Source organism: Capricornis sumatraensis, chromosome 2 (assembly GCF_032405125.1).
Source record: "Capricornis sumatraensis isolate serow.1 chromosome 2, serow.2, whole genome shotgun sequence".
Lineage (NCBI taxonomy): Eukaryota > Metazoa > Chordata > Mammalia > Artiodactyla > Bovidae > Capricornis > Capricornis sumatraensis.
Genome location: NC_091070.1, coordinates 41,303,128 through 41,565,757, shown reverse-complemented (window position 1 = coordinate 41,565,757; position 262,630 = coordinate 41,303,128). Strand labels below are relative to the sequence as shown.

The 262,630-nt window shown below is 40.1% G+C and overlaps 3 protein-coding genes across 3 annotated transcripts; 2 read left to right on the top strand and 1 right to left on the bottom strand.

The window, feature by feature from the left end:
* The first annotated feature begins 21,788 nt into the window (after positions 1-21,788).
* On the top strand, positions 21,789-149,295 carry SHC4 (SHC adaptor protein 4). The gene is made up of 12 exons (XM_068965866.1): positions 21,789-22,373; positions 69,336-69,406; positions 95,768-95,831; positions 100,148-100,267; positions 110,150-110,203; positions 113,973-114,024; positions 123,283-123,406; positions 124,914-125,085; positions 127,103-127,163; positions 133,682-133,861; positions 147,715-147,968; positions 149,140-149,295. Exons 1-12 carry the CDS (start codon positions 21,789-21,791, stop codon positions 149,293-149,295), a joined length of 1,893 nt encoding a protein of 630 aa, XP_068821967.1.
* On the bottom strand, positions 104,736-106,391 carry EID1 (EP300 interacting inhibitor of differentiation 1). Its single transcript, XM_068965353.1, has one exon. The coding sequence runs from the start codon at positions 106,353-106,355 to the stop codon at positions 105,780-105,782; it is 576 nt and encodes a 191-aa protein (XP_068821454.1). The 5' UTR covers positions 106,356-106,391; the 3' UTR covers positions 104,736-105,779.
* An 18,157-nt stretch (positions 149,296-167,452) lies between the features above and the next one.
* CEP152 (centrosomal protein 152) lies at positions 167,453-261,790 on the top strand. The gene is made up of 27 exons (XM_068966184.1): positions 167,453-167,539; positions 178,619-178,722; positions 178,948-179,020; positions 179,099-179,377; position 179,502; positions 180,469-180,615; positions 183,528-183,668; positions 184,763-184,902; positions 188,100-188,300; positions 194,915-195,062; positions 196,176-196,267; positions 196,999-197,162; positions 213,585-213,789; positions 219,810-219,932; positions 221,151-221,260; positions 222,003-222,131; positions 222,253-222,388; positions 230,670-230,951; positions 233,305-233,436; positions 237,545-238,195; positions 241,755-241,884; positions 245,483-245,650; positions 248,820-248,919; positions 249,707-249,810; positions 257,480-257,636; positions 257,865-257,968; positions 260,751-261,790. The coding sequence occupies exons 1-27, from the start codon at positions 167,453-167,455 to the stop codon at positions 261,788-261,790; spliced, it is 5,148 nt and encodes a 1,715-aa protein (XP_068822285.1).
* Positions 261,791-262,630: the final 840 nt, after the last annotated feature.

The following is a 262,630-nucleotide window of genomic DNA, read 5'->3' as shown; positions in this document are numbered from 1 at the left end:
ATGATCATATAGCAGAATGAATAGAAGCACTCAATCAACATAGAGGATAAGAGCATAGACTCCTCTAGATTCAGAATTCTGGGGTTCAAATCTCATTTTAAACAAGTTATCTTTCGCTGAGCTTTTTTGTCTACAAAACAGAAGCAATAGAGATGGAAAGATTAAGTAAAATAATGCATTTAAAACTGCCTGGCACATGATAGAGATTCAATAGTGATTTTAATAATTATAGCGTCTAATTCTACATATGAATAAATGCCACAATGGAAATATCTACCACAATAGGTGCCCAAGGTAGCAAGGGGAGAAGGTCCCATTACGATGAAATGAGAGCCACGACTTCGGCCCCTCCACTGGGACTCCCACTGGCCGGGCCCTGTTGCTGCCATTTCACCTGCGTCCTCGCACTTGATGCTCACAGCCTCCCTGTGAGCATGGCATTACTCCCTGTTCATAGAAGGAAACCGAGGCAGAGGCAGAAATGGCAACTTCACTCTCATCCTCCTCCTCATACCACCTGGATCCCCAAAGAAGAGAGTCACTAAGACTAGGACGCCAGGGACCGAGGGCATTTCCTGGATGGTGTCTCTCCTTGCTCTCCAGCCTTGCATTGAGTCCTGCTGTGGCTTGGGACTGAAGCAGGAATGAGGTGACTGCTCCTGCATGAGGGACCAAGCGCCAAACCTTGAGGTGTACCCATGGCCACTCACAGCTGTGATACACAAAAATGTGCCAGACCTGGGACCCGCCCAGCTCAGGAGAATTGGGATTCCATCTACCCTTGCTCTTGCCTCCCCAACATCTAAGTTTCAAGTGGAGATTGGAGGGAAGAGAGGGAGAGACGAGGAGCAGAGATGGGAGTAATTGGGCATCTTATTAAAGGAGGGGGCATCTTATTAAAGGAGGGCCCAAGGGAGTCCTTTCAAGGGGCTCCCTGTGCCACTGCTGCGATGAGTGCCAGCTGCGAGCAGCACCCAGCGTGGCTCACACGGAGGTGGCCCAGGGGTTGCTGAGTTGGCAAAATATCAGAGTCTAGTTTCTGTTGCTATCATCACTGCTAATGCTATCATTTAATCATTTATATGCCACCGTTTAGTTTATGTAGTACTTTGAAATCTAGTTTTGGCTGCACTGGGTCTTTGTTGCTGTGCGCGGGCTTTCTCTCGTTGCTGAGAGTGGGGCTACTCTGATTGCAGTGCATGGGCTTCTCATTGTGGCGGCTTCTCTTGTCGTTGAGCATGGGCTCTAGCGAGGGCTTCAGTAGTCACAGTGCTTAGTTGCCTCACGGCATGTTGAATATTCCCAGATCAGGGATGGAACCCATGCCCTTGCATCAGCAGACAAACTCCCAACTACTGGACCACCATGGGTATAAAAGTCCTACTCAGCACTTTTATACCCAGCATTGAAGTTTATTTCAAACATGCTTGCGATGTTTATGTGCAGTTGGGGTATGTGGGTGTGGGGAGGCTGGGAATGGCTCTTTACCACTGCTCCCTCCTCACTCTACTTCTGTTTTCTACCTTCTACAGTAGACTGGGAAGGTATTATTAGCCTAGTTTCGGCAATAAGGACACTCAGGCTGTGAACATTTAAGCGTCTTGCCCAAAGTCACAGAGCTTATATGTGGCAAGTCAGGGGTTTGATCTATAGAGTTCTTGTGGTAACATGTTGTGATGCTCTATGTTAATACCCTATGAGAGACAGATTCTGCCCTGTACCAAATAGCCTCTTGGTACTACATTCTTTACCAGCTTAGACTAGCTTGTGTCCCACAGCCTACTAGGCCTGAGGGAATAAGATTCTCACTGGCATATCTGAAATCTTCTGCTGTGTTCTAGGGACACTTCCCTTACCTAGGTTTTGGCGCCTCTTTGGGGCTCAACTGTGTTTCCCCCGTACTCATATAGTAAACCCCTAACCCCCAGTGTGGCTATATTTGGAGGCAGGCCTTTAAAGGGATAATAAAGTTTAATGTGAACCTAAGGGTAGAGCCCTAATCTGATAGGATACATGCTAAGTCACTTCAGTCATGTCCCACTTTTTTCGACCCTATGGACTGTAGCCTGCCAAGATCCTCTGTCCATGGGATTCTCCAGGCAAGAATACTGGACTGGGTTGCTGTGTCCTCTTCTAGGGGATCTTCCTGATCCAGGGATCGAACTCGAGTCTCTTCTGTCTCCTGTATTGGCAGGAGGGTTTTTTACCACTAGCTCCACCTGGGAAGCCCCAGTTTGATTGGATAGGTGTCCTTATAAGAAGATAAGATACCAGCATGCTTTCTCTCCACACATGCACAAAAGAAAGACCACATCAGGACACAGTGAGAAAACAGCTATCTGAAAGTCAGGAAGAGATCTCTCACCAGGAATCAACCCTGCCAGCACCTTGATTTTGCACTTATAGGATCCAGAACTATGAGTCTGGTGTTAAAGCCACCAGTCTGTGTATCAATATTAGGAATACTCAGATTTTAAAAAACAAATGAAGGAAAAAAAAACTTTATTCGAAAGTTGACTACCACGCTAGGTACATTTGCATAGGCTTTCTCTTTTAATACTAGTAAGTGAGCAGCAAGGCTAGGAATGAAACTTAGGTCTGAGAGTCACAGTTTGTGCGTCAGCTCATTTATTCATTATTTTGCAGTTGTTTTTAACTATCTCACCTCTCCAGAGCAAAAGATAAAATTACAAAATTGAAGTACAACTAGAGAGAGAACGTGTGTGAGTGTGTGTGTGTGTTGGGGGCTGGAAGAGTTCGTGAATTGCTCTGTGTTACACTTACTCCTCACTCTGCTTCAAACCCCTGAAATCATTCAGGAATTCATCCAAAAGCCTTTTTTTCTGCCTTAAGTGCCAACAGAGACCTGGACCAAGACAACTGAACTTGTGCTAGTTTCAGGCGAAGTACAGCAAAGGTCAGGTGGAAGCACGGTCGCCTTTAACCTCCAGCCATTGACCTTCCGCTGTTGATCAACAGGCAGCAGCTATCAGGCCAGATCACAGGGGTGTCCGCTCTCTTTTGGGAAGAAGCAAGAGCAGTGTCTGTACTGCTGACAGCTGGTTAGGGTCTGCTGGAAAATAATCTGCTCGTCACCTGTTCCTGTTCTCCCCACCCCAACACAGGCAAATTCTTACTGCTCTGTAACATGTTTGTGGGCCCCTTCAGAGTCACTGGTTCCAGTAATTCATACTGGCCTTCCTCTTCTTCCTTGGCCCTGGTCAGAGGATGCAGCTATTGACACAAATACTGACTGATCTCCCAGCTAGCAGGCAAGCGCATTGCTCTTTTCATCCGAATTTCCAGCATCTTGGAGAAAGAGCTTGGCCATTCCTATCACCAGATCCCTGAGGAGGGAGGAGAGCCTGCAGGCTCCTTCTGTAACCTTCCTTTGACTTGGACTCAGAAGACAAAGGTGAACTTGAGTGCTGTGGGGACACAGCTTCCCTTTATGCTGCCACCAGGCCCTGGGGCCGCCTCCTCTCCGGCACTGAGGCCCTTTTGTCCCGACGGGGCACCCACGGCCTGACTGCCCACACTGTTAAAGCGCAGTTTCAGCTCCCTCTCCCCCTCCTCCGTGAGTCGCTGTGCCTGGAGAGGGGCTTTTGAGTTTTGGGAATGCACACTGGCCCTTTTCTTCTCTGGGCGCCTGCAGCTTTGATGCTGCGCGCCTGGCAGCCTGGCGCTCCACTGCTCTTTTTCAGGGAGGCCGTGCGAAAGCTCGCACAGGGCGCTCCTCGCCCCGGGTTTCCCGGGAGAGGCGCACAGCCCCCCTGCACCACCCGCGGCACCGGCCTGGGAGGAGCCCCGACCCGTGCCAGAGTTCATCTGGGAAGCTGAGCATTCAGTTCTCTTTCCAGAACTTGTAAACAGGCATCCTCATTGACCCAACTCATTCTCTCTATGATCTTAAATTTCTTTCACTCTAATCCTATTAAAAATTTCCAAATGTGCAGAGAAGCTGAATAATACAGTGGATACACAATATCCATTAGCAAGTAGCGTTCTGTATGGAAGGGTTTAGCTGTAAGGGCTATCACTGCCCTATGGTGGTGTGTGTGTGTGTATAGAAACAAATACTACCACCTCTGTTTGTTAAATTATGGCACATTTGCATAATGGTGTGCATGTGTGTTCAGGCAAATGGAACTCTTTGCCACCCCCTGGATGGTAGCCCGCCAGGCTTCCCTGTCCATGGGATTATTCCCGGAAAGGGTACTGGAGTGGGTTGCCATTTCCTTTTCCAGGAGATCTTCCCCACCCAAGGATCAAACTCCTGTCTCCTTAGACCCTTCATTAGCAGGCATATTCTTTTACCACTGAGCCACCTGGGAAGCCTGTTGCATAATGGTACCACACAGCAATTAAAATAACATTGTACATGTAGTGACATGGAAAAATGTAGGGTTCTTGTTAAATGGGGAAAAAAAGCGACAGGAAATTGCATGCACAATATTATGTTATTTTTGAAAATATGTTTGTGAGTAGGGAAAGAAACTACCCTGAGGTTATATATTACAATATTAGCAAGATTGCATCTGAATTATTATATGAATGAATTTGATTTTCATCTCTGGCTTGTTTTTATTTTTTTCAATGAAGTACTTCTATGGAAGGTGAGAAAATGGATTAAAACATGTATGGTCAGCTCAAGAGGCTGACATGGCTCCCTTTCCAGCACCATTTATTGTAGCAGGAGTCCTGGGCTGCTCCATCTCCTATGCAAACCCAGCTTCATCTCTTGTCCCGGCCATTTAGAGCTCTACCAGTCCTACCCAGGTTCCCAAATACGAGCACCAGGCCCTCTTTCCCTTCACTGTCCCCACTTTTCTGCAGCAATCTAGATTACTCCCTTTCATCACAGACTCTTTAGACAGGGAGTTTCTTAGCCACTGAAGAATAGAGTCCTAACATGCCATTCACTCCTTGCCCCCTCCCCGCTCCCTCTCACACCCCAGCCCTGGAAGATGAAATTCCTCTTCTTCAAGAGAAGACCAGGCCTAATCCAGGGGCTCCATGCTGCCCATGGGCCCTGAGTTCTTTCTTTGTGAGAGAGCTGGCCCCAGTTAGACACCCAGGAGAGCCACTGCTTTAGTGTGGGTTCTTCAGGAAACTTTAGCACCAGCTGGATAATATTTTCATCACCATACAAAAAATGGTGCTTTCAGAGACAACAACAATAAGAGCTCTCTTTGTACACATATTTTTAGTTATTTTTAGTTCACAAAGTAAATTCATATAATTTTATAGTGGTTCCCAGAGCCGCATCAAAAATCATTTGGAGATGGACAGAGTTGCCAACTTTTATTTTGCCATGTAAAACCATTTAAAATCTACCATTTTTTATCATCATTACTTCGGAATAGAAAAGGCATTTTACCACATATACAAAATAGAACAAGCTCAAATAAATAAATAAATAAACCCAGCATTTAAATTTAACTTCATAAAATCCTTACTATATAAGATACACCTCTCCATCTATATACATTTAATATTATTACTATTTCTCTATAAACTGCAAAAGCTTTTTCACAAACACAGGCTTAGGAACCAACATTTGGGAACCATTTCTCCATTGTGTTTGATGCATATGATCAATTACTTGCAAGTGAGAAGACTGAGTTTCAGAGATTATCCACTCATAAGCGGTTGAATGAAGACTCAAATTCAAGTCTTTTTGATCCAGAAAGAGTGATTATCTCCCGTTCCAGATTGTGTCTGTGTAACCAGGCTGCCTTTGTGGTTATTCCAGGAAATAGCTGACAGAAAATAGGCCTGATTGGCTTCTTCAAAGTCTTGGCTAGACTTGGGTTACTGGAGTAAACTCAGTCAATCAAATTTTATCTTCAATCCAAAAATCACTGAGCTTATTGGATGGTATTAGCCTTTCAGAGAAGTTCCTCCCTAATTTCATTATTTGCTTTACCAGCAAAATTATCCTTACAGTTGGTTTCAAGGCTAGGAACACATATTAGACTTCTAAACCTCATGTATGCATCTGCTGACTGATGCCTGAAGTCCTTCAAGTTTGCTTACCTACATTGATGTGTTTGAAAAACAGATCATTAAAAACTTGGGAATAGAGTAAAAAAAAAAAAGTGAACAGTATATCCTTTTAATATTATAGAGAAGCCTTGTTTAACAGACTTAACCAAGATTATTTAATAATCAAGGGAATGTAGCTGTATGACTTTGCTTTTTACTATTAATTAAGATTGCATGGAGAAATATCAATAACCTCAGATATGCAGATGACACCACCCTTATGGCAGAAAGTGAAGAGGAACTAAAAAGCCTCTTGATGAAAGTGAAAGAGGAGAGTGAAAAAGTTGGCTTAAAGCTCAACATTCAGAAAATGAAGATCATGGCATCTGGTCCCATCACTTCATGGGAAATAGATGGGGAAACAGTGGAAACAGTGTCAGATTTTATTTTTTTGGGCTCCAAAATCACTGCAGATGGTGATTGCAGCCGTGAAATTAAAAGATGCTTATTCCTTGGAAGGAAAGTTATGAGCAACCTAGATAGCATATTCAAAAGCAGAGACATTATTTGGCCAACAAAGGTCCATCTAGTCAAGGCTATGGTTTTTCCTGTGGTCATGTATGGATGTGGGAGTTGGACTGTGAAGAAAGCTGAGTGCCAAAGAATTGATGCTTTTGAATTGTGGTGTTGGAGAAGACTCTTGAGAGTCCCTTGGACTGCAAGTAGATCAAACCAGTCCATTCTGAAGGAGATCAGCCCTGGGATTTCTTTGGAGGGAATGATGCTGAAGCTGAAACTCCAGTACTTTAGCCACCTGATGCGAAGAGTTGACTCATTGGAAAAGACTCTGATGCTGGGAGGGATTGGGGGCAGGAGGAGAAGGGGACGACAGAGGATGAGATGGCTGGATGGCATCACTGACTCGATGGACATGAGTCTGAGTGAACTCCGGGAGTTGGTGATGGACAGGGAGGCCTGGTGTGCTGCGATTCATGGGGTCGCAAAGAGTCGGACACGACTGAGCGACTGAACTGAACTGAACTGACTGAAGGGCTCAGGCTCAAGTTGCATGTTAACTTGTAGGCCTTGTCTAGAATAGAGGCAAATAATTTTTGTCCAGTAGAAAAGATAACCCCAAAGGTTATGGTTTTATGGTCCTTTAGAACATTAACAAGTTTTGTCTCTAACTTGGCAGACTTAGTTCATTACACCTTTCCTGGTAGACTATACAAACTCCTGTTCTTCCAATCCCCATTTAAAACAACCTTACCATATTGCTGGTTCCATCCCTCAGTTTTATTCAGTTTAACAAACTGCATAAAATTTATTTAAAGGCAGTTACCACCAATACCACTTAAAAATATTGTCAATTATTTGCCTCAGTGTGAATGAGAACAAATTTTGAGGGTCTGAGGAGGATGAGGGAGAGGTTACGTGATGGAAAGGGGAGATTAGCTAAACTTGTTAGGACAGTTTCACCAGAGTACCTTCATTTTTTCACATAGTTCCTTTCTCCTTAAGCACCGGCCAGGAGAATGGCATCCTAGAAACAGAATTTACAAGGAATAATGACTGGAGAAGAGGTTGAAAAGTTAGTTGGGGCTAGTCATGCTGGGGAACTAGCATGGCTATATATTTTATCGTATATAGCATGAGTCGTTAAAGGTTTAAATCCAGGAACTGATTTATTTTTGAACTAGAAAGATCATTTTGATAAGAGTATATTGGATGTGTGGACTGAGAGTCTCAATGAGAGATGACCATGGTTTGACCTGTATGTGAATACAGGTGAATAGAAAGTTGAGGATAAAATCAAATGGTAATTCAAAGGAAAAACAGACAGATTTGGTGAGTGATGAGATATAGTGCATGAAAAGAGCAAGGAGTCTGAGATGATAACTGGATAGATGGAAGGATGATGATGGTGATCAAAGTCTGTATTTTTGACTTGCTGAACTTGAAGATTGTCAGAAATTTGAACTTATGAGTTTGGACTGGAAATAAAATTTGAGGGCTAACAGTGCATTGGTTATGAACAGAAGCCATGTACATGAATATGAGTGTTGAAGAAAAACATATCATTGGGAAACCTCTCCACCACTGGCTAGGAAACAATTGCATAGTTCATCAGAAGGCATCAGGTTTAATGATGATGAACTACTGCCCAATGAACCGTGAACACTCCATGGCTTTTCAGAGCCATGAAAAGTTCACTGCCCAACACTAGCAAAAAATATTCATTCCCCACAGCCATTTTACTTTGTGGAGTTGGAGACTTAGGAAGACAAAGCACATAAATATATGTTTTGGGAATGGAAGATTAGGCTGGAAACACCTCTTAGAGGTCATGTTGCAGTCCGGAGAAGCACAGGTGACCTGACCTAAACCTTACAACCCCTCATGTCTTCCCGTCTATTGACAAGCCTGATAAGAGCAGAGTATGGCAAAACTTGTCTATCCTGTTTTGTGCCCCTCCCCAGACCCGCTTTCTGCAATGCTTTTTATTTAACCTCCATACTCCACCTATAGGATCAATATGATGTCAGCCTGCAAAAGTAGAGAGAAAAATGTAATTAATTGCCACGTAACATCACCTAGCTTCAACAGCTATCCACATACAGCCATCTTGCTTCATTTGTGCCCCATTCCCCTACTTTTTCTCCCCTGTTAGATTATTTTTAAGTAAATTTCAGTGATCACATCACTGTGTCACTAAATACTTCCATATTGTTGTTGTTCAGTCGCCAAGTCATGTCCGACTCTTCCAGACCCATGGGCTGCAGCACACCAGGCTTCTCTGTCCTTCACCACCTCCCGGAGTTTGCCCAAGTTCATGTCCATTGAATCAATGATGCCATCCAACCATCTCATCCTCTGTTGCCCTCTTCTCCTTCTGCCTTCAATCTTTCCCAGCATGAGGGTCTTTTCTAATAAGTCAGCTGTTCAGCTCAGGTGGCCAAAGTATTGGAGCTTCAGCTTAACATCAGTCCTTTCAAAGAGTATTCAGGGTTGATTTCATTTAAGATTGACTGGTTTGATCTCCTTGCTGTCCAAGGGACTCTCAAGAGTCTTTTCCAGGACCTCAGTTTGAAAGCATCAATTCTTTGGCGCTTTGCCTTCTTTATTGTCTAGCTCTCTAGAAAGACCATAGCCTTGACTATACAGATCTTTGTCGGTAAAGTGTTATCTTTGCTTTTTACACACTGTCTAGTTTATCATAGCTTTCCTGACAAGAAGCAGTCATCTTCTAATTTCAAGGCTGCAGTAACATCCACAGTGATCTTAGAGCCCAAGAAGAGAAAATCTTTCACTGCTTCCACCTTTTTCCCTTCTATTCGTCATAAAGTGATGGGACCAGGTGTTATGATCATAGTTTATTAAATGTTGAGTTTTAAGCCTGCGTTTTCATTCTCCTCCTTCACCCTCAAAGGTTCTTTAGTTCATTTTCATTTTATGCCATGAGCGTGGTATCATCTGCATGTCTGAAGTTGTTGATATTTCTCTTCATAATCTTGATTCCAGCTTGTAACTCATCAAGCCCAGCATTTTGCATGATGTGCTCTGCATATAAGTTAAATAAACAGAGTAGCAATAAACAGCCTTGTCCTACTGCTTTCTCAGTCCTGAATCAGTCAGTTGTTCCATACAGGGTTCTAACTGTTGCTTCTTGACCAGGATACAGGTTTCTCAGGGGACAGGTAAAATGGTCTGATATTCCCATCTCTTGGAGAAGGAAATGGCAACTGACTCCAGTCTTCTTGCCTGGAGAATCCTGTGAACGGAGGAGCCTGGTGGGCTGCTGTCCATAAGGGTCACACAGTGTCGGACACGACTGAAGCGACTTACCATGCATGGGTGCACTGGAGAAGGAAATGGCAACCCGCTCCAGTGTTCTTGCCTGGAGAATCCCAGGGACAGAAGAGCCTGGTGGGCTGCCGTCTATGGAGTCGCACAGAGTCAGACATGACTGAAGCAACTTAGCAGCAGCAGCAGTATTCCCATCTCTAAGAGTTTTCCACAGTTTGTTATGATCCACACAGTTAAAGGCTTTAGAGTAGTCTATCAAACAAAGGTAGATATTTTTCTGGAATTCCCTTGCTCTCTCTATGATCCAGCAAATTTTGGGAATTTGATCTCTGGTTTCTCTGCCTTTTCTAACCCAGTTTGAACTTCTGGAATTTCTTGGTTCACATAATACAGAAGCCTAGCTTGGAGGATTTTGAGGATAACTTTACCAGCATGGGAGATGAGAGCAATTGTCCAGTAGTTTGAACATTCTTTAGTACTGCCTTTCTTGGGAACTGGGATTGAGGATTGAGTTTTTCCAGTCCTGTGGCCATTGCTGAGTTTTCCAAATTTGCCGGCATATTGAGTGCAGCACTTTAATAGCATCATCTTTTAGGATTTGAAATAGCTCAACTGGAATTCCATCACCTTCACTAGCTTTATTGGCAGCAATGCTTCCTAAGGCCCACTTGACTTCACACTCAAGGATGTCTGGCTCTGGGTGAGTGACCGTACCATTGTGGTTATCTGGGTCATTAAGGTCTCTTTTGTACAGTTGTTCTGTGTATTCTTTTCCTCTCTTCTTGATCTCTTCTGCTTTTATTAGGTCTTTACTGTTTTTGTCCTTTATTGTGACCATCTTTGGATGAAGTGTTCCTTTGGTATTTCCAATTTTTTTGAAGAGATCTCTAGTCTTACCCTAGGATTATGTTTTGTAAGAGCTCTCCACTATGACCTGTCCTTCTTGGGTGGCCCTACCTGGCATGGCTCATAGTTTCATTGAGTTACACAAGCCCCTTTGCCACGATAAGGCAGTGATCCACAAAGGGGAAATACTTCCATATGTATCTTTAAAAGATAAGGAGGGGGGGCATAATTTAGGGAAAATTTTAAGATGTTCTAGATCAGAATGTATGGGCTCAATATCTACTCAGCCTTGCTACTGTTTAGTACAGCTTCTACCTTGGACCTCTGTTCTAATAATAATAATATGTGTGTGTGTCCAACCCTTTACAACCCTATGGACTGTAGCCTGCCAGGCTTCTCTGTCTGTGGGATTCTCCAGGCAAGAATACTAGAGTGGGTTGCCATTTCCTCCTCCAGGGAATCTTCCTGACCCAGGGGATTGAACCCATATCTCTTGCATTGGCATGCTGGGTCTTTACCATTGTACCACCTGGGAAGCCCTATCTCACAATGATAGCCTGCTATTTGTCACACACCCACTGAGACCTTACAGTAATGCAGTGTATGTGATAGACATTATCTTCCTTATACAGATAAAGAGAAACTGGGGCTCAGAGAGGTGAAGTAACTTGCCCATATTTCTAATAGTAGTCCACTCAAAGAAAGCTAGACTTTTAAAACCATTCTTCCAGCCATTGCCTGCTGCCCAGTCTGAAAGCTACTCCATATTTTGTATTTGCTACAGTAGCAGTCCACTCCTGGTATCAAAATCTGTATTCATTTTCTACTGCTGCTATAACAAATGACCACCAACTTAGCTTAAATAACAGAAATTCACTATCTTACTAGTCTACACATTAGAGTAGAGATCTACCATAGGTCTCACCAGGCTGAAATCAAACTGTTGGCAGGGCTATGTTCCTCTCTGGAGGCTTTAGGAAAACATTCAGAGTTTTGGTTTTTTGTTTTTGCTCATTTGGGTTGTTAGAATTCAGTTCTTTGCAGCTCTTAATTCTAATATTCCTATTTCATTGTTGATTGTCAATTGAGGGCCCTCCCTAGCTTCCTTGACTCATGGCCAGCCTTCTTCTTAAAAGCCAGTAATGTCAGGTTGAGTCCTTCTCATGCTTCAGGTTTCTCCTTTTTCTGTCTTAAATTTCCCAGCTCTTACCATAGCTGGCAAGGGTTCATCGCTTTGAAAGCCTCATGTGATTAGATTGGGCCCACCCAGATAATTCCCCCATCTCATGATCTGTAATCTTAATCATATTCTGTGATGTTGTGATTTACAGTAGGAAATAAATATTTGGTCTAAAACTTATAGAATTTCTTGGGTTTTCCCTGGCTATCCAGTGGTTAGGATGCCATACCTCCAATGCAGAGGATGTGAGTTCAATCCCTGGTAAGGCAACCAAGATCCCACATGCTGTGCTGTGTAGTGAAAAATAAATAAATCCTATAGAATTTCCTAAGTGATAAGAGCAGCAAAGTTGTCTTTTGTCACATTGATGCGGTGACTTTTGGAAAGCACCTCGTTAGAGCGGTAGAGGGTTGGAATTTTCAGTTCTAGTCCTCAACCTCTGGGGCAGAGGGAAGGTCTGGAAGCTGAACAGATTGCCAGTGACCAATGATGTAATCAAGAATGTCTATGTAAAGAAGCCCCCATAAGAACCCAAAAGAATGGGGTTCTGAGAGCTTCCAGACTGGTAAACACCTGGAGATTTTGAAAGAGCGGTGCACTCAAAGACAGTATGGAAGCACCATGCCCTTTCCCCACACCTTGCCCTATATATCTCTTCAATCTGGTTGTTCCTAAGTTTTGTCTTTTCATAATTAACCAGTTATCTAGTAAGTAAAATGTTTCTATGAGTTCTCTGAGCTGCTCTAAGAAATTAATCAAACCCAAGAAGGAAGTTGTTGGGACCTCCAGTCTTTAGCTGGTCAGTCAGAAGCGCAGGTAGCAACTTAGGCTTGGGATTGCCATCTGAAGTGAACGGCAGTCTTGTGGGGACTGAGCCCATAACCTATGGAATCTAATGCTATATCTGGATAGATAGTATTAGAGTTGAGTTGAATTGTAGGATACTTAGCTGGTCTTGCCAAGAGTTGCTTGGTGGTGTAGGGGAAACCCAGCTCCTGCACATACTGGAATCTGGTCATTAGACCACCTCTTACATTTGCCAAGTTTCTTTTATCATGTTTCCTATATTAGGAAGTAGATATCTTTGGGGGTCTTTAGTCTGCCTACCATATTGTCAGCATCCCTATTTGAACCCAGTTTGGACTGACTATATTCGGACTTTCTTCACCAGACACCATAGTCATTTCATAATGACCCAGAGGCTCTGCTTATTGTGTATCCCTGTTCTTACCACTGTATTTGTATCAGTGCTTTGGGCTGTAAGTAACAGGTACCAGCTAACCAAGAGCTGCTTGAGTTGCTTAAACCAGTAAAGGTTTATTTTTCTCACATAATGATATATTTAGAGATGATTACTATTCTTGTTACAGTGATTCAATAATGCAGTGATGTCAAGTCCATGGGCTTGATAACTTGGCTGATCTTTCCTTCATGATTGCAAAATGGCTGCCATAGCTCCAGCCAGTGCATCCACATTCAAGACAGGATGTGGGAAAACAGAGGGGAGGCTCCAGTTCTCTCGGCCCCTTGTATTAGGAAATCAGATGTTTCCCCAGAAGCCACCATGAAACTTTCTTTACATCTCACAGACCAGAATTGTGTCACATGCCCTCACCCCTTGCAGTTGCAAGGAAGCCTGAGAAAGTGAATATTTAGTTTTTCCCGGTGGAGATGGGCAAAAGAAAAGAGGATTGGAATGAAGTTCAGATTAGCCAGCTTATAATGCCAAAATTTCAGTTGGTCCAGGACCCTGTCTTTGGCTCTCTTTTTCCAATCCACAATTAGAATTGGTATCCTGCTCCTGGGTCAGACACCTCCTGATGACTGACCACCTGGCCAATACTCACTCACTCCTTGTAGGATATCCCTGACCCCAATTAACCAGTTATGCTGCCATCTGGGTACATCTCCTGTTACCGCCTGCTACTGGCCCTGGAAGTACCTGGCCGCCTTTCAGAGGCCTAGAGACTCCACCAGTCCCTTTGGCTATGTGCAGACAAGTTTCTATTCTGAAAGCACCTGTTTTCAAATGAGTCATTTTATAGCTTTGTGTGAGTGCACATATGTGCAACATGGTACACATTCATGCAGAAAAAAGGGGAAAATAGGCCACATTGACCAAAGACATTTTAATTCTATGGTAGCTTTAAATTCCATCTAGGTAGAAATTCAAATGGGTGTATCTTTCTTTTTCTCCTTTGCCTTTAGCTTCTCTTCTTTTCTCAGCTATTTGTAAGGCCTCCTCAGATAGCCATTTTGCCTTTCTGCATTTCTTTTCTTGGGGATGGCCTTGATCACTGCCTCTTGTACAATGTCACGAACCACCGGTCAGGGTTCTTCAGGCTCTCTATCAGATCGAATCCCTTGAATCTACACCCATTTGAAAGCAGAGTTCCAAAGAATAGCAAGGACAGATAAAGCCTTCCTCAGTGATCAATGCAAAGAAATAGAGGAAAACAACAGAATGGGAAAGACTAGAGATCTCTTCAAGAAAATTAGAGACAACAAGGGAACATTTCATGCAACGATAGGCATAATGAAGGACAGAAATGGTATGGACCTAACAGAAGCAGAAGATATTAAGAAGAGGTGGCAAGAATACACAGAAGAACTATACGAAAATGATCTTCATGGCCCAGATAATCATGATGGTGTGATTGCTCACCTAGAGCCAGACATCCTGGAATGAGAAGTCAAGTGGGCCTTAGGAAGCATCACTGTGAACAAAGCTAGTGGAGGTGATGGAATTCCAGTTGAGCTATTTCAAATCCTGGAAGATGATGCTGTGAAAGTGTTGCACTCAATATGCCAGCAAATTGGGAAAACTCAGCAGTGGCCACAGGACTGGAAAAGGTCAGTTTTCATTCCAATCCCAAAGAAAGGCAATGCCAAAGAATGCTCAAACTACCACACAATTGCTCTCATCTCACATGCTAGTAAAGTAATGCTCAAAATTCTCCAAGCCAGGCTTCAACAGTACATGAACCGTGAACTTCCAGATGTTCAAGCTGGTTTTAGAAAAGGCAGAGGAACCAGAGATTAAATTGCCAACCTCTGCTGGATCATGGAAAAAGCAAGAGAGTTCCAGAAAAACATCTATTTCTGCTTTATTGACTATGCCAAAGCCTTTGACTGTGTGGATAACAACAAACCATGGAAAATTCTTCAAGAGATGGGACTATCAGACCATCTGACCTACCTCCTGAGAAATGTGTATGCAGGTCAAGAAGCACCAGTTAGAACTGCTCATGGAACAACAGACTGATTCCAAATCGGGAAAGGAATATGTCAAAGCTCTATATTGTCACCTTGCTTATTTAATTTACATTCAGAGTACATCATACAAAATGCCGGGCTGGATGAAGCACAAGCTGGAATCAAGACTGCTTGGAGAAATATCGATAACCTCAGATATGCAGATAACACTGCCCTTAGGGCTTCCCTGGTGGCTCAGACGGCAAAGCGTCCGCCTGCAATGTGGGAGACCCGGGTTCAATCCCTGGGTCGGGAAGATCCCCTGGAGAAGGAAATGGCAACCCACTCCAGTACTCTTGCCTGGAGAATTCCATGGACAGAAGAGCCTTGTAGGCCACAGTCCATGGGGTCGCAAGGAGTCAGACACGACTGAGCGACTTCACGTCACTTCCAGCCTTATGGCAGAAAGTGAAGAACTAAAAAGCCTCTTGATGAAAGTGAAAGAGGAGAGTGAAAAAGTTGGCTTAAAACTCAACATTCAGAAAACTAAGATCATGGCATCTGGTCCCATCACTTCATGGCAAATAGATGGGAAAACAGTGGAAACAGTGACAGACTTTATTTTGGGGGGCTCCAAAATCACTGCAGGTGGTGACTGCAGCCATGAAATTAAAAGATGCTTGCTCCTTGGAAGAAGTTATGACCAACCTAGGCAGCATATTAAAAAGCAGAGACCTTACTTTGCCAACAAAGGTCCGTCTAGTCAAAGCTATGGTTTTTCCAGTAGTCATGTATGGATATGAGAGTTGGACTGTAAAGAAAGCTGAGCGCTGAAGAATTGATGCTTTTGAACTGTGGTGTTGGAGAAGTCTCTTGAGAGTCACTTGGACTGCAAGAAGATCCAACCTATCAATCCTAAAGGAAGTCAGTCCTGAATATTCGTTGGAAGGACTGATGTTGAAGCTGAAACTCCAATATTTGGGCCACCTGATGCAAAGAACGTACTCATTGGAAAAGACCCTGATGCTGGGAAAAATTGAAGGCGGGAGGAGAAAGGGATGACAGAGGATGAGATGGTTGGATGGCATCACTGACTCGATGGACATGAGTTTGTGTAAGCTCTGGGAGTTGATGATGGACATGGAAGCCTAGTGTGCTGCATTCCATGGGGTTGCAAAGAGTCGGACACAACTGAGCGACTGAACTGAGGTAGAAATTCTTTTGAAAATATGACTATAGCAGAGAAACTATTTTCTATCAGAGTATCTATTATCTTCTCCTTCCCCAGTAACAGACTTTGAGTTTATGTGCAGCAGCCATGTACGGAGACAAAAGACTTCTTCATTCTCAGATAAAGAAGACTTCATTTTCTCTTACAGCTAGTTACAACCATGTGACTAAGTTCTGGCTAATGTGATGTAAGTGGAAACATTGTATTGGGCTTCCAGGACGTTTCTCTAAAGAGAATGGGCCTTCTTTGTCCTTTCATCCATTTCACTGCCTGGAGTAGAGGTGAAATAGCTGGAGCTCTATCTGCCAGTTTAATCTATGAGGAAAAGAGATATACTTTAAGGATGGCCAAGAGCTGACACTGTCCTTGAACTTCCTACCTCCAGGGAAATAAATTTTTTTGTTCAAGCCTCTCTTATTTAGGATTTTTGTGTTATTTACAATTGAACCTGACCGCAAGTAACTCATCTACTTTTTATCTACATGATGTCTAACTCTACATGGCACTTTCATATATATTATCCCATTTTCTACAGATAGGAGAATATCCATTCTCCTGTTTCTAGCTGGTCCTGGTTCCAGGAGAGTCAGTGATGGCCAACAGCAACCATTAGAGAGCCGTTTACCTACCCAGGTTGAACACCATGGGAAAACTGGAAATATTGGGTTCAGCAGGCAAAAAGAAGATGTTGTTTTCAGAGTTAATGACACCTCTAGGGGAAACTCTGCCTCCATTTTTTGAAGCTAGGCTCTGACTGTTGGAAACCCAAGCCTTCTTCACTACCTCACTTCCTCATCTTTAAAATGGCATTGGTCTCTGCCAAGAACCTTATATAAATATTGTCTTGTGGAGATTTTTTTTTCTAAAGTAGAGCTTCACCAGTCTTTTCATTCCTCACTGATTGGCCTTTGGACTCATCCTTAGTGAAAATTCTTCAGGAGTAGGTATTGCCCGAAGACAGCTCTTCAGGAGTACATCTGCCTTGGGATAGACATGTATCCATGGCTGGAGTAAGAGCCCTAGTGCTCTGATGCCACCTGCTGCGTTTTGTTCCAAGGTAGCAATTGGTCCAGGATCTCCCAAAGTTATTTCTGTCTTGTTCTATTTCCACCTTCCTCTTCTCTCTAGCACATCCTTCCTCTACCCCAACTCCCTCATTGGGTTCCCTTCCAAAGTTGGGGAGGCATTTTTTGCCCAGGGCCCCTTCTCCCTCACTCCTCTAAGAAATCCAAGCAGGACCTGGCTGATTTTATCACGGCCCACCCTGACCCAGCACTTCCTTGAAACTGCCTGTTATACCCAAGAACCCCAGCCTGGGCAGGCTGTCCCTTAAGGTGACATTTTGATTCACAGCAAGGCACCCTTCGAAGGGGTGAGTTGTGTGTGTCTCAAAGCAGAGGCAGCATACACAGCGGTCTAAGAAGAACCTTGCTTTCCAAGGGTAGTGATGAGAGGGCTTAATGTACTCTGATGGTTTAATGACAATCATCGTTTTCTCATCTATTATTCATATTTTTACTCCTGGCAATCCTATGAGGTATTTTGTGTGAATTTTATAGATATGATCTGCAAAGAGGAGAGGAGAGCAAAAACTGACAATTAGTGAGCACTAAGTATGAGTTAGGGTCTTGCACACACTGGCTGCCATCACAGCAGGGAAAGGCATGCGGCTGTAATGAGTCAGCACTTGGTTCTAGACAAGACCCGCTGCGGGGCCTGTTTAAGCCAATAAATCAGAGCAGCTTACTATAAACTCAGAACCTTGACTGTGTCTTCTGCAGCACAGAGATGACAGGCCTAGGATCTAGACTTGAGCTCTCTGGTGCCCTGGGAGGCAGCGGAGTACAATGGCTACAGCACAGGCTCTGCAGCCAGGCAGAGCTACTGGAGAGATCTTGGCATCATTGCTCAACAGTCAGGGGACCTTGGCCAAGTCACTGAACTTGCTCTGATCCTATATTCCACATCTGTAAGGCGGTGATAAAAATAGTGCCGGTCTTCAAAAGTTGTAATGATTGAATGTGAATGAAGGTGAATTGTCTTTTGTTCCATAATTCTTAGGTCTCATTAGTATTATTTTCATTGTGACTAATTGAAGAGGATGTTCTGACATCCTGGGGAAAAGGAAGTTATCTGCCTTGCCCACCCACCCGCCTGGAATGGAGATCTACTCAGTTAATGAACCTGCTCTGAGGTTGTTGGGGCAGTTTTTCAGCTTCTGCCTTTGGGCTGAAAGCTGCCTGGCTGGGCTGGCTGAGCCTCTAAGTCCATTCCCCACTCCCCAGCTGCAGATCTGGTTTCTTTCACCCTCATAAAAGGCCCAGGCAGAGATGACTATGAAAGCCAAGATTTCCAGGGTCCTCAGGGTCAGAGAATCAGTCCACAGAGGCCATGGCTGCTTTGTTACCTTACCTGGTCCCACCCAGTTCCCCTCCCTCCTCACCCTTTCTGGGACTCATTCCTGAAGAATAGGGACTGGTCTGAGCCCCTGGCCAGAACAGTGCCTGCCTCGGTGAGCAGGCCCTCCTGGGGTACCCCGTCCTCTAGGCATGAAGTGAAAGTCATTCAGTCATGTCCGACTCTATGAGACCCCATGGACTATATAGTCCATGGATTTCTCCAGGCCAGAATACTAGAGTGGTAGCCTTTCCCTTCTCCAGGGGGTCTTCCCAACCCAGGGATCAAACCCAGATATCGACCCCAGGGATCGAACCTAGGCATGAAGACCTCAGCAAAGATTCACATCAGCCTGGTGGGCTCCTATTGTTCCTTCCTTGTCTAGGCCCATGTGAATGTTAGGAAATAGTTTCTTTGAACCGTGCTGGCGTCCTCAGCTTCTGTGCTGTGCTGTGCTTAGCTGCTCAGTCATGTCCGACTCTTTGTGACCCCATGGGCTGTAGCCCGTCAGGCTCCTCTGTCCATGGGGATTCTCAGGCAAGAATACTGGAGTGGGTTGCCATGCCCTCCTCCAGGGGATCTTCCCAACCCAGGGATAGAACCCAGGTCTCCCACATTGCAGGTGGATTCTTTACTGTCTGAGTCACCAGGGAAGGACAAGAATACTGGAGTGGGTAGCCTATCCCTCCTCCAGGGGATCTTCCCAAGCCAGGAATCAAACCCGGGTCTCCTGGGTTTGAGGAGATTGCAGGCAGATTCTTAACCAGCTGAGCCACCAGGGAAGCCCCAACTTCTCCTGCTTTGTGCTAATTTTTCTTTTTAGTTGCCTAGGATGGTGTAGACTCTACTCTGTATGGGGTAAGAATACCAGCTTCAGGGGCAGGCAACCCAGGTTCAAATGGCCTTTCTTCACACTGCCAGTCATATACTTGGTGAGGCAGGCACTGTGTGGCACATGGTGCCAAGTGCCCTACAGGGATTATCTCCTGAGCCCTTATAGCATCTCCATTAGGCAGCTGTTCCTAACAGATGAGGGCATTCAGGCACGGAGAGGCAAAGTACCTTTCTCAAGGCAGCATAGCATGGGATCTGTAACAACAAGGAGGGAACCGTGAGAGAGAAGAGGAGAGGCAAGGTGGAAAGAAAAAGGAAGTTTGCTTTTACGATTTTGCCCAGAGCCTGTCTCCTCAGCCCCAAGGATGTGGAGTCCAACTGGCTTAGTCAGTCCCCTCAGTTTTGTCAGGAGGAGGTCTGATGGCAGAGAGAGGAGGTCAGTGAACACTGATAGGAAAATTTATGAAGATGCAAAAAAGCCTTCCCAAGGAAAAACCATTCTAACAGGTTTGGCAGACAGGATGTGAAAAGGTGCAGAATTTCTGGGGCGAGCCGGGGGAGGGGAGCAGGAAGTCAGGGAGGATGCATTTTTAGCTGGTCAGGAGTTACCATTTAATTCTGTGTCTGGATCTCAAAGGAGTTCAGGCCATCAGAGTCATAAATATACTCGAGCCTAATGCAGCCTTGTGGGCAGGAAAACAGTGAAGGTGGTGTCCCTGACTCCAGGGGTAGCCGATTGGTTTTTTGAATTAATGAGCAATTTCAGATGCAAGAGCCTTGGCCCACCAAGAAATATAACTTTCAGCTGAGATTTTCTTCTCCCTTCTGATATGTGCTTTCCACATCCTCTCAGTGTATCAGCACTTTCCTCTTCTCCATTCTAGAAAGAACCTGCATTTCCCTTTCTCAGCTCCTTTCCTGGCTGGTGTGTGCTAAGTCTCTTGCAGTTGTCATCATGTCTTCAGAATGCATTTGATAGGTATAGGAAGTTGCACCAGAGGGAGATGGAACCAGCAATCAATAAAAAAAGAACTATGTTTCTAAGAAGAATGCATCACGGGGCTTCCCACAGGAGTTGTGTACCATATGTTCTAATATCTGTGGAACAATGGATCTAATTTTTAGTTCTTCTGCTTGGCTTTCCCAGCCATCTCAGCAAAAAAGAAAATGGACATTTTAACCTGCTGCCCAGCTTCCTGATGACTTATACTAAAGATTGCTTTACCCTTTAACCCCTTCATTGTTATCACAGAATAAAATCTCTTCCTTTTCTTCCTCCAGCTTTATTTCTCCTGGCTACTAGTTTAGTATATTTATGGTGCATGAGTCATCAAGCTGCCCTTTGATTGGATAAAAACCAAACACCCCTGAGACCATCAGTCAATTACAGCTATTCTCAGCTTCATTCACAGATTTATTAGCTTGCACACACAGAGAGAAATTCATTCAGCAAAGTTCATTCATAAAAATTTCAACACGCTGCGTATCATCCTGCACATTTCAGCCTTCTGTTGCAGAGAGGCTTCTGAAAGCTCTGAGAGGAGTCGGGGAGGGAGGGAAGCTCCGAGCCAGGGTGGGCAGGCTGGGAGGGGATCTGAGGAACACGGAAGGACCACAAGTCAGAGAAATAATGCGGAGGAGAGCCTGTCACTAGTACTGCTGGCTTGTGGCCCAGATGGGATGCAAGACAAGATCTTCCAAGAGAGGGCAGCCATCAGGAGAAACGAACTCAGGCAGAAGGGCCTTTGGCTCATATAGACATTTCCTACCCACCCAGCCCCCCCTCCCTTTTTTTTTAACGAATAATCACTGGAACAAATAAAGGGTTAATAGGCCAGACATTGCCCCGCCCTGTGGGAACCGGAGGGAGCAGGTTTGAAAGTTCCTGTGTGCAGAAGGGAGGATGGGGGTGGGGGGCGCTAAATATTTCTGCAAGGCTCCCGCCCCGCCAGCGACGCGGCGGGACCGGCTGGCTGGTTCTCCGCCCGGTTCCGTGCCCAAGAGTAGGAGGTGAGCGATCCTCGCCGCCGCGAGGCTGGGTCCAAGCTTTCCCAGCAAGGAATCCCCGACGAGAACACCGGGTGCTGCCGCTGGGCCACAGACTGGACCGAAATCAGCTGGGTAGGCGTTTTCCCCTGGGCTGTTACCCTCGAGGACCCGGAGCCGAGGCGGGCGAGCGCGAGAGCGGAGTTGGAGAGGTGGCTGCCGCAAGTTGCACGGGGCATTGAGGCATTTGTTTCCCGTTCCGTTTATCTGGCAGTCGGCAAGGCGATTTATGCAACAGTATCCTGTTTCAGCACTGCCAAGGCTATGCGAGAACGCGGTCAGGACAGCCTGGCCGGACTCGTGCTGTATGTAGGACTCTTCGGGCACCCCGGGATGCTGCACAGGGCCAAGTACAGCCGCTTTCGGAATGAGTCCATCACGTCCTTGGACGAAGGCAGCCCGGGAGGCTCGACCGGGAGCAAGGGCTCTCCGCAGCCTCCTTACCCCACCCTGGCACCACACCTGCCCGCTGAAGACGCTGCCTTGGCCTCCCAGGAGAGCCCCACCCCATTGTGCACCTTGATCCCTCGCATGGCCAGCGTAAAGCTGGCCAACCCAGCCACCTTGCTGAGTCTGAAAAACTTCTGTTTGGGTACCAAAGAGGTACCACGACTCAAGCTCCAGGAAAGCCAGGACCCGGCTCCCAGCAGCCCGGCTTCCCCTGAAACCAGTTTCAATAGGGCCGTGCCAGCACCTCCGCCTCAGCGGGACCCCCTGGGGCACAGGGCGACCTCTTTAACTCCTGACGCCTGCCCACTTCCCGGCCCTGGGGAACCAGCCCCCCGGAACAGACAGGACAGACACTCTGTGCAGCACCTGCTGGGGCTGGGCATGAACTACTATGTGAGGGTAAGTCTATTTCCCTCTCTGCACTCCTTCTGTAAGGGTCATATTCTCTGCTTTCTGAAAGGGGCTGCGCATCATCCGGCCGAGTTTTAGATTTGGAGAAGTCACCATGGGGCTTTCCAGGTGGCGCTAGAGGTAAAGAACCCACCTACCAGTGCAGGAGACCTAAACGACTCGGGTTCAGATCCCTGGGTAGGGAAGATCCCATGAAGGAGAGCTTGACAACCCACTCTAGTGTTCTTGCCTAGAAAATCCTATGGACAGAGGAGCCTGGCAGGCTACAGTCCATGCATAGGGTCCCAAAGAGTCAGAGACATGACTGAAGCAGACTTAGCATGCAAGCACATAAGACATTGTGTAGCTGGAGGGGGCGGAGAAGGGAAGGTGGTCTTATAGGTTTCCCTACAAATATCTGGCCTGTACTGAAATCACATGACTTTTGGTTCAAGGGCACGAACTGGTGCTACATGTTAGTGTAGGTAGTTGCCAAGGGTAGGGGCAACCTCTCATAGAGAAAGCTGATATGTCCCTGCTGGACTGAGGATTCTGTACAAGAAGAGTCAAGAATTTCAAATCTAATTAGTGATTAAGACTCAGTAAATTATACTGGCCATTGTATTTCAGTAGAGATTTTTGTGCTGGAGGAATACATAGTATAAGGGACCTGAATTGTTTTTAAAAATCTAATTCAGCATTTAACAAACACTTCTCCAAACATGGCTGAATCTCTAATCTTGTGTTAGGAGGTAGCATTAGGTCTTTGGTGCACGTTTTTTGTCTTTATTGCCTACGCTGTGGCCATGGGGCCTTGTCCATGAGCCATGTGCAAAATCAAGGTCCTTATTGGCCTTGCATCTGCCCTTTTCTATTCCATATCCGAGTAAAAGAAGATTTGACTTCTGTTCTTCTAGAGCTCACAATTTCAATCAGGGAAACCAACAAATACAGGTGAAATAATAGAACAATATTTAGCAACATATATCTGTTGTGAGATGCTGAGGGAATTCAGGAAAAGGGGAAGGTTGTTGTGGTCTGGGATTCATTCATAGGGGAACCCTCAGGGGAAGGTGTATCTTGGAAGAGCTATCAGATCTTTATTGGCAGAAAGCGGGAGATTCCTGGCAGCGCATGAATTGGAGCAAAATCCAAAGGCAGATACCACTGTGGTTACTGCAGGGGAGCATCATGCTGGGCTTAACTGAGAAGAGAGAGAATGCTGGAGGGTAGCTGGTGGTAGAGAGCATGGCTGGCACATAGCTGATGCTCAAACAAATATGAGTAAAATAAGGCAAATTACAGACAGATCTCAGGTAGCTTGGCGGGGAGGGAGCAGCTGACCAAAGCTCTTAATGCCCAAATAGGGAGTTTGTAACACTCTGACTGGTAAACAGGACCCTTCATAGGTTTATAAATCAACTACAACCTGATGAAGCTGGTTTCAAAAAGACCACTCTGTGAATTTATTTGTGAAGCAGGGAAGAATGAGCAATTGGGAGGTTGATAAGAAAGATACTCTAGTTTAGGCACCAGGGATGGTAACATGGATTAATGTGAAGATGAGAGAAAACAGATGAATATGAGTCTCTGTGAAAAGAACCTCAACAGTCTTGGATGACAGAGCAGATCATTTCGGATCATCATACAAATAATAGATGGGTGAACATTTATTGAGCAGTGAGTAGACTGCTGAGTGTGTTTATTGCTATTTATAGTGGCTGTGGATGATTATTGATAGAGTTGTGAGGCATGAAAGATAACTTCAGATGTAAGCGTCCCAGTGGGATTAGCGATGTTAGTGATAGAATGAGTTGGGAGCAGGGTCACATTATGTTTAAAGTAATGATATCTAACTGGTTCTAATTTGTAGGTAGCAGTTGTGTAAGACTAGCACTCTCGTGAGAAGTCTGATCTGAAAGTAGACATTTGAGAGATAGCCCAATAACTGTATCACACACAATTAAGATCTCAAAGAATGTTAAATAATGAATGCTGAAAGGGTTACAGGGAAAGCAGGCTAGGGGCAGCCTTGGTGAATTGATAACAGAAACCTCCAAGGAAGATACATTTATAGGACACTCAGCTCTTATCCTCCCTCACGGTGACACAGCTCATCATGGAAATAGTTTCACGTATCAACTAAAAGTTTGTGGGTACTTGATGGATGTGAGTCTGAGTGAACTCCGGGAGTTGGTGATGGACAGGGAGGCCTGGCGTGCTGCGATTCATGGGGTCGCAAAGAGTCGGACATGACTGAGCGACTGAACTGAACTGAACTGAACTGAACTGAAGTATCCTCCAGGCTCTAATGGGAGAATGTGATTCTCCTACCCCATGCTCGGCACCTGCCTTCCCATCACCTGGACATCCTCTGTCTTCTGCTTTGCCTTTCCTTCCTGCTTGTACTTCCTTCCCCCTCCCCACACCCATACACATGTACAATTTCTAATGTGAAAGAAATTGCTGTGTGATCTCCATTTCCCTAGGGAGTGTCTCCAGTGGCATTTTAGATTTTTAATGAGGATGCCATCTGTCTTTTTCCTGGTGATAATGACGGATCCTAGAAAAAGTGCTGACCTCATGATCTATGTGAGTCACACTATGTTGCCAATAGACAGTGACATGAAACACCAGTGAACACCTCTTTTAGGAAGTCAGAAATACATGGAAAACCCTAATTTATTAATTTTTATAAAACCCTAGCTTTGAAAGATGGAAGGAACTCAAAATTTATCAAGCTCAATGCCTCTATGAAGAAACTGAAGACTAGAGAAGTGATTTCTTTTTTACGGCCACACAGGTGAGTCAAAAGAAGAGTTAGCGGCAGAATCCAGTTGCCCTGTGTGTGCCAGTCTTTGCTCCTTTCCCCACAGGTGTCCATCCTGGTTGAGATTCTGCTCAGAATTCTTTTAGATGTGATGTGCACTCATCTTAAAAGATGAACTGCCAACCTGTTAATTTATAGTGAAAATTATTGTGCCGAGGAAACCAAAATTGTGATCTCATCTGCAGAAAAATGTGCATAGGAAGAGTTAAATCAAAGGTCTCTTGATGATGATGGAATCAGAGTAGAGAAGTGAGAGAGATACTCTTTTTGAAGAATCTATTTTAGGACGATAACACCTGTTTATAAGTTTTACATGTACAACATTACATTTCTACTTCTGTATACACTACAGTGGGCTCACCACCAAAAGTTTAGTTTCCATCTTTCACCATAGAGTTGACCCCTTTACAAAGCTGTTTCACCCCTGCCCCTTCCCCTCTGATAACCTCTACTATATCCTCTGTATCTACATGTTGTTTTGGTTTATTTATTTTGGTTTGTATATTCCACATATGAATGAAGTTATATAGTATTCAGCTTCTCTGTCTGACTTATTTCACTTAGCATAATACTCTTAAGGTCCATCCATATTGTTGCAATTCTTTTTTATGGCTAATATTCCACTGTGTGTGTATATATATATATGTGTATATATATATATATATATGCATGCATGCTAAGTTGCTTCAGTCATATCTGACTCTTTGTGACCCTATGGACTGTAACCCACCAGGCTCCCCAGTCCATGGGGATTCTCTGGGCAAGAATACTAGAGTGGGTTGCTGTGCCCTCCTCCAGGGGATCTTCCTGACTCAGGGAATGAACTTACATCTGTCTCCTGCATTGGCAGGAGGGTTCTTTACCACTAGCACTACCTGGGAAGCCATATATATATATTTCACATCTTCTTTATCTGCTTATCCATTGATGGGCACTTAGTTTGTTTCTATACCTTGGCTAATGTAAATAGTGCTGTGATGAGCTTAGCAGTGCATACATCTTTTTGAGTTAGTGTTTTGAATTCTTTGGAGAAATACCTGGAAGTGGCATCATTGGATTGTATAGTAGTTCTGTCTTTAAATTTTTGAGGAACCTCCTTACTGGTTTCCATTGTGACTGTACCAGTTTACATTCCCACCAACACTGGGTGAAAGTTCCCTTTTCTCTACATCCTCACCAACACTGTTTGTTTCCTTTTGGATAACAGCCGTTCTAAGAGCTGTGCAGTGATAAGAGCGGTTCTTGATGGCTAGTGGACACAGGGGGGACTCTTTCAGGCAGAAGACAGCCACAAACTCTACTTTCTTATCCGCATCATGTGAGTGCCCCTCTCCTTCCCCAAATCTGTTTCATTCATCCTCCTCTCTGTTGAGAAAATATGTACTGTGGACCAGATGTGTGACAAGAACTATTCCAGGCCTTAGGGACAGATCAGTGGATTAAGAGACCAGATCTGAACCCTCATGAAACTTACATTCCAGTGAGGGAAGCTGAGTCATGATTGAATAAACCAGTAAATATGTATGTGTAAGTAAATATAATATGTCATGTGTATTAAGTGCCAGAGAACATTAAAGCAGGGGAAGTAAGAAAGGCAGTTAGTTGGCTGGAGATGGAGGATATTGTATTCTTTTTTTGCATAAAAATGGCATAGTTGGAGCTCCTTTTAATTTTGTTTTCTTGTGTCTTTTATCTTCACAGTAAGTACTTAGTTTGTCATCTACTCTAGGTTAGAGTTGTCTTTGGGTTAGATATTCTTTTAAAAATGACTCTTTTTTTTGGTCTTATGATATAAAATCAGTTATACAGCTGAGAATACTTTATAAATCCCAAGAAACTATTTTTGAATAACTTTCATTCAAGCTCAGACCTTAAACTGCCTGAAGGTTTCTCAAGAAAAGCGGTCTGAACTATTCTTTGAGAGATACCAAATTAGAAATGGACAGCCAGACTGGGTCTGAGCAAAGTAGTGAGGTGGGTGAGGTCTGTTAAATGTGGCCACATGGTGACATTTGTTCCCACCATAACATTACATTTCAGTTTTTTATGAAGTCTTTCCAATTCACTTTGTCTAGCAACAAACATTCATGTGGAGGTCTCCCAGGTGCTCAAAATGGTCTGTGTATGGTGAGCCTGGAAGATATGTAACACAACCAGTGCTCTCATGTGTAGAATAAGAGAATTGATCTCAATGACCTAGAAGGCCCCCATCACCAGCATTTTTCTCCTTCTTCCAGTCTTACTGAGATATAATTGGCATACAGTACTATATAAGGTTAAAGTGTACAGCATACTGGATTTGATTTATATACATCATGAAATGATTACCACAGTAAGTTTACTGAACATTCACCATCTCATATATCAATGGATACAAAAGAAAAGAAAAAGAAAAACTATTTCTTTGTGATGAGAAGTCTTAGGATTTACTCTCTCAGCAACTTTCATATATAAAATGTATAGCAGTCCCAACACCAGCATGTACAGGCACTAAAGCTCCTTTCTCCATGTGGGAGGTATTTAAATATTAGTTTCCTTTCCCATACCCAGTTCCCAGATTGCCTACAACTTAGTTCAGAGACTAAATAAATCAGAGGCAAAGAAACTAACCCAGACAGAACTGCCACAGGTTAGCACAGTACTTCTCACAATAAAACACGGAGAAAGGCTGTTTTCTCTGGGTGAGGACATCGAGACTCAAAGAGTGTATTGTCTACCCTACACTTTACAATGTAAGTAAATAGCAGACTGAAGATTCAAATCCAGGTTTATCTCACTTCAGTGCTCTTCTTCCCACCCTCTCCCCTTACCTCCAAGCAAGTCAGGCAGTCCCACAGCTTCCTAAGTGGAGTAGCACAGACGAAGCACCATACTGGGCAGGAGAACTTTTTATGGGACCAACCCACAGAACTTGCCTGCTTGCATTCATTTGCGTGATTTCAGTCTCCTCACCTCAGCTGCACCCAGTGCAGCCGTTTCCACAGACTGTGTTAGTGTCCGAGTGCTGCCGTAACAAGTGTCACAGATCAAATGGCTTACAGCCACAGACATTTATTCTCTCTCGGTTCTGGAGGCTAGAAGTCTGAAATCAAGCTCTCTGCGGGGCCATGATCCCTCGAAGCCTCTAGGAGAGAATCCTTCGATGCCTCTTCTAGTTTCTGGTGGCTGCTAGCAATCCTTGGCATTACTTGGCTTGTAGAGGGATCACTCTTGTCTCTCCTTCCATCTTCACATGTCTTTCTCTCCTGTGTGTCCAAGGACACCAGTCATTGGATTAAGGCTCTCACTAATCCATTATGACTTCATCTTAACTTGATTGTTTCTGTGAAGACTCAACTTTCAAGTAAGGCCACATTCATGGTTTTGGGGGTTAAGACTTCAACGTACCTTTTTGAGCTATGCAATTCAATCCATAACAGTTCCCCCAAAACATTTATTGCAATGTGTTTGCCCACAGAAACTTTCTTGCCTATTGGGCTCATCAGTTTTGGGTGCAAATACGATCTTTTTACTTCCTTTGTAAATCTCATGGTATGTTCTCACCATCCATCTTCCCTTTTCTAATGTTGTATCTTAATACTGAGGCTGTAGACTAGTATTGCCTATTGTCTACACTAGATGTGGTCCATGGTACTATGATGTTCCGTCTGCCCCAACTGTCTCTTCTGTAGGAGAGCACTGGTCTAGGAATCATGAGGTCTAGGTTAAAGTAATGGCTCTGACACTAGCCAGCTGTGTGACCTGGGATGAGTCATTTCTCTTCTTTATTTTCTTATATTTGAAGCAAAAGTGAACAGAATGCTATCTATGATCCTAAGACCCCATGTCCCCTTTCCCATTGTCTGAAATCTCCTCTTAGGATCTCTTTTCTGAAGGAAGTAACTTTTCACACCTTTGTCTCAATAGCGAGGAGACAGAATGCCCTTCGCATCCTCTTGCTAACGCTGAGCTGGCTTCACCAGTAAAGCAGAAACCTTGCACTAGCATGGATACAGGTGGTCAACATTTTAGAGAGATGGTGAGAGAGGAGTCAGGTGGAACAGTATCCGAGTATGGGATTCCAGGGAGGAGTAGAGGGTGGGCAGGTCCAGGAGGCAGGCCAGTGTGAATGATGGTGGCCAGTACTCTGGGACCATGGCTTTGCTTACTTGGTCTAGCCAGCGGGGCCATGCTGGGGCTTGGCATCCAATCCACGGTCTGTAGAAGTACCAGGAATTAACCCTTCTCTGTTTTCTCTGGGCAAATGTGATAAAAGAAAAAGGGCCTGCCACACCTTGAAAGTGGAAGATTCCTAACCCTGGGGAACCCTTGAAGAGACTGTCCTACAGTTTATGCAAAATCGTGGGACCTTGGTTGTGTGGATTAGTGGTGTGTGCACAGTGAATGGAAGTGGCTTTCTGCCTCTGCTGTTTCCCCCCCCCCCTTTTTTTTTTTTGGAGTTATTGGTGGATAAAAGAGACATCATACAGGGGGGAGGAAATAATTCCAGCTAAAACTGACTCTCTGGCAGTGAGGGTATTATGTTTTCTTACTGTTTCTTTCTTGAAGTAGATGTAGAAGTGGATTCTGCTAGAAGTTAGGAAAATCCTGGCATAGTTGACCCATTGTTCCTGTTCTCTTTAAAACTGCACATATCCCTTGATCTGACCAGTCCTTGCTCACCCCTGACCACTAGAGCATTAGTTGGAAGATAGTGTTTCAGAGGTCACTGTATCCCAAACCTTCATTTTGCAGTTGAGGAAAGAGGCTCAGAGATGTGAGATGACTTGCCCCAAGTCAGACAGCTACTTCGTGGTAGAACCCAGACAAGAACTGCCAGTTCTGTCTGTGCTGTGCTTAGTCACTCAGGTGTGTTCGACTCTTTCGACCCCATGGACTGCAGCTCACCAGACTCCTCTGTCCATGGGGATTTTCCTTGCAAAGATACTGGAGTGGGTTTCCATGCCCTCCTCCAGGAGATCTTCCCAACCCAGGGATCGAACCCAGGTCTCCTGCATTGCAGGTGGATTCTTTACCATCTGAGCCACTAGGGAAGCACAGTTCTGTCTACAACACTTTTTTTTTTTTTTAAATTGAAGTACAGTTGATTTACAATGTCATCTTAACTTGTGTACAACACAGTGATCTATCTATCTATATATTATTTTTCAAATTATTTTCTCTTATCAGTTCAGCTCAGTCGTGTCTGACTCTTTGCAACCCCATGAATCACAGCACGCCAGGCCTCCCTTGTACATCACCAACTCGCGGAATTTACTCAAACTCATGTCCATCGAGTCAGTGATGCCATCCAGCCATCTCATCCTCCATTGTTCCCTTCTCCTCCTGCCCCCAATCACTCCCAGCATCAGGGTCTTTTGCAATGAGTCAACTCTTTGCATGAGGTGGCCAAAGTATTGGAGTTTCAGCCTCAGCATCAGTCCTTCCAATGAACACCCAGGACTGATCTCCTTTAGAATGGACTGACTGTATCTCCCTGCAGTCCAAGGGACTCTCAAGAGTCTTCTCCAACACCACAGTTCAAAAGCATCAATTCTTCGGCACTCAGCTTTCTTCACAGCCCAACTCTCACATCCATATGTGACCACTGGAAAAACCATAGCCTTGACTAGATGGACCTTTGTTGGCAAAGTAATGTCTCTGCTTTTTATAGTTTATTATAAAATAATGAATGTAGTCTCTGCGTATACAGTAGGTCCTTGTTGGTTATCTATTTTATATATAGTAGTGTATATGTCCAGCATTCTATTTTCTGCCCCTATCTTGCCTCACTTTCCCTCACTCCCCAAACTAAATGTGCTATGCCAAACATATCTACATGATTGAAATATTGAATACATGTCTTTTTTAAAGACCAGAATAAAAATGTTTTTCTGATAGGAAAACAGCCTTTAAAAAGCAATGAGAAGGAAAAGGAGATCAAGGAAGAGTGGAAAGGAGCCCAAAACGCATTGGCTTTGCCAGTTTTACCCTTTTGTCTATGGAGGTCCCGGTGGGTGGCAATGTGTCCGTGTTGGACTAGGACTTGTACAACGTGCATGGACTGACCTTATTTCATTCATCTTCTGAAACCCCTTGGGGTCATTTTACACATGTGGCTTTTCCTCTCACTTCCATTTTCATGTTACTTTAAAGCTAGTACCATGCTGTGTCATCACATGGGTAAGATGGAAGCATCCCTGTTTCCCAGTGTGACAGTCCCACCATAAGGAGAGTGATCCAGAAGATACACAGGGCTCAGGGGGCAAGGCCATGTCACAGTGTCTTCTTCAGAGCAGGATTGTGAGGTGGCTGGGGTCTCTTCCCCTCTCCTAACAGTTATATGCTTTGGATCTCAGGGTGGTCCAGTCAGATTTGCAATGAAGTATCAAAATCATGGTGACCAAAAGATGTAGGCCTCAGTGTTGTGCGCAAGTAGCTACTACATGAAAAGGTTGCATCTGAAACAGAGTTTTCTGAAAGGATATTTGGGAAAGTCAAGAGGTCTCAAAGAGCTAGACTTTTGAAAACATTTGTTGGGGGGCATCATATGAGAATTTATTGATAGCATAGCAATGATGATAAGGAAGTATAAATTTGCAACCATAAACTTAGATGTACAAGTTCAGTTCAGTCACTCAGTCGTGTCTGACTCTTTGTAACCCCATGGACTGCAGCACACCAGGCTTCCCTGTCCATCACCAACTCTCAGAGCTTACTCAGACCCATGTCCGTCGAGTCAGTGATGCCATCCAACCATCTCATCCTCTGTCGTCCTCTTCTCCTCCCGCCTTCCATTTTTCCCCAGCATCAGGGTCTTTTCCAATGAGTCAGTTCTTTGAATCAGGTGGCCAAAGTACTGGAGTGTCAGCTTCAGCAACAGTCCTTCCAGTGAATATTCAGGACTGATTTCCTTTAGGATGGACTGGTTGAATCTCCTTGCAGTCCAGGGGACTCTCAAGAGTCTTCTCCAACACCACAGTTCAAAAGCATCAGTTCTTTGGCGCTCAGGTTTCTTTATAGTCCAGCTCTCGACTACTGGAAAAACCATAGCTTTGACTAGATGGACCCTTGTTGGCAAAGTAATGTCTCTGCTTTTTAATATGCTGTCTGCTGCTGCTGCTGCTAAGTTGCTTCAGTCATGTCCGACTCTGTGCAGCCCCATAGATGGCAGCCCGCTAGGCTTCTCTGTCCCTGGGATTCTCCAGGCAAGAACACTGGAGTGGGTTGCCATTTCCTTCTCCAATGCATGAAAGTGAAAAGTGAAAGTGAAGTTGCTCAGTGGTGCCCGACTCTTAGCGACCCCATGGACTGCAGCCCACCAGGCTCCTCTGTCCATGGGATTTTCCAGGCAAGAGTACTGGAGTGGAGTGCCATTGCCTTCTCCGTTGCTATGCTGTCTAGGTTGGTCAACTTTCCTTCCAAGGAGCAAGCGTCTTTTAATTTCATGGCTACAGATGTACAAGAGATGTCATTAAAATATGTGTGTGTATATATATATTTAAACTGTAAATATTTAAAATCATATGAAATCCAGCACTAAGCCCTCTCTTGTTTGTTTGACAGTATTTTCCATTTTGGTCATTATTTGTCCCTCAATCTCAGGATCACATAATGAATCAAGGGGCTCTAATTTGTGCTCCTAAATAGGGGAGAGGCCTCTTACCTCCAGTTCATTGTTTGTGGATGGTTCCCTAAAGGCAGGAACACCCCAGCATTTGACCTTCTTTTGCCCATTAGGATGTTTACCTTCTCTGGAAGCCCCTTCTGTGAATCCAGCCTCTCTAGCTGCAATCATGTGACCTGTGGGAGGTTCATGGGATTGAGACAGGGAGGCAGGGAGGGAAAAGAATGCAGAGTACAGGCAGTGCCTACCCAGAAAAGAATCTGGAACACAGCGGTCATAAATCAACAGTTAACTGACATATTTTGTCTGGTCAAACTAGAAAAAAAATTTTTCTTTCGACCAGTACAACATTTTAAAAACCAAGAACGTTCATATAAAACTCTGGATTTTTCTGGCTTCTTAGAAGAGCTGACAGCACTAGGCTAGCCATCCCACATGTTAACAAATGACCAGAGGTGGGCACTAAGCCACAGTCCCAATCAGTTGCACTCACTTCCATCACCTGTCTGTCCAGATCCCCACCCCGCCCCCCCCTCCCGCAAGGTGGCTGAGTTTGCGTAACTACCTGTGACATTGTCTTTTATTTTCCACTTTGGAGTACCTGGGAGAGAAGCTGAGAATGTCCTCTTCCTGGGCACCATAGTGGGGCTTCTTTCTTTTATGCAGTGGGACGGAGTATTGGGAATGGGTGAGACCCAGGAAACCGGGATGCGGCCTTCTCCACTCAGAGGTTCTCTTCCCATCCTCACAGAGTTGCAGCGTTTTCAAGAGTAGTGGGGCTCCAGGACTAGTGCAGGCCATTCCTATTTTGTGAAAATGTATCAGGCAAAGTTGGTTTGTGTTATCATTTCTTTGGGATGGTGAATTTTCCCAGAGAAATAATGTCGAAGGTTGATAAAGCTTTCTCATTTGGCTGGGGAGAGGATTAAGTGAAAAAAAATTTATGTATAAAGATTAGCACAGAGCTTGTCACATGGTAAGTCTCAGGTCGGGGGAGAAGAATGAACTTTCAAAGTTCTAGGAGTGCCTTTGGGCAAAAAAAAAAAAAAAAAAAGACTAGCTTCGATTTTGGTGTTTTTACCATTCCCTTTAAAAGCAAGAGAGTTCCAGAAAAACATCTATTTCTGCTTTATTGACTATGCCAAAGCCTTTGACTGTGTGGATCACAATAAACTGTGGAAAATTCTGAAAGAGATGGGGATACCAGACCGCCTGACCTGCCTCTTGAGAAATCTGTATGCAGGTCAGGAAGCAACAGTTAGAACTGGACATGGAACAACAGACTGGTTCCAAATAGGAAAAGGAGTACGTCAAGGCTGTATATTGTCACCCTGCTTATTTAACTTCTATGCAGAGTACATCATGAGAAACGCTGGACTGGAAGAAACACAAGCTGCAATCAAGATTGCCGGGAGAAATATCAATAACCTCAGATATGCAGATAACACCACCCTTATGGCAGAAAGTGAAGAGGAGCTAAAAAGCCTCTTGATGAAAGTGAAAGAGGAGAGCGAAAAAGTTGGCTTAAAGCTCAACATTCAGAAAATGAAGATCATGGCATCTGGTCCCATCACTTCATGGGAAATAGATGGGGAAACAGTGGAAACAGTGTCAGACTTTATTTTTTGGGGCTCCAAAATCACTGCAGATGGTGATTGCAGCCATGAAATTAAAAGACGCTTACTCCTTGGAAGAAAAGTTACGACCAACCTAGAGAGTATATTCAAAAGTAGAGACATTACTTTGCCGACTAAGGTCCGTCTAGTCAAGGCTGTGGTTTTTCCTGTGGTCATGTATGGATGTGAGAGTTGGACTGTGAAGAAGGCTGAGCGCCGAAGAATTGATGGTTTTGAACTGTGGTGTTGGAGAAGACTCTTGAGAGTCCCTTGGACTGCAAGGAGATCCAACCAGTCCATTCTGAAGGAGATCAACCCTGGGATTTCTTTGGAAGGAATGATGCTAAAGCTGAAACTCCAGTACTTTGGCCACCTCATGTGAAGAGTTGACTCATTGGAAAAGACTCTGATGCTGGGAGGGATTGGGGGCAGGAGGAGAAGGGGACGACCAAGGATGAGATGGCTGGATGGCATCACGGACTCGATGGACGTGGGTTTGAGTGAACTCCGGGAGTTGGTGATGGACAGGGAGGCCTGGCGTGCTGCGATTCATGGAGTCGCAAAGAGTCAGACACGACTGAGCGACTGAACTGAGCTTGGGATCCTTTCCCCTGGCCAGCAGTGCCACCCTGGTAGAACTTTCTTCCCTAAGCCTTTCCCTGTGATGCTCACCAGGGCAGGCTTGCCCTCTTCTCTAAAGTTGCCTACTATTTCTTTACTAGTCAGCATTCCTCTTCCTTCAGTACAGCAGAAGGAAAAGCATTTGCCTTTGGAAAAATATTTATTACTTCATCAAATCTTCACTGTAGTATTTCTCAAAGTTTGCCAAGCATCAACTATATCAGTTAAAAATACTAGTGAAAAGTGAAAATTTTGACCTCACCCCAACCCCCGCCCCCCCATCCCTCTGCCCTCCAGCCATCCTGAATTTGCTGGTTCAGAATCTCTGAGGCTGGGCCCCAGAAATCTGCATTTTAAACAACCCCCCCTATGATTGGAGAAGGAAATTGCAACCCACTCTGGTATTCCTGCCTGGGAAATCTGATGGACAGAGGAGCCTGGTGGGCTATGGTTCATGAGGTCAAAAAGAGTCAGACATGACTGAGGGACAGAACGCCAACACACACACACCCACTATGATCTTCTGCTGCACAGAAAATTTGGGAACCTCTGCTGAGTCCAGCTGGTGCAGTGGTTCTCAGTCAGGGATGATTTTGCTACTAAGGGGACATTTGGCAATGCCTGGAGACATGTTTGGTTGTCATAACAGGGGAAGGGGAGGGGAAGTTCTGGCCTTCAGAGACTAGAGGCCAGGGATGTGGCTCAACACCCTACAATGCTCAGGACAGCCCCCACAATACAGAATATTCAGGCCCAATGTGTCAATAATACTGAGGCTGAGAAATCCTGAGTCACAGGGACGAAGTGCATAAACCTGGGCTGTGCATTTGGAGGTAATAGTGAATGGAAAGAATCAACATCTGATTCAGCATTTGACTCCTAAAAATCTAACCCAAGTAACTTCTAACTTTCTCAGGCCTTCTCCTTTATCCTCTCTCTTTTTTAAAATATTATTTAGTTATTTATTTATGTGGCTGTGCCGGGCCTTAATTGCAGTATGCATGGTCTTTGATCTTCATTGCCACATGTGGGAATCTAGTTCCCTTCTCAGGGATAGAATCCAGGCCCCTCTTCATTGGGAGCACATGGTCTTAACCAGTGGACCACCATGAAAGTTCCTCTTTTAGTCTCTCTCAAATCCATAGATTCTCCAAAATTGTAGTTTACTTTCACCTCCGCCCAAACAATACTGCTGTGGCTTCCATATCAGGATCTCAGAGGATGGAAATGAGAGTAAGGGCCCTATGTTGTTATGACTCAGTTGTACATCAGATATGTCCACACTGGCAAAAGAGTTGACCTTTACTCAGGTGCTTTCTGGGCTCAGTGGCATTTGTAGACTGACTTGGTATCCTAACCAGGGTTTTCTACCATTACTGATACCTTCACTTCTATAGGGAAATACCTTCAGAATTTAAAGATAACTTACACGTAGATTTTAAGAACAGAGCCTGTCTTGGGTTGGAAACTTCCTTTTGTTAGAGGGAAAGAACTGCTGGAAAGCAAGCAGCTTGAGCAGAAAGCATATGCCCTATAAGTATAACCCCAGAAATTAGATTTTTCCCCTCAATGTCATCAGAGAATAATTGATGTGAATCATTCTTTGGGAAATGGTGAAATGTATAATTCAAACCTTTTTTTTTTTTAACATAGTGCCAACTCTGGGACCTTGAAAGGCATTGTCTCTCCATGTCCTGTCTTCTCAGCATGACTCCTTTAACCCTGGACACAGGGCTCAGACTGATAAATTGGCTACAAAGTACTATTTCATAGTGAGTTAAGTGATCCAAGGTCACAGAACTCATTAGCTGCTGAGCAGGGACTGTAATTCAGGTTTCCCTACTCCCAGGCCAGGGCTCTTTTCACTACCTTCTGTGAATAAGATGTCATCTTGTATGAGGCGGTTACAGAAAGGAAAGGAGAACAAAGGTGTCCACACAAATTCCTGTAATATATGGCAGTGCTTAATAGATGACACCAAAGTGACGCAAGCAAACCGTGTGGGAATTCAGGGAGGAAAGGGGACTCCTTCCATTCGAGATGATTGTAGAAAACAGGGTTTCTGAGTCTTGAGAATGGATGGGGTTTCCATAGGCAGAGATGGAGGAAGAGCATTCTAGGCCATTCTAGGCAAAGAGGGTGAGGCATGGAGGTGGGAAAATGCAGGATATATTTTGAGGAACAGAGAGTACAGTTGGACTTGGTTGGATGATGTGTTAGGTATGTGCTGGAGATCAGAGCATGGGCTGGTGCTATAGCAAAGTTGTATAGTATCCGAGAAGTTGGATTTTCCAACAGAAAACTGTTGAATAATTTTTGAATAGGGGAATTGCAAACTTGGAGGTATGTTTTGGAAAGATTACATGGGCTGCAGTGCTCAAAGAGGACCCAGAAGAAGGGAGGCTAGCGAACAGGAGCCCAGGTGAGAAGTGGGTTGGGAAGAAAGGCAGTGGCAATAGAAATAAGGAAGGATGTGAGACCCACTCAGTGAGGACAGGGTTAGGAAGGAAAGGTCTAGGCATCAGGGGTGAATTCCACTTAGCATGTGCTGCCTTCAAGATGACCTCAAAGCATCCAGCTGGAAATCTCCAGAAGAAAATGGGATAGTTAGGTCTGAGGAGAGGGTCTGTTGTTGTTGGCATCAAAGCCCAGGGAATGGACGAGGCTACCAAAAGCAAAGTGTAGAACAGAGAGATGCATGCCACATTGAAGTCTTCTGTGGAGGGAGAGGAAGAACAGGCCTTGATGAGCAGGATAGAGAGATGACAGGGTCCTCTAGGGAGAGAGGGGAGAAAGTTTGAAGGAGAGAGAGGTTGGATAAAGGAATATCAAACCCATAGAAGATTCAAGGAAGATGAGAACTGAGAAAGAGCCATGGTTTGGCCTTTTATCTTCTTATTCCCCATCTCCACTAAGATATTCACATTCAACTGCTGCAAACCAAGCATAGAGTTGGATGCTCCAAACCTCCACTCTCTCCCCTTGCCTTCTCAGGAAGCAGCATCTCCCACTTTCCAAGTCAGGACCACATACTCTGCCATAGTCCACCCAGCCTTCAGTTATCAAGTCCGATCAATTCCACCTTTAGGATGTTTCCCGTGCACCTCCATTTTTCTCCACCTCCACTGCAATTTCTAAGGAGGATGCTCTACTAGACAGCATTTTCGAACTTAATGATCAGCTTCTTATGGAACTATTTCATGAAACACACTTTGTGAAACTCTACAATGGTAGCTTTCAATTGAAATTAGGAGATGAATCATCATAATATAACATATATACCTATAGAAAATAGATACTTCAGGGTACTGCACTCTTAAAAGTGGACAGCTTCTATTTGGGTAGTCAGAGAAGGCTCCCAGGGGAGATGACATTTAAGATGGTCCCTAAGGTTGGATAGAAATCTAACCATGGGGATTATTTTTTAAAAAGGATATTCTGGATGGAGGGGACATACATGAGGAAATATAGGTTATGTACAAGGGAGAGCACTGATTTCAGTTTGGCTAGAGTAGAGACTGCTTTGGAAAAATAAAAAATCAGTGGATAGTAAAATTTGAGCCAGATTAAATATCAGGCTAAGGAGATTAGATGTTTAAGGAGGCATGAGGATTCTTTTGTGCTAGAGAAGGGAGTGGCTAGAGGTGGGGAAGCCCTTTCAAAGGTTATTGCAATGGCACCCCACTCCAGTACTCTTGCCTGAAAAATCTCATGGATGGAGGAGCCTAGTAGGCTGCAGTCCATGGGGTCTCTAAGAGTCAGACACGACTGAGCGACTTCACTTTCATTTTTCACTTTCATGCACTGGAGAAGGAAATGGCAACCCACTCCAGTGTTCTTGCCTGGAGAATCCCAGGGACAGGGGAGCCTGGTGGGCTGCCATCTGTGGGGTCGCACAGAGTCGGACACGACTGAAGTGACTTAGCAGCAGCACCAGCAGCAATCAAGGTGAGAAGTGTCTATATGAGGGTCTTGGTAGAGGGAATGAAGTGAAGAAACGCTGGTAGAGACGTTGTGGAAGAAACATCTGATAAAGAGGCAGAGAGGGAGGGCAGATTCCAAGCCAGCCTTTTACCTCTAAAACGTTAAGGTAAAGGCTTAGGGTGAGATGGGAGGACATGCCAGTAAAAGACATGGGGAATCACAGAAGGAGAAGCAGAGTTGGAAGTTGAGAGGTTTCATTGCTGATTTATGGAACTTGAAGTCATGGAGAGTCATCTAGACAAGAGGGAGGTGTCCTGCTGCCAGGCAGAGTTGTGGAGAGAATCTGGCCGCTTAGTCAAGCTAAACAATTGAGTATTCTTATATGACAATTGTCTGAGTAAAACAGAGAGATTTTAGGTAATTTTAGAGGGTGGTAAAGTGTTTTTTTTAATGTGTAGTAGAAGGCCTCTTTTGTGATGAAATATTTCATATACTGTATACTTTTGACCCTTAAGTTAAAATTATATAAATATGCTTTTGTGTTGTTTAATCAAGGCTTGTTCTCTGTTTTATACATACAATGCTTAATGTCCCCTTTCACCATTCTTGCATAAATTCGACTCGTAGTTTATCATCTACATTCCTTCTTTCAATTTCTTTAGAGTGTGATGAGTTCTCAAACACGTCTTCAAAGCAGTCTGAGTACAGAATCAGTTTCATTTTTTAAAATATCCTTTTAGAGTTGACTTACTGCTACTACTACTAAGTTGCATCAGTCGTGTCTGACCCTGTGCGACCCCACCAGGCTGCCCCGTCCTTGGGATTCTCCAGGCAAGGTTGCCATTTCTTTCTCCAATGCCTGAAAGTGAAAAGTGAAAGTGAAGTCGCTCAGTCGTGTCCGACTTCACGACCCCATGGACTGCAGCCTACCAGCCTCCTCCATCCATGGGATTTTCCAGGCAAGAGTACTGGAGTGGGTTGCCATGACTTATCCACATTTAATTTAATGTGATTAAAAAAAAGCAACTTACTTTCGTAAAGTCTTTCCAAAGTTTTGATGTAACTCTTAGAGAGATTATAACCCTTTAAAAAGAATCCACACTCATATTTTATTTTGTTCAATATCTACTTGTTGCTATTGTTTTTTAGTTGCTAAGTCATGTCCTAGTCTTTGTGACCTCATGGACTGTAGTGTGCCAGGCGCCTCTGTCCTCCCCTATCTCCCAGAGTTTGCTCAGATTCATGTCCATCTAGTCTGTGATTCTATCTAATATACTTAGATGATGTGATTTCAATAGCAATGGCAGCTGCCATATGCAAGTATGGTACAAATACAGTGGGATTCTTGGTGAGTCCGCAATTCAAATGTAGACATTCCAGTAACCTGCTGGCTGCAGCAAGTTGGTGAAGTGGTAGCCAGTTAGCAGAGTTGTATTGTAGTATTGTGTGTTAACAGTGCAGCAACTTGGCTTGTTGATATGTCTCAAGGTCCCTAATTTTTTGTTGTCACATGGAAATGCTTTGTTGCATAGTTGTAATCAATGAGCATGTTTTCCATTCTACTTTTTTTCCTACTAAACTTGACAACATTATCTTGCCCTTGAAAAGCAGACAGCATTTAATGAATATTATTGTACTGGCTCTCCAAACGTAAGGTTTCTGTTCAGGGAAAGTGATACACCGAGAGAGAGTGTCTGAAGACAAACTAGGAAATAAAAACCGCAACTAGGAATACAGCAGATATCCTGACTGTCCATGAAGAATCCTATGCAAGACCCTGTTTTCAGGAGATGAAACTAAATCAGCATCCATTCTGGGGATGGAAATTTAAATTTAGAAATTCATCTATGGCCCTAAGCCTTTCTCTTTATGAAGAAAACCAAAACACATGCAGGATTTGAGTTTCCTCCACTATTGTATATATTTACCAGCTTGAAACTAAGAAGGCCAACCCTTTTTTCTCTTGATAACAATCTGCATTTTATAGGGTGCCCTTTACATCTCCATGACATTTTATAAAATTAAGCAAATAGAATAACTTTGTTACAAGAACAGATATAATTTTTTTCAAGTGTATTTATTTTTGGCTGTTCTGTGTCTTTATTGCTGAGCACAGGCTTTCTGTAGTTGTGGTGAGAAGGGGCTGCTTTTTGTTACAGTGTGTGGGGTTCTCATTGTGGTGGCTTCTCTTGCTGCCAAGCATAGGCTGTAGGATGCCCTGGCTTCAGTAGCTGCAGCAGGCGGGCTCAGCAGTTGTAGCTCACAGGCTCTAAAGTGTAAGCTCAGTAGTTGGGGCATAGTTGCCCCATGGTATGTGGGATCTTCCTAGACCAGGGATTGAACCTGTGTCCTCTGAATTAGCAGGCAGTTTCTTAATCACAGGACCACCAGGGAACCCCAGGCAGTTGTAATTTTTTCTTGGTAGCTTTTGTTTGTCACTTGGAAAAATGACATCTCTCAGGTGCAATAACATTAAATATTAGAAATATGCTCTACTTTACCAAAAACCAATTTGACTTTATATCTCTCTTTACCATACTCAACAAAATGGATATATTTTAGCTCTTATCTGCTTGGTGCTCCTAGGAATACAAAGCCCTCCTGGACCCTGATAAATGAGGCTGTTCTCTCATTTGTATTTTTTAAAAATGGAAAAATCAGGACTAGAATAAGGGAAGAAGAGCTATGAAGACTAATCTGAGTTCTTTGTTTAACTTTTCTTTATTGTGTTTTCTGAAACGTCAAAGGTAATACATGCTCATTTTGGAAAAAATTCCAACAATGCAGAAGGTAAAAGGTAAACAATTTGCCTTTAAGTTTGCTTTGTGTTCTTTCTTTTTTCCTGAGCATTGCATATATGTGTGTGTGTGTGTGTATGTGTGTCTGTGTGTGCACACATGCACGCTAAGTTGCTTCAGTTGTGTCTGACTCTTTGTGACCCTATGGACTGTAGCCCACCAGGCTCCTCTGTCCATGGGGATTCTCCAGACAAGAATACTGGAGTGGGTTGCCATGCCCTCCTCCAGGGGATCTTCCGAACCCAGGGACTGAACCCAGGTCTCCCGCATTGCAGGTGGATTCTTTACCTTCTGAGCCGCCAGGGAAGCCCATATAAAAAATATACACACACATACAGACATAGTTGTTAACACAGATGAAGATTATATCAGGCACCCTGTCTGCATCATGCTTTTTGTGGGGGGGTCTAACTGGTAGATTAGATTGGGGCACCCTACTGTGTCAGTGCGTGCTGATCCTCAGTGGTAGCGTAGTGTCCCAGAGGAGGGTCGCGCTTCTGGTTTTTCCTCTGTGGAGAGACAGGTCCCTGACTTTCTTGGGCCTGAAGGGAGACCTCACTGCCCTGTACCGCTTCAGCTTGCTGTCCTCTGTCCCTCAGCTTCTCTCCTCACCTGCTCAGTTGCTTCCCCAGGTCGAGTTCTCTCAGCCCCAGGGGAACCTGGTCTTCCGTCTAGGGACATGAAACTCCACATAGTCTGTAACTGGGGATACTGAGATCATCAAGACAGACCATTTCCCCAAGGGAAGTGAGAGAAGCGTAACTAACACTAGTCACTTTGCGACAACTCACGGTGTGTGGGGGCATGTCTGTCGATGTGAGCATGTATGTTGTTTTGGAAGGCAAAACTCTGGGGTTTTCTTTGAATATTTCTATTAGAGAAAAACACTGGGATTACATAAATTCTGGTGTGCATTTTTGGCTGGCAGTTGGTTCATTCTTAGTATATAGACTAGCTTATTTGGAGAAGACTTTTGAGAGTCCCTTGGACTGCAAGGAGATCCAACCAGTCCATTCTAAAGGAGATCAGCCCTGGGATTTCTTTGGAAGGAATGATGCTGAAGCTGAAACTCCAGTACTTTGGCCACCTCATGCGAAGAGTTGACTCATTGGAAAAGACTCTGATGCTGGGAGGGATTGGGGGCAGGAGGAGAAGGGGATGACCGAGGATGAGATGGCTGGATGGCATCATGGACTCGATGGACGTGAGTCTGAGTGAACTCCGGGAGATGGTGATGAACAGGGAGGCCTGGTGTGCTGTGATTCATGGGGTTGCAAAGAGTCGGACACGACTGAGCGACTGAACTGAACTGATTTAGGGCTAGAATAGATGACATCAATTTAGGCTCTTGGTTTCTGTTTCATCATTCAGCTTTGCCTTAGCTTCTAGAAGTCAAAACTGATCATATGTGATTACCTTTGAATGGATGAGAGAAGGTGCGGACTTGGGGGTGATATCCTGGGCAGGCAGGTTCCTCTCCCTCCTACCCACTGACCAAAATGACTTTGCTGGGGACCACTGTGAGGCCTGGTATCTCAGCCAGGAATGGAACCTGTAGGGTGGGATGGAGGAGAACCCTGGACCAAAGGCTTGAGTATTTTTATTTGGTTTTCTTTTGGTTTTCTGAAAGGGTGTTAGAGATGCTATTCAGGTGCTCTCTCTGGCAGCACATATACTAAAATTGGAAAGATGATATTCAAGCTAAATGAAGAGATAACTTGGAAAATTTTTTTGATTTCAACATAAAATATCTTGGAAGTACTAAAAGTTTGAAATAAATGCCTAAAACTTTTCAAGGTAGTACATCCACCCCCACCGCTGACTGCCCATCACCACACATTGTGGATGGACAGCTCACGGGAGCTCACACATGCCTGGCTGCATAATGCTGGACTCTTAGAACCTGTCTGAGTTATTTCAAGTATCTCTTCTTAATCCCTTCAGATACAGAGATGAGTTAAAAAAAATATGTTAACCCATCTGGAGTAGCTCTAAGCTGTTCGCTCCAAAACAAAGAAATCCTTCTTCAGCACTAGACCTTAACATTCTTTTTTCCCCCCAAATTGCGATTTGATTTTAAGCAAGGAAGAGTGAGATCTTAGTTCTTATTTATTTATTTATGTGTTTATTTGGATATGCTGGGTCTTAGTTGTGGCATGCAGGATCTTTGATCTTTAGTTGCTGCATGCAAACTCAGTTGAGAATCTTTAGTTGTAGCTTGTGAACTCTTAGTCTCAGGATATCTGATCTAGTTCCCTGACCAGGGATCAAACCTGGGCTCCCTGCACTGGCAGCTTGGAGTCTTAGCCATTGGACCACCAGGGGAGTTCCAGATCTTACATTCTTTCTATTTTACAACAAACAGTCATAGGTTGCAAAATTCTGAGAAAATAAAGACTAAGACTTCAAACACTGTATCACTGTGCCTGGCCCAGTGATAGGAATGCTCTGTGGAGGGAATATATTCAGATTGTATTGCACAGAGGGGAAAAAAAGAGGAGTGGATGGAGCCCTGCAGCAAACCCCAGTGTGATGCAAGTACAAGAGATTCTGGATTGAGGGGTGTGGTGAATTTCCAAATCTGTCTACAGAAAATAAAAGAATTGGTTTTTCTAACTAGGCTCTCAGCTATGAAGGGAAGGAGCAAGAGGAGAAGGAAAGGAAATGGGGAGGAGAAGGAAGCAGAAGGATGAGGTGGGGTGTGGGCAGTGACTGTGGGAGGCCCCTGGGTCCTGGCAGGGAGTGAGTATTGATCTTGGAGGCCTCCAAGAAGTGTAATATGCATACTCACGGTTAATATATTTATTTATGATTTATATCCTGCTGACTTCCAGAAAGGTTTTAAGGTGGCTCACCTGCTAGTGAGCTAATGCTTCCTACACACACTGAGCAACGCTGAAAAATGAAAGGGCAGAAACTCTGTGAGTCATCACCCGACTGTTTAAGTGAGCTGTGAGCAAAGAGGGAGGCTGTTTCTTCTGAATGAGGTGCCCACGATGTTGTCAACACTGCTGGTAGGAATCCTGATAAGTCAGGCTCATTTAGTTGATATCACCAGGAAATCACTGAACTTCTCAGATTACTGAAGCTTCTCCCTTTAGAAGTTGGTCTTTTAGAACTTGAAATATTTTATATGGAAGCTTCTGTCTAATGAAGATTATATGCTTCTTTCTCTTCAGAGATGCTTGATGGCTGATTGAAAAAAATTCTTTGAGGAGGAAGTGCCAGACTTTCCCCCTCTAGATCTAGGTTTGATTTTTTAATAACAATTTTATTGAGATATAATTCACATGTCATGAAATTCACTTTTTAAGTATATAATTCCATGGTTTTTCATATTAATATATTATCAGAACTATGCAATCATAACCGTTGTCTGGTTTTAGAACATTTTTATCACTCCAGAAAGAAGCCACACACCCATTAGCACCCATTTCCATCACACTCTCCAGCCCCTAGCAGCTGCTAGTCTACTTTCTGTCTTCTGTATTTGCCTGTTCTGGAAATTTCATATAAATGGCACCATGCAATACATGGCCTTTGTGTCTGGCTGCTTTCACCTAGCATAATATCTTCAAGATTCAGCCATGCTGTAGCTTGTATCAGTATTTCATTCCTATTTTTGGCTAAGTAACATTCCATTGTGTAGATAAACTACATTTTGTTGACCTGTTCATTAGTTGATAGATAATTGGGCTATTTCTACTTTTTGGTTTTTATCACTGATGCTGCAGCAAGCATTCATGTATAACGTTTTATGTGGATGTGTGTCTTCAGCTTTCTTGGGTCTGTATCTATGAGTGGATACAGATTAGAATGTAACCTAACTTTTCTTCTGGTGGAAACAGAGCTCTCATTCTAATAATCATGGTGCTATGTTGGGACCCTTGGACATGGGTTAGCTCCTCATGGCTGCCGCCCCTGACCTCGGACATAGGGCTGAGAGGAGCTACCCCATGTCCAAGGTAAGGAGCAGCGGCTGCCCTTCGCTGGAGCAGCTGTGAAGACATACCCCACGTCCAAGGTAAGAGAAACGCAAGTAAGACGGTAGGCACGGAGAGAGGGCATCAGAGAGCAGGGAGACTGAAACCACAATCACAGACAACAGGCCAATCTGATCACACGGACCACAGCCTCGTCTAACTCAGTGAAACTAAGCTATGATGTGTGGGGCCACCCAAGATGGACGGTCATGGTGGAGAGGTCTGGCAGAATGTGGTCCACTGGAGAAGGGAATGGCAAACCACTTCAGTTTTCTTGTCTTGAGAACTCGATGAACAGTATGAAAAGGCAAAAAGATAGGACACTGAAAGATGAACTCCCCAGGTCGGTAGGTGCCTAATATGCTACTGGAGATCAGTGGAGAAGTAACTCCAGAAAGAATGAAGGGATGGTGGCAAAGCAAAAACAATACCCAGTTGTGGATGGGACTGGTGATAGAGGCAAGGTTCGATGCTGTAAAGAGCAGTATTGCATAGGAACCTGGAATGTTGGGTCCATGAATCAAGGCAAATTGGAAGTGGTCAGACAGGAGATGGCAAGAGTGAACATCAACATTCTAGGAATCAGTGAACTAAAATGGACGGGAATGGATGAATTTAACTCAGATGACCATTATATCTACTACTGTGGGCAGTACTACTACTACCTTAGAAGAAATGGAGTAAAAAAAAAAAGAAAAAAGAAATGGAGTAGCAATAATAGTCAACAAAAGAGGTCGAAATGCAGTACCTGGATGCAATCTCAAAAATGACAGAATGATCTTTGTTCGTTTTCAAGGCAAACCATTCAATATCACTGTCATCCAAGTCTATGCCCCAACCAGTAATGCTGAGAAGCTGAAGTTGAATGGTTCTATGAAGACCTACAAGACCTACTAGAACTAACACCCAAAAATGATGTTCTTTTCATTATAGGGGACTGGAATGCAAAAGTAGGAAGTCAAGAAACACCTGGAGTAACAGGCAAATTTGGCCTTGGAGTACAGAATGAAGCAGGGCAAAGGCTTAATAGAGTTCTGCCAAAAGAATGCACTGGTCATAGCAAACACCCTCTTCATGTCTGAATATTCTACACATGGACATCACCAGATGGTCAACACCAAAATCAAATTGATTATATTCTTTGCAGCCAAAGATGGAGAAGCTCTATACAGTCAGCAAAAACAGGACTGGGAGCTGACTGTGGCTCGAATCATGAACTCGTTATTGTCAAATTCAGACTGAAATTGAAGAAAGTGGAGAAAACCACTAGACCATTCAGGTATGACCTATATCAAATCCCTTATGACTATATAGTGAAAGTGAGAAATAAATTTAAGGGACTAGATCTGATAGATGGAGTGCCTGATGAACTATGGATGGAAGTTCGTGACATTGTATAGGAGACAGGAATCAAGACCATCCCCATGGAAAAGAAATGCAAAAAGGCAAAATGGCTGTCTGGGGAGGCCTTACAAATAGCTGTGAAAAGAAGGGAAGTGAAAAACAAAGGAGAAAAGGAAAGATATACCCATTTGAATGCAGAGTTCCAAAGAATAGCAAGGAGAAATAAGAAAGCCTTCCTCAGCAATCAATGCAAAGAAATAGAGGAAAACAACAGAATGGGAAAGACTAGAGATCTCTTCAAGAAAATTAGAGACACCAAGGGAACATTTCATGCAAAGATGGGTTCAATAAAGGACAGAAATGGCAGGGACCTAACAGAAGCAGAAAATATAAAGAAGAGGTGGCAAGAATACACAAAAGAACTGTACAAAAAAGATCTTTACGACGCAGATAATCACGATGGTGTGATCATTCACCTAGAGCCAGACATCCTGGAATGTGAAGTCAAGTGGGCCTTAGGAAGCATCACTACCAACAAAGCTAATGGAGGTGATGGAATTCCAGGTGAGCTATTTCAAATCCTGAAAGATGATGCTGTGAAAGTGTTGCACTCAATATGCCAGCAAATTTGGAAAACTCAGCAGTGGCCATGGGACTGGAAAAGGTCAGTTTTCCTTCCAGTCCTAAAGTAGGGCAATGCTGAAGAATGCTCAAACTACTGCACAGTTGCACTCATCTCACATGCTAGTAAAGTAATGCTCAAAATTCTCCAAGCCAGGCTTCAGCAACATGTGAACTGTGAACTTCCATATGTTCAAGCTGGTTTTAGAAAAGGCAAAGGAACCTGAGATCAAATAGCCAACATCTGCTGGATCATCAAAAAAGCAAGAGAATTCCAGAAAAACATCTATTTCTGTTATTGACTATGCCAAAGCCTGTGTAGATCACAATAAACTGTGGAAAATTCTGAAAGAGATGGGAATACCAGACCACCTGACCTGCCTCTTGAGAAACCTGTATGCAGGTCAGGAAGCAACAGTTAGAAGTGGACATGGAACAACAGACTGGTTCCAAATAGGAAAAGGAGTACGTCAAGGCTGTATATTGTCACCCTGCTTATTTAACTTATATGCAGAGTACATCATGAGAAACGCTGGGCTTGAGGAAGCACAAGCTGGAATCAAGATTGCTGGGAGAAATATCAATAATCTCAGATATACAGATGACACCACTCTTATGGCAGAAAGTGAAGAACTAAAGAGCCTCTTGATGAAAGTGAAAGAGGAGAGTGAAAAAGCTGGCTTAAAACTCAACATTCAGAAAACTAAGATCATGGCATCCGGTCCCACCACTTCATGGCAAATAGATGGGGAAACAGTGGAAACAGTGGCTGACTTTATTTTTCTGGGCTCAAAAATCACTGAAGATTGTGATTGCAGCCATGAAATTAAAATATGCTTTCTCCTTGGAAAGACAGTTATGACCAACCTAGACAGCATATTCAAAAGCAGAGACATTACTTTGCCAACAAAGGTCCGTCTAGTCAAGGCTATGGTTTTTCCAGTGGTCATGTATGGATGTGAGAGTTGGACTATAAAGAAAGCTGAGCTCAGAAGAATTGATGCTTTTGAACTGTGGTGTTGGAGAAGACTCTCGAGAGTCACTTGGACTGAAACGGGATCCAACCAGTCCAATCCTAAAGGAGATCAGTCCTGGGTGTTCATTGGAAGGAGTGATGTTGAAGCTGAAACTCCAATACTTTGGCCACCTGATGCGAAGAGCTGACTCATTTGAAAAGATGCTGATGCTGGGAAAGGTTGAGGGCAGGAGGAGAAGGGGATGACAGAGGATGAGATGGTTGGATGGCATCACCGACTCAATGGACATGGGTTTGGGTGGACTCCGGGAGTTGGTAATGGACAGGGAGGCCTGGCGTGCTGCGATTCATGGGGTCCCAAAGAGTCAGACATGACTGAGCAACTGAAATGAACTATGCTAGGACCCAGGCCCTCAGAAGTTAATGAATGTGATGGGTTGTTTGTCTTGAACTCCAAGTTCCCATATGGCTGAGCTTTTAAAATTTGTATGTCTGTTTTTCTTTTTCTTTTTATAGTTTATCAGATTCTTTCACTTAGTCAGCTGTTACTCTTTGCTTTTGATGGTGAGCCTGTTTCCAGGAGAACCCAAAACTTCAGTGTGGGTTTTTGAGCTCCTGAGAGGTCCACCTTCTGGAACTGTATCTAAATCAAGAGTCAAGGGACTCTAAGAATATGAGGGCCATGGAGCAGATTCAAATCTAATTTCAAAACCTGCAGCTATATCCAGTCATTTCATAGCTTGGAGGATAGTCACCCCAACCTATCCACAGATCTGTAGTTATAAGATTTAAATGTCATTTCTATACGCCACAATGTTTTAGAGTGGCTTGTTAACAACATTATTGAGGCAGTGTGTTTTTTGTGTGTGTTCAGTCATGTCTGACTCTTTGCGACCCCATGGATTGCAGCTGGCTAGGCTCCTCTGTCAGAGAAGGCAATGATACTGCACTCCAGTACTCTTACCTGGCAAATCCCATGGACGGAGGAGCCTGGTAGGCTGCGGTCCATGGGGTCGCTAAGAGTCGGACACGACTGAGCGACTTCACTTTCACTTTTCACTTTCATGCATTGGAGAAGGAAATGGCAACCCGCTCCAGTGTTCTTGCCTGGAGAATCCCAGGGACGGGGGAGCCTGGTGGGCTGCTGTCTCTGGGGTCATACAGAGTCAGACACGACTGAAGCGACTTAGCTTAGGCTCCTCTGTCCATGTAATTTTCAGACAAGAATACTGGAGTGAGTTGCCATTTCCTCATCAGGGGATCTTCCTGACCCAGGGATTGAGCTTCTGTCTCCTTCATCTACACTGACAGGTGAATTCTTTTACCACCAAGCCACTTGGGAAGCCCCACTGAAGTCATTAAAAATCATATTTTGGAATTTTTAAAAATAATTTGAGACAAAGGTTATAATATAATGCTAAATTGAAATTATAAAATTATAATTATAAAGTTATAATATAATTGAATTTATGAGATGTTAACTAAAAATCCCAGGATAGAAAGTTACTTTTAAAATGGCATTAAAAATATTTTTATACAGTATATACATTGTCAAAGGAATAAAATAACCGACATGTTAATAATGACCATTTCTGATTGATATAGTTATGCTCAATTTTAGCTTTTTATTGTCTGTCTTGAAATAGGAGCTCAATTAATATTGGCTAAATAAAATTTGAATAAATAAATTTCCATATTAAAAAAAGGAGAGTAAATAGGCTCTGAGTATAAGATTGAGGTGCTTTCCTAAGAAACATAACACAAACATAAACTTTAGTGTTAACTTAATTTTAAAACATCTCTCTGGGCATTTACTTCTGTATTCTCAGCCATGTTTAGGACATTTACAGTAGTCAAGGATGAGACTTCCATTTAAAGTATTATTATAAAGGCTCTGCCTTTTGGTAATAGGAATTAAAATGTTACTTTTGCTAGTATATAGGAAAATTTGGACTACTGGACTAATTCTAGTCTTAAACCTTTTCACAGAGCTGTCATTTGGAAGGAAGGGACCCTCAAAGGAGCCCTGACTCCTTGGCTACCATTTGCAAAGCACAGGTTAAGAGGCCTCTGTATCACTTTGGATTAGGATATCACAAAGGCTCAAATAACTAGAGTTTAAACAGAACAGAAATTTACTTTTTTGCTCATGTGAAAAAAGTCCAGTAGTAGGTAGACAAGAGCTACATAGTGGTCCCACAGTCATCAGTAACCTAGACTCCTTCCGTTTGTGTGTTTGCCCATCTTTTAACACGTGGCTCTCATCCTCAGGCTCTCTCATTGCAGTATGGCCACTTGAGTAGCCTCTATCATGTCCATTTTCTAGGCAGCAGGAAGAAGGAAGGGCAAGGACAAAAATCGTGCACCCGCTGTCTGCGTTAGCCCGTTTTAAGTAGCTTTCCTGAAGTTTTGCCCAATGACATTCTCTTATATCTCATTGGCCTCCTAGCTTCAAGGGAAGCTGGGAAATGCTAGTTTTAAAGCTGGATATAGTCAGGGTTCTGCTAGCATGGAAGAAAGAAGGAAAAGAAAAGGAGGGGAAAGACTTAAGCAGGCCATCCAGAGTCTCTGCCCTGGCCTCCTAGGAGCTCCTGGTTTAGGACAGGCAAGACAAAGGCAGGTCATCACACAGTGTTCCTCACAGAGCTGTGCAGAACTTTACAGTTGTCTGTCCCTGGATCACTTCAAAGTGTGTAGGTGTAGATTGTTGAAAAGGACGATTTTTGGTAATGGTTAAACTGTCTGTCTCGTTTCTTCAGTGGGAGGATTAGAGGACTTTCTGGAGGACGCAGGATTTCAGAAGGATGTTAAAGAAAACAGTGCTATGAGCAAAGATCCTCTTTGGGTGTTTTGGGGAATGGTTGATCTAGAGCCATCTGTGTAGTGTCACCCTCTCTCCTTGGTTTCTGTTTGTGTCCTCACGAGTGCTGTTGGTCAGGGTGTTCAGGGCCATGGTTAGAGGTTCAGAGTATAGTTAGCTGCAGGGGAAGGAAAGAAGCTTCTTGATTTCCATGAGAATGTCAAACCTGAACTAGACTCCCGTTGTTAGCTATTATTGATTGACTTCTCTCTGCCCCTAGAATCTTGCTTCCTGTTCCCTCTTTTTGAGTACTTACAATGGACTATATATTCTTGTAGAAAGTCATTATTCAATTTAACAACTGATAGTACTAATGATCTATCTCATGCTAATGGACTTTAAAGGAAATGCAGATCTTCCTGTTTCCTTTCTCCTCAACTAAAAATGCTGAGTTTTTTTTTTTTTTTAAGATACAAGCTGTAAAATAAGCAAATTGAATCTGAAAGTCTATTTGAGTTCTTTCTGAAAGTGTCACTTTAAGTAATCTAAAGGCATTATTTGAGTCTGATTCACAAATCTGTCTTGGAATTCATTGGGAACTTAATGTCTGATAGAGTGAACAGGTTAGCAAATGTATATACTTGTTTTGAGCTTTGTGACATTCCAGGACCTCATTCAAGTCACTTATTAGGGGTTGGGGACAAATAGTCTTTTCAGATGCAGAGGTTTTATGAGTCTAGGGTATTTATTTATTTGGCTATGCTGGGTCTTAGTTTCAGCATGCAGGGTCTTTTGAGTTGCAGCATGTGAACTCTTGGCTGTGGCATGTGGGATCTAGTTTTCCAGCCCTGGATTGAACCAGAGTCCCTTGCTTTGCAAGCTCGGGGTCTTAGCCACTGGACCACCAGGGAAGTCCTTCAGGGTTTTGTTTTTTTTTCAAATATCGACTTGATCCGATCACAATGTTTATTCTGAAACAACTCTGTGGTTGCTGAAGTGGTAAGATAATGCTACAGCCCACTGTTAACAGCGTTTCTGCTTATACAAACTTAGGCTTGGTCATGATTATTTAAAAGAATATTTAAGAATCTTCAAATACCATCCAAACATATTAAAAGGGAAAATGTTTCTTCCAACTTTGAAAGCTGTTTAATTTGGGTACTTGGGAGAATTTGATTCATTATTTAAAGGATTTCTTTGAATCTGGCCTTACGTATTTCCTGAGTGGTTTCCACTTCTGTCTCCTGGGGGCTGTGAGCTCACTATTCTCTCCCCTCCTGTTGCCGTCAACTTTTCTGTCATATGAACATAAGCATGCTCAAGTCTGTTCCATCCTTAAAGTAACCTCTTCCTTTAGCTTAGCTTTCCCCTTGTTAAAATATGAAGTTCTCAAAACAAAAATAAACGACAAAAGCACTCTGCTCACTGGTTTACTTCCTCACCTCTGGATCACACGCTAAATGTTCTGCTCTCTGACTACTTTTCTGCTTTACTGGTATTGGTCCAAACGTCAGCTAAAGCCAACAGTTAAAACTAATAGTTGCCAAATCCCAGTGGATGTGTCCCAGCCTCTGGCCTGTTGGTCCTCTCATCGCCCTGAATTCAGTTAGCGATCTCTTCCTCTGTGAGACTCTCCGTGCCCTCACTGACCACCGTGTCATACTCCTCTGGCTCTCCTTGTACATTTCTGACTTTCATTTTGTGTCTTTAGTGACTTTCCTCTGCCTGTGATTTAAATTCTGAGGGACATCAGATAAACCACTTTATTCTTTTTAATCCATGAGAAGTAGAGGGGTTGAAATGCATAATCTCTAAATTCCTTTCTAGCCAGTATCCTTTTAGTCATATTATCAGGAGTTAGAATTCACTGAAACACTCTTGTGTTTCACGTACAAAGATGTGTAATGAGAGATGATTAACAGTTGGGGCTGCAGTTTTGCAAAGGCATATTGTTGGCTGCTTCTTTTTTGGAGAAATCATGAATGCTAAAAACTAGTACGGCGTCATTCAGCAGTTCATCACCGAGTGGGAGACTGACTAATGTGATTTGTGGTTTCAGCATAACTGCACAACTGACCATTCATGTAGGACTTCAGTGCTGTGGCTATAAGGAAGGGTGGCGTGAATGAGGCTCTTTGGCCACCATGGCCTTCGGACATGTGCATGGGTTCAGTCTTAGAGAGCTGGAAACCACTGTCATACAGATGTTCCTACTGTGGCCATCGCGTTTGACTAAACATGACAACTGTTGGCCTTTTCCAGTAACATTTAATTAAATGGTGCTTAGTTTTTAATAGTAATTTAGTTATGTATACTACTACCCAAGATTTCAGATTATGTGTCGAGGGCAGGATTCAATATGATAGATGGGTAAAAGTTTAAGGGTATTTGATGGGTGCGTCAAATAGGGGGAAGGGTGCAGATACTGTGGAGTAGAGAAAAGTGAATAAGAGAGAATTTGATAGGGTTGCTAAGGTTTGTCTACCTTGTGGTAGTACTTGCAGATGCTCTTATTTGTGAGTGTACAGTGTTCCTTCAATAAGTGTTTAATTTTACAATAAAACTCTGTGTCCTGAGTCCTCAAGGCTGAGTCATATTTGTGTGATTTGGGAGTAAGGGTTCTACTTTAATTTTCTGAGGGGCTCAGAACTGAGAAATAAGGACATTAAAACCCAAAGATGTAGCATTTTAAGTGGATTATGGGTTGGCAGGAGAGACCATCTAATAATATCATCATTAGATTAGATTAAGTTCTTAATTGGACAAGGATACAAATATATTGATAGGTCATCCACTAAGCCATTCTGCAAAGATGTTGCCTTGGCTATAACAGTAACCACATTAAGGCCATAGCCAACAAGATTGTGGACATGTTGCACCATTGTTACAGTGGACAGGGACCTACATCATTTACTGAGTATAAACTGGAGTACCCTGTTAGCTTCTGTGCCAGGGCCCATCCCTGTGCTGCCCTGTATGGGAGCCACAGGGCTGCTGCCCCTTGGCACCCCTGAATGGGAGCCTTAGAATACCAGATGGGCACCCAGTGGCAGGTCTGGTAATTATATTAGCTGTATCTGTATAGTGATGGTGCTGGCGTTTTGCCTCCCCTTTCAGAGCAAAGGACATCCAGCAACACTCTCCTGGGAAGCAGATTAACTTCTGTGAGTCACTGCTTTTCCATCTCATTTATGATTCATGACCTGGGCTATATTTTTAGCTTGTATTTATTTGGGTCTGTGAAGTGGGCTGGTCGGAAGTGTTGTTTGGAAACTTATGGAAGCATGAGGAGAAACTGACATCATACTTAATTTTTGTTGTTGTTCAGTTGCTTAGTTGTGTCCGACTTGTTGCGACCCCATGGACCTCAGCATGCCAGGCTTCCCTGTCCATCACCATAGCCTGGAGCTTGCTCAAACTCATACCCATCAAGTTGGTGATGCCATCCAACCCATCCTCTGTCGTCCCCTTCTCCTCCTGCCTTCCATCTTTCCCAGCATCAGGGTCTTTTCCAGTGAGTCGGTTCTTTGCATCAGGTGGCCAAAGTATTGGAGTTTTAGCTTCAGCATTAGTCCTTCCAATGAATGTTCTGGATTGATTTCCTTTAGGATTGACTGGTTTGATCTCCTTGCAGTTCAAGGCACTCTCAAGAGTCTTCTCCAACACCACAGTTCAAAAACATCAATTCTTTGGTATTCAGCTTTCTTTATAGTTCAACTCTCACATCCATACTTCCCTGGTGGCTCAGATGGTAAAGCATCTGCCTACAATGCGGGGGACCTGGGTTTGATCCCTGGGTTGGGAAGATCCTCTGGAGAAGGAAATGGCAACCCAGTCCAGTACTCTTGCCTGGAAAATCCCATGGATGGAGGAACCTGGTAGGCTACAGTCCATGGGATTGCAAAGAGTTGGACACAGCTGAGCAACTTCACGTCACTTCACTCACATCCATATGTGACTACTGGAAAAACCATATCTTTGACTAGATGGGCTGTTGTTGGCAAACTAATGTCTCTGCTTTTTAATACACTGTCTGGGATTGTCATAGCTTTTCTTCCAAGGAGCAAGCATCTTTTAATTTCATGGCAACAGTCACCATCTGCAGTGATTTTGGAGCCCAAGAAAATAAAGTCTGTCACACGCATCAGGTGGCTTGAAACTTGGTTATAATCATCAGACATTGTGTGACCATTTATCGAGAGCCTACTACATCCCATGAATTGTATGGGGCTCTAAGAATGCCAGGTAAATGGACCCAGTTGCTAGCCACCAGGAGCGTATTGAGTGAACTAGATAACTAATATACTGTAGTTACACCTTTCTACACCTCCAGCCGTATCTCTGGACTTTAGTCATATTGAATGCTTTTGGAGCACCTCTTATTCTTGCCCTTTCCCTCTTGCACATGCTCTAGCTGATGCCTGAAAATCCCTTCCCCATCCTTTCCTTAGTTGCCCATCATGACTCACACCAACATCTCTTCTTCTAAAAAATCTTCCCTGATTCCCTGAGGCTGGGTTGGAGCCCCTCCTACACACTCCCATAGCACCTTACATCCTAGTGTTTATCACACTCTATGAAGAGCGCTCTTAATTGAGGTCCCTTCATAGTAGTTGAGGCTTATTCATCACCTTCCCCAACTAGGAGGCAAATGGAACTGAAGAGGAGGGTGAGGAACACTGTCATCCTGGGATAGCCACTGCCTGTTACTGAGCCCTTCTCATGCTCCGTCACTAGCTCGCCACCACGGCTGCATCACCTTATTTGAGCCTCATAATAACCTTATGTGACAGGTAAGTTATTGGCCCTATTTTATAGATGAGGAAACTGAGGCCTTAGATGCAAGTTATTTGCTCACAGTGTCACAGCTAGTGCGTGCAAAGCTGAGTTTCAGACCTGGCCTGCCTGATTCCCAGAGCCCATGCTCCTAGACTCTGCTCCATTTTCCCTTTCATGGTTACCACAAAGGTCAGGGTAGACTAAGTCATTCTATGGTAATAAGCAATCCAAGCATCTCAGCAGCTGAGTCAAAAAAAAAAAGGTTTCTTTGTCACTAATATCATGTGTCCGCAGCGAAGTGGCTTGGGTCTCTTACTCTGTGTTCTCCCTCAGAACCTGGGCTAAGGGAGGCTCTGTCTCAGTGCCTCCCTAATTGAAAGAGAGAAAATTTGAGAAAAATCACTCCCAAAGCAATAGTCTGGTTGCATAGATTCACTAAATCAGGAGCTGCGCCAGCTTCCAAGGGCAAGAGAAGTGCCATCTCCTCGGGTGGCCAGGTGAACATTGGAAATATTCGTGGAAATGCACTAACAGCTCCCACATAAACATAGGAAAGAGTGGAAGGAAGGAAGGAAGTATAAAACGAACAAAAGGGAATGATAGTGTCTGGAAAAATGAGGACCCTCCAGGGAACAGGATGAAGCTTGCCTTTGTAAACGCAGATCTCTAGTTAAATGGCTGTTGGGATCAGTTACTCCGTTTGTTCTTCCTGAAAGCAGCGCTGCTAAGGCTGCTTCTCTTCTAAACATAGTAATGCCTGGACACAACTTGGGATTTCACTGGATCCATCAGCAGAGTAGTCAGTTGCTGTTTCAAAGGCAATATAATCTGAGTGAGGCCAGTATTTCAATTCTTATTTTCATTAATGGGGACCAGTCCCCCAAAATAGAGACCGTCTTTAAGAACAACAGAAAATAGCATTCTTGAATTCCTAGGATTATACTTACCCAATGATAAAACTTTCTTAAAAGTTTCTTAGAAGTCTGGGTTATGGGGCATTTGCTCTTCCCCACAAAGGACTCAGCATGAAGCTATTGGTTGCAGCTTTTGAATCTCGACAGTATTAAAATTGAATATAAGATAAGAGGTCCCCAAGGAGTTTCTTCCAAGAGCACATTAAGAATATTTTGTATGGAGATTTCACCTTTGTATGATGCAATTTTTGTTCCTCCAAAACACAAAGGGTGATCAACTGTGTGGAATTGACTGTTTTAGGTGGTGGTTGCAGCAATCACTCTTGAGTTCCTATTAAGTTATTATAGAATATAAAAACACCTGTCACCTACAGAAGATGCCTGTCTTTCCCGCTCTTTCTCTTCATGCAGCAGCAAGAATAATAATACCTATATATTAAACAGAGAAAAGTATTTCAAAAGTTTATACATATATTGTTCTTGTTGTTCGGTCACTAAGTTGTGTCCGACTCTTTGCGGCCCCTTGGACTGCAGCACGTCAAGCCCCTCTGACCTCTACTATCTCCTGGAGTTTGCTTAAACTTATATCCACTGTGCTGGTAAAGATATCTACTCATCTCATCCTCTGCCACCCTCTTCTTCTTTTGCCTTCAATCCTTCCAGGCATCAGGGTCTTTTCTAATGAGTCGGTTCTTTGCATCAGGTGGCCAAAGTATTGGACCTTCAGCATCAGTCCTTCCATTGAACATTCAGGGTTGATTTCCTTTAGGATTGACTGGTTTAATCTCCTTGCAGTCCCAGGGATTCTCAAGAGTCTTCCCCAACACCATAGTTCAAAAGTGTCAATTCTTCGGTGCTCAGCCTTTTTCTCTCTCTCTTTCTATATATATAATGGTTGTTTGGGCAGATGAATAGAGGAGAGATACAATGCAGTATCTTCAGTCCAAATGTTTTCAGATCCTTGAATTCATTTTCATTTTACAAATGTCCCTGGACTCTACCCAGGTGAAGCCTGGGTCACTGCAGGGAAGTAAGCGTCACAGGCAGTTTTCTCTTACCTGATGCAAGTACTGTGGGGGAACTGCTATCAGCAGATGCCTCATCAATAGGATGAAGCACATCCTACTTGTTATATTAGTGATCAAAATCACTGTGCAGTAGCTTGTATCTTTTATAGATGTAGAGTTTTGAGACTCAGGTTCTCCAGGTCAGGGAGATGATGTGGAACAGCATAGCTTTAAGCAGCAAAAGATCTGTGTTCTCTGTGAACCAGCCCTGTGACCCTTGAGCAGAACACTAAACCCCTAAGAATCAATTTCTTATTTGTAAAGGGGTACTATATACCTCTTTAGGTTCTGTGACAGTTTCACTGTGAGGATCAAATGAGATAACACTTGTGAAAACAGACAGTGTAAATCGCTGTTCATACAAAAGCACATGATCACATAGGATGTGATTTACCTGGCTGGGCCCAGCAGCAGAGAGAGCCAATCATGTCTCCCAAGAAATGAGTATACAGTTATTCCTAGGGGGAGGTCAGAACCCTCCAAATGCTCTCAGTGCGGTTTTTGCCTCAGGGATGAGCTCAAGCAGAGTGACTGTGTCTGTGCTCAGGTCTGTAGGCAGATATGAAACCACTTCAGTTCAAAAAAATGCCCATGTGTAAGGGATTTTCAATGTGAGTAGGACTGTTGGTATGAGATACTGCACAGTCGCCTGGTGTGGTATACAGATGGTTGTCATACTTTTCTTGCCCACAGACAAACAGTACTGTTTTTCAGATGAATTGAAAGTTTTCTTTTGATGCTTGTAGGCAGTTTATATCCTAAAATATTGGAGTGTCAACAAAGTGCCAACCAGACCAAGATCTTTATTGTTTACCTGGGCTTCTGGCCCTCAAGACTTTCTGTCTGAAGGATCCAGGTTGCCCATTGTCAAAGAGAAATGCTTCCTCTGAATAAACTTAAAAATGCCCTTATTAATTCTAAAAACCCCCCAGGAGATTATTTTTAAGATGTTGTCAGTTCTGCTTGCCTTAGCGGGACTAGGAATGGAATTTTAAAATATAGGTGCTTCTTCATTTGCTGCTGGTGAAGGCATCTACTTAGCAGGGGAAGAGCATCTCTGAGATCTGGGCCAGAGTGCTAGGGTTAGCTCCCTTCACAGCCCTGCTTTGCCTTGGACAGGAACCCTGGAGATAGAGAGAACCCTGGAGAACCCTTCCTTCTTTTGGAAGGACCAGCAGAACGCACAGCTTACTTTAGAAGATTCCATCTTTGTAAAGACAAAGGACTCAGAGTGTTGACATTCCCTAGTTGCCAAGACCCCAGTGGGAATGAGTGATCAAATTCAGATTTTCAGGCTTTTGAACCTGGAGCAGAAGGAGTTTTCATCAGGGTAGATGTTTGGATTTTAAAGACCTGTTCAGGTTTTAATCAACTGAAGTTTTCTTTGAGGGACTACTGTATACCAGACAGTATTCTAGTTGTTGGGAAGAGAGCAGTCCTGTTGTCTGCTACTAATCTTCTAGTGGGGGAGACAGACTATCAACAAACATTGTTGTAGGCAGTAAATACTCTGAAGAAAAGCAAATACAAGAGGACAGAGAGTGGTGGAGAGCAAGAAGGTGTCAGCAGCCTGTGCTCTTGGTGGGAAGTTTCAAAGGTGCTGTAAGATCGTCTAAGAAAAAAAAAAGGAAAAAAAAAAAAGAAAAAAAAAAAAGATCGTCTAAGAAATCAGTCATGTCTGATTCTTTGAGACCTCATGGTCTGTACAGTCCATGGAATTCTCCAGGTCAGAATAATGGAGTGGGTAGCCTTTCCCTTCTCCAGGGGGTCTTCCTAACCCAGGGATTGAACCCAAGTCTCCCACATTGCAGGCAGATTCCTTACCAGCTGAGCCACAAGGGAAGCCCAAGAATACTGGAGTGGGTAGCCTATCCCTTCTCCAGAAGTTCTTCCTGACCCAGGCATCAAACCAGGGTCTCCTGAATTGCAGGCGGATTCTTTACCAACTGAGTTATCAGGGAAGCCCATCTAAGAAAAGGTGGTGTTAATAGATTCTTAGACAAAAAACAAACTTTCCCAAGGGGGGGGATCAATTGGGAGTATGGAAATAATTGATACATATCACTCTATATAAAGTAGATAAACAAGGATTTACTGTGTGGCATAGGGAAGTAACTATATTCAAAATAATGATATCATGTAATAACCAATAATGGAAAAGAATCTGAAGCTATATACTTGAAACCAACAAAATATTGTAAATCAACCATAGTTCAATTTTTTAAAAAAAGAATAAGAAAGGCAGTGTTTGCCAGGATCACTTGTGCCTCTTCCGTTGAGGCTTGTCTCACTGAATTCCCTCTAAACTTGCTCCCCGTTCTAGAGGCAGAGTCCCCCTCCCCAGCATCCACCCGCCCCAGGTTTGCATGGATTGGTGCTGCACTGAATGGGGGAGGACTTTCCACTCCCTTCTCACATGACACACACCCAACTCAAACGTGGCGTAAGGAGGGCTTTGACCAGCTTTACTTCAGGATTATTTTAACTGGAAATATGCCCCTTTAAGAAAGAACACATTACAGATGGTCCAGTTAGGATGCAGGTTATTTTGAGACTTCCTGAACATTATTTCTTGGCTCCTTCATTCAAATAAATCATTTATTACCCCGTAAGAGGTGCTGGGGATAATGATGACTAAGACTCACTCCCTGCCCTTGAGAAGCACACAGTTTAGCAGTGGGCAGACAGAGACATTTAAATAGATAGATAGCAGCATCACTGGGTGAGTACAACCTTCGGGTGTGACCAAGATATTCTCGGAGCCCAAAGGAAGAGCAATGAACTCTGCCTCAAGGGTGCTGAAGATTTCAAACAACTATAATGATCTGAAGCCTTATTCATAGATGGATTATTCATCCATCTACATATATTTCCTGAATAGTTTATATCAGGATCACACACTGCCTGCAGATATTATTTGTTTGGCCTATTGTTGTTATTGCTTGATAATAATTCTATTGAGATATAATTACATTTCATATAATCCACCCATATAAAGTATACAATTCAATGGATTTTAGTATATTCACAGAGTTGTGCAGTCACCACCAATATTAGAACGTTCTTATCAACTCCCAAATCAACTCTGTAACCTGTAGCACTCACACCCCACCCCCTCACACCTTCCAGCCTTCCTTTCTAGCTCTATGGATTTATCTATTCTAGTTATTTCATATAAATGGAATCACACAGTATGTGGTCTTTTGTGGCTGCGTTCTTTCCCTTAGAATAATATTTTCAAAGTTCATCCATGTTGTACTGTTTATCAGTGTTTCCTTTCCTTTTTATTGCCAAACACAAGTCCATGACATGGTGCGCCACTTTTTACTGATCCATTCATCAGTTGATGGATATTCAGGTTGTTCCTACTTTTTGTTTTTATGACTAATGCTACTGTGAACATTTGAGTGAAAGTTTGTGTGTGGACCTATGTTTTCACTTTTCATGAGTGAATACCTAGGAGTGGAATTTTTGGACCTTATGATAGTTCTAAGTTTAACTTTCTGAGAAACTGCTGTTGTTTTCCCTTGTGTCTTCACCACTTTATATTCCCATTACCAATGTATGAGGGTTCCAGTTTCTCTATATCTTTGCCAACACTTGCTATTTTCAGTTTGTTTGTTTGTTTAAATTATAGCCATTCCAAAGAGTGTGAAGTGGTACATCATTGTGGTTTTGATGTGCATTTCCTTAGTGATGAATGACATTGAGCAGTTTTTCCTGTGCTTACTGGCCGTTTGTATATCTTATTTTGAGAAATGTCTATTCAGATCATTTGTCCATTTAAAAATTGTGTTGCTGTCTTTTTACTATTGTGTTGTAAGTGTTCTTTATGTATTATAGATGCAAGTCCCTTATCAGATAAATCATTTGCAAACAGTTTCTCCCATTCTGTGGGTGATCTTTTCATTTTCTTGATAGTGTCCCTTGAAGTACGAAAGTATTTGATTTTATAAGATTCAATTTATATATTTTTTTCTTTGGTTGCTTGTACTTTTGGTGTCACAGCCAAGGTTATGATAATTTTTGCATATTTTCTTTTAAGACTATTGTCATTTTAATTCCCATGTGTAGATCTTAGATACATTTTTTAGTTTATTTTTGCATATGATGTGGAATAGAGATCTGATTTCATTCTTTCGTATGTTATTTCATTCTGTAATATCCAATTGCTCCAGCACTATTTGTTGAAAACACTGTTCTTTCCCCACTTAAATTGTTTTGGTGCCCTCATGAAAATTCAGTTGGTGGACACGACTGAAGCTACTGAGCACATGAGGGTTTATTTTTGGACTGTCAATTCTATTTCACTGATCTAGATGTCTTTCCTTATGTAATTACCACACCTGTTTTGATTGTACAGCTGTGTCAGGAGTTTTGAAATTGGGACATGTGAGTTCTCCAACTTTTATCTTGTTCAACATTGTGTTGGCGCTTCTGGGTCTCTTGAATTTCCATGTGAATTTTAAGATCAGTCATCAATTTCTGCAAAGAAGCCATCTGGTATTTTGCCAGGAATTGAGTCAATAGATCAGTTCAAGGAATATTGCTATCTTAACATGAAGTCTTCTGATCCATGACTTGGAATGTCTTTCCACTTATTTTGGTCTTCTTAAATTTCTTTCAACAATACTTTAGAGTTTTCAAAGTCTGAATTTTGCATTTATTGTGTTAAATTTATTTGTAAATATTTTATTGTTTTTAATTCTATTCATAATGTAATTTTTAAAATTTAATTTTTGGATTGTTCATTGTGACCTGTTGGTTTTAAAATTTAGGAAAATTCATAAAGTCTTATTTCTGACTTCTCTTGAAAAATCAGATCTGGTTTCCTAAATGGCAACAAGGGGCTAGAGTAAGTAGCTTGGGTTTTGTCTTTCTTGTATTCTCTATAGTTCCAGATTTGCCTGTATCTCATTACTTTCTTCTGTCTGGATCCATTTACTCATTAATATCTTAATTATTAAGCACTGAGCTTTTGACCTTTATGATTATTCTTTTTGAAAATTGTTAGATGAGATTCAGTTTACAAAAAGGATTAATATGATCTAAACCTTTAATATAATTATTTTTATATACACATCCTATCTTTTCTTATAAGTTGTTCAAGCTGCCTTTTGCTCATTCATCTCAGGAGCATTGGTGAGCTAGGCTCAATACTGAGGATACAAAGAAGAAACAGACACCATTCCTATTCCAAAAGAAGTACAGACACACTGGCCAAAAAAGCCATATGGACAATTAATATTTTATAAAAGGTCTTCTGGATGTCCATACAGTGTGTGGAGGAGGGTCCAGAGAAGGGAGTGGTCAGAAAGGTAAGAAAGGAGAAAAGGGTCTTCCCTGATGACTCATGGTAAAGAATCTGCTTGCCAATGCAGGAAACTGTTTGATCCCTGGTCTAGGAGGATCCGTGTGCCATGGAACAGCTAAGCCCTGTACCACAACCACTGAGCCTGTGCTCTAGAGCCTGCAAACTACAGCTATTAACCCCATGCACCACAACTACTGAAGCCTGCGTACCTTTGCACCTGTGTTCAGCAATAAGACACGCCACTACAATGAAAAGTGGCCCCTGTTCGCTGCAACTAGAGAAAAGCCCGAGCAACAACAAAGGCTCAGCACAGCCATAAGCAAATAAATAAATAAAATTTAAAAAAGAAAGAAGGAAAAGAGGAGAGGCTTCATGGAAGTGACTTTTGAACGATGATAGTTAGGGACCTTGTCCATTAAGCTAAGAAAGTAAGACCTCTTCCTGAAGACTGATGTTTTCTCCAGAGTGTAATTCTTGGACCTGCTGTAGCAGAATCCATGAGTCCTTAATAAAATGCATTCTTGTGGACCAACTGAAGCAGAATTTTTCAGAACCCCAGAAATCTGTTTTTAAAAATCTTCCATTTAAGTTTCCTTGGTAATGCCGAAGTTCTCTAAAGTTTGAGAAGCTCTGCTTTAAGAAGGTGGGGGATCTGTGAGAGTTTTAAGTGGGAATGAGGTGTGATAGGGTGGAGTGCTATCATGGTACACCTGCATTTCGGTAAGGTGTTGGCTACACTGGGAAAGGCAGATTCAGAGGGTGGGACACCAGAGACTCCTTCTTAGTGGGGGTTACATTCTAAATTGATCACTAGGGTGAAAATCAGGTGGAATAAAGAATACACTGGGAAATCTCTGAAATCTCTGTAACACCTGTGCACCTGGGACCATCAAGGTTCAGTTCAGAGTCAATGGCTTCTATCTCTGTTTGAATTTGCAGAGAGGTCCCTTTTCCCTGGGGCAGAAGTCAAGTCTAGTTTGAATAGTAGAGTTGGGGGCTGAGGGGCTGAATAAAGGGACTGATCTTTTACTTTCTGCAGGTCAGGCTGATACAGTAGTTGAACTGAGTAAATCAAACATTCATATGATGGGAGTCCAGTCTATTGCAGTTGAGAGAGAGAGTGTGCCTAAACGAGAGCAGATACGAGAGATGACTAAATTGATGGAATTTGGCCCCTGGTTGGATGAGGGGTTTGAAAGAAAGGGAAGAGTATGTGAACCAGAGGCTAGAACAGGTCACTAGAGTGGACAAGATCATTGGTTTGCTCAGGGAGTTTCAATAGAGTCTTGAGACCGGAAGCTACTGTAGTAGTTGAAGCGTGAGTTGAAAGTAAGGAAGTGGAGACAGTGTCTCAAGGTTGTCCTCTTCCCACTTCCCCTGTTTTTAATGGGAAAGATTAGATGCTATTTAGAGGTGGCAGAAAAATCCTGCAATGTCTTCAGGCCACGTTGGTGGCTTCTACCATCTAGCACAAGGACAGGCTCGTTCTAAGGAAGGGAAAATGCCATTGAAAACCAAGAGATTTAACCTTACTTGGTAATTAATAAATTGTGATTCCAAGAGATTAACTGGTAGACTTTATTTAATTTTTAAACTCTAAAATTATACCACCTACTTATTTTTTCAAACACAAACAATACAAAAATGTAAAGTAAAAAGTAAAAGTTTGCCCCTCTTCCATTCCCAGAGGTAATATGTATCCTTCAGACATTTTTTCTGAGGATATAAGAATATATATCCTTTTTCTTTAGATCTTTGAAGGTCATCATTCTGTAAGAGTCAGGATGAAAAGTTTCCACAAACCAGCTCTCATTCCTGTTCTCTGAAAACCCCAGTAATAATTTCTTCTCTGGAATGCAAAGCCCAAGATACACAGGCCATGAATAGACTGTTCACCTCTCCTTAGAAACAAGTGGTTTAAGCTCAGACAGTACAAAAATATTATGACTGCCCTGAGGCAAGAAGGGAGTGCGTGAGCTGGGATCTAGGTGAGCCATCTGTCAGGTGCTGAATGGAAAGGTTGTCTGAGCGCTGTCACGTTCTTACCACCCCTGATAGCTTGAATAAAGGTCTTCAGTGTCCTCTCCCCATCACAGGGTCAGGTATTAGGGTGTGTCTTCTGTTTCGGGTGCCACATCCTGCTGGCCCCGGAAGAGCTTGGATTCATGCCTACTCTTACCACGGGGCCCCCAGGTGGGTCACCTTCTTTCCCACCTGGGAAGACCAAAGGAAGAGGCAGAGGGGGCAGCTGGATGACCTCCTCTCTTTTCAATTTTCCTGTCCCACAAGGCTCACACACAGGTTCCCAGAAATGGACTGCGGCCTCCAGAATAAGCCCTGATTCAGTCTCACTGAATAAGTGAAACTGAGCCAGCCATTTCCCATTAATAAGGCTTAATTTCTTCATCTATTAAATGGAATTAACCATGACTAACCTCATAGAAAGAAAAGATAAATCATCTCTTTCATGATTGTCCTATTCTCATGGGGCTAGGTTTCTTGAGAACAGAGACCGTGTCTTTGCAGACCTACACTTAATACATGATTGAGAGGTAGGGTTAGTTTATACTGACATCAACAAACCAAACTCTTGATCCCTCAGGCCTGGACATTCAGCCACTTTCTGCTTGTTCAGTCAGGTACCTAAACACAGATACTGACAGTCTTTTTATGCACTGTGCCCTCCCTGCTTCTTCACAGCGATGGTTTCTGAGAAATGGGCTGAGTGAGTCAATGGGAAGACCAGGTGCATCTGGGCTTCAGAGTCATTGTGGAAAAAAAAGCAGGCATTGATTTTCTCCCTTCACATTGCCCCGAGTGCCTTCCACCTCACATGCCTGGGGTGGTTGGGGAATGTGCTCATTGTCACGATCATCTCAGACTGTGACTCACGTTTCCCGCAGCATGGCCGGCAGAAGGTGTGCCGTTGCTGACAGACAAGTATGTGAAGCAAAACAGAGGTTTCAGTGAAGGGGGGTGGTTTGGAAACAACTCCTTGGGCTGCCCTAGAAGGATGGGACTGAGGTGGTTTTCGCCATGAAGTGTGATTAAAAACAAAACCTTACATATATACACAACTATGGATAAAATAGCTAGCTAGTGAGAACCTACTGTATAGCACAGGGAACTTTATCCAGTGCTCTGTGGTGACCTAAATGGGAAGGAAATCCAGAAAAGAGGGGGTAGATGTCTATGTATAGCTGGCTCATTTTACTGCACAGCAGAAGCTAATACAACATTGCAAAGCAACTTCAGTTCAGTTCAGATGCTCAGTCCTGTCCGACTCTTTGCGACCCCATGAACTGCAGCACACCAGGATAAACTCCAATTAAAAGTGAAGAACAAAGCTTGGAAGATTCCGTCTCTCTCTGTCCTCCTCTCCTACTCTCCACTAAAAACCGCTTCCCTTGTTAACCGGAATCCCACGGTCGGTGACTCACATCACTGTGAGAACTGCCCCATTTGACACCTTCCCTCACTGAGCTGTTGAGGCTCAGAGCATCTCTGCCCCAGCTTTCACGCTTTGCCTCGTTTCCCCCTCCTATCAGCTTTATCACTCAGGGTTTTCCCCACGCCTGGAACACCTGGGGAGTCAGGCCCTTTCTCCCCACCTTCCCCTCAAGTCTCTTTCTGAGACCTCAGTTCAGCTATACTCCTTCCTCATCCTCCAGGATGGAGAGAACAAACAGTGAGAAATTCACCTCCCTCTGGTCATTTTAAACTACTGTTGGAGCTGAACAGTAGAAGCCTCTTGCATTCTTTGATCCAGTATTTATTGGGTACCTTCTGTGGCCCAGGCACTGTCCTGGGTGTTGGGAATTCCATGGTGATCATGGTCCTTGCTCTTGTGATGCTTACAGTCAAGGGAATGAAGACAGGTAATAAGCAAGTTAACAAGTAAACTTGATTATTAGTGGCATGATGGCAAATGGGGGGCTGTGATGAAGGGTGCTAGGAAAGGTCTCTGAGGCAGTGACATCTGAATTAAAACCTGAAGGATAAAAAGGAGTCAGTCTTACAGAGCAGTGGGGAGGATCTAGGCAGAGCTGGCAGTGGAACAGCTAGTGCAAAGGCCCTGTGTTTGGAAAGAGTTGGCTGTATTTGAAGAATAGAAGCACAGGAGCAGGGTGACAGAGCCAGAAAACACAGGGTTTAGGTGTCAATACTGGAGCTCCCATGAAGAATGTGAGGCACAGGAACCTGGCTGGCAACTGTCTTGACCAGCAAACTCCCCTACACAAGGCTCTAGACAACACTTGGTGCACTGACCTGCTCTTAGGATGTGAAATGTACAGAATTCACTGAGGAATGCTTGGAGAAATACTCCAGGAGTGTCTGGAGAGGCACCCCCAGCTCCCGCCATCTTTCCGCAAGCAGAAGGAGGCTAGAAGGCTTCCAAGGGAAAGCTAAACAGGAAGCAGATCATTTCCAAGGAGCCGACAGATCACTTTCAATCAGACCGCTTGGCTCTCATCGCATTTCCGAGCTCATTCCCAGAGAAAAACACTCTCCCTCATCAACTGAGGCTGGGCTAAGAGGATTACTCCCACTGCCTCACCGGGCAGAGCTACACGGGCGACCTCTAAGCCTGCCTCCCTGGGCTTAATGCCTCTCCATGATTCCAGAATCCCGTTTTTAACTCTCAACTTTCTGTTTCCTGGATACCCCACCAGCGTCGTTCAGGGAACAGGTCCCAAATCACCTCATCTTCCCTTCTCCTGGCTTTCTTCTTGCTGTTAATGGAATCACTGTTCCCCCTGCTACCCTGGCTGGAAACGTCTGAGTCATCCTTGACTCATCCTTCTCTCTTATTCTCTAGATCAAATCAACTGCCGGATCGTGTAGTATGTATTTCCGAGATGTCACTTGAATCTGTCCCCTCCTTCCCACCATCCCTCCTCAGGGTGAGCTTTTGTTACTTCTCAAGAGGAGCATCCTCACTTACTCCCTTGCTATTGACCCACCTTCCTACTGCTGCTGACATGAGGCTTCTCAAACACAGAGTAATCCGCTTTTGCCACATTAAATATAAATATACTAACTGTCTTTTAGCTTTATGAGCCTCAGTGCCTTTTCCAATACTCTATGTTCAAGCTAGATTTACTCCCTCCTTGTGTAGGACATGACTTTTTCTTTCCTTGAATCCTCTGAATACATGAGGTTGCAAAAAGTAGAATTTTCTTACGTTACTAAGCTTTGGTTTATCTGCATTTATATGCTTATTTTATCTCCCTAGAATACTGGATATTTCTGTATTATTTGTCTCACATTTAGTTTTGCTTCCTCTAATATTTGAGCATCCATATGTACCATGCGCTGCTCTTAGAACACCTTAGGAAATGATTAAATAATTAAACTCTCACAACAATTGTATCCCTATGTTGCTAGTGGCAAAACTGAGATGCAGAGAAATTGAGTAACTTGCTGAAGCTCCATAACTAATAACTGGCAAAGTCAGGATTCCAGTTCACACAGGCTGGCCCCAGAGCCCAAGCTCTCATATCCCTGAGCTCACATTTGTCAGGGATGACAGCCATTTTCCTGATACCATATTAATAGTTTGGATTTAGCTGATGTTTTATAACTGAACTGAAGCTTAAGGTATGTGTCCATTAATGGTCAGAAATATCAATGGTAGGCTGAATGTGCAAATGTGATTTGCTGTCAGGAACTGATTTAGGTGTTTCCCAGGAAAACACCTCTGATGCTGAGAACTATTTTTGTGCCATTTTTCCTACTTGTTCTTCTTTTTTTTTTTTTTTTTCTCTCTTATTCCAGTACATGGGCTGTATTGAAGTGCTGCAATCAATGAGATCACTGGATTTTGGAATGAGAACCCAAGTTACAAGGTAAGAGAACAAAAATCTGACAAGCTTGGAGGGCTATAGTCTAAAGTCATAAGAGTTTCTCCCTGCAGGAGTTCCATGCAAGGCTTCAAAGGCACTGTGGGTTTTTATTCGTAACCCTGGAAGGTAGAACAAAGCCCAGTGACATTGTGAGTGGTTCTGACTCATCACGTGAAGGATTTCTCCATTGTGCAGCAGAGCATCTGCATTTCATATGAGAACTGATAAGATGACGCAGTCAGAGAAATAACTGCTTTCCCAGATACTTCAGTTCAGTTCAGTTCAGTTCAGTCACTCAGTTGTGTCCAACTCTTTGCAACCCCATGAATCACAGCACACCAGGCCTCCCTGTCCATCACCAACTCCCAGAGTTCACTCAGACTCACGTCCATCGAGTCCGTGATGCCATCCAGCCATCTCCTCCTCTGTCGTCCCCTTCTCCTCCTGCCCCCAATCCCTCCCAGCATCAGAGTCTTTTCCAATGAGTCAACTCTTCACATGAGGTGGCCAAAGTATTGGAGTTTCAGCTTTAGTGTCATTCCTTCCAAAGAACACCCAGGGCTGATCTCCTTTAGAATGGACTGGTTGGATTTCCTCGCAGTCCAAGGGACTCTCAAGAGTCTTCTCCAACACCACAGTTCAAAAGCATTAATTCTTCGGCGCTCGGCTTTCTTCACAGTCCAACTCTCACATCCATACATGACCACTGGAAAAATCATAGCCTTGACTAGATGGACCTTTGTTGGCCACTTAACTTAATGTCTCTGCTTTTGAATATGCTATGTAGGTTGGTCATAACTTTTCCTCCAAGGAGTAAGTGTCTTTTAATTTCATGGCTGCAGTCACCATCTGCAGTGATTTTGGAGCCCCCCAAAATAAAGTCTGACACTGTTTCCACTGTTTCCCTATCTATTTCCCATGAAGTGATAGGACCAGATGCCATGATCTTAGTTTTCTGAATGTTGAGCTTTAAGCCAACTTTTTCACTCTCCACTTTCACTTTCATCAAGAGGCTTTTTAGTTCCTCTTCACTTTCTGCCATAAGGGTGGTGTCATCTGAATATATAAGGTTATTGATATTTCTCCCAGCAGTGTTGATTCCAGCTTGTGCTTCTTCCAGCCCAGTGTTTCTCATGATGTACTCTCATAGAAGTTAAATAAGCAGGGTGACAATATACAGCCTTGACGTACTCCTTTTCCTATTCGGAACCAGTCTGTTGTTCCATGTCCAGTTCTAACTGTTGCGTCCTGACCTGCATCTAGGTTTCTCAAGAGGTAGGTCAGGTGATCTGGTATTCCCATCTCTTTCAGAATTTTCCACAGTTTATTGTGATCCACACAGTTAAAGGCTTTGGCATAGTCAATAAAGTTTTTACATAGTCAATAGATGTTTTTCTGGAATTCTCTTGCTTTTTCCATGATCCAGCAGATGTTGGCAATTTGATCTCTGGTTCCTCTGCCTTTTCTAAAACCAGCTTGAACATCAGGAAGTTCACAGTTCATGTATTGCTGAAGCCTGGCTTGGAGAATTTTGAGCATTACTTTACTAGCGTGTGAGATGAGTGCAATTGTGTGGTAGTTTGAGCATTCTTTGACATTGCCTTTCTTTGGGATTGGAATGAAAACTGAGCTTTTCCAGTCCTGTGGCCGCTGCTGAGTTTTCCAAATTTGCTGGCATATTGAGTGCAGCACTTTCACAGCATTATCTTTCAGGATTTGAAATAGCTCAGCTGGAATGCCATCACCTCTACTAGCTTTGTTTGTAGTGATGCTTTCTAAGGCCCACTTGACTTCACGTTCCAGGATGTCTGGCTCTAGGTGAGTGATCACACCATTGTGATTATCTGGGTCATGAAGATCATTTTTGTACAGTTCTTCTGTGTATTCTTGCCACCTCTTCTTAATATCTTCTGCTTCTGTTAGGTCCATACCATTTCTGTCTTTTATTGAGCCCATCTTTGCATGAAATGTTCCCTTGGTGTCTCTAATTTTCTTGAAGAGATCTCTAGTCTTTCCCATTCTGTTGTTTTCTTCTATTTCTTTGCATGAATCGCTGAGTATCCCAGATACTAGAAATATTTAAAATAATATCTAGAAATAGGACATTACAGGATCTCAGACCTGTTGAAGAAGTCTCTGAAAGTAACAGGAAAAAACTTTTCAAATCAGAAAGCCCAAGCGCATCCCATTTATGGCATCCCTGACACAAGAAGCCGTCTACTCCTTGGCTGCATCTCTCTCCTCCACGTATAGTGAGCTGGATGGAAGAGTTGAGCAAGTAGAGCCTTACCCAGAGTGGCCCCTGGAAGCTTAGGGAAAGAACCAGAGTTATTATTACCCAGAGTGCAAGCCTGAAGCAGAAGCACAAGGTATGGTTCTTTAAGGCCAAATTCAAAGCAGGCATGGAAAGGGGAGTGCTGAGTGCTGAGACTGGTAACTGGGAAAATCATGAGGTGAGGGGCCTGAAGTGAGAAGACTGGATTGATATGAATCAGTATGGTTCAGAATGAAGACTTGGGCATCTGTGGTGTGTGGTGCCAGTGTGCACTCCTCAGTGCCTGTCTGCTTCCATGGTTGCTGGTCACCATTTCCATTATAAGGAGAGGATAACTTTTCCTGATGCTCATCCCATGGAATTTGAGGCCTGGAAAAATAGTCCTCTTAACCAAAAGATTTGGGGAAAGGAATCATATGCTCTTTAGGAGAGTCACAGTATTAAAGACCCTGAGAAGTCCTGTGCTATAGTTTAAAAAGTGTTAACTTCATCAAGATTCTCTAAATTTATTTGACCCCATAATTCTTTTTTTATGTAACATAAATAAACACTCCATGTATCTTTGGGGTTCCATGAAATGAACTTTAAGAAAGGCTGTTGTAGACTTGTTTACAATGCATTCAAATCTATCTTTCCAAACTTCTCACTGATCTTTGGGACTCCCTCAGGAATTAAGCAGATGAAGTCTGATTCTTCCCCATTCATCCACCCTGTATTCTTGGTGCCTATTTCAGTTCTCGGCACCTGGAAGAGGCTCAGTGGATATTTGTGGAGTAAATGCATGGCTCTACCTGACTGCTTTCCAGGATTTGGAAATGGCTGTATTTTCCCTTTTCTTTTATAGCATCAGACCCTTCAACTATCCTTTAAGTAAGAGGTTTCTAGATCACTTCCTACCCTTTTAACCCTAATTTGGGCACATTTCAGGTTTTATTTCATTCTGATGATGCTTAACCTGGAGAAAACCCTTCCTCCAATTCTGAGGAAGTTACAGGTGGGAGGGAGAGTGTCACTACCACAGAAGCTTGGTCTAGGGGCACAGTATGAAGGAATGCCGCTGTCCATGCCTGCGGATGACTGTTTTTCTGTTGTTTCCCTCATCCATTCATTCATTGACTTATTCTCCTTCACTCATGTATTTATGGAGTGTTCATTAAGTGCCAAAAACTTTTCAAGAATTAAGGACACAGGCACCTCTGATCTTTTAGAACTTACATCATAGCTGGAGAAACAAACTATGGCAAGGAAGCAAATGAATATACAATATACTTTCAGGCAGTAATTAGTGCCATTACTATAATAATGAAGCAGGGTAAGAGGATACGGATGTGTGGGGTAGGCTTTTAATTTCTTTTTCTAGTTATAAATATACTGTATATTTATTTATAACACTTAGAAAATACATACAAATATGAAAAAGAAAATCACTCATAATCTCACCTGGAAATAATGTCTACTAGCATTTACTGCTTTGGAATACCCTTCTGATCTTTTCTTTCTTACATGAGCTTACAATGATTTTTGCAGACAATCTGAAGAATATTTGATTCTATTTATCCCATGTTGACCATTTTTCCTGTTGCTAAATATTCACAAGCATTTTTAAATTGTGGTAAAATATGTATAACGTAAAATTTACGACTTTAACCATTTCTAACTATACAGTTGAGTGGTATTAAGTAAGTTCATGTTGTGCAGCCGTCACCATCCTTCTCTAGAAGTTTTTCATCTTCTCAAATTGCAACTTTGTGGATTAGATAATAACCCTTCCTTCTCTCCTCCCCCAGCCCTGGCAGCCACAGTTCTACTTTCTGTCTCTGTGAATATGGCTGCTATGGGTACCTCAGATAGATATATAGAGTTATATAGTATTTGTCCTTTTGTGACTGGTTTATTTCACATAGCTTAATGGCTTTAAGGTTTAGAACTAGGTCAAACAATATAAATATTCTGAAGGCTTTAGACACAGATTGCTAGGTTGTTCTGCAGAAGAACTGTAATAGTTGGTATCCTTCCTCCCTGTCATGTATCTGTTTTTTTGTTGCTATCTTTTATTTTTATTGTTTTTAAAATTTTTAAAAATTTTATATTGGAGTATAGTTGACTAACAATGTTGTGTTGGTTTCAGGTGTATAGCCAAGTGATTTAGTTATACATATATCTATTCTTTTTCAGATCTTTTCCCTATATCATTTATTATAGAGTACTGAGGAGAGTTCTCTGTTGATTATTTTTTATATACCAGTGTGTGTATGTTAATCCCAACCTCCTAATTTCTATCTTTAAAAAAATTTATGAATTTGTAAGTCTATATTTTCCTATTGTTTAATAAATGGCAAATGACTATTTTTTTCTCTGCCATGAAGATTCAGTTTATGAATAATATATAGATCCAAGGGAAGGTGGCTGGCATAGTATCTGGATATTGTTTCTTGTAGATGTGTCGATAATTCCGTGTAGATTCTGGCATTGTAGATTGTGTTTTGGGCAGATTTGTGGAAGCTTGAGAGTGAATCACTTTCCATAAAGCCTTTAGTTTCCAACCTACTTCACAAATATTTACTCTTTCCTTCTCTCAATTTTTCTTTGTCTCCTCTCCTTTCTTCTTTCAACTTACATATATTTTCATATTCAGCCACTATTAAAGTTGCTTTATTATCAATTGTTTTGGATGTTATTAATATATAACTGTTGAATCAGGTTCAAATTGTTTAAAATTTCAATGTCACATAGTCACTGAGTTTCATTTAGCTCAGAATCCTACTTAATCTAAGAAAAAAAAGTTCAATGGACCAGGTAGAATTCTAAAAGAAAGAACTTCATTTTGTGTGACCTCAGCTGTGTGTGTGTGCTTAGTTGCTCAGTCATGTCCAACTCTTTGCGACCCCATGGACTGCAGCCCACCAGGCTCCTCTGTCCATGGACTTTTCCAGGCAAGAATACTGGTGTGGGTTGCCATTCTCTTCCAGGGTGTCTTCCCCACCCAAGGATAGAACCCTGGTTTCCTCCATTGCAGGCAGATTCTTTCCTGCCTGAACCATGCCCACAGTTATCTCCCGACATTTACCATCAAGCAGAAGATTAATGAGGTGTGGATGCTGATAAACTGGTGTAGCTAATTGCTGCTCTGGATACAAACAGATGTATTCAGTCTGATACCCTGTCCATGTTAATTCATCTTCCCATCTCTATACTAGCTGGTACACTGTTCCAGTTAATAGAGAGACAGCAGTATGAAGTTCTGGACAATAAAGGAGGATCCATGGTTAACAAACAACATTTGGGTCAGCAGTTGAAATGGAAGAGAAAAATGAAGTCAATTCTTATCATTATGAGGGATCTTTCTACCAATTGTTTGGGGGTTGAATTCACAGGACCTCTGGAACGTAGAAAATACTCACAGAAGAGAAAAAGAGAAAGAAAGACAAGGAGGCCATATATTGTGTTGGCAGTTCCAGAATATACTCTTTTCAAGGCGCTTAGCAGGCTTCTCTGACTGCCGATTTAGTCACTGGGGAGCCCTTCCAATGGCTTTTACTATTGTTCCTCCACAAATTTTCACCCAGACATTTAACCACTTGACTGATTTAGGACCAGATCTTAATTTTTAATAATCTAGTGTTTATGCAAAAGGGCAAAGGAGGAGGTTGTTCCTAAGAGAAAAGAGAAACAAGATAATTAGGAAGACAAAGACTCACAGTGATAGTTTGCCTTCAAGATGTCTGGAAAACAATGTCAAAAGGAAATAAGAGAAGGGGAAAATGAAAACCTTACTAAGGATGACATAGTCATTCCTCTCTTTAATAAAAACATTCTCATCATAATTTTTATTTTAGGGGGAGGGATTCAAAAATTTTGGTAGGATTATCTCATTTAATCTCCAGTAAAAACTCTCATTCTAGGAACTTCCCAGTGGTCCAGTGGCTAGGACTCTACGCTTTGACTGAAGAGGACTTGGGTTCAATCCCTGGTCTGGGAACTAAGATCCCATCTGCCACATGGTATAGCTTGCTGCCCCCTCCACCAAAAAAAAAAAAAAGAAACACCCAACCAAAAAAACCTTTCATTCTGCTAATGAGGAAATGAAACTTAGATTAAGTAAATTGCCCAAAGTCATACAGTGAATAGGCACAAAGGTGGAACTTTAGCCTAGCACTAGAAACTTTGTTCTTTCCTGCTATTTTAAAATGTCATGATAGTTACATGGTATTTTCCCCTTTAATGTACTTATTGTAGAGAAGTTCATTAATAGATTTTATAATATGGAACAATCATTGAATTCCTGCTATAAACTCTTCTTAATTTTCATACCATCATAGGTAGTAGTTACATACACATTGTTAATATTTTATTTCAAATTTTTGCATCCTTGTAATAAGTGAGTTTTCTTTTTGAACTATACTCACGAAGTTTTGGTTTCAGGAATAGGTTAGAGTAATAAGAATGATTTCAGAACGTGTCCATATTTTCTGTGTATACAGCACCTTAAACAATATTGGAATTATCCACTACTTAAAAAGTCTTTGGTACTAGCCCAGACAACTCTCTGGACCTGTTAGAGTTTTACCTCCATTGTCAAATCTTCTCTTTTTTATTAGTCTTTTCAAATTTTTATCCTTTGGTAAAATAATTGGATAATTTTACCTTAAAAGTTGGGTATTTTACTTAGATTTTTCAAATTTATCACAAAATGTTGGCCACAGTATTTGTATCTAATTTTTAAATAGCCTCTATATATGTGATTATGCTTTCTTCTATATTTCTAATCTGTGTGTAATCTTTTTAAATCAGATTTGCCAAAGGTTTGTTTATACTATTGCTCTTTTGAAAGAACCAGGTTTGGTTTTATCACTCAAATCTACTTGATTTTTTGTTTTCTAATTCATTTATTTCACCTCTAGCTTTGGTGTATCTTTCCTCCTTTTTAAGTCTATTTTATGCTGTTCTTTCTTTAATTCTTAAGATTATTCTTTCATAATTTCTTATTTTTATTTTTTATCCAGTTTTACTAAGATATAATTGACATATTACACTGTGTAAATTTAAGATGTACAACAAAATGATTTGACTTATATATATATCATGAAATAATTGCTCAATAAATTTAGTGAATACCCTCATCTCATATAAATACAAGGTTGATTAAAGAAACAGAAACAACTTCCATCTATAATGTATGACAGTGTTATTTATCATATTGTACATTACTTCCCAGGTACTTATTTATTAACTGAAAGTTTATACCTTTGGACTGCCTTCATCCAATCTTCCTTTCCTCCACTGCTGCTGCTGCTGCTAAGTTGCTTCAGTTGTGCCTGACTCTATGCGACCCAATAGACGGCCGCCCACCAGGCTCCCCCGTCCAGGCAAGAGTACTGGAGTGGGGTGCCATTGCCTTCTCCATTCCTCCACTTCTGGCCTTTGGTAATCACAAATCTGATTTTTTTTTAATGAGTTTTTGTTTGTTTTGGCCGTATAATTGACCTACAACATTATGTTAATTGCTGGTGTATACCAGGATAACATAGTGTTGTATAAGATAGTGGTTTGGTATTTCTATACATTTCAAAATGATCACCGTGATAAGTCTAATGACCGTTTATCGTGATTTTTAAAACAAAGATAAAACGGAACAAAAAAGCCTAATTTGATCTGAAGCACATAGACACACAAAAAATTATCTCACAAAAACCTAAAGCTCACTCCCTCCCTTGTGTAAGCATTCACATCATGCAAAGAAGAAAAAAAATCTTCCCTCTTCCACTAAGGATGCCTTCTTCTTTGTGTCTAGGTGAGAACCTGCCTCTGATATGGAGGAAGGAATAAATTATACGTCAGGGTAAACCCAATAAGTGAATCTGGTGGAACAGGGCTTGGTTTTCAACCCTGAAGATCAGAACTTCATAGGAAACATGGAGGGACTATTTAGTTCATCCCCACGGGACATAATTTACCCCAAGGGCAGGGCACACTGTTGATGGGAGGGCCCTCTAGATCATTGTCTTACTACACTGTCCTCCTGTATTTATTGCTTTACATATGTAACTCATACTTGGCAACAAATTCAGCCAGGCTAAGTACAAAGCACCCAGCACAGGATCTGTCCATGCCAGGCTCCAGGAGAGCTGGGAAACAGTGGTTCGTGGTGGGCTTTTGCCTCATTCCTGTGATGGCCACCCCTGGGGGAAAGAAAAGGAGGTGTTAGAGGATGGGGTGGTGAGTGCTTCCTTTTGGGGTCCTGTCTTCGATTCATTTTCCCTAGCTGATCATAAGGGGTTTATTTATCTGCCACATTCCATTCCATGGGGTAGAAGACCCAGAGTAGTATTTTTTGGAACTACTGTCAACAGTAAGCAGGCTATAATGAGTGATTGGTACTAAGTAAAGCAGCAAGGAAGTAGAGATCATAATTCAGAGGATGTTGTAATTGGACTAATTTCCTGTTTGTAATGTTATTGCTCCTGAGCACTGATTCTGCAAATTTAATTCATTGTTTTAAAATGTTGATTCTTTGGCTTCAGCAGGACATTAAAGGCACTTTTTCAGAGATAAATGCATACTTGTGTGTGTGTGTATGTGTGTGTGTGAGAGAGCAACCATTACATGCAAAGCAGAGCCAAAATGCAGCTGAAATGAACATTTACCTGTGCATGAGGTTTGTAAGCAGTGTGAATGTCAGGAGGGAGAGTATTCTGTAGAGGTCAAATATCTGCATGCTGGGTGGCTAAACTGAGATATCTGTTTGTTTGAAGACAGGATGGCATTTATTTAATTTTCCTGAGGAATGTATGAATGAGATTGATTATAGCCATGCATGGATAAGCATGTGTATGTCTGTGTAAAATTTGGAGTTATTTCCAGCATCTGGTGAGTGAGGAGTGGAACTGCAGCCCACATGGCACTCTAAGTAAAGACTCCAGAGCGGGGATAAAGAGTTTATTAATTTGCCAGACCAGGGGACACCTCTCAGTGAAGACATTTACTGAGAACAGTGGCAAGGAGAAAAACATCAAGAGTGTTAAAGTTTTAGTTCATAGTGGTCATGCTAAGAATTAATACTTACTGGAACAGGATGTACATGGTTGGATAAAGCAAGTTTCATTTTCATTGGTCAGAAAGGAATGTGAAGACCTCAGCAAGGGTCTGGGTTCCCAGGGTCAAGATTTATGACCTTTATCAGCTGGTGAGACCAGTTACAATGACACATGACAGTCAAATCCTCCTTGGCAGGCGCTGATGTAAGTGGAAGTACTTCCTCTCACATGGGTGTAGACATCAGGAAACCCTTGTGGAGGTTTCATGTGGTGTGAATGTGTGGATAACGACAACTGCTACTTTCAAGCTGTGCTGACTTGGTTCCTCACAGCCTCTTTAGGACTGAGATCTCGCTTCTCAGATATCTGAGATGAAATAGCCAATTACATCCCTTTCAGAAGTCTTCAAAGATACAGTAATTTAAAAAAATGTTTGCAAGCAATTGAGAAGAATTCTGATAGGATGACAGACTCAAATACACAGAGAGAGGGTGTGGAAGTCAAGGGCTCCTTTTGCTCACAGTCATTAGCACAATGTCACATGCAGGTGCAATTTGAGCACAAGTAGGACCAAGAAATACAGTTACTAAGGCAACCCACAGAATGGAGTGGAAAAATATTTTTTAAATCAGATCTCTGATAGGGAATTAATATTCAGAATATATAAAGAACTCCTACAATTCAACAGTAGGAAACCAAACAGCCCTATTAAAAACTGGGCAAAGGACTTGAATAGACATTTCTCTAAAGAAGACACACAAATAGACAATAAGCATGTGAAAAGATGCTTAACACCACTAATCATTAGGGAAATGTAATAAAAACCACCATGAAATAGTACTTCACACTCATTAGAATGGCTGTTGTTTAGGAGGAAACCCCAAAACAACAACAAAAAACCCAGAAATTAAATGTTGACAAGGTTGTTAGAAATTGGAACTCTTGTGCATTGCTGGTGGCAATGTAAAATGATGCAGCTGCTATGGAAAACAATACGGCAGTTCCTAAAAAATTAAAAATAAAATCACCTTATGATCGAAATTCCACTTCTGTGTATATATTTAAAAGTATTGAAAGCAGGTACTCAGATGTTTGTACACCTATGCTCATAGCAGCATTATTCACAAACTCATAAGATGAAAGCAACCCAAGTATCCATTGATGGATGAATGGATAAACAAAACATGATATATAACATGGTATATACATCCAGAAGGAAATCCTGCTGGTTTTGATGACCTGGATGCAACTGGAGGGCATTATGCTCAGTGAAATAAGTCAGACAGAGAAAGATGAGTACTGCATGATATCACTTATGTGTGTAATCTTTTTATAAAAAGTCCAACTCATAGCAACAGAGAGTAGAATGGTGGTTACCAAAGGATGGGGCATCGCGGGGCTGGGAAATGGGGAGCTGTTGGTTAAAGAGAACAAGCTTTTGTTTTAAGATGGTTAAGGCCTTTATGATCGAACGTATAGCATAGTGATTATAGCATACTAATGCAGTGACTAATACTGCATTGTATAATACAATTTAAATTTGCTAACAGAGTAGATTTTAAGCAATCTCACCAAAAAAAAAGAGGTAAGTATGTGAGCTGATGGATGTGCTCATTAACTTGATTGTGGGAATTCTTTCACAATATACACTGCTATCAAACTATCACTTTGTATACTTTAAATATATTATGATTTTGTCAATTGTATCTCAATAAAGCTGCAAAAAAGTAAATTTTTATGCATGCTACAGCATGAATAAACCTTGTGTTAGTCCATTCAGGCTTCTGTAACAAAATACTACAGATAGGGTAGCTTATAAACAACAGATGTTTATTTCTAACAGCTCTGGAGATTGGATGTCTGAGATCAAGGTGCCAGCATGGTGGGGTGAGGGCCTTTTTCTGGATGGCAGAATGATCATATCCTTCCTTGCAGAAGGGCCTAGGGAGTTCTGTGGTACCTCTTTTATAAGAGCATTAACCTCCATTATGAGGGCCCCACCCTCATGACCTAGTTGATTCCCAAAGGCCCCAATTACTAGTACTATCACCTTTGGGTGTTAGGGTTTCAACATAGAAATTTTGTGGAGATAGAAACATTCAGCCCACTGCAAAGCATGAGCATACTGTGCTAAGGAAAAATACAAAAAGACAAAGACAAAAAAGTAGTCTGATTTCCCTTGTATGAAGTGCCTAGAGTAGTCAGATCTAGAGATAGAAAGTAGATTGGTAGTTGCCAGGGGTTAGAGGGGAAGGTATTAGTGCTTCATGGGTACAGAGTTTTAGTTTGGGAAGGTGAAAAAGCTCTAGAGATGAGTGGTGCTGATGATTGCATGACAGTGTAAATGTACTTAATGCCACTGAACTATACACTTAAAAACTGTTAAAATGGTAAGTTTTATGGATGTGTACTATATATGTATTTTACAACAATTTTTTAAAAGCATTGGTTACTAGATGAGTTATATTTTTGAAGTATTCAAGGTTATCTAAGTTTGTTTTTCTGAAAGTGTGCAAAGCCAGTAAGAGAAGTACAGCTGAAGTGTCAAAGCCTGTTTCTAGCAGGTCCCACAGCTGAGATAATTTGGGGAAGAGTGCATGTAGTCTGTTCTAATTTCTTGAAGCCCAACCAGAAACTATGCTGGCCAAGAGGGCTGCTGCAGGACAGGAGGTGAAAGTAGTTAACAGTAGCTGATATTTGTTTCACTTGCCTTGCTCTCTTATGAAGCACATGATCACCCTGAGAGGAAGGTACTGTAATTCCCCATTTTGAGCAGGGGATGCTGAGGCTCAGAGAAGTCTTTGTGACCATTCCCAGACCACACAGCTATTTTCCTGAGGTGAAACCCAGGAACCCTTACACCAAATCCTGTCCCTATAGCATTTAATGTTTTCTAGTGAATTGCTTTGGTTTGAAGCTAAGAAACTGCTCTTGTAGCTGTGGATAGACTAAGATGATGGGGGACAGTGCAGGCAGTAAATGCAGGCCTGGCTCATCTTTTTAAAATCACTTCTAAGTGAGGAAACAACTCAGCTATGACCATCTCCATCACTAATGTCAGGCCTCTGGGACATCTGATTCCTAACATTCTTTTTCACTATATTTTTCTGATTATAAAAACTAAAATTGGCTTATTGTAGGAATTGAGAAATAGGCTAAAATTAAAGAAAAAATAAACAAATTGCTGGAGGTAACTAGTAGTGGCAGTTTGGTGTAAGATTTTTCCAGTCATGTGTTTGAAAGCTAAGGTGAGATTAGATAGTGTGTATTAATTTGTAACATGCTTTTATCATCTAATGTACACATTTTCTAGGTCATTATTTATGAATAGTACTTGCTTTGACCTGAGCTTTAAGGTGTAAGAAATAATTTTAAGTACATCTCCTTGCCATGGGTATATTTATTAAGAGTCTTTGGCTTTAAGTAGCAGAAAGTAACTCTGCCTAGGTAAGCCAAAAGGGGAATTTCCTGAAAGGATATTGAGGCAGCTCCTGGAATCTGAGAAGTGAACAATCAAACAGGTAAGAAGGATAGAGTCAGGACTGCTGAGGCATCAGCAGCAGGGCTGCAGGGATTCCCCACCTCTGGTTTTCTTAATTCCAAATGTCAAATTCCCAGGTAGAATGGTGACTGGGGCCCAATGCTGGGCCAGTCAGCCTTGGCCAGGACAGAGTTGCGTTGAGGCAATACGATAGTTCCGTAACACGCAAATATGGTGCTTGTGCACGTGCTAAGTTGCTTCAGTCGTGTCCAACTCTGTGCGACCCTGTAGATTGCAACCTGCCTGGCCTCTCTGTCCATGGAATTCTCCAAGCAAGAATACGGAGTGGATGGCCATGCCCTTCTCCAGCTCTCGTATATTGGGAAGGGCAATTACTGGGAGGAGGAAAAAGTAGCTTGTAAAATGGCAGTAGTAAATGCGGTGAAAAATAGATTCCTACCTCAAAGGGAAAAGAAGACAATAGATTAATTTCTTTGAATACCTTAAAAAAAAAGATTGGGCATATTTAAATCATCCCCCAAATACTCCACTAAAATTTAAGGAATTGTTAATCAAAATGTTGTTATTAATTTTTGAATATAATTCAATTGACCTGTATGTCGATGCAGTGTTCGTGTATTTCAAGAAACACTGAGGCTACACGTGTAGGTGTTGTGTATTTTACGCAGATTTTGTGGGATGCAGGGCATTATTCTAGTGTTTTAGGTATTTGTAGAGGTTTATAAAATGGTGATTAGTTTTGTTAATTCTCTTTGCAGTATCTATATTTGATATGTTGAGAAATCCTTTGTCAGGAATGAAACTTCCAATTATAATGCTTTTTCCATGGAAAATATGATCCACTTTATGAAATTGTTTCTAAAAATATGTTGCAGCTGAAATCAGAACCTGCTAATTTATCCATATGAATCTACAGAAACTTACAGATGTGCATATATTATCCTATGAACACATATGCACTCTTCCTCTAACAGGCAGTATGCACACTTTCACTGATCTAAGCTATCTGTCCATATCTAAGTATGGATTTTAGTGGATGGCCTCAACTGTTTGAGGAGAGACAGATTAATTTAGAGCTTAAAATGCATGAATGTTAAAGTGTATGCATTTGGGGACGACCTCAGTATTTTTAGCTTCAATTGCTGAATGAAATAACTTTGTCCAGTGATTTTTTTTTCCCCTCAAGCCTTCTTTACTGTGCAGAGCCAGTTGAGAATGTATTCTGGTATCTCCCTTTTTGGCCCTTTTTGGTTTCCTTTAAAAGTCAGTACTGAATGTTTGTAATACCCCAAGCATATTCCAGTATATTCTGTGCAAATGTCTCTAAGACCAAGAAACTGGGTTTCTAATTTTGATTTTGATGGATACACTGGTCATTTCCTGGTCTGAATCATTTAACAATGCACGTAGAATAGGCCTTTGTACCATTGCTCCTAGAAACACCAGTACTGCGGGTACATAGGAGCCTCCTGAGAAAGCTTAGTGTGGGCCTCAGAGTGTGTCTGGCTAAGAAGGGATTGAGTCCCTATCCTTTTTCAGTGGGGCAGTCAATCACAAGGGCTCCATCATCCATCATCTTTGGGCCTTGAGGTTCTCCCTGGAAGCCTAGTGTATGGAATTTAGCCTGGATTCAAGATACCATATATCCAGAAAAATCAAAGATGCAGTTGCTTTTAGGAAGTGAGCTAGATAGAAAACACTAAAAATTCATTAAAAAGTAATCTCAGCCTGACTTTTCTTTGATAAAAAGAGGCTTTGTGCTCAAAGGAAATGCTAGACAGTTGGCAGTGTCTCCACCTGCCAGTCAGATTTGTTCCATTTCTTATCAGGATTCTCCTTACGAAAACTGTGAAATGCCTAATGAAACAAACGCAGGTTCTGACCCATTTACTTAAACATGAGTTGGAGCTTATGAGAGCTGTACCTCCTCTAGGGAAATGTGAGTTTGCATGCATGTTTGAACAAAAAAGGATATTTCACTATTAGCTCTGACAATGCAGATTTTTAAAAAGAGAAGATATCTTCTAGTTAAGTGTTTATGCCAAAATAAAGGAGCATAATTCTGGCAGCAGCTCATTAGCAGGACTTATGGATCTAGAAACAGATGCTGAGATGGAGAGCTTAAATGCAAAAGGTATGCTGGGGGAATTCTTAAGATCAACACATAGGGGAGTGAGGGTTGCAGGTCCGGACATGGCGGCAGTGTTGAATAGTGATGCCATCTCAACAAAGCCCTCAGCATATCTCCTGGGTGCAGAGACCAGGCCTTTGAACACTGTATTGATTTGTCATGTCATGTCATGTCATGTCATTTGTCATGCCTCTTGGGAGGGACATGTTTATGGGCAAGGTAACTAAAGGAGAAGACAAGTTCTGAGGAAGGAACTCGGCTGTGAGACATGAGCAGTGAACATTCCCACAACCAGGGTAATGGGTACTTCTGTTCTGAAGGAAGATCTGGGTTATTCAAGGGGACAAGGATCATACTTTGTTTCAGCGCCATAGAGCTGTCTAAACATTTACATAGTGAACATTCAGGATGTCCAGGGCAGCCCACTAGGTGCCATGGAGGCATCTAAGGAAAATCAAGTAGGCATTCTGCCTTTATAGAAACTTGCTGTATGTGTAACGGACATAATTGGGGCTCTTCTACAACATGTTTTCTGTATAATTCCAGTTATAACCAGGGAGTATGCTGTTGGGTACTAGACATTGTAAAAAACAGTTTAGAACCAGTTCTCAAAGCAGATAGACATTTTAAGGATAAAGCAATAATTATGGATAACATTTTTTGAGGCATTGTTCAAAGCACTATCATTATTCCCACTTTATAAATTTAAGAAACTGAGACATAGAAAGCTTTAAAAACGTGTTCAATGTCACAGAGATTATAGGAGACTGTTAAATTTTGAATTCTGGCTGTTGATTGCAGAGCCCACTCAACCAGCCTTTTTTTTTTTAATTATCATAGAAGAATTGCAGATAAATTAGAACCCTCCACTTTTCCCCTGTTAACATTTATAGTAATTTTGCACGTTTGTTTATGTATCTCCCCCAAGCACTTTGTTCTGTATCATGTACAAGATATCATGTCACTTAATGAGACTTAGTTGATATAAAAAGAAGAAGGATTTCGGTTCCCTTCTGCTTTCATTGAATGCTGGTAGGAGAGACAAAGAATGGAAGGTCATAATTAAGAGTATGTAAAAGCAGTTCCATAACCCTTATGTTTATATAGTAGAAAACTCATCTCTTATAAGACCCAGCTTCCTGTACCAACATACTGAGCAAGACCAAGGCCAAGTACTTGTAAACAATCTGTCTGTGACGATTAAAAGGTTGTGTTTTAATAGGTTTTTTGCCACATACAAGCTAATGGCCAATTGTGATCCCATGGCCTCTTACATTCATTTCTGGTTAGCGCCAGAAGAAGGCTCAGCAAACCACCTGCTACCTGATTTTGATTTTTCCATATTTTGAGCCAAGAATTGTTTTTGACTTTTTAAAAATGATTGGGGGTGAGGGATCAAAAGAAGAATATTTTGTGACCTGTGAAAGTTATATGGAATTCACATTTGTGTCTGTAAGTGTTTTTGGCACTCAAGCGTGCCCATTCACTTACATGTTGTCGGTGGCTGCTTTTTCAGCTGCACCTGCAGAGTTGTGTTGTTGTGACAGTCTATATGGCTCACAAAGCCTAGCAGTTTTTATTCTCTGGCCCTGGACTAAAAAAGGCATGGTGTTTACTGCTATGAAGAGGTTCTCAATCTGACTCAGCTCTATTGGAAACACTTGAGGGAGCTTTTAAAACTCCCAATCCTCAAGTCCACCCTCACCCACTAAATCAGAATGTCTGGAGATGAGACCCAGTCATCAGGATTTGTTAAAGCTCCCCGGTGTTTTCCCAGTGTGCAGCAACAGTTGCAAACCACTGCCTAGAACATGAATACATTTCGAGGGGCAGATGGTCTAGACCTCTCAACATCCAGGCTGCCAGATATGGGAGAAAATGCAGGTCACTTATCACCACCCATGTCTGCAGGGGATCATGGGAACAAAGATATTCAGGGTCTTCAGATACCCTCTGATGAAAGCCTTTCCCGTGAGAAGAGCAGAGATAAAGAGGACAGAGGGGAGAGGAGAAGATTATACTAAATATCTATCCTAGCACACTGACTGACTAAATTGAATACAGATTTCCCCCCAAATGGAACATAATTAAATGCGTAACCTTCCCCACCATAGCTGCCTGGAGCAAGTGACCTAATTCCTTAATGTCCACTAATGCAGCCATCTGGGTGAAGCTGTAGAGCGCAGAACCAGGCACCCTGTGCAGTGCACTCAAGAAGAAGTTCTAGTCTACTGTGTGGTCCTTGAGCTGATCTCCTTTAGAATGACCTGGGAGGCTGTTAACCTGCAGACCTGTAAAATCAAAATCCCAAGAACAGTCCCAGGAATCTGCATGTTTAACCAGCAAGCCAGTTAATTCTTAAGAACTTGGAAGTTTGATCACCACTTATCTAAATGGTTATCTCATTGAACTCTTAGCTGATATGCAGGCCAAAGTTGTCCCACCAGTGGACCCAATTGGCTAGGCCAGTTACTGATTCCTTCTAGAGGCACACACCACATTTTTGAAAAATGGACTTACCAGATAAAATCTATAGTATGTATACCAAATAGCCCATAAAACACTGAGAGTTATTTTTTTAAACAGTGGTGGGAGTTGTACATTCATATTTACCCATTACTGTCTTGGTCAACATTATAGACACCTTTATGGCAAACTGTATTAAGTATCTTAAATGGCACCAAATTTTTCTTTTATGAAGATAGGCCTATTTTTGGAAGGAGATAAGCATCATTTGGAATGAAATATGATGATTAGAGGTGGGTGATTATATTGAATCTGTTTTTTCAAAATTCATTAAAAAAATTCTTAAGTGACCACACTATATGATCGGTATACTTTTTAACCTCAAAAGACATGCCTTAATAATAATTCAGAATATTTTGTCTAAAACAGAATGGTTTTAGTCTATTCCAAAGTAAAGGAGGACAGTCTTTTGGATTTACCAATTCCAGTGTGTTTTGTGTGAAAACAACCCCATATCTCATTTTGTATTTGAAGGTGTATAAGCCACATTGCATTTTGAAACATGTGATTGTTTTATGAGAAATCATTGTGGGGATAGGAGAAGATCAGGACTTCATTTCTGTTTAGTGGGGGGAGACTTGCAGGGGAGGTGCCACTGTGGAGACGAAATGGTCTTTCAACTTCATTAAAGTACAATTCATGGCTTAACCTTTGCATCAGAGCCAAGGGCAGAATCACAGAATAGACAGAACAACCTGTGTTCTGTGGTGGCTTGGGCTGGGTAGAATTGCAAATGTACTTTATAATCAGATTTTGAATAGAATTCAGGTTGAACAGAGTGGTGAGATAAGTCCATGTGAGAGTAAATGCTGTGGGCATTCCTAAAAGGTTTGATTTGACCATCCTGGGATCCAAAGTGCCCGTTTCCAAAATGAAAGGATATATTTTACAGGCAGCATCGATCGTCCCAGAGTGCGTGGGCAATGCCCTTGATAATAACACAAAGGGAGTTTGAAGTTTTCCATTTTCTGCTGGTCTAGGGCCATTGACTGCACTCATTGTGTGCTTATCGCCATGGAGGCAGGCTCATGTTCTAAAGTGTCTTGTCTGAGGCTTGCATATATTCTTGGAGGTCTTTAATTTCACCAAGCTGAACAAAATTGTACATATAGATCACTGAGCTTTGATGTTCTGAAGGTTAAGATTTCAAAAGAGCAGGTACTAGTTTCCCTAGAACAATTGGAACAACATAAAACTAACATGATGTGGAGTCTGAATTACAGTCCTCACGTTCATCAATAGGAAGGCTGTTTGAGACATTCAGGTGACAACTTGTCCCTGCACATTATTAACTGATTCATTTAAATATTCATGTTGGAAATGAAAAGTAAGGGAAAATCCCTTGTGACTTTGTTCTACTTACATATTTTTGAATTCTTTTTTTGGAAAGGCTCTTTCAGGGAATAAAAGTTATTCTCAATTCTATTGGTTTAGACAAAAAGGAACCGTGTGTGTATGTGTGTGTTGGGAGATGGGGAGAGTTGCCTTTAACTGCTTTCCTGGGCCATTTGCCTGGTTTCATGTGACACATTTTCTGGCTTTCCTATTTACTGAAGAACTGCGTTTTGACATTCACTAGAAACAATCTGTCCCACAGGCTCCCATCCTCCCTTAAATGCTCCACTTTGTCTTGGATTTTAGGATATTGCCTTCCAAATTAAAACAAAAACAAAAACAAAAACAAAAATACACAATGATTGGGCAGCATTGCTTCCAGAGGAGCTTAACTGTTTAAGGGTTAAAGACATGGAAAAATTATAACTTAAGTACTGTAGTGGCCAGGGGTTGACGAAGAAAAGTAGCTTTGTTTGGGTGACGTTTGGGCTCTGTTAAAACAGACAAAATATCTTTTTTCGGTCTTATGGCGTAGGCAGGATTTTATATGCTTAAAAGCAAATCTTCAACTGCATTCTCATTCTCTTACATCAGCCTGCTTCTCCCCTTCCCTCTCATGTGGCAAAACAATAAACAAAGTGACCACTGTTGGTCCTCTGGGTCTCTCTCTCTCTCTTTCTAGTACAGGCTCCCAGGATGGAAATCTTTAGCCATTTAAACTCTGAAAAGTCCTGCTCCTCTAAGAGAGGACGTTTGCTGAATGTTTGCTTGCTGGAGAGTGTCCCGTGGTTGTCAACTTCTAAGGGGTTACGCAGAAATGCAGACTGCTTGGGCAGCTGGGGTGGTGGCACCCTCATCTTGGGAGGAATCCCTGCCTCGGGATCTCTGTTTTCTTTTTCCTCAGCATGTGTAAAGTCAGTGCTTTAGGTTGCAGGGTGTGGCGAGAACACCAAAAAGCATTGAAAATACTATTTGTTCTTGAAAATGTTGCAGTTAATCTCTTGGTCCCAGTCTAAGGAGAAGAAAAGATCTTTGAGAAGAAAAGCAATGAAACTCAAGCACATATGTGCCTTCTCTGGCTGGGGTATCAGATTTGTTAATACTGATGTAAGCAAAGAAAACAGTTGGAGTGGTTTAAAGCAGTGGTTTTTAACCTGAGATCTGTGGGTTTCCAAGAGGCCCACAGATGGTTTTCCAGGGGTGATACTGAGGGGCGAGAGTTGGGGTGTTGGACCCATTAAAACTGAAAAGAAATATTTGCGCAAATAGGCCTTTGTTGGAGAGAGATCTGTTGATCCTCTTTCAATTCAGTTCAGTCATGTCCGACTCTTTGCGACCCCATGAATCGCAGCACGCCAGGCCTCCCTGTCCATCACCAACTCCCGGAGTCCACCCAAACCCATGTCCATTGAGTCGGTGATGCCATCCAACCATCTCATCCTCTGTTGTCCCCTTCTCCTGCCCTCAACCTTTCCCAGCATCAAGGTCTTTTTGAATGAGTCAGCTCTTCGCATCAGGTGGCCAAAGTATTGGAGTCGCAGCCTCAAAATCAGTCCTACCAATCAGCACCCTGGACTGATCTCCTTTAGGACGGACTGGTTGGATCTCCTTGCAGTCCAAGGGACTCTCAAGAGTCTTCTCCAACACCACAGTTCAAAAGCATCAATTCTTTAGTGCTCAACTTTCTTTATAGTCCAACTCTCACATCCATACATGACCACTGGAAAAACCATAGCCTTGACTAGACAGACCTTTGTTGACAAAGTAATGTCTCTGCTTTTTAACATGCTGTCTAGATTGTACATAACTTTCCTCCCAAGGAGTAAGCGTCTTTTGATTACATGGCTGCAATCACCATCTGCAGTGATTTTGGAGCCCAGAAAAATAAAGTCAGCCACTATTTCCACAGTTTCCCCATCTATTTGCCATGGAGTGATGGGACTGGATGCCATGATCTTCATTTTCTGAATGTTGAGCTTTAAGCCAACTTTTTCACTCTCCTCTTTCACTTTCATCAAGAGGCTCTTTAGTTCTTCTTCACTTTCTGCCATAAGGGTGGTGTCATCTGCATATTCGAGGTTATTGACATTTCTCCCGGCAATCTTGATTCCAGCTTTGTGCTTCTTCCACCCCAGCGTTTCTCATGATGTACTCTGCATAGAAGTTAAATAAGCAGGGTGACAATATACAGCCTTGACGTACTCCTTTTCCTATTTGGAACCAGTTTGTTGTTCCATGTCCAGTTCTAACTGTTGCTTCCTGACCTGCATACAGATTTCTCAAGAGGCAGGTCAGGTGGTCTGGTATTCCCATCTCTTTCAGAATTTTCCACAGTTTATTGTGATCCACACAGTCAAAGGCTTTGGCATAGTCAATAAAGCAGAAATAGATGTTTTTCTGGAACTCTCTTGCTTTTTCCATGATCCAGGAGATGTTGGCAATTTGATCTCTGGTTCCTTTGCCTTTTCCAAAACCAGCTTGAACATCTGGAAGTTCATGGTTCATGTATTGCTGAAGCCTGGCTTGGAGAATTTTGAGCATTACTTTACTCGCGTGTGAGATGAGTGCAAATGTGTGGTAGTTTGAGCATTCTTTGGCATTGCCTTTCTTTGGGATTGGAATGAAAACTGAGCTTTTCCAGTCCTATGGCCACTGCTGAGTTTTCCAAATTTGCTGGCATATTGAGTGCAACACTTTCACAGCATCATCTTTCAGGATTTGAAATAGCTCAACTGGAATTCCATCACCTCCACTAGCTTTGTTTGTAGTGATGCTTTCTAAGGCCCACTTGACTTCACGTTTTAGGATGTCTGGCTCTAGGTGAATGATCACACCAACATGATTATCTGGGTCGTGAAGATCTTTTTTGTACAGTTCTTCTGTGTATTCTTGCCACCTCTTCTTAATATCTTCTGCTTCTGTTAGGTCCATACCATTTCTGCCCTGTATTGAGCCCATCTTTGCATGAAATGTTCCCTTGGAATCTCTAATTTTCTTGAAGAGATCTTTAGTCTTTCCCATTCTGTTGTTTTTCTCTATTTCTTTGCACTGATTACTGAGGAAGGCTTTCTTATCTCTCCTTGCTATTCTTTGGAGCTCTGCATTCAAATGGATATATCTTTCCTTTTCTCCTTTGCTTTTCGCTTCCTTCCTTTTCACAGCTATTTGTAAGGCCTCCTCAGACAGCCATTTTGCTTTTTTGCATTTCTTTTTCTTGGCGATGGTCTTGATTCCTGCCTCGTGTACAATGTCATGGACCTCCGTCCATAGTTCATCAGGCACTCTGTCTATGAGATCTAGTCCCTTAAATGTATTTCTCACTTCCGCTTTAGTCTGAAGTAAAAAAAAAAATTAATTACTTTATTTTTGGCAGTTCTTTTTTTCTATTATGATAAAATCACAACATAAAACTTACCGTCGTGGTTACCATTTTAAAATGTATAGTTCATTCACACTGATGTACAACCATCATCACCATCCATTCCCCTAATTCTTTTCATCTTGTAAATCTAAAGCTCTGTACCTATTAAACAACAACTCCCCATTCTCCCCTAGCCCCTGGCAATCACCATTCTCCTTTCCATGATTTTGACTACTGCAAGCAAGTGGAGTCATGCAGCATCTGCCTATTTGTGACTGTCTTATTTAACTTTTCATAATGTCCTCAACATTCATCATGCTGTAGCATGTGTCAGAATTTCCTTTCTTTGTGAGGCTGAATAATATTCCATTGTATGTATGTACCACATTTTGCTTATCCATTCATCTGTCGATGGATGCTTGGGTTGTTTCCATGGTTTAGTTATTGTGAATAATGCTATGGATGTGGGTGTACAGTATAATTGTTTTTTAAAAGCAAGTTCATAAGCACAAGTTTCTGCTTTTTTCTTTTGAGTTGTATATTAAGAGATTTTCTGAATCTGTGAAGCGTCTGGTGTCTCAGCTGACTTTAAAGTTCTGAGTGAGTGTGCTTTGCACACATGTTTGTTCTTCCTCCGAGGGCCAGGCTCTGGATGCTGTTATTATCCCTAAGGAGATAATAAGCCAGTGTATGGAAAGCAAAGGGCTGGGACAGCATGGGCCTGGGACATCCTCATGAGCCTTCCCCAGAGCTGACCGCCATCACTTTGCCTCATTCCCTTAGCGGGCTACCACAGCCATACTGCATAAAAGAACCCTTTTCTATGTGGGGAGCGAGCAGAGGAAGGACCATATATATCTCCTCCCAGTCCCTGAAGCCTAGAACTCCCCCCTTTTCATGCACCTGGCAATATCGTGCCTCCAATGGTGAGTCTGGGTTTCTAAGTCAGAGTTGGATTTGAATTCTGTCTCTCCCACTATCTGCTGAATTATTTAGAGGCAGTGATTAAAATTCCTTGAAAATTTCCTCATTTGTAAAATAGGGATAAAATACTTACCTTGAAATAATATTATTAAGACTAAATGAGTTGATGTCCATAAGGTGCTTAGTGCTGAACTTGACATATAAATAGGATGCCTCTTCATTAAAACTTGAACTCCCTGCTAGAAATCTAAAGATAGGGATTTCTAATGTGAAAGCACTGCTAAATCTGGGCAAGAGTTTTTTCTTTGTGAAACTTTGGAGAGTGAAAATCAACAAGTCTACCAAATAAACTGAAAAGAAAAATCTGGTCTTAGTGGCTATAAAGATGGAGGCATTAAAGGGTAAGCTGGGAGGGGAACAAGAGAAATAAAGGTCTCTTATTATCTGTAACATGAACACTCTCTGACCTCTGCAGTTGTTGGCAAAAGAGAGACAGGCTGTGTCAATCCATAGGGACATTGTTGACAAGCCCTCACGTCTCCACAATACAGGAGCAAAACTCTTGCTGAAGAACTAACTTGCGTTCTTTTGAATATTTTAAAAGAATATAATCAATTGAACGATGAAGAAAAACAAAACACTGTTTACATCTAAACATCAATAGAATAAAAAACAGGAAACAGCAAATCACACACATAAAAAAACCCTCTAAGCCAAGTTACTATTTAATGCTTTTCCTATGTCCCTGTTTATACAGAATTAATTTTATATAGCTGCTACCGATGTGCATATGCTATTCCAAGTTCTTTTTTCCCACTAATTTATGTAGATTCCCTCCATATTTCTACAGTCCTAATATTTAACATTGCAAGTGGCAATATCTCTGTTGATTTGTTTTGTTGGGGTTGTTTTTTTCACTCTAAAATGAATGTTTCTTTTACATAACTACTCAGTGCTGTTTCAATACAAATTCTTCCTTCCTTGTCAAAAACTCTGATAAATATTATGACTTTTGTCATCCTTTATATTAATACTAAGGCCACCAGCGGTGGATAAATATACCTGAAGTGGAATTGTTCCCTTTTTTCTGTCAATACTGGCTTTGTAATTTTCTTTCTGTGTGTGAAATTAATGAGAGTGGAGCAAGTATCTTACAGTTGTTTCAATTTTTAGTTCTAAAATTATACTGAATGTTAACATTTTCCTGTTTTTAAAACTGAATTATTTCTAACCCCTTTCATATGAATTATCTAATCAGAAAGTTGGCAAATTATGGTCCTTGGCTGACTATGGCCAGCTACCTGTTTTTAGAAATAAAGTTATTGGAACACAGCTGTGTTCATCTGTTTGCATGTTGTCTGCTGCTGTTGTGAAGTTCCAGTGGCTGAGTTCAGTAGTTGCAACAGAAGAAAATCTAAAATATTTACTATCTGGCTTTATTCAGAAAACGTTTTCAGACTCTAATCCCATCGCTTAGCTCCTGCTCATTCTTGTTTCTACTACACTTTGTCCTCCTGCAGTATCAAAGTACTGTAGCTCCCCACATGTTGTAATTATTTATGTTTGAGTATCTTCACACATGCTCTTCCCTCTGTCTGAATTTTCCCAATTCCACCCTGCCAGGAGGGCTCACCCTTCCAAACTCTTCTTGAGGGGTGCTCATCCTATAAAGTATTCCCTTTATCTAAATTTACAACTTTACATTTTGTTAGATGTTATTGACAGTTGGAACAAGAATCAAGAAAACAGTGCCTGGGAAAGCACTTCATAAAACTTATAAAAGTTGCTACTTCTATTAATAACTGTTATTATACTTGGCAACATCAGTGTCCACTTTTGTTTATACTTTTATTTCAACCCATTTAGGAGCTTTTTAGACCAAAGCACCCCAACTGGCTCTCACGGAGTATAGGATCTAAGAACACCTTTCCCATAATCCCTGTTTGTTAAATACCAACAACAAGGGTGCCAGGTCTAGTTATTTAGGCAACGCTGTAGGCCCATTCAGATCAATTAGATGTGTCTCGTCAATTACTGACTAACATTAAGATAACTCAAACCATCAGCCAGCCAAGCAAACAAAAGAGGCCAACTCTCAGAGGTGTCTTGTTTGACTCCAGAGAACAAGGTTGGAATCCTGGAGAAACAATAACTATGCTAAATAAAAAAGCTGCTTTATCCATTTATTGCAGATAGTTATGTTGCGTACATAGCTCTGCACTACTAATGTACACAGCTATATATAGATCTCTATTTTTTGTCTATCTAATCCATATTTATTTTTAATGGGTCTGCATTCCTTTCTCTGCATCTCCCTTCCTTTGAAAATCAAGACATCTCATAGAAAATATTTTCATGAAATCTAATATATATAAAAACTGTAATAATATGTGTGTACTAATTGAATGATGATGTCCAGTGGATCCGGAAGGAGCTTAGAGATTTCCATTTGCTTTGTGAAAAGTTTAATATGTGTGTTGAAAGCCACAGGCGAAGGTTCAGATTACGCCAAGGGAAAGCTCGGGTGGTTGTGAATGCTGAGTCCCAGAGACAAAAGCTCTTAGTTATAACTGCATTTCTGGAGAGGAGGGCGCCAGTGCATTCACCACTTCCATTAAGGAGCAACTACCTCTTTTAGTGGCGCTTTTCTCTCAGGAAGTGCAATATATAGTAAGGGCAGAAAAATAAGCAAAGGAGGAAATTTGCTATTGATTTTCTTTTCTTCTGTGAAATTACATGAAAGCTCAATGGCTTGTAGCAGTAACTTAGTCAATAAGGTTCCATTTGAGACCACCTTGACGTTTAATTCTCTCCCGATCCTTTTAAACTTCCTCTCATGTTGGATTCTTTTGTATTTAATTGTTTTTAGCGATGAGATGCTATGAAGCTTTTTATTCACAACACCACAGGGGATTTTGCTAAAGATAAAACTGTGAAATATTCCCAGACAGTAAAGTCCTATCCATCCTTTTTGGTTAGAAATCAACAGTGCTGAAAGCCAACCTTGAAAACCCAAGGGAAATAGACAATGAAGGTGAATATATGACTCCTTATTATAAAGCAATTTTTCAGTATTAGAGAGTTGCTGGATCTTCTTGGATTTGAGCTGTGGTGAGAATAAGCTCAGTTTTCTCCTGTGAAGTGGAGGAGGCCCTTTATGTCAGACTCACCATTATCTGAGTGTACATTTTGGTCATAACAACTTGCTAACGTTTATTGAAGATTTACCATGTACTTGATAGTTTGCTGAGTCTTTATATGGTTTCTGTTCTATAGGGAAGCAATAAGTCGCCTGTGTGAAGCTGTCCCTGGGGCAAATGGAGCAATTAAAAAGCGAAAGGTAAATAAATAATGGTGTGGTTTTTTTGTTTTATATTTCCCTAACTGTGGGAAAGAAAGATAATATTGAAATAGTTGTTTGTTCATTCCACCACATGACCCAAGGTCCAGAATAGCCTTGATTAGTTGGCATGCTATCTAAGATGCACTCAAAGTTGTTCTTCTCCTTCAAATTTTCTGACTTGCCAGACATTGTCTGAAATGGTGATGCCTGGACGGACAGAGTGGAGAAAGCACCTAAGTCTTTCCAAGTTAGAAAAAATCTGGTTGCAGGGCTGGGTCTTTACTTTGCTTTGAGCACGGCATCACATCTCTGTAAGAAACTTCATTTTTGTTTCTGTAAGTTAAGTTGTTGACAAAATGACCAGTTTTGGTACCTTCCAATTCCAATATTTTATAGTGTATGTATTCTGCATTTTAACATTTTAGGCTTTTAAGACTCCATGGCCTATTTTCAAATGGAAACATGGGTGCTGGTAGCAGTAGGATAGTAAATGGATAGAAGGAGCTTTTTATGCTGAAAGAAAGCACAAGACTCGATGCTAGAGTTGGATTTAAACCCTGTCTCTGCCCCTAGTAACTGTGTGACCTTGAACAAGTCATTTCACCTTTTGGATCCTTGGCTTCCTCATCTATAAAATGGGAGAAAATAGCACGTACTTTATAGAGTTAGGTAAAAATTAAATGAAGTGATGTGTACATCACAGTGTTTAACATGGTGTCTGGGTTACATAAGCTTCAATGATAATAGTAGTTAGTATTATTGTATTAGCACATTACCGACCAGGAGTTTTTGCAGAAACAAATGCCTGTGGCCAGTGATTTGTTACATGACTGAATAATGAAACACTCTGGTCAATCTTGTTTGGGTAACAAAAGATGTATTGGTATGTCTCTGCCAATTATGTATTAAGTAATTAAACCTAGAATAGTTGCTTCGAAGTCCAAAGGAGAGATTCAAAGGCTCTTAAGATAGCCATATCAGTTATAGAACTGTAGATTAAGAGGGGAAGGATTTTTAGAGATCTCCCAGGAAAAACCCTCTCATTTTGCTAGCTTCTAAACTATGGCTCAAAGAGACTTGCCTTGAGTTACTAGAATGATCAAGGTCAGTGCCAACTGTCAAAGCCAGGTTTTCAGTCTCAGCTTAGTGCTCTATTACCATACCACCCTGTCTCTTTTTTTTTTTTTTTGGCCACCCTGCAAGGCATTTGGGATCCTAGTTCCCAGACCAGGGATCAAACACATGCCCCTTGCCTTGGAAGCATGGAGTCTTATCCACTGGATCTCCAGGGAAATCCATGCCTCATACTTTTATCATTGCTCATTATTTCTTAAGGCTGAATCCATTGTCACCCAGAGTGACGCAAGTGAGCCACATAATACAGGAAACTTTGATGAATGGCCCTTGAATTCTATTAGAACTACTGTTAGCAGTTTCTTTGACAGAACCCATGATCTGTCTGTAGCCTCTAACCTCCTCCTGCCTCTCATAACCTCTTCAAATAAGAGGTTGTGACTGGATGATCCCAACAAACAGTCTTATTCACTTAAGACTTTCCCATTTTAGGATTAGTGTGAGTCCACACTGGAAAACAAAATAAAGCAAACCAGGCTATCATCTTTCTGGAAAGTAAACATGTAAAGAAAAAAGAGAAATTACTGAGTTAATTCCTTGGTAGCTAGATTTGTACAGAATGTGCACGTGCACTCAGCTGTGGCCAACTTTTTGCAATCCCAAGGACTGTAGCCCGCCAGGCTCCTCTGTCCATGGGATTTCCCAAGAATACTGGAGTGGGTTGCCGTTGCCTACTCCTGAGGATTTATTGAATACTTAATAATACATGCCAGGGACTCTTCTATGCACTTCATATTTTTAATGTTCTTTTTCTTCACAATTTAAAAAATCGTGTTAAAATACACATAACATTTACCATTGTAACCATTTCTAAGTGTATAGTTCAGTGAATACATTCCTATTGTTGCTCAATCATCACCCCCGTCTATCTGCATTACTCTTTTTTTTTTAAGAAAGAAAATCATTTATTTGAAGAACAGAATACATTTAGAATTGTTTGCTTCTAAAAAAGCCCATTTTCTCCAAGCCTTCACTTTGTAATTTCATATTAAGCAATGAAGTTATTTTACACAATCTAGTTAAACAATTTAATGGGAAAAAGCCCATAACTCTTTTTTTATCTTGTAAAACAGAAAGTCTATACCCATTAAACAATAAATTTCCATCGCTCCCCTCTCCAGGCCCTGGCAACCACCATTCTACTTTCTGTCTCTATGATTTTGACTACGCTAATTATCTCATATAAGTGGAATCATGCACTGTCATATCGTGATAGGCTTATTTCACATTACCTCACATAATGTCCTCATGGTTCATCCATGCTGTAGCATATGTCAGAATTTCCCCCCTAATTAAGACTGAATGATATTTCATTGTATGTATATATCACATTTTGCTTCTCCACCAAGTGCTGATGGACACTTGGGTTACTTCCATGTTCTAACGATTGTGAATAATGCTGCTCTGAACATGGGTGCACAAATATCTCTTTAAGTCCTTGCTTTCAGTTCTTTTGGATATAGAAGAAGAAGCAGAATTGCTAGCTGCTGCTGCTGCTAAGTCACTTCAGTTGTGTCCGACTCTGTGTGACCCCCATAGATGGCAGCCCACCAGGCTCCCCCATCCCTGGGATTCTCCAGGCAAGAACACTGGAGTGGGTTGCCATTTCTTTCTCCAGTGCATGAAAGTGAAAAGTGAAAGTGAAGTCGCTCAGTCGTGTTCAATTCTTAGCGACCCCATGGACCGCAGCCCACCAGGCTCCTCCGTCCATGGGATTTTCCAGGCAAGAGTACTGGAGAGAATTGCTAGATCATATGATAATTCTAGTTCTAGTTTTTTGAGGAGCTGCTACCCTCAATGAGCTGTTGTACCCATTGTACATTTCTACTAATAGCGCACAAGGGTTTCAATTTCTCCACATCCTTGCCAGCACTTGTTATTTTCCCTTCCTTCCTTCCCTCCCTCCCTCCTCTCTTCTATCCCTCCCTCCCTCCCCTTTTTTTCTTGCTTGCTTTCTTGTCTTCCTTCCTTCCGACTAGTTATAGGTCTACCCAGATTTTCTATTTCTTTGTGATTTAGTCTCTGTAGGTTTTATGTTTCTGGAAATTTGTCCATTTCATCTAAGTAATCCGGTGTGTTGACATACAGTTGTTCATGGTATTCTCTTACAGTCCTTTCACTTCCGTAGAATTGGTAGTATAGTCCCCACTTTCATTTCTGATCTTTCTAATTTGTCTTCTCTTTTTTCTTTTCTTAACTTATTTAGCTAAAGGTTTGTCAGTTTGGTTGATCTTTTTGAAGAACCAACTTTTGATTTCTCTGATTTTCTGTAGTTTTTCTAGTCTCTATATTATTTATCTCTGCTCTAATCTTTATTATTTCTTGCCTTCTGCTAACTTTGAGTTTAATTTATAAACTTTTTTGATTTCTTTAAATTGTAAATGTAGGTTGGTTTAAAAGTTTTTATTGAAGTACAGCTGAAATACAATATTGTGTTTATTTCAGGTGTACAGCACAGTAATTCAGTTATACATGTATATGTATATATATGTTTCTTCTTCAGATTCTCTTCTCTTATAGATTATTGCAAGATATTGAGTATAGTTTCCTGTGCTTTAAACAGTAGGTCCTTGTTGGTTATCTATTTTATAGATAGTAGTATATATATTACTCCAAATCTCCTAATTTGTCCCTCCTCCCACTCCCTAAGTTAGCTTGTTGATTGGAGAGCTTTCTTTTTTAGTGTGTGTTTATACCTATAAATTATAATTTATAATGTTATATTGTAGTTATAAAAGCACCGCTTTCCCTGTGTTTCCTAAGTTTGGGCATGTTGTGTTTTTTTGTACTCTTTTAATCATCACAAAAAACCTAGGCAGCAACTTTTTCTCTTTTTTTTAGATTTGTGGTGTTCAAAATGACTTGTGAATTCAGTTAATCCAAACTCTCATGGGAGTTCCTTTTATATAAAGTATGCCCCTACTCCCAGCACTTGGGGAGAAGGGAATGTATGAAAAAAAGTCTGAGGGCTTAGATTTCACTACTTACTCAAGAATTTTGCTGCATTTCAACTTTAAAAAGTTTACATTAAAAAAGCATTCCATCTCACTTGATTTATTTAAAGTAAAATAGAAAGGAAGTGTGTGGGCTTTGTCCCATTTTTAACATTTTTAAAAAACATAAATATTCCCTCTGTAACAAAATCTGTAACTTAGAATGTTGTTTTGTTATTTTTAAAGCCTCCAGCTAAGTTCCTATCAACAGTTCTTGGCAAAAGTAATCTTCAGTTTTCGGGAATGAATATAAAACTGACCATCTCAACATGCAGTCTGACACTGATGAATCTCGACAATCAACAGGTAGGATTATGAGTGTCATTTATATTTAACATATCTTCTGTTTTTCTAGAACAGTCTAGGCATACGAAAAAGAATAAAGTTTCAGACAGTGTGCCTAAAACTTAATAAGACATGGGGGGAAATATCTGCCAAGGATTTATGTATAACAATAATTAGAACAACAGTATTATTAAGCCATCAGTGGGATATTTAACTGCCTAATACTTGCCCCTACTTAATTGGCTTTGTTAATAAGAACGAAGGCACAAAGTTCATAGTAAATGCCATTTGGAATATACTCAAACCAGTCATTTATTATTCTCCACCACCCTGCCCCAAAGAGAAAGCAATTCGTTCATCAGGACCGGGGATGCCGATGGACAGAGAAGGGTAATGTTAGGGCCAGTGTTCTAGCTAACCAAAATTTAAGCAGAAAACATTTTCTTTCAACCCTTACGATTGAAAAGCCTTCTTGAATGTTACTGTATAAACAACTTTTTCATCTTTGATGATTTATGATGCTATGGTGTGGCCGAATTCTCATTGTAAATGTTATTTCTTAAAAAACAGCATTGCTGAAGCAAATATAAAAGATACACAGTCATTGGGCTAAATGTGTACTTTAAACTAGGACATCCTTTGACCTTTTATTTTTTAAACTAAATTCCTTTATGTATGCTAGACTCTAATTTTTCTTTGTCTAATATGTAATGATTTGAATTTGTTAGTACTTAAGGTTTTACTGTGTGGAGTGCTGTTGTTCAGGGACTCATAGAAGGTTCAATGTATACTTCGCACTGAAAAAACACTAAGAGGCTTTGATGTCACATACAGGTAGAAAGCCTGATTTGCCACTAACAAGCAAGTTATCTTCCCACTCAATTTTTATCATCAGTGAAATGAGTTCTTATTCATGGAGCTTCTAAGATCAGTTTAGCAACAGAATGTGTCTGTGGGGTTACTTAGAGGATTAAGTAAGATCATGGATATAAATCAACAGAACAGTGCCCTTACGTGGTACCTATTATTATTTTTTACTCAAACATTCTTCCTTGAGGCCTTTTCATATACTCAGTACTTAGCAGGGAAAGCATATTGTAATATGTAAAATTATAAAATAGTCAGTAACATATAAGTATAGTTGTAAACGTTTGTATTTCTATTTTTTGGCTAAAAAATTCACTTGTGGTTTTGAAGTTTGCTTTATTTTTTAAATTCGAAAGCAGAATAAAATAACATTGTTTACCCAGTAGTATAAAACACCACAGAAGAAAATGTTTAATATGAAATAGTTTCAAATGGATTAACTGGGTCATAATTGGATACCTAAGAGAGGCATACCATTGGTACCTGACAACAGAACATTTGGGGCTGTCCTTGGAAGACGCAGCCTGTCTGGGTGGAAGGCAAAACATTCCGTCTTTCAGGTGCTTTGTCCTCAAGATATTTGTGGCTGTAAAATTTGTTTTTAGTTTTCACTCATGTGAATGTTACCAGCTCTGGTACCATTGCTTTTCATTGTATATGCTTTCATTGAGTATAGGGTTGTGTTGTGTATGGTGGCAGCATAAGTTATTCTCAAAATCTCTTTTCCCCCCACTACTCTTTTCCAGGCCACTGCAATTAGAGCTGGTACAATATACCCATAATCTTTTAGGCAAATGGAAGGAGGGACACTGGGCATAGGTGGCTTCTACCACCAGTAGTTATAGCAGAGGTGCTTTGGGGAGTGGCTCCCGTCCTTTCTACACTGCTGGTGTTGAAGGAGCTCTGTTCAGCCCACTGCTAGAGTGGGGACCAAAGTTAGGATCTCATTGCTATCAGGGTCAGGGGCTGATTTTTAAAAATAGTTTTGAACTATTTTGAAGACCTGGTGAGAATAGCCACGGCGGGGGCGGGGGGGTGGAGTTGGGGGTGTGTAAAAAAGATGTGCCACTCTGGATGCTTAAACTCAAGAAGCTTTATAGACTCCATTAAAGGGCAGCTAAAATGTCCCAGGGATAAAGGCAGCAGAAAAGTGACCTTCTGGATGTAGCATGAGAAAATGACTTATTAAATTTTCCTTAAAGAAAAATATCCTTTGAAGTTCTGAGATAAATACAAATACCGCCCCCTCAAATTCTAAGATATACTTTGGATTGAAATAAAAAATAGCTTCAAATTTATAGATACATTCATACAGGACAGAACACTTATGGGTCAGATGGTTCAAATTTATCTTCCGTTGCTGAGAACATCAAGAATGTAACCATTTGCTCCCAGAAAATGTCTCACAGAACCTCAGAGGCAGAAAATAAGATTATATTAAACACAGATACACGCAATGCTTACAAGTTTTAAAACTTCGTATTTTGAAATGGGAAAAAACATTTTGGAAAAGCAAGTTACAGGGTTTTTTTTTTTTAGTCCTTGTTTTAAAAATTCAAGCAGGGGACTTCCTTGACATACTTTAATAAGAAATGTCAGCCTCAGTAGCTCCCATTCTATTTCTTTACTCATTTCTGTAGTCCTATCACTGACTTCTTAACAGCTACTGAAATTGAGACGGGTAATAGATAACAAGGTAAAACAGGCAGAAAATGGAGAAATCTTTTATCTCCAGGAGAGGCAATTCAAATACCTAGAGGCCAGGTAGGTAATGCAAACTGTCTGGGTTCATGAAAACACAAAGGTGCAAGCGGTGATAGATGATGAGTGCCACTTGTCCTCCACAGTGGGGAGAAAAGCTGGGCAACATGGCAAACAGAATACTTCCCTTGTGTAAAGGCCAATCCCATATGACTATAGATCAAGGGCTGCCAGATCTTCCTCCACTTTTGGGGGGGAAAAAAGATGGAAATCTGGGAGTCTTACTGATCTCTATGAATTATGAGATGTTGGTCTTGAAGAAATTGAAATTTTAAGCATGAGCCAAACAAAATAGATCTGTGTCCTCGAAGGGAGCCAATGTGGGACATCCGATATAAGCAAACATTTACCTAAGTATGGATAGACCTAGAAAGTGCTCCACAAATCACACTACACACTCAGAAGTTTAACGTCTCTCTCCCCCATTCCTCATCTCCAGCGCTCCCTACATCAAACAGGCTTAGAATTTCCCCATAACTCCTTTCTTTAGTTTACCTCTTTATATAGATGTATATATCTTCATTTGAAGAAGGAAATGGCAACCCACTCCAGTATTCTTGCCTGGAGAATCCCAGGGACAGAGGAGCCTGGTGGGCTGCTGTCTATGGGGTCACACAGACTTGGACACGACTGAAGCGACTTAGCAGCAGCATATATCTTCATTTAATTCTCACAATGTATACGGTTCCTTCAAGTATTCTTATTTTCAATTCAGGACCCTGAGGCAGAGATTAATCTCTTGTTACAGAGCTAGTAAGCAGTGGAGCCTAGGTTTAAGTTAGGTAGGCTTGGTTTCAGTTTGTGATAACTGTAATGTTTAAAAATGTTACTCTTCTCTACTTTCAGTAAATATTAACAAGTATTAATGTCAGCGGTCTCTTAAGTTACTGCCTATTTTTAAGACTAACAAACCATCAAAAGAGTGAGTTAAGAATCCAGGTCTTTCTCTAAATGAGCCTTCAAACCTAACAGGGAGTAGTTTTCTTTCTCCTTGCTCTTGCTCCTGCTCCCTACTCAATTTCTAAGAGAAATAGAGTAACACTTGTAGTTTGTAGATGTTTTTTTTCTGAACCTATTTCCTGGCGTCTTATCTGGAGATAAATGCAACTAGTCATTTCATATATATTGGCATTTTTCTTTGTCCAGAGTATTAATTCACATCATACAAGCAGCTATCTATCCAGACTTGTACTGCATCTATAAGCTGTTTGAAAATGCAAAGAAGTGAGCCATGGGAGACCAGTAGGATTAAAATTTAAGTGGCAGTGTTTAACCTCCTTTTTAGTCTTCCCCCATCTATTGCTCCTCTCCCTGCCAAGCTATTGTCTGAATTATGGTCATCCTTGTCAGCCCTGTATTATACAGAAAAGAACCCCCTTCCCTAAAAGACAGGATGACTGCAACATAAGTAAGGCTCTGAGTTGTCCTGTTATAGTGGATGTATCCTTTACTGCCATAGGGCAGCAAAAACATCTGGTACGTTTTTACTAATCTTAAGACATGCTGGTATACTCAGTTTCACTGGGCACAGCCTTCTAATTATATTATTCATAGAACTTCAGCATCTTACTAACCACCATGAGATGCTTACTGATTTGGCAGGTTTTCCCAGCTTGGCAAATTCTCTTATAGGAATTTACTAAGTTTAATTTACACCAATTAATTTGTAATCCGGTATTTGAAGCTGGAGCACTTTCCCTTATAAAGTCATTAAATTTAAATCATAAAATGGTTGCAATCACACAATCAAACAGTATAGCAAATAAAAAGTAGAATTAGAGAAAGTATTATACAATTAGACAAACAAATAAAATACAGAGAACAAGAAATCTTTATTATCTTGAATGCTGGTGCATAACCAAAAGCAAGCTTAATTAGAGGAGGAGACAGAGGGAAACTTCAGATACTGAGGTGGATTTCTGGGTAGAAAACCCTTTAACACTTTCAAGGGTTGTTCATAGTGTCTTTTTTTAGATGTAGGGCTTTCCTTTTACTGGACAATGTTCATTTAACAGTTCTTACATTATGAAGTTCAACCAGAGTCTTTTGCCTGTAAAGTTAAATGAAAAAAAGAGAGCAAGTGAAACAGAAAATTCTCTAGTATATACAGATGTTTCAAGAGTTTGTGTTCTTTGTACCTTCATGTACATTTTACAGTCTAAATTTGAAACTTTATTAAGGATGTCTTAAGTTTTGACTTTTAAATATGTTCAAGGCAATGAATTTTCTTGAATTAAAGATTACAGTAGCTTTAAAAATGATCAAGATATATGTACAAACAAAATCTCAGTTGTTCTTGGAAACACATTTTAATAGCACACAAGACACATACTTCTTTTGGGTCTAGATTATCCTTTGAGATACTGAAGAATACTCGGTAGATTTATTTTACACTAAAAATTTAGCCTTAACCACAGCTCGGATAGATCACAAAATTGAATCTTTAAAGTTTTCTCAATATGCTTTCAGTCCAAATAACTCAAAGACATCTTATGGATACATCAGTTACTTTTTCTCATATAATTATCATCAGTGGGCTCTGGTACTGGCAGTCTGTCTTGGTCATAATTTATTCTTGCAAAGCCATTCCTTACGGTGAAACATGAAAGATTATCTTCCTCAATGCAAGGAAATTACTCTGAATAAACAACAAAGTCAAAGCCATAAGTGTCTCTGGACATTCTTGAAAACAGGTTTCAACAGTACTAAGATACTCTTGTTTAACAATTTTCTTTCTTTTTCATAACTGTGCAGTCACTACCTTATTCTACTCAGCAAAAAAAAAAATTTGGGGGGGGGAAGATTAAGTTTTTCATTGGCACAGAACTATTTGGAATGAACCCAAAAGACAGTGGAATGTTGGGTCTCTCCTCAAGCAGCTTCCTCCTCTCTTAACAGCATTTAACTACTCTCTGTCAATGATCTCATCACAGCCGAGTTCTTCGGTCAGACGATTGACAACCATAAGTGAAAAAAGCTCTTCGATAAAAGCCAATTGATCAAACGGGGTCTTCTCATAATGCATCTGAAACCCGCCATCCAGAGCTGCTTCTCTGGCTCTGGAGGTTCTCAGAAACATCTTGTTGGCTTCTTCAAGGGCCGCTGATACTCTGTAGCCCGCACCACTGAGCGGCTCCTCTTCAGGATAGTCATAGTCGTCCTCCCAGTCATCGAATTCCTCGCCCTCGTCCTCGCTCTCGAAATCAGGGCCCGCGATCTGGCCTGGCTGCTCCCCAGGGCTGGGCCGGCTAGCGAGGCCTCGGGGCCCCTGTGGCTCCGCCATTGGCTGGGCCGCCTCCTCCTCCATTGGGCCTTCCTCCTCCAGTTGTGGCGGGGCCCCGGCGCGGGAGGGGTTCGGGGATAGCTCCCGGCTCCCGCCGCCTACCTCCATATGCGGAAGGTCACTCTCACCAGGAATCACATCCATCTGCAGATCGTTGCTCTCCTCATAGAGCTCGGACAGCTCGTTCATTTCAGACATAGTGCAAGCAGCTCAACCTCCCCACAATTCGTTCGTTTTCCACAAGCTCGGATATACGCGGGCGTGCGGTTGTGCGCTTGCGCAAGCGCCGTGCGCTTGCGTGACCTCGTGCGTGTGCGCGACCCCCAAACACCGCCTCCTGCTCAGAGCACTGCTCTGGTTATGGACAGGGGAGGCTGGTGTGCTGCGATTCAAGGAGTCGCAAAGAGTAGGACACGACTGAGCGATTGAACTGAACTGAGTGCCCCCCATCGCCCTCTGGGGGACATTCCCAGTGCTCGGTGGTCTGCGCTCCGTGCGTTCGAATTTCAGATCTAGGGCTGTGCATTGCTTGGCACCTTACCTAACCGTTCTGCTGCTTATGATGCTATAAACTTGAAAATACTCTATATGCCTTCTGTAAGACCCCTTACAGAAGGTGGGAAAGATAGAGGGCGAGAGGAGAAGGGGCCGACAGAGGATGAGATGGTTGGATGGCATCACCGACTCAATGGACATGAGTTCGAGTAAACTCCGGGAGTTGATGATGGAGAGGGAGGCCTGGCGTGCTGCAGTCCAGGGGTCGCAAAGAGTCGGACACCACTGAGTGACTGAACTGAACTGAAGACCCCTTAATCTTCCTCCCCTCTCGCCCCTCTCCTTTCTCGCTCTCCTCTTTCTGCCGCTCCTCTTAACTCCATCCCCAGGCAGTCGCATCTGCTCCAAGGTTTTAACTAAGTTTATCTCTGCGCTGCTGCTGCTAAGTCGCTTCAGTCGTGTCCGACTCTGTGTGACCCCATGGACTGCAGACTACCAGGCTCCTCCGTCCATGGGATTTGCCAGGCAAGAGTACTGGAGTGGGTTGCCATTGCCTTCTCCTGTCTCTGCGCTAATAACCGCTAAATCTGCACCTGAAAACCACACGGTGTTCTTAGCCATACATCAGATATTAAGAACTCATCCATCCCTCTCTTCTAATTTTCTCATTTAAAAAATGTTAAATCACAAATAAGCATATTATCGGTGTTCTTTAAAAAATATGCAAAGAAGAAATACATGGGCCCATTTTTTTCCCCCGCAGGAGGTGACTTTACACTTAATTTGCTGTGTGTTCTTTAAATCTTATCCCGTGCATTTATATGAATCTTTTAAGTCCTCATGGAAAAATCTTATTTTTTTAACGTCTTACATAATTGCCTTCAACTTATAAAAAAAGCAAAAAACCCCTAAATCTTGTAGATTTAGCGGTTAGTATACACAGACATGTTTTCATAGTATTCTGTTTGTGTAGCTATACTGTAGTTGACTTAACTATGCACAAAGAATTTTCCTTTTTTTTTTTGTATTGTATAGGTAAATGAATAGCTTCATGTGCCAATACTTCTCTCTAGTAAAAACCTAGAAGCGGAAAGGTGGAATTACAAGTTATGCAAACTTTAGTTTTAATAAACATGAAATTCCTCTGAAAGTTATTGTACAAATTTAAGCACTGGGCAGTGGTGTTCAAGAATATCCACACTCCTGCGACACATGATTTTGTTGAACTTTAACAACTTTGTCAATTTAATGGTGTCTTATTTTTTAGAGCCTTGATTTTCTTTGTAGGTTATCTTTCAATATGTTTATTGAACATTTTTATTACTTCTGAAAATTAAATGATCTTATTTTGGGTTTATCTATTTTCTTATTGATGTAGGAATTTTTTATAAACTGTGAAAACTTTGTTTCACATGTTGCAAATATATTCTCTTTGCCCATTGTTTCTTGTTTTGGAGAGCTTTTCTTATATAAAAGTTTTAAGATAAGCTTTCATGTAGTCAAATTTAAAAGTTTATTTCCTGTATGTCTTTTTTTAAAAAATTAGGATGGATTTGCCTACCTCAGAGAACTTAAGCATAATCTTTTATCTGTCTTTTAATGTCTGTATGGCTCTTCTGTGGTTCAAACATTTATTTATAAATATCATGAGGACAGGATTTATTTTTATATTTTTCATATATGTAGCTGATTCAGCTGACTCTGCTAATTTAATCACTTGTCCATTTGTCTGCTGTTTGGTGCCACATTTATCATAGGCTAAAAGAGCACAAAAGTGTCAGTCTAATGAATTTCTATAGTTTTATAATATGTATTCATAATAAGGAAAATCTTTGTTCTTTAAAAGATTGCTTTAGTTCTTGCACATTTATTCTTCCAGTGTGAATTTTAGAAGTAGTTTAAAAAGTTCCCTGAATGGCACTGGTGGAATTTTTATTGGACTTGTATGGAATTTATAATTAATTTGGGGAAGAATTGATATCTTTATAATATTGTCTTCTCATCCATAAAGGTGATATATGTCTTTCTGCATGTTCATATGTTATTTATACTCTTCACTGAAGTTTTCCAAAAAGTTTTATGTAATTCTTATTAGTTATATACTTAGTTTCTCTTGTAAAATATACCTCTCCCCTCTTCCCCATACAGTGTCAGATTGGCTGTTCCTGGTGTACGGGAATGATGTTGATCTCTGTATATTGATTTTGTTTTTAGTAATCATTTTAAACTGAAATATAAATATAGAAAACAAATATAGAATAGTGCACAAATTGTAAATGTATATCACAAAATGAATTTGTTTGTGTTAACTACTACCCAGATCAAGGAACATCATTTGCAGGATCCCAGAAAACTACTTGCTTTCTCTTCCTTTGCCCCCAAAGCCAGTACTATCATGACTTCAAACAGAATGAAATAATTTTGCTTGGTTTTGAACTTGATATAAATTCAGCTATGCAGTATACAGTCTTTGTGTCTGGCTTCTTTTGCCCACGAAATATGTTGTTGCTGTGTAGTAGTCCCATGTTTGAATATCACAGTGATCATCATTGGGATTGTTTCCAGTGTGGGGCTATTGTGAGCAAGGCAGTGGTTATCTTTCTTGAGATCTTTTGGGATATGTATTTACACAGTTCTTTTGGATACGCACCTAAGAGTAGAACTGTTAGATTCTGTTACACAAAGCTGAAGGCAGGATTAGTCAGTTGATACATAGTTGATTTAACGAATCTTTAAGAGTATGACAAATAGGTCTCTGCAAATTGGTCATTACACTGTGGTTTCCAAATAAGGAAGCCTAGAATCTCAAGTAAGAGAGACAGTCTTAGCTAATGTATTTGGTTTATTTGGATAGCCTTACTTCATATTGAAACTCTTAATGTTAGCACCTTAGTAATAATGGTGGCAAATGACTGAAACTCAAGTCGAAGTAACTTATATAAAATAAATAAACTAGAAAAAATACATAAAAAAAATAAATGGAGGGGGGAATGTATTGGTTGAAGTGATGAAACAAATCTTACCTCCTGCCTTTTTACTGTTTTTGACTCTCAGCTTTGATTTTTCTACAGAGAAAAATAATTTTCTAGCAGACTTTTCCCTCATGACAGCAAAAGATGACTCCTAGAAGCTTTGGGCTTGTACTAAGATATTAACTGACAAGGAGAGATGCATTTTCTCCTATTGTTCTCCTCATTTCCTCCTCAGAGATGTTGATTGTCTTTGCTGTATCTAGATGGATGGTGTTTTCTGATTGGCTAGGCCTGGATCATTCGTCCAGCTTCAAGGGGAGGGGGCAGTAAGATGCAGTAAGATCAAACCCACATGAACCTCCTGATCTAAATAAAATTATTATAGAACTTGGATGGAGTGGTTTCCAAAGGGATGTTGAGCAGGCAAAATCAAAACAGACAAATGTATGTACATTACTGTCAGATGGTATATAATCAGGAATAATTAGTTTGTAGCATCATATGTGTTTAACTTGTGTTTTCCAGATTATTGCAAATCATCATATGCAGTCTATTTCTTTTGCTTCTGGAGGGGATCCAGTAAGTATGAATTCATTAAAGTTCCTTTTTTAATAAAAGTTAAAAGAAATTTCTATGTAAAGCATGTTAGCCACTACCTGTCTTTTCTAAATATCTCATTACGGTTTGGTTCTGACAAAATATTTCCTGTCACTGACTTTGTAAATACTTGGATTAGTGGATAAACTAATAATACTCTATTATGTTACTAGCCATGGAGTTATCATCTGAGAAGCTTCTTATAGATAACATCAAATTCATGAAAAACAAGTATGTTATACATCTGTTGACGGTCCTCCCTCAGAACTTTTTAACATAGAGTTCCAGGCAGATCCTCCTCCAAATCAGTTGGATTTGGCACTTTTCAACATAGAGTTCCGGGCAGATCCTCCTAATCAGTTGGATTTGGCACATGAGGGGAAGCCTGTTTGCCATTCTGGCCAGCAGCCAAGGCAACTAAGTCTAATCCAAAATGAGCAACTAAGTTTTCAGAAACTCATGCAGGGAATGTTGAGCTGGGGAGAGAAAACCTATTGTTTCAACCAAGAGGCCACGTGATGCTCAATTGTCATGAATTGTGCAGGTCTGAGTCGGTGCTCTTCCCTCCAAGCGTTCTCTGCAGAGTAGAGGGTCATTCCCGGACCTCCAACTATATCATTTTTAGATCAGAGCAAAAGGAGATGGGCATTGAAGCAAGGAAGCCTATGACCGACCAAGAAACACATCTGTTTAAACCGAGGGAGCAAGAGCAGGATTTTGCTTCTCTGTGACATTATGGCATTTTTCTTGTACCTACAAATGTGCAGGGATTTTACCTGATCTTGCTGCTGCTGCTAAGTCGCTTCAGTCGTGTCCGACTCTGTGCGACCCCATAGACGGCAGTCCACCAGGCTCCCCCATCCCTGGGATTCTCCAGGCAAGAACACTGGAGTGGGTTGCCATTTCCTTCTCCAATGCATGAAAGTGAAAAGTGAAAGTGAAGTTGCTCAGTCGTGTCCGACTCTTAGCGACCCCACGGACCACAGCCCACCAGGCTCCTCCATCCATGGGATTTTCCAGGCAAGAGTACTGGAAAGGGATGCCATTGCCTTCTCCTGATCTTACACCCAGTCAAAAATCTGCATATAACTATCCGCAGTTCCTCTCTATCCACCCTCCATCCAACCTTGTAATCTGACCTCAACAGCGACACCAAGGAATATGTTTGGTAGCAGAGAGAGTCAACTTCCAGCCTGAAAAGGCCAGCACTGTCACTTCTCTTCCTAACCCTCTATAACTCGACCATCCATGAAGGAACTTGAACACTTTCGTAAAGCAGTGTAAAGTAATGAGTTCTGTAAGAGCAGTGGGAAAAATAATTGTTGCCGTTTGCCTTAAATTTCCCTTTTCAAGTTTTAAACATTGCTATCATTTAAAAATTGGTGTGAAAATCCTCATTTACCCTAAACATGCCCTGCATGGCGTCTATCATAGTTCTCCAGAATCCTGATTCTTTTTAGACTGTCTTTATGTGCCTTTAGTTCTTTAAACCAGCCAAAGCAGTGTTGCTACCAAAGATAGTAAAGAATTTGTAGCTACTGTGGGAAAGTTTGTACCTGCTGAATTGAGTGGCACCTCTGTGCTTTCTACAGGTGGAGAGAAAATATGCTGATTTTACATAGAAAACTGGGGTGACCAGAGCCTTGGCATTAGAGGTTCCCCCAAGTGAAATTTTACCCTCAGGTCAGGAAGGCAATAAGGTGGAGTGCCAGGCTCTGGAGTCAAGTGACTTGAGTTACTCACACTCTCTTAAGTTTCAGGGTCCTCTTCTGTAAAATGGGAAATGATCCCCCTTGCCTCAAAGTGTTGTGAGAATTAAGTGAAATGGTGCATATAAACTGCTAGCATAGTGCCTGGCACAGAGTGATAAGAGATAACTGTCACCAGTATTGCTAATACATGTCTATACTTTCTTAGGACACTGTCTGAGGTAATTTACAACTTCACGGCTAATTGAGTCCAGGGGTTTGGAAGCTGAAAGTCTCCATGACCTAATGTGGTACCTTCTTCCTACCAGATTCCCTCCAAAGTTTCAAAAATACTGGGTGTTCCTTCTCACCTCTTAACCTTGCTCACCCTCACTTTTACTCCCTTCTCAAAAACAATTTACTTGTCTCCCTTCAGTCAGCCCTGAAGACAGTTCTTGGTAATGCTTTTGTATCTGTATATACTTTCTCCATCTCAAGAATGCATTATGAGTATGAGAAAATTAAATATACTTCTTATATTTCCTCCCATTGTTTGTGCTTTTAACATTCTTTAAATTCTCCCAAATATTTACAGTTATGGAATTTTAAGAGATTCTTTTGAACATGAGGAAACTGAGGCCTGGAAATACAAGAGGTGTATTTAATTTTCTCATGCTCACAATGCATTCTTGAGACCTCTTTCTCATCAACTAAGACAGCAGACAACTTTGCAAGCATCATACCACCTCTTCAACTTTAAAATGGGCAGCGAAGCCCCCACAATTGTGTCTTTGCTTCTAAATTTATATAATATAAAGCTCATTGGCACGACCTTATTTATATATAAGATACTTCAAATTTTTTGTCTTTTTGTATAAGAGAGATTTACTTAGGTATATGTTATTTTCTAAAATAACTGAAGACAAGTTATACTGACCCTGAGATCCGTTTCCTGTATGATTCATTGTGGGTTATTAAGTGATTGTCCTTGAGGGTATTACAAACATGGACTTTTATTTCCTGCCGGTTGATTTCATCTTCCCTCTAGAGAGTCATACTTCTAATCTGCAAATGGCATTGTGTGTATTTTTTTCTGAGAACTGAGATAACAAAAAGCATCTTTAATTATTAAAATCTTATCATTCATCAGCATACCGTTTTCAATAAAAGTCAAAATTACCAAGTAGCTTTTTGTTTGTTTTTACAAAGCCAGCAACACATCTCTCTTTTTTAAACATAAGTTGAAATGGTGCTGTTATATCTTCTTTTTAAGTGTCTTTATTTTTATACAGTTATTAAAGGTAAATTTCATTTACAGTTATTATAAAATATTGGCTGTATTCCCTGTGTTATACAATACACCCCTAAGCCTATTTAAACCCTAGAGTTAGTACCTCCTCTCCCCCTCCCCCGTGTTGTCTCCTGCTCTGGGTACCACTAGTTTTAAGCACATCTTTTGGAATTCCTTAGGATTTTCGTGGGTTGTCTATTTCAAAAATGATCTCTTCTTTCTATATATTGATCAAATAAATGCCTTTTATTTTTACTATATTATTCCTTAAGTTGTGCTGCATAAAAGCAAGCTAACCACCACAAAACCATGTCTCTTTAATCAGCTTATTTTCTGATCTACATGGTATCTGTTTGGACAACTGGGAAATCATGGTGTAACGTCCTAGTTTATGACATGAACTTTGTGGTTGCATAACCCCTGGTATTTCAACTTTCAACACAGGAGAGTAATAGTCCCTAACCATTTTAAAAGAATATTTGGTCCTAACACAGTCCCTACCTACATTCTCTTTTATTCTTAGTGATATTGTCTGCCTCTAAATTTTTAATTATCAGATTCTCTCCCCAAGGGGCAGAGAATGTAGACTCTACAGTTGCTAAGTATATATTATGTATTTGGTTATGTTTCCTCCTAGGATGCTTTCCTTTGCTCTTTAAACAGAAACCTTAGTATCAGTGTTTGCCTGACTATCATACCCTAAATGTACTCTCTTATCTTTCACCAGTACAGTCTGTTCATTTTAAATGCAATCATTTTCCCTTTTTTATAGGATACTACAGACTATGTTGCCTACGTAGCTAAAGATCCAGTTAATCAACGAGGTATGGAAAGCAACTTCCAGATTTTCCTAAGAGTTGGTATATACCAACTTTTGAAAGTAACAAGCAATTATTTTCAATATGTAAAGTGATGAGTATCGCTAGAGTGTATTGGGGGTCTAGAAATATTATGTAAATATGTGTTTGAAATAAATAGTCCTGCCAGCAGAGCAAAGGAGAAAAAACTATAGCTGGGATTTAAATCCCTTCAACCAAAAGTCTTACCATCTATTTGTATAAATGAAAGGGAAGCTGTTTCAGTAAGGATAGATGGGCTGGCTGCTACATCCCCAGTGGACAAATGAATTGCACACAAGACCCAAATCAGTGAGGTCATGGGCCTGTGGTTGCCTTGGCAAGTGTGTGTGCACGTGTGTGTTCATAGGTGTTAAGCCTGTGCCTTGCTATTTAAGAGCCTGGCATGCTACTCTGAGTGTCTGGCTTTTTTTCATCTTTTAGATCTCAGTTTTAATGTCTCTTCTTCAAAAGACCTTCTTTGACTGATAGCATCTACTGTCTCCAGTAGTATATGCCACTCTGCTGGGTTATAACTTTGTTTCTCTTCTATTGACACTTATGCTACATTTTAATTATTTTAGTTACTCACTTGTTTATGTGTTTAGTGTCTGTCCTTTGTACTAAAAGCTACTGGAGGGCAGGAACTTGTTTCTGTTACTGTTGTTTCCCAAGCACTCATCACAATGCCTTGAGTGTAGTGATGATCAGTAACTATTTTTGTTAAATGACAGAGTGAATAGAAGAGTGAATTGATGAATTGTCTCATCCCAGAATTTAGTAAGATTGCCTAAGAAACTCACCTGCCAGCCAAATGTTGTGTCAAGGGCCTGAAGTTAGGCCACTGAGACTGTAGACAGACATGATGAGTGTTGCTTCTCATCCCTGACTCTGGGATATTCAGACTCAGTTTAGGGACTAGTGTTAGGTTGCCTCCCCTCCTTCAGTTCAGTTCAGTTCAGTCGCTCAGTTGTGTCCGATTCTTTGTGACCCCATGAACTGCAGCACACCAGGCCTCCCTGTCCGTCACCAACTCCTGGAGTTCATTCAAACTCATGTCCATCGAGTCGGTGATGCCATCCAGCCATCTCATCCTCTGTCGTCCCCTTCTCCTCCTGCCCCCAATCCCTCCCAGCATCAGAGTCTTTTCCAATGAGTCAACTCTTCACATGAGGTGGCCAAAGTATTGGAGTTTCAGCTTTAGCATCAGTCCTTCCAAAGAACACCCAGGGCTGATCTCCTTTAGGATGGACTGGTTGGATCTCCTTGCAGTCCAAAGGACTCTCAAGAGTCTTCTCCAACACTACAGTTCAAAAGCATCAATTCTTCGGTGCTCAGCTTTCTTCACAGTCCAACTCTCACATCCATACATGACCACTGGAAAAATCATAGCCTTGACTAGATGGACCTTTGTTGGCAAAGTAATGTCTCTGCTTTTGAATATGCTATGTAGGTTGGTCATAACTTTCCTTACAAGGAGTAAGGGTCTTTTAATTTATGGCTGCAATCACCATCTGCAGTGATTTTGGAGCCCCCCCAAAAAAAGTCTGACACTGTTTCCACTGTTTCCCCATCTATTTGCCATGAAGTGATGGGATCAGATGCCATGATCTTCGTTTTCTGAATGTTGAGCTCCTTAACTAGAGCCTATTAGTTGAGCAGTACCCTTTATCACCTCAGGGTGGAGTTTGCCCCCAAACATTCATTAAGTATGTATGGAGTGAAATTTGGAAATTCAAAGAGCTATAAAAACATGAGGCAAAAATGCATGTGGCATACTGGGGAGCAGGGCTTCCCTGGTGGCTCAGTGGTAAAGAATCTGCCTGCCAAAGCAAGAAATGCAGGTTCAATCCCTGGGAAGATGCCTTGGAGAAGGAAATGGCAGTCTACTCCCAATACTTCAGTATACTTGCCTGGGAAATCCCTTGGACAGAGGTTGCAGGCTACAGTCCATGGAGTCACAAAAGAGTTGGACACAACTTAGCAACTAAACAACAACAACAAATACTGGGGAGCAGGTGAATAAACACACCTAATAGGATGCAGGTTGTGTATGAAGGGGGAAAAAGTCAAAAAAGGACATTTAGAGGGCAGATAGGAGAGAGCTAATAAGTAGAGACAATCTTATGAGCAGACGGGTGGAGAAAGCAGTTTACAAAAGCAGAGATTTAGGAAGGTTCATTTGGCAGCAGGGTGCAGTGGATGGATTCAGGGAGGGGGCAGGTCCATTTGGAAACTATCATGATTGTCAGAAATGAAATTGTGAGGACCACCTGCTGGCACAGTACCCAGCACAGTGTAGATGCTCAGGACATGTGGCCCAAGAGAGCGTGGCTTGATGAAATCGGAAGAACGGGTTTTAAATACTGTGCGATACTCCTTTAAAATAAACTCTAAGCTACATAATAAAGAATGGATATTGCTCAAAGAGTAGATGGGAGAGACAGGAGCTAGTGAAGGAAGGGGAGTAGGGATGGAACATAACAAAGGATACCAGAAGAGCAACCTCCTTTAATCAAGCCTGAGCTTCCCTGACGTTGTTGTTTAGTCACTAAGTTGTATCCAACTCTTTGTGACCGCATGGATTTAGCTCACTAGGTTCCTCTGTCCATCCTAAACTTCAGTTTCTTTCTTTTTTTATGTGAAAAAATTATTTTTAATTGGGGGAAAATAGCTTTACATTACCTCCTTCTTGAACCTTCCTCCCCTCCCCTCATCCCACCCCCCCTAGGTAGTAATAACATCTACTTGCTAACATTGTTGAGAGGAGTAACAGATAATACCGAGAAAGCACTGTTTCCTTTCCTGTCTTCTCATCTTTCTGTCTTCTTAGGGAAACAGGTCTGTCTGACAGCTAGATGACTTAGAAACATAATGTGACTTTCTTAGGCAAAAAAGTTAGTGTCTCCTCGTCACGTTCTGCTCCTTCTCTTGTCCCCGGCCCCTTCTCTTGTGTACCTTCTCTGCGAGAAGCCGTTCTGTTTACGGCATACCCACTATTTGCACGCCCCTCAAGTGTTAAATCCCTTCCCCTCACCTGTGCCTCTGGACTTTAATTTCTGCACAGAGGCACTGCCACAGCTCTTGAGTCCACAACTAATTATTAATTACATACTAAGACACAAGAGGCTGAGGTAATTGTTGTAGAAGAAAAATAATGTCTGGCCACCATGGGCTCATCATCATGGGGGGGAGAAACAGAGCCTGCTCAATGTGCAGGGGAAGAGGGGAGCATGGGAACAGTGCCTGGAGCCTGCCGGGTGCTCAGGTAGGCTTTGTGCAGAAAGTGAATAAAGGCACAAGTGGAGCGAGAGCTGAGGGCTGTGGGTTTGGGTGGTGGGTAAAGGTGGGTTGCAAAGAAAGCCAAGGGTAGAAGTAGAGGAGCCATGGCTGAAAGGGAAGAAACACTGTCAAGGCTTAGAATGCCAGCCAAAAGGTTACTGGGGGCTGTTGAAGATTTTGAGCTTTACAAAGAATTATTCTGGTTTCTGCCATTCTACTAAAATTGTAAAATGATAACTTTTCTGGCCTTTGCCGCTGTAAAGGTGATATTGAGGGCAGGAAAGTGGTCTGGAATTGTGGAGTTCAGTTTGGAGGACATCTCACTGGTCCTGGGCAGGGCTGATGATGCTCTAAACTACATGGGCAGGAGAAGGGACAGTCTGGACAAAATTGTGACATAATAGTTCTTGGGAGCTATTTAGATAAGAGCATTGATAAAGAAATAGATATCAGGTCATCTCAAGGACTTAATGAGATATTGTATTCAATGCACATATCTCAATGCCTGGGTCATTATAAGTATGCAGTAAATGATAGCTATTATTATTATTATTGTCCTGAGTGATTTGAAGTGGCTTGCCAGTAAAAAAAAAAACAGGCATTTTTACAAATAGGAAAAACAATCCAATAGAGAAGAACAAAAAAAAAAGTTATCGTATATTTTGTGCTCACCACATGCTAGGCATTGTCAGGAATACTTTCTGCATGGTCTCTTTTCATCCTCACAACAGTCCTATGAAGTAGATATTAATGTTACTGCTTTTTTAAAGAAGCAAGCTCTGGGATTGAAAAGGTAGTTTTAAAAACTCACCCAGCCAGTAAGCACCTGGACCAACTTCAGGTCCGGAGCACACACAAAAGAAGGTTACCAGGCACCAAGAAACATAACAGAAAAGCAAAAAACTTACTAGCAAGCAAAGAAACACAAATTATACATAGATATCATATTTGTCTTTCATAAAAAGGTAAAGTGTGATTTGGAGTTGTAGTATCTCCTGAACACTTCTGGTAGGAGTGTAGATCCAAATGTTTCAGAAAGCATACTGAAAATTTACATCAAAACTTTAAAAAGTGTAAACACTTTTAAAAAATAACTTTATTTTTGGCTGTGCTAGGTCTTCGTTGCTGCATGCAGGCTTTGCTCGAGTTGCCTCGAGCTGGGGCTGCTCTTCGTTGGGGTGTGTGGGCTGCTCCTTGTGGAGGCATCTCTTGTTGCAGAGCATGGGCTCTAGCGTGCTCGGACTTCAGTATTTGCAGCATGTGCACTCAGGGGTTGTGGCTCCCTGGCTCTAGAGCGCAGGCTCAGTAGTTGTGGTGCACAGGCGTAGTTGCTCCGCAGCTTGTGGGATCTTTCCGGATCAGGGATCGAACCGGTGTCTCCTGCATTGGAAGGCAGATTCTTTACTACTGAACCATCAGTGAAACCTGTGTAAACAGTTTTGAATCAGCAATTTCACTTCTAAGGAAATGAGACATGTACAAAGATTAAGCAGTAAAGATCACTGGAGGCTCAGCAGTAGAGAATCCGCCTGCAGTGCAGGAGATGCAGGAGATGTGAGTTCAATCTCGGTCCAGAAGATCCCCTGGAAGAGGGCGCAGTAACCCTCCAGTATTCTTGCCTGTAGAATCCCATGGACAGAGGAGTCTGGTGGGCTGCAGTCCATAGGGGCACAAAGAGTCTGAGAGCAAATTATTTAAATGAATCCATAGGCTGTTCTACCATGCAGCAATTAATGGTATTAAGTAAGAGTGTTTTGAGTTTACCTGGTGACCAATACAGCTTACCCCTGTAACTGCTGTAAATGAAGAATTGCTTCACTTCTTACTTTAAATGTGTGCGGTGCAGGACAGTTTGAATATCTTCTCTGAATCTAGTCTGTGAAGAGGTCCCGATTTGCCTGGACTACCTGGATACAGGTGTGTCGTGGTCCTGACTCTATAAAGAAAGCAAAAAAACAAAAACACAAAAAGAACCCTGTAAAACCAATTTAAATTAACCCAATTATGTATGTTTATGTTTATGGCTCTAAAATATATGTGCTACTGTCTTGGTGACATTGATAAACTGTGGTCTGACAGCTGGCTAGTTGCTTCAGACTAATTTCTTCCTAAGGGCTGGTAGACTCTATGCTTTGGCCCCATAGCACCATCTGGTGGGTGATCTGAGAAGCTGCACCTTTGAATTTCTGCCGCTGCTAAGTCACTTAAGTCGTGTCCAACTTTGTGTGAGCCCATAGACAGCAGCCCACCAGGCTCCCCCGTCCCTGGGATTCTCCAGGCAAGAACACTGGAGTGGGTTGCCATTTCCTTCTCCAATTTCTAGTTTTCCCATGAAAACCAAAATCAAATGAACAACAAAAGCAAAACTGGTCTATTTAAGCATAAAGCATTAAAGAAGGGTCTGTTATTCTCTAAGAATTGTTCTCAGCCTCTTGTCCATGACTATCCAGTTAGGAAACCAAATGAAAAAGAAGAATATGAATCCAAGATTCTTTTACATCCTACTTAATAGAGTACCTGATACTCAAGAATAGAATTGTAGATCTGTTCACAGACAGAACATTCTTTTCATTTCACAATGAAAAGAACCCAAGTCTGTATCTAATTCAGACATGGAGGTCAAAGCTCAGATGCCCCCATATCACTGGAAAGTCAAATTGTTTTGGGGAGAATTGGGATTTTCTCTATGCTTGTTTTCTTCCTTCTCATTAGCTAAAGATTAAGAAATTCTTGACCAAGCTGGTGCTTCTCTGAGTTTTTGGAGATGGGTCTAGCAATGGGAATTGGGTATGTTTGTATGTGATTCAAAACCCATTCCTGTCTAGGTCATGACCAACCTAAAAAAGAACAAAGAGCATTTTCACAGAGCAGCATATAAGTGGCAACAAAAGCACTGTCAAAATGTGTGTGCTCCTGAAAGTGGTGAGGCTGCAATGGAAACTTGCACAGGGTCGGGCATCGTGTCCAGCCGTTCCTTTCCTGGAGATAGGCACCACTGTTTTTTCTTCTCTTTCTGTTTAATCTTTAAAAAGAAATATGACAGTAACACGGTTATCCAAAGGAAAGTAGAAAATCATGTTGGTAAACATCAGCCCAGGAAAAGGACCAAAGCCTTAAGTATCGGAATCAGAAAAGTTGAGAGAAAAAAAACGTTTTGGTAGTACGTGAGAAGTGGTAGAGGACGGTTGGTGGGTTTGGGTCATTCATTCATTCCTGTATGCCCACGTGCCTTGCCCTGTTCCTCGGAGAGTTTAAAGTACTATAATCAAGGGAGGACAGGATTTCTGTAAAGCAGGAAGGGACTTCAGAGATCATGCAATGCCCTGTCTTGGCAGGTGAGGGCCTGGGTGTAGCATACCTTTTTCACGTAGACTGTGGTAATATTGGCCATTGAGCTGGGACCTGCATCTTATCACAGAGTTCTTTCATCCATTATTGTTTTCTCATCCCTCTCATGGGAGATAAACTTTGGTTTCTCTTATTTATCTATTTATTTACAGTTGAATTTCCCACCTCTCCCACTATCTTTTCCATCTTTATCTCAAGACATCTTGTTTATCCTAAGAGAAAATTAAATAAATTTTTTCCATTTTGATTTTTTTAAATATTTGTTTCTCATTGTTGATGATTGCTTTACAATATTGGTTTTATTTCTGGCCTTGACTTCATTTTTACTTGGACCAGGAATTTATGAGATGAAAAAAATAATTCAAGTGAGTTACCTTTTTTTTACCGTAGTGTAACACAACTAATTTGGGGTTCAACCAAAGGACCCATGTCCAAGGGCACTTTATAGGTTTAAGGACGTGAAACCTAACCAGGAAGAAGGAGACCATTTCCACAAATGACCCAAGTGGTCATTTGTACCACTCAGTGGTCATGAAACCTTCCCCGTGATAGGGGCCCACTGCCAGTCTCACTTCAGTAGAACTGAAGATGATTTCTCACAGCAGAGTTATGGGTGTGATTCAGAGAAATCAACATTAATTCATTCAACACATACTTTTAAAACACCTTCAGTGCCTTAGTCACTGTGTGACGCTAGTGTAGAGAAAAAAAGGGGGCAATATACAATGGCAATCTGAAAATAGACCAAACTTTTTCCTTTGGTAAGAAGGCTATTAATTTATAGACATTGTTAATCGGGTTTTCAAAACTGTAATTAGCTCCTAAGTCTATTTCAAGATCCAGGTTGCTTCTTGAAAGGGGCAACCTTACAAGAAGTGATCAATAACCCTTTTGGAGATTTGATATCTTAGCATCATTTGATTTAGTAATACCATCCCCTGCCTACACACACACACACCTCCCTTCCAAAAGTTCAGAGACATAAATTCCTTAAGTGAATGTCCAGCTAATTCTGAAATGAGAATTGTCTGATATTCCTTGAGTTGATTATCAGCATAAAGCTAGGAAACCATTGTAGGTTCTACCATAAGCTACTGTTATAGGCTCTGCAAATCCAAGTAGGCGTGAATGAATTTTGTGAAAGTGTTAGTTGCTCAGTTGTGTCTGACTCTTTGCAACCGCATGGACTGTAGCCTATTAGGTTCCTCCGTCCATGGGATTCTCCAGGCAAGAATACTGGAGTGGGTTGCCATTTCCTTCTCCAGGGGATCTTCCTGACCCAGGGATTAAACTTGGGTCTCCTGCATTACAGGCCAATTCTTTACCATCTGAGGCACCAGGGCTTGATTGAATTTTATTTTACTTTAAATAAATATAAAATCCTTCTCAAGACTACTCAGAGCCTAAAAACATGCCTTCATCACAATAGGTATCCTCCTTTCCTCAGGTATGTATCCCTTTTAGTAAAATGTTCCATATTGTTCCCACAGTCCTGTTTCACAGCTTCCTTTTTATTTAATCTAATTCCCTAGGGACCTACTTAAGCCTTTCCTGTTCTCAGAAAATAGCTGACAGTTTTTACAACATTCTTGTATATATTGAACAAATTATCAAGCTTTTCCCTCATTCCTCAATTCTTCAGCCTATACAGACCAATGTATTTTTGAAAATCTTCTCATGAAACATTACCGTATCTTAAGTCATCTTTATGATTTTAAGTCATCCTTAGGAAACTTCAAATTTAGTTCAGTCGTATATTAAGGGCCCTGAGCACAATACCATACTCTCATCAAGGCAACCAACATTCCATGAGATGGGGAGATTAATTTATGGTCCCCTGAACACAAGCTCTGGTTTTTACTTAGCAGTAGGAGATTTGCTAATTCACCTGTGATGTTCTGTCAGCTGCCCCCTCCACAAGTTAATTCTTTAATTTGCTAGTGATAGCTAGCCCTTTCTAGTAACAGCTTTGTAGAGAAAGTATCTATAAAAATGTTAATATCCTTTGATAACATCAGCCTTCACGAAATCTTGATTTGGTGTTTATTGGAGATAGTTCTTTAGTCGGATTTCAAAGACAGGGATTACCACACCATCACTGATTTCGAGTAGCAATGACGGGGCAAAGGGATGGCTAGAGGAAAGGGTAGTCTGAAGCCCCTGTCTTCATCAGTAGCTCACCCCCCATTTGTGAGGGGTGCATTTAGAAAGTTATTTCGTTTTCAGCCATCCGTAGAGTACCATGCAAAGACAAGGCGGCACATGTCGTCTTGTCAGGTTGTTGCCCTAAAATCATCTTTTGAATTGAATTCTAGAGCTAGCACGGAACGTGAATCACATTATTAGTCAAGATCAGTCTGCCTTTATTAAAGTGTGAGCCCCAAATACCTGCCTTAAGACTGGAATTTATAAGTGTTTTGAAGTATTTCATTGTAAAATGAGAGTGTTTCTTCTCTTTGACGCATATAAAATATGAAGTATGCGATTTCAGAGCTGCAGAAAACTTGGAAACCTACTTCCTTTTATTTACCAGTTCATGTTCTGGAAGTATTTCAACTTTATAAAATCTTCTCTTACTGAAAATTTATTGTAATTTTTTGGTATGTCCTCTTGCAGCCTGCCACATACTGGAATGCCGCAATGGAATGGCCCAAGACGTCATAAGTACCATAGGACAGGCTTTTGAACTCCGGTTTAAACAGTATTTGAAAAATCCTTCTTTGAATACTTCTTGTGAAAGGTCAGCCAGGAATTCTATGATTATTTGACTTACCATACTTTGTTTTGTTTTAAAATTAATATGGCATTTAAAATGGACTAATGAAATTAGTAATTTCTTATTTACCAATCGATACAGTTTCCATACAAACTAATAGTGACATTTTTACTCTTCTTCCTTTCTTATTTGTCTAGATATTTCCTCTTGCTTTGTAATAGAATTAGAGGAAACACTAAAAGTGAGAAGGGGTTGATCCTCTTTCTCTGATGTTGTGCAGAGCTCTGAATTAATTAGGTAGTGTCATAAAATGAGCAAGAAGAAATTTCTCAGGTTTGTTTCAACCCCAGATACCTTGCATATCAGTTAAAAGAATTAATAAAGAACAAAATCCTAAGAAATGTGTGTAGCAGGAACTCCTGTTTGCTGGTGTGTAGTGCAGATAGCTCAGCTCCAGCCAGGCCAAGGGGTAGAGCATGACGTGACCCAGGGCTCAGGTTGTCCTGACTGCAGCACAGAAAGTCCACAGTGAAAGCTGAACCCTTTCAGGCCTCTCAGACTCCACCACGTGTGGAATGCAGTGAGGTCCTTGGCTTGCAGAATTCATACCCAAGAAATAAAATTCTTGGACACTTGTAAATGCATTTCTGGAACCCCCCTTAATTTATCATTTTGTGTATCAACAAACACCAGACTTGGAGATCTCTTCTCAGCGGTTGTTTAGCACGGCAAAGAGGGGCTATCAGCAGGCCTTGATGTTGAATTTTTTTCTAGGGTGGCTCTTGCATTTTAGTGCTGTCTTTTCATTGACATGTAAAGAACCCAACAAAGCTGTGGGTTGTCAGTGGAGTCAACTCAGTCCAAATGGACTTGATTTATTTTTTTCTCATAAGAAACTTTGACTAAATCCAGTTTGGAAGAAAAATCTGTTTTTTGTTTTTTGTGTTTTTTTGCCCTGTTTCTTAAAAACAATGCATGCTTACATGAATCTACCCGCTTGCCACATATGGTTCTAATATTTCTTTATGAATCACATATACTCCAGATTTGTGCAGACAAGATAGCTGGCCATAGCTCTTGTATTTTTTTTTTCTCGTCTTGGTTTATAGCAAACTGAGCCAGGCCCTCTGCTCAGTATCTAAATTTTCTTTGAGCAAAAATGCTGCAGTGAAAGTGGGCTGAAGAATTCAAGGAAAACTTTGTGTTTTTATTCGATTGACAAAAAGAAACTTACATTCAGGAAGTTAGTATATATATATGTATATGTACATATTTTATTACTGAGAGGAGATGTGAAAGCATCACGCATGGCACTTTTTGTTGGCTCACCCCACTTTGATTGTCTACAGAAAGCTAAACAATTCAGCCATCTGGTTGCTTCTATCCAGATGTTTGACATCACTTAAGCACAGCTATACTCCTAAAGCACAAAAAGTTTTTCAGGGTGATTTGCATGATTCTGATCTCTCTGCATCCCCTACAGCATATGAATTCCCACCCAGCCTCTTGGGGATCCTTTTTTCCCTTACAGCGAGGAGGTGCCTGTGGATGGCCATGCTGAGGAGAGAGAAGATCATGAGTATTATAATGAAATCCCAGGGAAGCAGCCGCCTGCAGGTGGTGTTTCAGATGTGCGGATCAAAGTTCAAGCCACAGACCAAATGGCTTACTGCCCCATACGGTGTGAAAAGCTGTGCTATTTGGTAAGTAATAGTTTATTGCTATTGTAGCTAACAATGCAGTCCTGTCCTATCATTGAGCTTAATTTGAGGATTTCCAAATGCTAGTTTATAGAAGATATCATCTTTCTCAATACAGAGCCAGAAAATGAATCATTGTCGGAGCCTGTGCTAAGTAACTTTTACTGCTAATCCCCCAACCTCATCCTCAGCAGGTGACCTCACATCTCACTTCTCTGGAAAGACTAGGACAGTCCAACGTGTAATCCTCAACTTCATCCTTCCCTGTCTCCCAAGTGTTCCTGTGTCCTCCTTGGTTCTCTTCCTTAGCTACTGTCTCTACAGCTAATCCTTCCCCCGAGCTCCCGACCCTGTTCCCTCCCACCAGCACTGTGCCCTTGTTCTGTCCATCAATCTGTATTTCCATCTTTATTTTTTTCTCTGTATACCAGTTCTTTCTCTCTGTCTGCAGATGAACTTGGACTCCCCCAACCCATCTAATAATGTCCCACCTCCCTGTCATCTTCCTTCCATCCACAGACTTGTAGAAAACACTATTTCTGCATTCACGTCCACACTACACTTCCAAAATCTGAACTCTACTTGACAGCTTGATAGAAATTTCTTTTACAGTGCTCACCAGTGGTTTTTTGGTTGTTTGGTTGTCAGTTTAATTGCTGAATCTATTTCCTTCAGTATTTTGAATCTGTCTATAGCATGTGATACCTGTTGGCTTTCTCTGTTTTTTTTAGACCTCTTCTTTTAGCTTCTAAAACATTTCCACGTGTCATTCATTCTGCATCTTTAGTTGCTGCTTTTCTTTTTTTTTCTAGTTTTCTAAAATTTTATTACGAATATATTCAAACATAGAAAAAAGTTGAAAGAATTACACGTGAATACTCACCACCTAGATTCTATAATTATAACTTTACTCTATTTGCCCTGTCATCCTATGTATCCATCAATGCTTCTTATTTTTGATGCATTTCAAAGGAAGTTACATCCTACCTTTTTTTGATCTTGTTTTCTTGCATGCCCACCCCTGTGAAACCAAGCATCTGCTTTACTGCCATGGACTCCCTTTCCAATGCTCTGCCCTTGGCCCTGGTTTTTCCTCTGACATGCCACCTGTGTACACACTCGACCAGCTTCTTTGTCTTCAGCCATACCTGCCTTTCCAGCTCTGATTAAACTCAGCGTTGTACCTTGACTCCAAGCCAGATTCCTCTCCTGATGTGCTCAAGTTTATTAATGGCATTCCTATTCTTTCACTAATCTACAGTTTTTTGTTTTCTCACACTTTAGGCCATATATCAACTCAGTCTTCAAGACCTAGGATCCTACCATGAAAATATCTTGAATCTACTCAGCCTATATCTTTCCTATTGCATCTTTCTAAGTTCTGGTCCAGATTTGCTCAGGTGACCCTGAAGGCCGCTTCTCTGTCTCCGGTTTCATTCCCTTAAACCCTCCTGCCTGGTACTGATGGATTAATCTTTCTAAAGCATAGATATTGCCCTTCTCAAAGGTGTCAGTGGATTCCATACCGTTCCTGAAGAGAGATGTGTATATGGATAATCGAAGCCTTTGATAGCATGAGATTTTTTGAGGATGAAAAGTGAGTCTGGCATACACCTCAGTAGAGTAGGGCTCCAATTTGCCAACTCACAGTTAGATAGAAGTTTGCTAAATGGCCAGTGTTTGTACAAGTGTCCTGGAAATCACACTTTCTGGCTGAGCTTGGATTGAGTCCTGGAATGTGACCTCCCAAGCAGAAGCAATAACCCTCAGGGTATAGACCTTCCGGTTATGACCCCCCACACCCTAATCAGATCCACCTCTGCAGCTCCAAAACATTTCACTGGGAAAGGAGGCTATACTTCCCATTCAAAATATCAGTTTCTTTTTCTCACTTTATCTCACTTCCTGTGTCAGAAAGTGGTGTTTTCTACTAAACTCTGCTGGGAGCTTTATGTGTCTTTTGCAAGTTTATGAACTTATATTATGTTTGTAAATGTTTCACAATTTGTTGTTTGCACAGCCTGGAAACTCCAAGTGCAGCAGCATGTATGAGAACTGTCTGGAACAAAGCAGGGCCATAGGTAGGTACAATTGCATTTCCCTATCTGCCGCACTTCTTATTCCTTTTATGTTATGTGATCGTGTGTGGCCCTTGCTCTTAAATATTTCATGGGAAAGTCAGGTGTATATAACCAAACACTCTGAGAAGCCTTCCCACACTCTGAAAAGCGCAGGATGCCATGTGTGTCAGTGAGAAAGCTGTGGTTCTCGCTTGCTCCTGTGTACGCTTCCACACTACAGTTCTGCTTTAAGGAGCCTTTCACTGCTCTGAATATCATGAGAGCTCTCTCACCGGAAAGGTGATTTCTCTACTCATAACTCAAGGGAGTTCCACTTCAAAGCATATCAGGCAGTAAGCTAACATGAAAATTGATGCTTGTCAGATCCATTAGGATTAAAAGAAAAGCTTTATTTCTGCTTGGCAAAGGGAACAAAAAGAGATCTGAAATGTGAGAGTCCCAATTAGAAGTTCATACACCCCTTACTTGCCAGGGCCTTAAATGTCTTATTACTACACATGATAATTGGCGTTGGGCACAACTCTTGCACAACACGATTGTAGGGCATACATAGACTATCACGTTGGAAATGTATTTTCATTAAAACATTCTACTGCTGGTCATTTTATTCTTATAAATTGTTAAAAGTATTTCTTTGGGAAGGAAAGTTTTGCAGCTTTAGAGTAGAAGATAACTGGACATTATAAATAATGCACTGGGGGATAGAGCTGGATAACTACGCTTAGGGAGTCAAATTAGCAGCAGCTTGCCAACTAGAAGGTAGTCTCTTACTTCCATGGGTATTTGCATATTTCTTATAGAATTTTTTCAATGTAATCCATTAATTTTATTATTTCTTATACAGTAGGGATACATGAGGATCTTGGTACCGCTATGATCATCACTTTCCTCTACCCTGCAAAATAATAGGAGTTATGAACTTAGGTAGTATTTGAAATTTTTTAAAACATAGTTCTTTCTGAACTATGCCATTCTTTAAGCTTACGTAAAATTCTGAATGCATTCTTAATAATAAGACCAAAAGCAAATTAAATTAGTATCAAGTGTAAATGTATTTTTAAACCTGTGTTCTCTGGGAGCTGCAATTCCTTTGTTCTTTCCTTTTTTCCTTTACTCTGGAAATTCCTAACCTAGGATTTAATAGTCAGGAGCCTACCACATGTGCTTTGTACTGTTGTATCCATTTTCTACCTGTGCTGAAGGTCACTTTGAAATAGCTCCGTGTCCTATTTTATCTCATTCTATGTTCTTCATTTATCCAACAATGCACTCAGTGATCATCAGGACCTCTGTGGGTCAGGCACTGAGCTAGTGCTGGGGGTGGAGACGCAATTGGCTTTCATGAAGCTTGCAGTGGATAGGGTGTATAGGGTGTGCCAGAGGGCATACCCTAAACCAGTGCTTACAAATATGATGAGCATTTCAAAGCCCAGGATACTGCAGGAACAAATAACAGGGAAACCTAACTTAATCTGGAGGACTAGAGAGGGTTTCCTTATGGAAGTGACAACCAAACAAGACCTGAGGAGGTGAGTGGGGGCCCTGAGAGGGAGCCGGAGAGGGAGCGGGAGGGAAAGGAAGGTATAAATGAGTACTGAAATTCCTGTGTGCCAGGACCACTTCCGTGATCACTGCAGGGAGAGAGTACAGGGGGAGCCAGAGGTGAGTTTTGGATCTGGGACAGAGTCCTACGGAACTCCAGAATGTTTCCCCCTACCCCAGTATGTCTCTTCCCAGCTCATCTCCCTTCTCTCCATTATGTAGTCGTCATGGCACGCTCTTCTGACCTCAGCCACCTGGCTTCTAGGGGAACTCACTACGTGAAAATCCTCAGCCTTTCTAGAATGCTGTTGAATGTGCTGAATCACAACAACTACCATCAGAAAAAAAGGGGCAAAGTTTCCTTTCGTTTCCCTCAAAAGCTCTCACCTTGATTTTTATTTTACATTTTTGAAGTATCGTTCCCCCTAGAGCAGTGCTATTTTGACTTTACTCAAGATTTTTCTTTTTGTAAGTATATCCTTGTCATATAATCTAATTTATTGTTTCTGTTTATCTTGGTTTTATGTCTCCTTTAAATCAACAAACAATGTAACCCTTTATTCTTTCATGCTTTATACATGCCCTAATCTATTACCAGATCGAAACTCAAGAACAGACTTTTGTACTAAACACTTATTTGGAGCCTGGAACCTATTTTTCCATAGAATTAATTTTAGCCATGATGGCTGTCTCCTCGACAAGTGACCATGTTCTGCTATTTTGGTTTCCGATGCTAAAGCTTGTGTATACATTTTGTAATGACCACTACAACAGTAGGAAATTCTGTTGTAAGCATTTGTTCTTCAGTTGTACTCTGTGGAGTAGTCTGCGACTGACCCAGCTTCAGTACACTGTCTTCCTTTTTGGTGGCCCTAATGTAACAGTTCATAGCTGGGAACTTTTCAGAATCTTGGGGAGGTGACAGATGGTGTTTACAGTTTGAAAAAAACCCTCCAGCTGGATATCCTCTTCACCTGAAAAGCACTGAGCTACCGCATTGTTTTCTTAGAAAAGCAGGTTCTAACTCCCAGTGGGAACCAGAGTCCTGTGATGCCATTTCCCCAGCCCTTAGCCACTCAGCCCATGGAGGGATCGAGGGACTCAACCCCTGCTGCGGGGACCATGACAGGTATCAGTCCCTCCTATTGTGGCAGTAAGGACTTTCCTAACTAGATAGTCTTTTCATCCGCAGATACCCAGAAATCAGGGGTTCCTATCTTGGGGCCTGCCTGTGATGACTTGGGCATGTGTTTAAAAGTGATCTGAAATTCATGACCAGTCTCTAAATTAAGAGGAGTTGCTAAAATAGCAAATAGACAGTTTTTAATGGCTTTCCCCAGAGATTAATATGTAAGCATTTGAGAGACACCTATTCAAATATTTTAAATAAATTTTGGCTTTTTAATTCAAATATATTTATTTATTAAAATATTGATTTAAAATTTGAATTCTGGTGTATAATAAGTACTGCAGTAGGCTCCTTGTTGTTGAAGGGGTTAATTATATTATTGCCAGATGTATAAAAGATCCCTGTCCTTAATAATAAATTCCCTTGTGGAAAAAAATAATTAACAAAATAGCATACTGTTTCCCTAGCCTTCAAGTTAAAATGAAAATATTGATATTTTTAATCAAAAAGATGTTAAATTCCCACAAACCCTAAGGGCTTTCACTTTAAAACTTTGGTCCCTCCAGTATACACACTATGTATGTATTTATTTTCTGCCACAAATCTTCTCTTTGGCGGATTGGATAGTTTCTCAGAGTAATACTTGGCACAAAGAACTTTTAGAATGCATAATACCTGGCATATGTAGTTCAGCTCTCATCAGCCACACACTTTACCCTAGGAAGATTTTAAATTTGGGCATGAGGTGAGTTTTTTCTTTAAGACCACTTTGCTTACTTAGATATAATGGTGTATTTGAAAAAACGGAATGGTGGTTTTTTAGGAGAGACTATATAGACATTGGTGCTTCTGTGTAAGCCTGTGAGATGGTAAACTTAATGTGTTCAGCTCATGCCAGTGCTCTCTGAGGGACAGATGAGTCAGCACCCTATGCTAAAGGTTAACTTGAGGTCTTCAGGATGTGGTAGGGTCACATTTGCTAAGAAAGAGAAACTGGGTAGACATTCAGTCATCTGTTCATTCAGCTGATAGACATTTTTCTTTTGACCTGCTTCATACCAGACATTGATAATGAAGAAGATACATGGATAAATGGGTTCTAGTCTCTCCTCGGGACTCAAGGAATTTGCAGTCTTAAGGGGAAGACAGAGACATAAACAGAGACCTACAGTTTATTATGGAGGAGCACCTCACCCAGCTTGGGATGGGGACGGGGAGTGAGGAGTGTGGAAGGCTTCCTGGAAGAGTGGGATTCAGAACAGAATCATAAAGGACAAATAGGAGTTGGGTCAAGAAATGGGTGGCGAGGATGTTAGAGCCAGATATAAGCATCGTGTGCAGAGGCCCAGCATCAGTGAATAAACACACAGCTGAGCAGTGAGAGGAACGCCTGCTGCAAGGTGGGGAGCGTGCTCAGTGAGGTGCTCACCCACATTCTTTAGTTTAATCTTCATATGTATTTTAAATCCAGCATCCTTATTTTACAGATATGAAAACTGATGCTTAGAAAGGTTAAGAAACTTGCCCTGGGTTGCACAAATCGTAAGAGGGGCCCCTGGGATGATCTGAACCCAGGTCCATGTCAATTTAGAAGCAGACCTTTTTCACTTTTGATCACATTCCACTTTCAGTAAATTTCTTTGAGCAGGCACTCCTAAGTAGATATTAATTCAATCATGCATAAGTTCTCAATACATATTATGCATGTATTATAAAATACACAACAACAGAAAATTTCAGTTAGAGTTAGCAGTAGACATTTTTTAAAAAAATCTTGCTAATTGCAGTGGCTGAATACTATCTTTAGATAATTATCTCAAGACCCAGGGTACATCTAGAGCATTACAGATGAAATAGACATAAACCCACATTTTAGTCTTGATAATTTTAACTGTTAGGAAGCCAAAATTCTGATCTAATTAGATTATTCTTGTTCATAAACTTATAATGTAGCTAAGGAGGTGCTTTTATTCAGTAAAAGAATGATCTTCAATCCTTGATTTCCTTGCAGTAATCTTTTAGCTACTTGTGAGAGTATTTGTGAAAGTGTACTTGTGGAAGTATTTTAGCTATTTGTGAAAGTAACTTTAGTTGAAACAGGATCACCTAATTCATAAATCCACTTAATTAAGCAAATAGAAACAGTCATATGTTGCCAAAGGCAACAGAGAAACCAGGTGCCCTATTGCCCCTTCCTCTGTTAAATCCCACTCCTCCCTCAGAATATCCCATGTGTGGATAAGACATGGGACAGGGTGATGGGTAAGGACTGGACAGACAGGAACAAAGGAGGATCAGGTAGTAGGGCTTTAGTCTTGACTGGGCTTCTCTTATTTGTTGTGTTCTTAGGTTTCCATACCTGTGTATAAGAATCGTAGCACTATTCACTAAGATGCAAAATCCAGTGTGAGGTTGGTCCCCTGAAGGGGTTTAATTGGCTGGAAGGACTGATGTTGTTTAAGTGAGACAATGGAGTCTTTTATTTTATTTTATTTGACAATGGAGTCTTAATGTGACTACTCCAGGTGCAGCCTCACGGGAATGTTGTATACATATGACCAGAGCTGTAAATGTACTTGTTTAAACAGAAAAGCAAGAACATTCTATCCTGGCATTCGCAGGACAGGACCAGTAGAGTGGTACAAATTACTTCATGCCATCAGGTAGTGAAATATGGTTCAATTATCCATTCATTCAGTAACTATTTGTTGATGTCATAGTGTATGCCGGGTGTGTGCTAGAGGCAAGGGCTGCAGCTGTGAAGAAGACAGACAGGATCTCTGTCTTCATGGAACATGCAGTCTAGAGGCAGTACAGATTTTAAGAAATATAATAACAGAACAGAGTTAATTACTCCTGTGATACGGGCTTCAGAGGAAAGCAGAGAGACATAGTCTAGTCTGAGGAGGTCAGAGAATGCACTCTTGAGAAAGACATGTTTAAACTGAGCTTACCTAAGGATGAGGGTGATGGAGAAGGAGAGGGAAGGGCATGTCATAGAAAATGGCCTTATGGTGGGGATTATTTTGCAGGAAGGCCAGTGTGAGCAGGGGCAGAAATAGGAGGCCTAGGGTGCTAGGGCAGTTGGGCGCCCTGGAGCAGGGTCTGGCTTGTTGAAGAGTCTGAGTTGTATCCCAAGAGCAGTGGGAAGCAGTGAATATGTTTTTAAACTTCTGAGAAATAGGATCAGATTTTCAGATGTAAAAAGATCATTTTGGCCACAAGTATTAAATAGGACGGAGGGGAGAAAGCAGAGTAAGGGAAAGGAGGAGCTAACCTGAGGGGCGAGTTCTTTCCATTAGATGACAGAATGAACAGCAGCAGCTGGTGCAGGGCTGAGCTTGGTGAAACACACTTTGGCAAAGAGGGAAGAAAGACTTCTCATGGTTAATAATTTAAAATTAAGTAATGAGTCTTTTGAAAAGCTGTTTAAATAAATAGTAGATATTCAAGTTCCATATGGTATGTGCAGTTTTCTGGGTTCCAGGGCTACAACTCTGAGCAGTGTCATTTGTGGGTTTGTGCTGTTAGCTGGACAGTCAGCTTCCCATCCCCCCGACCCCTATCCCCCTGGCTGTTTCTCCTTCACATTTTCCTGGTTTGTCTGCTGTTGAAGCAAAGGGTCAGCTGAGGGACAGGCGGGGAGGGGCAGGGAGGCCAAGAAAGGATGCTTTCCCTCAAAGACTGGTTGTTATTTTATTTTTACAGGTCAGATCTCCAGGTTAATATTCATTCCTTGCATGGCATGGGTGTGGCTTTTCCCTTCCTGTTAGTGCTGGACTCAGCCATGATTTTATTTATTGTTCACAAAGCAAAAACACCATACAGTGATCTTTACTCACTACAGGTAATGCACACAAGAGAGGGGTGCTGTCCCAGCGAGAGGCGTCACTGATGAAGCACTCTTGTCGAGGGGATCTTTTCGATGACCCCTGCTACATCAATACGCAGGCTCTTCGAAGCACACTTGGCCCTGCTGGAAATCAAAGCTCACCTCACCCACTGGGGAGCCCATGCCACCAGGAGAGTAAGTGGCTGCTCTTTGCTTCTATTAGTTTCCTGTGCTGCTGTAACAAATTACCATTAAACTGGGTGTCTTAGAATCAGAGCGATGTGTTCTGTCACAGTGATGGAGGCCAGAAGTCCTAAATCAAGGTGGCAGCCGGGTTGGCTTGGCTCGTCCTGTGGTTCTGGAGGACAATTGGTTTGATGCCCGTCTCCTAGCTTCTGGTGGCTGCCAGCAATTCTTGGGGTTCCTTGTCTTGAGACATGCCACTCTAATCTCTGCTTCACTCTTCATTGGCCTTACCCCCATGTCTCAAGGCTCCCTTTCTTTTCTTTTACAGAACAGTGCCTTTCCATTATAGGTGGGCCAGAAATCCAGGAAGACCTCATCTGGTGATGCTTAAATTCATTACATCTGCAAGGACCCGTTTTGCTAATTAGGTCACATTTGCAGGTAGCAGGAGTCAGGACTTGAGCATATCTTTTGGGTGCCACTATTTAGTTCACTGTCTCTCATTTTTCAAATGCTATTTCCTTAGCCTCATTTTTCAGGGAGTTAAAAGAATTCTTTGTTATCTCAATCCCTCCTTCATCACAGTTAATATAGGTTCAATTCAGTTCAGTTCAGTCGCTCAGTCGTGTCTGACTCTTTGCAACCCCATGAATCGCAGCACACCCGGCCTCCCTGTTCATCACCATCTCCCAGAGTTCACTCAGACTCATGTCCATCGAGTCCGTGATGCCATCCAGTCATCTCATCCTCTGTCATCGCCTTCTCCTCCTGCCCCCAATCCCTCCCAGCATCAGAGTTTTTTCCAGTGAGTCAACTCTTCTCATGAGGTGGCCAAAGTACTGGAGTTTCAGCTTTAGCATCATTCCTTCCAAAGAAATCCCAGGGTTGATCCCCTTCAGAATGGACTGGTTGGATCTCCTTGCAGTCCAAGGGACTCTCAAGAGTCTTCTCAACACCACACTTCAAAAGCCTCAATTCTTCGGCACTCAGCCTTCTTCACAGTCCAACTTTTACATCCATACATGACTACTGGAAAAACCATAGCCTTGACTAGACGGACCTTAGTTGGCAAAGTAATGTCTCTGCTTTTGAATATACTATCTAGGTTGGTCATAACTTTTCTTCCAAGGAGTAAGCGTCTTTTAATTTCATGGCTGCAGTCACCATCTGCAGTGATTCTGGAGCCCCCCAAAATAAAGTCTGACACTGTTTCCACTGTTTCCCCATCTATTTCCCATGGAGTGATGGGACCGGATGCCATGATCTTCGTTTTCTGAATGTTGAGCTTTAGGTCAACTTTTTCGCTCTTCTCTTTCACTTTCATCAAGAGGCTTTTTAGCTTCTCCTCACTTTCTGCCATAAGGGTGGTGTCATCTGCATATCTGAGGTTATTGATATTTCTCCCAGCAATCTTGATTCCAGCTTGTGTTTCTTCCAATCCAGCGTTTCTCATGATGTACTCTGCATATAAGTTAAATAAACAGGGTGACAATATACAGCCTTGACATACTCCTTTTCCTATTTGGAACCAGTCTGTTGTTCCATCTCCAGTTCTAACTGTTGCTTCCTGACCTGCATACAGATTTCTCAGGAGGCAGGTCAGGTGGTCTGGTATTCCCATCTCTTTCAGAATTTTCCAGTTTATTGTGATCCACACAGTCAAAGGCTTTGGCACAGTCAATGAAGCAGAAATAGATGTTTTTCTGGAACTCTCTTGCTTTTTCCATGATCCAGCAGATGTTGGCAATTTGATCTGTGGTTCTTCTGTCTTTTCTAAAACCAGCTTTAACACTGGAAGTTCACAGTTCATGTATTGCTGAAGCCTGGCTTGGAGAATTTTGAGCATTACTTTACTAGCATGTGAGATGAGTGCAATTGTGTGGTAGTTTGAGCATTCTTTGGCATTGCCTTTCTTTGGGATTGGAATGAAAACTGACCTTTTCCAGTCCTGTGGCCACTGCTGAGTTTTCCAAATTTGCTGGCATATTGAGTGCAACACTTTCACAGCATCATCTTTCAGAATTTGAAACAGCTCAATTGGAATTCCACCACCTCCACTAGCTTTGTTCGTAGTGATGCTCTCTAAGGCCCACTTCACTTCACATTCCAAGATGTCTGGTTCTAGATCAGTGATCACACCATCATGATTATCTGAGTCGTGAAGATCTTTTTTGTACAGTTCTTCTGTATATTCTTGCCACCTCTTCTTAATATCTTCTGCTTCTGTTAGGTCGCTACCATTTCTGTCCATTATTGAGCCCATCTTTGCATGAAATGTTCCCTTGGTATCTCTAATTTTCTTGAAGAGATCTCTAGTCTTTCCCAATCTGTTGTTTTCCTCTATTTCTTTGCGTTGATTGCTGAAGAAGGCTTTCTTATCTCTTCTTGCTATTCTTTGGAACTCTGCATTTAGATGCCTATATCTTTCCTTTTCTCCTTTGCTTTTCACCTCTCTTCTCTTACACAGCTATTTGTAAGGCCTCCCCAGACAGCCATTTTGCTTTTTTGCATTTCTTTTCCATGGGGATGGTCTTGATCCCTGTGTCCTGTACAATGTCACGAACTTCATTCCATAGTTCCTCAGGCACTCTATCATCTATCAGATCTAGGCCCTTAAATCTATTTCTCACTACCACTGTATAATCATAAGGGATTTGATTTAGGTCATACCTGAATGGTCTAGCGATTTTCCCTACTTTCTTCAGTTTGAGTCTGAATTTGGTAATAAGGAGTTCATGATCTGAGCCACAGTCAGCTCCTGGTCTTGTTTTTGTTGACTGTATAGAGCTTCTCCATCTTTGGCTGCATAGAATATAATCAATTTGATTTCGATGTTGACCATCTGGTAATGTCACAAGATTCCTTTGCAGCTCACCTTTGGAGGCATGTGGGCACATTCAATGACTGTGCAGCATTATCAGGATCTCATAGACCGAGGATGGCGAAGAAGTGGGAAATATGTGTACAAACCTGTCATGAATCAAACATGTTGTCCTCAGTATACCATAAGGTGCCGACCTTTACAGTTTCAGCCATCAAAATCTCACAAGAAGGTTTTGAAAAAAATGTTGAAATTTCTGGTAAAGGGGAAATTTCAAAAGGAAATTGTGAGGATGAGCCCATGGAGCCCACCGTGGAGGATGCCGTTTCCAGTGACTTTGGGTTAATAATATAGGTTCGAACTTTGTAAAGATGTTATGGATTTCAGTGTTTGAGAACTTTGATTTTGAATCGTCTTTTCAAACACTTTGAATCAACTCCCAATTTTTGTTTTCTGCTGTGTGCTTTTCCTGAGGGAAGGATTGTCAAAGCCAAGAGATCATGTTTGTTTGCATGAGAAACAATGGCCTCTATTTCAGTTCTGTTTAGTGATGATGTTAATTTTATTCATTGCAAAAACCTTTAGTAAGTCATCTGTATAGCGCTAAAATAAGATGACATCTTTCTTCAACTGTGTACTATGAGTTAAATACAGTAAGACAAACATCATTTTCCTGCCAGATTGCTTCCAGGGATAAGTCTATAAAGAGGAGCATAAATAAATAAAAGCAAAACAAGTCAAAAGCCTATAATCAGCTGAAAAATACAAAAAAAATGCTTTTCATAAAACTGAAGCTTATTGGACTCAGAGATTAACTTGGTGTCAAATTTGGCTCACTCCAAAGATGAAGAACCAGTCACTGAGAAAGTTCTTTCACTAGCCCAGGAAGTAGCTCTAGACTGCCAAGGGTAACTTTTCACATAATGTGGCTGCAAAAACAGAATGGAATTTGCAAGGAAATTTTGCTGAGGCTGGGCTTCACTAGACCACCTTAACTCTCTAGAATGAGACAAAGGTTTTCATTACCATCCAGGTGGCAAGTGAGCTATCTTCTTGAAAGTTTTCCAAGATCACTCTTGGCAGTGAAAGAACCCATTTGGGTTCTCTGGAAGCAGACTCTGAGGTGGAGCTGGACATGTAGGATCTTTATTGTGATCAGTACAGGAACGGAGGGGAAGAAAGCAGGCTTGGGCAGAGGGAGAGGTGGCGCACCCAGGCAGGCCTGACAAAACCTCAGCCAACTGTAGAGAGGACAGAGGCCCATGAGTGTTGTTTCAGGCTGGGCCCAAGGGCAGGGCCTTTTAGCCCCACTTACCTCAGTCTTTAGCTGTGGGTCCATGAGGGAGGGCAGGCCATTGGGAAAACAGCTCTCTGCAGCTGAGGGAGACCCTGAAGGGATCTGGGGTACTTGGGGTACTTGGGGTACTTGGTCCTTCCTTGAAGGGGGATCTGGGTAGTGCATTTCCATGTCCACCACAGAGGGCATCTTGTGCCATGAGTCATGGGGATATGCAATGAGTTCAGCTTTCTGCAGTGAGTTTAACTGTTTAATGTTGAGTAGCCTGTGTGGATAACGTAACACATATTAGAGGGACAGTGTTCTTATTTTTGTCCACAACGCATGGCATGTGGAACTTCCCCGACCAGGGATCAAACCCATGCCCCCTGCATTGGAAGGGCAGAGGCTTAACCCACTGCACCACCAGGGAAGTCTTATTAGAGGGACAGTGTTTTGAAAAAAGTTTCTGGACCTAAGGTTTTGAAAGTAACTTTATACGAGCATACACTCAGTGTTTTATCAGAAAATACATTTAGTGAGTGGTCCAAATTAGGTGATCTGGGATATTCCGTCGTTTACAGCTCAAGCAAAGAAACTTGGCCTTTTTCATAGGCAGTTCAGTAATTTGAAAGGCAAAATTAATCCATAACAACATTCCTATCATTAGTTGAAAGTAAATAAGGTTTGTTCCGTCCAAAATTGTAATGTCAGAATGTGTTTTCATTGATTCCAGTCCCTTTCTCTTTTTCATCCTTTTTCCCTCTCCCTACCTTTGTGGCAACATGTTTAATAATTTAGGTCTCTGGTCCTCTCTCACTCTTTATTTCCATTGAGAATTTAATATACCATAGCCCTCCAGGCCTTCTTGCTACCTTCTTGAGGTTAATTTCAGCATATCATCACTCCCTCCAAAAAAAAAAATTTAACTCCAAATGTGTAAATAATGTTTATTTAAGAAAATCTAGTAAGACGGAGTGGGTCTTTCTTGGTAGCTCAGTTGATAAAGAATCTGCCTACAGTACAGGAAACCTGAGTTCAGTCCCTGGATTGGGAAGAGCCCCTGGAGAAGTAAATGGCAATCCACACCAGTATTATTGCCTGGAAAATCCCATGGACAGAGGAGCCTGGCAGGCTACAGTTCATGGGGTCACAAGAGCTGGACATGAATTAGCGACTAAACCACCACCACAGTACGATGGAGTAGGATAACTTTATACATAATTTTGTGCAGAATGTCTTAAATACACCTTTTAACATTTCCTCTATAATGTTTCCCACTGTTTCTTTCCTTCCTTCCTCAAGAATTCTCTTTAGCTTCTTTAGGCATACTTAGCCTTCCTTGCCCAGATTAGTTACTAATTAGTTCACTAAAACAAACCAAAAACAAATCCAGAGACAAGAACCTATTTTATCTTAAAAATGCCTTCAGGGCTCCTCAGTGCATCCTGTCATACTGCTATTGGAAAAGCTCTGACATAATCTTTATTCTGATCAAACAAGGCAGAAGGAAATCATTCGTACTGAAACTGTTTATTTTTTATTATTTTCAGTCTTGGCTGCCATAAGAAAAAACCACCCTTAAATCCTATAGTATAAAAAGGACCGAAGTTTATTTATTTTACCCACTGGCCCCAAAGATAGGTAGTGGACTTGTAGAACAGCTTTGCCAATCTGGACACTGGCTTCCATCTCTGGTCTAAGAACTTTGCTTTGGTCTAAGTTCCTCTATCTTTAGTCTAAGAGCTCAGACTCTCACCATCACATCTGTATTCAACCAGTGGGAAGTAAAGAAGGACATGACCCAGAGTGGCAGACATCATTTGTTCTTAACCTGCCATTGGCAGAACTTAGACATGGGCCCATACCTAGCTTCTTGTTACTCTAGCTGGGTGGGCATGTGCTCAGCTAAAAAATAAGGAATTCCATAATTTAATGAAAGGGAGAATAAATATTGATACACAATTAACTGTCCCTGCCACAGCGCACCTTTCTGCCACTCTCTTATTTTCACATAGAACATTTGACCTTGCAAATACAGCAAATAATTACAATATCCTGCCTAAAGTCTGTAACATGTGGGTGATGGTGAAGTCCTCTCAGTCAAGACTGGATGGGGATCCTATTTGCCAAGTTGTCTGCCCCCTTCCACATCCAAAATTAAGGAATAAGAGAAATAAGAATAGCCACAGTAAAAATCCACATTCCCAGAAGGGAAGCAAATAAAACACACAGCAGTCACTGGTCCATTAAAAAGAAAAGGTCGCTTCGGTCATGTCCAGCTCTTTGTGACCCTCTGGACCTGTAGCCCACCAGGTTGCTCTGTCCATGGGATTCTCCAGGCAAGAATACTAGAGTAGGTTGCCAAGCCCTTTTCCAGGGGATCTTCCCAGCCCAGGGATCGAGCCCGGGTCTCCTGCATTGCAGACAGAGTCCTGGGAGCTCAGGCGGTAAGTGGCTGGTCCGTAGTGATTACCAAATCCTGCCAGGCAGTGACTGTGAAGACTCCCTGAGCTAGAAGTGGAGAGAGAAGTAGGTTCGCGTGGACTGGCTCAGCATTGCAGAAGGAATCTCCGTGTCCACTGTCATCTGGGCTGTTGCTGCTAGCATCCTTCGCATGTCCATCTGAAGTAGATGTGGGATAAGGATATGGGATAAAGTGCCTTTCTTGGGGTTTCACCACTTGTGCTGCTTATTTCCTGTGGATGTGGACTTGAGAGATGGGAGTTTGCTTTAGAGGGCAAAAAGCCATATACTAAAAGGGACTATGATTTCTTTTGCAATGTAACTTCCTTAAAAACTTAGTACGATTTCACTCTGTCGATTTAGAGTCAATTCCACATGAAATTTCTTAAAATACTCCTTCACTGTCCTTTTATTGCCTGAAGCATGCCTTCTCTCTTTCCTGTTATTTGTAATTTTTGTGTTCTTTTTTCTTGATCAGTTTTGAGATTTATTAATTTAATTGCTCTTTCCAAAGGAATCAGGTTGTATTTAATTTTTTGCTTTCTGTTTCATTGACTTCCATTTTTATCTTTATTATATCTTCCTTCTATTCTTTAAAATTTTTCTCCTCTTTATCTAGCTTGTACTATGTTTTCTTCTACGGCCTTTGTAGTTTTATTTCCAAATTAATTATTTATTTCACCTAAACTTTATATTTTCTATGAGACATAGGGATCTAGCTTACTTTTATGTAGGTGATCTAATTTTCCAAACTATGTTAACTAAGCAATCTTCCCTTTTCTAATGCCACTCTCCATTTTCCTAGATTCCTCCTATATATGGGAATCTCTTCCTGGGCCTTTCTTCTGCTTTTTATATTGCCCACTTACTGTTTACTGTTTTATTGATTACTATGTATGAATTACTGTGGCTTTGTAATGTATCTTTATAGACATGTAGTTTTTCCTTTGTCTTACATGCTGTAAGATAACACCTTTTTTACCATTTCCCCCATCCTTCACTCTCTGCTTCTGGCAGTCATCAATCTGTTTTCTGTTTCTGTGAGTTCTGTTTTTTGGGATTTCACATATAAGTCAGATTACATAGTGTCTGTCTTTCTCTGTGGTATTTCATTTAGCATAATGCCTTCGAGGTCTACCCTTGTTGCAGTTGGCAAGACTTCCTTCTTTTTTATGGCTGAATAATGCCCCACTGTGTATTTGCTTCATCTGTTCATCTGCCAGTGGAATACTTAGGATTATTTCCATGTCTTGGATATTGTAAATAATGCTGCAGTGCACATGGGGATATAGATATCTCTTTGAGATAATGATTTCATTTCCTTCAGATATATACCAAAAAGTAGAATTGCTAGATCATATGACAGTTTTTTTAAAAAAATTGTTTTTGAAGAACCTCCATACTATTTGCCACATGGCTGCATCAGTTTATATTCATTTGCACCAGCAGTGCACAAGGGTTCTCTTTTCTCATCAACACTTACCTCTTGTCTTTTTGATGATAGCCATTCTAACCAGTGTGAGGTGATATTTCATTGTGGTTTAATTTGCATATTCTTAACGATTAGCGGTGTTGAGCACCTTTACATGTACCTGTTGGCCGTTTGTGTGTTTTCTTTGGAAAGATGTCTATTCAGTTTCTCTACCCATTTTTAAATCAGATTGTTTATTTTTTGATGTTGAGTTGCATGTGTTCATATATTTTGGATATTAATTCATCAGATAGATGATTTGCAAATATTTTTTCCATTTTGTAGGTTGCCTTTTCTTTGATGGTTTCCTTTACTGTGCAGACTTTTGGTCTGAAGTAGTTCCACTTGTTTGTTTTTGCTTTTGGTGCCCTTGTTTTTGGTGTCAAATCCAAACACCATTGCCAAGATTGATGTCAAGGAGCTTACCCCTTCTTTTCTTCTCAGAGTTTTATGGTCTCAGGTTTTATGTTCACGTATTTAATCCATTTTTTTCTCTTTCTTTTTTACTTTTTAAATTACGAAAGTATGATGACACATTTACAGGAGATTTGGAAAATATAGAACAAAGTTCCATATGGTTCCACTATATATTACAATTTTTAAAGTACATAAATTAAGATTTTTAATTGGAGTTTCAATATCAAACTCTCAAAAATTAACAGAATGAATATACAGAAAAGTAGAAGGATATGGTAGGCCTGAAAAGCACCATGAACCAATTCAACGTAATTAAGATTTATATAATTTTCACACAACAGTAGGATACAAATTCTATTCAAGTTATCATAGCGTATGAACTAGGAGACACTGGAACATATCCAGGGACATAAAACTAGGTGCAAAATTCTTTAATCCATTTTGAGTTGATTATTGTGAGTGGTACAAGGTAGGCATCCAGTTTGATTCTCTTGCATGTGGTTGTCCAGTTTTCCCGCGCCATTTATTAAAGAAACTATCCTGTCCCTGTTGTGTGTTTTTGGCTCTTTCGTTGGAAATTAATTGACCCTGTATGTATAGATTTATTTATTGTCTCTCTGTTTTGTCCCGTTGATCTATGTGTCTGTTTTTATGCCAATACCATACTATTTTGACTACTGTGTTGTTAGTGTTGCTCAGTTGTGTTTGACTCTCTGTGACCAAGTGGACTGTCAGGCTCTTCTGTCCATGGGATTCTCCAGGCATGAATACTGGAGTGGGTTGCCATTCCCTTCTCCAGGGGATCTTCCAGCTTTGTAATATAGTTTGAAATCAGAACACATGATGCCTTCAGCTTTACCCATCTTTCACAAGATTGCTTTGGTTATTTGAGATCTTTTGTGGTTCCGTACAAATTTGGGGGATTGTGTGAAAAAAATCCCATTGAAATTTTGATAAAGGATTCTGTTGAATTCGTAGGTTGCTTTGGGTAGTATACACATTTAAAAAATATTCTTCTAATTAATGAGCCCAGAATTTCTTTCCATTTGTTGGTGTCTTCAGTTTTTTTTCAATCAATGTCATAGTTTTCAGTGTACAGATCTTTCACTTCCTTGGTTAAATTTATTCTTAAGTATCTTTTTTTTTACGATGTTATTGTAAATGGGATTGTTTTCCTAATTTCTCTATTTAATAGCTTATTATATAGCTATTAGTATATATAATATAGCTATTATATAGTTCAGGTCAGTTGCTCAGTCCTGTTCGACTATTTGTCACCCCATGAACCGCAGCATGCCAGGCCTCCCTGTCCATCACCAACTCCCGAAATTTACCCAAACTCATGTCCATTGAGTCGGTGATGCCATTCAACCATCTCATCTTCTGTCATCCTCTTTTCCTTCTGCCTTCAATCTTTCCCAGCATCAGGGTCCTTTCAAATGAGTCAGCTCTTTGCATCAGGTGGTCAGAGTATTGGAGTTTCAACTTCAACATCAGTCCTTCCAATGAATACACAGTACTGGTCTTTAGGATGGACTGGTTGGATCTCCTTGCAGTCCAAGGGACTCTCAAGGGTTTTCTCCCAACACCACAATTCAAAAGCATCAATTCTTCTGCAATCAGCTTTCTTTATAGTCCAACTCTCACGTCTATACATGACTACTGGAAAAACCATAGCCTTGACTAGATGGACCTTTGTTGACAAAGTAAAGTCTCTGCTTTTTAACATGCTGTCTAGGTTGGTCATAACTTTCCTTCCAAGGAGTAAGTGTCTTTTTAGTTTTATGGCTGCAATCACCAACTGCAGTGATTTTGGAGCTCCCCAAAATAAAGTCAGCCACTGTTTCCACTGTTTCCCCATCTATTTGCCATGAAGTGATGGGACCGGATGCCATGATCTTAGTTTTCTGAATGTTGAGCTTGAAGCCAACTTTTTCACTCTCCTCTTTCACTTTCATCAGGAGGCTCCTTAGTTCTTCACTTTCTGCCATAAGGGTGGTGTCATCTGCATATCTGAAGTTATTGATATTTCTCCTGGCAATCTTGAGTCCAGCCTGTGCTCTTCCAGTCCAGCGTTTCTCATGATGTACTCTGCATATCAGTTAAATAAGCACGGTAACAATATACAGCCTTGACATACTCCTTTTCCTATTTGGAACCAGTCTGTTGTTCCACGCCCAGTTCTAACTGTTGCTTCCTGACCTGCATACAGGTTTCTCAAGAGGCAGGTCAGGTGGTCTGGTATTGCCATCTTTTTCAGAATTTTCCACAGTTTATTGTGATCCACACAGTCAAAGGCTTTGGCATAGTCAATAAAGCAGAAATAGATGTTTTTCTGGAACTCTCTTGCTTTTTCCATGATCCAGCGGATATTGGCAATTTGATCTCTGGTTCCTTTTAGTGTATAGAAATGAAACGAATTTTTGTGTATTAATTTGTATTCTGTAATTTTACTGAATTTGTTTATGCTAGTAGTTTTATTTCTGGTGGAGTTTTTATTGTTTTCTGTATAGACTGTCACCTGCAAATAAGACAGTTTTACGTCTTCCTTTCTGATTTGGATGCATTTTTTTTGTTGCCTGATTGCTCTGGTTAGGATGTCCAATAATATGTTGAATAAAAGTAGTGAGAATGGGCATCCTTGTTCCTGATCTTACAGGAAAAGCTTTGAGCTTTTTACCATTAAGTATGATGTTAGCTATGGACTTATATGGCCTTTACTATGTTGATGTACGTTGCCTCTATACTGACTTTGTTGAGAGTTTTTTTTATCAGAATGGATATTGAATTTTGTCAAATGCCTTTTGTGCCTCTATTGAGGTGATCGCATGGTTTTTATCTTTCATTAATGTGGTGTGTCACATTGATTTGTGGATGTTGAACTCTCTTTATACCTGAAATAAATCCCACTTGATTTTTTAAATTTATTGTTGATTTTTGTGTGTTAGTATTTCTTTAGGATTCTTACATCTATATTCATCAGTGATATTGGCCTGTAATCTTCTATTCTTGTGGTATCCTTGTTTGGTTTTAGTATTAAGACTAATGCTGGCCTTGTAAAATGAGTTTGGAAATGTCCCTTCCTATTTTTTGGATGGGATTGAGGAGAATTGACATTAATTACTCTTTAAATGTTTGGTAGAATTCGCTAGTGAAGCCATCTGGTTGTGGACTCTTTTTGTTGGATGGTTTTGATTAGCTGTTCAATTTTCTTGCTAGTAATTCCTCTGTTCAAATTTTTTATTTCTTCATGATTCAGGCTTGATGGGTTGTATGTTTTTAGGAATCTATCCATTTTTTCTAAGTTATCCAATTTGTTGGCACATAATTGTTTAGAGTAGTCTCTTATGGTCCTTTATATTTGAGTGGTATCACTTTTATCCTTTTTCTTTTATAACTTTTAGAAAACTTATATTTTAAGCAAACGTTTGGATGATTGAAATTGTAATAATTTGGGAAACTATGTTAGGAAAATAATGTCCGTATCCTCAGGCTGACCCATGATCTATTGCCTCTTTTCAAGATGATATAATGTCTGTTTTTCTTTTGTTTTGTCCTTGTCCGAGAGCACTCCACAATCTCAGAATAAACCAACGCCATCATGCACTAAGATGTGTGTGCCTAAACACACTGTGTATGCATCTCCCTCACACTCACATAACACTGGATCGCTTGCTTATACAAACAAACACCCAGCTACTCATCAGAAGTTCTCTATTATGCCTGAAAGCAGGCAATGCTAAGGCCAACTACAAATATTATTCATCAAATCTGGACACATTCCTTCAGCCTTTTTTTCTGCTAACAATAGATAGAGCCTGATTGTTTGTAGAGAAGAATATCTTTAGCCATTAGATACAGACTAAAGACATTTTCAAAAAGATGTATTTGTGAATACTGTGTTGAAAATGTGATCTACAGAGAGATGTTCTTCAATAGGGAAAAACCTATAATGTATTAACAGGAGACTGGATTATGTCCACAGGGCACTTGTCTTGTGTAACTTGTAAAACTTAAAGTCAAGAAGATTTCTCATTTGTGAGACCCTTGCGTAAGGGTATATAAACATTCCTTTGCATTTATAAAGAGAAATCTGGCTTCTATGCGAAAGATCCTTTGCACTTAAAAAGACAAAATCTGATTTCTGTGGTTATTTTCCTAGTAAATTTACTATATTAAACATACAACTTTTGGGAATCCCCTGCAAGTCCAGTGGTTAGGACTCTGCCCTTCCACTGCAGGGGGCCTGGGTTTGATTAAGGTCAGGGAACTAAGATCTTACATGCTGTGCAGCGTGGCCAACAAAATAAACAGACAATTTTTATCTGGATTCAGACCTAAGAATTTTGTGTTATTGCTTCTGGAGATGTATGTCATCCCGATGGCCTTGCTATCTACTTAGAGACCTTTGTAGAGTGGTTGGACCAGTTTTGAAAATGAAAAGATTTTCTCACCTAAACCAAGGGTCTTAGAGTGTGGTGATTAAGAACCTGGGCTCTGATGATAGATCTCATTTCAAATCCCAGAACTACAACATACTAGCAGTGTGACTTTGAGTAAGTCATTTAATCTTTTTAAAGATCCATTTCCTTCCTGTCTGATTTTGAGGATAATATATGTAAAGCATTGAGCAGTATCTATCATACTTAATAAATGGGAACTACATAATAGTTGTTATTACTGTGAATACCAGTAATATTGTAAACGGGCTACCTGAATGTACCTTCATAATCCCCCTGGCTCTCAACTTTGGATAGCATTTATTCTGTAGAGCCATGGGGCCTTGCCTCAGACCATACCTCCCTGATGTTTTACCTTCTTCTACTTGATCAATTCTGCTTCGTCCAGGCAGGTGAATTACAAAAACAGCAGAGTGGTCATTTAATAGGAATGCTGTGAGCTTTAGCATAGCTTTAAAGTTTATGGAGAGAAGCATCTCAAAAAGACATTGGTAATTTGGATTAAAGGAAAAAGCTAGATGCTAAAAGTGGGCATAGCCCAAGTTACTGTAGGCATTTTCAAAGCATCTGGTAATGTTTTAGAAGTTATCTATAATCCAGGTACAGCATAAACCTCTTTCTCCTTAACCTACAGCCCTTGGAACATAAAGAGCCTCTCTCTGCACTTATGAAAGCAGTTCTCATGAGTCAGTCCCATTTCTCATTTGAAAGGAAAACTCCTGCACCTGGGCAAGCCTCTCCCTGTAACAGAAGCCAAAGGCAATGTTTGGATCTACCATTAAATTAGAGCCCATTGGAAGTTCTGGAAACAAAAACCCCAATTGTTCTAGAAATAACACTATTTAAAAAGTACCTGGCACACAGTAGGGCCTCAAGTTATATTTTCTGAATGAATGAATGAAAGGATGGATGAGGAGGTAACTTGGTGGTATCTCTGTTTTTTGATTTCAGCGGCACCAGAAACTGTTCAGCCAGGTGCCACGGCCCAGCCTGCCAGCTCACATTCTTTGCCACACATTAAGCAGCAGCTGCGGAATGAAGACTGCTACCATGGCAAGCTGAGCAGGAAAGCGGCAGAGAGCCTTTTGGTGAAGGATGGGGACTTTTTAGTTCGAGAGAGTGCAACATCTCCTGGCCAGTATGTGCTGAGTGGGCTACAGGGAGGCCAGGCAAAACATCTTCTCCTGGTGGATCCTGAAGGCAAGGTATCATTGATCCGCACTACAGTTTCACAGTCTTGTGACTCAGGTTGCCCTGAATGATAGGTCTAAAACCTGATACTGAAGAGTGTTTGAGGTTAAGGGTTTACTTTGTCTTGAACGCTCCAGCTGGAGCAGGAATTGGTAAATAGAGGCTAGTGGAGGAGCTTGAGTGGGAGTCACCCTAGCAGATCACTTAAAGGGCAGCCTCTCTCTGCCCTTCTTAATACAATTCAGTGAATTAAACGGATACCTACTGCATAGAAATTCAGGGATTCACAGTTAACTTGCTGAGTATCACACAGAGACTTTACTTTCGGGGTGCTTGCAATTTCATAAAACAGATGCTTAAATAATTAAGAATGAATAGCATAAGAGTAGTTCAGCCAAAGCATTATGGTATTTCTCAGGATAGAGGGGGTGCTTTGGTTGAGGCTGACTGAGAAGGCTTTTTTGCAGCGTCTGACATGTACGATGAACCTTGAAAGAGGCCAAGACATTTTAAAGGTGGACATTTGGAGCATAGGGAAGGATCACAGGAGCAAACAGCGCAGTAGAATAATATTAAACCAAAAGAGGTATGGCTAGAGCAGAGGGTGCCTGTAGACAGAAATGAGCCAGGACAAGAAAAATGAACAAAATAGTAAGTCCTTCTCTATAAACAATTACTTTAAACATAAATGGATTAAATTTCCCAAACAAAAGATGCAGAATAGCTGGATGGATAGCTGAATAGATAAGATCCAACTATATGTATGCTATTTATAGGAGACTCAATTTAGATTTAAGGACACATATAGGCTGAAAGTGAAAGGATAAATAAAGATATGCCATGCTAACCCAAAGACAGCAGAGGTGGTCATACTTTTATGACACAAATATTTATACAAATAGGGACTGTATCAGAAAGTAACATGGCAAAGAAGTTGGTTGCAAATTTGGATTAGGTGACAAGTGTTTTCCATTTTCCTAACTGGGAATGACAGTTTCTTTAAAAAGATAATTGGGAATGAGAAAATAGTTTACTAAAGGATACAGAATTGAAAAGTACCTTTACTTTTCTTTGTTCAGCCAGTTATCTCATTCAAGGATATGTCTGCTTTTACCCTGTGGTTGTTTATCCCTTTCAGAAGAACTGTTATGATTTTGCCTAATACATTTGTATTTCCTTTTCAAGGTGCGGACCAAGGATCATGTATTTGATAATGTTGGCCACCTTATCCGATATCACATGGATAATAGTTTGCCAATCATCTCTTCTGGAAGTGAAGTAAGCCTTAAACAACCAGTGAGAAAAGATAATAATCCAGGACTTTTGCATTCCAACAAATGACCATTTGGGAGTACCATCACACTGATGCTTCAGGAAAGTTCACTTTGTATTAGGACACAAAGATAACTCCAATTTGGTTTCTAGGTACATTAGAGCACAAACTGTAAAGTGTATCTTTCTGAGACCATCATGGACTAGGTCCTTTATAAAACCAAGAACTAACAAAAATTGATCTTCAGAGAGTGAAAATCAGAGAAGGGGAAGAGGATGTGTCCATTTGAAAAGAAATTATACATATGCACGGATGTCACTTTGTAAGGCCATATTGTGTTGATAACAAGCTAAAAGCACAATTAAATTTTACATGCTAAAGACAACTTGAATGAACTGCTGGGGCAGTGGTATGTGCCTTTCAACTTAGTAATTTGGGGACATTTTCATATTGGGGAAATAAGTTCCAAATGTCTTCATATTCTATAACTATAGAACCATTTGCCAAAAGAGTTTTTCCTTGTTATAAAAATCCGAAGCAATTTGCTTAATAGTTACTGACTTTATTTTCTATTTAGCAGCATTTTCACTGCAATGTTAAAATAAATTTGACATTGAATTTGGACTGTGTCTATGCCAGTGGAATCAAATGAAAGGCCACTGAAAGCACTGGGCTGTTTCATTGGCCTGTCCCATTTGCTAGTTAAAAGGTTGGAGCCCAGATTCTTTGGCCTAGTATTTCTCAATCTTTGCTATTTGGACGGTTTGTCATATGTTTATGACAAGCTAAAGAAGCCAAATGTATCAGGCATTTCTGGTTTCATTGCATTTCTCTCTTCTTCCCTCTCCCCTTCACTCCCCCAACTCCCCAAAAGAGCTCATGAGTGCATGGGTTTTAAAAAATGACAAACCAGTTCTTCATGGTCAGTCTCCATATTGGTTTTATTCTTATTTAAAGTACTGAATTTATTTTAAAGTATGGGGAAATATCCCCTTGATTGACAGTGACTGACTCATAGTCCCTCATCTACATGTATCCTTAGCACCTTTTCTAGATATGACCAGACAAAATGTACCAGGGAGAAAACACTGAATGAAAAAGTTGAAAGGTTTGCCACATGTTGGCGCACTTGGTAAACTGATGAGGTAATGAACCATTGTGTAGGTTAAAGCACTGGACTTGGTCTCAGTATGACCTTGAGCAAGTTGCTGAATCTGTCTGGACTCCAGATTCCTTGTCTATAAAATGAGGGAGCTGGACTAGGTAAATTCAGAGGTCCATTTTAGCCCTACCATAATATGAATTTATAAAAAGAAAATTCTCCCTTTATTGGAGGTTAATGTTGATAACCAGTCTGTATAATTAATCTGGAAACCAGTTTTTTTTGCTTTAGTCTGTGTCTGTACTCACTGAGTTCACCATTCAGATAGCAGAGATCTGCAGCCTTTCAGTTAAAAACATTGGAACTTTGGAAAATGTAAGTAGTGGTGGTAGAAGTAGATTTGGTTATTTTGAGTAGCAGAAAACAGCTTTGCATATAGAGATATGGCCATTACTTTAGAATTTTTTTTATCATGAGTTATCTGGACAATTGCCTTAATTCCACTTCACTTTGGCTATGTAGATAAATCTTTGCAGTTGTGAAATATTTGCTAAATTTTAAATAAAATATGAGAAACTTCTTTTGGATAGAAATCATCAGAAATCAAGCACACTGAACTCTAATTATGTGAAGGTTTATGCTTTTATTTTACTTACACTGTCATTGCCTTCTTCGATATGTCGTTTATAAATAATGTATTTTCCCTCAATTTTGCATACATTATAATTCTTGATTATTTGTCCTCGTAAAGGGGATCAGCATGGGTATAAATCAGTGAAATTTACGAGTGATCTAATTATCTTAACAGGGTTGTGGTCTCATTCTAGTTGAGCAGAGTGATAACTGGGTTGGGTGGCAGTAAAGAGGTCTTGATGCTAAGAGTATGCCTGATGTGAGCAGTACACATAGATGATCAGTATCTGACTGTAATGGTATAAGTAGTTAAATGGGCAAATACTGTACTTACAGCAACAGGCACAGTGAAAAGAAAATGAAACAACAAAAGAAGTTTGATTGCATGCTATTTTAATGTCACATTCTTTTCTTCATCTGTCATAAGGCAGAAATCCATTTGCATATATCTGTAAACAACTTTTCAAAAAATAAATGATAATTGCTTTATGACAATTGACAGAATATGTCTGATGTTTGGGATCTGGAAAATTTATTGTTTGTAGAATGTGTCAGGGACCTGACAGGAAACAGATGGCTCACTTAAATTGGGTAACTGGAGAAAAGTTTAATAAAGGGACTATTTACAAAGGTCTGGGCAGAGCATGGGAAACCACAAGGGAGGAGGCAGTGCTCTTCAGCCAGTGGAGGAATAACGGGAGGGAGCAGTAACAGAATCTGCAGAGAGAGTCCTGTGAAAGGGCTGCCTATTAGGAGCTGTGGCCTACAGAGGAGCGGCTCTCAACCAGCCCTGGGGACTCCACTGGGAGGAGGCTAAGGGGCATTCTACTCTCTGGGCAAAGGATAGCCTTTCAGCAAATGATGCTGGAGCAACGGTACATCTGTAGGCATAAGAAAAAAATCTCACACTTTATGTAAGTATTAACTCATATGGATTATGGACTTAAATTTAACATGTAAAACTATGATAACTTTTAGGAAAAAACACAGAGGAAAATCTTCAGGATATGAGTCCTTAGACATGATCCATTAAAGGGAAAACTGTTACGTTGCACTTCATCAAAAGTACAAATTTTTGCTCTGTGAAAGCTCTGTTAAGAGGATAAAGGACAAGCTATGGACTGGGAGGAAATATTTGCAAACCACATATCTAGAATACATTAAAAAAAAAACTCAAAGAAGTCAACAGTAAAAATTCTAATTAGAAAATGGGCAAAAAAATGCATAGACATTTCACTGAAGATACACAGATGACAAGAAGCATGTAAAGTTGCCTTATTTCAGTTGGGCTCATTTCACATGCTAGCAATGTTATGCTCAAAGCTAGGCTTCAGCAGTATGTGAATTTAGAACTTCCATATGTACCTTAGCTAGTAGGGAAATGCAAATTAAAATCACAATGAGATCTTACTACACAAATAACAAAAATGAGTAATTGAAAAATAATGACAACACCGTGTTGGCTAGGATGAAAAGAAAGTAGATCACGTGTGCATTCCTGGTGAGAATGTAAAATAGTACAGCCATTTTGGAAAGCAGTTTGGTAGTTTATTAAAAAACTAAACATGGAACTTATGTTCAACCCAATAAATTATACTCCACGGCATTGGTCATACAGAAATAAAAACTTATGGTCCCACAAAAATTTGTACAGGAGTGTTCATAGTAGCTTTGTTTTTAATGTCCTACAACTGGAAAAGTCCCAGATGGTTCTTTAATGTATGAATATTATACAGACTATCATCCATGGAACAATACTCAATAGTGAAAAGGAATGAGATACTGATACACATAACTACTTAGATCTGCAGAGATTTAGGCAGGGCAAGAAAAAACTAATCCCCAAAAGTTAAGTACCATAGAGTTACATTTACATAACATTCTTGAAATGTTTTTATAAAAGTATAGAAATAGAGTCAGTAGGAAAGAGGGAAGTGCGCACAGTTGGAAAAGGCAACATGAGGGATCCCTGTGTGATGGAATTGTTTTGAATCTTGACTATAACAGTGTGGATGCCTTGGCTGTCTTATTATACTACTGTTTTGTGAGATATTATCATTGGTGGAAGCTGGATAAAGCTTATAGGAGATCTCCGTGTATTATTTCTTACAATTGCATATGAATCTATGATTTTATAAAAATAAAAAGTTTAAGTAAAAAAGTTTGGTAGTAAAAGATATGGCAAGAGATTGTAGGAAGATTGCCGCTTTAACCCTTGGCCAATTCACTGAATATACTGAATCCATAGAACATAGTGGTTGGATCATCTTGGTAGTCCTAGGTCCCATTATTCTAGGACTGGGAGGGGTCATTTGGCTAAGCTGCATAAGACCACCTCCATTTCTTACTCAAATGTAAATGTTTGATGTCTTCTCCAGAGACACATTAATAAGATCAAAGAATGGCAAACATAGACTGTCCAGAACCCCTTGGATCCTTTGAGCCATTTCTGTGTGTTTTGCTCCTAACTGCCTGCACAAGTGACTCTGTTCATTCTAAGGACAACTTCAGGCTAGGCGAGCTGCTTTGAGTTACCCAGAGCCAGAAGTGCCTGTGGGCTTCCTCTTCCCTTCCCTGGTGCAGGAGCAGAAAAACTCAGCGGATTACCCAATCCTGATTACATGCTAGAGCTCCCTAGGGGGTCAGGCTGGGCCAAGCACTACTCCTGAAAGCACACCCCTGCCTGGCTTCTTCCCCTTCCCTGTCCAGCTTCTTCCTCAGTCCCTAACCACTTTCTCTGGGAAACCCTTCCTTAGTAAATCATTTGCACTCAAATTTTCATCCCAGAGTTTATTTCTGGGAACCTGACCTAAGATAGAAGAATATCAAATAACTTTAAATTTGTATTCCATTCCTGGACAATAATATCTAAGTGCTCAAATACATTAACATTTTTAATAAATCCTATAATTTCTTATAAATGGTGTTATTATGTTGCATTTTGTTAATATCCATTGAACTTGTTATGTAGACATATAAAACACCACTTTTATAATCTTGTTTTCCTACTTCTTTTTAATCAACAAGTTCTGAGTGGGCATGAAACTCAGGGGAACACTGTTCAAACTCTATATGACCCAAGCTTGCTCAAGTCAAAAGATATTTTAAGGTTCAGATTATCACAGAACCGAGGAAAACATGAACTGTCAGGCTTCACAAAGTACAGGAATGAGGCAGATCCATGGCTCTGAGTGGCAGAAATTCATGATCATCAGTCTGAGTTTGCACCATATACGTGACACAGCTATGGAAGTGGTATATTTCCTGTAACATACAGAAAGTGTAATAAAAATCTGCTTCTCTTCTAGGGTTAAAAACTTGACTCAGTTTCATGGAGTTTTATTTCTGTTGTCTGGGAAGGAAATATGATTGCCTCCTCTTCGGTCTGGCACTCACCTTTGACCCAGTCAGGTATGGCCAGGTCTTGGAGTGGTAGGGAGGTAATAGTGGCTGAGGGCAGGTGTAGATTCTGTGATAAGATGCTTAATAAGGAAAGACTCAGTTCAGTTCAGTTGCTCAGTCATGTCTGACTCTTTGCGACCCTATGAATCGCAGCACGCCAGGCCTCCCTGTCCATCACCAACTCCCAGAGTTCACTTAGACTCATGTCCATTGAGTCTGTGATGCCATCCAGCCATCTCATCCTCTGTCGTCCCCTTCTCCTCCTGCCCCCAATCCCTCTCAGCATCAGAGTCTTTTCCAATGAATCAACTGTTCGCCTGAGGTGGCCCAAGTACTGGAGGTTTCAGCTTTAGCATCATTCCTTCCAAAGAAATCCCAGGGCTGATTTCCTTCAGAATGGACTGGTTGGATCTCCTTGCAGTCCAGGGGACTCTCAAGAGTCTTCTCCAACACCACAGTTCAAAAGCATCAATTCTTTGGCACTCAACTTTCTTTCCAGTCCAACTCTCAACATCCATACATGACCATTGGAAAAACCATAGCCTTGACTAGATGGACCTTAGTTGGCAAAGTAATGCCTCTGCTTTTGAATATGCTATGTAGGTTGGTCATAACTTTTCTTCCAAGGAGTAAGCGTCTTTTAATTTCATGGCTGCAATCACCATCTGCAGTAATTTTGGAGCCCCCAAAAATAAAGTCTGACACTGTTTCCACTGTTTCCCCATCTATTTGCCATGAAGTGATGGGACCAGATGCCATGATCTTCATTTGGATGTGAAGATTGAAAGATTAATGGATGCTCAAAAAATACTCTTGAATATATAATACTACAAATAAAATCTGATATTCTTCAAATAACCCTGTTGAATAGTGTTTCTACATTTAAAAAGCTTACAATTCTGCAAAGTAGATATTATCACTTCTGATCTCAAATAAGACCTTTGAGGCATAGAAGGATTAAATAGTGGACAAAAGCTAGTAGGTAGGAGAGCTGAAACTTGAACTTGGATCTTCTTTCATTTCAATGCTCTTTTGAGGATAGTACTTCTTATTACAGGATGACCTGATAGCTCTGACACCAAAGAGAAGGTAGGAAACAGGAAGGAATGATGGCTTAGCTGCACCTTCCTAAATGATCTGAATCAGAGGCACCACATCACAACAGTCATTTCCCCTTGAAATGTAAAGGAGTTTGGTAGAGATAGTTCCTCCCAGCTCACAGGTATGTCAAAATGCAAGGCATTTGACCCAACATTTGACCCAAAACATCCAACATTCTATAAATAATCTTTGAACCGTTCAAGGCCCCTGGAACTTTTTCCTCTCTTTCTTTGCATTTGTCTTTATTATCCCAGAATGCTTCTGTGTGCTTGTGTTTCTCTGGACATGTTAAATGCCTTCCTTGTGCCTTACTACACCTTATCACTGTAGCATGCCTTTTCTACTTCTCCACACTTTACACTCTTCTTTTGGCTATCTTATTTCAGTCTATTTCTCCAGTCTTAACTTTAAATACAAGAATCTTTTATTTGTACTGACTGCCAGGAGGTGGTGATGGACAGGGAGGCCTGGCTGGCGTGCTGCGGCACATGGGGTCGCAAAGAGCTGGACACGACTGAGCAACTGAACTGAACCCTTCCTATTGCAACCACTCTTGCTGATCAACTTGCCTGTTAACTCTTCCTCTTATTCCAGGAACTTTCCCTGAGAGATCCTTCCTTATATGCTTACTTTTCCCCAGAATTAGTACTATCTACTCATACTGCATGTAGTAAACTACTTTTTGTGTGTTATCGCTGGTCTTTTTATGTAAGCATCTTGCACCTCAGAGTATGGAGGGGGGCTGGGGTCATGCCTCCCACTTTATATTCAAGCACCTAGACCAGGAATTAAGCATGATAGAGAGTCAGGAAAATAGTGTTGATTATAATATGTCCATGCACGTGTCTGTGCTAAGTCGCCTCATTCATATCTGACTCTGTGTGACCCTTTGGACCGCAGTCCACCAGTCTCCTCTGTCCATGGGGCTTTCTAGGCAGGTATATTGGAGTGGGTTGCCATGCTCTCCTTCAGGGGATCTTCCTGACCCAGGGTTCCAACCTTCATCTCTTAATGACTCTGGCATTGGCAGGTGGGTTCTTTACCGCTAGTGCCACCTGGGAAGCCCGTAATATGTCCATAACTCCACTCAAATCCATTTTTAGAGGCAAGGGGCTCTGACATTCTTTGTTTTTCATCTTTTGTCATTTAAGTGTGTAAGTTTCACTTTTATATATAGTGATGAGATCTGGATTTTGGGATAAAGGAGTTGGATTCAAATTCTGTCTCTGTTTCACATGAACTGTGTAACCTTGAACAAGTCACTTAATTATTATTATTTTTTTGGTCAGCTTCTTCTACTGTTAAACGGTATCCTAAAACCTATACTAGCCCCTCACAGGATTGTTGTGAGGAAAAATGAGTTAGTGTCTGTAAAAGAAGTTACCAATGTGTAAAGCACTATGTAATGGATAATAAACACTGTCCCTTCATGTGCTTCCTCTCCCTTAACATGTTTTTTTTTTTCCCTTTCCATCTAAGAAATAGCTATTTATGGATAGGGATCATTTAGCACTCTTGCTGTAACATTTCATTTTAACCCTTAACTTGGGACATTACAAGCACCTTGCTGATGGACTGTGGTGAGATGTGGAAAGCCCATAAGCCTAGTTCTTACACACCTTGGCTCAGATTTCAACAACTGCCATTTACCTGAATGCCTTTTATTTGCTTTTTCTGAAACAAAAAGCCTTCCTTTTATTTGTTCATTCATTTACTCATTAATCAAATTTATTTTGATTGCCTATCAGGGGCCACAAAGCAAAGTAGTGCCTTTAGATATTGTTGGACTTGGTGAAACAATCACATAGCAACTGACTGTAGTAGATAGTAAGGATTATAGTAAGAGATGTACACTGTGTGCAGAGTGGAGAAAGATCATTTCTACCGAGGAAGGGAAGCGTGTGTCATGAAAGACTTCAGAAGAGGTACTCCTCTATCTTGAAGACTGAGTAGAGGGGGAAGTGGGCAACTCCATCCATGGGATTTTCCAGGCAAGAGTACTGGAGTGGGGTGCCATTGCCTTCTCCGAGTAGAGGTGAAAGAAATAAGCAAAACAATACCACTCTGGGATTCAGGGGCAGCCTGGCCAGAGATTTCACTCACCTGTTGCTATGGATTTAGTACCTATTATGTACCAGACCCTTATGCTTGGGTTATAGGGGTCAGTATAGGCATCCGGGGTGGGATGGTGGAGGTAGCAAGAGGCGGCTAGTCAGGTTATGAGCAACCTTTAACAGTCCTTTTACTCCATACTAGTATATATGGGAAAGGGTTAAAAGGATGTTTGAATCTGCTGCCTCTAGCCCCCTCCTTGATAATTCACTGGAACCATTTACCCCAGGAGGTTAGACACAGTAGAGAGCTTTACTGCACACTGGGCTGCATGGTCTTAAAAGAACAGGTTAAGAATTGAAAGAGGCACGAGTACCCCAATGTTCATCACGGCACTGTTTACAATAGCTAGGACATGGAAGCAACCTAGATGTCCATAGGCAGACGAATGGATAAGAAAACTGTGGTATATATACACAATGGAATATTACTCAGCTATTAAAAAGAATGCATTTGAATCAGTTCTAATGAGGTGGATGAAACTGGAGCCTACTATACTGAGTGAAGTCAGAAAAACACCAATACAGTATATTAACACATATATATGGAATTTAGAAAGATGGTAACAATGACCCCATATGGGAGACAGAAAAAGAGACACAGATGTAAAGAACAGACTTTTGGACTTTGTGGGAGAAGGCAAGGGTGGGATGATTGGAGAGAATAGCATTGAAACATGTATACTACCATATATGAATAGATCACCAGTCCAGGTTCCATGGATGAGACAGGGTGCTCAGGGCTGATGCACTGGGATTGACCCTGAGGGATGGGATGGGGAGGGAGGTGGGAGAGGGGGTTCAGGATGGGGAACACATGTACACCCATGGATGATTCATGTCAATGTATGGCAAAAACCGCTACAATACTGTAAAGTAATTACCCTCCAATTAAATAAATAACAGAAAAGGTTAACAGGGATACCTGGCGTGCTACAGAGTTGGACATGACGGCAACTGAACAACAATATCTAAGTGACAAGAACATTCACACTCGAGGAAATTCAGGTAGTAAATAAACGTGGGAAATATGTCATTTCATGAGTAAAGAAACACACATTCAAACAAGACGGGACCTAGTAAGCAAGAAGACTCAGGCTGTTAAGGTGATGGGGAAGCAGGCACCCATCACCTTAGAGAATCGGGTAAATGCGAAAATCTCTAAGGTTGGGAAAGTGAGGGATTCTGTGTGTTGCAACTGAGAACTGGAATTCAGGCGTGGGGAGCGTAGTGGGCGCGAGACACTGCACCAGATGGTGAAGTGAGGGCCAAGGAGTTGGAGCGAGACCGGTTCCTCCGCGCCAATGAAGGCCAGGTGCTTGAGCGTCTCTAAGTAACTGATAAGCCCGCCCTAACACTTTCGTAATTGGCTCAGGAATCCACCAATAGGTACACAGGAGGAACTTCCCGCCACCTCTGGCGCCCGCTTTTAAACAGCCGTGTAATATTTGCAACTGCGGGCGGACTTCTCAATCTAGCTTGAAAAAGGCGGAGACTTCCGCTTTTATGCCCCGCCCCGAGCCAGCAAAGCCCCGCCCACCAGGCCCGCGTCTAGACTGCAATTGAAGGAAGCGGCTGCTCCTCAATGGCCTCGGGGCTCAGTGGGTTCGGTTGTGAGTAGGAAGACGCTAGCGGGTTAGAGCTGGGGTGAGGTATTTCTTAGAAGGTGGTGTTCCTCGGGAGCTTGAGTGTCACCGCTGTGACAGCATCCGCGGCCTCCGGTGAGTTTCGCTTCTTGGCTGGGTTTGGGGCTGGGATAGGAGGATGTGCGGGGTCCTTGGGGTCCTGGTTGAGGCTTCCCGGAGGACTGATCTCCTCCCTCCCCAAATCCCGGTGTGGTGGATTGCTTGCGGGTCTCGGGGCTCCGCCTTTGACTTTGAAGTGTTAGCCAGATCTCAAGTTCCTATTTAGGAGTGACGTTTGGGAAGCATCCTCGCCTCCTCCAGACTGCTAGGGTAACCCCGAGACCCTGCCCTAGGGACCCCCGCCGTGGTTACCCGGCGCTGTGCCTGGCTCACAGTGGGTGCTCTGTACACGTGTGTTGACCGAGTGCAGGTGACCTGGCAGCCCAAGCCAGCAGCCCCAGGCATCCTGGGCTCTGTGGTCCTTCGGTCTCGCGGTTCCTGTTTGTTGTGCCATAGTTGAAGCCAAATGGAGTTCCTTGGTAAGGACTTGGCTTATTCTTCGTTCAGCCTGTGGGTCCCTCCTGGCAGCATCCTCTGGGCACCCTGAATGTATTTGTTCAAGCTGTTGTCCTTAGTATTGGACACAGGTTATTGTCATTAGCCTTTATGTCTGTTTTCTTTCCTTACACCAAGTCCTGATAAACTTTGTAATCTTGAACAGTGCTTGCAAGTAATTGTTGAATGAATAGAACAGGCCTCCTAATTAAGCCTAGTATGTTGCAAGTCTGAAACAGACTAATGTTCTTTGGCTGTTTCCATTCTTGAAGCTAGCATATAAGCAAGTAAGTAGCATTTCCTGCCCCCTAGGGCAAAGAGTTGGACACGACTGAGCGGCTGAACTGAACTGAGGGCACTTAAGAACCACTTTTGTGGCACTTAGCCTTTTCTGTCTTACAGCCATGAACTTGAGTCTGATTTAACCTGAATTTTGCCATATCCTTCACAAAGAGAGACAATGTATATGCACTTCCTACATGTGAATGCACTCAACTAAATGAGTTGAAATTGAAGCCATAAGAACAGTACAAGAAATAAAGACATAAAGTGCCAGAGTGACTAAATTAGTGAAGGAATAGGACTGGGGGGGCATCTTGAAGAAAGTGTTATTTTTATCCCAGAAAAAGTTGCCTTATCTGAAGGAGGGTTTCACACACACGGCACACTCACCTTTTCTCAGATGTACTGAATGCTGTCCGTTTGTTTGACATCTTTTGTAGGTGGCAGAGTTGTATTCATCAGTAACATGTTATATAAAAAACAAAACTAAAATGTATTGATTGACACACACTATAGGGCACTTTACATACACAAATCTTGTGGATCCTCATAACCAATCTTTGAATTAGTACAGCTTTTATTAAGTAAAACCCTGTTTTATTAATGAAGAATGGAACCAGTTGTGCAAGTTTGCACAGCTGATAAGCAGGCGAGCCAAAACCAAGCCCAGGTTGTTTGAATGAGTACCCTCTTTCTAAACCACATACAGCCATGCTGTGTCCTTTAAGATCTATTTCTAATCTAAATAGATTTCTGTGAAACTTCTTTCAGCCTTCTTTTCTTCTTCGGCATACTTAATTTGCGCTGTGTACGTTCTCTATTACAGGGTTTGTTATCACTTCAGTTCAGTTTAGTCGCTCAGTCACGTCTGACACCTTGCAACCCCATGAACCGCAGCACGCCAGGCCTACCTGTCCATCACCAACTCCCGGAGTTCACTCAGACTCGCGTCCTTCGAGTCGGTGATGCCATCCAGCCATCTCATCTTCTATCATCCCCTTCTCCTCCTGCCCCCAATCCCTCTCAGCATCAGGGTCTTTTCCAATGAGTCAACTCTTCACATGAGGTGGCCAAAATATTGGAGTTTCAGTTTCAGCATCAGTCCTTCCAATGAACACCCAGGACTGATCTCCTTTAGAATGGACTGGTTGGATCTCCTTGCAGTCCAAGGGACTCTCAAGAATCTTCTCCAACACCACAGCTCAAAAGCATCGATTCTTCGGTGCTCAGCCTTCTTCACAGTCCAACTCTCACATCCATACATGACCACTGGAAAAACCATAGCCTTGACTAGATGTACCTTTGTTGGCAAAGTAATGTCTCTGGTTTTTAATATGCTGTCTAGGTTGGTCATAACTTTCCTTCCAAGGAGTAAGCGTCTTTTAATTTCATGGCTGCAATCACCATCCGCAGTGATTTTGGAGTCCAGAAAAAGAAAGTCTGACACTGTTTCCACTGTTTCCCCATCTATTTCTCATGAAGTGATGGGACCAGATGCCATGATCTTAGTTTTCTGAATGTTGAGCTTTAAGCCAACTTTTTCACTCTCCTCTTTCACTTTCATCAAGAGGCTTTTTAGTTCCTCTTCACTTTCTGCCATAAGGATGGAGTCATCTGCATATCTGAGGTTATTGATATTTCTTCCGGCAATCTTGATTCCAGCTTGTGCTTCATCCAGCCCAGCGTTTCTCATGATGTACTCTGCATATAAGTTAAATAAGCAGGGTGACAATATACAGCCTTGACGTACTCCTTTATTAGTGCATAAATATGGAATCTGAAAAAACTTGGTATAATTGATCTTATTTACAAAGCCAAAGTAGAAACACAGATTTAGAGAACAAACCTATGGATACCAAGGGGAAAAGGAGGGGTGGGTGAGATGAATTGGGAGATTCGGACTTGACATATGTACATTATTGATACTATGTATAAAATAGATAACTAATGAGAACCTATTGAGTAGCACAGGAAAGGCTACTGAGTGCTCTGTGGTGACCTAAATGGGAAGGAAAAAAAAAAAAAGGAGATAATATCTCATTCACTGATTTAACACTGTAGTTCAGTCAGTTCAGTTGCTCAGTCGTGTCCAGCTCTTTGTGACCCCACAGACAGCAGCACGCCAGGCTTCCTGGTCCATCACCAACTCCCAGAGCCTACTCAAACTCATGTCCATAGAGTCGGTGATGCCATCTAACCACCTCATCCCCTGTCGTCCCCTTCTCCTCCTACCTTTAATCTTTCCCAGCATCAGGGTCTTTTCCAGTGAGTCAGTTCTTTGCATCAGGTAGCCCAGGTATTGGAGTTTCAGCTTCAGCATCATTCCCTCCAGAGAAATCCCAGGGCTGATCTCCTTGCAGTCCAAGGGACTCTCAAGAGTCTTCTCTAGCACCACAGTTAAAAGCATCAATTCTTCGGTGCTCAGCTTTCTTTATAGTCCAACTCTCACATCCATACATGAGTACTGGAAATACCATAGCTTTGACTAGACGGACGTTTGTTGGCACAATAATGTGTCTGCTTTTTAACAACTATATTTCAATAAAAATTTTTTAAAAATAGTACAAAAAGTTACTTGTAAAACAAAAATAAGTGTTGGTTGGGTGCCTCATTTGTGTAAAGTGTGCAGGAGATAGATTTTAATAATTCTGCCTTTAGACTGCCTGTAAGATGAGGCAAAAACAGTGCTGCTTTTGCTTTTTAATATTTTATGCAATTAAATATCCATTAATCTTTGTCATTCCAAGGAGGGAAAAGAAAACAACCAGGGACAACAAAATGAGTACTAAATGGGACATAGAACAGTCTTGGTAATAGGTTCAGAAAAGAAGTTATCTAAGAAGAAAGTATTAACCAGCTTGCTACTAAAAAAAAAAAGTACTGTACACTTACTCTGCATCTTGATTTTTTTTTAATGATTAAAGTATAGAGAAATACTTCATTATTTTTATTAGTGACACATTGTTGCCAAATTTATTCAGAAGTACTTTTGCTAGGGCACATGCTCTTTTTGATATATTGCTAGTTTTCAAGATGGTGTCCCCAAGTCACACTTTCATCAGCAATTCATGAGGATGCCTGTTTCTTATAAAATAGCCACCACTAGGTGTAATCGCAATTTTCCAATTTAGTGGTTGAATATCCTAGTCCATCAGTTGTCCATTTTAATCTGAGTTGTTTGATTTCTTTTTTGTCTGTGCTGGGTCTTCGTTGCTGTACACCAGCTTTCTCTAGTTGCTGGGGTTCCTCTTGTTGCAGAGCGCAGGCTTCAGGAGTTGTGGCACATGGGTTTAGTTGCTTGGCAGCATGTGGGATTTTCGTGGACCAGGAATTGAACCCATGTGCCCTGCATTGGCAGGCAGATCCTTATCCACTGTACCACCAGGGAAGTCCTCTTTCTCATTTCTTTGTGAGAATTGTAGTTTGGTACTTTGTCTTACATTTTGCAAGTATTTATCTCATTACTATTATTTTATCTTTATATATATATATATTAACATATTTGACTTGCTAATGATTATTTTTGCTACATACAGTTTTTTTCTGGTTAAGTTTCTGTCAAGTTTTTCTTCTTTATGACTTCTGAATTTATTATCTTGCTTTTTTTTTAAAGCAACTTCTTTTATTCTGAATATTAAAGCCTCTGGTAGAAGTAATTAGTATATGATTAATATGCAGAAGAAACACATTAGCTTTTATTTTACATTTTAATTAAAACACTAATTATCTTTCTAGTCACTTTTTTTCAATGCTGAAGTAAGTTTATCAAATATACTTTTATGCCTAAAACAGTTTCTTATGGTCTCTGACAGTTTGCGCTTTTCAGAGGAAAGCTAATTTGTACCTTTTCTTCCCCAGTGGAGAGAGATTTTGTTCTTTCAGATAGTTTCAAAAATTTCTTCTTTATGATATGGTTTGGATTTAAAACACCATTCAAAAAAAGACAGTTGCGTCTTTTACATTTTCTTCACTTGTAAATACCTTGTATAATTCACTGTTATCTATTAACTATTCGAGAAAAAGTAGGTTTTTTTTTTAATAGCTATATTTAGCAACAGGCTCTTGTAAATCTCAATGTTCTTTTTCGATATTCAACAGGAATTGATGGCAGGTTAGTGAAGGGTAAAAAAACCCCCCAAACAAAACCCTCTTTCCTTTTACCTAATAAAAGAGAAGTTAATCCAAATTTTGTATTCTGGCTTTAAGTATAAAATTCAGGAAAAAGTGGACAATATCATAAAAATTAGAAGCAGGAAAGATTATATCTGTCTGGACAATTCGGTCTTTAAGGTCCAGCTTAACTACATTTCTTTTAAGGTGCCAGGATTTAAAGAGGGTTGTACTTTCATTATCTATTATCTATAATATTTCATTATCTGTTATCGATAATATTTCTGCTGTCTTTAGTGAACTTGATGTTCAGTTGAAGTAGTGAAAAATCCCTAGAGACGTGAGCGCGGGCGCGTGTGTGTGCGTGTGTGTGCGTGTGTGTGTGTGTGTGCGTGCGTGTGTGTGTGTGCGTGTGCGTGTGCGTGTGTGTGCGTGCGTGCGTGCGTGTGTGTGTGTGCGTGTGCGTGTGCGTGTGCGTGTGTGTGTGTGTGTTCGTTCCCCTTAGCGCTTCAGCTACATTCTAGCCTCTTCGCCATATTCAGGTCTCCGTCTCCTGCTGTATACAGAGGGTTCTTGTAGCCGCGGAGTGGAGACAGGGCTTAGATTCCCAGGTGTCTGTTTTCCCTCTCAGTGAAGAAGGGTGCGTGTCCCTTCCTCTGTGTTGCCCTGGCACAGGAGCAGGTCTAGTCTGAGAAGCAGAGGCTGGAAGGGTTTGTTGACATGAGGAGTTTGAATTCCTAACGCTGAAATGAATGTGGTGGTTGTAGGGACCAGAGAGGAGAGGAGTAAAGGAGTTGAACCACAAATTAGAGCTTGGCCAAGAAACACAATTCAGTCCTTGAAAAACAAACAAAATTTGGCTTACGGGAATTATCAGCATTGACATTTGTACTTGTGTTCATGTGTAAAATCATATTTCATCTATTCTAATATGCACATTTTCTTTTCACGTTTTTTTTTAAAGGCTGCTCCCCACGGCTGACAGGAACTTAGTTCCTTGACCAGGATTTGAACCGAGGTCAGAGCAGTGAAAGCACTGAGTCCTCACCCCTGGACTGCCAGGGAGTTCCTTTCTTTTCACATTTTAACATCTGTAAAGTTGGACCTCATTTTAAAATTAACGATTTGTCATAATTTAATTGGCCACATCTTTTTCTTAGCAGTACAAACGAAACTGTGTTATACAATCAAGGGCGCCTTTAATCTGATGAAGTGGAATAGCTTTTGCTGTAGAGCTACATAAAAGTAGCTTACATGGCTTACATAAAAGTTTGTGATCTTAGTCCTCAACTGTTAACATGCAGGAGCTAAGTTCTTCATGGTAAAATGTGTTTGGATTGCCGGGTCTGTGCTTCGCATTTCACTTTCAATTTAATGACAGTTTAGAGGCTGAAAAGTACAGTCCATGAGCTGTGGCCCAGGCTCACATCAAAGTGCATTTCACTGGCACACACACAAGTGGACTGAATAGAGGGCAGTATTAGGCCATGTAATTGATGGTGCCTGCCTCCTTTTTTGTCAGGATTCTTCGGAGCTTTGAAATTCTGGGTAGGTTCTGTGGACTGTCAGGATTCCTAAGTATTATTTAAACCATCAGCCGTCTTTTGACCATAAGTACTTGAAAACCCATCTCCTGCTGCCACAGCAGTGACCATTCTCCAGGGAACACTTGCTGTTGCTTTTGGACAGTGGTATAGCTTTACATCCTTCACTCATGTTTTTCCTGAGTGCTTTTTGCTAGAACCTGATTTGATCAAGCTTAAGAGCTGGAATCAAGATTGCCGGGAGAAATATCAATAACCTCAGATATGCAGATGACTCCACCCTTATGGCAGAAAGTGAAGAGGAACTAAAAAGCCTCTTGATGAGAGTGAAAGAGGAGAGTGAAAAAGTTGGCTTAAAGCTCAACATTCAGAAAACGAAGATCATGGCATCTGGTCCCATCACTTCATGGGAAATAGATGGGGAAACAGTGGAAACAGTGTCAGACTTTCTTTTTCTGGGCTCCAAAATCACTGCAGATGGTGACTGCAGCCATGAAATTAAAACACGCTTATTCCTTGGAAGAAAAGTTATGACCAACCTAGATAGCATATTCAAAAGCAGAGGCATTACTTTGCCGACTAAGGTCCATCTAGTCAAGGCTATGGTTTTTCCAGTGGTCATGTATGGATGTGAGAGTTGGACTGTGAAGAAGGCTGAGCGCCGAAGAATTGATGCTTTTGAACTGTGGTGTTGGAGAAGACTCTTGAGAGTCCCTTGGACTGCAAGGAGATCCAACCAGTCCATTCTAAAGGAGATCAGCCCTGGGATTTCTTTGGAAGGAATGATGCTAAAGCTGAAACTTCTGTACTTTGGCCACCTCATGCGAAGAGTTGACTCATTGGAAAAGACTCTGATGCTGGGAGGGATTAGGGGCAGGAGGAGAAGGGGACGACCCAGGATGAGATGGCTGGATGGCATCATGGACTCGATGGACGTGAGTCTGAGTGAACTCCGGGAGTTGGTGATGGACAGGGAGGCCTGGTGTGCTGCGATTCATGGGGTCGCAAAGAGTCGGACACGACTGAGTGACTGAACTGAAGAGCAGGACATTTAACACATTTTTGTTGTGTGCTCTTTGGAGTTTGCCAGGTTGTAAATGTTTTTTTTTTTGGTAGCAATCATTAACACAGCATATAGTGGCTCTCTTTCTGGAAAACACGACGTTTGTATTGGTGATATTCAGAAGATGAAATAAGAACTTCCCTGGTGTCCAGTGGTTAAGATCCCATGGTCCCACTGCAGGGGGCTCGGGTTCGATCCCTGGTCAGGGAACTAGATCCCACGTGCCACAGCTAGCACAGCCAAATAAATGTTTAAAAAAGAATGAAACAAATTGTGGTGGATCCTACCTGTGTCATATTTAATACATCAAATTAGAGTGTATTCTTAAAATTGTTATGTTTGGGCATATCTGTGGTTTATTATTTTTGAGTGTGGACAAAAATCTTACTGTTTTGAGTTATGCTTTCCAGACCACAAGAAAGGTCTAGTCATAGGTTTATTAGCTTTTGGCAATTTTTCATCTTTTTATGAATTTCTGTTATAATGCCTATTTTCTGCGAATCATGATTTAATTTGTAAGGACTCTCTTTATATTGATATTTGGGGACACTGATCACTTGTCATGCACAAGTTACACATAGCTTCTCCCCGGCTGCACCTGTCTTTTTGTGTATGGCATCTCTTATGTAGTTTGCTCTGCAGTAGTTTTTGTGGGCTGTTTAAAAACTAAGCATCTTTTTGTTCCTGCAGAAGGACCATGTCACTAGACTTTGGCAGTGTGGCCCTGCAGACACAAAATGAAGACGAAGAATTTGACAAAGAAGACTATGAAAGGGAGAAAGAGGTAAGTTATTCAGAAGAAGAATTCTAAGCCTAATCTTAAACAATTTTATATTCTAACCAAAATTAAATCATTTTGTGTCATTTCAAAGATTTATAGTTCTTCTTTTCCCCTACCCTGAAACTTGATTGGCATTTTAAACGGTAGATGAGTGGAATACTTCCTTTTTTTGAGACAAGAATAAAACACAACTGTGTATGATGCCATCAGTTAAATGGTTAGATTCTTTAAGATCTTTGCATTTAGGAGGTAGTGGTTGATCTTGGAAGCAGAGATACACTTGCATGGGCAAGTCAGCAAGGTTCTTTGCCTCAGTTATTCCACATCCTAAGTGGTGGCAGATGATAAACAAGCAAACAAAGGAATTTGTGTGAGTGATAATTTAGCACTGATAAGTGATAGGGAAACAAAATATAGTGATATTAAGGCAACTGGCTGGGAACCAGTTGGGAAGGTCCCTTGGAGGAGGAAATGTTTGAGCTGAGCCTTGAGTCATGAGATGAAGCAGACACCGAAGCCCAGAAGGAGTACTCTAGCCCAAGATACAAGTGTTAAGCCTGGAAATTGAGAAGAGAAACCTCCATATCTGTGAAATAGCCAGAAGGCTGTGGTGTTGGGATTATGTGAGCAAGGGGTTAGTGGTGGAGGCAGGTGAAGACGTGCCAGATCATGGGATGTCATGGGAAGATGTTTGTATTTTTTTCTAGGAGTAGTGGGGAGCCAGTGGAGGATTTTAATCAGGGAAGTGATGTCTGTTTATATATTTGAAAGATCTTTCTGAATGCTGTGTTTGGGCGAATAGATTTAAGGAGAAAAGGAGTAAGTGTGTTTACACTTGGCCCAGTAGTAATAGTAGCAGCCGGTGGGAATCAGTTTGATTGCTATGATTGTTTTTAGTTTGAGTCAGATTTCTTGATTGACTATAATAACAGGTTTTTGTACTGAATGTTGATATGACCCATTTTCTTTTTTTCTTTCAAGTGTTTTTTAAATTTTTTATTCATTATAGTTGACTTACAGTGTTGTGTTAGTTTCAGGTGTCCAGCAAAGTGATTTATTTATCTTTTTAGATACTTAGATTCTTTTTCATTGTAGGCTATTATAAGATACTGAATATAGTTCCCTGTGTTATACAAGAGGCCCCTGCTTGGTTATTGCTTTTACATATAGTAGTGTATATATGTTAATCCCAAACTCCTAATTTATTCCTCCTCACCTTTCCCCTTTGGTAAACATAAGTTTGTTTTCTGTGTCTGTGGGTCTATTTCTGTTTTGTAAATTCCTTTGTATCATTTTTTTAGCTTCCACATATAAGTGATATTACGTTTGTTTTTACTATCTGACTTGCTTCACTTAGTATGATAATCTCTAGGTCCATCCATGTTGTTGCAAATGGCATTATTTCATTCTTTTTTATGGCTAATATTCCATTGTGTATATATATCATTGTGTAAATCTTCTTTAACCATTCATCTGTCAGTGGACACTTAGATTGCTTCCATGATATGACTTATTTCCCAATATGTCAAATAATCATTTTGTCTTGCCTGGAAAATCCCATGGATGGAGGAGCCTGGGAGGCTGCAGTCCATGGGGTCACAAAGTGTCGGACACGACTGAGTGACTTCCCTTTCACTTTTCACTTTCATACATTGGAGAAGGAAATGCAGCCCACTCCAGTGTTCTTGCCTGGAGAATCCCAGGGACGGTGCGGCCTGGTGGGCTGCCGTCTATGGGGTTGCACAGAGTTGGACACGAATGAAGTAAGTTAGCAGCAACAGCAGTAGTTACCATGGACCATTTGTATTGATTGGAAGCAATGAATGGGGTCAGTTGCCCACATGGCTGGCAATAGCATTAGGGTAGAGACAAAGCTGGCAGCTTGGTGGATTTTGTTTATAGACATGTACTGTTTGTTTGCACAGTGTTTTTGAAAAATTGAATCTAAATTTAAAGATGGAAAGTTTCATGTAGCAGAGTATCTGGCCTGTCTTGAAATAGGCCACATGTGGCCTGAGTCTTCACACACTAGTAGGTGGGCTGGAGCTGAGCAATGGCTCTCCCATCCAGCTGGCCATGGTGCCCCCCACCCCAACCCCTAAACAAAACAAAGCAAAACATGGACTTGTGCCCTTGAACCCACTAGCTTCAGTCTTGTAAATTCTCTGCCAAGTCATCGAGGGCATTGGAGTTTGTGACCCTTGCCAGGATTTCCAGATTTTGATAGGGGCCTTCACAAGGATTGCTGTGGCAGAGATGGGGTTGAGGGTTCTCTGTTACTTTTTGAACTCACAGCATGGGTAGTTCACTGGAATTTAGCTGCTGGGATTCTTGAGAGGATCAGTTTGAGTTATTATTATACTAGACTTTAAAGAAGAGAAAAAATAATCCTGACAGGTGATTTTTTCCATTGGAAATGGTGGGTAGGATATTAGAGAGAACTTACTGCCAGGTGTATTGTGTGGTGAAAGTTTTAAACATGGTGTTGGTTAAGGAGACAGTTAATTCTAGATGATACAGAAGATAGCCATTGGGATCGTTCTTTGATAGATTATGTGCTGGAGTAGGGAATTTCCAGAGGAAAAGGTGATCTTAAGAGGTTAAGTATTTGAGAGTGAGTGTTTCTAGCACATTAGAAGAAAATAGCTAGCTAACTTCGACTCTAACATGATTACTATGGATAATAAATGTTATCCATATGTTAATGAATGTTGTGTTATCCATATGTTAATAAAAAGTGTTTCATATTTATTAATAAGTATTTTACCTTTTTAAAAAACAGCTGCAAAGGAAGAAGTGAAATCAGATGTTAGAATTTCAGCCAAAAATAAAATTCAGAATTTTTCTAAAATTTCAGCCGTATATATATTTTGTCATCAATTGGTCAGTTTAGTCACTCAGTCGTGTCCAACTCTTTGTGACCCCATGGACTGCAGCACGCCAGGCTTCCCTGTCTATCACCAACTCCCAGAGCCTACTCAAACTCATGTCCATCGTGTTGGTAATGCCATCCAGCCATATCATCCTCTGTCATCCCCTTCTCCTCCTACCTTCAATCTTTCCCAGCATCAGGGTCTTTTCCAATGAGTCAGTTCTTCACATCAGGTGGCCAAAGTATTGAAGTTTCAGCTTTAGCATCAGTCCTTCCAAAGAATATTCAGGACTGATTTCCTTTAGGATTGACTGGTTGGATTTCCTTGCAGTCCAAGGGACTCTCAAGAGTCTTCTCCAACACCACAATTCAAAAGCATCAATTCTTTGATGCTCAGCTTTCTTTATAGTCCAACTCTCACATCCATACATGAGTACTGGGAAAACCATAGCTTTGACTAGATGGACCTTTGTTGGTGAAGTAATGTTTCTGCTTTTTAATATGCTCTCTAGGTTTGTAATAGCTTTTCTTCCAAGTGTCTTTTAATTTCATGGCTGCAGTTAAACCATCTTCAGTGATTTTGGATCCCCCCAAAATAAGGTCTGTTACTGTTCCCATTGTTTCCCCATCTATTTGCCATGAAGTGATGGGACCAGATGCCATGATCTTCATTTTCTGAATGTTGAGTTTTAAGCCAGCTTTTTTACTCTCCTCTTTCACTTTAATCAAGAGGCTCTTTAGTTTTTTGCTTTCTGCCATAAGGGTGGTATCATCTGTGTATCTGCTGCTGCTGCTGCTAAGTCGCTTCAGTCGTGTCCGACTCTGTGTGACCCCATAGACGGCAGCCCACCAGGCTCCCCTGTCCCTGGGATTCTCCAGGCAAGAACACTGGAGTGGGTTCTGTGTATCTGAGGTTATTGATATTTCTCCTGGCGATCTTGATTCCAGCTTTGTCTTGGCGAGTTAAAAATAATAAACCACCTGATCAAACCTAAGTTCATTTTCATATCCAGAAACCTTTCCACCTCTTCAGTCTCCCTGACCCTACAGTAGCAGAATAGTTTAAAGTCTTAAGAAGTTAAAAAAAAGAGAATAATCTTTTCATGCCTGCCTAGTTGAGATTGCTTTGGGATTGCCAGGCAGATTAGAGTGTTAGCACTGGGCTTCCCAGGGCTGCCTGCCAATGCAGGATATGCAGGTTTGATCCCTGGGTTAGGAAGATTCCCTGGAGGGGGAAATGGCAATCCACTCCAGTGTTCTTGCCTGGAAAATCCCATGGACAGAGGAGCCTGGCAGGCTACAGTCCATGAGGCTGCTAGAAGTCAGGCATGACTGAGCAGCACACACACATACACACAACACATACAGGGCTAATGCACATTGCTTTCTCTGCTTAATGAATCACTTTGTATTCAGTTCATTTGTGTAGGGGGAATGCTTCCATTCCCAAAGATGTCCCAAGTAGGCCATATCTGTCTCATGGGCTACTTTGCTAAGGACTTGTGAGATTTCCCTCTCTGTAAATGGCACAATAACCACTTTAGAGGTTCTGACTGTCTTGTATAAATGGCCAGTTGCTGATACAACATGCTTTACCAAGCCGTTTGATTTTGACACTTTGGGATCAGCTGGGATTTTGTCCACACTTGCCCATAAGTCAGTGAATAAGCCATAGTCAACTTCCGGCCTCCATGCCATCCTAATTTGCACCTCTACAGTGATGATCTGGACTTTACTGTTTCTATTCCCTCCCTTGTTTGCATCGAAGAGGAAATGGAGAAAGTGCATTTAATCTTTGGAAAAGGAAAGAGTTTATTAAAGTGATTTCAATATTCAGAGGACAGTTGGACCAGTGGAACCTCAAGACACAGACCACCACAGATAGACGCATATTTTGAAAAAGAAAAAAAAAAGAAAAATTCCAAGAATTTTTCAGAAAAGTAAGGCACCATAATCATCTCTGAATCACCACAGTTCTGAATGGTATATTGGCAAAAGTTTGGCCGTTGTGTTCCAAGGCATAGCAGACAAGTGTATAACCCACAGCGTCACCAGGGTTTCACTCGAAGCTCCACCTCTTATACAGTGAACAGAATGGATTAGAGTACAGGCGAGGGAGGGTGAGAATATGATGGAGCTATGCTATCATGTCAGTTAATATTCATATCACTCTTCCCTCACAACTTATTGGAGTTCATTACTTTGAGAACTACCGATGTAGCTGTCCTTCTTGCAACTAAGTAGACCTCATCCAAAGTAATCTAGGCAAATTTTTACTTGTAAAGCTGGTCCAGAGAAGAATTCAAAAACTCTTTCCTTAACTCATTCATAATGTAACAATAGTATCACTGCCTCAACTGACATGTGTTTGAGCAAACTCTGGGAGATACTGGAAAGACAGGGAAGCCTGGTGTGCTGCAGTTCATGGGGTCACAGAGAGTCAGTCACAGCTTAGCTGACTGAACAACAGCAGCAAATGTTCAGTTCAGTCGCTCAGTCCTGTCCTGCTCTTTCCGACCCCACGGACTGCAGCACGCCGGGCTTCCCGGTCCGTCACCAGCTCCTCGAGCCTACTCAAACTCATGTCCATCTAGTCGGTGATGCCATCCAACCATTTCATCCTCTGTTGTCCCCTTCTTCTCCTGCCTTCAATCTTTCCAAGCATCAGAGTCTTTTCAAATGAGTTAGTTCTTCACATCAGGTGGTCAAAGTATTGGAGCTTCAGCTTCAGCATCAGTCCTTCCAGTGAATATTCAGGACTGATTTCCTTTAGGATTGACTGGTTTGATCTCCTTTTGCAGTCCAAGGGACTCTCAAGAGTCTTCAACACCACAGTTTAAAAACATTACTTCTTCAGCACTCAGCTTTTTTTATGGTCCAGCTCTCACATCCATACATGATACTGGAAAAAACCATAGCTTTGGCTAGATGGACCTTTGTTGGCAAAGTAATGTCTCTGATTTTTTAGTATGTTGTCTAGGTTTGTCATAGCTTTTCTTCCAAGTGACAAGCATCTTTTAATTTCATGGCTGCAATCATCATCTACAGTGATTTTGGAGCCCCCCCAAATAAAGTCTGTTACTGTTTCCATTGTTTCCCCATCTATTACTTCCATTACTTCCCCATGAAGTGATAGGACCAGATGCCATGATCTTCATTTTCTGAATGTTGAGTTTTAAGCCAGCTTTTTCACTCTCCTCTTTCACTTTAATTAAGAGGCTCTTTAGTTCTTTGCTTTCTGCCGTAAGGGTGGTGTCATCTGTGTATCTGTGGTTATTGATGTTTCTTCCAGCAGTCTTGATTTCAGCTTGTGTTTCATCCAGCCTGGCATTTCGCATGATGTACTCTGCATATAAGTTAAATAAGCAGTTAATATAAGTTAATTAAACAACAAATGTAACAGTGTGATTTTGCAAAACATTTTCCACCTAAAGTCACTATGTAATTTCATCATGGAATATTACAGAGATATAGTTGTTGCTGTTGTTGTCATTGTGGTTGCCAAAAGCCCCAAAGTTACTGGTAAAGCCACATGTGCTTTAAGGTAGATTGTCATTTTGCTGGAGCTGGCGTGTACTTTCTTCAGTGTCACCAGTTCTGCGATTATTGTTTGGTTGTCCTGTGGCTCAGTGGTAGAGAATCTGCCTGCTGTGCAGGAGATGTGGTTTCAATCCCTGGGTTAGGAAGATCCCCTGGGGAAGGGAATGGTAACCCACTGCAGTATTCTTGCCTGGAGAATCCCATGGACGGAGGAGCCTGGCGGGCTACAGTCCATGGGGTTGCAAAGAGTCAGACATGATAGAGCGACTGTAACTCACACATGAATGTATTTTGGAGCCTGTGGTTTGGGGTAGAAGGAATTAGTAATTTGTGCTTATCAAGATAATACTTGCTGATGATCGTTCTCTTAGTGATGTATTCAAAACCTGGAAAATAATCTTGAGTAGAAAGATAAGTGGTTTGAGTAGCAAATGGCAGACAGAAACTTGTACCTGGGAATACAGATTTGAGTCCCTCGTGGTTTTTATACTGGTACTTCTCTGGAAAATAGTAAGCTCAGTTGAGCTTGGAATGGTGTAGTCTAAAGACTGTTTCCATCGCAAAGCCTTTCTTCTACTTTTAACTGCCTTGTTTGATTACTTATGGATACATTTTTGATGTTTTGTCTCCACTAGGGGGAGTTGTAAAGCTAGCATTTGTTTGCATTTAATATTCTTTGATTTATTTAGTGAAATTTTCTTGTCATCACCTAAGTGAAGCAAAGAAACAAATAGTGGAGTGTTCATATTGTATTTTTTTTTTGTTGTTGTTCATATTACATTTTGTTTTCCTTTAGCAGTTTCTTACACTTTATCTGGGACTTTCCTGGTGACTCAGTGAGAAAGAATCTGCCTGCCAATGCAGGAGACCTGGATTCAGTCCCTGGGTCGGGAAGATCCCCTGGAGAAGGAAATGGCAACCCACTCAGTAGGACTGCCTGGGAAATCCCATGGACAGAGGAGCCTGGCAGGCTGCAGTCCATAGTGTCACAAAGAGTCAGACATGACTTAGCGACAACAACAAATACTTGATCTAGATGTTGCCTTTGAAGTGTTTCCCATAATATATAGGCATTTTTCAGGAACTGTCACAATGGGAACAAAAACGCTGAACTCTGGCTGACACTTACTTGTATACACACAGGTAGGACTGTGTCTTCCAGTGGCCAACTGAATGTCACGTGGAAGAAGATAGGAGTGGGAATGGAGAGACTCAGGCTCCCCTGCCGGCCCAGGGGCTGTAACTCTTGCTTTTGTGGGCGTGCCCCTCCCCTGCTCTCGGCCTCATCGTGCTCACCTTTAGAAGGAGAGATTGGCCTGGAGGGTCTCCGGTGTTCCTTCCAGGCCTAAAGTTCTCTTAGGTGTCACTTGCAGTGTCGCTGATATTTGTCTAATAAACGTTGCCGTGTTTCTTTTACAGATGTGTGGCAATCTAGGCAAAGCCTTCCCCACTAAGATTATAAAATTTGTTTTACCTAATGGAAAGGATTAAAAAAAAACATTTTGCATGTAGTATAATTCATAGACTAATGCTCTAGCTGCCAAGTTATTTGGCCCTTTGTCGGTCCCATATTGGGCCTTCTCAAGGATGTTTTTATTAATAACTTGGCTCTGAGGCTAAGATGAAGATTCTACCTAGTGTGTATCCATGAAGGCATCATTTCACAATTCGTATTTAAAAATACCGGAATCGGTTCAGCAGTGTGCTTGTAGGGCAGCTTGTTCAGAAGGCAGATGAATGCTGTCCACACCATTTGCTGCTGTTCTCTGGGGAGAAGATGTATCATATGCTTTGTAATCTGAGAACTCTTGCTTTCATGAATATCAAGGATTATAGACTCTGAAGACAGTCTGTTGAGTTAATTTAAGCTGAAGAATCTTAAGAAAAGGTTTACATGTTCCTTGTTTTACGTTCCCCTTGAACTAGGCTTTTTGGCTGTTCTATGTAGATTATTGTAAAAGTGTTTTGTTGCTAAAGTTCTTTGAATGAAACGTCCTCAAATAATTTTTTTTTTCTTTATTTTTTCAGGAACAAACACACGAGCTAGTAAACGGAGAGGATTTTATAGACTAGTTTAAAATGCATTTCAGCAGGGGTCTTAACAATGCAAATTATCTTTTTTCTAGGGAAAGTATCTCTTTAATTATTAAACTCAGTTGATAACTCAATCATATCCCACTAAGAGGATTGTATTTGCAACCAAAAGACAGTATTACTTCCACATTTGGAAGTAATAAGGGGAATTAGATCTTGGCGTTTATAAGGATTGTGATCTTTGTTCTTGAATCTGTATTAGGTAGTTGGGTGGATCTTTAATGAGGACATTTTATAGTTTCTAAAATTTTCTGTTTGGTAACCTGCATAAGTTGATATGATAATTTTGTGTTTTATGGCACAAGCTTCAAAAGCAAAATCTATTTGACAGTTGTATGAGGAGAGTACCCTTTGATCCCAGGAATGGAAGCCTGGGGCAGATGGTATTTTGTTCCCAAATGGCCTTATTGGGAAGCTCATTTAACCTCTCTCTGTCCTCAAAGTTATAGAGCCAAGGAATATAGCCCAGCTATGACAAAGATCTTGAGAAATTTTTTGGAGGTGAATGAAGTGATTTAAAAATGTTAGTACATTTTGTAAAATATTTTATAAAACACTAAATACAGTAGGGATGTTTTACTGCTTGACAAGTTTACCTGTGGATCCAGAAGCATTTTGAGGAACTTAATTGCTTATGCTCAAATTAATTTTGTGGTGTCGCAAAGAAAGCTATAAGAACTGCTTAATTATTGTGTAGCTTTTTCTATCTTCATGGGAGGGGGTGGAAATTGTACTGTTTAGATGTTCCTATTAAGGTTTTTCTGAATTATAAGGTTGTGTACTTGAACTTCACTGAAGGTTTAGAAGAGAATGTTTTTTCTTTATAGGAGTCCTTATTTGATTTAAGTATAAAACATTTATTTTGAGTTTATTCCCTGTGTTATACGTGGGTATAGTCTTTTTCCTTAAAGTTCTCGTAGGTGCTTTCTCTCTCTGTGAATTTTGTCCTTGTAAAGTCACTTCGCCACCTTTCTCTTGAGTCCCTTTGTGGTGTCCTGCTATATTGATGTGTTCTGTTTTAGTGTTTGTTATTCTTTATATCTTTAGGTCAACTCTGATATGGCTAATTCACAAAATGGCTTTTCAGTTACCTCTGTGAGCAGGTGGCCAATAAGTCAAGGTCCTGGTTGTTAATATCGATTTCATCAAGATAACTTTTCATTGGAATAGAATATTTTTCTATTACTTCGTTATTAGAGAAACCAATGTATCGAGAACACCTTCAAACAAACAATCCACTCAATGTTAGAAATACGTATGTGGGTAAGGAAGTGTCCCCCTTCTCCACCTCACATACCCCATTCCATTCCCAAGTTTGACTTCACCAAAACTCTGTTAACAGTTGGGGCATTCTTTTCAGACATTTCTTAGGATAGTTTTATTTAACTTTTACTATATGCATTTTAAGAACATCTTTTAAATTATAAATGTAATACTCAGATATGTTTTATAGCTACACTTCATTTCTTTCATTCTAATGGCAGAGAAGTAGGGGGAAAAAAACCTGCCATAGACTAAGCAACATCTCATTTTTTCTTCCGGATTTTTATAGAGTATTAATATCTTCAAAACTGATTTATTACATAATTTTATGGGATTGATTTATATACTGTGGAGGAACTCGGTCAATTTACTAATAATCTAACTGATGCTTAGGTTTAAAGAGAAGTCGTTATAAGCAGTCCTTTGACCCTTTAGTAACATGTTTGAATCTTCTGATTCTTACAAGTTTTAAGTCATTACATTGGGATTTGAAAACACTTACAGATATTGAAATTCAACAAATTAGACAATTTATTTGTCTCCTTGTCACAGTTTATCTTGAAACTTGAGTGAATTTAGTTGTTATAAGGCAGAATGCTAAAGATATGATTTTTCTGGAAAAAGATTGGAGAGCAAAATCATGTGCTCTTATGTCAGTTTTATTTATACTTTTGAGATACTGTATCCATAAAAACCTGAATCTTACAGCCTTCTTTCTACTCAACTGTTTATAAGAGCCAAGCATTGTGTATCGTTTCATCATTGGAATTGGATGGCTCTCTAGTCATTGGTTACTCCCCAAGAGGTTTCCATCATACTATTGGTGCTTCTAAGGGCTTCCAAGGCCACCTGCTGCTGCTGCTGTTACCACCACCTGGGTACAGTGCATCTGGCCACTCAGATTCCCAGGAGGGTATCTGATTGCCGAGTCCTCCAGGTCTGTTTACTGGTAGAACAGGATTCTGAGACTCAGATCTGCCCCCGGGATAACATGATACACTGATGGTGCCATTATTATGACCTGCTGTGTTTGCCTAAAGAAGTTTTAAAAGCTTTCCTGCTGTGCGTGTATCTGAATCTAAGACCTCTAGAAAAAGATAAAGCCTTCTAATATAAATCCTGATATTTATGTGTTCCCCTTCCCCCAAGTGAACTGACGAATATCATTCCTGCGGAATTTAAGACCTTTATTACATAGAGAAATTAGGAAATTCTTTGACTTCTACAGTCAAAATCTCTGGTGCCAAGGCAACTTTGGTTTGGTATCTTGGGTCTAAGCCAGTGTTGTATTGACGCTGACCTTCTTGTCTCAGTTGCAGCAGTTACTCACAGACCTGCCTCACGATATGCTGGATGATGACCTGTCTTCCCCCGAACTTCACTATTCGGACTGCAGCGAGGACGGCAGAGAGGAAGAGTAAGGACCTGAAATCCCTTGCGTTTGTATATCACAATGCTTGGAGTTTTTTTCTTTAGATATCCTGCAGGCAATAATAATAGATATGATTGTAAAATTGTAGACTACTTCTTAATCCTTTAGGTAAAATTTGGAGGGCACCCATGTTAAAATCTTGAGGTTCTCTATGGTGTCTCTGTCCAAATAGATGATAGGCTCTAATTTAAAATACTGATTTTTCCCAAGCACACATCATTCTGAGCAATTGGAGATGAACTGGACTGAGCATCAGGTGCTGCCTAAACCTCCAAATGTAAATGTAAGTATCTGGCATGAACTTGACTTTTAGGGTGGGAATAGATCTTAGTACTTTTCTCTTACTCTTGTTATCTAATAGGCCTATAATGAGATTCGGGATATATGTATTGGAGAGAAAAGTAGCAATGGCTGGGAAGAGAATCAAAGTAGAACTGAAGACCAGCATCCTGTCTACCATCCTGAAGGAGGTGGAGATGAAGGCGGAAGTGGTTATAGTCCTCCGAGTAAATATGAACAGACTGATTTATATCACCTTCCTGAAAACTTTAGGCCATATACCAACAGTCAGAAGCAGGAATTTAATAGCCAACCAACCAATGTAATTACATTTTCAGATACTCAAAGGAATCATTTTCAGGTATTGTAAAAACTTGACTTCCAAGAAATTTGTGCATGTGTGTACACACATTTGCTGTGTGTGTGTGATTAAGAAATGTTTGTGAAAAGTGCAATAGTAACATTTAAGGACAAATAATGCTGAGGGTGCATTTATTCAGCCTCATGCTGAATTAGTCGTGCAGTTTTCTGTTTACAGTCTAATTAAATCATCTTAAATGAGAATTTTAAAATAGAGGCTTCATGGAAATAATTAAACATGAAAAGTTAAGTCTGTCAGAGAACGGCCACCTTTGTCTACTGAGGCTTCTGGCTTCTACCATTAACCCTGCTCCAGTGAAAAGCTACGTTCAGGTACCCTGATAGAGTTAAAAGTGGTTAATGATGCCAGTCAGTTACCTTGATCATCTAGCTCATCACCCTTATCACAGATTTTGCATCAAATACTTCAAAGCTGATTATCTGTTGTGATGATACAGCAGTAGACAGGATGAATGTTAAGGAAAGAAATACTTTCCCCCTCTGCCTCTGGAGAGTTTGATGAATAAGACCTTAGGATACAGTTAGCTCCTTCTTAGATTTTCTCAATGACCATGAATGCCTCATTTCACTAGTAGATATTCTGTGTTACCTGATGACAGGATAATTTTTTGGTTGTTTTAAGGTGGTCATTTCCCCTTACTTTACCTTACCTACTTAATTTCCCCTTACTTCCTCTATAAAACGTTATTCATCCCCCAAATGTTACTGAGTATTTATTACATATGAGTCATTGTATTATATGTTATTGCATAGATGTGTTTTCTAAATTATTCTTAAATGTTTATATATAATCTCACTGGAATTCTTGAGTTATTTATGGAATTGGTTCTATTATATGCTCAGAAGTACAACTAAAATGTGTGAAATTACATATTTCAGGCTTTCTATGCACTTTGTTAAGTAACAGTTAAGTGCTATTTTTAAGCAGAGATGTATGTATAAAATTTGTAATTGTACCAACATTAAGTTTTATAACAAGTTGTCTAATTCAGATAATTTTTGAAGAAAAGAGCAAATCCTAATTGTCAACTTTGTCTCTCACCTTGTAATAGCAATTTGGTATGTCACAAGGTCCTAGCTGTCAAGCTTTGGAATCGTATAAAGTGACGTATAAACCTTTTCAGTCTTCTGCCCAGAATAATGGCTCACCAGCCCAGGACATTGCAGAAAGTGACACATTTGAAGGCCTGCAACAGCAATTTTTAGGAGCTAATGAAAGTAGGTATCAAGTTTAAATTTCTTAACCACCTATTTGGAGAACTTTGAGCACTTGGAGCATGTTCAAGAATTATGATTTTAAGTAAGACAATGAAAATTTTTGAAAAGAGTCCAGTTTTAAAAGATATATCCTGAAGTTTGAATAAGCTGACATGAAGTCTAGAATTGACTTCAAATATCATGTTGTTGGGGGGTGAGTTTGCAGGGGGATGTAGATAAAGTGAGACTGGCCATGAGTTCACAGTTGTTGAATCTAGGTGATGGTTTCATGGGGTTCATTGTATTCTTTTCTCTACCTTCTTCTATATTTGAAATTTCCCTTAATGAAAAATTAACCGAAATTTTCTCAGCTGTCTATTTCAGTCATTCTATTTGGTTAAGACTTAATTAGCTTTATATAGCATATCTTTCTTAACAGAAGCCTAAATTGAAAAATGAAATGTAGTTTTCTTTTCAATCTTATATTTTTTTCATTATATAAAAATTAATTTAGTAAGTCAACCATTATCTTAATTTTTTCTTTTGGTTTTTAGAGTTTTACTGTAATGGACAACTTTGATATAAATGACTGTATACTCAGAATGAAAACTAGACTTAATCTCAGGTTTAGTCCTGTGACAGTTGCTAAAAAATTTTCTTTTGAATAATGTATGTATCGGTAAAAGTGCTACTAGGGAATTTTGAGGAGATCCAAACATTCAAAACTAAAAGCCAAACTTGACTAATCTGAATCTTTGTTTTCATACATCCAACTTTTGCCATCCTGCTCTCTGGCATGTGAAATAACTTCTGGTTATTGCTGAAGAGCCAGTGTGATTCTAGAGTGTGAACACAAGTGTTGTCTTTGCATTACATTTAAGAAGTGGGGGAAAAGCCATATCCGAGATTCTGGGTTTCCTGGGCTGCATGCACCAAAGAGAAAACTGAACTCCAGTGCCCTCACTTCATGGTGCTGCTTCCATCCTATGCTCAGGCTATAGGATAGTTGCAAGGGACACCTTTTCCCCCAGTGAGCTGACAGCAAATATGTGGGCAACCTCTCTCTGTTCCTAAGGTTTTGTGGAATGAAGAGATGAGGAGGTGGACAGTGTGTGTGGCGTAACTCTTTTGGGGTTAAGTAAATAGGCATCACAACGGTGGCCTGACACCTTGATGTTATTCTTTCAGTTCTGCTGTGTTCGGTTGCATTTATATTGCCTGGTCATTTTGCATATATCACTTTCATCACTTCCTTAACAATCTGCATGTTAACGATTCATTTTTTGTTAGTTACACATTTGCCTAAATTTGACATCTGGAAGTTAACTAACTTAATGGTAGTGCTGAACTTAGTGATTATAGGTTCTTAGTAACAGTAGTTTAAAACGATGAGTTTGATGAGAGTGGCAACCCACTCCAGCACTCTTGCCTGGAAAATCCCATGGATGGAGGAGCCTGGTAGGCTGTAGTCCATGGGGTCTCGAAGAGTCGGACATGACTGAGCGACTTCACTTTCACTTTCCTGCATTGGAGAAGGAAATGGCAATGCACTCCAGTGTTCTTGCCTGGATTATCCCAGGGACGGGGGCCCCTGGTGGGCTGCCATCTCTGGGGTCGCACAGAGTCAGACACAACTGAAGTGATTTAGCGTTATAGCAAGGCTCAAGAGAGTTTGACTTGTAACAGAGTTTTCAGCCTTCAGTTGGGGGTTTCAACCATATCTCTTTTGAAAAATAAGATTGTTTTATCTGTTAGCAAATAGTAGCATTGTTCTTGTAGGAAAATATTCGTCATTGTGTAGTTAAAAGATTATCCTGCTTCTGCGAATCACTTTTTTCTTTTTCTCCTCCAGTAATTTTTAAGTGGTCCTTAAAATGACTTTATTTCTGAAAGGAGACCTCACAGTTTTTTTTATTAATCTATTCTTTAATTTATTAATTCAGCAGTTATTTGCCAGTATAAATGAGTTCATTCTTGCTTACAATAAAATATTTTGAGAAGGATGTCTAGAAATTTTCTTTGAAAATGGTTTTATAGAAGTCGATGTACTTTTATTTTTCAACTTAATGAGAGCTTGGAGCTCTATTCCATTGTTATTGGTATATACTTATTTTTCATTAGCCCAAATGGTAGTGATTCAGAGGTACACATTAACTAGTGTCTTTTCAGATTTTCCTGGCAGTGACCATAGTAAGAAGTACATTTTATTTTTTTGCATTGTGATGAGGTCTACAATATTTATATACATATTGTATAAGTAAGTTTCACATAGTAATACTTATTTATGCTACATGATACACTCTGATCATATTCTGTCTTGTTATTACCATACCAAAATCTGGACCTTCTTGCCTGCTTTCAATAAAGCCAATCTAACCAACACCTGGTGTGGTGAAGGAAGAAGTGTGAAAGTGTGTCACTGAGTCGTGTCTGACTCTCTGTGACCCCGTGGACTGTAGTCTGCCTGGCTTCTCTGTCCATGGAATTCTCCAGGCAAGAATACTGGAGAGGGTTGTCATCCCCTTTTCCAGGGAATCCTCCCACCTCAGGGCTTGAACCCAAGTCTTCTGCATTGCAGGCAGATTCTTTCCTGAGCCACCAGGGAAGTGCAGCATTTATGATAAGGTGCTGTAAGAGAAGTCCTGGACAGCTGAGGCTTAAAAAGCTCAAACTCCTTAAATGGCCCCTTAAACGCTGCACTTGCCTTCACTGCAACCAGGTGTCAGTAGATTGGCTTTACTGCGTGCGGGTGAGCAGACCCAAGTTTTTGGCTCGGTAACATTGTTTATTAAAAATGTGAGTCACAATCTCCTGAACTGATTTCATGATACCCTAAGTTGTATTTGCAGTTTGATAAAACATTACCTGAAATGACCACAAATTTATATTTTGATATACTTTTATCTAATAAATTGTCTTTAATTCCCAAGCAGACTCTGCAGAAAATATGCAGATTATTCAACTTCAGGTTCTTAACAAAGCTAAAGAGAGACAACTGGACAATTTAGTTGAAAAGTTAGATGAGAGTGAACGTCAAGTTAGATATCTGAATCATCAGCTTCTAATAACCAAAGGTAAGAAAACAAGTGTTGGGTGCTGTTTGAAGTCTGTAGAGCTAGATAGCTTGTTTCCAGTAACCTCATTTTAAATATGAAACGTAGAGATTTGATGCACTTGATGAAGGGCTCATGATGAATCAGTCAGAGCAAAACAAAAATCCAGGACTTTTGACACATTGCCTTGGACTTCCTTCCAGAACATACATTTTGAGATCCTCACTTTTTCCCCCTTTTTTCTATTCTGTTAGACTAATAGAATCAGTGAACATTATATAAATATGCTGATAGCATTCCATCTCAAAAAGCTGTCGATTCCTTATGTAGTTTACGTTGGATAAAGTATTCCAATTCCCAGAGAGACTTGTGTTTAGTTTGCAGTATGTTTTCTGAGCCTATGAATTAGCCTAACATTTCAATCCAAGTAAGAGTTAGTGATCCTGAACTGCTTTGAGAGTGCCAAGGAGAAAATGTGGTCATCTCTGGGAGAAGCAGAGTGTAAACACAGATTTCAGATCATAATTGCTCACTCTTTGTGCTTTCTGTAGTTTCGGTCAGTGTTGAACTCTCATTCGTAGAATAATTTTGTGACTGAACTCCAGCTTATTTCAAACTTAATTGATAGTGAAAAGATCTTTTTGTAATGCTCATGAAATTTATTTTGAGAGAAGAACTTGTGAACTGTTACAGTAAAGTATGTGGGAAGAATTAAAGACTAGGTGAATTTAAGAGGTCGTTGAAAGTATGTATAAAAAGTAATTTTTCCTCGGAGTATTTCTTTGATCCACAGGAGCTTGTCCTATCTATGTAGCTTCTCAAATAACAGATATTGAAATGATTTTTTAGGGAATCTTTTGGTCCCTAAAGGGATACAAGAAGATTTTTAAAGAGAGTGGTGGTTGTTCTGTAAAAAAAAAAATTTTTTTAATGTCACTCACATTCTTTTTTTGAAGCTTTTCTAATTTTCTCCAAATCAAGTGAAGTTCATTATCGGAACTGATTTAAATGCAGCAACATTTATATGTGATAAAGATCTGATATTTGATATATTGTGGCAATTAGGATCCCTCTGCAGTAACATATTACTTATATAAAATTTTTTAATGTTCTAGATGAAAAGGATGGTTTGGCCCTCAGCCTTCGAGAATCACAGAAACTCTTTCAGAATGGAAAAGAAAGAGAAATACAGCTTGAAGCACAAATAAAAGCACTGGAGACCCAAATACAAGCATTAAAAGCCAATGAAGAACAGGTAAATATTTGATCTTCATTATTTATGGTAAAAAGTTGTTGATTACAGTGAAATGTTGGTTGCTTAATGTTTTGTGTTGTGGGGCTAAATTTAGGAAAACTTCAACGTTTGCACATTTTTTTCCCCTAAGTCAGTCTACGTTTCTTTCCTTTTCCTCGGGGGAACAGGCCTCCCATTCACCTAGTCATCGATCCACCAGAAATCTGGAGGAGAGCTCAGCTTCTGTGTTCCTTTGTCTAGTCAGCCACTACGTTGTGTTGAGTCTCCTCGTTTCTGTCCACACGTCCCTAGTTCAGTATTTTATCGTCTTTTGCAGGAGTCTCGTATGTAGTCTCTAATCTTTTACCCCTTCTCTTCTTTCATCTGGCCATCTGAGTAATCTTTCTGAAGCACAGTTCTAGTTATGTCTTTCCCTTAAAGTCTTTCAATGACCTTGTTTTATTTGTGGGATGAAATAGGGTGTCAGGATGACCATCTGATCTTGCCTTTCCCTCCTTCACTCTTAAACTCCATAGTCTGACTTTATGTACTCATATGTGCTGTCTCTTATCACTGGAATGCCCTCTCCTCAGCACATTGCTATTTGATTAACAAGCCCCTGCTCAAGGCTTTTCTTTTCCTAAGTCTTCCCGTTTTCTTCCTCAAGTCGGATGATCACATCTGTTATAACAGACCTAGAATAATCTTGAAGGCCAGAACGGGTTGCCCTCATCTTAGTAACCTCACCACATAAGCCCAGAGCCTGGTACATTATAGGTGGTCAGTACATGGTGAGTGAGTTATAGTGTTCAAAATTGACCTAACCTCTGATTTTTTTTTTTCTTACATATTTTTCTTTTCCTGCTCTGATACTATCACAAGTATAGTTTTGTTTTGTGTTTTGAAATCTGATAAACAATGGCTACCCTTACAATTCTTAAAATATTTAGTAGCTCTTTTTTACACTTTTCCTTCTAGATCTTGCAAATCAACTTCCCATGCTTTATAAAAAGTCTTGTTGGGATTTTGATTAGTGAAGCATTGTGTTTACCATTTTATGGATGGTTAACCAAGTCTTGGCGAGGTCACATTACTTTGCCAGGATTACAAAGCCGGTTACTGACAAAGCATCAGAAACTAAATTTTCTGACTCCAACAGACTAGCCTTTGAAGTGGTGGCACATTCTTTGATTAATGAGAAGAGTGGCCATTTGATCATGGGAAATAGTCACAAGTCATTGGTAGCCATGCCTGGCAGTGAATGATTTATGTGAGTAATGCCGTTTTGGTGGTTACAAACAAAAGTGACTTGGTTCTAGATGAGATTTGTGGCTAGTTCTGAGGATGGAAGAGTTTAAACAATGTTGTCTCATGTCTGGTTCTTTCTCAGCCATCAGTTCTTAGCTGAAAACAGAGAGGACTCTGAAGTAGTCTATTGCTTCTCATTCCCACTCCCCTCTATGGTGCCATATTTTATCACTCTATTTTAAAACCATCTGAAATTATCTCATCTGTTTACTTATTGTCTGTCCCTTTTCACCAGAAAGTAATAAGACTTTAGGCCTTGGCTGTCTTGTCATCCTGTCCTTAAGTGCTTGGAACCCTGCCTGGCACAAAGTGTCCACATCATTTACTGAACAAATGATGAATGTCTTAAGTAGTTTAAGTGGTATTGGGATAAATAGGCAATCTCTGGAATAGAATGAAGAAGCGACCTCATTTGAAATTTTTCATTTTTATGTGTAATATAGACTATCATTTTTAAAAATTTTTTGAAAAATGATAGTTATTAAAGAGTTGCTTTTATGTCATAATCTACTATAAGTTAGAACTTGCATTTATAAAAAATAACACAGTATAAAATTAAATTAAAAATTAAAATTAAATTTTAAAAAGTAACAGAACCACCAAGTATGTTAATTTTCTATTGCTGCTTTAACAGATCCCCACAGGCTTAGTGGCTTAAAACAGCACAAATTTATTACCTTACGGACAGAAAGTCAGAAGTCTGACGTGGCTCTCATTGGGCTAAAATCAAAGTGTCAGTAGAGCTCTGTTGCTTTCTGGAGGTCTAGGGGAGAATCCCCTTTTTTGCTTTTTCCAGCTTCTAGAGACCCCCTGCATTCCTTGGTGTATGGTCCATTTCCATTTTCAGAGCTAGCAGTCACAATTCTGACTTTTTTTTTGCCTCCGTTTTCATCATTAAAGTACCCTTTTGGATACAGTGGGTCCACCCTGGTAATCCAGGTCAGTCTCCTTATTTGAAGTCATCTGGTTAGCAACTTTAATCCAGTCACAACCTTAATTTCCCATTGTCATGTGACAGAACGTATTCACAGGTTTCAGGAATTAGAACATGGGTATCTTGTGGGAGTTGTCAGTAAACCTGCTACACAATTCCTTCTCCACAACCATACAGTTACAGTTTAAAAAGCCTCCTTTTTAGTACATGACCACTGAGAAGTTGCATCAATCTTTCCAGCAGCAGTTGTCTTTACCCTCCCTTCTGCCTCCCTCCCCGTCCCACCCCTCATGTCTGATTCATGCTGCTCTTTGGCAGAAACCAACACAATTCTGTAAAGCAATTATCTTTCAATTGAAAAATAAATAAATTTTTAAAAAAGTTGTCGTTTTTCCATGACCTAACAATTGGACTTCCCTCCAACACTTGGAGCTCAGAGCGATGCAAACAGCACTGAGATGGGTATAGAAGCAGCAGATTCCTTGCCTGGAACCCACATCGCTCTCATGTTGTGCAAAATCTTCTCTCGCTTTCCTCAGACAGTTCCAGAATCTTTTTCTCTGTGAATAATCATTCCAGCAACCATGGGCCTGGTGGATCCCAGCTAGGCAACTAGAGCCACCTTGGGGAGACCTTTCTTCTCTTTGTTCTTGTCCTTGTTGTTTAGTCACTCAGCCATGTCTGACTCTTTGCAACCCCATGGACTGTAGCCTACCAGGCTCCTCTGTCTATGGGATTCTCCAAGCAAGAATGCTGGAGTGGTTGCCATTTCCTACTCCAGGGGATCTTCCCCACCCAGAGGTTGAACCCCGCATCTCTTGTGCCTCCTTCATTGGCGGTGGGTTCTTTACTACTGAGCCACCAGGGAAGCCCCTACTTTCATTTAGTTAAGCATGGTTGAGTTTTAGAATTAAAATTCATGAAGATAGCACAGAGTCAGAATACTGTAAACGTGTATCCTGTGTGTATTTTCTAGATGATTAAAAAGTCCAGAACTACTGAGATGGCCATGGACAGCCTGAAGCAGCAGCTGTTGGACCTGCATCATTCCGAATCGCTTCAGCGCACGAGGGAGCAGCATGAGAGCATCGTGATGGGCCTCACAAAGAAGCATGAGGAGCAAGTGCTGTCCTTACAGAGGAAGTTGGATGCTACCCTTATTGCACTGAAGGAACAGGTTGGAATGATTTCAGACAGCAACTATTACAAACAAGTAAAGCCATGACTGACATCTTGCAGTTCATCATATAGAAATGCTGGGTGTTTGCAGTAGGTATTTGAGTATGAGTAAAATTTAAAAGCCCAAAGAGTTTTATCTATGGATATGCCCCGAAGGCATACTTTTGGAAATCCTTCCTCTGGTAGGACTGGTTAGTGCTTTCTCAGTTCTCATATTACTACTACTTCATTTGTCAAATATTTATGCATATTGTTTATATGTCTTCAGTTCAGTTCAGTCGCTCACTCGTGTCTGACTCTTTGCAACCCCATGAATTGCACCACACCAGGCCTCCCTGTCCATCACCAACTCCCGGAGTTTACCAAACTCATGTCCATTGAGTTGGTGATGCCATCCAGCCATCTCATCCTCTGTCGTCCCCTTCTCCTCCTGCCCCCAACCCCTCCCAGCATCAGAGTCTTTTCCAGTGAGTCAACTCTACGCATGAGGTGGCCAAAGTACTGGAGTTTCAGCTTTAGCATCAGTCCTTCCAATGAACACCCAAGACTGTTCTCCTTTAGAATGGACTGGTTGGATCTCCTTGAAGTCCAAGGGACTCTCAAGAGTCTTCTCCCACACCACAGTCCAAAAGCGTCAGTTCTTCGGTGCTCAGCCTTCTTCACAGTCCAACTCACATCCATACATGACCACTGGAAAAACCATAGCCTTGACTAGACGGGCCTTTGTTGGCAAAGTAATGTCTCTGCTTTTGAATATGCTGTCTAGGTTGGTCATAACTTTCCTTCCAAGGAGTAAGCGTCTTTTAATTTCATGGCTGCAATCACCATCTGCAGTGATTTTGGAGCCCCAGAAAATAAAGTCTGACACTGCTTCTACTGTTTCCCCATCAACTTCCCAAGAAGTGATGGAACCGGATGCCATGATCTTCATTTTCTGAATGTTGAGCTTTAAGCCAACTTTTTCACTCTCCTTTTTCACTTTCATCAAGAGGCTCTTTAGTTCTTCACTTTCTGCCAAAAGGATGGTGTCATCTGCATATCTGAGGTTATTGTTATTTCTCCCGGCAATCTTAATTCCAGTTTGTGCTTTTTCCAGCCCAGAGTTTCTCATGATGTACTCTTCATATAAGTTAAATAAGCAGGGTGACAATATACAGCCTTGACATACTCCTTTTCCTATTTGGAACCAGTCTGTTGTTCCATGTTGCTTCCTGACCTGCATATAGGTTTCTCAAGAGGCAGGTCAAGTAGTCTGGTATTCCCAACTCTTTCAGAATTTTCCACAGTTTATTATATATCTTAGAGGATTCCAAACTGAAAAGAAGAAGTGTTCTGGGAGCTGGCCTGAAATTGAGTGGTTGTCCTGGGAGATTAACCAGGAGAAGACCTTTCTTGGGTTTCCCAACGTTTGGTTATTAACTTGTCAGTAAATACTGTCTAGAAATGATTCTTGGGAGAAGAGTTGGTTTTGAGACTAGCATAATAAATAGAGAAGAGATTCTGATCTGAACTCATTTAGATATGAAACATGAGCATGTTTCACAGTTTTTATTTTAGCTTTGCCCCAAAGGGAATAAAATGTAACCCAGGTGGTGGGTTTCCTTGTGCTCCAAAACCCCAGATAATCAGTTGAATGAACAAAATTTCAGGGATTGTCTTCCTCAATGTCATTTCAAAATTAATTTAACCCAAGGAAAGAAGAGAAGAATATTAAGATGTGAGGATCTAGAAAATCCCACCCCACGTAAAATTCACACTGATTTGGGTTGTTCTTTCTTATTTATACAGCTGACTCTAAATTTTTCCACGATTTAGGTAGAGTACTATAAAACTGCATTATTGGGAATGTTTGTATATCGTTTCATTTTATTTCACTTTTATATGTGTTTATATGAATTTTTATTGGATTTATTTTCCCATATAGATTTTTTAAAAATTCTTTTTATATAGAAAAATACTGTGAATTTGATTAGTGTGAAGGACAAGTAGAGGGTGGGGAAAGACCAAGACTTTGACAAATAATTAAAGTCTAGAGAAAAAAAAGGTAAAAAAAGAAAATTTATTAAAGTCTACTTTCTGTAATATTAAAACAGAATTTGAGATATGGTTTTATTAAGCATGGCTCTGTTTGGGTAGCAGTGTGAAAGCTGCTGTGGAGAGTAGTGCTTGCTCAGATGATGAGAAGAGTCGGTATCAATGGCTTTTCCACGTTGGTTTGGAGATCTCTCCATTCTCTACTGACTTAGGCACACTTACACAGGGGCAGCCTGGGAGCAGTTCCTAGTGTGTTTCAACCCCTGTACTTGTTCCATTCACTTTTCTCTCCTCTTCCATCCCCTCAGTCGAAGAATCCTAGACTAGAACACAGAACAGAGTCTTCATTCTGTGCTGACTGGGCTTCGGATCCCTGAACCATACAGTGAAGGTGTTGATTAAGGTCTTGTCTACTGTTACATTCTGTCAGTGATTTTTCTTTTTTCTTTTATTTAAAATGGAGCATAGCATAGCATTGATGTTCGCTTCTGCGTATTGTTCCATAACTGCTTTGCAAAGTGGTGATTCCAAAGTGCCTAGTGTTTTTTTCTTTCTGGGAATGCTTTTCTTTTTTGGTATCCTTTTCATGCTGTCCATTTGCTATCATTTGGCTCAGCAGTATTTTTAATAAAAGGTCAGTTCATATTATCTCAGAATCCAAGCTGAGAGTCCTAATTGGAAAAGGTGCTGTAAAGATCAGCCAAGAGCCAGGGAGTTGGCTGCCTGTAATCAGGAAGATGCATGAGTGTGTTCTATAGAGAAGGGCAATTTAGATTTTCTTACCATAACTGGTAACCATACATACATACTGCCCCTTGTCCTCTTTTTTTTTTTTAAATATAAAAGTTATTGAAGAGGAGCAAAATCGTTCCCTTTTTGATAAGCCTTTTTCTGCTCCACTCCACTCAGCAGGTTACAAAGAAGAATAAAACAACTCTTGAGAAAGAGTAGCATGGAGATAACTTGATGTAGCAGATGAACAAGTTTGCTAATGTCTGGGTTCTCAGGGGCTCTCACATAGTCACACAACTGTGTGCCTGAGTACATGCCAGTGTTACCTGAGTAGATGATCACACATTGTATGATTTGTGAGTGACAAAGATTGTTAACCTGGCATCTCCTAAAGCAGTCCATGTCTAGGCTCCAGGGAGCTCATGAATCTCTGAAATTGTGAGTGTGATTTTCTCTTGGCTGTCAGTATATGTAGTTTTCTTTGAGAAGACCCATGAGCTTATTCAGATTTTTCAAGAGGTTCAGATCTCCGCCTTGCAAAAATTTGAAAATCACTGCTTTATGAAAAACTTGCTTTTGGAGGGAAAGGACTATACTTGTAAAATAATCATATTATTTCATTTGTTCAGCAAACTTTTACTGAAACATGTAAACATCAGGATGTAAACAGAGTTTCCATAGATTTAAATCTGTTTTGAAAGACAAAACTCAATGCAGAAGCTACCTAATTCCACATGATGGGAGGAGTAGCAATCCACCATATAATCGTGTTTATATGTGTTATAATTTCTGTGTAACTCATGTATTTTGAGAAATACATGGCATGTAAAATTGTATTACTAATTTAATATTTTCTTTAAGTCATCAGCTTTTCTGGTAGAAAGGATTGTACACACACTCAACATGTAGCAGTTCTTGTTATTTTGGCTGTGTTACTCTTGGGTTTTGTGTGTGTGTGTGTGTGAGACAGAAGATGAGAAGAAATGAGCTCTTGCAGCTCATAATGTTCCTTCACTGACGGAATGCTTATAGCCTGCTATCTCTGAGGTGCTTTCCCCCCAGGTGTCTCCTTTCTCTTCCGTTCATAGAAGTGTCATATCCTGAGACCTCTGTTCAGGTGTCTGAGCTGACTTCCACTTCTTTCTGATACTGGTAGACATCTCTGATTAGCTCCTTGGTGGGTTAAGTCTTTCTTCGTTCTGGTCTTCTTGAAATCTTCAGCTTCTGTTGAAGTCATGGACTTTAGTTTCTATGTTATGACCTTCAGCTGATCTATCTTCTACTCTTTTATATGTATTTAAGCACTTCCTGTTGACTGAGAGACTCCAGCAGACCTGTGTGCATGTGGCTTAATTCTCATTTTTTTTTCCTTTGTGCACTACAAATCTGTTCAATTCTATTTCATCTTGTAGGTTCAGCTATAATCTCTTTATCACTGCAGTTGTTTCATTCAGTCTTCAAAGACATCTGCCTCTATCAATCTTGAACTGAATGTTCCTCCTCAAGCTAATTGCAGAAAAGATAGAACCATTTATTTTGATTTTGTTTCTTGGTGTTTAAACTGCATAGTTTTATGAGTATAATCTGTTTTCCTGAACTTGTCAACAGGAAACAGCATGGCTTAATTGATTGTTGCCTAAGACCCCTGCCTCTGCTCCCCTGCATTCTGCCATGTGGCTTTTGGGGATCTTAGGTCCCTGACCAGGGATTGAACCAGAGTCTTGGCAGTGAAAGCCCAGAATCCTAACCACCAGGCCACCTGGGGGACTCTTAATTAGATTGTTGCATATAGTCAAATTATTTCCATGGTCTGCCTCTTCATTGTAATAGTTTTCATAAATTACCTTTTCTTGAACTCTTTTGGGCCAGTTCTCAGTCTCTTATAAAAGCTATTGTCACCTCCCCAGCACATAAATGTGAGTTGTCTCCCCACCTCTTCTTGCTCACACATTCACATTGTCATGACTATTAGCTCATTTGTTGTGTTTGCCATGTTACTCTGGTGCTTTAGAACCAAACTGGCCTGGGAATCAGCAGCAGTGTGCCAAGAGGTTTGCATTGTTGAATAAACATGGACCAGGTTCCAGAAGCTTCATTTTGCTCAAAAATTTGGTAGAAAAACTTTAAAGCAAACATGGCATGTTATGAAATAGAATACAAAATGCTCATGAATTTTTAAGCTAACAGAGGGAACTTCAGAGTCTATTTGCTCTGGTTAAGGAGAATGTTAGTATCCCTATGAGGTGATGTGTTTTCTATTTGTAACCGTAAGGCATTATTAGGCTTTCAGTTCAGTTCAGTCGCTCAGTCGTGTCCGACTCTTTGTGACCCCATGAATTGCAGCACGCCAGGCCTCCCTGTCCATCACCAGCTCCCGGAGTTCACTCAGACTCACATCCATCGAGTCAGTGATGCCATCCAGCCACCTCATCCTCTGTCGTCCCCTTCTCCTCCTGCCCCCAATCCCGCCCAGCATCAGAGTCTTTTCCGATGAGTCACCTCTTCGCATGAGGTGGCCAAAGTACTGAAGTTTCAGCTTTAGCATCAGTCCTTCCAAAGAAATCCCAGGGTTGATCTCCTTCAGAATGGACTGGTTGGATCTTCTTATAGTCCAAGGGACTCTCAAGAGTCTTCTCCAACACCACAGTCCAAAAGCATCAATTCTTCAGCGCTCAACTTTCTTCACAGTCCAACTCTCACATCCATACATGACTACTGGAAAAACCATAGCCTTGACTAGACGGACCTTAGTCGGCAAAGTAATGTCTCTGCTTTTGAATATGCTATCTAGGTTGATCATAGCTTTCCTTCCAAGGAGTAAGCGTCTTTTAATTTCATGGCTGCAGTCACCATCTGCAGTGATTTTGGAGCCCCCCAAAATGAAGTCTGACACTAAAGAATCAGGCCCCAAATGATTTGTCTGTCTCAAAGTCCTTTCTTGAAATGCCTCTTACTATTTATTTTCTTCAGGCTTTTTCAGGTAACTTCAGCCAATTACCTTGATTTACTTCTGTGCCTCTCACATGCTCTGCTATTTGCCTGGAATTCAGCCCGTGTCACACTTCTTAAATGAGAGAGATGATGATTTCTTCTACCTGGCTTTGGGATTCCCATGACTCATTACTTCCAAACGCAGTTTCTTTTTGTAGACATTTGAATATATTATATACCTGCTCTAGATTCTCTCTATATCCCCATGAAGTTACACACATGCACACATTTATCCTGTTGTTCTTTGTCATTTTTCAAATGTTTTTTGTAGCATTCACTATATATAAGGCACTATATAGGCACCTTCAAAGAGGCTGTTAAGAGAAAAAAGACATGTAAAAGATGGAAAAACATGAGAGAAACAGATCAAGTTTAAAACCAGTTCAGAAGAGGGAGAGCTACTTTTTGGCTATTCAGAATAGAGTGAGTTTCCATGTGTTTTGTCTGTATCCTTGCTGACTTGGGACACAGATTCCATGGTTCAAGGTGGTTTGCCTAGTGTGTACACACAATTATATGAGAGTGTAAAATGCAAATAGGGATGTAATACATTTCCTCTGGCTTGAATAAAATCCAGTTTTATAATAACAGTGTTGTAGGTATATAGTGCAGAGAGAGACTTTAGAAGCCATCAGATTCAAATTCAACCTAAAGGAAAACCAGACTGAGCAGTTGGTGACTGACCAGTTTGTTCTCCTGACTCAGACTTGTGCACTTGACCTTGTAAAAGAGGTGATCCTGTCAGGTAATGATTTTATATTTGACTTAAAATCCAAAGATGTAAGGTCATAATTGTTAGTTTAATATACAATAACTGATTATGAAAAGGACTTCTTGGATGCTTTTTCTGTTTAGGAAGATATCTGCTGTCATTTGAAAGATCAGGTTAAACAACTGGAAAGGAATCAAGAAGCAACCAGATTAGAGAAGACTGAGATCATTAACAGATTGACAAGAAGCCTGGAGGAGAGTCAGAAGCAGTGTGCCAACCTGCTGCACTCAGGTGGGTGTCTGTGTGGGTGCTGGCTCCCCAGAAGCTAGGAGAAAATGTGGAGCGAGCACAGTAGGATCCATGAATTACTATAAAAATCCAGAAAAAACAGAAAAGTTCATCAGTGACAATTTTTCTTAACAGTTTTACTGGTGTATGTCTATGGCGATGTGGTGTATTTTCATTAGATAATTGGGGAAATCCAGACAAGTATAAAGTAGAAAAGAAAAATAGCCAATAATCCTACTATGCGGAGACAACTGTTAATGTTCACAAATGAACATGTATAGACAGTTCCCTGCTTCTGTACCTAATGCATTTTAAAACAAATGAAAGCTGGATGTGCAAAAATTGAATAATTCAGACGACAGGTACAATGTTTGAAGAATGGGTTATTCAAAAGCTGAAGTCTGTCTAAATGTGTGTGTGTGTGTATGTGTGTCTTTTGGGGGGGACAAAATTTGCATCATACTCCATTTAGGTCATTTCAGTTTTGTATCCTTTGTTCCACATGGCATTACTTACTGAGCCTTTTGGGTTGTCATTAAAGGCTTTGAAAATATGATTTTCTTTGATTGCCTAGTACTCCATCATTACTTTGCTTAACCATTTCTTAGATGCTCATTTTCTTCTGAGGAAACCCAATAAAGTCCTTTTTAAATGGGAACCTTTAAACCATTTAAAATATTAGGTTACTGGATTTCCAAGGGTACAATCCTAGTTTGCCTCTTATATGTGTGGAGGTGGGAGTGGTGGAAATAAAAGCATTCAGAGAGAAGCTAAGGGCAGCCAGATGTGGTTTTCTTATTGAAAGGTAGAAATGGGTTCTAAAGAATTTTCACTTTGGTGATCTGTGAGCGAGAATGTTCTGCTCCTATTAAAGGACTTGTGGAGTGTTAAGGTCTGTAGACATGGCTGTTTAATTCATGGCAAGGTCACAGTAGCCCATGTCTTCAACTTCTCAAGGACCTCTGGGCAACTGTACTAAATCTTGAAAATGTCAGCACCACACATATGCTTTCTGAGTCCCACCGGCTATAGGCTCAGTGGATGCAAGTTCTTCTGTATGCCATAGGCAGTTTGTTCCGTTACATCTGACGTATTCTGTGGTTCTTTCTCCCACAGGCTCAGTACAGGAGGTCGCTCAGCTCCAGCTCCAGCTGCAGCAAGCACAAAAGGCACTCGCTATGAGTGAAAACATGAGCAAGGCTTTGCAAGTGAGTGTTGCCACTAGGAAGAGACTTTCTGGGTAACTGAATTAGGCGATGGTTACCTCACCTTTTTGAACCTTGGATTTCTCTGTATATGGTGGCTGGACCATCTCCAATCCAGACCACAGGAGTCATTCACAACCTTACCCACACAGCTGGGTAGCCAAGCCCAGGTCTGCCCACCTGTGGAGCAAGGGACCCATCCCTTCCTTCACATGGCATGTCCTTGCATCTTGGGGTGTGTCCCAGAGATAGGTTTACCTACAGGTGTGGGAAACCTACAGTTCAACTGCAGTCTTCTCACATCCTCCTCCAGTACCAGTTATGTTTCCCACTGGAGGAAGAGTTCAGTATCCCCTCCCTGGAAAGATGTATAGTATTTTGTGGCTTTTCACCACTGGCAGACAAAACCAGTCCCTCTGTCCACTGCTCTTATTCAGCATGCACTGCCACCAGCTTCTCAGCTCAAGGGAGGCTTTTTGTGGAGGATGAAATGCCAGTGAGGGAGGTGGGAGAGAGGTGTTTACATCTGCTTTCTCATTCACTTTATTTGTTCAGTTTACCTGAAAACCTTGATATGTGCTGTCCTTTACATTTTTAATGTATGCCAAAAAATGGATTTGAAGTAGCATTTCTGCCTTCTGATGATTATTAAAATGAACTTTGAAGAATAGAAAGAATGACTGATTCCTTCTTATAAAAAAATGAAAATGGCTTTCAATTATTTTGTGTTTTAGGAAGAATTAAAAGAACTAAAAGATGAAATTTCTCTCTATGAATCTGCTGCAAAACTAGGAGTACTTCCAAGTGACTCAGAAGGAGAATTAAATGTAGAACTAACTGAATCATATGTTGATTTGGGTATTAAGAAAGTCAACTGGAAAAAATCTAAAGTTAAGAGGTATGGAGAAAATACTTTACTATAGAAGAATTCACATGAATAATATCGATGGTGCATAAGAAGCAAGTGGCACCAGGCATGAAATGAACTGCCCAGGGGTTCCTTAGTACAGGACAGTTTATTTTAGTAATTTCTAATGAACTGCCAATGTCAGAAATCAAAATGAACAGAAACCCCAAGTGTCGCTATTATACTGTCTTAATACCAATAGGCACATCAGTTCCAGTAAGGTTAAAATAACTTAGTTAAAATATACAAGTTAAATTCTACTACTTGAATTATGTATCTGTTTTATTAAGGCAAGAGCATATTATTTTTATTATGTTAAAACTGCGTGTTGAAAGCAGCCATTTGTCAATGGTATATGAGAAAGTGAGCATTGATTTTCCCTGGAACCTTACTGTGACCTTATTTATTTATTTATTTATGGCTACGCTGGGTCTGGGTTGCTGTGCACAGGCTTTCTCTAGTTGTGGCATTTGGGGCTACTCTCTCGTTGCGGTGCCTGGGCTTCTCATTGTGGTGGCTTCTCTTGTTGAGGAGCATGGGGCTGTAGGGCACATGGGCTTTAAGTAGTTGTGGTGCTCAGACTCAGTTGCCCTGCAGCATGTGGAATCCTCCCTGATCAGGGATCGAACCCATGTCCTCTGCATTAGCAGGTGGATTCTTAACCACTGGACCACCAGGGAAGTCCCTGTGACATTACTTTTAAAATAGAGATTCTGTCTTTTATGCTTAATATGGATATTTTAATGCTGCTTATTTAACACATATATTTATAGGAATCTCGTGGAAGGGTGTGCGTCATTGTCCCTGCTGGTCCTAGCGGGGAAGAGAGTGGTCATGGTAGAAGAGGGAGCACATTTAGATATCATGAAACACTTAAAAGATAAACACAGGAAAGGATGTATAGTTTGAAGCACTTGCTATTTGGAAGGGACCATGCAACGCTCTGGGAGAGGAGTACACAAGATGAAAGAGACGCTCTCTCTTCCCACAGGGAATTTATATTTTGTCTGATGAAGAGAGGGAGACACACTTGTAAGCCACTAAGTGCTGTGTGCTAAATGCAGTGCTTAACATACAAAGGGGGCATTTAGCCATTTCTTCTGGCCTGGGATAAAGATGAAAGATAGGCTTATTTGGTTGCATTCAGGCTAAGGAAAGCCTTGAACACATTCTTGAATGAAGTCACCAACTTCCAATTTATAGTTTAAGACTGAGTTTGCCATCATTAGTGTTTAGTCAAAGTGTTTACTACCTGGTGTGTTTCAAGTATCATGCAACTAAATACAGACGTATGAATCCTCTGAAAAGTTTGTTCCACAGTAAGTTTTAGAACTTAACTATTTTAGTGCTGATTGCATTTTCAAAACAACAAAATGAGATGCAGTAAATTAAGATCTCAGTCAGGTGATGCTGTGGAACACAATGTTGCATTAGTTGAGTGAGGTTCCACTTATCTGGAAGTCAGTCTTTCAGTTCAGTTCAGTCGCTCAGTCGTGTCCAACTCTTTGTGACCCCATGAATCGCAGCACGCCAGGCCTCCCTATCCATCACCAACTCCCGGAGTTCACTCAGACTCTCGTCCATCGAGTCAGTGATGCCATCCAGCCATCTCATCCTCGGTCGTCCCCTTCTCCTCCTGCCCCCAGTCCCGCCCAGCATCAGAGTCTTTTCCAGTGAGTCAGCTCTTCGTATGAAGTGCCAAAGTACTGGAGTTTCAGCTTTAGCATCATTCCTTCCAAAGAAATCCCAGGGCTGATCTCCTTCAGAATGGACTGGTTGGATCTCCTTACAGTCTTTAGGGACTCTCATCTCAACAGAGCACAACTACAATCCAGACAGACTCCAAGAAGCAAACAGCAGACCTAGATTGTGTGATATATTTGTTAGAAGCCACCTTGGGGCTCATACCCCAGGGCCATATTTGCTTAGATTTGTTGGTACCCCATGTGTGCACGTGGGTGCATGGTAAGTCGCTTCAGTCGTGTCTGACTGTTTGCGGCCCCATGGACTATAGCCTGCCAGGCTCCTCTATCCATGAGTTACCTGATATCCTAAGTGACCACGGAGTAAATGGGTTGGGAAGCTGGGAGAGGTGCTGCCAGGACTTCAGCTGGCCAGCTCAGTCTCAGCAAGGAGAGAGCGACAGGAACCCACAGTGCTGGAGCGGCCAAGCAGCAGGATAAGCAGCTTTTATACATCCAGGCCTGTTCTGACCCACATCAGAATGTCCACAATTGTGATCTGAGTTATCAAAGGAAGCCTTCAGCTTTGGTTAGTTAATTATAAGCAAAAGAGGATGAATGCGCTTTAAACAGATTTACATAAAATTTTAAAGTTAAAATGTAGTCATCTGGAAAATTGACTGCTGTGAATGGCTCATTTCCTGTTAATGCTGAATTAATTCTCAGGGGCCAGTGGAAAGAGCACGGTTTTTAAATCTAGAATTGTTTTGAATCATAGTTTTGCCTTTTTTTTGCTAACTTTCTGACCTTGGGGAAGTTTCTTAACTTTTCTGAGCCTATTTTCTTATCAGGCTTTTTCTATCAGGTAAGAGTATAGCATATCCCTTGGGGGCTTAAGACAGATAATGACTATAAAGGGCCTCATGTAATAAATTCTAGCACATATTAGGCATTTAATTAGTGGTAGCTGTTACTATATTATTTAAGAGATGCTTGGCTAAAATATACCATTGATCAGATTTTATATTAATCTTTTTTTCTTGGAGTATAATTCTTTACAATGTTGTGTTTCTGCTGTACAACAAAGTGAATCAGCTATATGTATACATATATCCCCTCCCTCTTGAACCTCCTTCCCCTTAATCAACTTTTGACTGGACACATTTAAATCTTGGGGAAAACGTGGGAGACATATTATTTTAGAGTTGGGAAAACTGGAGCTCAAAAGAGTTAACTCCTTAGCCCAAGAAGACAGATGCTTGGCCACAGAGCTAGTACTTCAGCCCAAAATGTGACTGTCATGTAAATCTGTTGGTTCATATTTGCGAGACAGTCAAACCTGTTTGCCCTAAATTTCGTTCTTTTATGTTTTTTTAAAAAGAGGATTAAAGATTTAGTTTCTTCCAAAAAAGATCTCTCTGCAACTTATTACTTTAATTTATGCCATAATTAGTCTGGGAGCTGGGTAAATAATACATGTATGTATATATGTGTGTGTGTTTATATATGTAGGTTTATCTTTGATGTAGAGTTACTCCATCTTGACATTTACTAAAATATATTTACTTTGCCCTTTCTATTTAGTTAGTAATCATCACCCAGATCCTACAGTAATTTAAAGCACATCCCTGGGTTGCAGCCATGTGTTCCAGGAAACAAACTCACTCAGAAGGACAATGCAGATAGTGGAGTGCAGTTTATTACACCGGCGGGCCCCAGGCAGAGTCTCCTCTTAGCCAAGGACCCCGACCAGTTTTTGTGAAAACCTTATATACCCTAAGTGTACGTGCCCAAACCCACCTCCCCAAATTCCCTGAAACTAGTCTGAACAAAGGAAAAGAAAGATACAGTCAAAGATAACCTGTGATTCCTATGTCTTAGGCCTAGGTAGTTAACAGTGGACAATTATCAATAGGCCTGTGGTCATACCCTAATAAGCATAATAGAATTTATGATTCTGTTTGGTTACACAGACAACTGGGGGTCTTTTAGGTGACTGAAGGTCTAGGTACGAGCCCTGGGGCTCTTCCATGGGGGGGGGGTTGGGAGGGGGTCTGGTTTTCCAGTTGGTAAGTCGTTTCCATAGATACTGGGCATATAGCTCAAAGTCCACAGTCCAGCCCAAGATGGAGTCCTGCTTTCAAGTTGGAGCCTGTTCTGTTTCCTCCTTCACCTGTGGCTAATAAACTCTAGACATCACATGGCTATCATACCGAAAGGAATGCCAGTGTTCAACCAGGAAAGTGAGGGATAGCTAAAACAGGTGGTTTGTCATTGGGGCTAAGGAAGATGTTCAGTGAAGTGCAGGATAAGTGAAAATATTATCTTACGATCATCCCTCCCACAATTTGGAGAAGGCAATGGCACCCCACTCTGGTACTCTTGCCTGGAAAATCCTATGGACAGAGGAGCCTGGAAGGGTGCAGTCCATGGGGTCTCTGAGGGTCGGACAGGACTGAGTGGCTTCACTTTCACTTTTCACTTTCATGCATTGGAGAAGGAAATGGCAACTCACTCCAGTCTTCTTGCCTGGAGAATCCCAGGGACGGCGGAGCCTGGTGGGTTGCCGTCTGTGGGGTCTCACAGAGTTGGACATGACTGAAGTGACTTAGCAGCTCCCACCATTGGCTACATGGCTCAGTAGGTAAAGAATCTGCCTACCAATGAGGAGATGCTACAGTTGCAGGTTTGATCCCTGGGTTGGGAAGATCCCCTGGAGGAGGAAATGGCAACTCATTCCAGTATTCTTGCCTGAAAAAATCACAAGGACAGAGTAGCCAGGTGGGCTACAGTCCATAGGGTTGCAAAGAGGCGGACATGACTGAACACACACTTATTTACTTAATATCCCTCCCACCAGTGCTTTAATGGATAAGAATTTAGCTTTGTTGTTGTTCAATCACTTTGAGGAAAAAGTAAAAGTATTCTTAGTTCAAAGTGGGAGGAGGTACAGGAGAGATTAGATTTGTACCTTTTCTCTGCTGAATCATGTTTCTTAGAACAAAAGGAAGCAACACTTTGCCAGTGTTGAGAATTTTAGTTCTTTATTGACTTGAGCTCCTTTCAAATCACTGACCCAAATATTAGCAGCTCCAAGCTTTTATTCCGAACTACCATCTCCCTCAAGCTGCTGCTTAGTAAACCTTAAGGGTTTAGCCTCAGTGCTCTATTTCACATTCATGGAATTGGAGTAGCTAAATCTGCATGCAGCCTGCAGACAGCTTCCCTTCTTCCTTATTGTAGTTGGCTGTGAAGCTCAAATAATAAACATTTAACAAGTGGAAAGCCTTTCCCCTCTGGTCTTCTCAGCAGGTTTCATCAGGGACAGTTTATTTGGATTGAGGGGAACGGCCCTCCCCAGGGCTCACTAGTGAGCTTAATACAGAGCTGGTCACTGCTGCTGACTTTTCCCTTTTGGAAAAGAAGAGAAAATTATTTTAGCTAGCACTTTCTCTGCTCTCTGACTTGGCTCTCTCTAGGAGTACATGATGTGCTGTTTTAGTGGTCAGTGTTCAGTAAGAAAAGAAGCATAATTTGTTATCGGCTTGAAAGTTAGTTCACCATGTCGTATAGCACTGGAAGATGCATTGCAATATGTTTTATATTTCATATGTAAATTATATGTATCATATATTTCTATATAAATAGAAGTGGTTTAGGTTGGTGAGATCTACACATACACACATATTTACACTATAATAACTATTGTAAAAGTTGTGTATATTGATAAACATGTAGTACACTGCCAAGAACTCCTTTTGTAACATTAAAAAACCCCTAATATTTTGTTCATCCTCTCTTTCTCTTTCTGTATACGTATATGTATGTATATATACAGTATGCATATATATGTGTGTATATATTTAATGTTTCATTTGGAATCATCTGAAACTGAAAAATTAGAGAAATTATGTTAATCTGGATCCTATTCTTTTTCCTTTTTCTTAGAAACAGACTTTAATTTTTTAGAACAGTTTGATTTATAAGAAAATTAACATAGTACAAAGAATTACCCCATACTCTGCATCCATTTTTCCCTATTAACATTTACAACAGCATGGTACAACTCTTGAACTAATACTGATGAATTATTATTAACGAACATCCATAGTTTATTTAAATGTCCTTTGTTTTCACTTGGTGTTCTTTTTTGTTTCGAGATCACATCTAGGATACCCCTTTACATTTCGGAGTCATTTTTCCCTAGGTTCCTCCTGATTTTCCTTGTTTTTGATGACCTTGACAGTTTAAGAAATGCTGGTCAAGTGTTTTTAGGAGGGAAGACCCTCCTGGAATTTGAAGTTTTTCTCAGTGGGTTTTGTGGAGGAAGACCGCAGAGATGAGGTTCCGTTTTTATCACATCACTTAAAGGGTACATACTGTCAGCTGTTTATTTCTTCTCAAATGCAGCTTTCTCCTTTTTTATGGAAACATTAGAAGATACCTGTTAAAAGCAGCCGTAATCTTACTTCCCCTCCCGGGAAGAAAACTACTATTAACATTTTGGTATATAACTTCCACATTATCTGTTTTGTAGGTTTCTAAAGGATGAAATATTATTGAATATACTACTCTAAAATGTGTCTTTTAACTTGGTACATTCTGAAATCCTTAGATATCAGTAAATATTGCTGTAAACACTTATCAGTGGATATTTGGAACTATATTTTAGTTCAGTTCAGTTCAGTTCAGTTGCTCAGTCGTGTCCGACTCTTTGCGACCCCATGAATCACAGCACGCCAGGCCTCCCTGTCCATCACCATCTCCCAGAGTTCACTCAGAATCATGTCCATCGAGTCCGTGATGCCATCCAGCCGTCCCATCCTCAGTCATCCCCTTCTCTTACTGCCCCCAATCCCTCCCAGCATCAGAGTCTTTTCCAGTGAGTCAATTCTTCGCATGAGGTGGCCAAAGTACTGGAGTTTCAGCTTTAGCATCATTTCCTCCAAAGAAATACCAGGGTTGATCTCCTTCAGAATGGACTTGTTGGATCTCCTTGCAGTCCAAGGGACTCTCAAGAGTCTTCTCCAACACCACAGTTTAAAAGCATCAATTCTTTGGCACTCAGCCTTCTTCACAGTCCAACTCTCACATCCATACATGACCACTGGAAAAACCATAGCCTTGACTAGACGGACCTTAGTCGGCAAAGTAATGTCCCTGCTTTTGAATATGCTGTCTAGGTTGGTCATAACTTTTCTTCCAAGGAGTAAGCGTCTTTTAATTTCATGGCTGCAGTCACCATCTGCGGTGAACCCAAGACGGGCAGGTCATGGTAGAGAGGTCTGACAGAACGTGGTCCACTGGAGAAGGGAATGGCAAGCCACTTCAGTATTCTTGCCTTGAGAACCCCATGAACAGCATGAAAAGGCAAAATGATAGGATATTTTAGTTAGTAATAAAAAAAATTTTTTTTAACCATAAGTAATGCAGTATTATAACTAAAAGCATACTTGTAGTCTGGTCTTTATTCACATCTTTGGTTTATTTCCTTAGATGTGGATGAGTAATCTTGTCAAAGAGCATGCGTGTTTGAGGCTTTTGATAGGTGATGTTACTCGTATCTTGATAGTACCTATTTCTCTGTACCCTAGCCATTGTTGAAGGTTATCACTTTTCCCGTTTAAAAATTTTATGTAGTTAGATACATCACTTTTCCCTTTTGATTTCTTGATGGTATTTTTCTAGTACTTTTTATAACTTTGCTTTTTAAACCTTTTAAAACTGTAAAATATAACACATAAAAGTGTATGAAATATAAGTGTACAGCTTAATGTATGATTTTAAAATGAATTCCCATGGAACTATCATCAAGATCAAGAAATAAAACATCGCCAGCTCATATTCCTCTTTCTAGTCATAACGTTGAGCTTACTTACTACTGTCTTAACTCTTAAATTATTTTGGTTTTCTTGTTATCTTTTAAAAGCTAGTTATTCTTGCCTGAACAGTGTATGTTAGATTTGCCTTCGTCTAGAGGGAACTCATATATGAGGTGGTTTTTCTTTTTTCCTTTTTTCTATAGTTTTATTTGATATACAGTTGACCCTTGAGCAACATAGGTTTGAACTGTGGTTTGAATGTGGATTTTTAAAATAAACATAGTATATGTATTTTTATTTTACAGGTGGTTGAGGGGGGGACCAGTGCCCCCAACCCTCTATGTTGTTCAAGGGTCAACTATATTTCCAGGACCATAAAATTCACCCATTTGGAGTGTACACAGTTCAGTGTGTTTAGTATCCCCAGAGTTGTCCGTCTGTTACCACAACCTAATTTTAAAACATTTCAGCTTCCCCCACAAGAAATCCAGTACTTATTACCAGTCATTCCCTGTCATCCTGTCTGTCTTCACTGTGCTGTGCTTAGTTGCTCAGTCGTGTCTGACTCTGTGTGACCCCAGGGACCGTAGCCCATCTGGCTCTGCCCACGGGGATTCTTCAGGCAAGAATACTGGAGTGGGTTGCCATGCTCTACCCCAGGGGATCTTCCCAACCCAAGGATCGAACCCAGGTCTCTACATTGCAGGTGGATTGTTTATCATCTACCAGGGAAGCCCAAGAATATTGGAGTGGGTACCTATGCCTTCGCCAGGGGAACTTCCCCACTCAGGAATCCAGCTGGGATCTTCTGCATTGCAGGTGGATTCTTTACCAGCAGCCCAGGCAAATAACTAGTTTTCTTTCTACCTCAATGGATTTTCCTATTCTGTATATTTCACTTTAATGGATTTATATAATATGTGGTTAGCTTTTTTTTGTGATTGGCTCCTTTCACTTGGCACATAATGCTTTCAAGGTTTATCCATGTTGTAGCATGTATCACTACTTCAATCCATTTTATAGCCAAGTAATATTCTGAATATATTCTGAACAAGTAATATTGTACTAATATAGCACATTTTGCTTGTTTATTCATCAGCTAATGGACATTTATTTGGATCATTTTACTTTTTGGCTATTACGAATAATTCTGCAAATTTTTGAGTGGACATGTTTTTCAGCTTTCTTAGATGGTGTATATGGTAACTTTATGCTTAGCATTTTGAAAAATGGTCAGTATTCTGAAGTGGCTGCACTGTTTTACATTGTCACTGGCAATGAATGAGGGTTTCAGTTTCTTTATATCTTCATCAGCACTTGTTATTTTTTATTTAAGAAACTATAGTTTCCTGGTGGATATGGAATAGTTTCTTATCATGGTGATTTGCTAATGATGTGGTTTTTACTTGATGGCTAATCATGTTGAAAATTTTTTTGTGTGTTGATTGGCTATTTGCGTATTTTCTTTGGAGAAATGTCTATTCACATCTTTTGCCCATTTTAAAATTGGGTTATCTTTTTACTGTTTAGTTTTAAGAGCTATTTATATATCCTGAATTTAAGTCCTTTGTCAGATACATGATTTGCCTGTATTTTCTCCTATTTAGTGAGCTGTCTTTTCTCTTTTTTGATAGCACGCTTTGAAGCACAAAAGCCTTTAATTTTATGAAGGCTAATTTATGTATTTTTTTTCCTTTGGTTGCCTGTACTTTTCTAAGAAACCATTCTCTAATCCGAGATTCTGAAGTTTTATACCTGTTTTCTTCTAAGAGTATTATCTCTTATATTATGTCTTGAAATCTATTTTGAATTAATTTTTTGCATATGATATGAGATGGGAGTCTAACTTTATTCTTTTGCATGTGGATATCCAGTTGTTTTGTACCATTTGTTGAAAAGACTATTTTTCACTAAATTGTTTTGGCATGCTTGTCAAAAAATGAATTGATAGAGAATGTGAGAGTTTATTTCTGAGCTCTCAATTTTATCTCATTAAGCTATGTATCTTTATGTACTAGATTGCCGTATCTTTGTAGTAACTTTTGAAATTGGAAAGTGTGAGTCTTCCAATTTTGTTCTTCCTTTTCAAGATTTCTTTGGCTAATCTGATTCTCTTGTAATTCCATATGAATTTTATGATCAGTTTGTCAATTTCTGCAGAGAAATTAGGCAAGATTGTGGTAGGGATTGTATGGAATCTGTAAAACAACTTGGAGAAACATTGCCATCTTAATAATATTGTGTCTTGATCCCTGAACATTGAGTGTTTTTCCATTTATTTTGGTCTTCTTTTATTTCTTTCAGTGTATTGGTCATACACGTTTATAATTTTGTGGTTTTCGGTTTGTCAGTCATGCTTTTGTTAAACTTACTGCAGTGTTTTATTCTCTTGGCTATTCTTTTTGCTTGATTGTTTTCTCTTTTATTTATTTTTCTGACCTCTCCTCATAGCTTGGAGGATCTTAGTTCCCCAACCAGGAATCAAACCTGTGCCCCCTGCAATGGAAGCATGGAGTCCTAACCACTAGACCCACCAGGGAATTCCTTGGATTGTTTTCTTAAATTAATTTTCAGAAAGTTTACTACTAGTGTATAGAAATACAATTGATTTTATATATTTATCTTGTATCCTGCCACATTGCTTAACTTGCTAATTAGTTCAAATAGTTTTTAGTGAATTCCTTAGGATCTTTTATAATAGTCATGATCATGTCATCTGAAAATAGATGTATTTCTTTCTTTCCGATGCCTTTTATTTCTTTTTCTTGACTAATTGCTCTAGCTAGAAACTCTAGTACAGTGTTGACAGAAGTGGCAAGAGGAGACATCTTTGTCTTGCTCCTGATTTTACATGGAAGTATTTAGCCATTCTCCATTAAGCATGGAATCTAGTTGTGGGTTTTCTGTAGCTATAGGTTTTCTTTAGATTTTTCTTTCACTGACATTTTGGTTGTGAGACTTACAGTACATTGTAGCTGTAGCTACATTACCAGTAGCTGTAGCTCTTTCATTTACCTATGTAAATATATGTGTGTGTAGCTTTCATTTGTATGAATATTCCACAGTTTATTTTCCTTTCTACCATTCATAGATTCTTAATGTTATTTTCTGGTGCAATATACATACATTTCAGTTGGGTATATACTTAGAAGTGAAAATTCTTGTAGTACGTGTGTTTCAGCTTTAATAGATAATGCCAAAATCTTTTCCAAATTAGTGTGCCAATTTACCTCCCCACCAGAAGTGTATGAAAATTGTAGTTGTGCTTTGTCTTCTTGGTAACACTTGATATTGTCATTAATGTGTAGTGTTATTTTATTGTGATTTTTATTTGCATTATCCCAGATTACTAATGAGGTTGAGTTCTATTTAAGAAAATACGTCTATTGTGTTTATTGATGGCTTGGGTATGGGGGGAGGTGTGTGTGTGTGAAGAAGGACTTGCTGTGTCCCTTCTCAGCTTTTATATGATTTTTTTGTGTGTGCGTGTGTTCTGTTGATCTGTAGGAGTTTTTTGTTTTTTAATATCTGTTCTAGATAGGCACTCTTTGGTTATGTGGACTGCAGATATCTTTTTTCACTTTGGGTTCGTCTTTTTATCCTTTTAATGTATCTCTTGATGAATGGAAGTTCTTAAACATCAGTCAGATTTTTCCATCTTCATGGTTAGTGGTTTTTATAGTCCCTTTAAGAAAAACCTTTCCTTACTTCAGGGTCATGAAGTTATTCTTTTATGCTGCCTTTTGAAAGCTTTATTGCTTTGCTTTATACTTTAAGTTTCACCATCTACCTGTAATTGCTGTTCTTGTTAGGGTTTTTCTGACAATTCTTGTTTACACTTCCATGTGAACTTCCATGTTTAACTTGTTCTGTTCCAGGAAAAAAAAAAATCTTGATAATATTTTCACTAGGATCACGTTAAATATACATATATACATTAACGCAGGGAGAACTGATATCTTTAGGATGTTGGATTTACTTATTCAAGAATATAGCATGTCTTTTCATTTGCTTAAATTTATTTGTCTTTTAAGAGTGTTTTTAAGTTTTTCACATTTAGATTTTGCAAAATTCTTGTTAAATTGATGCCTAGATATTTTATTTGCAATAGTGAATGGCGTGCTCTTTTCCATTATTGCTTCTGAGTATTGTGTGTATATATGATTTCTATATTTTAGGTTATAACCTGTTACATTCTAATTCTCTTCATAGTAGTTTTTCGATTAGATTTAAGGTTTTTTAGATATAATTGTATCATCTGCCAATGGAGATAGTTTTACTTCTTCCTTTTCACTTATGCTTCAAATTGCTTTCCCTTTAAACTTAAAGTATTTTATTTAGACGGAAGGAAATGGCAACCTACTCCAGTATTCTTGCCTAGAGAATTCCATGGACAGAGGAGCCTGGTGGGCTACAGTCCATGGGGTCATGAAGAGTCAGATACGTCTTTGCCTGTGTGTACTGAACTGTAACTTCCTCCAATTTTAAAGGAAAACTGGAGAAAGAAATCGCAACCCACTCCAGTGTTCCTGCCTGGAGAATCCCAGGGATGGGGGAGCCTGGTGGGCTGCCGTCTGTGGGGTCGCACAGAGTCGGACATGACTGAAGCGACTTAGTAGTAGTAGTAGAAATGCTCTTTCCTAAAGTGGTTTTACCATTTTGCATTTCCAGAAGAAATGTCTCAGAGAGTTTCAGTTGTTCTGTGTCATTGCTAAAACTTGATAGCCAGTCTTTTAAGATCTGAGCACTTCTAATGTGTGTGTAGTGATGTCTCATTGTGGTTTTAATTTGTATTTCTCAAATGAATAATAATGTTAATCATCTTTTGATGTGGTTTGCTTCCTGTCTTCTTGACACGCTTAATTGCCATTTGCATATGTTGTTTGGTGTATATATATGGACTGGCGTGCTGTAGTCCATGGGGTCCTGAAGAGCCGGACATGACTTGGCTACTGAACAACAATATGTTGTTTGGTCTTCGTATATTTCAGGATACAAACCCTTTGTGTCAGATATATGTGCTGTGAGTGTTTTCCTCCCTTCTCTGGTTTATCTTATCATTTTCTTATATTATCTTTTGAAAAGCAAAAGTTTTTTTATGAACTCAAATTTATATCTTATTTACACTTCATGGTTTTTGTACAGTTCATGAGTTAACAAAATTTTTCTGTCATGATTTTAGAAATTCAGTAGTTTTGGCTTTTATAATTACATCTGTGATCCATTATGAGTTAACTTTTTAGTATAGTGTGAGGGAAATTTTGATTTTTAATTCAAATAAATCCATTTGATATAATCCATTTGAAAAACTTTTCTTTTCCAATTGAATTGCCTTGATATCTTTAATAATCAGTTGATTATTGTGGGCCTAATAATCAATTGTGGGCCTATTTCTGTACTCTCCATTCTGTTCCAGTGATCATTTTGGTGGGAGCAGTCTAGATAATGTAACTTTATAGTTTTGAAATGGGTTGAAGAAATCTTTCAACTTCATTGTTTTCAAAATTGTTTTGGCTATTCTAAGTACTTTGTATTTCAAAATAAATTTTATGATTAGCTTGTCAACTAATACAAAATTTGTCCTCTGGACAAATTTGAAACTTAAATTTCAAATTTTCAAATAAATCTATATAGATCAGTTTTGGGAGAATTGACATCTTAAGAAATTGCCACTTGTCACTTACACTTTGGTAAAGCTGAGGGGATTAAATAAATGGAGTCTTTCAGTTTCTGAATATGCATACTATACTTTTCTCTTTATCTAGGTCTTCTTCAGTTTCTCTCAGTACTATTTTGTAGATTTTATTAAATGTTTGTTTTTTTGGTGGCTCAAGAGTCTTAATTGTGGCATGTAGGATCTCGAGTTGTGACGTGGGGTTTAGTTCCCTGACCAGGGATTGAACCTTGGCCCCTTGCACTGGGACCTCTGAGTCTTAGCCACTGGACCACCAGGGAAGTCCCAATGTTTAGCAGCTTTCAGTGTAGAGATTTCCCTTTAGCTGAATAATTTCCTTTGGCATTTGTTCTAGAGCATGTCTGCAAATTCTTAGTTTCCTTATATGGAAATCTTGTTATATTTGCTGATTACAGAATTCTGGATCAACTGTTGCTTTATTTCAGCACTTTAAAGGTATGCTCTCCCACTGTCTCTGGACTCGGTAGTTCCTGAATAGAAATCTGTTGTTATTTGAATCTTTGTTTCTGTATATAATGTGTAGTTTTTTTCTCTTGCTGTTTTTAAGATTTTTTTTCTTTTTCTTTTTTCAGTTTTCAGCACTTTCATTATGATGTGTCTCAGTGTGTTTTTCTTTTAGTTTATCTCATTTGTGGTTCACTGAGCTTCTTGAAAATGTAAATTATGTCTTTTACCAAATTTGTGAAAATGTTGACTATTATTTCTTCAAATACTTTTTATGCCCCTATCGCTTTCTATCTCCTTCTGGTTCTCCAGTTACATATAATGTTAAATCTTTTTATGTTGTCCCACAGTTCTCTGAGACACTGTTCATTTTTTTTTTCCACATTAGGTAGTTGCTATTGAACTATTTTCAAGTCCACTCACAATCTCCTCTGTCATTTCTATTCTGTTGAGCCTGTCATTGAGTTTTTTTTTTTTTTTAACTTTTAGATATTGTATTTTTTAATGATAAAATTTCCATTTGGTTCTTTTAAAGTTTTTATCCCCTGTTGAGAATTCCTATTTTTTCATTCATTTCAAGTATGTTTTCTTTATTCATAAAGGCTAGATATTTACCACTTTAAACTTTCAAAACTCTCTGTAATATTTCTAGCATTTGGGTTTTCCTTGTTAGTTTTATATTGAGTAATTTTAGATTGTATACTAGACATTGTGATTTTTTTGTTGTATAGAGACTTGTATGGGTGTTTCAAATCTTGGTTTATTTTTCTGAGCCTTTGCCACATTGATTTGAATCTGTCCTGTGTATTATGTGCCTCTCCAGGGTTAGTCAGTGTGAGACATGTGTGGTTCAAATTTCAGAGAAATTCTCCAAATCCTTGCTGATTTGATGCATGCAGTCTGTTCTCTGCATGCATAGTTCAGGGCTTAGACTAAGGCTTGCTTATGCACAGAATCCAGAATTCCCCTGGTCATCTCCCCAGGAATCTTCCTGCCCTCTTTCTTTATCACTGGTTTAAGCAATTTGGTGTTGATATAACTTATAATGGTTTTCATGTTTTTTGTGCTTGAGATTCATTGTGCTTTTAGGTTTTAGGGGGTTTTAATTTTCATCAGATAGAAAAATTATGGTTATTATTTTTTCAAGTATTTTTTCTATCAGCCTCCCTACTCTTCTGGGACTTACCTACAGTTAAAAATTTAATATACTCCATGTTATATTAATTTAATATACTTTATGTATTTCTGATCTTCTTTCTCTTTGTGTTTAAGTTTGCTGTGTCTTTATGTCCATGGATCTTTTTGTATGCTGTATTAAATATGCTGTTAATCTCATCTAATAGGTATATTTTTTCAGATGTTTTTATTTTTTGTCTCTGCAAGTCCAGTTTGGGGCATAAAGTCTTCCATTTCCCTCCTCATTGATTTTGTGTCCCCCCGCCACCCCCTTGAACATATGGCATATACTATCTGTCATCCCCCGTCATTTTCTCCTGGTTACAGTTCATATTTTCTTTCCTGCTTTATTCACATTTGGTAAATTTTGATTGGATGCTGGACATTCTGAATTGTATGCTTTAGATTTTGGACTTTATTGCAGGGAAAAAAAAAAACTGTTATTCTTTTTCTGTGATATACTTAAGTTACCTGGAATTCATTTGATCCTTTCAAGGTTTCTTTGTAGGCTTCATTAAATCAGATTTAGAACAAACAGCTTAATCTGGGGCTAATTTGGCCTTATTACTAAGGCAGTATTTGATGTTGTGTGACTTAGGAAGTCTCTCCACTATGGTTCATTGAAATACAAAATATTCCCAGCCCTACTCTTTTGCTGTGGCTTTCCCTGCCTTGCTGCCATCTTGAGGTAATTTTCTCACATATACCACAGGTCTCCAGAGCCCTTTTTCTGTGTAGCTACCTTCCTCACAGTGTTTTGCTCCCCAGAATCTAGCCATTTTGGTTTTTCCCATACTGAATTCTGTAACTTGGTGAGATTGCAGAGAGTGGACTCCCTGGGTTTCCTCTTTCTATGCTGCACACTGGAAACTCTCCAGGAAGAAAGCTGCAGCCATTAGAAGGCTTACCTTGCTTGCTTTACTTTTCTCAAGCATCACTACACTATGCTGCTTGTTGCCCAGTGATTGAACACCACCATTTCATTTATTTTATTTAGTTTTCTAGCTTTTTTAAAGACAGAGAAAACTGGCCCTTTTAATCCATTATGGCAAGGAACAGAAATACTCATTCCAATTTTAATATTTATTGACCAACTATAGTGGGGATTAAATTAGCATGTCATTTATTTGTGTTATTTTTTTTCTTTCAGGTTGCTCAAATATCCACCCAGGCTTGTGTTTTAATAAAAGAGAGACAGAAATTGTTGATTAGGATAACTAGTGTTTTACTATTCATTTCCTCTTTATTTTCTCATTGTTTCTCTTGGAGTCATGAAGGACATGTGTATATAGCATGCAATTTATCAAAAGTAAAAATGCATGCTCTGCTGAAGTTCATATTGTTGAACTCCTTGCAGTGAGGTAGCAGGACTATGCTTAAGAATGGTCTTCCTGTGAATGAACTTATGTCTGTATAGGAATGTATCAAAGGCAATAACCTGTGTATGACAAAGCTTAAAATTGTTTTTGAAATACGAGTATATAGTTGGATGGGTTGCAAAGCATGGTTACCCCTGCAGTTAGTCGCTTTTGAGGAATAGTCATGCTTGATTTGTTACTGGATTTAACCATAAATATGATCATTTTTCCATTAGCATTGTGCAGCAAGAAGGCCCAGATGAAGTGCTTTCTAAAGAGGAGGTCATCTTGAAGCTGAAAGCAGAGGTGCAGCGTTTGCTGGATAGCAACTCTGTGAAGCGTCATCTGGTGTCTCAGTTACAAAGTGATCTCAAAAACTCTCATAAGAAAATCGAAGCTCTCCAAGTGGAGAAGGATGAAAAAAGCATTGAGGTAGAATTTGTAAAGCTGTAAAGCTGTTTTTCAAGACTGAGTAAAGAAAACTCTTATAGTTTTCACATTTAAATTAAGCTTTTGTCTTTCAGGCATTCATTTGACTTTTTTATAAGTAAAGTTAATTAACTAATTTTTGACTGTGCTGGATCTGCTCTGCTACACACGGGCCTTCTCTGGTTGCAGAAAATAGGGAATGCCCTTTAGTTACAGTGCCTGGGCTTCTCATTGTGGTGATTGCTCTTGTTTCAGAGTGCAGGCTCAGTAGTTGTGGTTCCAAGGCTTAGTTGCCCCTCGGCATGTGGAATCTTCCCAGAGTAGGGATCAAACCCACGTCCCCTGCATTGGAAGGCAGATTCCCAACACCTGGACCACCAGGGAGGTCCATAAATGAAGTTTGAAGAAGGAAATGCCACTTAAAGAAATCTACTTTCTGGTTACTCTTGGCACTTAATAAATGAGATGCCAATTAGGTAAAATTCCATAACCACAAATCCAATGAAGTGTTCTTTATAACAAGGTATCTGCATTTCCTCAAGATTGGCTTGTTCCAGTAGTGCTTTAACATCTAGTTAGACTTGCCACAAAATGCCCTAGCAATTTGTCTGATATTTCCCTGGCCCATGTTCTAAAAAGAATAGTCATTCTACAATGAAATAAAAAAATTAATTGTATAGTGGTATTAAGAGTTGGGAAAGGCATGTTAAATATGTCAGAGTCCTTGAAACCCACCTTTATATCTTTATAAAGTAAGTTAGGGTGCTTACTTTATAGATAAGGTAAATGAAACTGGAGGAATTTGTGACCCTTCTGGGCTTAGAGTGAGTCTTTGGGTAAATTGAGACTAAAACATTGGACTAATGAATAGATGTAGGTTATTTCTCCAAGATCATGCTATCAGAGGTCTTTAGGGATGTCCTCTTTCAACAGCTGCCTTTTTCACCCTTCTCTGTCTCTAAATCCCAGCTCACCTCTATTCCCATTGGAAGGAAAGATCTAGAAGCTAAGAGGAGAGGAAAGGTTATATATGAGTGTAGGTAGGTGGGACTTGCCTGGTGGTCCAGTGTTGAAGACTCTGTGCTTCTGCAGAGGGCACGGGTTCAGTCCCTGGCCAGAGAATTTAAGATCTTCCATGGTGTGTGGTGCTGCCAAAAAAAAAAAGAAAAAGATGTAGGTAGTGTATTCCTTTTCCTCATGGATGAGCATAATATTTTTCTTCCTACTTTGGTACTGTTTTATCTCTTGATCCTTTAAGCTAGGAGTTGTATTCATTAAAACAGACCTATTAAAGCAAAGTGTGCAAGATGTTCTCTGGCGCTTATTATTGTGGAATTTTAATCGTGCCTAGTTTGCTTTCCAGAAATAATAGTGTGCTCTCACTGTGAAAGCCCTGCCCAGTTTGGTTCTTTCTTCTGAGTAACTATATTTGATGAGCACATTGATTTCAATGTTAATGAGCAAATGAGAAATGGGAGACTGTGCTTCCCGACAGCACATTTAACATCTTTAAACCAAGCTGTTTTAACTATTTCCATATGTTTTTTATAAAGAATGGAAATGAAAATTTGTGTTAGGTTAGAGTTGATTAATTTAATAAGCATTTTGGTGTGAGTGTGTTAAGGGTAGGAGCCTGATTTGGGGTCTGAACTTTAGCTCTGGTGTCTTGTTGCTTTCTCTTTTCCATATTGAAATCCCTAGTTAGCATTTGCTGTACAAATACACTTTCATATGTGTGGAAATGGCTGGTGGCCATTCCTTGTGTTGTTTTTAACCTTTCTGTTTGCCTCCACACTCTACAGTCTGTTTTATCAATAGATTAGAGGGAGCCATCTCATCTTTGAATACCCCTTTTTTTTTCTTTTTTTGCCAGGTAGCCTTCTGCCATTGGAGAAGGCGATGGCACCCCACCCCAGTACTCTTGCCTGGAAAATCCCATAGACAGAGGAGCCTGGTAGGCTGCAGTCCATGGGGTCGCGAAGAGTCAGACATGACTGAGCGACTTCACTTTCACTTTTCACTTTTCACTTTCATGCATTGGAGAAGGAAATGGCAACCCACTCCAGTGTTCTTGCCTGGATTATCCCAGGGACGGGGGCCCCTGGTGGGCTGCCGTCTACGGGGTCGCACAGAGTCAGACACGACTGAAGCGACTTAGCAGCAGCAGCAGCAGCAGCAGCAGCCTTCTGCCATAGTGATTTCTCAGCAGTCTACATTTGGTTTTTCTTAAAGTGAGACTGAATCCAGTCCTTGATGCTTATGGCTGTTCTGCTTCAACTTAACTATATAGGAATCTCTTGAGAGTATTGTCTTGATAATTCTGTGAGTGTTTGCTCAGTAAATATTTATTGAATTATTACATATGTTGACCCATTTCCTAGATGGGGAAGAGGGAGAGGAGGTAGTAATTTAATGGACAGGTGGGTTTTTAAAATAAGCACTCAAGTTCTCAGTTGTCTCATTAGCAGATGAATGCCTTCAAACTTGGCCTTTGCCTCCTGTTTCTCTCATCTTTTTCTAATGGAGCTCCCTACTTAGTCTGTAAAGTCAGAAAGCAGGGTTGGGGAGGTATGTGGATGAAAAGAAAATCATTCAGTTTAGGGGTTTTTTTTTAAGCTACTTTATGCAAGGTCTAATGGGATTCAGCAATGAAAGAAACAATGGCCATTCTGTGAAGGAACTTCAATTCTAGAATATTGCTATCCAGTGGAAATATAATAATGCCATATATATAACTTAAAATCTCTAGTAGTCCCATTACAGTAAAATAGGTGAAATTGATTTTAATAATTTATTTAATCTAGTATATATAAAATATCTTCTCAATATGTGATCAATATAAAATTATTAATAAGACAGTTTATTTTGTGTGTGTGCTCTGCCCTTGAAATCTGGCATGTATTTTCTCCTTACCGCATGTTTCTATTTGGACAAGTCACATTTCAAGTGCTCAACAACCATACATGGTTACTGGCTCCCATAGTCAATACTACAGATCTATAAGAAGATGGACATGTATAACTTTGTGTAATAAGGATGATACTAATTACAAAGTGCTATGAGAAGGAATAACTAACTGATCTTGCGGGTGGTGTGGGGTACTAAGGTAGCCGTAGTGAAGTCTGTGGAGGGAACTTTTGATCTCTGTCTTCAAGGATAAACCCAGGGGAGAAGGTGGAAAGGCACATTTCAGCCTTGAACGGACGTACATAAAAGGATATAGCAAATAAGCTAGACGTTTATATTATATAAACTTAGTCTCTCTGAAATCTTTAATGAAGCAAATTCATTAAATGTCTCGATTTTTTTTTTTTTTTAATTGTGGCTGCACTGGGTCTTTGTGGTTTGCTGGCTTTCTCTGGTTGCTGCGCACGGAGCAGCAACTTTCTCTGGTTGCTCTTGAGTGCATGGGCTCAGTAGATGCAGCAGGTGGGCTTCGTTGCCCTGTAGCATGTGAGATCTTAGTTCCCTAACCAGGGATTACACCCAAGTCCCCTGCACTGAAAGGCAAACCCTGGACCACTAGGGCAGTCCCTCTATTGATTTTTTAGAAAGAATGATCATAGCTACCGTCAAATCCGGAGCTTAATGAAATGATGTTGAACTTTTGTGCTTGCTAAGAGAAAGAACACAATAATTTAAACTTCTCTGGATGTCTTTTTAAAGAGAACTAGGCCATCAGAATCCTCCCCTAAAGCCTTTTTGTATTAAGAAGGGCAACAAAAATATTTCCTATATAATCTTTTTGACAGATTCTTCCATAGATGTTTTAAAGGTATTGATATATTTATTTCTTTATAAATGCCTTTAGTATGTTTTATATCCATTTCTATTCATCTTATATAGAACAGTTTAAAGTTACTAGAGTTTTTTTCCTTTTATGTCATATGACTATTCATAGCAGTGCTGCTTTATGACATTTCCAGGATAATATGCGATCAAACTAAGGAGTCTGGCCATACATAGCACTATGCAGTGATTAGGGGTGGGTCAAATGCTATGCTGTTCATTCCAGTTGAACAACTGGGCCATTAAGGTAGAATGTGGCAAAGGCCTTAGAAAAACCAGACTGGCTTACTAGCAGGCAGGGACCACATCGACACTGAATTTTTTGTAAGCTTAAGAAATAAAACACAGAGCCCTTTCTGTGTGTGATACTTAATAGGAGATCGTTACCTTACCACAAGCTGTGGTTAAAGCCATGCTCTGATTCCAGGGGACTTGATAGGCAATGTTCAGTAGCCAACTCAGAAGGGTCCTGGCTAGAATTTTTTGAGACATAGGAAGATAGTATAGGAGTTGGTATATTATAATTCTTGTGTTTTTGAAGATAATGCCTTCTGTATTCCAGCTTTAGAGAGAGAAATTTTGTTGCAACATTCAAATGGTCCTTCTCTTTTGAAAGACATTCTTAAGAGTTTTGTGCCAACAATTACTGCAAATCCCAAGTCGCAGTGTGCCTGCAGTGTGAAAATATGACAAAATTGAGTGCAGTAACTAGCCATGAAGATTGTTTTTTCAGGGTAGCAGTATGGTGTTACTTTTGTTCGGAGTAATAGAAACTCACTAATAGGGAAGGAAGCACAAATGAATGTCATAAACCTTAAAAAGTAGAGGCCATGTTTAAAAAAAAAGAGCCATTCTAATAAGTCAACAAAATCCTTTAAAGTCTCATTAATACCCCCAAGTCTGGGAAGCTAACAGAGTAGATAGTCTTATCTCCTCTCTCTTCTGACTGGGACAGGAGCAGTGGCTTCTGGGACATGCTGGCAGGTGAACCAGCAAAGCCAGCAACTAGAGCAGCCTCCCTCTGAAGGAAATGAAGACTAAATGGGAAACAGGAGCCAAAGCCTTGGGGTTCTGTCACCCCATGTAGAATCAGATACACATACCTCTTTTTCCCCCAGTTAGTAGAATGAACTTTGGTACAGATATTTTTTAAACACTGAAGGAAAGACCTCAGAGTTCAGGTAAAGAATAAAACCAACAGGTCAATTAGAGTAGATATTAAAAAAAAAAAACAACTCTGACCTCTTCAATGAACAAATAACTTATAAAAATGGAGAAAATACTCGGGTAGTAAGGGGAAAACGCTAACCTATATATATCTGGGAAGATGAAGAACAGGTGAACAATGAAGGCATGTAAGAGGTTGCTCTCTGATGGTGACACAAGAAATGCAAATGAAAAAAATTTTGGAGATCCTTTCCCTCATCAAACACAATAACCATTCAGTCACTACTGGCGGCAGAGAGAGCTGGACAGACTCTTGTACTACCTGACGGTATACATGTGTATCAACTTTCTGGAAACAATTTACCAAATTCTATCATGAATTCCTATTGAATAAAACATATGAATTAATATTGATTAGATATGCTAAGCCTAATGGGTGAAAGTGTGATGAAAAATAGAATGTTTGCATAGTCTCAAGTGTCTCTGAATAATACTCATACTATTAATTGCAAAATAGTAACTTTATAGTGGAGGTGTCTGCAGACACGGTCTTTGACCTTCATCAGTTAGTTGATCAATACCAGTGATGAGGCATATTGATATCATATGTCTCCTCAGAAGTGTTCACATCACTTCTTTGGTATTCATGCAAAAATGCATAACCTAAATTTAATAATGAAGTAATATCAGAAAAGCTCAAATTAAGGGACAACCTAGAAAATAAAGGGTTAGTACAAGTACTCTTCAAAAATGTCATGGATTTGAAAGACAAAGACTGAGAACAACTGTCCCAGATTGGAGGAGACTAATAAGATGTGACAACTAAATGCAATGTAGAGTTGTAGATTGCATCCTGAACCAGAAAAAGAATATTTAGAGGAAAATTGGAAAATTTTGTATAAGGTGTGTAGATTGGTTAATAGTTTTGCATCCTAGTTAATTTAGTGGTATTGATAATTGTACTCTGATTATTTGTACTGTTTTTGTACTTTCTTTGTAAGAATGACATTGTTTCAAAACTAGTGCTTAAAAATTTTTAAAAACCTGAAAACTTTTGATTTCTCTTTAACATTTAGACTAAAACAGATACCTCAGAAAAACCAACTAATCAGATATGGCCTGACTCTTCTGACATGATTGTCAAAGATGATATACTGCGGCTTAAAAATGAAATTCAAGTTTTACAGCAACAAAATCAGGTGATTAAAAACCTTTCCTCTATTTTATGAGAAATCTCATGACCTCATTCAAAAATAGAGAGGTACTATGACACACTTCATGGGAAATAAATGGGGAAACAGTGTAAACGGTGTCAGACTTTATTTTTTGGGGCTCCAAAATCACTGCAGATGGTGACTGCAGCCATGAAATTAAAGGACACTTACTCCTTGGAAGGAAAGTTATGACCAACCTAGATAGCATATTCAAAAGCAGAGACATTACTTTGCTGACTAAGGTCCGTCTAGTCAAGGCTATTGTTTTTCCTGTGGTCATGTATGGATGTGAGAGTTGGACTGTGGAGAAGGCTGAGCGCTGAAGAATGGATGCTATTGAACTTTGTTGTTGGAGAAGACTCTTGAGAGTCCCTTGGACTGCAAGGAGATCCAACAAGTCCATTCTGAAGGAAATCAGCCCTGGGATTTCTTTGGGAGGAATGATGCTAAAGCTGAAACTCCAGTACTTTGGCCACCTGATGCGAAGAGTTGACTCATTGGAAAAGACTCTGATGCTGGGAGGAATTGAGGGCAGGAGGAGAAGGGGACAACAGCGGATGAGATGACTGGATGGCATCACAGACTCGATGGACGTGAGTCTGAGTGAACTCTGGGAGTTGGTGATGGACAGGGAGGCCTGGCATGCTGCGATTCATGGGGTCACAAAGAGTCAGACACGACTGAGCGACTGAACTGAACTGACTGACACAAAGGTATTAGTGGACAAATACATTAGCAGGTAATTAGGGTTCCAGTTATTTCCTTTTACTATTGGTCATGTGGTAGTATTTTCATTGGAAGGTAAGTTAGTATAATTCCAGCTTTCTGTCTGCATAATTGCACAGCTATTGGAAGTATTCTTTCCTCCTTAGGCAGCTCTTGACCAAAAAGTGAAACCTTGCTTGTTTATATGGTTGGGAAGGTTATTGTATTCTAAGACTTGTTAGAAAACATCAGTTAGCCAATTCTTCACTGACTGAATGCTTTTATGCAAGTTTTTAATGTTTACTCCAATCAGAAAGCTATTTGATAAGCCTATACTCTTACAAGGCCTGAAGAGACTTTTATAGAATTATGAAAATGATATTATGTCAAATAATGTTATAATGAAAGAGAAAAGGCACAGAGGATATCAGAAAATAAGATTAGACTAGGCAATAAAGGTCTTTATTTCCTCTAAATACTTTATTCTTTTGTATCCAGGGACTTAAAGAAAGTGAAGAAAAACTGAGAAATACAAATCAAGACTTATGCAATCAAATGAGACAAATGGTACAAGATTTTGACCGTGATAAACAAGAAGCTGTTGATAGGTGAGGTACAGACAAAGGCCTCCCTTCTCCCATTTCCTATTCTCTCTCCCTTACACACCCCCCTACAAAAGATTCAAGTAAAATGATGCGGGTGGACCCTCCCCATTGAGATCATAAATTGGAGAAGATGAGTCCCTGGCTTCTCAAATTAGAATTTGGAACATACTTTCCATAGAAATAATGTTATGTAGTGGGTTGAGTTCTATGGAACCATCCAAACTATGTAGTTCATTGAAACAGTAGAACTTAATGGCTTAACTGGTTTTTTTTTATAAGAAAGAAATTTGTGGGAGGAAATAATGTCTTCTAAATACAAAGTCATAAACTTGGAAACAGACTTTTGGAACATAACTTATGTGTGAGTTGGGTGATTTAGTATTTGCGTTTATAGATAACTTAGAATTTTAGAACCACACCCTCTGTTATTTCAATTATTTTTTTATAAACAAGTTCTAAACACAGACTGTTATACTCTGTGTGAAGGACTAGGGCATTCACACATCTAGGTTTCTAATTTTTCTCTAGAAACATTTGCAGAAAGAAAATGTTGAAGGTTCTCAAAAGATCATCTATTGAAAGTTAGCTATTACTACTTTTGGTTGGGGAAGACCAATCTGATCTTAATTGCTCTATGCATTCATAGGGAAGGAGTGGGAAGGGAGGGAGGGAAACCAGTTCATCTCACTGTTTCTGGTAATGCTGGGCACTGCCTTAGATTCCGCTGTCTGTTGTCTGTCTCTAGGTGTGAGAGGACTTACCAGCAGCACCATGAGGCCATGAAAACCCAAATACGGGAAAGCCTGTTAGCAAAGCACGCTTTGGAGAAACAGCAACTCTTTGAGGTTTACGAGGCGACTCGCTTACAACTTAGGTGAGAATGCAAGTCTTGCTGCCCTTGAAAGTGTGGAGACAGCTTTCTCTTATCCCATCATTTAGAGGAAAATTGTTTGTTCTGCAGCCTTACATTTAGTTGCTGGTTTTGTGTATCCAAGGTCTGACTTAGATAAGGTGAATAAGGAGATGGCGGCTGTGCAGGAATGTTACCTGGAAGTGTGCCGAGAGAAGGATAACCTAGAAGCGACTCTCAGGAAGAGCGTGGAAAAAGAGCAACAGGCACAGGAGAAGAAGGTACAGAACAAGCTCTTGTTGTGCTCACTTCATTGCTCTTTGAAACCAGTACACTCATTCCCTTGTGGAACAGGGAAGACTTCTGTAGAAGGCTCTTTACGTTTGACTGATTGACGCGAATTCAGCTCACAAAGTTCAGTAAACATTGAAATGATTATTAAAGCCCTGGTAGAAAATAGCAGATCCATAGGAGAAAGTGATTCTTCCTTGTAGATTTCTAAGAGACCAAAGAGAGTTCTGTAAAATAAGGGAGGTGGATCCGAGTCACTTTGAGTCTGAAGCTCAGATCCTCATTATGTGTGTGTATTTGCTGCTCAGGTGGTTACTCCCAGCCCTGTGAGCACTGCATGAAGTATCACCCTCAGACACCTTTTCCTCTGACCCGTTTCTCTCAGGATGTAAGCATCCATTTATTCTGGGGAAATGGGCAGGAATTTGAACTGGGGTGTTGTGATATAGGAGGTGATGATGTGGGGCTGTGAAGAGGAAGGTCAGTTTAAGTGTGCCCTCTGTCTAGGGAGATCTTGTTGTTCAGGGAAGCTGGAGGGGCTGCAGTGTCCTCTGTACTCCTGCCTGAATCTTCCAAGGTGCCCTTGGCGAGTGTCCAGGAGTCAAATCACTCAAAAGCAGTCACCCCTCCTGTCTTCTTCCCTGTCCTGACCCGATCCTGATCCAGACACCCATCCGCCTCTCCTTTCTCTTGAGACCAGGCTGCAGACCACAATCTGAAAGCTGCCTGCATCAAAATTAGAAAATATTTTTAAAGGCTTGAGGAAATGTTTTTAACAGAGATTTCTGAATAAGTTACAGTAAAGCTTGGTGATTGCTACCACCAGTCTTGAAAAGAACGTAAGGAGCAGGTGAGGCACTCTAGTTCATTTAATATTTTGATTATTTTTGAACAGGTTAATATGGTAGAAAAACATGCCATGTATACATACCATCTAGTGAAAAAAGAACTAAAGGGAGATGTTTTAGTTTGTGCTGGTGAAATAAAAGCTAGAAAGTGTCTTAAATTACCTAGAAATTAAAGACTTAGCTCAGTAATGTTTGAAAAAATTAAAATAGGGAGAAGATCTAGTGTGATTGTTTTCTTTCTTCCTTCCTTTAAATATATAAATTGGCAAGAACATAAGAGCATTTCTCTCAAAGAGGTCTTTCCTTTTGCAAGTATATTTCCTAGTAATTTTAAAAGAATCAATTTGGCTGTAAAATTTAACCCTGCATAATCGATCAGTTGCAATTAATAGCTGGTACTAACTGGTATTTTGGCTCATAAATTCTTGTGCGCTGGGGCAATAAGGAAAGTTAAAACTATTTAGGCCTTCCAAAAAAACCTATAAGTTACTTTTTTTCTTTAAAAGTTTTAGATTGCCATACAATAAAATTGATTCTTTTTCATTTGATATCCAGTTTTATAGATTTTTAACCCATGTGTGTATTGAAACAAAACAGTCTCATCACCCTAAAAGACTCCTCTGCACTATTAGTTATACCCATCCCTCACTTAAAGGGCCAGTGTACTTAACAGCAGTAAAAGCTGAATTCCTTTCTTCTCTGGATATTCTTTAGTTTTTTTATTTAGATTTATATAAGTCCTTTATAAAGCTTAGTAGTCTTCATAAGCCAGTCAGAATAGAACTCCTTTACATTTATGAGACTTTAATTTTTTCATATCCTCCAGAACTAGACAAAAGATATGTATTTACACACCAGTGTACTTTCCTAGGAATTGTTTCACATTCACACAATGGGAGAAACTTACTAACTTGAACAAGCTAGGGAATTGTTAGGGTAGTCCTTCTCCACAGGACATCAGTCATTTTCCGTGCAGTTGGTCTTCAGGTCAAGAGCTTTGCTTGGATACAAAATGTCTATGACAGGCAATGCTTTGAGTCCCCAGTTGTATTTCCCTTTTTCATATGTCATCTTTCTGCAACACTCGTTGAATCAGGCTGCAGGTTAAGTACAAGTTCAATTCCAGCCTTTAAAGCTTCTATTAACAGATGTTAACCTGGCTTGTTCATATACACAGGAACCTTCAAACTGGGTAGTAATCAATAAAGGCTATGAATCTGTGAGCTTCCCTGGTGGCTCAGACAGTAAAGAATCTACCTGCGATGTGGGAGACCTGGGTTTGATCCCTGGGTTCAGAAGATCCTTTGGAGAAGGAAATGGCAGCTCACTCCAGTATTCTTGCCTGGAGAATTCCACAGACAGAGGAACCTGGTGGGCTATAGTTCCTGGGGTCGCAAAGATTTGCACACGACTTGGTTTTTCTAGTGGTCATGTATGGATGTGAGAGTTGGACTGTGAAGAAGGCTGAGCACCGAAGAATTGATGCTTTTGAACTGTGGTGTTGGAGAAGACTCTTGAGAGTCCCTTGGACTGCAAGGAGATCCAACCAGTCCATCCTAAAGGAGATCAGCCCTGGGATTTCTTTGGGAGGAATGATGCTCAAGCTGAAACTCCAGTACTTTGGCCACCTCATGCGAAGAGGTGACTCATTGGAAAAGACTCTGATGGCGGGAGGGATTGGGGGCAGGAGGAGAAGGGGACGACAGAGGATGAGATGGCTGGATGGCATCACAGACTCGATGGACGTGAGTCTGAGTGAACTCCGGGAGTTGGTGTTGGACAGGGAAGCCTGGCGTGCTGCGATTCACGGGGTCTTAAAGAGTCGGACATGACTGAGCGACTGAACTGAACTGAACTGAGTGACTAACACACAGATAAACATGAATCTGTAGACAAGGAAAAGATGATCAATGCTGCCAGGCATAATGCCATTCCTACACAGAAGCTCAGGCTTCCTTATACAGTTGGAATCCATGTTAAATCCGTCCTTAGAAGTTAGATTTTTTTGACTGTCAGAGACATGCAAAACAAGTTTCAACATTTTAAAACTATCCAAGTATTCCCTTGAATGATAAAACTTTTTAAATTAAATATTTCTGTAATATGTTCAAATGACAGATTCCTGTGACCAATAAATTTGCTTTTCTTGCGTAGAGTTGGAAGCAAGGTTTTCCTCACTGTGGTGGATTGCAGAAATGGCCACACTTTCCTCCTATCCCTGAATGTGGGTCTCTTTGCAGTGTGGCTTTGTAGCTGTTCTCAGTTATAGATAGTCTGTTTCTCTTCCCTTGAATCTGGCCTTGGTCAAATGACTAACTGGCTAATGAGATATTAGTAAAAATTATGTAAAAAGACATTTAAAAAGCATTTATGCTTTTATTTATGGTCCTTGGAAGCTTGATACTCTTAGGAACCCTTTATCCAAGCACCATGTGAAGGATCTGGAATACCCTGCTCGATGATGAGACATGTAACCAAGTCTCTGTGTCATCCTGGTGACACTGAACAAACCACTAGGCATGTGAGTGTTGTCATCTCAGACCACTGTAGCCCCAGTTGTCTTCAGAGATCAGCTGAGTAGGCTCAGGCCATCACCAACACCCAGGTGATGCACAGAATCATGGGAAATAATAGACGTTTGTTGTTGTCTTTGTATCATCTGGTTTATTATATCAGGCCTTAGAAAGCGTCACTACGAACAAAGCTAGTGGAGGTGATGGAATTCCAGTTGAGCTATTTCAAATCCTGAAAGATGATGCTGTGAAAGTGCTGCACTCAGTATGCCAGCAAATTTAGAAAACTCAGCAGTGGCCATAGGACTGGAAAAGGTCAGTTTTCATTCCAATCCCAAAGAAAGGCAATGCCAAAGAATGCTCAAACTACCGCACAATTGCACTCATCTCACATGCTAGTAAAGTAATGCTCAAAATTCTCCAAGCCAGGCTTCAGCAATACGTGAACCGTGAACTCCCAGATGTTCAAGCTGGTTTTAGAAATGGCAGAGGAACCAGAGATCAAATTGCCCACATCTGCTGGATCATAGAAAAAGCAAGAGAGTTCCAGAAAAACATCTGTTTCTGCTTTATTTATTAAGCCTTTGACTGTGTGGATCACAATAAACTGTGGAAAATTCCGAGAGAGATGGGAATACCAGACCACCTGACCTGCCTCTTGAGAAACCTATATGCAAGTCAGGAAGCAACAGTTAGAACTGGACATGGAACAACAGACTGGTTCCAGATAGGATAAGGAGTACCTCAAGGCTGTATATTGTCACCCTGCTTATTTAACTTCTATGCAGAGTATATCATGAGAAACGCTGGGCTGGAAGAAACACAAGCTGGAATCAAGATTGCCGGGAGAAATATCAATAACCTCAGATATGAAGATGACACCACCTTTATGGCAGAAAGTGAAGAGGAACTAAAAAGCCTCTTGATGAAAGTGAAAGAGGAGAGTGAAAAAGTTGGCTTAAAGTTCAACATTCAGAAAACGAAGATCATGGCATCTGGTCCCATCACTTCATGGGAAATAGTTGGGGAAACAGTGTCAGACTTTATTTTTTGGGGCTCCAAAATCACTGCAGATGGTGACTGTAGCCATGAAATTAAAAGACGCTTACTCCTTGGAAGAAAAGTTATGACCAACCTAGATAACACTGAAAAGCAGATACATTACTTTGCCAACAAAGGTCCATCTAGTTAGGGTTATGGTTTTTCCAGTGGTCATGTATGGATGTGAGAGTTGGACTGTGAAGAAAGCTGAGCGCTGAAGAATTGATGCTTTTGAATTGTGGTGTTGGAGAAGACTTTTGAGAGTCCCTTGGACTGCAAGGAGATCCAACAAGTCCATTCTGAAGGAGATCAGCCCTGGGATTCCTTTGGAAGGAATGATGCTCAAGCTGAAACTCCAGTACTTTGGCCACCTCATGCGAAGAGGTGACTCATTGGAAAAGACTCTGATGGCAGGAGGGATTGGGGGCAGGAGGAGAAGGGGACGACAGAGGATGAGATAGCTGGATGGCATCACGGACTCGATGGACGTGAGTCTGAGTGAACTCCGGGAGTTGGCGATGGACAGGGAGGCCTGGTGTGCTGCGATTCATGGGGTCTCAAAGAGTCGGACGTGACTGAACTGAACTGAACTGACGCATATATTCACACATATAGACACACAGAAAATTAGTAGCAATTTTCTTCTTTGCGTCAAAAGGAAATGCAGATACGTATAGAAACAACTCCTAAAGGAAAAGCACACACAGATAAGACAATTTGGGGACTTCTTTTACAGTCAAAACAAAAATACCAGTGATATACGGTCTGTGATGTGACAACGGACGATTTTCCCGACCACGTGGATGAGACTGTCCTGTAGTCCTAGTGCAGCTGCAGTCCCCATGACGTGACTGAAGAAATAGGTCCCTCAGTCCCTAGGAGGTTCTCCGAAACCATACAACACTCAGCAAACAGATAACATCTTTTTGGCATGTACCAGTGGTGGAAAGGACTCAGATAGCAATTAAGACAGAAATAATCAAGGTCAGCTGTGAACCCGAAAAAAAGCCGGACAACCATATAGTCATGAGTCAGAAATAATGGCGAAGAATCAGAACAAAAGATCTGGCGCCAAGTAGCTCTAGGTATGTGAGGCGCACTTCTCGGTATTGTAGTCTGCAGTGTTCACCGTGTTTCTTCTCGTAGCATCTCGGTGGGACTTCCAGAAGAGCCATTTGGAAACACTTTCAAACAAACGCTCATAGATAATTTTGATCCCTGAGTAGAATTTTATTAGAGTTTTCAGATCAATTGTGTTTCTAGAATAGAACATATTATAGGAATAGTTCAAATTATTAAATTTTAACTGACACTTGACAGTTCTTATTTGATAATGCTTTAGCTAGTTTTGGTAAAGTTTTGAATTTGATAATGAAAAAAGTACTAACCTGAATTTGTTGAAGGATGCATAACTTTTAGAATAGAGCAGTAAGAGACTTCCCTAGAGTTTCAGTGATTAAGATTCCATGCTTCCCCTGTAGGGAGCACAGTTTTAATCCCTGATTTGAGGAATGAAGATCCCACATGCCTTGTGCCCTGGCCCGTCACCCCCCAAAAAGAATAGAGCAATAACTTTGGGCTTATCTCAGAATACAGATCTTTCCAGAAATGTGAGTTTTCCTGGGCTCTGATACCTCACGTGTCCCGTGATGGCTGGACTGTAAACATAAATGTCAGTTTCACTTTTAAAAAAGGATATTCGGTCTTCTGGGAGTATTTATTTATTAGGTGTATTTATTGTACTAGATACCTTTTCTTTTAATGTATCCAACTGTAAATTTCTTATCCAAATATGTGAGATATAGGCAAGTTTTTACAAGACAACTTATTCAACTGATTGAGTTAGCATATAGGAAGTTCACTTGTCTCTGTTGCTATTATTTATAACATGCATATAACTATTATCTTATAAATTTGACTTGAAGGATATTAGTGTCATATGAGATACTTATTTGAATTTTGTTTAAAGAGACAGCTATTGGAGGAAAGAGAAGAGTATGTAAGGAAACTACAGGTGGAACTTGAAGAAAAGTACCAAGATACCCTTGTGATGGAAAAGGACAAGTGGCTGAAAGAACATGAAAGTAATATTAAACAGCAGGTTGAAAATGAAGTGATATTAGCGAAAGAACACTGGGATAAGGAACAGAAAGAGGTGTGGGTTAAAATTTCTTTCTAGTCACTATGTTTAAAAAATGTATAGTACTAACTGTTGAGAGAGAGCTCTTCCTGAACTGACATTATTTTTAATAGCCAAGTACATATTCAGTATTCTTGCCTGGAGAATCCCATGAACAGAGGAGCCTGGCGGGCTGTAGTCCATGGGGTCGCAAAGAGTTGGACACGACTGAGCAACTAACACACACACACACACACACACACACACACACAGACATATATGATCATTCATTTTATGTCTTTTAATTGGGCTATTTGCAGTTTATACAAGTTTTATTTTTTAAAACTTCCCACCCCTTAGCTCTTTAGCCTAATTCAGGAAGTGTGTTTTGAGGGGTGCTTTTTTAATTTTTTAAATGAAATGACAAATTTCATATGGTGAAATGATTCTGATAACTCGAGACCAAGATAATTAACAAATACTTAATGTACACTGTGGATTAGAAGATAGAAGTAATGATTGGGTAGGCTTAGAAGTATAAAACTTCTATTAATTTCTGTAGCAAATGAAGTTAAGAAATGCTCATAGTTTCCAAGAAATTGAAGAACCAAATTATGATCTTAAAAACTTAGTTGCAAGTGAAATATGTTCTCAAACTTATTTAAACTAGGTTCTTTTGTCCTTGCTATTGCTGTTAATTCGGGCTGGGGCTATCTCAAAATGGAATTCTAGACCATTGTCCTGTATTTTGACTTTCTTACTCATCTCCCATCCCTTCCTTCAAATTTCATCAGTCAAGTGCTGGCACCTGAAATTCCTTCACTAGTCATTTTTTAATATAAAAATACATTCTGGAGTATATCTAGCTATGTATCTATAAAAATATAGATGTCACAAAACAAATGTCCTATTTTTAAATTACTGCAAGTTGGTTTTTAGTTGGATTTTTTAACCAGTTATTTACTAGGTGGAGGAATGAGACAGCTATAATGCTTTTGTGAGAATGTTAGGAAAGGATAAATCAAAAAAGGCCACTTAAGATAGCCCTTTTAAGAGAAACAGTACAGCCAGCAGCTGTGGTAGCCAGGGAAGTAATCTGAAAACCCTGGATACCCAGGAGGTGGGAAACTTTAACGAAAAGCAAATTTTGCTATTTCACAAATTTGCCCACTACTAATTATGTTTGCATCCATCCTACTACACTGCTGAAAGTCATATCATTAAGACATTCTTCCAATAATGTCCTCCTCTTGAATGCACAGCTGACTCAGTGCAGTTTATTATAACAAACAAGATTCTAATGTGGTCAGTTGAGTCAAACTATTTTTTAAAATGTTCAATTTTAGGTTCATTCATTATACTTAACCCATGCCTGCTTTGTGGAAACTCTGATCTTGATGGAAAATCACGTATTAATAGCAGAGATTTTCTTCATTTTTTTTTTTAATCATACCATCATTGTATTGGCAATGTGAAAGTTTCCATCTTGAGAGCAAGATAACCTGATCTTATACAACATAGTTAAATCTCCCATGTGATTTGTGTCCCATAGATAAAGTCAAAAAGTAACTTTCAGGATTTCTGTGAGGATATGTTCTCATTGACTACATTTCGAAACCTCACAAGATTACTGCAGTAATGTCTAGATGGTTCTCAAACCATCTGTGGTTGCTTTTTTGGCTACCTATTAATTCTAGTTTTTGCTTATTTGAATATTTTTCTCTTCATGTGATTTTTCTTCTGAAAACAGATCAAACAAGAACTGATTCAACAGCTTGAAAAGGAGTGGCAGTCTAAACTGGATCAAACTATAAAGGCAATGAAAAAGAAGACCTCAGATTGTTGCAGCCAAACTGACCAAGAAACCACCATTGATGTTATTTCCAAGAAAGAGATGGCAATCATGATAGAAGAAAAGAAGCGAAAGATCCAGCAAAATTTAGAGCAAGAGAAGGAAACAGCCATCAAGGGAAACTTGAAGAAACTTGAGTTTGAACTGGAACTCAAATATTGTGAAAATATTGCCAAACAGGTAATAGGCAGGTTTACTATAGCAAAATTATTGGAACTGCCTAATGAAAACCTGTAAAATGCTACCATTGAACTTGTTCATAACTTTATACTTAAATATTTTGTGTACCCTAGGGTAGAGTAACAATCTTATGTTCTAAAATTTTCACTGTATTTCTGTCACAAAACTATTGACTCTCAGTTTTTCTATATATTCTTTCAGTGTACAAAATGTTTGCTCCTCTGAGGTTGGTCTAAATATTAAGATGACTAAGGGTAATGATGATGGTTTGGCATCTGAATGAAGCACAATTTACTTATGTATCTTTCGTATCTAACTTTATGGAAAATATTTCACTAAAGTAGTTATAGATAAGTAAGCTTAAAGTGAATAAGATATTTAACAATATTTGTGTTGAGACTTGATTCTGGAAGCCTGCCCTTTAAATGCGACTTTGTCTATAAATCCTGTGGCCAAAAAGTGGTGTCATCACCTCCCCTTGGAAGCACTCAAAAAGGTAGCTCCTTTTTAACTGGGGCCTGTTACTTGCTTCCAAGAAAGGTCAGACAGAGAAAAGCATAGCTCTGTGTTAATGGAATAAAGCTGAGTTATTATTTTGTCAATATTATCTATTACAGTGATGCTTAAATTTTTTGTTCTCAGGACGTCTTTACAATTTTAAAAACTGAAGACTTGAACAGCTTTTCCTATGTTGGTTGTATATATATATTTTTTTACTGTATTGGGAAAAAAATGCAAGAAAACTTAAAAAAATTAGAGTCCTCATGCACGTTTGCCTTTGGCTGTCAGAGAAGTGGCACATTATATAGCAGGTAGCCTCTGGAGAACTGTACTATTCACACGTGAAAGAATGGGAGTGAAAAAGACAAAGGAGGTCCAAATATTTTGATAATTTCGACCTCACAAACCACCTGACGAGGTTTCTAGCCCTCAGAGATCCTCGGACCTTAATATAATATTATTTACTATATATTTTAAAATTTTAGATCTGTTACTTAATATAAACTCTTAAGATAATACCTGAAGTAAAATTAAAAAAAAAATACACACTTGGCTTTTGATAAATACTTGAAGTTCTGCCTATCTGTTAAATTGTTATACATGATTTTACAGGGGATCCTGAAAGTATGGAAGCATAGGCAAGTATATATAATTGTATTGAGGACATTTTCAGTCAGTTAAAAAAATAATTTTCTCAGCTGTTTAAGTTTTGAACAAGTTAATAAAGTGTTTTATTGGCAAAGAGACATATTTAAGGGTGCTGGTTTGGTATTTATATAATTACAGATCTTGTGAAGAAAAACAAAAAGCAGGATGGTATAGAAAGGAAATATTTGCAGTAACTTATGAAGGAATATAAATTTCTGTAGGAGCTTTATCTTTTCTGCATGTTTTTAACTCCCTAGAATTTACCTATAAATGTATTTAACATCTTAGTGACAAATTCAGCCCCTTACATCAACTCTGCTTTTGTGTATATGTATGGTCATATGTATATCTTGATATTTTGAACAAGGAAATAGGAAAGATTATTTAATAAGTGATCTCTGGTAACCTGTAATGGATTTACAACCAGATCACCCTCATAATTCAAGCCTTGTATTTTTGCTTGACTTGAAGTATCCCCCTTACTTTATAGTCACAGATTCATCCTTGACAGCAAGGAAAATTGCCGAGTATAAGGTTCTAAACTGTATTGGTGCATTTGCCTGTGTGCACATGTTGATACATCAGGCACAAGGACTGAGATGGTGGTGGGTATACTGACTGGACAGAGGCTGACACCAAGCAAGCTTCCTGCATTTCTTCTTTTTCACCCTGAGATAAATAGGAGTTTGTTGGAAGTGGCAATTTGTATGATTTTCTATTAATGGTGGTAGTGGTGGTTTAGTCACCAAGTTGTGTCTGACTCTTTGCAACTCTATGGACTGTAGCCCACCAGGCTTCTCTGTTCATAGCGTTTCCCAAGCAAGAATACTGGAGTGGGTTGCCGTTTCCTCCTCAAGGGATCTTCCCTACTCAGGGATTGAACCCGGATATCCTGCATTGCAGGTGGATTCTTTACTGACTGAGCCACCAGGGAAGCTCTTTCTATTAATTGTAGTGGCCATTAAACATGTATAGTTTTCTGCTTCCTGGTTTGGTATTTGCATGGGTCAGTATGGAACATTTAGAACAGAAGGATTAAATTCACTGCTGGGGATAAGGGTTGGGGGGGACTTGAAATCAGTTTACTCCAGTGCAAAACAATGTAAAATGCACAGGAAATCATAGAGGTTTCCTGCAAATGGGATCTTTCTGAAATTGTATACCTTCCTTTACCTCCCCGTCTCTCGCATTTGCTCTCCTGAAGGTAGAAACAGCTGTGCAGAATGCTCGTCATCGGTGGCTGGAAGAACTCCCAGAGCTCACAGAATATAAAGCACTTGTAAGAGCAGAACAGAAGAAGTGGGAGGAGCTACAAGAGCAGTCAGTGGCCAAACGGGTAAGAGCTCTCCTGGGAAGAACCTTCAGGAGGACCTCATCTCCTTTCCAGGAACTCCTGCCTGCTCATAGCATTGTGGAAGGATTACATGTGATAGTGCCTATTAAGCATTAGCTCAGGACCCAACTAGTGGGATCTGTTCTCATCAGTATCATGTAGCTGAGGGGAAGAGAATGTTTTTCATAGTCAATGAAACTCTCACAGTCTGGAACCTTACCCATGGAACAAAATATTTTTCTACTTTGCCGTATTTTTAGGAGAATCAGAGAGCAGTTAGCTATATGATATCCTTTCACACGTATAACTGTTGTTTTATGTACTGTGTCAGTAGTCTTATACTTTCCTTGGTAAATAATCAGCATTTCTTTCCAGAGATGTCATGTTGGTTGACTCGATGCATCAGGTATTACAACCATTTGTATTCTCCCAACTTACTTTATTAGTATAAACCAATTCTAGTCAGAATACCAATAAACTGAACTTAGTTTTGAAATTTGACACAATAATTTGAACATTTATTTGGAAAACTGAAAGGGCTAAGAAATTTAAAATATTCTGGAAAAGAAGTAGTAGTCCAACCCTAACACTTAATAGAATATGTTGGAAAGCAACAATTCAGACAGTGTTGAGTCACAAAAATAGAATTCTTTTTCATTCAGTACTATACAGACTTTAAAGATAGGTCTAACAACGAATAAGAACGTAATTGTTTCAAAACTTGGAATGAGGAATTATTCTATATGAAGTAGTCTTATGATAGCCGGATAGCACTTTGGAAAAATTGTTTTTCCACCCAAACATCACAATAAACTCTAGGTTGATTCAGAAATTAAGCATTTTAAAATGAAAGTGTAGGAAAATTAAAAGAAATTGAATATTTCAGATTTGCATCATAATTCGGTAGTAAAGCAACAGGCACAGTAGCAAAGACAGATAAATAGGATAAAATATGTACACCACTTAAAACACTTTTGTTTATGTAATAAAATTAAAAGAGGGGATAATAAAAATAAGGGAAGTAAGTGAATCAGATAGAACCATTATATGTGATAAGAAAAACAATACAAATTTATGAGAAACAATCTATGGATAAGTACCCCAAATATATGGACACGCAGTCTTCATGAGAAGTCCACAAATAGCAAACTTAAGGTGCTATTTTATGCCATGTGTTTATATCCTCTCTGAATTGTAATATGCAAAATGTAATAGATAGCAGTTTCAAGCATATATCACTCTCCTGTTGTCACAACAATTTTGGAAAATAATGTGTGTAAAAGACGTTGTAAATGACTCATATGTTGTATTCATAGTCTTATATTCCACAAATTACTTAAGGAATAATTCAGCATAAGTAAAAAAAAAATCTGTTTTAATATTTTTCTCAAGTTGTATGGTGGTACATGGATGTTCATTATAATATTCTCTGTATTATTTTAGTTGTTGTTCGGTTGCTAAGTTATGTCCTACTCTTTACAGCCTAATGGACTGCAGCACGCCAGGCTTCCCTGTCATTCACCATCTCCCAGAGTTGACTCAGACTCATGTCCATTGTGTTGATGATGCCATCCAACCATCTCATCCTCTCTCACCCCCTTCTCCTCCTGCCCTCAATCTTTCCCAGCAACAGGGTCTTTTCCAATGAGTTGGTATTTCAAAAGGAAATTCAAGAGGTAGAGAGAAAGAGGAAACTCTTATGATGATGTACTTATGTCTCTTAGAGTTCAGAAGTTAAGAATAATAAGTTGATCTTTCCATAAGAACACAGAGTCCTGAATGAATATATGTGAATGTACAAATACAGAAGCAAGAGGACCGTGTGTTGCTTCTCAAACTTTCAACAGGCATGAGAATCACTTGGAGGAGTTGTTAGAGCAGATTCCTGGGCTTTGCTCCTGGAGATGCTGATTTGATGGGTCTGGAGTGAGTTAACATGTTATAAATCCTTCCTCCAAGCCAATGAGGTAGGCAAGAGCCAGTTTTTCAGTACTGGCCGAAAAGTTCTTGTAAGATTAGAGGAATCCATCAAAATCTGTGGAAATTTAAAGCCAGTTTCCAGAATCCAAAAGTAGTCAGGTTGGTTCACTGGTTCCTCAACTTTGCTGCACATTGGGAAAACTTGAGAATCTTTAAAAAATGCTGCTACCTGGCTCCCACCCCTAGGCTTTATGTTTTAATTGGTACAGGGTGTGGCCTGGGCATCAGTCAGGATTTTTAACAGCTCCTCAGGTGATTCTAATGTGCAGCAATGTCAGTTCAGTTCAGTCGCTCAGTCGTGTCCAACTCTTTGCGACCCCATGAATCGCAGCACGCCAGGCCTCCCTGTCCATCACCAACTCCCGGAGTTCACTCAGACTCACGGCCATTGAGTCAGTGATGCCATCTAGCCATCTCATCCTCTGTTGTCCTCTTCTCCTCCTGCCCCCAATCCCTCCCAGCAGCAATGTCAGGAAGCACTAAATCAATTAATGCTGCCAAATTCTCCTGTAAAACTTTATATGAGAGGTTGTATAGTTTTGGTGAGGTTGGGCGGATCACCCAATTTCCCTGAGACCTGACCCCTCCACCCTAGTTACCTGTTGATCATTTCCAGGCATCCACTGTGACATGCCCTGTTTTCCTTCTTGGGAAAGGAAACATGTTTCACATTGCTACTGAATTATTTTACTGGTGGTAAAAGAATTTTGCTATGAATTCCTTTGTAAAGTTCATCTTAGATAGTGGGTTCCTTTAGTAAACTTAAAGTATGATTCAAAATTTTTGACTTATATCCAACTATATAGGAACACATTTAATTGAGTAAAGATATATAACATGTCTAGGAATCTACATAGTTGAAGGCATTTGCTATAATTAATTAATAGCTGAGAATTAGGGAAGCCGATCCCCCATCTCCATAGCCACAGTGTATATATGGTGTTGATTCATAGTGGTCACCACCATCTAGGCCAGACCAATTATTCTTTTGCATTTGTATCCTTGTGTCTTCTCTGATTTAGTCCAGGGAATATTAGAAGTGAAAGGAACTTGAGGTTATCATCTAATCTCCTTGTTATATAGAAGACAGTGTAAAACAGATGAAGAAATTTTCTCAGCCTGTGCAGCCAAGAGTAACAGTAAATTCATAATATTTTCTGAGTCTTACTGTTTGCTGTGCTCTGGACTAAGTGCTTTAAATGGATTACTTATTTTTGTCATTTAATCTTAAAAAATCTTAGTTTTTTGTTTATTTAAATAATTTAAATTAAAAAATCAATTATCAGATGGGCATTGTAATTGTCTCCAGATTATAGATGAGGAAATTGAGAATCAAAGATGTTTAGGAATGGGAAGTTGTTAATTTCAGCAGTTTATCTCCAGAACCTGTATTACATGAGGCTGCCTCTGTAGTCCAAGTCAGGATTTGAGCTAGAGCTCAGGATTTTTGATCCCCTGTTAATTTTTGCTTGTGTTCTATTGATGCCTATGATCTACTCATCCTATTATTCTGTTACAAAGAAAAATTAGATTAATGAAAAAAATGACTTTTGTGTTTGATATTTTATGAACTGATTTAAGCAGTAGAATTGCATTAAATTACATTATGTTTGCCAGCAAGTTATTGTTCAGGTAAGTGTTATATTCCTAAAAATAGTAAGATTTTCTTATGAGGCTGCTTTTTGCTTCACATAAAAGATGATTTATTTTTGGGTGGCTTAGATTTGAGATAGCATCTGTATTAAAATACAAATTTTTTTTCTAAAATTAGTTTCAGATAATTATGTAATTGTATATTTCTTGGTCACTTTAAATTTCTCATTATCCATATAGAAATGGATGTTTTATTTTTAAATTTTGTTTAATTTTTATTTTTAAATTTTATTTATTTTTGTCTTACATAAGACAAAAATATTAGATGATTTAAAATGAGGGCAAACATCCTCACATTGAGTGTAATTATATTTTAGGATGAGCTAATGTCTTATCTAAATTTACTTTTTCTCTTTAATTTTGATTTTAAATCTCTAGTTTGACAAGTTCAAAGATTAACCCAAACAGTAACTTTAATTTTTTTTATTGATGAAAAGAATCATAAAAAGTTTTCATTATATATTGTTTTACTGTTTAGATATTGTTTGCTGTTTCTGAAGCTAAAGAGAAATGGAAAAGCGAGGTTGCAAATATGAAGAAAAATGTCACACCTGGAAAGGAAATGGAAGAGAAGATTCATTCTCTGCAGAGAGAGCTTGAGTTAAAGAATGAGGAACTCCCCGTGGTTGTCAGGGCTGAGCTGGCAAAGGCCCAGAGTGAATGGAACAAAGAAAAGCAAGAAGAAATCCACAGAATTCAAGAACAAAATGAGCAAGATTACCGGCAATTTTTAGATGACCATCGAAATAAAATTAATGAAGTGCTTGCTGCAGCTAAGGAAGACTTTATGAAGCAAAAAACTGAACTACTTCTTCAGAAGGAGACAGAGTTACAGATGTGTCTAGACCAGAGCTGCAGAGAATGGACTATGCAGGAAGCCAGGCGGATCCAACTGGAAATCCATCAGCATGAGGAAGACATCCTAACTGTCTTGGAGTTTCTCTTAAAGGACACCCTGAAGGACCAAGCCAGTGATTCAGAGAGTAAGCCCTTTTTGGAACTCTTGTCGACTTGTTCTTCGAAATGGATGTCTGTGCAATATTTTGAAAAACTAAAGGCCTGCATACAGAAAGCATTTCAAGATATACTCTCCTTATTTACAGAAACCGTCAACTCAGACTGGGGGAAGGTATGTTCCTGATAAGTGAAAAGATTATTGAAGTTGCATTTGGTATTTCTTCTTTCTTCATTCTCCAGTTTAATAGATGTGAGACTTGTGTTTTTACTAGTGGTTGAAAAAATCGTGAGCAAATTCAAAGGATTGCAATATATATATCTTTTTTTGCCCCCAAAACTTTGCTCCTTCATAGTGCCACAAATATGAGCAGAGCTTTTATCTTCAAGATATCTTTTTTTCCTAAAAAAACAAAACCCATGCTGTTCTTTGTAAGGACCTCAGATTTCAGAAGTGGAATAACTTTCATTCCTATTTTTGAGGGGCATGACAACTTTAAGAAACATGCATCATATTAAACTAGAACTTCTAAAGAGTTTGAAAGCCTATTGCTTACCCTTGAATTTATATCTCGGGCAAGCAAAAAAACACTGAGTCCAAAGAATATTGTTATAGAAATAAACAAGTAGAGGTATGGTTTAATCACACAAGACTCTGAGGCAGAGTTTTGTTGCTGTACTTTGTATGTGCATGTAGAATGGATTAGTTGTATTCTTTTCATTGTGTAAGTATTCTCTGACACCAGCTTTTAGTTTGTGTGGAAAATCTAATAAAACCAAAGTCTTGTTGCCTTGTCAAAGAAGACATTAAATATACATGAAAATTCCAGAATGGTATTCTAGCCATTGTGAGCAGCCAATACTAACATATGGTATTTGAGGTAGAAAAAAATGCCAATATTGTAAGTTTTGTCTGATAGAAAAGTTGAAACACGAGTTAAGATTCATTAAAATATTGTGATTAAAGATTTTCAAGGCCAGGATTGAGCATTTGGTATTAATACCTACTGAAAAGAATTACAGGCTACAAAAAAGAAAATCTGAGTTCTAATCCCATGCTTAGTGATATCTAGTTTATTACCTTGGGTAGTCATAAATTATAGTTGCTCATCTGAAAAGTAAATACAAATCCCTGGTCTGATTCCTTGGATTTTGGTACGATACAAATGACACAGCTTGGTCTTTCTGCATCTTGTATTTGAAATAATACAGAATTGTGGAGCCAAAGGAACCTGAAAGATCAGTCTACCCCATCCCAATTCAACCCAGTTGATATTTTTATTCTTGATTTCACAAGGTGTTACTGCCTAATAGTTACTTTTAGTGTAAAATTCCCTGAGCAAGACCAATTCCCTGGGCAAGACCAGTTCCCATGAATACTGCTTACAATACTTTATTGAGAATTTTTGGAGAAAGTATATAATTAAGAAAAACTATTTATGGCAACTTAAAGGGTAAGAAGTGATGGGCAGATTATGTTACATGCTTTCAAGTTTACTTTGCTGAAGCAAACTTTTGTCTGCTGTAAAAGTCAAGAAACTCACACCACCATTCTCCTAATGTTAACATATAATCAACCCTGGGGTCTTTTTATAGGGTATATAGTTATGCAGGCTTCCCAGCTGGCACAGCAGTAAAGAATCTGCCTGCCAATGCAGAAGACACAAGAGATGTGGGTTTGATCCCTGGATCAGGAAGATCCCTTGGAGAAGGAAATGACAACCCTCTCCAGTATTTTTGCCTGGAAAATTCCATGGACAGAGGCGTCTGGCATGCTACACAGTCCATGGGGTCACAGAGTCAGACACGACTGAGCGACTGAGCACACAGAGCTGTGCAAGCAGGATAAGACCCTCTGTGTGACTTTGTGTGTCTTACGCATATATGGAGACAGATTCACATAATTTGGCTCAAAACTTGGACTTTTGCAGCTTATGCTGAGTGGGATCAGATTCCATTCTCGGGAAAAGGGTGACTCTGAAATGCCTTATTTGGCATTTGTTCCAGAAATTTGTCACAGAAGAGTAGTATTTAGCCTTCTGCTATCTTAGAGCCAACTCTGCTCAGGACCTTGAGATAAAGCAATGATTAAAAAGCAGTGATTATAAATTTGCCATGTAAGTGCCGTAAATGTGAAGAACTGTGATTTATAATTAATTAAATTTGTGGTTTTTTGAACTTCTCATGAAACTTAAGACTGGAAAAAAGTTATCCATATATATAAAACAGTTCCTCATTAAAATTACTTAAATGTCAAGATTTAATTTAAAAAAAGGTTTTTTTCAGCTTTATTCAACTATAATTGACAAATAAAATTGTAAGATGTTTAAAGTATATATCATGGTGATTTGCTATACATATACATTGTGAAAGGGTCTTCCCAGGTAGCACAGTGGTAAAGCATCTGCCTGCCAATGTAAGAGATGCAAGAGATTTGGGTTTGATCCCTGGGTGGATTCCACCATTTAGTTAATTAACATATCCATCACCTCACCTACTTACTTTACTTTTTTCTTGGTGAGAACAATTTTTAGATTATCAAGATTTTAAATGGTGAAGTTGCAATGAATTAAAAATACAGTTTCCAATAAAATGAATGCCTTATCAAACATGTTTATATTTATATACTAAGTGTATTAATACAGCAGTTCATAATGGCTAAAGAAAAGAGACATAAAGAAAAGAGAAATAGCAATTGGAACACAATTTTTAAACAAATTTAAGAACATATGGTCTTACCACCAATGTCAAGTTAAACCTAAAACAAAAAGCTTGCTCCTTTTTTTGCCATCTTGGCTCTTCTCCAGTTCTGAGCAGAAATTGGAAACATTAGCTGCCTGTGGGATCATTTTTTATTACTCCTTTGGCCTCAACCTTATAGCGTCTTGATTGCCTAGAGTTTGCAGTCTTTGTACCTATTGACCTCTGCTTCTGTTGGGCTGCATGGGTAGCTTTCCTGACAGTGATTCAAAATCAAGGCTTCCACAATTAAGTATATATAAAGTATTGTAAGTAATTAAACAAGACAGCTTTCTCAAGATCATCTGGTCTGTTTGGGGTTCACTGGTTGTCCAAAATCAGAAAATATATTGCCTTTAAAAAATGTCCCATCATTAATGAGTTAGTAGCTGTGTTGCCAGAACAGAAACTAGAATGCAGAAAGTGTTCAATAAATACTAGTGAGGAAATGGTCTTGTACAAGATTTTCACTTAGGTGAGCCTCAGTTTCTCTCCTTAACTTTAGAATTGAACTGTCTTTCCTTGTCAACAAATGACAAAGTATTTAGATACATAGCATACTATGTAAGTTTCAAAAATTTTTATTGTTGTTACTTTCAATTCACGGAAGGCATAAGCTTAGTATTGTAAATTTCTAATGAATTTGCCCCCTGTTGTAGTGAAAATGTTTTGGATTTTCAAGAACAATTCTAATTGCTCATGTCAGTCCTGTGGGTTGATCACATAAACTGTTAAAATATCTTAAAAGTGCAAGCAATATCTCCATCTGTCCCATAGCTAGTCTACCAGTCCTCTGTTGGATAACAGGCTCATTTGGAACTTACAATCATAGGAGTCTAGCTGATGGTAATGACAGTATTCACGTAAAACCCTAAGAAAAATGTTGATAGTTTAGGCCAGATTTTTTTAAGGCTGTGTTTTCTTTTTATATTTTTAATATTAGCATTTTAATTAGAGTTTTAATAGGCATTAACTATGAAGATAATCTGTTTCAGAGAAATATGACCAAGATATCTAAGGATCCTGCCATGGGCAGAGGAGACCCTGGAGTCCAGGCGATGCTTCCTGCGCCTACGTCTGGACACCATGCTCTGCCTTTGGCGGCCGTACAAGAAGCAGAAGCTGGTAATGGGATTCTGTTCCTACTCGTCTTTGCAATATCTATAATTCCAGTTCCCGAGGGTTGCTTTGAGGATAAAAGGAAATCAAAGATGTGCACAGTTTTCATGAATGAACAAATGGGTGATATGACTGCCACTTTATGTGCATCCTCTCCCTAGGTTCCTTTTACATTAGAAGACAGGGTTGCTGTGGGCCCTCATGTTTCTTCTCTTTTCATGGTCTTCTCTCCATTCATGAGTGACTCGTATTGTAAAGGTAATAATGAAAATTTTAGTAGAGTGGTCATGTTTTCATTCCCTGGCTTTGCAGAGGTTACACATAAGAGAACTGCCAAATCACTGAGACTTTTCTGTTCAGGTTACTGAAGCTTATTTCAGCTATTTTCAATAGAAATCTTTCTGAAGTGTACTGTTTCCTGTTGTATTTGGGGTTTTCTTCAGGTGGGAGGCAGTGTTTTTAATCTCTCCCTCTCTACCACCTGGCACATAGTGAATGGCACATAGTTTGTGTTCCTTGAATATCTGATGAATTAATAATTTAACTTAGTGACTTAGAGTTGTTAGTTTGAAAAGAATTGCACTGTGCTGCAGCCCCTTGAGGTATTCAGAGCTCACTGGGGAATCTGGGCATATACTGTCCATTTACTGGGATTACTCCTTGTAAGTTCCAGTCCTCTTAGGACATCCATCCCTTGTGGCCTGCTCCCTCCCTCCACCTATAAACTATACATACTTTTTCTGTTTCTTGTCTGCTGTCTCCATTGTAACCTGGAAAAGAACTAAGGCTTGCCAGAGGAAATCAGGTACGAAGTGAATAACCTTAGTTTGCACACTCTCAAATTCAGTAGGCGTACTACCAGAGTCCTAGAGAACATCTGCCCTTTCTGAGACATCAGCTGATGGTTACTTCTCTCATCGCCTGACCAGATACCCTCTTCCCTTACCTCTAGGTTCTAGATGGTTGTGAATATCTTTTTGCCAATTAAGAAAATACTAATTCAACAGTTAGGGTAATACTGTCCTAATTTGTTTTTTGCTTCCTACTTTTCAATGTCATTTTATGTCTGTTGTTATATTTAGAATAACTTGAAAGTTACTTCCTAATTTGTGAAATGCATAGAAATGAGTTTTGGATATCATTTGGCTTTGGGAGGTCCAGTCAATATGAAAGAAATCAGTTTTGACTTAGGACAAATCAGACTATAGAAGGATTTACATTCTTTCTTTAATCTTTTTTTCCCCTAAAAACAAACCCATTAACATCAGAAAGGGTTGAATAATCCAAAGCATTTACTATGTGATCAAGCCCCTCACCACTATTAGTAGTATGGTTATATTCTCTTAATATTTTATCATTTTAAAAACTAATTTAAATATTAATTGTGAAATAATTGATACATGCAAAAAATACATGTAACGCACATGTAAGTTATCAACCCAACAACCAGGAACCCACTATTTGACTTAGGAGGTAGAGCATCACCAGTACTGTTGAAGATGCCTGTGCTTCATCATCATTGCATCCCTCTAACTTTCCCACCAACTGAGGTAATAAATATTCTGACATTAAAAAAAAATTTTTTTTCCCTTACTTTTCTTTATGTTTTGACCAAATATAAGTATCCTCAAAAAGCTATTGCTTTGTCTTTTAACATTATAAAAATGGTTTAATACTTGTTTTAGTCTTTGTAACTTGTTTTTTCCCCAGTTAATATTGAGCTTCTAAAATTTGTCTTTGTTAATGTATATGGCTCTGGTTCATTCATTTTCATTTTTGTATAGTATTCTGTTGTATGAATATAGTATAATTTATCTATTCTCTTGTCAATGGGCGTTTGGCCTGGTTTCCAGTTTTACAAAACAGTACCTTCAATGACGTGTGTAAGTGCCATGTATGGTGATGTTTCATTAATCCTTTGATGTTTGTAAACATAAATGATACCATTTGAAAGAAACTGAGAAGTAAGAAGAGAGCTAAGAATAATTTTGCTGGACCAATGTTTTTACATCAACATTTTAGATACTGGTTTGTATTCCTACTTTATTATATCAGTTATATTAATAGTAACAATCTCTATCATTTTTGTATATTACTTATATTTTATAAACTTTGTATGTTACTAGTAGCCAAAGCTATTCCTTATTGTATATTTGCTCTATGCCAGGTTCTGTGCCAGACAATATTTATACAATGTTTATACCTCCTGACAGTTTTATATCTTTTTTTTAAATTTGAAGATAATGTCAAATCTTACAGAAAAGTTGCAAAAATAAAAATAGTTGCAAAAATCGCTTATATACCCTTAACCTAGATATACTTAGTGATAGCATATTACCCCATTTGTGTTCCTCCGTGTGTACCTGTCTGTGAGCATTTTGTTTCTTTCCGAACCATTTGAGGATAGGTCATATACATTTTAGGACTTCCCTGTTGGCTCAGATGGTAAAGCATCTGCCTACAATGTGGGAGACCCAGGTTCAATCCCTGTGTTGGGAAGATCTCCTAGAGAAGGAAGTGGCAACCCACTCCAGTATTCTAGCCTGGAAAATCCCATGGATGGAGGAGCCTGTTAGGCTACAGTCCATGGGTTGCAAAAAGTCGGATACAACTGAGCGACTTCACTTTTACTGTCACTATATACTTTATGCCCTTTTACCCCCAAATACTTCAGTGTGTATTTTCCCAAAATAGGGATTTTTCTTATATACTTCAGTATAGTAAATTTAACATTAGATGAAAATATGTGTTATATAGTTTTATCAATCTGCTCTTTGTATTTTAATTTTGTCAATTGATCTAATAAAGTCTTTATAGCATTTTTTTCCCCTTACGGTACTGCAGTCTGTCCAGGGTCACGTATTATATTTAGATGTCATGTCTCGTTAATCTCTTCTAATTTAGGGTATTTCTATGGCCTCTCTTTGCCTTTTATGACATTGATATTTTTGAGAGCTATATTCTTCACTCTCCCAAACACCTATCAACCCCTGGCTTTTAATAGAACTTTCCTCATTTTGAGTTTGTCTGGTGTTTCTTCATGATTTGTCCTTGATTGCGTTTTCTTAGATGGACCACTGCACAGGTGGTGTGATACCACACCTGGAGATGTGTGATGTTCATATTTCTCGTTGTCCAGTTTCTTCACTGTATAATTACTGTGTTTTTTCCCCCCTCACACCTCACAACTAATAAGGAATCTGTGGGGAGATACTTTCAAGACCATAAAAATGTCCTCCTAGCAAAATATTCTAGTCTCATCTTGAATGTACCCTGTCTGAGTACTGGAGTCAGCCATTTCTTGAAGAACTCTGGTTCCTTTTAGTGGACAATTATATTCGATACTAAGATCTGAGCATTGTGTTTCAGAGCAGTTTTTAAAATAGATTATATTATTCAATTTTCCATATTAGGAAACTGAGTCTCAGAGGTTAAGTAATGCAGCAGCTGGTAAATAGTGAAAACAGGATTTAAATTCAAGTCTCTTTTTCTTAAGCATCATACTTTTTTCAGTTACACTATAGCCTTTAGTCATGTCATCTGGTTTCCTTCCTTCTCATAGTCTAAATTGATATAAAAATGTGCTATCATTTAATTTTTGCAGATAAGAAAAAGATCCTTGAAATTAAACATTCATGCTGTGGAGACTGCTTCCAAGAACTTCAAAATGCAAAGCAGGAATGTCAAGATCTGAAAAGAAAACTGGAGAAATGCTGTAGGCATCTTCAGCATTTAGAAAGGAAGCACAAAGCTGTAGTGGAAAAAATCGGAGGTTAGCATCTGAAGTAACACTGCTACAAGTGTAAATCTCCTTGATCCTGGTTGGAATGTCCAAATGTGACATTTTAGTTAATGGAAGCACTGATTATCTTTGGGAATTACTATAAACTAATTTGGATCTTATTTTTATTAGGCAAATAATTATTACTGAACTTAGTCCTTTTTTTGATTGAATAGCTTTTGAGTGCTTAATGTGTGTCAAGCAGTGTTCTAGGCACTGAGGGTATGGCAGTGAAGACATCAGACAAAATTCCACTTCTGATGGAGATGTACAGGACTTTGTTCTCCTGCTTCAGAAAGCTTATCATTAAAGGAGGAGAACTGAAAACATTAATGAATAATTGCACCTCTGGGTAGCTGGCAGTACGTTCATGTAAACTAGGAAGAAATGATGTTAGTTGATTCTTCCTCCTATTAAAGTTAAGGAAGGCTTGACTGAGCCTTGAAAGATGAATGCGTTTGCCAAAGAGAATGGCATCCCAGGCAGAAGGAAGAGACACGAAGCAAGGCGTCTGGGTCTGATGTGGCCTCCTCTCTTCCGTTCTTCACAGTGCTGTTGGGGAGTTGCCTAATAGGCCTGTCTTCTGCCTTTTCCTATTGCCCTCTTGAAGAAGGGAGCTATTGGGCTCACAAGGCTGCTCCCTCTTTCCTTTCACAGGGTGTTGACTTACACCCTGTGCTCTATATTCCTTACCTTTGAAATATTTCAGATGCCCAAGCTGGTCAGGAATTTTCTTTTACAATATTATCATTCTGTCCTGTGCTTTCCCCTCTCATTCTTGTTTTGGCCCTACTCTTGCCCAGTCTTTAGAATTCAGTTGAGAAGATATCTTGTCTGCAGAGCCTTGATTTTTTACCAGTGTGGGCTAGATGGGCTGCTTCTCTGTGGCCTGAGAATATTTGTCTCCTCTGTTAACATTCTGTATCTCACTTTTTGATTACTTGCCCAACATCTTTTTAACCTATAGATTTGTTGAGATATTATCTCATTTATCCTTATAGTCTGGTACCCATTATATACAAGACAGTAATAAATGCTTGAATGAAGGAAGGACTGAATGCAAGGGTCCCAAACAGTGTTTCATCCAGACCCAGGTGGGTAGGTTCACTTTTTTCCTCCATTCACTTCTGTGAATGTCCACTTGCTTGGACAACAGTCATCTCTTTCTGCTTCCAGTCTTGCCCCTCCAGTCCATTCTCCATCAGGAAGCTCGAGCAGCCTTTTAGAAAAGTAAATATGACTGTGACACTCTGTTGTTTAAAGTGCCTCAGTGGCTTGGCTGGCCCTCGGTGTAAAACACAATTTGACATAATTTAAGAAGCCCTTCCTGATCCCACTTCTGCCAGCCTTTCAGGCTCATCTCCTGCCAAGCCCTCTTATTCTCTCACAGAGCTGTGGCAGGGCTTTCCCTGACTCTGGGCCTTTGTGCACCTCCTCCTTTACCAACAACATCTGTCTCCCCATCCCGGTCACAATGCCTGGCTAACTCCTACTCGTCAACCCCCTGGGACATGATTTCCCTATAGAGGCTTTCCTAAGCACCTCAGACTTGACTAGTTTCTTCTGTTAGACATTTCCCACTGCTCCTATGAGTTTTTGTAACATTTGTCATCCTTGCGATTATTTAATGTCTGTATTCTCCTTTGGAGTGTGATGGTGACAAGGATTAAATCCTGTCCCAGCCTTAGCACAGTACCTGGCATCATAGCACACTCGGTAAATATTTTTGCCCAAGAGAAGCCGCCTACTCCCATTACTGCTTCCTAAGTCTGTTAAAGATAGATTATAATTGCTTTAAGGCTGAGTAAGTGTTTCAGCAATTTTGAGATAAAAATTTTAACAACTGTAGTTCCCTTGGTGATTGCTTAGGTCTTTAACAGAGGCTGGAGAGCGAGTAAATTTGTCCAAATGTGGAGGTAAATTTCTCCTCCTGTGGAGGAGGCTGTTGTAAAATTTGATGAAAATCAAGAAATTTGTTTTATATAATAAAATGATAAGGGTAGTAGTTTGTGGTTATTTACAGATAATATTTAGCACTGTACATTGTGATTATACAGTAGTTATTTTACATAGTGCTTTTTGAGGCTGATAACTTCTGTAATTTGTGGACTTAGAAATAATCCAAGAAAATTGGTAGTTGGCTCAAAACAGCAAGCTAATAAAAGAGGTCAGGGTCAGGATTTAAGCCATTTGATAATTTCAGTGTTTGTCTTAATGTAAATCTGCTAGTTGATAACATTTTTGCTATTTTGGTTGCTTTATTGTTTCTTAAATTCCATTTTCCACTGTCATGGTAGCATTTATTGAAAAGTGATGGAGTAAGAGTGAGTGGTTTAGAAATATACAAGCTGTATCCATCACGGGGAGAGCAGAATGACTCACTCCCCAACTTGTAGGGTGTGTTGAAAGGCTGGTATAGTAAGAAACAAGGGGTGCCATGTCCATGTTTATTAAACATTGTTATTGCCAGACCTTGTATAAGGTGCTGTGCATTTACTGTTTTATTTCCATTATAATCTTCAAGGTCGGTAACACTATCCCCATTTTACACATGAAAAAACTCAGTTTCAGAAAGATCCAGTAATTTGCCTAAGCTCATCCAGTGGGTAAGAAGGCCTTAAACTTGTGTCTCTCTGACTCTGAAATTTATGCTTTGTCCTCTGGGCCACATGGACTCCATCAGTCTCCTCATCTTGTTTTTAAAAGTTCAAAGAGTTGAAGATCTTATGTTATTTTTGAAAATGGCACCTACTTGAGCTTAACTTTTTTCTCTTAATTTTGTATTGAGGTGCTTGTTCAATGATCAGTTTATATGAGCATAGCCTGCATACCAGGATCCATGAGGAACATGGAACTAGGAAACCTGTATTGCTAAATAAAGCCTTCCATCTAACTGGAAAGCAAACCACATGCATGTAAGGCAATTGGAGATTTATTCCAAGACAGTCTGTAACCCCAAATAAGTTGAAAATGGAATACAGATTTAAAGTGCTGAGAATATAGAACCAGTGAGTGGTCAGATTTGGGTTTATCAGGGAACAAATGACTCAGGGAACAACTGGAAATTTGGCAGTCTCTTCTATGAACATTTGTACTGGTAATTTAAGGGAAAGACAGAGAAAAAGAGATTGACCAATATACTATAAACTTTCTTTTTTAGAAGAGAATACTAAAGTCGTTGAAGAATTAATAGAAGAAAACAATGACATGAAGAGTAAATTAGAAGAACTGAGAACACTTTGTAAAACACTACCACCAAGGTAGACTTTTACTATTTCAAAGAAACTGTTTATTTCTGAGTATCTTTACTTTTTAAAAAAAAAAAAACAGTCCTATCAATATTATCATACCAAGAATATCAATTACTGTTATTGTTGCATAGCAAAAATTATGAAAAAAAAAAAAAAAGATCTTTTAGAATCCTATTCCCAGAAGATACTCTTTATTTAAAATCTTTGGGTTGGGAAGATCTGCTGGAGGAGGGAGAGGTTACCCACTCCAGTATTCTTGGGCTTCTCTGGTGGCTCAGCTGATAAAGAATCTGCCTGCAATATGGGAGACCTGGCCTTGATCCCTGGTTGGGGAGATCTCTGGGAGAGGGGAATGGCTACCTACTCCAGTATGCTGGCCTGGGGAATTCCATGGACTGTATATCCAAGGGGTCATAAAGAGACATGACTGAGTGACTTTCACTTTCACACAAACACAACATGTGCACATGTTTTAAAAATTGAGATTATTATATAAGCTACTTTGTGGCCTTTTATTAGTATTGTAAGATAAACTCTTCCCCCATGTCATTAGATATACTTTTATAATGTGCCCTTCAGTAACTACATAGGTTTTCATCATGTGGGTTTATTGTGATATAAGTAACCATAACACTTGTTTGCCTCTCCTAAATACTTAAGAGATCCTCAAATGTGAATTTTTTAGCACACCTTAGCTTGTTTTATTAGAATATATATTTATGTATATATATATTTAAAAATTATATATACATATTTTTCAAATTACATTTTTCACTTAATCTCTGTATTTTTTTAGGTCACTGTCAGAAGGAGCTATTGAAAATGCCTGCCTGCCATACAATGAGGTGGCCTTGGAAGAACTTCGTGGGCAATACATTAAAGCTGTAAAAAAGATTAAGCGTAAGTCTCTAAAGAGATCCCTAAGGTTTTAAGGTGGTTTGGGTCTTTTTTTGTAACTAATAGTAGTAATTTGGGGAAATTTTCTGAACTATGTTAATCTGAGATATTACCTGTTTTTAGAAGAGATCATTGATAGCTTTTCTAAATTATGCCATAATAGGTGATTTTACCCAAGTAAATTTGGGGTTTGCCACCAAAATTTTGGAAGTGGCACAAGGATAGAGGTATTTTTATATTGTTAATTATCCTGGGGGTTTTTTTGGTACTAAAATGTATGTGTATATATATTTTAAAGTATAATTGACATATATCACTATACTAGTTTCAGGCCTGTAACATAATTGATTCGGTGTTTGTTTATGCTGTGAAGTGATAACCACAACAAGTCTAGTTTCCCCATCACCGTACAAAGTTACAAAATATACAATAGTCCCCTCTTATCTGTGATTTTACTTTCATGGTTTCAGTTATCTGTGGTCTACTGTAGTCCAAAACCATGAAGTGGAAAACTGCATAAATAGTAAGTTTTAAATTGCAGGCCATTTTGAGTAGCATGATGAAATCCCAGCCGTCACGCTGTGTCTGCCTCTGGAAGTGAATCACCCCTCTGTCCAGCATATTCTGCCTGTTGGTCACTTAGTACCCACCTTGGTTATTGGACCCACTATCACTATATCATAGTGGTTGTGTTCATAACCCTTCTTTTACCTAATAAAGGCTGCAAACTGCAAGAATAGGGATGTTAGCAATTCATATATGCCAAAGAAAAGCTGGAAAGTGCTTCCTTTAAGTAAAAAGGTAAAAGTTCTCAACTTAATAAGGAAAGAAAAAATCATATGCTGAGGTTGCTGAGATCTACAGTAAGGACAGATCTTCTACCCATGAAATGGTAAAGAAAGAAAACAATTCATGATAGTCTTGCTGTCACACCTCAAACTGAAAAAGTTACAGATACAGTGGATGATAAGGGCTTAGTTAAAATGAAAAAGACATTAAATATGCACAATAAGATAGTTAGAGATCACATTTACATAATTTTATTAAATTGTTAAAATTGCTGTCTTACTAATTACTGCTGTTAATCTCTCACTGTGCCTAACTTATAAATTAAATGTTAAGAAGGTGATGTATGTAGCAGAAAAAATGTAGTATATATAGGGTTCAGTACGTGGTTTCAAGCATCCATTAGGGGTCTTGGGATGTACTCCCCAGGGATAGGAGGGGGACTGCTGTAAGGTATCCTTCACCACAGTCGCCTGCGCTGTACTTCCTCACCCTCACGACTTTGTACTTACCGATCCTCTTCCCCATTTTGCCCACTGTTCAACCCTCTCCCCTCTGGCAACCACTAGTCTGTTCTCCATTCATTTGCTTTGTTTTTTAAGATTCCACATATAAATGAAATCATACAGTATTTATCTTTCTCTGCAGTTCACTTAGCATAATGCCCTCAGGATCCACCCAGGTTGTCACAAATGGCAAGACTTTGTTGGTTTTTATGGCTGAGTAGTATCATTGTATGTGTATACCACATCTTCTTTATCCATTCACCCACTGATGGATGCTTAGGTTGTTTGGATAGCTTGACTGTTGTGCATAATGCTGCAGTGAACATTGGCACACATGGATCTTTCTGAATTAGTGTTTTCACTTTCTTTTGATAAATATCCAGAAGTGAAATTGCTGGATTATATAGCAGTACTATTTTTCATTTTTTGAGGAACCTCCATACTTACTGTTTGAGTATGTTTGAGGAACCTCCATAGTGGCTATACCAATCTACATTCCCATCATGAATTTATAGGGTTTCTCTTTTCCTCCACATGCTCACTAACACATCTTGGTCTTTTGATAATAGCCATTCTAACAGCTGTGAGGTGATACCTCATTGTGATTTTGACTTGCATTTCCATGATGATTAGTGATGTTAAGCATGTACTTATTGGTCATTTCTATGTTTTCTTTGGAAACCGATCTATTCCTCTGCCCATTTTTAAATCAGGTTGTTTTTTTCTTGTTGATACTGAGTTGTGTGAGTTCTTTATATATATTTTGGAAGTTAATTCCTTATTAGATATATAATTTGCAAATATCTTCTCTCATTTATTTAATAGGTTGCCTTTTTATCTTTTTGATGGTTTCCTTTGCTGTGCAGAAGCATTGTAGTTTGATGTAGTCTCATTTATTTTTGCTTATGTTGCCACTGCTTTTGGAGTTGTGTCTAAAAAAAAAAATCGCTGAGACCAGTGTCAATGAGTTTACTGCCAATATTTTCTTCTAGGAGTTTTACGGTTTTCTGTTTTTACAGTCAAGCCCCTAATCCATTTTGAGTTGATTTTGTATATGTTATAAGAAAGTGGCACACTCTGATTCTTTTGCTTGTGGCTGTCCAGTTTTCCCATTACCTTTTTTTGAAGAGATTATCCTTTCCCCATCATATATTCTTGCCTCCTTTGTTGTAAATTAATCAACCACATGTGGGTGGGTTTATTTCTGGGCTCTATATTTTGTCCCATTGATCTCTTTGTTTTTATGCCAAAACCACACGGTTTTTATCCTTCATTTTGTTAATGTGTGGTAGATTGCACTGATGGGCTTGTGAATGTTGAACAGTCCTTGCATACCTGGGATAAATCCCACTTGATCATGGTGTATGCTCCTTTTAATGTATGTGTCTGTGTTCATCAGTGATATTGGCCTCTAACTTTTTTTTTTCTTTTGGTGGTGGTCTGGTTTAGTTTGGCACCAGGGTAATGCTGGCTTCATAAAATGTGTTTGGGAATATCCCCTTCTCTGGTTTTTTTTTTTTTTTTTTTTTACAAGAATTTGAGAAGGGTAAATATTATATCTTCTTTGAATGGTCGGTAGAATTTACTAGTGAAGCCATCTGGGTTTTCCTAGTGAGTCTAGATAAAGGTTTGTCAGTTTTCTTTTTTCAGAGACCCGGATATTAGTTTTATTGATATTTTCTCATTTTTGTTGTTGTTGTTTTTCTTTTAAGTAAATCTTGTTTTTTTTCTCTCTCTTCTTTCATTAAAAATTTTTTTTATTGAAGTATAGTTGATTTGCAACATTGTGTTAGCTTTTGGTGTACAGGAAAAGGGCTCATCTATATATATAATATATATTATACAAAATATGTATATTATTTTCCATTATGGTTTATTATAGGATATTGAATATAGTTCCTTCTGATATACAGTAGGACTTTGTTATTTATCTCTTTTTTATATATTAGTCTGTATCTGCTAATTACAAACTCCTAATTTATCCCTACCCCCACCTCCTTTCCCCTTTGGTAGCCATAAATTTGTTATCTATGTCTGTGAATCTGTTTCTGGGTAGTTTTTTTGGTAGTACCATGTGGATCTTAGTTCAGTGACCAGGGATCCAATCTATGCCCCCTACAGAGGAAGTGTGGAGTCCTAACCACTGGACTGCCAGGGAATTCCCTTTTCTGATTTGCAAATAAGTTCATTTGTATCATATTTTAGGTTCCACATATAAGTGATAGCATATGGTATTTGTCTTTCTCTTTCTTCACTTAGAATGATGATCTCTAGGTTCATCCATGTTGCTGCAAATGGCACTGTTTCATTGTTTTCTACGGCTGAGTAGTATTCCATTGTGTATGTATATGTGTATACCACATCTTCTTTTTCCATTCATCCATCGATGGACATGTAGTTTGCTTCTGTTTCTTGGCTGTTGTAAATAATGCTGCTGTGAACATTGGGGATGCACCTATCTTTTTGAATTAGAGTTTTCACTAGATATATACCCAGAAGTGGTACTGCTAGATTGTATGGTGACTCTAATTTTAGCTTTTTGAGGAACTTCCATTATGTTTTCCATAGTGGCTGTACCAATTTACATTCTCACCAACAATGTAGGAGGGTTTCCTTTTTCCACACCATCTCCAGCTTTTGTTACTTGTAAGCTTTTTAATGATGGCCTTTCTCACTAGTGTGAGGTGATCCCTCACTGCAGTTTTGATTTACACTTCTCTAATAATTAGAGATGTTGAATATCTTTGCATGTGCCTGTTGGCCATCTGTATGTCTTCTTTGGAGAAATGTTTATTTAGGTCTTCTGCCCATTTTTTGTCATGGAGTTTTTCTATTTTTTTATGTCTCTAATTTATTTTTGTTCTCATTTTATTTTCTTCCTTGTTTCTTCCAATGTTCTTTCCTTCCAATGTGTCTCTATACATTTTCTGTCTAGATGAGCTACCCATTGATGTAAATGGGGTATTAGATCCCCCTATTATTATTGTATCACTGTTGATTTCTCCTTGTAGATCTGATCATACTGTTTTATATGTCTTGCTGCTCCTATGTTGGGTGAATAAATTTTAACGAATGTTATTTATATCTTCTTGTTGGGTTGATCCCTTTATCATTTTCTAATGTCCATCTTTGTCTTTTATTACAGTCTTTGTTTTAACGTCTATTTTATTTGATATAAGTGTAGCTACTAAGCTACTACAGCTTTCTTTTGCTTTCTATTAGCACAAAATGTTGATCCGTCCCTTCGCTTTAGCCTTTATATATCTTTACATCTGAAGTGAGTCTCTTTAACATTTCTTGTACTTCCTGCTTATTTTATGGTTAAGTTCCCTCTGTGTCCATCCATTCTTATTGATGAGCATCTTTATGACCATTAGTTTGAACTCTTTATCAGGTAAGTTACTGACCTCCATTTCATTAAAGTTTTTTTTTTTTTTTGAGTTTGTCTGTTTTTTTTGTTTGGAACATATTTCTGTTTCTTCATTTTGCTTAACTCTCTATGTGTTTAATTCTATGTATTATGTGAAACAGGAGAGCTACCTCTCCCAATCTTGAAGGGGTGGTCACAGAAAGACTAGGGTGTGTTTAGGGTGCTGTGTCCTGGGGGTTGTAGATTGCCAAGAATGGTCTCTCCAGCTGTTTCATTCCCGTGGGGCCCAGAAACACAAGCCTTCTAGTCACCAAGACTGGGTGTCCAAGGGATGTCCCCTATGTGGACTGTGCACACCTGCTGGGTTTTGTTTGTCAGGACAACCAGGGAATGCAGAGGTGGGACAAATGGCTGTAGCACCTCAGAGGAAGAGTGCAAAAATGGTGCCTGTAAGGGCCAGCACTTGAAAGGTAGAAGTTGAGTGTGAAAATGGCTCCTGCTAGCACCTCTGATCCTAGGAGAGTTCTAACAGATTCTGCACTTCTGACAGATGCTTTAAGATCATCAAGTGCATCTCCTTCACATAAGGTCTAGGCATGTACCATGCTGTTGTTTTGGAACTGGGTTCCCAGCTTGAATGAGTCTTTGCATGGGTCCTATAAGAATGGAATCTCAGTGTCCTACAGCTCTTTGTGTCTCTTGGATGTAAACCTATGTTTTGGACGCTCATCTCTCTGGTTCAGGTCCCAAGAGTTGGGGCATCTGATGTGGGTTTAAGCCCCTTGCACCTCAGGGAGAAGCTTTGTTTTTGTGCTACTATTCCTGATTGTGAGATGCCATGTCCAAGGTGAAGGTTTTGACGAGACTGTGTGTCTGCCTCTGCTACTCACCTTGATATGTTTGGTTTGCTGTGGGTGACTCTTCTGCTAATTCTCAGGTCATTTTCAGAGACAGTTGTTCCATATGTGGCTATAGATGTGCTATGTCCATGGGAGGAGGTGAATTCAGGATTTCCTATATCACCATCTTGAATTGCTTTCAGCATTTTTCTTCTTGGACATGAATATTAAACTAAAAATTTCATAATCCTACAACTTAAATCACTAGTCCCCCAAAAAATGCCATATGAGTTTTAAATGAGTAGTTATTTTCTTCCATAAGCTTTTAAAGACCATAGAAAATTAATGTTATTAGGAATTATCCTGTGGTTTCTCATTATTTTCATAATGGATTATGTCATTAATGTAAATTTGTTTATCAAGACCTTTGTGGTACTAGGTGATGTAATATAACCTGTAGAACATTGATGTGGTTTGTTTTCCTAGTAGAAAACCTCCCAGTCTTTAACTGTAATATCACATAGTATATATGTCTCAGAACAATACCAGTGTTTATGTATGAGATATGTATATTTGCCTTCTGAAGCTTGCATTCGTTTTAAACAAAATGAGTGGGAGAGGTCTCAAGTTTCAAATATAATTGGTAGATCGTCAGAATCATGCTGTAGATGCTTTGAAAATGCCACTTAGTATAGAGAATATGCTTCTTTGTTGTTGCTGGTCTAACAGAGTCAATGTTACTAGAAAGAAATTAACTTTTTTGTTAATAATTATATTAATTGAAAAGTGAAATTTTAAGCATTCTTTTTCATCCTAATGTGAAAACTTATTGTGTATTTATGTGTATTATATTTTAGAAATTGGTTGGATATTTTGTATTGACATGTTCTCCATTAAAATTTTTCCCACTTGAAATAATGAAAAATAGTCTTCGACTTAGCATTTTTGCATAGAATGTGTAATTTCCGGGAAGAGCTTACTGATAATGAATGAGATTCCTTTATGAATTAAACTCCTTAATATAATGGGGATGGTGATATTCAACCAGTAAGATATAGCCCTGGATTTAAGACAAAATGTTAATCTTTAGTGGTTCAGTTGAGTTGAGTTCAGTTCAGTTCAGTCTCTCAGTCTTGTCCGACTCTTTGCAAATCCATGGACAGCAGCACGCCAGGCTTCCCTGTCCATCACCAACTCCTGGAATTTACTCAAACTCATGTCCATTGAATTGATGATGCCATCCAACCATCTCATCCTCTGTCATCCCCTTCTCTTCCCGCCTTCAGTCTTTCCCAGCATCAGGGTCTTTTCTAATGAGTCAGTTCTTTGCATCAGGTGGCCAAAGTATTGGAGCTTCAGCATCAGTCCTTCCAGTGATATTCAGGACTGATTTCCTTTAGGATGGACTGGTTGGATCTCCTTGCTGTCCAAGGGACTCTCAAGAGTCTTCTCTAATACCACAGTTTAAAAGCATCAGTTCTTCCGTGTGTTAGTCCCAATCAAAGCACATTGAGTTAAAGATAAAAGGAAGACTTGAAAGCTGTGAACTATTTTTAACTGTAAATTTCAGGAGGCATCGTGAGTCTCAAATCTCTCCCTGCAATAGCATTTTGTATACCTCTCATGGATTATAGTATTATATTTAGTTGGATATTCATAAGTGCTATGGAAAGAATTGAGGAAATAATGAAACATGGGTTTTCAGAGCACAAGTAAACAGAAGGCTGTGAATCTCTCCAGCTTATATTGCCTCGTTTCTCTCTGTGTCTACTTCTCTCTTCCTTGCTGCCTCACCCTTTCAGTATATTTCTTTTTTCTCGTGTCTTAACTTGACATGTAATTGAAATGCATAAATTTCTGTGCCTCATATTAATGATAATTTCTTGTCTCAGTGTTTAAAAATATGACAGCTTCCATAGGGGATATCCTATGTTTCTCTGACCATATTTGTGTTCTGTCATCTTTCTAAGTGGGCTTTTAGATTACTTCTCCTTTTAGTCTACCAAAATGGTGACCGAAATATTCCATTTTAATGATGGTGGAAAGCTATAACATTTAAGCTATATCTCCAGTCACTTCATCTCCCAGAAAATTGGTCTGAAGTCTGCCTCTCTTATTTTGAAAAAACTGCCAATAAACATGCATTTTGTGGGGATTCCCCCCGCCCCCAGGTGATATGCTTCGTTATATTCAGGAGAGTAAGGAAAGAGCTGCAGAAATGGTAAAAGCAGAGGTATTGCGAGAACGTCAAGAAACCGCCCGAAAGATGCGCAAATATTATTTGATTTGCCTCCAGCAGATTTTGCAGGATGATGGGAAGGAGGAAGGGTAAGTTCCATCTAAACAATGTGTCCTGAGAGTGGTCATTTTGTAAGCATTTTCCTTAGCCACAGAATTAACTGTATCTACATGATGAGTAGAGGGTTAAGAGAGGCTTAATGCCTGTGCTTCTCTTAATGGTGGCAGAGCATATAGGAAAACAGAAATCCTGGGGCTAAGGAAACTCATTTTCTTCCTCTAAACTCTGTTAATTTTATATTCTGGAATTCCTCACAGGGCTGAGAAGAAGATCATCAGTGCTGCTAGCAAGCTTGCTATGATGGCAAAATTGCTGGAAACACCTATTTCTAATAGATCCCAGAGCAAAACTACACAGTCAGGTATGTGAAAACTTGAAAGATCTTTCTTTTAGATATTTAATGTTTCTAGTAGGAGAGTCGGAACGTAAGGAGTGAGAGCTAATTTATCAAATTATATGCATATTTTACTTAAACTGGAAAAACAGCGTAGAGCTTCCAGTTCAAGTAGGCAGACTGAGCTTGCCTGTCAGCTTCATTTTGCTGCGTCTGTTCCTAGAAAGGATAGAAAACATTTTAAGTGACAATATAGAAGGAGAGAAAGAAGAAATTATAACTGAGCTTTTAAAAGTTATAATTGCTAAATCAGAGGCTGTGAGAAATCCCTAAAAGAAGACAGGCGTTTTAAGATTAAAGATGGAAACCTCAGTTCAGAGCTCCCAGAAGACGACAGTTACAAGTGGGAGCAAAATGGAAACTGTTCCACACAGGATGGTGGTAGTATATTCCAAAAGTAGTAAGCCTAGGGGATACCATTGGGGTAATTGGTATTCCAGAGCAACCAAAACCAGGTGGGGGCACCCTCTTTATTTCTGCTTACTTCCCTTTCTGAACCCCAGTATTAAGCTGGGTGAGAGCAACAGAAACAGAGTCTGGGAACAAGGCAGTACTCTAGGTGGCTGCACACACCAAGGGGAAACTGAGAGCTTCTGTGCCCAGAGTATCAGCAATTAGGTCTTTCTACTCTGCTGCTCGTTCCTTTCCTCTCCACTTCCAACTCCTTTAAACAACTGGCAGATACTGTGCTCAAGACATCTAAAAGATATGCATTCAACTAAGAATTACTATATATTTATAGAAAGCAGCACCATGAAAAAAGAAACCAAACTTAAAACAAGACATAGCAAAAAAAAGCAATCCTCAAAACAGAGTCGGTTTAGTTGTGTCCGACTCTGTGTGACCCCATAGATGGCAGCCCATCAGGCTCCCCCATCCCTGGGACTCTCCAGGCAAGAACACTGGAGTGGGTTGCCATTTCCTTCTCCAATGCATGAAAGTGAAAAGTGAAAGTGAAGTCGCTCAGTCGTGTCCGACTCTTAGCGACCCCATGGACTGCAGCCCACCAGGCTCCTCCGTCCATGGGATTCTCCAGGCAAGAGGACTACACCTACAGAAACAGAATTAATAGAACAAACAACGGGATGTGAGAATGTTAGAAAAACACAGTATCCTCAGAAATATGTAAGAGGATATTGTAGAGGAAGCTAACAGTATGCTAAAATTTATATTATTTTCAAGAAGAAGATACAGATACTTATAACTCTGGAGCTTGCTGGAAAGATACAAGTTTAAGTATATGTATAAAAATTTAAGGCTAACACATGGGGAAACTAAGCCTATGCACCACAACTGCTGAGCACGTACTCTAGAGCCTGTGAGCTGCAACCCCTGAGCCCACGTGCCACAACGATGAAGCCCATGCACTCTATAGAGTCTGTGTGTCACAACTGCTGAAGCTTGTGTCCTAAGCCTGTGCTTTGCGATAAGAGAAGCTACTTCAGTGAGAAGTCCTCACACCCCAACTAGAGTGTAGCCCCCACTCACTGCAGCTACAGAAAGCTTGTACACAGCACCGAAGACCCAGCATAGCCAAAAATAAATTTAAAAGAAAAAAGAAAAATAGTTAAGGCTAACTAATAGAGAATTCGAATATATAACTTTCAGAGTAGTAAGGGTAAAACTTGGAAGAAAACGTTTTCAATCTAATAATCTTTAAAGGAAAAATGCATCTGGAAAGCATAGGTAAATGGAAAATAATAGTAGATTGAAGCAGCAGTCACACTAAACATGAATTGCTTAAACTCAGTAATAAAAGAGCATAATTTTCAAACAGTTTAAAAAATTCTAGACATATGTTATTTCAGATAAGACCATCATCAGCAATTCAAATTACAGGGCTAGAGAGTGATACACCAAGCAATGTAGATTGGTATTAGATAAATTATAGAGTTAAAAACACTGTTAGGTAAATGAGAGTTAGTATTAAACTGTCCAAAGTGAAATGATAAAAGATACTGCTTCCCAAGAAGCTACAAATGAGAAGCTTTCTCAAAGCTCAGTTGAACTTCTGGAAAGCGAGAAGCAAAGATTGTTGGGGAATTCCTGAGTTGAATGTTGGTAAACATTCTTCAAATAGAAGCACAAAGATTATTTGTGTAAATTTTGGAATGGTGATGTGAACCTTGGCTATAACGGGGCAATGGCATATAACACGAGAAGTTTTCTGGATTCTGTCTAATGTTCCCAGCAGTTGCAAACCCTTTATATGGATTTTAGGGGCCAAAGTACCCAACTCCGACATATGATGCCTCTGATTCTATGCATTGTGGAGTTCTGCCTCTAATCAGATTTAGTGTCTTAGCTAATTAAATCAGAAACTATTTTAGCTTTGAAAGAATGTGTTGTGTGTGTGTCTTGAACTGGGGTGGGCGGGTCCTTCCAGCAGATTTTTTTCTTCAGAAACTCCATACTTGACATCAGAGCAAGTTGGAAATGTTGCAGTTGGCTGTTGAAATGCTGTATCACCTATTGCATAAAATAATAGATCAGCTGGATAATAATAATAGATTCCAATAGCAGAATTACTCAGCTTTATCATATATATATATATACACACACACACATATATATATATATGAGAAGATTTTAAAATGTCCAGTATTGATGTCTTTTCTTTGAGAATGATTAAAATATATATGCATTGCTTGGAAATATATAAAAACGTGTTTTTCCCCCCTTCTCTTTCAGTGTTAATTTTCTGCTAATTCTGTTTTCCTCTGATTTTGTGTTCCCTTGTACATAGGAGTATTGCCTCTGACTTCAGAGAGGCTGACTGGAGTTGAAAAATCAAAAAGAAATGATGTGAATCAGAATATACTATGTCACACAGAAAGCAAATCAAACAATCTAAAAACGATCCCCAGAAGTATGTGCGACCAAGTTCCTAAGAGGAGGGCTGCCTGTAACCTACAAAGGCGATTAGAGGATGCGGAGCATGGGGACGGAAAGCCCGAGTGTTCCAGAGAGTCCCGTCTGGGCTTTCAGTTCAGGGATAACAGTCATAAACATGTAGACATTTTGCCAAGGAGTGTTTCTCCTGAGTTTGTGCCTTGTGAAGATGAAAGAAGCTTTGGTTTGCACAAGAAGAAAGACCTCCTTGGTGATCCTGGCTCTGAATCACTCCAGCACTCAAACACACACCCCTTCCTTGGAACCTTTGGAAATAAACCTTCATCTCGATATACCCCTGATCTTTCTGAGTCTGAATCCACACACATTACTTGTCAAAGTCCTAATGAAAGACTTGGTTTAAAAGTATATAAATGTAATCCACTAATGGAAAGTGAAAACGCTGCATCTGAGAAAAGTCCGAGTTTGGGTGTTAAGGAAATTCCAGTAAAGGATGGAGTGGACCTGAGTGACTCTGCAGGCTGGCATTCCAACACTGCCACTCCACCCTACAGCAGTCATGAAGTGTCATTTTTGCATGGTGGGCCGCAAGACACCCTGGATTCGCTCCTTGAATCTGTGAATTTCAAGCAGTTTTCAGCAGCCAGCTGTCTTTCAGACTCAGAGAAAAACAACATGATTCGTCAGCCTACGAAGTGTCAGAGTGGTCATACTCCAGACCTGTCAGAAGAAACCACATATTCCCAGCCAGGGAAGAGCAGCATGACTCTTGGACACTCACCTCATCATAAAACTGATATATTAAAGTCAGAATTCAAAAAACTGAGCAGTACAGTACCACCTGCCGTGTGTTCGCTGCCTTCGAGAAAAGTAATCGCTCCTCTGTCTAGCCAGCAAGATAGTGGCTTCGATAGCCCATTTGTCAATCTAGACTAATTGTTGTAGAGTATTTAAGAAGAATCATTAATATATTGACAAGAAAACTGAAGGGAAGACTTGAAACTGAAATATTGGTGGGCCCTGCATATTTTGAGATGTTTTAATAACATCTGACTATCATATAAGTAAAGTATTCTCATAAAATTACTTGAGATATTAATGTTGCCTTGATCTTCCAAAGACTTTGGTAGTGTGTGTGTAATCTGCTTCTGTGTGGTGCTTGTATTTGGTTGCTAAACCATCTATTTTTATACTTATAAATTAGCTCTCTGTGCAGTTTTAAATTATTTAAATAAACTTGCATATGGTCTGTAGAATTGTTATGAATTGTTTTTTAATTCACAATGTAGAAATGTTATATTGGCATGTTTGAAATTCGTCCAGAAAAATATATCAATTTTGATTTGTTATGTATGATCAGCCAGATTTAATTTTTGGAGTTAGCCATGTTAATGAGTCTATATATTTGCTCTGCACATAGTTTACCTGGAAATATCTGCTCAAAATTTTGATCCTGGTTTCAGTTACTGGAAATGAAGTATTGCAAGCATTGCCACAAACTATGTACCTGTATCCTCACTTCATTAGTTCAAAATTAGCTTGATTTTTTCTTTTTTAAGTTGGCGTTTGTGTTATTTCAGATCTCCTGTGACACGCAGAGACTTTGTCTCTCTTATGGTTTCACAGTCTTTCCTTCATCTGAAGCATTACTTTTTAAAAATGGAAATAATCTTTGTCATACAGCCCCAAATTTTAAACTATTAGATTTTTATGTTCATTTATAGTGCAGAATTGGCTAACTTATTAATGCTGTGGTTGACGGTTACATTCTAAACC

Coding starts and splice junctions, on each gene's coding strand:
- SHC4 (XM_068965866.1), top strand. CDS start 21,789: ATGCGAGAACGCGGTCAGGACAGCCTGGCCGGACTCGTGCTGTATGTA. Junction 95,832..100,147: donor GAGCAATTAAAAAGCGAAAG/GTAAATAAATAA, acceptor TTATTTTTAAAG/CCTCCAGCTAAGTTCCTATC. Junction 123,407..124,913: donor TTGAATACTTCTTGTGAAAG/GTCAGCCAGGAA, acceptor TTTCCCTTACAG/CGAGGAGGTGCCTGTGGATG.
- EID1 (XM_068965353.1), bottom strand. CDS start 106,355: ATGTCTGAAATGAACGAGCTGTCCGAGCTCTATGAGGAGAGCAACGAT.
- CEP152 (XM_068966184.1), top strand. CDS start 167,453: ATGTCACTAGACTTTGGCAGTGTGGCCCTGCAGACACAAAATGAAGAC. Junction 179,021..179,098: donor CTAAACCTCCAAATGTAAAT/GTAAGTATCTGG, acceptor GTTATCTAATAG/GCCTATAATGAGATTCGGGA. Junction 221,261..222,002: donor AAACAAGAAGCTGTTGATAG/GTGAGGTACAGA, acceptor GTCTGTCTCTAG/GTGTGAGAGGACTTACCAGC.